This window comes from Aquarana catesbeiana, linkage group LG08 (assembly GCF_042186555.1).
Source record: "Aquarana catesbeiana isolate 2022-GZ linkage group LG08, ASM4218655v1, whole genome shotgun sequence".
Taxonomy (NCBI): Eukaryota; Metazoa; Chordata; class Amphibia; order Anura; family Ranidae; genus Aquarana; species Aquarana catesbeiana.
In genome coordinates, this window is record NC_133331.1 from 29400108 (window position 1) to 29672387 (window position 272280).

General features: G+C 43.8%; 1 protein-coding gene across 1 annotated transcript; it reads right to left on the bottom strand.

Annotated features, from left to right (window-relative positions):
• Positions 1–11561: 11561 nt before the first annotated feature.
• CPXM2 (carboxypeptidase X, M14 family member 2) lies at positions 11562–193401 on the bottom strand. Its single transcript, XM_073595649.1, has 15 exons — positions 192976–193401; positions 190593–190955; positions 145037–145135; positions 135961–136070; positions 128788–128927; positions 85638–85722; positions 76544–76694; positions 71688–71776; positions 69916–70039; positions 59846–60042; positions 55401–55580; positions 50369–50666; positions 39476–39615; positions 27213–27312; positions 11562–11877 (listed from the first exon to the last, which is right to left on the bottom strand). The coding sequence occupies exons 2-15, from the start codon at positions 190909–190911 to the stop codon at positions 11627–11629; spliced, it is 2283 nt and encodes a 760-aa protein (XP_073451750.1). The 5' UTR covers positions 190912–190955; positions 192976–193401; the 3' UTR covers positions 11562–11626.
• Positions 193402–272280: the final 78879 nt, after the last annotated feature.

Genomic DNA, 272280 nt, shown 5'->3' on the forward strand with positions numbered 1-272280 from the left:
GATCTGAGGGGTGGGACTCTGGGAGGGCAGGATCTGAGGGGCACGGCTCTGGGAGGGTGGGATCTGGGGGGTGGGACTCTGGGAGGGCGGTATCTGAGGGACAGGGCTCTGGGAGGGCAGGATCTGAGGGGTGGGACTCTGGGAGGGTGGGATCTGAGGGACAGGGCTCTGGGAGGGTGGGATCTGAGGGGTGGGACTCTGGGAGGGTGGGATCTGAGGGACAGGGCTCTGGGAGGGCAGGATCTTAGGGGTGGGACTCTGGGAGGGGGCGGGATCTGAGAGGCAGGGCTCTGGGAGGGCGGGATCTGAGGGGCAGGGCTTTGGGAGGGCGGGATCTGAGGGGTGGGACTCTGGGAGGGCAGGATCTGAGGGGCACGGCTCTGGGAGGGTGGAATCTGGGGGGGTGGGACTCTGGGAGAGCGGGATCTGAAGGGCAGGGCTCTGGGAGGGCGGGATCTGAGGGGTGGGACTCTGGGAGGGCGGGATCTGAGGGACAGGGCTCTGGGAGGACGGGAACTGAGGGGTGGGACTCTGGGAGGACGGGATCTGAGGGGCAGGGCTCTGAGAGGGCGGGATCTGAGGGGCAGGGCTCTGGGAGGGCGTGATCTGAGGGGTGGGACTCTGGGAGGGCGGGATCTGAGGGACAGGGCTCTGGGAGGGCAGGATCTTAGGGGTGGGACTCTGGGAGGGCGGGATCTGAGGGGGAGGGCGGGATCTGAGGGGTGGAACACTGGGAGGGTGGGATCTGAGGGGTGGGACTCTGGGAGGGTGGGATCTGAGAGGCAGGGCTCTGGGAGGGCGGGATCTGAGGGGCAGGACTTTGGGAGGGCGGGATCTGAGGGGCAGGGCTCTGGGAGGGCGTGATCTGACGGTGGAACTCTGGGAGGGCGGGATCTTAGGGACAGGGCTCAGGGAGGGTGGGATCTAAGGGAAGGGACTCTAGGAGGGCGGGATCTGAGGGACAGGGCTCTGGGAGGGCAGGATCTTAGGGGTGGGACTCTGGGAGGGCGGGATCTGAGAGGCAGGGCTCTGGGAGGCAGGGCTCTGGGAGGGCGGGATCTGAGGGGCAGGGCTTTGGGAGGGTGGGATCTGAGGGGTGGGACTCTGGGAGGGCAGGATCTGAGGGGCATGGCTCTGGGAGGGTGGAATCTGGGGGGGTGGGACTCTGGGAGAGCGGGATCTGAGGGGCAGGGCTCTGGGAGGGTGGGATCTGAGGGGTGGGACTCTGGGAGGGCGGGATCTGAGGGACAGAGCTCTGGGAGGGCGGGATCTGAGGGGTGGGACTCTGGGAGGGCAGGATCTGAGGGGTGGGACTCTGGGAGGGCGGGATCTGAGGGACAGAGCTCTGGGAGGGCGGGATCTGAGGGTGGGACTCTGGGAGGGCAGGATCTGAGGGGGAGGGCAGGATCTGAGGGGTGGGACTCTGGGAGGGTGGGATCTGAGGGGTGGGACTCTGGGAGGGCAGGATCTGAGGGGCACGGCTCTGGGAGGGTGGGATCTGGGGGGTGGGACTCAGGGAGGGCGGGATCTAAAGGGACAGGGCTCTGGGAGGGCAGGATCTGAGGGGTGGGACTCTGGGAGGGCGGGATCTGAGGGACAGGGCTCTGGGAGGGTGGGATCTGAGGGGTGGGACTCTGGGAGGGCGGGATCTGAGGGACAGGGCTCTGGGAGGGCAGGATCTTAGGGGTGGGACTCTGGGAGGGCGGGATCTGAGAGGCAGGGCTCTGGGAGGGCGGGATCTGAGGGGCAGGGCTTTGGGAGGGCGGGATCTGAGGGGTGGGACTCTGGGAGGGCAGGATCTGAGGGGCACGGCTCTGGGAGGGTGGAATCTGGGGGGGTGGGACTCTGGGAGAGCGGGATCTGAGGGGCAGGGTTCTGGGAGGGCGGGATCTGAGGGACAGAGCTCTGGGAGGGCAGGATCTGAGGGGTGGGACTCTGGGAGGGCGGGATCTGAGGGACATAGCTCTGGGAGGGCAGGATCTGAGGGGGAGGGTGGGATCTGAGGGGTGGGACTCTGGGAGGGCGGGATCTGAGGGACAGAGCTCTGGGGGGGCGGGATCTGAGGGGTGGGACTCTGGGAGGGCGGGATCTGAGGGACAGAGCTCTGGGAGGGCAGGATCTGAGGGGGAGGGTGGGATCTGAGGGGTGGGACTCTGGGAGGGCGGGATCTGAGGGACAGAGCTCTGGGAGGGCGGGATCTGAGGGGTGGGACTCTGGGAGGGCAGGATCTGAGGGGGAGGGTGGGATCTGAGGGGTGGGACTCTGGGAGGGTCTGATCTGAGGGGTGAAACTCTCCCTGGTCACACTGGTCTGTATATTTAATTGGGCGGGATTGACTTCTAATTGTGATCCATTCAATCCCGCCCAGCAGCAGCACAGCTAGCTATCAGAACAGGCTGTGTATGAAGGGGTTTCCTTTTGAATGATGCTGTTATCTGAGGAGGGACGTTTGGACTCTTCCTGTAGGTGTGACTGGGCGGGACTGAATGCTAATTAGGATGTATTCTATCCCACCTACCATCAGAGCTGTGAAGGAAGTTACATCATTTGCAGTCTGAAAGACTACAGAGGGGTGTGTTCTTGGCTAGAAATGGAACAGGAAAGTGCCTGTAAGGCCCTCAGTCTACATCCAGACAAAATAGAGTGTTACATGGTACAAAGCTTCAACTAAACCCAGAATATCAGAGGATCTGCAGACAACAGAGCAAAGTGGTACAGAGGTATGATCTATACTGGGAGTGATTATTCCATTCAGTTCTAGTGAAAAGAAAGTTGAGAGTTCAGACTATCAGACTATCCTTGCTTTATATTAAACCAACAGATGAGCACCTACAGTGCCTTGAAAAGACCCCTTGAAATTTTCCACATTTCGTCATGTTACAACCAAAAACGTAAATGCATTTTATTGGGATTTTTTTGTGATAGGCCAACACAAAGTGGCACATAATTGTGAAGTGGAAGGAAAATGATAAATGGTTTTCAAAATCTTTTACAAATAAATATATGAAAAGTATAGCGTTAATTTGCAATCAGCCACCTTTACTCAGATACCCCTAACTAAAATCTAGTGTAACCAATTGCCTTCAGAAGGCATTTAATTAGTAAATAGAGTCCACCTGTGTGTAATTTAATCTCAGTATAAATACAGCTGTTCTGTGAAGCCCTCAGAGGTTTGTTAGAGAACCTTAGTGAACAAACAGCATCATGAAGGCCAAAGAACACACCAGATGAGTCAGGGATAAAGTTGTGGAGAAGTTTAAAGCAGGGTTAGGTTATAAAAAAAATCCCAAGCTTTGAACATCTCACAGAGCTCTGTTCAATCCATCATCCGAAAATGGAAAGAGTATGGCACAACTGCAAACCTACCAAGACATGGCCGTCCACCTAAACTGACAGGCTGCAGAGATCCACAGCTCAGGTGGGAGAATCTGTCCACAGGACAACTATTAGTCGTGTTCTCCACCAATCTGGCCTTTATGGAAGAGCGGCAAGAAGAAAGCCATTGTTGAAAGAAATACATAAAAGGTCAGTTTGCAGTTTGCGAGAAGCCATGTGGGGGACACAGCAAATATGTGGAAGAAGGTGCTCTGGTCAGATGAGACCAAAATTGAACTTTTTGGCCTAAAAGCAAAACACTAGGGGTGTTATTTACTAAAGGCAAATCCACTTTGCACTACAAGTGCACTTGGAAGTGCAGTCGCTGTAGATCTGAAGGGAAGATCTGAAATGAGGGGAAGTTCTGCTGATTTTATCATCCAATCATGTACAAGCTAAAATGCTATTTTTTATTTTCCTTGCATGTCCCCCTCGGATCTACAGCGACTGCACTTCCAATTGCACTTGTAGTGCAAAGTGGATTTGCCTTTAGTAAATAACCCCCTATGTGTGGCGGAAAACTAACACTGCACATGACCCTGACCAGTCCATCCCCACTGTGAAACATGGTGGTGGCAGCATCATGTTGTGGGGATGCTTTTCTTCAGCAGGGAAAGGAAAGCTTGTCAGAGTTGATGGGAAGATGGATGGAGCCAAACACAGGGCAATCTTAGAAGAAAACCTGTTAGAGTCTGCAAAAGACTTGAGACTGGGGCGGAGGTTCACCTTACAGTAGGACAACGACCCTAAACATACAGCCAGAGCTACAATGGAATGGTTTAAATCAAAGCATATTCATGTGTTAGAATGGTCCAGTCACAGTCCAGACCTAGATCCAATTGAGATTCTGTGGCAAGACGTGAAAATTGCTATTCATGCTCTCCATCCAATCTGACAGAGCTTGGGATATTTTGCAAAGAAAAATGGGTAAAAAAGTCACTTTCTGGATGTGTAAAGCTGGTAAAGACATCCCCAAAAAGACTTGCAGCTGTAATTATTATTATGCAGGGTATATTTAGGGCCAACAGTATACGCAGTGCTTTACAATATAAAAGGGAGACAACACAGTTATAATACAATAAAATACAAGAGGATTAGGAGGGCCCTGCTCAGAAGAGCTTACAATCTAATAAGGTAAGGCAGGTGGTACAAAAGGTTGTAACTTCAGGGAATGAGCTGATGGAAGTAGTAAAATGAGGGGGAATGAGCTGGAGGCATGATAGGCTTCCCTGAAGAGATGAGTTTTTAAGGATCGCCTGAAGGTAGCAAGAGTAGGGGCTAGCCAGACAGGTTGAGGTAGCGAGTTCCAGAGGATGGGAGAGACTCTGGAGAAATCCTGGAGACGAGTCAAGGGAGCTTGAGAGTAGGAGGTCTTGGGAGGAGCGGAGAGGACGATTTGGGTGATATTTGGAGACAAGATTGGTGATGTAGCTCGGGGCAGAGTTGTGAATGGCTTTGTATGTTGAGGTTAGTATTTTGAATTTAATTCGCTGGACGATTGGGAGCCAGTGTAGGGATTGGAGGAGAGGGTTGGCGGATGCTGAACGGTGGGTAAGGTGGATAGGTCTGGCAGCAGCATTCATGATAGACTGAAGAGGGGAGGAGCCTATGGAGAGGCAGGCCAAGGAGAAGGGAGTTGCAATAGTCAAGGCGAGAGATAACAAAGGAGTGAATGAGGAGCTTGGTGGTTTTCTTTGTTAAAAAGGAGTGAATTTTAGAGATGTTACGGAGGTGAATTCTGCAAACTTTGGACAACGATTGGATTTGGGGCTGAAAAGACGCGTCAGAGTCTAGGATTACACCGAGTACCCTGGTGTGAGGGGAGGGACTGATAGTTGCATTGTTGATTTTGATGGAAAAGTCATGGGGGGGGGGGGGCGGCACGGGCGGGGAGGAATTTTACTAGCTTGAATTTAGAGAGATTTAGTTTAAGGAAGTTGTGCGACATCCATGCTGATATGTCAGTTAGTAAGTTAGTATTAACAGAGGAGACTGAAGGAGTGAGGTGAGAAGTAGACAGAGAGATTTGGGTGTCATCAGCATATAAGTGGTATTGGAAGCCGCGGGCGGTTATTTTATTTTTTATTTTTATTTATTTCAGGTACTTATATAGCGCCGTCAATTTACACTGCGTTTTACATATACATTGTACATTCACATCAGTCCCTGCCCTCATGGAGCTTGGAGCTTACAACCTAAGGTTATCAAGTAACCAAGGGAGGAGGTGTAGATAGAGAAAAGAAGGGGTCCAAGAACAGACCCTTGGGGGAAAAAGAGGCAATGGAGAGGAGGAGACAGAGTTGTAGGTAACACTGAACGAGCGCTGTGATAGGTAAGCAGAGAACCAGGATAGAGTAGAATCTTGGACCAAGGGAATGGAGTTTATTGAGAAGGAGCGGGTGGTCAACAGTATCAACAGTAATTGAAGCGAAAGGTGGTTCTACAAAGTATTGACTCGTGGTGGGGCTGAATACAAATGCCCGCCATACTTTTTTAGATATTTATTTGTAAAAAAAATTTGAAAACCATTTATCATTTTCCTTCCACTTCACAATTAAGTGCCACTTTGTGTTGGTCTATTTTCAAGGCACTGTACCCGTGATGGTTTATGAGCAATATTCTGTAGAAGGATACAGGTACCCCCACAGGTCTGGTCATATTGGTAATTTCTGTATAAAAAGAGACCAACCAAAGCCATAGAGTGTGAGTTCCTACTGGAGTATAGGAATGGATTAGTTCCACATCAGGGTAAGCCAGTGTCAGCACATCTGCTGAGAGTTATTCTACAGGAGGGGGAGTGCATTCCACATGAAATGCGAGCTGCTGCTGTCTACACACTTTTAAATCTACCAGCCAGAGGAGTCATTATCCTGCAACAGGGTCCATGGGATTCTCTGGTAAAATGTGTGCTGTGCGCACCGCAAAACTCTACAGGCCGAGTAGCCCCCCTTCCCTAAAAATGTGTCTTGCAGTCAGGATGGATGGAGTTTGTGGCCACAAATGCATGAGTATGATATGATAATCAGCAAGGTTCTGAAACTCGATTGTGATTGCACAAGCTTATTCCCCCCCACACACACAAAATACAGATATACTATCTGCTATATTTGCACATGTTACTTACACTGGGTATCTCACATCTTTCCCTTCTTTTCACTCAAGATGAACATTTTTTCAATGTATGGGTGCAGGGCCGTTTTTAAGGAAGGCCAAAAGGGGCAGCTGCCCAGGGCCCTGTCATTGTTGTGGGGCCCAAAACACTGCCTCATACTTGCCAACTATCCTGGTTTAAATTCCCTTGTCCCTTGAGGTTTTAGTCCCGTGCTGTGTCCCAATATCTCAGTGTGAAGTTCTGCTACTAATGCTGCCCAGCTCTGCCCTTTTGTTGTGTACAGATGACTCCAGAACTAGTATCCCCATTGAAATATTTTGCCTCTATTTTCTAAGGACAACCCAAAATTTGGGATTTTCTTTTACTTTCACTTTCATAATTGTAAACAGAACAAACAGAGAGGATGAGTCTCCCTTACGGGGGGGGGGCACAGACAGGAATAAAAACTGGCAGGTGTTCTAATCCCTCTCTGCTCTATTCAAAACTTTTAATTATACTTTAAGTTTTATATTTGTTAACCAAGTATACTCTACTAGTCTATTTGTAACATACATCCAATTCTAATGCCACACGGTCAGACATTGATCGGACATTCCGACAACAAAATCCTAGGATTTTTTCCTACGGATGTTGGCTCAAACTTGTCCTGCATACACACGGTCACGCAAAGTTGTCGGAAAATCCAATCGTTCTGAACGCGGTGACGTAAAACACGTACGTCGGGACTATAAATGGGGCAGTAGCCAATAGCTTTCATCTCTTTATTTATTCTGAGCATGCGTGGCACCTTGTGTGTCGGATTTGTGTACACACGATCGGAAATTCCGACAACGGATTTTGTTGTCGGAAAATTTTATAGCCTGCTCTCAAACTTTGTGTGTCTGAAAATCCGATGGAAAATGTGTGATGGAGCCCACACACGGTCGGAATTTCCGACAACAAGGTCCTATCACACATTTTCCGTCGGAAAATCCGACCGTGTGTACGGGGCATAAGATTCCTTCTGGTGTTGGGTCTCTTAAATGTCTATAAGTAGTTGAAGTGAAGAAGTGAACTGAAGAAGTGGCTTTGGTAGGGTATGAAACATCTTCAACATTACAGAGCAAGCTTACTTCAAATAACTACAACTAGATATTAGACCCACCAAGATATTAAATAGACTTGGATAAATGAGAACCTTCATAGACATACTGGTGCATCTAATGCATATCAGCCAAAATTAGTATGTGAACTTAAGAGTGTAAAAATTATTCTCTGCAGCTTTCAAGATGTATCTTAATTTACATGTAGAAAGATCATTTCTCAATCCAATCAATTACCATTAGTGTTCATACTTATGTGTATTGGACTCAAGCCCCTCCTATGCTGCATACCACCTGCCTCATGATTCTCATGACATGCCAACAGCAAAAGAGAGTGGATCGTTGTTCTCGGTGCTACTGAATTTTGCTATTGGTGACAGGAACTAATTGTGTTTTAATAATCTAGATCAAGGGTCTCCAAACTTTTCAACCAAAGGGCCAGTTTACTGTCCTTCAGACTTTTGGGGGGGCCGGATTGTGGCCAGTGATGGTAGACAATGTCCCAGGCCCAGCATCAGTGAGAATAAACATGACCTCAGCGTTGGTGGTCAGTAGGAGGAGGAGTAGTGCTGCACCATTGGTATCAGTGGAAAAAATAGTGCCCCATATGTCATTGGGAGGAATAGCGCCGGATATAGAGTAGCAAAGGGCCACAGTTTGGAGACTCCTGATCTAGATAGGTTTCATGCAATGGAACTCTAATGCCCCGTACACACGGTCGGATTTTCCGACGGAAAATGTGTGATAGGACCTTGTTGTCGGAAATTCCGACCATGTGTGGGCTCCATCACACATTTTCCATCGGATTTTCCGACACACAAAGTTTGAGAGCAGGCTATAAAATTTTCCGACAACAAAATCCGTTGTCGGAAATTCCGATCGTGTGTACACAAATCCGACGGACAAAGTGCCACGCATGCTCAGAATAAATAAAGAGATGAAAGCTATTGGCCACTGCCCCGTTTATAGTCCCGACGTACGTGTTTTACGTCACCACGTTCAGAACGATCGGATTTTCCGACAACTTTGTGTGACCGTAGGTATGCAAGACAAGTTTGAGCCAACATCTGTCGGAAAAAATCCTAAGATTTTGTTGTCGGAATGTCCGAACAAAGTCCGACCGTGTGTACATCCTATAAGGCTGGGTTCACACTATTGCCACATGCGGCTCACAGCCGGTAGTCCAGTGCGTCCCCGTTCACTGTTTCAGGTGCGATTTCAGTCCGAATTTTTGGCTGAATTCAGACCTGAAATGGACCAAAAGACGCACAGGACTCCTGTGCAAATTCGCTTCCCCCCACCGAGGGCAGAAATTAGCTTAGCAGGAGGGATTCCCCTGTCCCCTCCACACACCCTCCAAATCACATCAAATAGTGAGTGTGGTCATTCAAATTTCACAGTAGGAAGGTCTTAAAGGGGCACTAAATATCAGGATTGCATTATATACAAAGTGCAGAGCTGTCACTTGTAAACACAGAAACCAGACTTCTGTGTTTACAAGTGATTGTGGTGAGCAGGCACCAAAGGGTCTGAGCCAGAGGTGGTGGAACTGAGTTCCACCAAGTTTCCCCTGAAAAAAAAGCCCTGGTTATCTCTCAGCTGACCTAGAAAGTCCTGGAGATCCCACGATAAACTCAGTGACAAGTCAATGGCTAACCTTAGAGAGCTGTGGGATGAGGTGCTCAGACAGGATGACCAGCTTGAGAATAGGGATGAGCCGAACACCCCCCTGTTCGGTTCGCACCAGAACATGCGAACAGGAAAAAAGTTCGTTCGAACATGCGAACACCGTTAAAGTCTATGGGACACGAACATGAATAATCAAAAGTGCTAATTTTAAAGGCTTATATGCAAGTTATTGTCATAAAAAGTGTTTGGGGACCTGGGTCCTGCCCCAGGGGACATGGATCAATGCAAAAAAAAGTTTTAAAAACGGCCGTTTTTTCAGGAGCAGTGATTTTAATAATGCTTAAAGTCAAACAATAAAAGTGTAATATCCCTTTAAATTTCGTACCTGGGGGGTGTCTATAGTATGCCTGTAAAGGGGCGCATGTTTCCTGTGTTTAGAACAGTCTGACAGCAAAATGACATTTTGAAGGAAAAAACTCACTCCCGCTGTGTGACGGCGCTCCTCGTCTGACAGTTCTTAAATAACCGGGTGGGCGGGGCCACCCGGTGAACCCCGCCCCCCTCTGACGCACGGTGACTTGACGGGACTTCCCTGTGACGTCACGGGGAATGCCACAGGGAAGTCCCGTCAAGTCACCGTGTGTCAAAGGGGGGCGGGGTCACCGGGTGGCCCCGCCCCCCGTTATTTAAGAACTGTCAGACGAGGAGCGCCGTCACACAGCGGGAGCCTCCCTCCATGCCAGCATGGATTGCGGAGCGGCCCGGAGAAGAAAATGAAGAAGAACAGAAGAGAAGAAAAGAAGAAGAGAAGAGCGGGAGCCTCCCCCCTATGCCATGGGTGCGGAGCGGCCCGAGGAGAAGAAGATAGTTGAGGGCATGTGGCCTGGTACGGTTCAGGAGGGAGCCGCACTCTCGTCCCCCCCTCTTTTCCTGCAGCCTGCCAGGTTGCGTGCTCGGATAAGGGTCTGGTATGGATTTTTGGGGGGACCCCACGCCGTTTTTTTTTTTTTTTTTTGGCGCGGGGTTCCCCTTTGGGGAATTCCCATGCCGTTTTTATCAATGAACTTCTATGTGTATTGTCAGCAATGCAATAGCCGCGGGTAGTTTTAAATGAGTTTTTTCCTTCAAAATGTCATTTTGCTGTCAGACTGTTCTAAACACAGGAAACATGCGCCCCTTTACAGACACACTATAGACACCCCCCAGGTACGAAATTTAAAGGGATATTACACTTTTATTGATTGACTTTAAGCATTATTAAAATCACTGCTCCTGAAAAAACGGCCCTTTTTAAAACTTTTTTTTGCATTGATCCATGTCCCCTGGGGCAGGACCCAGGTCCCCAAACACTTTTTATGACAATAACTTGCATATTAGCCTTTAAAATTAGCACTTTTGATTTCTCCCATAGACTTTTAAAGGGTGTTCCGCGGCATTCGAATTTGCCGCGAACACCCCAAATTGTTCGCTGTTCGGTGAACTTGCGAACAGCCAATGTGCGAGTCGAACATGAGTTCGACTCGAACTCGAAGCTCATCCCTACTTGAGAATGATAAACATAACAACGGACCCAAACTCTTTTCATTAGTTTGGTAATGGCTGACCAACAGCAGAAGTTGTCTTCTGCACAAAACACCTCCAGATAAAACTTTCTCTTCATCCTAACACATTCAACCACATTTACCATATGCAGCTTATTTATTTCTAGGATAACCCAATTGACAACATTTATTCTGATACAGTGCAGAAGTAACCAGTTCAGCCTTTCACTATGAAAATGCTGTGTGGTCTCTACGGCAGCAGAAGAAGGATTAATGTCTAATGTGCCGTTTTATAGCATGAAAACAAAACAGATTAAATGTCATGTTAATGAAAGCTGCCAGAGGGCAGAAACAATTAAGATGAGACAGAAAAGAAAAAAAAAAAAAACAGTGCTAGTCCAGATCTCGTAATCTTGATCTTCTCCCTCTTGATTCAAATGCATGCTTAATTATCCTGTCTTCTATTTTTTTTCCTTCCGTTTTCATTGCTGTAAGTTGAGTTTTCATTTTCTTTTCATGCTTCATTTCAAACATACCTTTTAATTGGTGCTACTCGATTCAGCACGCTTTGCACTATCACTTATGGTAAAAGGCTTATTTTCAAAAGTTCTAAGTGCAGGCATAATATCTTCTCCATACTGAAAGTGAGAGTCTATGGCTAGCTTAAGATATGGTTCCTATCATATTATAGAGAAGGGTTTTTCATTGATATCGTTTGGTCGAAAGATCCATATTTGTAGGTTATAAGCCAGCGAAAGTCAAACGTTTATGCAAAGTTCACAGAAGCTCTACCTATGAACAAGTTGGTAGCAGGTCAGAACCCTCCACTTCCCGTGTTCCTTTCAACCACTGAGTTCAGGAAACTGTAGGTACGAGCTTGGTGTAGTCTAGACATGGCGTCCTGGTCTAAAACGAACCTTCCTACGCTGCAGGGACATGCTCACCGGCTGCTTCCCCATTCTTTCCATGATTTCCTTGATACGTGCTAGGTTTGACTTTGTCAGAACAAAGTCACAACGTGTGGCTCCCATCTCATATCCAACTGCACAATTCTTGGTTGATGGTGTGAAGCCTTCAGCTCGAGCGGTTACCGCATACTCTCCTGGATTCAGTAGTCTCCAGAAATCCCCATCACTCGCTAGGACCAAAAACAAGAAGCAAAAGATCAGCATTTAAAGTATTTAAATAACATTTTGGGATTTTATTTAAAAAAATGCTATTTGTAAATTTATGTGTGACTATTTACATGATAAAATATAAAGGTTTCCAAGATAAAGTGAGCATAGCCGTTGCCTATGTTAGGAAAAGCAGACCTCCTATGAAAGATGACTACACTCAATTACGTCACTGACAAATAAATATGATGGCTGTCCACATCTTATTTTTGGTAACTTGCTGCTATCACAGTGACAGTAGCCTATTTTCAGAATAATGGTTTGTAACTTTAAAAGATTTGTAACACCATTTAGCAAAATATGGGGGACACCACTAGTAGTCTTTTTCGAATCAGAGGTAGGGCAGGGGTTAGGATTATTTCCCCCTGGGGGCTCGTCCGGGATTAGACTTGCATTGTTCAAAAGGAAGGCACAATAAATATAATCACCCAACAGTAACACCTGCAGGAACAAGGCTTTTCAGGTTATGATTATTATTATACAGGATTTATATAGCGCCAACAGTTTGCGCAGCGCTTTACAATATAGTAGTTATTTCTCAGATGATATCATCCATTCGATGTATGCTGCGGCACCACCACGACACCACCATGGCAGGCAATACGTATTTGCCGAGCTTGGCTTTCAGCTTTAAAGAAAACAAAAAGCATCGACTGTCAGTAATAAAAATATAAAGAAGGAGAACAAAACTTTTCACCCAGACAGATCTGCCTCCAACAGTGAAAAGCTAGAGAGCAAGAACAAATGATTTTTCCTTCAAACCGGGCTGAGAAATAAACAAGAGATAGCTGAGCTACTTTTATTGAAAAAGAAAAAGCAGAAGAGAGCGTGGGAGGTTTAAACTAATCCTGGCTGCGGATGCACCCAGCATGTGGCGGCTGGAATTATTCCCAGTATTACTGTAAGTTTCTAATTACTGAACTGTTAATTACATGGGGAAATATATACTTAATCCTGCTCTCGCTAAAAGTCTGGTTGTTTTAGGATAAAAGAAAAGGAGGAGAAGATTAATGGGATATCGTTTTTTTTATTCTCTCACACTTGAGAAGATGTACAGCTAGTTAATGAAAACCACCGAAACGCGCCCACCCTGCGCTATTTTGCCAGGAGATTGCTGGAGCCATTTCTGAGCTGGGGAAATATAAGATATTTTCCAACCGAAAATATTTAAGCAATGTTGGTCCTTCAATTCAGAAAAGAAAGGGTCTTTTTTAAATTTTTCCTGCAGCTTCTATGTCAAAAAGGATCTGAACTTTTGTAAATAGGAAGCTGTGGAATGCGTGGAATGAGAAATAGTGTTTCTACTAATGATACTCATCTACGCTCCTTCTTCTGCTGATCCGGGAAGGTAAAAAAAAAGCTCCAAGATCCAGTCAGCTGCCATTTACCTGATGTATGTGTTTCTAATTTACCTACAGTATCTCACAAAAGTGAGTACACCCCTCACATTTTTGTAAATATTTTCTTCTTTTCATGTGACAACACTGAAGAAATGACACTTTGTTACAATGTAAAGTAGTGAGTGTACAGCTTGTATAACAGTGTACATTTGCTGTCTGCTCAAAATAACTCAACACACAGCCATTAATGTCTAAGCCGCTGGCAACAAAAGTGAGTACACCCCTAAGTGAAAATGTCCAAATTGGGCTCAAAGTGTCAATATTTTGTGTGGCCACCATTATTTTCCAGCACTGCCTTAACCCTCTTGGGCATGGAGTTCACCAGAGCTTCACAGGTTGCCACTGGAGTCCTCTTCCATTCCTCCACGAGGACATCACGGAGCTGGTGGATGTTAGAGACCTTGCGCTCCTCCACCTTCCGTTTGAGGATGCCCCACAGATGCTCAATAGGGTTTAGGTCTGGAGACATGCTTGGCCAGTCCATCACCTTTACCCTCAGCTTCTTTAGCAAAGCAGTGGTCTTCTTGGAGGTGTGTTTGGGGTCGTTATGTTGGAATACTGCCCTGCAGCCCAGTCTCCGAAGGGAGGGGATCATGCTCTGCTTCAGTATGTCACAGTACATGTTGGCATTCGTGGATCCCTCAATGAACTGTAGCTCCACAGTGTCGGCAGCACTCATGCAGTCCCAGACCATGACACTCCCACCACCATGCTTGACTGTAGACAAGACACACTTGTTTTTGTACTCCTCATCTGGTTGCCGCCACACACGCTTGACACCATCTGAACCAAATAAGTTTGGTCTCATCAAACTACAGGACATGGTTCCAGTAATCCATGTCCTTAATTTGCTTGTTTTCAGCAAACTGTTTGCAGACTTTCTTGTGCATTCATCTTTAGAAGAGGCTTCTTTCTGGGATGACAGCCATGCAGACCAATTTGATGCAGTGTGTGGCGTATGGTCTGAGCACTGACAGGCTGACCCCCGTCCCCACCCCTGCCAAACAGCACAGCCAAAGTACTGAAGAAAGCATGCAAATACCCATTGAGCACAAGCAGGGCCGCTGATAAGGCAGTACAACTGGTCCCATTGTACTGGGCCATGGCCCCATCAGCTAAACAGGCGAGCCCAGGCAGCTTTATTGTTCATTTCTGCCTAAATAAAGAAATAGATTTTACTAGACCACCCCCCTCCCCGCTCCTACTTGCTTACTAGAGTTTAAATTACATTTCCCTGGGCCCCATCAGGTCAACAGAGGGGCCCAGGAGGTGGGAACAGAAGAGGGACTCCTGGACGAATCGCCGTAGGTGTACATCGGCCGCATAAAGAGCAACGTGGCCGGCGGCTGTAATGTCCGCCGGCCACCGGTGATCACTCCACAGGGAGCGAGAATAGGGATCTGTCAATGTAAACAGACAGATCCTCGTTCTGTCGGGGAAGTAGAGAGAGATCTGCTGTTCCTAGTAATTAGGAACTAGGAACTCACTCCTCCTCCAGTCAGTCCCACCCCCCCACAGTTAGAAACATCTCCCAGGGAACACATTTAACCTCTTGATCTTCCCCTACTGTTAACCCCTTCCCTGCCAGTGACATTTATACAGTAATCAGTGGCTATTTTTAGCGCTGATCGCCGTATAATTGTCACCGGTCCCAAAAATGTGTCAGAAGTGTCCGATCTGTCTGCCGCAATGTCGCGGTCCCGCTAAAAATCGCAGATCACCGCCATTACTAGTAAAAAAAAAAAAAAAACGTTTAAAAATGCCATAAATCTATTCCCTATTTTGTAGACGCTGTAAGCTTATTGCGATTTTTTTTTTACCTATACATATTGGCCTAAACTGATGAAGAAATTTTTTCTTTTTTGGGGGGGATATTTATTATAGCAAAAAAATATTTTTTTTTTTCAAAATTGGTGCTATTTTTTTGTTTATAGCACAAAAAATAAAAACCACATAGGTGATCAAATATCACCAAAAGAAAGCTCTATTTGTGGGGAAAAAAGGACATCAATTTTGTTTGAGTACAGCGCCACACAACTGCGCAATTGTCAGTTAAAGCAACGCAGTGCCGTATCGCAAAAAAAATGGCCTTGTCATTAAGGGGGTAAATCCTTGCGGTCCTTATGTGGTTGAATGGTACTAAGGTAAAATATAGCCAGTCACCAGCCTGGGATTGGACAATGAAGCAAACATAGCACACTGATATGGTCAGACATGTGCTCTACCCTCTTGTGAGCATGTCCCATAATTTAGACTGACAACACTGTAAAAAGCCACAAAGCACTGATTGCCTGACACTGTTAACCCTTTTTCTCTGCCATGCAAAGTATAATGCCGCGTACACACGAGCGGACTTTACGGCAGACTTTGCCCGGCGGACGGGATTTCGTCAGACAATTCGATCGTGTGTGGGCTCCAGCGGACTTTGTTTTCTCAAAAGTTGGACGGACTTAGATTTGAAACATGTTTTAAATCAATCCGTCGAAATCGAGTCCGGTCGAAAAGTCCGCTCGTCTGTATGCTAGTCCTACGGACAAAAAGCCACGCTAGGGCAGCTATTGGCTACTGGCTATGAACTTCCTTATTTTAGTCCGGTCGTACGTCATCACGTACAAATTCGATGGACTTTGGTGGATTGTGTGTAGGCAAGTCCGTTCATTCGGAAAGTCCGTCGTAAAGTCCGTTGAAAAGTCCGTCGGGCAAAGTCTGCCATAAAGTCCGACCGTGTGTACGCGGCAATAGTATAACACCAGACAAACCTTTTTTTAATTGTTTTGGAGTGTTGAAGGGTAAGAACCTTGGACAGGTTTTTATTGTTATCTGTTTCCCAGTTGGGGCGATATTGGTCACTTTTGTCCTGGTGACCACTGTCACAAAGAGAAAAAATATGAGGAAAAACTTAAGGTTTTACAGTTGTCACCAAAACAGGAGTAGAGGGAAAAATCTTCCAGTGGGGACCCTGATTCCAATGACAACTGCCAGAGGTGAGATCCCCCAATGTTTTGGGGAGATTTCCACTTATATTCTGTTGTGTTTCTGAGGACAGGGAGTTCAAGGAAATCTCTCTTATGGGAAAACAACAGCAATAAAACCTTACAGGTCTTTTAGGCCTTCAAACTCTGTCCAAGATTTGTCAAAAAATGGCTAAAGTTAGGCTTTAGAGTTGAATTTAAAGTGGTTGTAAAGGCAGAAGGTTTTTGATCTTAATGCTTTCTATGCATTAAGATAAGAAAAAAACTTGTGTAGCAGCCTCCCTCAGTGTCTCTAATACTTACCTGAACCCCATCTCTATCCAGTCATGTGCACAAGTGCCTCGGCCATCCGGGACTCTCCCTACCAATTGGCTGAGACACAGCAGTGGTGCCATTGGCTCCCGCTGCTGTCAATCAAAGTCAGTCAGCCAATCATGAGAGAGAGGTAGTGGGGCCGAACCACGGCTCCATGTCTGAATGGAAACACAGAGCTGTGGCTCGTCTCAGGTGACCCCATAGCAAGCTGCTTCCTGTGGCGGCACTCAATGGGAGGGAGGGGCCAGGAGCGCTGAAGAGGGACCCAAGAAGAGGAGGATCCAGGCTGCTCTGTGAAAATCATTTCACAGAGCCAGGAAGTATAACATGTTTGTTATTTTTAAAGGAAAAAAAAAAAAAAAACCAAGACTTTAGTATCACTTTAAATATCACACGATGGGCTTTAAGCCTTCAAAAGGAGTTAAATGCAACTATTGGAACCCCATCTCCACCTGAGAAGTCTAAAGCTTGTTTCCCAAAGCACTTCAAAGCTCAACATCAAGATTCCTTCCCACTATATTCAGTGGTGTCTGTTCACACCTGAGTGTTGCAGCGTTTGAAGCCTAGTCTCGGAAGCTTTAAAGGAAAACAGTCTTCTTTGGGGCAGAGTCTTGGGATTCATCTCCTATAACGCCTGGGAAAATCCCTGAAAAGGTGAATTTTTTTGCACAATTTCTTGCCTCTCCTCCTAGTAACTAGCTTTCCGATGGCTAAAACAAAGACGCTCAAGCCTAAATATGCTTGAAAAAATGCATGTACAAGCGCATCAGAATCCCTAATAGCTCTCATGCTCAAGTGTTAATGGAGGTGTCTCTGGGAAGAGGTCCTCTCCATTTGCATTGATCTTTTCAGCAGAACCTGTAAAGACGGTAGAAGTGATGTCCTATGAGTGATAATGTTTGTAAGCCTGAAAGATATCCCGCTGCCACATAAAAAAGATGTTTTCATCTTCTACACTAAATAATAGTTCAGAATTCAATTAGTTGATATGTTTCATCACATTTTACCCACAACAATAATCTATAATATAAAGTATCTTTGATAGGTGGATGTTCTAACATTTTTTCTTGAAAGCCACAATGAAACATTACCTTCTGCATTCTCACCATCCCTACAATCATAATAGCATGAAAGTGTATCTACAGGCAAAATCTGAATTTTCACTGTCAATAGTAAATCATTCTATATAGACTCTCACATAATGATCAGTGCTCACTTCTCCATCCATCTCCAGTGCTGATCCAGCCAGCATGCCTCTTTCTGCATCAAGTTCTTTGGAGGTCTGACAAAGCTTCAAAAGTCTCATGCCGCATACACAAATGTTGGATGTGAGCTTGTTGGCGGAAAGTCCCACCGTGTGTACGCTCCATCAGACATTTGTTGTCGGACTTTCTGCCAACCAATGTTGGCTAGCAGGTTCTCAAATTTTCCGCCAACAAATGTTTGTTGTCGGACTTTCCGATCGTGTGTACACAAGTCCGTCGGACAAAAGTCCACGCATGCTCGGAATCAAGTACGAGCCGGAAGCGCTCGGTCTTGTAAAACTAGCATTCGTAATGGAGATACCACGTAAGTCTTGTACGTCACTACGTTCGTAATTGTTGGCCAACATTTGTGTGGCCGTGTGTATGCAAGACAAGTTGGAGCCAACAACCTTCGAACAAAAATCCACGGTTTTGTTGTCGGAAAGTCCGATCGTGTGTACGGGGCATTAAAGTAAACCTGTGTCCATACTATGCACAATAAAGTGAGGCCTGGAGTGAAAAAAAATAGCGGAGGGCGAGCATGACAAGGTGAACAGGGGAACAGGGTATGTAGGGATGAGAGGGCTTACCTGATTGGGGGGTAGCTTGATGGAGGGGAGGGGCTATGTCCTTTTAAGGAGAGGGGTTCCGTCCTGGTGTGCAGTGGATAGCGTGGTGCAGCTAACAACTCCCCACCCTCCCTGTTTTTTATGTCAGTTCTCACTGCAGGAGCTGTGGCTTCAGGATGTCGTGGCAGCTGGCGGATGTTGATCTTTGCTGGCGAATGAAAAAACCTTGGATAAGGAAGGGTTCAGGGCCCATCGGTGGCATAGGTCCCTCTAATGTATTCCAGTTAATGTTGGTTTAGCTGGAATAGGTTAATGGGTGCACTGCAGTTAGTGGGTTGTCTCTGAGCCAGTATATTGCGACTGGAGGCCTAGTATAGTAAAAGGTACGGCAGTGCATAATGAACATACGATATTTTGGGGTTCCTGCAAAGACCAACGCGATTAGTGACTGATGGGTTTTTTGTTTAACAAATGTTTTATTGTTTATGTTATGTTTTAATGTTTATGTTAATTTAAGTTTGTTTATAAACAAACTTTTATAATAAATGTTTTAATGTTTATGTTAATTTAAGTTTGTTTATAAACAAACTTTTATAATAAAAAGGCTGCTACGGCCAATTTTTTACTCTATTTATTGTGTGGTCTCCATTAATGGGGTTTAATGGTACAGGTTGGGATGGAGTATGGGGTTTAGTCTGGCGGTCATTGGCTAAGTATGCAATATCTGTTCTACACTGGTCGAGTATTTTAGCCTAAATAAGCAGTAAAAGCACTTTAAAACAATCCACAACCTTCATTCACCTCTGTAGCTATAGGTATTGTGAAAAAAATAATTTTCAAAGTTTACAACAGAGGCACTAAAAATGTTTCCCCTTACTTTCTACAGTACCTAAATCTTGGCAACCTGCCAGCCCTCTAATGGAAACAAACAGCAAATGTTTCTAACCTGTTAGGGCCAGTTCACACCAGAATGCAATGCTGGAAACCCGCGTTCTGTGCATGTTTCTCACACCACGTTTAAAGCGCACTGCACTTGTGATCTGTAGCAGGTGTCAGTGTTAACAACACCCCAAATGCAGGTCTCAAACACCGTGCATTTGCCTGCACCAGATTGCATGGTACTACTGAGATCAGGTTGCTGTGTATTTTATAAAGTATGCATCCGCTGCTTCTGGTGTAGTCTGGCGTGATTTCAGCCCATTCAAGTGAATCGGCTGAAATTGCACTGATCGACACGGATCGCACGTGAATGGTGGAATGGTGTGAATCGTCCCTTAAAAATGAACTGAGACCTGACTTTGGAGTCTTTATTGTGATCCTTAAACATGTTTGAGAATAAATTACTTTACAGCAAAAGCTGTCAGGTCAGTGATGGCTTGCTTTAAAGTTTAATGTCCATAGTCTAATCACAGAGGAACTTTAAAGTGAAGTTCCACCCACTTTTACAACTCTTCAGCATCCCTCACTAAACTGTGCACTGTAAACGAATTGGATATTTTTTTTTTTTTTTTTCAGCACCTACTGTATATCTGCTGTATTCATTTTTCACTTCCTCCTCCCTGGCCGTGGCCCATCGCATCATTTCCTGTTTGCAATGCCTTCTGGGAAGGGGCGGCAACTTCCTCTGACACTGCCGTTGCTATGGAAACCTGACCTGAAACCCTATTACACTGCTTGTGCTGCACTGAGCATGTGCGAGATCTGCAAGGATGAGATCCAGGAAGAAATACAGTCTGGCTTCAGATGCCCAGACTTAAGATGGCCGCAGCCTGCTGTAAGTTTATAAAATAACAAACTACTGCTATAAATAAATAAATAACAAAACAGACCTTAGTTTACAGACTAACTTTGCTAGAATACATTAAGCTTGTGTAATATAGGGGTATTTTTAATTAAAAAGTATAATTTCGGCCGGAACACCACTTTAAGGAACAGTGTTACACCTATATTGTTCAAAGGGGACCCCTCTGTATTATCTTAAGGGGCCCCGACCAAATAACGAAATTCCATCTTGTCCTGGAAATTTGCCTTTATGATCCCACATCTGTTACTACTTTCAGAAATTTTGGCCAAGTATCTGTCAGATGTTATGGCATCTAATCCAAAGATCTTTGTATACAATGTTCACTGTTCAGAATAGGGTCAGAAAAATAAAGATGGAGTTACTTCACAATGAGAAACCTGGAAAACACACAATGCTTGCAGTCTACAAGTGTTATTTCATGTGTCTTCTTTGATCCACTTTGTTTCTTAGTCATTTGACAAAACATTAGAGGCCCCTGTAGCCCTCACTCCCCACAAAGAGGATATTGGAGGTGCGCTCTAACAAGGTCTGTTTCTATTCACGCTGCAGAGAGTTCTGGGTAATAAAGGGCTTCAGGAGCAGATTACGGTACACACCTTTGGTTGTGCCAGAGGTGGGGTACAGACTAGGGGAGGATGGAAGCAGCTTTCCATCAGGCAAAGTCATTAGGGCAGGAGATATTTCCAGAGAATGTGTAACTCCACGTCCCCAGAGCTGGGAAGTTATAAGCTGTAAAAAATGCTTTCACATGCCAGCATAGTAATGAGAGTGTTTTATTTTGTGTATCCTAGCAAATATTAAGGGGTGTAGCTCCATGTATGGTGTGCACCATGGCAGCAAGAGGAATTTATAAAGGCCCCAACATTAACTAGTTTCTACGACTCTTTGCACATCAACCATTCAAAACAGCCCCACAGATTCCTCTTAAAGTAACCCTATCATACGATCAATGTGGGGGCTGCCATTGTTATCTGCTTCTGATAAGCTCCCTCACTATCATGCTCACCCTCTGGCTTCTATACTTTATTTAGAGCACTGAATTCAGAGACAGGCATGCAACTAGCACAGTGGCAGCTGGTGCTCAAAATTTTTTATTTTTTTTTGGGGGGGGGGGGGGGGGTGCAAAGAAACTGAAAAATACTAAAAAACCCCCCATCAATTGCAGCCTCACTGTGCCCATCAAATTCAGCCAATGTGCCTATCAAACGCAGCCACTCTGCCCATCATATGCAGCCACTTGTGCCCATCATATGCAGTCACGTGTGCTCATCATATGCAGCCACATGTGCTCATCATATGCAGCCACTTGTGCCCATCATATGCAGCCACTTGTGCCCATCATATGCAGCCACTTGTGCCCATCAAATGCAGCCATTGTGCCCATCAAACGCAGCCACTGTGCCCATCATATGCAGCCACTTGTGCCCATCATATGCAGCCACTTGTGCCCATCAAATGCAGCCATTGTGCCCATCAAACGCAGCCACTGTGCCCATCAAATGCAGCCACTTGTGCCCATCAAATGCAGCCATTGTGCCCATCATATGCAGCCATTGTGCCCATCAAACGCAGCCACTGTGCCCATCAAATGCAGAATGCAGCCACTTATGCCCATCATATGCAGCCACTGTGCCCATCAAACGCAGCCACTGTGCCCATCAAATGCATCCACTTGTGCCCATCAAATGCAGCCATTGTGCCCATCATATGCAGCCATTGTGCCCATCAAACGCAGCCACTGTGCCCATCAAATGCAGCCACTTGTGCCCATCATATGCAGCCACTTGTGCCTGTCAAATGCAGCCATTTGTGCTTGTCAAATGCATCTACTTATGCCCATCATATGCAGCCACTGTGCCCACCAAACCCCCGCACTCGCAGAACTCGCGGCTCTGGCAGGACCCCCAAACCCCCCGCGGCTCTGACAGACCCCCTGGCGCTTACTGCCAGGCAGCAGCTCCTCTCCAAGTACACCGGCGGCGACCTCCGCTCCAGCGTGTGTCTCCTCCACTCCTCTTCCTAAGTGCCAGGCATGCAATAGGGTGGCCTGGCGCTTTGGCCTAAAGGAAACAGGTGTGACGCCCTGCCTCCTGATTGGCGGGGAGGAAGGTTAGTGTGAAAATAGCAAAATTTAATTCGCTATCGTCACACAATTGGGTGGGATCAGGGCGCACTCTCTGTGCCCCAAGCCCACTCTATTTTGAAGCCTATTAGAGCCTCTGCCTCTAATCAGGTGCTTCAAAAAGTACCACCCCCTCCCGCCCCACCACAGGAATCCATGCATCCAGCGTCCTGAAAGGGGCTGGGCGCATGGATGGGGGGGCAGCGCCCCTGCGCCCACAATGCACAGGCTGCCACTGAAGCATTTTTAGAAAAACATCAGTATTGACAGTCTGTGTTTTTCTCTGCAGGGAGATATGAGACACATTATACTGAAAAGGAAGTATTAAAACTGCACTTTTGAAACCTTTCTTGACACAATCTGTTCTAAGACTATAAAAGTCACACGCAGACTATGAATACTGATTTATTGCCAAGTCTTGGAAATCATAAAAGATGAGAGTCTGTTTTGCTTAAAACAATTCAAGGTCCACATTCACCTTTCCTTCTTGTTCATGCCACTCCATTCAGCTGCAGCAGGGAAGAAAACTACCCAGTTCTTTAGAGTACAGGAAGCAATGTCCTCCCATGTGATAGCTCGCTAGTGTTTGGCAATTGGCTGCTAAGATCAGGGCCGGGGTGGGGGGGAGGGCGGCTGCCCTGGGCGCAATGGTTTACTGTAGAGCTACAAGGCTGAAAGGAGTAGTGACATTGCCATTGAGCTTAACAAGCAGTGCTGGGCGTATGGAGGGGGGGGGTGCAGTTTGGCATCTTTGCCCTGGGAGCTGGATGACCTTGTCCCAGTACTGGCTAAGATACCCACCTATCACACGTGGGCTGGGAAAGCATACTAAGTCCTAAGTAAGCGCAAAGTTAGGTTGCAGGTGTCCTCTGAATAGAGCATCAGAGGAGCAAAGGGAAAGTAAATGCTCTGCGTTGGTTGGGGAAGCATTACATTGAACCTGTTCCTGCAGGATGTGGAACCTTTGTTTAGTTGTTGGGAAGTTTTAAAAGGGAGCAGAAGGTTTTTTTACTTGAATGCATTCTCTGCATTAAGGTAAAAAAACCTTACATGGTTAGTTTCACCTACACCCTCCCCCCCCCCCCCCCTTTATACTGACCTGAGCTCAATACAGCACTGTGCCCAGGGCTGCTGATAAGGCAGTACAGCCTGCCCTACTGTACTGGGCCCAGGCCCCATCAGTTCAAAAGGGAGGCCCAGGCACCTCTTGAGCAAGAGGTCCAGCTGTATTGTCTTATTGCAGACACAAATCCTCTATTGGCTCCCCCTGCAGTGCTGCCCCCTTCTCCTTTTCTTTCCCCCTCTGGCTGCACTACAGGAGATTGGTTCTAGCACATGCGCCCCCTCCATCTGCTGTCTGGGCCCCCCTGTGTGCCTCTTTCCCCTGCAGCGCTGCCAGCTGCCCTCCTCTCATATCCTGGCATCTGCTGCAGGCACACAGGGGGATGTTTCAAGATTGAGAGTGGTGGAAGGGGCCGGTAAATATGTAATTTATTGGCCCCTTCCTTTCCTGAATGAACACAGTGAGCAACCGGTATTAATCACTCCTGTGTCCATTCATCACTGAAGCACAGTAAACTGTGTTTACTATGCTTCAGTTTGTGAATGAGCAGGAAACCTCAGAGCACATCCTATTTATTCATCTGTGCAGCTGTGACTACAGAGAAAAATACTGATAAATCTAGGACCTTTGGACGGGGAAGGGGACCCTGTTAGGTAGGCTGTATGGGGCCCCATGATTTTTAAAAGCAGCCCTGACTGTGCCCGACAGCAGCATTTCTCGGCTCTCTCCCTCCTCACTGGACTTGGAGGCAGCAGTGGGAGCCATTGGTTCCTGCTGCTGTCAATCATAGCCTATGAGGAGGGAGCGTGGGTGGGGTCGAGCCCAGCTTGGGATTAAGCCCGCATGAGTCCCCCATAGCAAGAGGCTTGCTATGGGGCACTCGTAAGGGAAGAAGAGCTAGCTGGCGGGGGACCCCAGAAGAATAGGATCAAGGCAGCTCTGTGCACAGAGCAGGTAAGTATAACATGTCTGTTATTTTAAAAAGAAAAAAAAGTGTTTTCTTTTACAATCACTTTAAAGTAAAATGTGTTAAAGAGAAGGTCACTGCAGATAATAATAATAGCAAGTCAATAGCATGGCCCTTGTGATATGACTTTTTTGGGACTCCGTCCACCTGACTTCCCATAAACACTACAGCTCATCCAAGTGACTCACAAGGGTTGATGCAATTCACTAGAACCTGATATTACCCAAGATGCAATGATCTCAGAGACTGCTAAACAAACATGGGTATTGGCTCACAAATGCTCCCACCTCAGTTTGCCCCGTCCAACGATAACACCAGAGACAGCGAAAGTCCGAAAGTTTAGCCAAAAAATCCGTAACATACTGCAGCAATAATAACAGTGCACTATGGTAACTTAAGCTAATAAGATACAATCATATACTACAAAACAGGAACCCCTGTATCTCAAAATCACTTACAAGGGGTTTTCTATTCTTTCTCTATGGCGGATTATATTACTATTTATGTGGAAGGAGAGTTCAGCGTATACATACTGTATTTACAGGGGTGAAAAACAATCGTTTTTGCATCCCAGCAACAAGGCAGGACATGGAGCCTGGTAATGGCCTATGGGTATGACAATGAAATTAATGAACATTTTACAAAGCTGCACGGTTTTTTAATGCCGCGTACACACGGTCGGACTTTTCGGCTACAAAAGTCAGACAGCCCGTCCGACAGACTTTCGACGGACTTGCGGCGGACTTGCGTCAGACTTTCTAACGAACGGACTTGCCTACATACGATCACACAAAAGCCCGACTGATTCGTACGTGATGATGTACACAGGACTAAAATAAGGAAGTTGATAGCCAGTAGCCAATAGCTGCCCTAGGGTTTTTGTCCGTCAGACTAGCATACAGACGAGCGGATTTCTGGGTCTAGGGGAGTTACGACGTAAAGATTTGAAACATGTTCCAAATCTAAAGTCCGTCAGATTTGTGGCTGGAAAAGTCAGTCGAAAGTCCGGGGAAGCCCACACACGATCGGATTGTCAGCCGGCTTTGGTCCGTCGGCGTCCGTCGGACTTTTGTAGACGAAAAGTCCGACCGTGTGTACGCGGCCTTATACTTACCGGGGCCCCTTGCTGCATATGTAGGCATTTTTTTTTTGTAATTCCTTTATTTTTCCAAAGAAAGTTACATTCAACAGCCAAAGTATGCAATAATAATCAATAACACAGTCAAATAGGACAGAAAGGGTCACATAATCAGAGTTATAGAATAACAAGCCCAGCACTGCACAGTATGGATGGTCATGAAAAACTATTACGGTTGTGAGGATAATGGTCAGTGCGTAAAACTGGGGAGCTCGACAAGCGACTATAGGGAAGACCCAAAACATAGATACATGAATGCAAAAAGAGTGTATTAAAATAAAATAAAGTAAAGTAACATAGATTAGAACTTTTTCAGCATAAAGGGAGATAGTGCATCCCTATGACCCACCTAGCTCAGAAATGGGACAATATAAAGAGCAAGATGTAGGCAAGGATATACACCAGGGGTCTCAAACTGGTGGCCCTCCAGCTGTTGCAAAACTACAAGTCCCATGAGGCATTGCAAGGATGACAGTTACAAGCATGACTCTCATAGGCAGAGGCATGATGAGACTTGTAGTTGCGCAACAGTTGGAGGGCCGCCAGTTTGAGACCCCTGATATACACCATATCTGAATAACATAGCCCATTACCAAGTCAGAGAGATGGAGACGGGAAAGCTGCCAGAGAGGGAAAGGGTTTGGGGATTAGGCATCACCAAAGCGTGAAAGAAACGAGATAAGGAGAGGAGAGAAAGGATAAATGCAGTGAGGGCCTCTTGTCCAGGCAGTGGGATTAAATCTAGGAGGTCAGTTCGACTGTGCCACCTCCCGAAGATATGGTTACAGTGTACACAAAATGGTTCCAAGGTCTCCAGGCCTCACAAAAGGTCTCCTGCTATTTATGCAAGGTAGCGGTGAGGTCCTCCATGTCTCTCAATTCGTTTACTTTAGAGAACCACAGAGATTTTGATGGGGGGCTGAACGATCTCCAACAGAGGGGGATGCATACCTTGGCCACATTAAGCAACTGGATTGTAAGGGAGGCCTTATATTTCTTGATCTGACTCTCTGAGAGATGGAGCAGACAAGCCGCAGGGTTTCCTTGCAGATCGACATTTGTCAGGTGTTTGACTGTGCAGATCACCTCACGCCAAAAGGGCTCAAGTTTAGAACAATTCCAGAAAATTGTCCAAAATATGCACCGCCAGCATACACTAGGAACCTGAGGGAGGAAACGGTGCAAAGTGGTAGGCACTCTGTACCATCTGGTCAAAATCTTGTAACAAGTCTCTTGAACCCTGGTAGCTATAGAGGACTTTTGGGCAAAATGAAGGATCTTCTTCTTCTGAGAGTCAGTGAACTTGGTGCCTAAGTCCGACTCCCATTTGGATAGGAAAAGTGGGACAAACCCCTCTGCGGGTCGAGTCAAAGATACTGTATGTAGGCTATTTTATGGCAAGGGTAGACCTAGCTTTTAAAGCAAACCTTTGTCTTGCAAATGCACAGCAAAGTGCTTTTAGTACAGGCTTCAGCTTCCAATCTGACCCTAGCCCGCAATTCCACCCAACACTGATCCATGCCATTTTTGGGAGGGTAGGGGCACATAGTCATGGCACATGACTATGTTTGTTATCCTATGCTTTTCTTAAAAAAATAATAAAAAATATAACTTTTCTGAACTTGCAGACATCTCTATCAAGCCCTATCTCACTCCATTCACATCTGAATAATCTGTGCTGGACAGAATACTAGTGCCACTGACCTGTACGTATGTCATGACTGATTCCTTCCACAGATATAACAGCATTTCCAATTCCTCGTCCATACATATCCTTCACAATGCCCTTAATCCCACGGTGAACCTGAAGAAACAAAGGGGAATAAACACAAGACCGACATCAATAATGATGACCTAATGAATTTTAATATTCAAAAATACAAAGAATGACAACCTTGTAAGAAACTATATTTATTGTACTTTCTATTTAGTTTCCAAGCCTTAAACTGCATAAATACTATTACTATGCACATATTGCTGTTCAAGGGTTCCTTTTCTGCTTATAAGCCTCAGTAAACTATAATATCTTTGTTTTTCCTCTAATATTGCACCAATATGTAAAAATATACTATGACCAATAGGGAAATATGTGCAGAGAAAGCTTTCCTGGTGATCACAAGACTGGCTGCAGTTATCTGTCACTCACTTGCCTGCTATGCCCTATAATGATATGATCTACAGATCCCATACGCTTTAGTCCTCACTGAGTCTATACCATCATTACTAGTGGCTGGACGGATGAGAAATGAACCCAGTGGATTCAAGTATCAATCAATTGAATGGACTCTGGTCTGATTAATAGCAAAGTAGTACTACCCTGTTTCCCCGAAAATAAGACCCAGCGTGATTGTCGGTGATGGCTGCAATATAAGCCCTACCCCCCAAATAAGCCCTAGTTAAAGTCCTTGTAGGTCTTATTTTCAGGGTAGGGCTTAATTGGGAGGGGTAGGGCTTATATTGCAGCCATCACCGACAATCACGCTAGGTCTTATTTTCGGGGAAACAGGGTAAAACCACACAGATTTGACTATACTAATAACTCTAATGCCGCGTACACACGAGCGGAATTTCCGACCGAAAAATCTTGGATGGTTTTTCTGACAGAATTCCGCTCAAGCTTGTCTTGCATACACATGGTCGCACAAAAGTTCTCGGAAATGCCGCCAGAAAAAGACTGATGAGAGCTTTTGGTTGGAAAATGCGACCGTGTGTATGCTCCATCGGTCTTTTGCTGGCGGAATTCCAGACAGCAAAAGGTTGAGAGCAGGTTCTCTATTTTTCGGTCGGGAAAAGTTCCTATCCAAAAATGCGTTCGTCTGGATGCAATTCGGACACGCAAAAAATCACGCAGGCAAAAGTTTTCTGAACTTTAGACCGTCAAGAATGCGGTGACGTACAACAGTACAACGAGCCAAGAAAATGAAGTTCAATGTTTCCGAGCATGCGTCGAATTGTTTCAGAGCATGCAAGATTTTTTGCGCGTCTGAGTTGCATACAGACAATCGCATTTTCGGATAGGTACTTTTCCCGACCGAAAAATAGAGAACCTGCTCCCAATCTTTTGCTGGCTGGAATTACGCCAGCAAAAGACCGATGGAGCATACACAGGGTCACATTTTCCGACAAAAAGCTCTCATCTGAGTTTTGCTGGCGGCTTTTCTGATTGTGTGTATGCGGCATAATAGTTATTAACTAATAAAAGTTTCATAGTGGGTAAGGTTGAATAAAGACACTAGTCCATCCAGTCCAACCTGTGTAATTGGTATATACAGTATCTCACAAAAGTGAGTACACCCCTCACATTTTTGTAAATATTTTATTATATCTTTTCATGTGACAACACTGAAGAAATGACACTTTGCTACAATGTAAAGTAGTGAGTGTACAGCTTGTATAACAGTGTAAATTTGCTGTCCCCTCAAAATAACCTCAACACACAGCCATTAATGTCTAAACCTCTGGCAACAAAAGTGAAAATGTGAAAATGTCCAAATTGGGCCCTCAATATTTTGTGTGGCCACCATTATTATTTTCCATCACTGCCTTAACCCTCTTGGGCATGGAGTTCACCAGAGCTTCACACGTTGCCACTGGAGTCCTCTTCCACTCCTCCATGACGACATCACAGAGCTGGTGGATGTTAGAGACCTTGCGCTCTTCCACCTTCCGTTTGAGGATGCCCCAAGTTGCTCAATAGGGTTTAGGTCTGGAGACATGCTTGGCCAGTCCATCACCTTTACCCTCAGATTCTTTAGCAAGGCAGTGGTCGTCCTGGAGGTGTGTCTGGGGTCGTTATCATGTTGGAATACTGCCTTGCGGCCCAGTCTCTGAAGGGAGGGGATCATGCTCTGCTTCAGTATGTCACAGTACATGTTGGCATTCATGGTTCCCTCAATGAACTGTAGCTCCCCAGTGTCGGCAGCACTCATGCAGCCCCAGACCATGACACTCCCACCACCATGCTTGACTGTAGGCAAGACACACTTGTCTTTGTACTCCTCATCTGGTTGCTGCCACACACACCTGACACCATCTGAACCAAATACGTTTATCTTGGTCTCATCAGACCACAGTACATGGTTCCAGTAATCCATGTCCTTAGTCTGCTTGTCTTCAGCAAACTGTTTGCGGGCTTTCTTGTGCATCATCTTTAGAAGAGGCTTCCTTCTGGGATGACAGCCATGCAGACCAATTTGATTCAGTGTGCGGTGTATGGTCTGAGCACTGACAGGCTGACCCCTTCAACCTCTGCAGCAATGCTGGCAGCACTCATACGTCTATTTCCCAAAGACAACCTCTGGATGTGACGCTGAGCATGTGTGGCACCGGAGGGGGGGAGGAGACAAATGAGCAGAAGTTTTGGGTGGAACTCCGCTTTAACTGCTTTCTAAAAATTGCACTCATTTTAAAGTGAGTAGAGTATGAAAAAAGCAGTATAGTCAGACTTGATCATTCTAATAATGGATTCTATAACTTTCACCTGCAATATACAGCCATATGCAGGTGTTTTAAAAGCTGTGTCTATTCAGCCAAAAGAGATTTGTGAGGTTTGGATTTAAGACTTGGCTCACAATTGGAGTTCCAATTCATAACAAAGGTGTTCAGTAAAGTTGAGGTTATGCTCTGTGCAGGTCACTTGAGTTCTGCCACATAAAACTAAACCAAACCATTTATTTATAGGCTTGTTTAATAGAAAATGACTTTTCCGAAATTTCTGCCTCAAAGTTGGAAGTGCACAGTTAAAAGTCTAAAAGTCTAAAATGTCTTTCTATGCTGTAGCATCATCAGTACTCTTCATTAGAAACATCTGAACTCTGAATAATTTAGAGGGTTAGACGCTTTTGGCCATAGAGTGTAGAATTAAAAATATACACATAAATAAGGTATTTTCCAAATATTTGTGAGATTCTTTTTTATTAGCAATAAACTGATCTTTTTTAAAAAGGATACTTTCAGATATAGTGCCTTGAAAAATTATTCATACCCCTTGAAATTTTCTAAATTTTGTCATGTTACAACCAAAAAACGTAAATGTGTTTTATTGGGTTTTTATGTGATAGACCAACACAAAGTAGAACATAATTGTGAAGTGAGAGGAAAAATCATAAATGGTTTTCAATTTTTTTTTACAAATAAATATCTGAAAAGTGTGGCGTGCATTTGTATTCAGCCCCCTTTATCAGATACCCCTAACTAAAATCTAGTGGAACCACTTGCCTTCAGAAGTCACCTAATTAGTACGTAGAGTCCACCTGTGTTAAATGTAATTTCAGTAAAAATACAGCTGTTCTGTAAAGCCCTCAGAGGTTTGTTAGAGAACCTTAGTGATCAAACAGCATCATGAAGGCCAAGGAACACACCAGATAGGTCAGGGATAAAGTTGTGAAGAAGTTTAAAGTAGGGTCAGGTTATAAAAAATATCCCAAGCTTTGAGCATCTCACGGAGCACTGTTCAATCCATCATCTGAAAATGGAAAGAGTACGGCACAACTGCAAACCTACCAAGACATGGCCGTCCACCTAAACTGACAGGCCGGGCAAGGAGAACATTCATCAGAGAAGCAGCCAAGAGGCTCATGGTAACTCTGGAGGAGCTGCAGAGATCCACAGCTCAGGTGGGAGAATCTGTCCACAGGACAACTATTAGTCGTGCACTCCACAAATCTGACCTTTATAGAAGAGCGGCAAGAAGAAAGCCATTGTTGAAAGAAACCCATAAGAAGTCCCGTTTGTAGTTTGCGAGAACTAATGTGGGTGACACAGCAAACATTTGGAAGAAGGTGCTCTGGTCAGATGAGACCAAAATTGAACTTTTTGGCCTAAAAGGAAAACGCTATGTGTGGGGGAAAACTAACACTGCACATCACCCTGAACACACCACCCCCACCGTGAAACATGGTGGTGGATGCTTTTCTTCAGCAAGGACAGGGAAGCTGGTCAGAGTTGATGGGAAGATGGATGGAGCCAAATACAAGGCAATCGTAGAAGAAAACCTGTTAGAGTCTGCAAACGACATGAGACTGGGGCAGAGGTTCACCTTCCAGCAGGATAACGATCCCCAATCATACAGCCAGAGCTACAATGGAATGGTTTAGATCAAAGTAAATTCATGTGTTAGAATGGCCCAGTCAAAGTCCAGACCTAAATCCGATTGAAAATCTGTGGCAAGACTTAAAAATTGCTGTTCACAGACCCTATCCATTCAATCTGACAGAGCTTGAGCTATTTTGCAAAGAAGAATGGGCAAAAATGTCCCTCTCTAGATGTGCAAAGCTGGTAGAGACATCCCCAAAAAGACTTGGAGCTGTAATTGCAGTGAAAGGAGGTTCTACAAAGTATTGACTCAGGGGGGCTGAATACAAATGTACCCCACACTTTTCACATATTTATTTGTAAAAAAATTTGCAAACCGTTTATCACTTTCCTTCCACTTCACAATTATGTGTCACTTTGTGTTGGTCTATCACATAAAATCCCAATAAAATACATTTACGTTTTTGGTTGTAACATGACAAAATGTGGAGAATTTCAAGGGGTACGAATACTTTTTCAAGGCACTGTACATATCTGCAAACGTTCGTAGTAACTCTTTTGCCTAAAATGAACTCCAGTGTTTTATATTCTTTACTCTTGGCTGTTCTAGGCTTTCTCTCTGCCGATTTTTGACACATTTCATCCAAGGTGAAAATAACACAGCAAAATCTATTTCACAGATAATTTCAGTACTTTATAAAGCCTTTCCCAATTTTAATTTGCCAAAAACATATGCCATTCTAAGCCAGCTGTAATCCATTTTTTCCAGTGGCAGGAAGCTAGAATAAGAATTCTCTGGTGGTTTGTGTAAGATTTCCCATTTTCTAATTTTTTTTAAACTCCATACTTGTTAGTTGCAGTATCTATTTATTATTTATTCATTTATCCTTTATCCCTTTTTCATTCCCCATCTACTCAAATACTTTCCATCTTCTAACTTATATAAGAAATATTTGGCAGCAATATTGGGTGAAAAACACTTAAGCCCAGGGGCGGACTGACAACTCACGGGGCCCCTGGGCAATAGGAGATTATGGGGCCCCCAGGCAATAGATTATGGGGCCACACAGTATACACACACACATACAGTATACACACACAGACACACAATATACACACACAGTATAAACACACACACACATACAGTATACACACACAGACACACAATATACACACACAGTATACACACACAGAATACACATACACACACTGAAAAGGTACTGGAGAGGCGGGGCAGCTATAATCTTGGGATTTTAAAAAAAAAAACAGATTTTTACATACTGTCCCTGGTTTTATTGAGGTTGGCAACCCTGATGGGGCCCCTTAGCTCCATGGGGACCTCGGGCAGTGCCCGAGTGCCCGAATGGTCAGTCCGCCCCTGCTTAAGCCCCATACACACGATCGGATTTTCCAACGGGAAATGTTGGATGTGAGCTTGTTGGCGGAAAGTCCAACCGTGTGTACGCTCCATCGGACAATTGTTGTTAAACTTTCCGCCAACAAATGTTGGCTAGCATGTTCTCAAATTTTCGGCCAACAAATGTGCCGCGTACTCAGTGATCACGCCCGCGGGTCCCGCAGACTCGATTTTCGCCGGTCTCCCGGAGATCGTGTCACAGAGAGGTAGAACGGAGAGATGCTTTTGTAAACAAAGCATTCTCCGTTCTGCCTAGTGACAGGACAGTGATCTACTGCTCTCTGTCATCGGGAGCAGCGATCACTGTCCTGTGTGTTCAAGCCCACCCCCCCACAGTTAGAATCACTCCCTAGGACACACTTAACCCCTTCACCGCCCCCTAGTGGTTAAGCCGTTCACTGTCAGTGTAATTTACACAGTAATCAATGCATTTTTATCGCACTGATCGCTGTATAAATGACAATGGTCCCAAAATAGTGTAAAACGTGTCCAATGTGTCCGTCATAATGTCGCAGTCATGATAAAAATCGCAGATCGCCGCCATTACTAATAAAAATAATAATAATAATAAAAATGCCAAACTATCCCCTATTTTGTAGACGCTATAAATTTTGTGCAAACCAATCAATATACGCTTATTGCGATTTTTTTTTACCCAAAATATGTAGAAGAATACATATCGGCCTAAACTGAGGGAAAAAAAAAATTTTTATATATTTTTGGGGGATATTTATTACAGCAAAAAGTAAAAAATATTGCTTTTTTTTCAAAATTGTTGCATTTTTTTGTTTATAGCGCAAAAAATAAAAATCGCAGAGATGATAAAATACCACCAAAAGAAAGCTCTATTTGTGGGAAAAAAAGGACGTCAATTTTGTTTGGGTACAACGTCGCACAACCGTACAACTGTAAGTTAATGCAAAGCAGTGCCAAATCGCTAAAAATGGCCTGGTCCTTCTGCAGCCAAATCCTCCGGGGCTGAAGTGGTTTACATTCGTGAAGCGACAAATTATGAAATCTGGAAATACAGCGCACAATTCTCTTCTTCTTTAATGGGATAATAATGAAGCTGCTTTGCTGGTGATACTGATGGAGTTATTGCAAACAAATTTTCAAAGGCTTTTTTTTTCTAGTGATATCAAAAATAATATTATTATGTTTTTTTCTTTTTTTATTTGGGCAAGTTACCACAACACCATTATCCTGTAGTTTATAAGATCAAAGATACAACTATGTTGGTGTCCCTTGTCAATTTTACATTGTATTTTTTTAAATGTAACTGCCTACTCCCAAACTGTCATTTGAAGTAAAACACATAGCCAAGTATTATTCTCCACAATTTTTTTATTGTGCATTAAAAAAAGAAAACAAATAAAATTAGACATGCTATCTGCCAATAGAACTTAACCAAAAAGTGCATTTTATGCATCCAAAAATATAGAAAATATACCAAATCAAATTATTATTCAACCAAAAAAATCATGTCAAAGCAATAACTCCAAGGCCAATAATAAATAACACATTATTTCCTCCGATTCCGCAACATGTCTGGTTGACGAACGGCCGTTCAGAAACGAACTGAAAAGCACGAAATGAAAAACGCGAAAAGAAAAGCGTGAATCAACACTCACCAAACTTCTACTAACACGAAATTAGCAGAAGGAGCTCAAAGGGTGGCGCTAAAGAGCTGAAAAACCACATAGTACATCACTGCGTTCGTTATTGTTGTCCAACATTTGTGTGACCGTGTGTATGCAAGACAAGTTGGAGCCAACGCCCTTCGGACAAAATTCCACGGTTTTGTTGTCGGAAAGTCCGATCATGTGTACAAGGCTTTCTCGTTAAATAGTAGGTTCAAAATCAGGGTAAGGATTTAGGCCGCAAGTAAAGGGAAAAGAAATAAACTAGAACTATGGCCAACACAAAAAAAAGATAAGGGTCCCAGAGCACCCCAGTCACACAGACCCCTCCTCCCACCACCACCACAGATAAAATCCCACAGTCGCCATCACTGAACTCCCAATTACACCAATTACTCACTCCCCTCTTCACATCACAGCCCTACCTTTTGGCTCCAGCAGCTCAACAGAGGATAGGAGGTGGAGGAAGTAAGGAGGAGGTAGACTTCTGTGTTCTCCTGGATGGTGGGGGTGGCCCTGCATGCCCCTTCCCTGGATCGGAGTGATACACTGCCATGGTGCAGGTAAGCTGACCATCATCACTATAGCAATGAATGATACGGTGTGTCCTGGTTCTAGAATGTAATTTGTTATGGAGCTAGCCAAGTCCTAGTCAACCCACCCACACAAGGGAAACTCATGACACTGATACAGGGCAAACTAGGTTTCATGCTTACGGCACCTGAGAGAACCTAAACAAAATCCTGGTTGCAAAATGTTAGGGTAAAGGTATATTTTTGGGGGTGCGTAACAATTACAGCACATAGACCCTTAGGGACTTATGTTATGTTTCCTTTTGGAACCAAAGTTTCTGTTGGTTCATTTATACAGTGTGTTTATCAAGTGATCCCGCTCTCTTCTCAGGCACAGTACCAGCTGAGCTCAAAAGTTTGCATACCCTGGCAGAAATTGTGAAATTTTGGCATTAATATTGAAAATATGACTGATCTTGCCAAAAAACTTGGATCCAAGTCTTTTATTTAAGGATAGTGATCACATAAAGCCATTTATTTTCACATATAGTTTTTTGGATGTTTTTTAAATCATAATGATAAACAGAAATCATCCAAATGGCCCTGAACAAAAGTTTACATACCCTGGAATGTTTGGCCTTGGTACAAACACAGAAGGTGACACACACAGGTTAAAATGGAAATTAAAGGTTCATTTCCCACATTTGTGGCTTTTTAAATCACAATTAGTGTCTGTGTATAAATAATCAATGAGTTTGTTAGCTCTCACATGGATGCCCTAAGCAGGATAGACACTGAGTCATGAGGAGGTAGAAAAGAACAGTCAAAAGACCTGTGTAACAAGTAATGGAAATTTATAAAGATGGAAAAGGATAAAAAAAGATACCCAAAGCCTTGAATATGCCAGTCAGTACTGTTTAATCCCTTATTAAGAAGTGGAAAATTTGGGGCTCTTTTGATACCAAGTCAAGGTCAGGTAGACCAAAAAAAAGATTGCAGCCACAACTAGCGAAAGAATTGCCCAGGCTACAAAGAAAAACCCACAGGTAACCGCAGGAGAAATACAGGCTGCTCTCCAAGAAGATGGTGTGGTTGTTTCCAACCACTTCAGCCCCGGACCATTTGGCTGGTCAAAGACCAGAGCACTTTTTGCAATTTGGCGATTCGGCACTGCGTCGCTTTAACTGACATTTGCACGGTTGTGCGACGTGGCTCCCAAACAAAACTGACATCCTTTTTTCCCACAAATAGAGCTTTCTTTTGGTGGTATTTGATCACCTCTGTGGTTTTTATTTTTTGCGCTATAAACAAAAAGATAGTGACAATTTCGAAAAAAACGCATTATTTTTTACTTTTTGCTATAATAAATATCCCCAAAAAATATATAAAAAAACATTTTTTTTCCTCAGTTTAGGCCGATACGTATTCTTCTACATATTTTTGGTAAAAAAAATCGCAATAAGCGTTTATTGATTGGTTTGCGCAAAAGTTATAGCGTCTACAAAATAGGGGATAGTTTTATGGCATTTTTATTAATATTTTTTTTTTTTACTAGTAATGGCGGCGATCAGCGATTTTTATCATGACTGCGGCATTATGACGGACACATCGGACAATTTTGACACATTTTTGGGACCATTCACATTTATACAGTGATCAGGGCGATTAAAAATGCATTGATTACTGTGTAAATGTGACTGGCAATGAAGGGGTTAACACTAGGTGGTGCTGTAGGGGTTAAGTGTGTCCTAGGGAGTGATTCTAACTGTGGGGGGAGGAGCTACGTGTGACACATCACTGATCACTGCTCCCGATTACAGGGATCTGTGATCAGTGACAGTGTCTCTAGGCAGAACGGGGAAATGCTTATTTACAATAGCATTTCCCTGTTCTTCCTCTCCGTGTCCGCGATACCCACGATCCTACTCACGGATGGCAAATTCAAATTCAAAGGGACGTTCAGGTACGCCCATTTGTGCAGCCGTGCCATTCTGTCGACGTATATGTATATGCGGCAGTCGGGAACCGGTTAAGGAGCACAATTCAACAATACTTGAACAAAAAAGAGCTGTATGGTTGAGCTGCCAGAAGGAAGCCTTTACTGCGCCAATGCCCCAAAAAAGCCCAATGAGGCATGTCTAGGTGGTGTTGGGCATATTGTAACCAGGCTTTTCTGTGGAACTTGTACAGTAAATGCTTCTTTCTGGCAACCTGACCATGCAGAACTTTTTTGTTCAAGTATCATCGTACTCCTTAAAAACAACCACACCACCTTTTTCCAGAGCAGCCTGTATTTCTCCTGAGGTTACCTGTGGGGTTTTTCTTTGTATCCCGAACAATTCCTGTGGCAGTTGTAGCTGAAATCTTTCTTAATCTACCTGATCTTGGCTTGGTATTAAGAGATCCCCAAATTTTCAACTTCCTAATAAATGATTGAACAGTACGGACTGGCATATTCAAGGCTTTGGATATCTTTTTATATCCTTTTCTATCGTTGTAAAGTTTAATTACCTTTTTACGCAGGTCTTTTGACTGTTCTTTTCTGCTCCCCATGACTTAGTATCTAGCCTGCTTAGTGCATCCATGTGAGAGCTAACAAGCTCATTGACTATTTATACACAGACAATAATTGCGACTTAAAAAGCTACAGATGTGGGAAATTAACCTTTAATATCCATTTTAACCTGTGTGTGCCACCTTCTGTGTCTGTACCGAAGCTAAACATTCCAGGGTATGTAAACTTTTCATCAGGGCCATTTGGGTGATTTCTGTTATCAATATGATTTTAAAAGGGGCCAAAAAACGATGTGATAATAAATGGCTTCAAGTGATCACTATCCTTGAATAAAAGACACTTTTTTGGTATGATCAGTCATATTTTCAATATAAATGCCAAAATTTCACAATTTCTGCCAGGGTATGCAAACTTTTGAGCACAACTGTATATACTGTTGCCACTAGTTGGTATCTTCAACCATAGGAAATCTGCATTATATGGTCCACAACAGACAGTATACCAATGGCTCACATTATATTTTTCAAAGAGTCCAAGGTGTGATTCATTTACCAATACCAGAAGCTGCCAAAATGTATTTACTGGTGCCCCCAGATGTCACTACATTTTCCATAGAAAAACGGATTGAGAAAGTAGAATGTACTTTCTCCAAAAATAGCAGACTCTGTGGGCACAACATGAGGCAGTACGTGTAAAGAAAATACAATCTTTATTACAATTATTGTTAAAACAACACCCATAATAAAATCATTTACACCCTTTACTCAGCAGGAGGTCAACAGGTACCCAATTACAGACATGGAGGCATTGATCCAATCATATAAGATGTATAGAAGTCCATCAATATAGAAGACAATATATGTAGATATCAAGAGTCAAGTCCATAACTCCTCCATTCATACGAGCGTGCATGGAGGAGTTATGGACTTGACTCTTGATATCTACATATATTGTCTTCTATATTGATGGATTTCTATATGTCTTATATGGCTGGAGTGTCCCCCAGATGCCTCCATGTCTGTAATTGGGTATCCGTTGACCTACTGTTAAGTAGAGGGTGTTGTAATTATTATGTGTGTTGTTTTAACAATTGTAATAAATATTGTATTTTTTTACACGTACTGCCACATGTTGTGCCCACAGAGTCCACTTTTTTTTGGAGAAAGTACAGCGGAACCTCAGATTGCAAGTAACATTGTTTATGAGCATTTCGCAATACGAGCTTTTTTTTGTTTTTAAAATCCTGACTCGCTTTGCGAGCGTTGTCTTGCAAGACGAGCAGGATCCAAGCCGCTGGGGTGTGCAGTACGGCATTTGGCCAGAGGTGCCGGGGCACCGGTGACGCTCGGAGACACTGAGAGATGCTCGGAGATGCTCGGAGACACTTGGAACACTCCATTGCAGAGCATCTCCGAGAGTTTCCGAGTGTCTCCCGCGCCCCCACACCTCTGGCCACATGCGGTACTACATAGACAAGCAGTGGCTGTGGAACGGATTATTTGAGTTTCCATTATTTCCTATGGGGGAACTCGCTTTGATATACGAGTGCTTTGGATTACAAGCATTCTTCTGGTACAAATTATGCTCGTAATCCAAGGTACCACTGTACATTCTACTTTCTCAATCCTTTTTTCTATTATTTGGACGTTGGCAAGGTGAGGGTCCTCCTTTCTTACTTGTTCCATACATTTACCAATACGAGAACATGGCATTAAGTTTTCACAGATATCAAAGGTTGGAGTTATACTGTGTATTTATTGACACCATATGCCAGCATTCTAGCTACACATTCCGTATATGAGGCACTAGATGCTGTGGTTATCACACTCTTCAGGAGGTTATATAGTTACCTGCTCCATGAAGACAATCAGAGATTCTCTGTTATTTTCCCACTGTTCAGCCAATTCACTCTCATGTGGGTACTTGTCACAGTCCAGATATATGGAAATCTCAAAGCAGTTGGTGTGGAGGTAGCTGAAGTCATTGATACCTGAAGGCAGCAATAAAAAACATGCATAAAATACAATATATATTGTTATGGAAATTTGTAAGTTCTGTATATAATTGTATTCTATTTTGTATGTATTGCACACTGCCCTCACTGTGCACACGGCACTAATAATGTTTTCAGTACATGTTTACATTCTTTTGAGTCCTGATTAGAATTAGCCTGCCTATGTAACGCCCCTTGTTACCATAAACGTACAATTGTAATATTAATGTGATACCTAAGTAATCATGTGCATAAAAACCTTCAATTGCGTCATAATAAAGCAGAACAGTTATTTGGAAAGATGCTGAGCGTATCTTTTGTGTCTGTTCCCTACTGCAGTAGTTATTATTAATTTGGAAACACTAATCAATATGAGGATAGGAGTTGCCTATCATCAATTTAACCGATATTAATACAATTCATTCAAAAAATTAAAAAAAATGATTATTTGAAAGCATGGCGAGCTTTGCCTTAGGAGGGGATTCCAGGTGACCCTGAGTATCAGAAACGAGGAGCTTGAGACGATCCGGGAATTTCTGATAATCATCCGGCTGAGGTAAGCCTTTTGCTTACATTTGAGTTATCAGACTTCCTTGATCGGTAAGGCATTTTCGGGACAAAGGGTACCTATTTTACTCCCCTTAATCGAACTGTATTGATTGGTGGTTATATGTTATGTTGTCCCTGTCTATTGTCCATCGGAGTGCTATAGATAAGAAAGGGAAGAATAGTGCTGTTCACAGGTATATGTAGTAAATCTGCTAGATAAAGTAGTTTAGAGGCAAGAGAGTATAGGCACATGTAGAGAAGACTGGCCAGTCATTATGGGCATTGAATTAAGTAAGGGAATGAAGGGTAAGAGACCCTCAAAAATGCTCAGCACAAGAGGAGCGCTATATATGAACCAAAGGTGCGGTTCCGCCTATACTGAGCCCCTAGATTAATGGTTAGAGTGGACAGGGATCCACAATGGGTTATTGGGTTACCAAGGTCCACAGGGACTAAGAATCATGCAGAGTAAACAGCTAGAGAAACAGCTATCTATGTGAGCAGGATGGATCAAGGGTGACATTAACACTAGACAGAAAGGGACCTTTTCATGTTAAGTTGTGGGATGAATTTGGGGTCCGGCACTACAACTATTAGAATCAGAAACAGAGAAATGAGAGGTAAAACAGAATACTTTATATGTTGTCAGAGAGGGAAGATGGGATGAGCACTCTGGCTGCCCATCTGATCATAGAAGCTAGATATAAAAGATATCTGAACAAAATAAGGAATGCAGAATTTAGGCAGGAAAATATTAAAGAGTTAAAAGAAAGTGAGAGAGATATTGGTGTGTGTGCGAATGCTGGGACCCCCTCCTTTGCGCTCTCCTGAAAGAAATGTGGCTGGGATGAGAGGTCAGTGATAAGCTGGAAAGACACCATTGCCAATTTCTGTTTTTTTAGACAAAACATTTATAACAAAATGTGCCGGGTTAACGAATCTAATGGTAAACAATGTGATCACAATTATTTTGAATCTGTTTTCCAAACATGGTAAAATGAAGGTTACATTTAACCGTGTATTACACAAATTGAATATCCTTTGATAGTGGATTTAAAAAGGGAAATTAAGTAAAATTAAGTAATAATGAGTATTCATTTCTAATATGAGTTTAACAATTTTATTAATAATATAGATATATTGAAACTGGTTTAGACAACCTTTGGTTGGAAATGAAATCCAGGTTATTGGGGAAATTTGTAAAAATGGGATTAGTTTAGATTAAGATAACAATTTTGTAATTTTACATTTATACAATAAGCCCTTATTGAGAGAAAAAAAGGTTAAGATGAGGTTGTTATTTGGAATAAAGCTGCCATAATATTTAACAAAGCCAAGATGGATGGAATACATAAGAAGTTCTTCTACAAAAATGAAATGTTAAGGTTGTTATTAATAACTTGATGTGCGGTCCATGATGTAAGAGTAATATTAAATAAAATTTAAATATAACAGACCCATCACATCAAGTCCACACACCCTGTTAGGATAGATGCCACCTGCAGCCAGTTGTTTTATAGTTTTTGATGCTTTCTGGTCCATCATACAGATTCTTGGTCCTTTTGTTTTTGTTTATTTTTGAAATCCAAAGCAGAATGTGTGGATTTGTGAAATGTGATTTGTGAAATGATGTGCCCCTTTTCCTTGTAAGTACAGTGGTATAAGCAAAAGAATATTTTGGATTTATGGACATCTCTGCATGACCGCAGGGGATTGTTATCATTTGTTATAATATTGGCAGGAAAAAGTTGTCTTTTGAAACATGAAACTGGAGTTCTTACACAAATAGCATGATAGAAAACAAGCCATTGTAATATATTTATGGAAGCTGGACCCAGTAATGAAGGGTTCACCCCGATATATCAGAGCTGTAGCTTTTATGCAAAGGTGCTATTAGACAAAGTTAGATATTGTTTTTGTCAAACATTTAATTTTTAATGGTCCGACATTCTGCGCAGCAAATATACAGCTAACTAAATGTTTGTCTAATGAAAGGTTTAAAATATGAGTTTGTTTATGTACAAATCTAACAATGAAAAACGCGTACATTTATTCAAAAGAAAGGAAAAGACACATGTGTTAAATTGATGGTGTAGGAATCAGTTGCTGTGAGCCCAGTGCAGGACACACTCCCTGAAGACCCAGATATTACATTTTTTGTAGATTTAAGTGTGCAGTTTATCACCCAGAAGGATACTCTGTATTCAAAGTCATTGGATCATTTTTCCCCAGCTCAAGAAGCAGAGCTCCATGTTTTAGCAAAGCCTGTGAGATACAAAAAGAGTGTATATTTATATAGATAGTCGAGATATAGAGAGCTTTTTGTTCCATTTGAAGGGCCAGAAGTTTGTTTTTACTTCGGCAGGTAAACCAACCAAGCATGCCAAGTTAATTTGATTGGCTATTTTCAGCCTTCCAGGTTCTTGCTGAGGTAGCCATATTAACTTTCACACATGGAAGCAGACCAAGTGACTAAGGATGCTGCATTTACAGCCCCAGACACTTGATGGGTCTGTGCAACTCACAGATTCCACCCTAGTTCTGGCCCAGTATAGCTGGGATTAATAATTCAACTTTAAGGACCCCAGAACGAGAAGAACAAGTGGTCCACAGGGGGCAACTTCTTATGAAATAGGACTTTGGAAAAGGTGATCATTTATGTCTGCCAGCCACTCTTTTCCCTCCAGCTTGACACATGTCATCAGTCACAAGCAGTTATGGCTGCCTTAGTAAATGAGCGTGGGATAGAGCCAGGGTTCTCCACAGTTGTTTTTATAACATACCACTTCTTGTTTTACCTGTTACCAAAGATGTTACCAAAAGCTGAACATCCCTTCCAGAGATCACAAAAAAGATATATCCAGATGCCCAAGTTAGGATCTTACAAGTATGCATTTTGTCTGTATGGACATGTTTTTTGGATGTCCAGTGGAAAATGCTACTGCAAAGGCCACAGTAAAAAGTGTTATCAGAAGTAGTTTGTAAGTACAGAGTGCCAGAAAGTACAGAGAGTAACAGGGGAAATCATTTTTATAGGGGAGTCCTTACTAGAAGTTTTGAGGTTTTATTTTTACACCCCTTACTGTCTACAATGTAGCAGAAAAAGTAGAGTAAGAAACTAGAAAACTTTTGCCTGAATGTTTTCTTATATTTTATGAAGCCCCTAAGGGGGATGTTGGACTCTCTCCCTATGGGATTTGGTTTGGGAGTGTGTTACTCACTTGCTTATATTTTGTCTCAGCAGCTGAAGTCCTCCATTCGGATCTCACGGAGAATGCTGATGATCTTTTAAAGTTTTTTGACAAACTCATTTATGTATTTTCTCCCCAATTCCAGATCCTAAAAGTTTGGAAGGATCTAAAACTAAAGCCAGGTGACTTGTGGATTGTTAAGAGACATTTATATATATATAAGGAAATGTTTGGAGACTCAATATAGCATCTATTTCATGTACAGTTTTTGCAAAACTTGAAGGAAAAGTCACCTGGATCCACACCAGACACTGCAAAAATGTCTAAATTAAAGAAATCTCTGTGTTTGATTTGTTTCCCTCTTGTGATCACAGTCTAGGGGACTTTTTGATTAAATTACTTTAATTGTAAGGGATATATATATTTGAAAAGTAGTTTAGCCATGTTGAAGTCATATTTTGTCTTTTGTACGTCTTCCATTTTATGTAGAATTGTTTGTGTTCACATATGCTGATAAGTCAGCATGCTCACAATTCAGCTAGAAGGCCATTCTGGTCACAGGAGTGTACAGCCAGTACTCTGTAAATATGTCTTATCAATCATTTGTTTTTCACTCTATTGAAAAGCCAGTGGCGTGCAAAACACACCTCAAAAACTTCCACCCGGTGCCAAAAAAAAGTGCCCACACATAGAGAGTGAAACACAAAAACGTGCAATGGGTGTACAGAGTCCTCCACTAGGGAAGGACCTTACCCTGATCCCCCGGGGCGTTAGGCTCCAGACAGGGACTGAGGTACTCAGACAAAGGGTCCATCTGGCCGAAACCTGGTGGACCCCCACAACTGGAAGGTCTGCCGAAGCAGACCGACCCAAGTACAGTGGGGCTCCCCCGAAGGGAGACCCCTCAAAGGAGAGGGCGAACCAAGCCAAAAGGCCTATGTCCACCCCCTCCCAAGACTTTCAAAGTAGGCCCGAGGACCCACACCCTACTCGCCACACAGTGACAAAACGTGTATACAAAGACAACCAAAAAAAGACAAAAAAGTGACAAACAGGGGTAAAAGAAAGAGTGGGGAAGATAGTGAGATGGGAGAGTGAAAGTGGCCATTGTGCTAAACAATGGCCGGCCCTCCAGCCAGGCATAAAAATTTCCCCTGGTCCTGGACAAAAGGCCCGGCCCAAGAGGCAGGTGCGAAAAACGTGTGTTGTGGTGAAGTGACCATGGTGCCATAAAATCAAGTGCTTACTCATTTGTTTTTCACAATGAAAAGTCATTTTGTAATGAAAAAGTTGCTCAGCTATTATTTTCTCCACAATGGAGTTTTAGCCTCTTTGGCCAGGACTATCTCCACCTAAGCGTGTGGAGGTTCCAGGCTAAAGGTGATAGCAGGTATGGTTAGTGATCAAAATATTGATCAAAAGAGGGGAGACTGTTATGGAAATTTGTAAGTTCTGTATATAATTGTATTCTATTTTGTATGTATTGCACACTGCCCTCACTATGCACACAGCACTAATAATGTTTTCATTACATGTTTACATTCTTTTGAGTCCTGATTAGAATTAGCCTGCCTATGTAACGCCCCTTGTTACCATAAACGTACAATTGTAATATTAATGTGATACCTACGTAATCATGTGCATAAAAACCTTCAATTGCGTCATAATAAAGCAGAACAGTTATTTGGAAAGATGCTGAGCGTATCTTTTGTGTCTGTTCCCTACTGCAGTAGTTATTATTAATTTGGAACCACTAATCAATATGAGGATAGGAGTTGCCTATCATCAATTTAACCGATATTAATACAATTCATTCAAAAAATTAAAAAAAATGATTATTTGAAAACCAGGAGAACAAAATTTCACAATACTACGCCTTATCCTCCTTGAAGAAAGGCAAGGAAATAAAGAGGAAAAAAAAAAAAAGGAAAGGAAAAAACAGGGGGAAAAACAATAAACCGCATAGAGTTTGAAAGAAAAAAAAATCTACTTTTCAATCATCAATTTCATTAATTTAATACACAGCATACAACTCCTTATCCATGATGTCACCCTAGCCTGGTTCCTGTCATTTGGGTTCTCTTCTCCCCAAGGGCTGTCAGAGACTTGGATGTGTCAGGTCTACCTTGGATTCCTGGGATTGGAATTTGTTCTTTTTTGGAAGGGTGAATATGTAGTTATTTTTTCCCCCCTGTATTTCTCTTTCCCTGTATTTTTTTTTTCTTCTCTTTATCCTTGTCTTTCTTCAAGCAGGATAGGGCATAGCATTGTACAATCTTGTTTTCAAATAATGCTTGTTTTTTCTTTTGTGAATGAATTGTATTAACATGTGTTAAGATTGTGTTTTTTTTTTTTATATTTCATTTTATTATGTATTTTTGGTATTATCCGGTGTCAACTGGCCCTGAGGAAGTGGGGAACACAGCGAAACGCTTTGACCTACATATATCGATCTGTTCTCATATACTTTACACAACTTTGTATAATGTATTGAGCCTTGCACAACATACATTTTTAACTACATATTGTGTTGGATTTATATTTAAAATTGTTGTAAAAAAACGAAATGAACTTTTAACTGTGTGATTTACCATTTTGAGGCACAAATTAAAGTCCCACTATTACATGGTTTTTTTTTTTTTTTTATATTACATTTATTTAAAGTCTACTCAAAACAAATATTACTTTTATAGACAGACACTGGTAAATATCATCCAATGACTTATAGGGACTATATAGGACCTATTTTTACAGACCCATTTCCTGATTGGCCAAAAAGAGAAGCAATCCTATTGGCCTAGGAAGAGGGAGGAGAGGCACAGTCTATTTGCCTTTAGCAAAATCAACCCCTTAGACTCACTAATCAGCACTCAGTAACAGACCTGGTATGACATGCCCACTCCCCTTTTTTATGAAAGAACATACAATCAAGGGTGTGGCCGTTACTCAGCACTGCCAGCATAGAGCACTGCAATGTGAGTGCAGGAAGCAGCATTTTAGTGGTATTTTAATTAGTTTTAAAGCACAAATCAGTCTCAAATCATAACATGAGCACCAAGAGGTAAAAAGGTGTGATATTTCTATTGGGATTTAAGAAATCGCAGGTGGGGGGGTTACAAATAAACACAAACAATGTCAAATCCTTTACTAAATGAAGGACAGGCCGATTATTCTAGATATATACTTTTTATTCTGCTGTTAACGTGCTTGGGAAATCTTTCTCTTCTCCAACACACATCTATGGACTATGTACAGCAAAGAGACTCTAGTAAGTAATGCAGAGGACATATAATTAAACCCAGTTGGATTGTTAGTATGTTTATTGTGTCTTTGTTGATTTTTCACGCAGCTGTTTTTAATAACCGCCATTTAATGTACCATTAAATGTAAATAGGATGGTTATAGACTGAAGTTTCCATTGAGTCTGTTATTTGCTTGGATTCGAGAACGAAGCAAATTTATGCTGGCTCAACAGGTGGCCCCATAAAATACAAGGATCCTTTGTCTTATTAGATTTTTCTTGTTTGTTGAGCATTGTAGTGTGTGGAATGAATTAACTGTGTACATTGTTATCCACATGACCACCCATTGCTGGAGGAGCCCTCGGGAAGGCCGGTAACAGTATGAAGAATAATGCATTGAGTAAATACCAGTGTTTCTTATTAAGGCAAATTTGGGGCTCATTCACACCCATACACGCGTTATTGTGCAACTAAAGTGCGCTAGCTGTGATGCGTTGTGAATGCGCTGTAAAGGAAATTTGTACGTTCTGTATATAATTGTATTCTATTTTGTATGTATTGCACACTGCCCTCACTGTACACACGGCATTAATAATGTTTTAATTACATGTTTGCATTCCTTCGAGTCCTGATTAGAATTAGCCTGCCTATGTTACGCCCCTTGTTACCATAAACATACAATTGTAATATTAATGTGATAGCTACGTAATCATGTGTATGAAAACTTCAATTGCATCATAATAAAGGAGAACAGTTATTTGGAAAGATGCTGAGCGTATCTTTTGTGTCTGTTCCCTACTGCAGTAGTTATTATTAATTTGGAACCACTAATCAGTATGAGGATAGGAGTTGCCTATCTATAAAATGTCCAGGTCAGCACGTTGACATGCATTGTGAAGCATTGATAAAATGCATTGCAGAGTTTGATTTTATTCTTTCTTCTCCAACTGCCTGTAATTCCTATGTGCTGCAGTGCATTGTTATGCTCTACAGCAACATTATGCACTGCACAAAAATACAATATTTCCAACAATTATCAATGCATACCAACACAGCAGGATGCCATATAGTTAAAGCGGTACTAAACCGTTGGCTTTTTTTTTTTCTTTTAAACTGCAAGGCAATGTTATAATGTGTAATGTTATAATGTGCTAGTATGCTTTGCATACTAGCACATTATGTGAAACTTAGAAAATGAGAGAAGCTGCACTAAATAGTCCCAAATATTACTATTTAGCGCAACTTCTCTCATTTCCTATCTATTATTGTGTGTATCTCACTTCAAGCTGCTGCTTTGTTTACATTATTCATTTATACTGGTACACTAGCGTGGTTTCTTGTCTAACATTATGTGAAACTTACCTGAAGGCGCTTCCATCTTCACCTTGTCTTCCTTCCGGGGCCGCGGACTCTGGGGGTGCCGGAGCCCTGATGATGTCACTCCCGTGCATGTGCGTTTACGGCACAGGACTCTGAAGAAATGGCACGGATATGCTGTTGCTTCAGAGTGCACGTGACGGTGACATCATCAGCTGCATTTAAAGTAAATATCTCCTAAACGGTGCATGTTTAGGAGATATTTTCAGTACCTGAATGGGAAATCCCTCAAAGTGGGATTCCCCATGTAATTATACTATATTATCCCCCTTTTTTGATACCATGATATAAATAAAGAACTATCAAGTTTTAATAAAATCATTGTCACTTGATTTGAACACCTACTTTGCTGCTAAAAAACCCTTTGAGAGATTTCCCATTCAATTAAACGAACCGGGGTGCGCAGCTTCAACTCACATACATGTGTTATCTATTCTATATTTTCAGTACCTTACCCATAGGTAAACCTTAATCTATGCTTACCTATGGGTAAAAATCATGCATGGAAGTTTACTTCCACTTTAAAACCGGGTTGCACATGGGCCAAATGTCAGGAGACATCGGCCGGCTCAAAAAAAAAACTGGCCGACATTCAGCCTGTGTCTATGCCACCCTGTCCAACAGAAGCCGGCTTATGCTGCACTATCCCCTCAAGCCAACAAGTCAGCCCATAGACTTCTATGCAGAGTGCTAAGGATCATGGAAGTTAGAGTTCAAGACGGCAGCCAAAAAATGGAGCTTATGGACCCTTGGCACTGTAATTCCCAAGAGACACACCGGGGCAAGGAGGAGAAGTGGAGCTGCACTTTAGGTGACCTTGCTACTCTTTATGCTGATCTGGATGCCGATTGTGTTATTACCATTGTTAATCCATTTTTAAACTTACTTCTTTACCAACTATATCAGGTTCAATGCCTGTTTACTTTGATGTAGTATTTTGTGAGCTATTGCATACTTTGTACACTCAAACCTAATGTATCGGAAGGGGTTGAAGTTGTTAAAGAAGACAAGGTATAGAACAGAGGACACATCCTAACCAGCAGCTCCTATGAGGGTAGCTCTATAAATAAAATAAAGGTCTCATTTTATTGTATAGTCAGCTTGATGGGCAGAGGGGAAGAGAAATTGCAATTGTCAGCTTATGCTCTTTTATTTATTTCATACTTCGAATGGTAAATTATGTACCATAATGGCAAGTTATAACCTGATCTAACAAATAGGAGGTAATTTTCCTGTTTTTTTTTTTACACAAAATTGACAAAAAGAGCTCCAGGCGGTTGTCTTATCATTTAAGCGGTCGTCTTACCATTTGATTATTTATTGTAGAGTATAGCAGGGCCATGAAATGTGTATAAAAGATAGTCAATGCTTTTCAGAGGCCGACAGTCCCCCATCATCATGACTATTATACATCACTACCTAAAATTTATATATCAATAGAAAACATTGACCCAATGGGTTGTCAACCCCAAAACACATTGGATATCCTTTATGCACCTTTTCGACCCCTGAGACAACTGTTCGGTGCTTTTTTCGTCAATTATGTGTGGAGTTCTCAATTTAGGAGGCCTTGGGAGGGCCCCTGGCATCTTGCTAGAACATCCAAGCTTTTGTCATGAAGCCCAACCAACATCTTCTATTTTGATGTATTAAAGATCCAAGTCCAGCACCTCATCTCAACTTTTTGAGGTATTTTCCTGGTTTTTGTCAGCCTGAAAGTAAGACTTGTGCAGTTTTTACAGTTTAAAAGTCCATTCCATTACCCAATTCAGGTTTGATACAGCTAAACCAAAAAACCTTCTGTTCCTGAAATGATGACACCATCCTGGACTTTTTGGACCCAAATTATATTTTCACTGAATGATGAGAACATATTTGTGAGTGCTGCATTTAAAGGAGTTGTAAAGGCAGAAGGTTTTTTTTATCTTAATGCATTCTATGCATTAAGATAAAAAACCTTCTGTGCGTAGCAGCCCCCCCAGCACCCCCCAATGACCTATCTGAGCCCCATCTCTCTCCAGCGATGTCCATGATCCCCTCAGCCATCCAGTACACTCCTCCTGATTGGCTGAGACAGAGCAGCGGCGCTATTGGCTCCTTAGCCAGCCAATCAGGGGAGAGAGGGGCAGGGCCAGGTTGGGGCTCCATGTCTGAATGGATACACGGAGCTCTGACTTGGCTTGGGTGACCCCTGTAGCAAGTTGCTGCCTGAGGGGCACTTAAAGGAGGGAGGGACTCGGAACAGCAGAAGGGACCCAAGAAGAGGAGGATCCCGGCTGCTATATGCAAAACCAACTGCACAGAGGAGGTAAGTATAAGAAGTTTGTTGTTTAAAAAAAAAACAAGCCTTTACAATCACTTTAATGAATTTAATAGAGAAAGTGCACTTACTGCCAGCCACTGTGTGCCATGAAGCCCCATTTACAGTGCCCTCCTCTTTGTTAAAGTCTTCAGCGTGGCAGGGCCTTCGGCTGGAGTCAGTCATGTGCCGATGGGTGGAGGAGTACGAATAGGCTAGCCATCGGAACACATGATCATCTGGTGTTCCTGTATATTCCTGGGTCTTCCATGGTGAACGCACCATGTCAAAGGGATATGACACCACCAGCTCCCCACCTTGCAGGTTTCCTCCCAGTACAAAAGGGATCTTTTCCATCCATGTGATGAGAGCACGGGTCTCTATTGCCACCTACAGGTACAAAAGCAATGAGCTACTGTAGTTGTGAAAAACAAAGTGGCTTAATCAATACAAATGTACAAAAGAAAATTTTGAAATCAAAGAGCTAGGGAACATTAGCTACTATCTGGGAATCCAAATAGAGAGAGGAGAAGATGAAACAATTCCATATGCAAAGGAAGTGAAAACTCCTATGGAACCAGGCTATCTAAAGAGCAATGAAGCAGAAAACGTGCTACCCAACAATGACATGTATCGCAGAGCAATCGGTAAGCTGCTATATGTTGCCACTGTGACAAGACCTAGGCAGAAAAGTCTCAGCTCCCTGTCAGCTTGACTGGAATGCAAAAAAAAGAGTGATGCAGTACCTCAAAGCAACCATTCAGATGAAGTTACGGTTACCAGCAACATCCAATCCAAAACTGGTCGGGTATGTGGATACTGATTGGGCCGGGGACTGCACAGACTGCAAACCCATAAGTTGGTCTAGTAGAAAGCAAGCAACTGTCGCTCTATCTTCAACTGAAGATGAGTACATTGCAGCAGCACACGCATGTCATATGGGATACACATGTCAAAACCAATTCCCATTTTTGAAGACAACCAGGGATGTATAAAGCTTACGCAATCAGAAAGGGTCAATCCTAAGACCAAACACATTGATGTCAAGTATCACCAACTGAGGGACAATCAAGACCAAGGTGTTATTGACATTCAATATTGCCCATTAGAGAAGATGACTGCTGATGCACTCACCAAGCCTTTATTGAAGGAACATTATAATTATATCCAGAAGAAGCTGAATATAATTTGACAAAGCACATGCTGTTGAGAAGGGGTGTGGGAGGAACAACAACATGTAATGTAAAGTTGCTTATAAACTGACTATATATATAGATATGCATTATACCTATCTATGCCAGCAGGTGGTGCTGTAGTATTATAGTGTATAGTTCATGTATTCTATGATATGAGAGGAAGTACCCTCTGTAACTAAGTGTGCACTCGTTAGTGTTCCCTTCCTGTCTGTCTCCATGATGATAAAAGGCATGTAATGTGTTTCTCCATGAAAGTAAAGCTAATTGCTGAAACAACAAGCTTCCAGCTCATAATTATTCAGTAACCTGCTAATAGATAGGAAGTGAGAGAAAACTTCTCCAAAGTGAGGAAAATCTCCTCATAGACAGTTGCTAATGGAACAAATGTCCCTCTTGCAAGATCCCCCTCTATTCCTAATCTAATACTCAAAATGTTGGCTTTTCCCTCACTTTTAGCCTCAGTGAAAATGGCAACCAAGACAAATAGAAAAGGTGAATCTCCCAAACTGGGAAACCGACAGCATTAAAAACAGAGGTTCTATTCCTTCACTAGTTATGGCTTAGGAGGCAATGACTGCACCATTTTGAAGCAACATTTTTCTGCTTTTTAAAGACCCAAAAGATGTATTTCTTTCATAAAAAGATTAACAAAAGACAGAATAGACATAAACATACCAATTTAACCAGCAGACCACAACCACCACAAGATGCACAAGATGAAAAGCTTTTGTTCATAACTTTTTGTTAGTAAATTATCCTAGATGTTTGAAGCTTAAGAAAAAAGCTTCACTGCCTTAATTACCATGCAAGCTATATAAAGTTTCATTACTGAGATAAACTAAAATAGATCAACAATCTGGCAGAGACTTCATCCCACGTTGAAGCACTTAAAAAAGAAAAATAATTATACTGAGAAAAAGTCAAGTTTATTAAACAAGAATAAGTAGTTATGTGTGGAAATGCTGTATACCAATAACAAGCACATTTCTTGTTCTTGTTTGGCACAATGGTGGGCAATATGTGAGGCATAAGTGGCCTCATTCCACTTCACGATGCAGTACTTGAATGCCTACCAGTACTAATCCCTAGACTCTCACAGTTCTGGCTGTTCCTGTATTGTTTCCTCCGTGTCCATGGTAGCAGGACGTAGCTGAGTGCCAGAAAAGGAGGTGAAAAACCTGTTTCATGCTCATACCAGACATGGGGGGGGGCTGGCAGAGAAAGGATTCTCACTGTGCCTAATGGCAAGAACAGCTCTAGTTAACGGTAGCTCCTGACACTTTCAATGTCCACACATTGTATTGTTTTAGACTTTTGATGGAATCAGTATGCTAAATAAGAATGTGTTTGTATAACAGTTGGTTGGGATTCCTGAAGAGTGCCTAAACTAATAATGTAGTAATTAGACATCAGCACTATATAGAACCATTTGGAGTTTACCTAGTACATGCTTAGGAAACACAAAAGGACCACAGAGAGAAAATAAAACAGGTACAATAAAGTCACAGACCAACATAGGTACAGGAAAAGAGTCACAGAACCGAGAGGTACAAGAGAAGAGTCAGAGAACCACAGAGGCAACAATCATGAGTCACACAACTACAGAGGTACAGGAGGATGGTCACACAACTACAGAGGTAAAGAAGAATAATCACAGAACCACAGAGGTACAAGAGAGGTGTCACACAATCACAGAGGTACAAGAGAAGAGTCACTCAACCACAGAGGTACAAGAGAAGAGTCACACAACCACAGAGGTACAAGAGAAGAGTCACACAACCACAGAGGTAATAAAGAAGAGTCACACAAACACAGAGGTATAGAAGAATAATCACAGAACCACAGAGATACAAGAGATGAGTCACACAACCACAGAGGTACAAGAGAAGAGTCACACAACCACAGAGGTAATAAAGAAGAGTCACACAAACACAGAGGTAATAGAGAAGAGTCACACAAGCCCAGAGGTACTAGAAAAAAAGCAGTAATAGAGAAGAGTCATACAACCACAGAGGTACAAGAGAGGTGTCACACAACCACAAAGGTACAAGAGAAGAGTCACTCAACCACAGAGGCACAAGAGAAGAGTCACATAACCACAGAGATACAAGTGAAAAGCTGCACAACCACAGAGGTACTGTACAAAAGGAGAGTCACACAACCACAGAGGTAATAGAGAAGAGTCACACAACCACAGAGGTAATAGAGAAGAGTCACACAACTACAGAGGTAATAGAGAAGAGTCACACAACCACAGAGGTACTAGAAAAAAAATTACAAAACCAGAGAGGTACAAGAAAAGAGTCACACAACCACAGAGGTAATAGAGAAGAGTCACACAACCACAGAGGTTCAAGAGAAAAATGACACATCTACACAAATACAAGAGAAGATTCACACAACCACGGAGCTAACAATGAAGAGCCACACAACCACAGGGGTACAAGAGAAAAGTCACACATCCACAGAGGTACAAGAAAAGAGTCACACAACCACAGAGGTAATAGAGAAGAGTCACATAACCACAGCGGTAATAGAGAATAGTCGTACAACCCCAGAGGTACTAGAAAAAAAGCAGTAATAGAGAAGAGTCATACAACCACAGAGGTACAAGAGAGGTGTCACACAACCACAAAGGTACAAGAGAAGAGTCACTCAACCACAGAGGCACAAGAGAAGAGTCACATAACCACAGAGATACAAGTGAAAAGCTGCACAACCACAGAGGTACTGTACAAAAGGAGAGTCACACAAGCACAGAGGTAATAGAGAAGAGTCACACAACCACAGAGGTAATAGAGAAGAGTCACACAACTGCAGAGGTAATAGAGAAGAGTCACACAACCACAGAGGTACTAGAAAAAAAATTACAAAACCAGAGAGGTACAAGAAAAGAGTCACACAACCACAGAGGTAATAGAGAAGAGTCACACAACCACAGAGGTTCAAGAGAAAAATGACACATCTACACAAATGCAAGAGAAGATTCACACAACCACGGAGCTAACAATGAAGAGCCACACAACCACAGGGGTACAAGAGAAAAGTCACACATCCACAGAGGTACAAGAAAAGAGTCACACAACCACAGAGGTAATAGAGAAGAGTCACATAACCACAGCGGTAATAGAGAAGAGTCATACAACCCCAGAGGTACAAGAGAAGAGTCACATAACCAGAGTGATACAAGTGAAGAGCCGCAAAAAATGAAGAGGTACAGTACAAAAGAAGAGTCACGCAACCACAGAGGTAATAGAGAAGAGTCACATAACCACAGCGGTAATAGAGAAGTTATACAACCACAGTAGTACAAGAGAAGAGTCACATAACCACAGGGGTACAAGAGAAGAGTCACATAACCAAAGGGGTACAAGAGAAAAGTCACACATGCGCAGAGTAATCAGAGAAATGTCACACAAACATGCAAGTAAAAAAAGAAGAGTCAGGGAACCACAAAAGGTACAAAAGAAGAGAGTCATAGCACCAAAAAAGTACAACAGAGGAGTCACAACCATAAACCAACAGAAACACACAGATACAAAGGAAAAGTCAGAGAACTAAAGAGCCCCAATGGAAGAATCCAATAGCTACAATGAAATTGTCAATGAGCTACAGAGGTACAAAAGAAAAGTCACAGAGCCATGGAGGTACATGAGAAGTGCTGCAGAACTACAGATACACAATGAAAGAGTGGCAGAACCATATAGGTACAATGGAAAAGCCACTGAACCATAGATATACATAGGAAGAGTCACAGAACCATAGAGATACAATATAAGAGTCACAGAACCATAGATGTACAATGGAAGAGTCATATAACTATAGAAAAAAAATAGAAGTGTCACAGAGGTCACTCAGTTCGACCACTAATGCAGTCCTTTGAAGTTTTTTTTCCAATAAGCCCACTTAAGTTTATTTCCAATCTCACCGTGGCATTCTGGTACTGATACCAGTCAGGGATTGGAATGTGATTATTAGGGACCCTGCGAAGATTCCTGGGGCGGTCCTCTGACTCCCACAACAACGTGTTCAAGTCTGGAAAATTGTTGTTTATGTCAATCCCATCGGACGTCCAGCGGCCCAGTGACCATCCACCTAATTCTGAGCCCTGTAAACATTGCAAACAATACATTGAAACATCATTCTTTTCTGATCTAATACGAATAAAACAGAAATGTAACTCTTAGGCCAGTTGCACATGGGTGTAATAATTTACTGATGTTTACTCAGGACATTGTTGACAGGAAGTAAAAAAAAAAACTGTGTAAAGACCTGAGTATAGGCGAGTAAAGGTGTGTAAGTGTATAGACAAGTAAAATTCTTCTTCATTGCCAGTGTTATTATTATTATTATTATACAGTATTTATATAGCGCCAACAGTTTACGTAGCGCTTTACAACTTGAGGGTAGACAGTACAAATACAATACAATTTGATACAGTAGGAATCAGAGGGCCCTGCTCCTTAGAGCTTACAATCTAAGAGGGAAGGTCAAGAGATACAAGAGGTAATAACTGTGGGTGATGTGCTGATTGAGAAGATAAATGTACAGTTGTTAGGCGGGGGCCAGATAGGCTTCTCTGAAGAGATGAGTTTTCAGGGATCGTCTGAAAGTGGATAAAGAGAAAATCGGACGGATTGGGGTAGAGCATTACAGAGGATGGGGGAGGCTCTGGAGAAGTCCTGGAGGCGAGCATGGGATGAGGTGACAAGGGAGTTTGAGAGCAGGAGGTCTTGGGAGGAGCGAAGAGAACGATTAGGTTGGTATTTTGTGACTAGGTTAGAGATGTAGCTGGGGGCCAGGTTGTGGATGGCTTTGTAAGTTATAGTTAGTATCTTGAATTTAATTCGGTGACTGAGTGGCAGCCAATGGAGGGATTGGCAGAGGGGTGTAGCAGACGCTGAGCGGTTTGTGTGGTGGATGAGCCTGGCCGCAGCGTTCATGATGGACTGAAGTGGGGATAGCCTATTTAGAGGTAAACCAATGAGGAGGGAGTTGCAGTAGTCAAGGCGGGAGATGACCAGGGAGTGGATTAGAAGCTTTGTGGTGTCATTGGTTAGGAAGGGGCGTATCTTGGAGATGTTGCGAAGACAGAGGCGGCAAGCTTTGGATAGCGATAGAATGTGGGGTCGAAAGGTTAGTTCAGAGTCCAGGATTACACCTAGGACCTTGTTGTAATTTACTAATTTATACTCACGTAAACATATAGACAAGTAAACACACGTATACGAGTAAATTACTGCACTCAAATGTAAAATATTCTATTTTTGTTTTACTTCTCTGTACTCAATGCTGTATTACAGATCTTTACTCAGCTGTGTGCATGGTTCCATAGACAACAATGCATTTCATTTCAAATAAGTAAAAAATGCAGCATTTTTTACTCCCATGTGCAAGAGGCCTTATACTACTGGGCTTCATCCACTACACCTTTTGTGTACCACCCAGAGTAAAGACATGTATCATGCATCCGGCTCTGTGGAAAGTACTAATGTAATGGCACTCCATTATCAACAATTAATCCAAATATTCAATAACTGCTTGCAGTGGCGGCTGGTGCTCAATTTTTTGAGGGGAGGCAAACAAACCTGGCCCCCTCATTCCCCCCACCCACCCCCTGTCACTCGATCAATCGCCCACTTGCCCGTCCGCCAAGCCGACCACCAGCCCCGCACTTACCCCATCCAGGTCGCGGCTTCCCCCCTGCATCTCCTCCTGAGTCCCGGCAGTTGCTTCTCCTCCCGGCCAATCGTGTCTTAGGACTCCTGGCCAATCAGGTCTCGGGTTTCAGGACCCACTTCCTGATTGGCTGGGAGGAGAAGCGGGAAGACATTAGCGAATATTATAAAAGGCTGATGTCACACAAGTGGGTGGGCTCGGGGTGCAGTGCTCTACGCCCCGAGCCCGCCCTTTTTTAAGCCAATTAGAGCCTCAGGCTCTAATCATGTGCTTAAAAAAAACAACCCCATTGAATTTCATGCGTTCGGTGCCCTGCATGCTGCCACTGACTGCTTGTGACAAGTGCATATGTAACTAATGACATAGGGTACAGTTGTGCTTATGGGTTTACATACCCTGGCAGAATTTATTCAGAGAATATGAATGATAACACAAAAACTTTTCTTTCACTCATGGTTAGTGTTTAGCTGAAGCCATTTATTACCAATCAACTGTGTTTACTCTTTTTAAATCATAATGAAAACAGAAACTACCCAAATGACCCTGATCAAAAGTTTACAAACCCTGGTGATTTTGGCATTATAACATGCACACAACGGGGTTTGAATGGCTATTAGAGGTAACCATCCTCACCTGTGATCTGTTTGCTTGTAATCAGTGTGTGTGTGTATAAAAGGTCAATGAGTTTCTGGACTCCTGACAGACCCTTGTATCTTTCATCCAGTGCTGCACTAACGTTTCTGGATTCTGAGTCATGGGGAAAGCAAAAGAATTGTCAAAGGGTCTGTGGGAAAATGTAGTTGAACTTTATAAAACAGGAAAGGGATATAAAAAGATATCCAAGGAATTGAGAATACCAATCAGCAGTGTTCCAACTTTATCAAGAAGTGGAAAATGAGGGGTTCTGTTGAAACCAAACCACGGTCAGGTAGACCAACTAAAATTTCAGCCACAACTGCCAGGTAAGTTGTTCAGGTAAGTTGTTCAGAATGCAAAGAAAAATCCACAAATAACTTCAGGTGAAATACAGGACACTCTGAAAACATGTGGTGTGGCTGTTTCAAGATGCAAAATAAGGAGGCAATTGAAGAAAGATGGGCTGCATGGTCGAGTCCCCAGAAGAAAGCCATTACTATGCAAATGCCACAAAGTATCCTGCTTACAATGCGCCAAACCGCACAGAGACAAGCCTCAAATCTTCTGGTACAAAGTCATTTGGAGTGATGAGACCAAAATTGAGCTTTTTGGCCACAACCATAAACACTTCATTTGGAGAGGAGTCAACAAGGCCTATGATGAAAGGTACACCATTCCTACTGTGAAACATGGAGGTGGATCGCTGATGTTTTGGGGATGTGTGAGCTACAAAAGGCACAGGAAATTTGGTCAAAATTGATGGCAAGATGAATGCAGTATGTTATCAAATAATACTGGAGGAAAATTTGCATTCATCAGCCAGGAAGCTGCACATGGGACGTACTTGGACATTCCAACATGACAATGATCCAAAACACAAGGCCAAGTCCACCTGTCATTGGCTACAGCAGAATAAAGTGAAGGTTCTGGAGTGGCCACCTCAGTCTCCTGACCTCAATATCATTGAGCCACTCTGGGGAGATCTCAAATGTGCAGTTCATGCAAGACAGATCAAGAATTTCTAGGAACTGGAGGCTTTTTGCCAAGAAGAATGGGCAGCTTTACCATCTGAGAAGATAAAGAGCCTCATCCACAAATACCACAAAAGACTTCAAGTTAAAGGGGGAAATACACAGTATTAAGAACTGAGGTATGTAAACTTTTGATCAGGGTCATTTGGATAGTTTCTGTTTTCATTATGATTTAAAAATAATAAACTCAGTTCATTGATAATAAATGGCTTCAGCCAAACACTAACCATGAGTGAAAGAAAAGTTTTTGTGTTATTCATATTCTCTGAAAAATGGCCAAGAAATCATAAACTCTGCCGGGGTATGTAAACTTATTAGCACAACTGTATACAATGATAGTGTTTTCATCATTTGGAGATTCCTGCATGTTCTATATTGGATACATTGACCTTCAGTTTTCCATTCAAATCTATTTAAAGATCCTTATAAAAATGCAACATATCTAAACATGTCAATGCATGTCATCACAATGTAGGTTAATGTATGTGCTGGGATGCAAACGAAAAAAATACAGACATGACAAACAGACAAATAATTGTCTTAAGGGTCACAATAATTTTCCAGAAGATGGGAAAAAGTCGGAGTATAAATCCATTTTACTTAGCAGCCCACTGAGAACAGTCATCTGTGCATATATTTGATTATATTTTTTAAAAAAAACAATTTCAGTATGGTGATTCACTCACTATGGGTGCTTCATGATGATTTGGAGAGAGCGGAATATATGATTTCCTTATTACACACCAAAATCTGGCTCTGTATAGTCAACTGAACACATGCTGACTGTCATAATTACAGCATCATTTTTTGCTTACTAATATTCTGCAAAAAAGTTGTTTTTGATAATCCAAACCATTATTGCATAAAGAAAAGGTTTATGCTAATTAAAACACCATATTTCTGCTTTTATTTTCTTTAGAGATTAACACATTGTACAAAATATTTTCTCCAATGTGTACCATAAACATATGGATCTAATAAATATAGCACATGTCATGATGGACCTGTCTGACATGAATTTGCTCACCAATTCTGCAGCCTTCTCATATCCATCAGGGTTGACAGATGGGAGGAAATGGAGGCGGGTGTTTTGGATGAGCCGTAAAATGCGTTTATTGCCTGCCTTGTACTCCTGACAGAGGAACTGCATCAACAAAAGTAGGAGTTCCCTTCCTAAGGCTTCATTTCCATGGGCTCCCGCCATGTAGCGAAACTCTGGCTCCCCTGCATAAATGGAAAGAAGACCACCAGAAAAGGGTAGAATTATAAACAATCCTATGTCATAGGAATTGTCGGCCTATAGCATCACTGTCAGCAACCCTGATAAAAAAGAAAGCTGCTGAGATAAGATTTATTAGTAACATAGTGCGTCTGTTAAGCGAACTGCATTGAAAGAGAAGAACAGTAAAGCACAACAATTATGCAACATATGAATGAAGAGGAGCCTGCATATGTGGTGAGCATTTTATATACTGTATACTATATATACAATAGATAGATATATATATATATATATATATATATATATATATATATATATATATATATATATAGACACACACAGTGGGGAAAATAATTATTTGATCCCCTGCAGATTTTGTAAGTTTGCTCACTTACAAAGAAATTAAGGGTCTACCATTTTTATCATAGATGTATTTTAAATTATAGAGACAGAATATCAACCAAAAATCCAGAAAAAACACGATACCAATGTTATAAATTGAGTTGCAGTTCAGTGAGTAAAATAATATTTGATCCCCAAGCAAAACGTGACTTCTTACTTGGTGGAGAAACTCTTGTTGGTAATCACAGAGGTAAGACGTTTCTGTTGGTGACCAGGTTTGCACACATCTCAGAAGGGATTTTGTCCACTCTTCTTTACAGATCTTCTCTAAATCCTTAAAGCGGGGTTCCACCCAAATTTTGAACAATATCTGTATGTATTCTCTTCCTTGCCTAGATGCTGACATGCCGTTTAAAAAAATTTAAATCGCCTTAATTACCTTTTATTTTTCTATTCTTCTTTGCACTTCCTGGTTCTCCTCCCGTGGGAGTAGGCGTGTTTCTAGCCTCTCCCAGACTCCTGGGAGCTAGTCTCAGGCTTCCCAGGATGCCACTGAGCATGTGCGGGAACGAGCGGTGAATGCTGGGAGCACAGCATTCACCACATCCAGGAAATAAATGCTTGTGGGCTTCAAATGCCCACAATGAAGATGGAAACCGCCTGCAGTGAATAATATAAGTTATTCTTTCCGACGAAATCTGACACAGGCGGACATATTACACACAATATGTGAGTATGTAATGCTGAGAAGAAAAGTTTGTGAATGAACTCAAAAAAAAAAAAAAACGATAGATAGGTGGACCCCCCGCTTTAAGGTTTCTTGGCTGTTGCTTGGCAACTCAAAGTTTTTAGTGCCCTCAATACATTTTCTATAGGATTAAGGTCTGGAGACTGGCTAAGCCACTCCATGACCTTAATGTGCTTCTTCTTGAGGCACTCTTTTGTTGCCTTGGTGGTATGTTTTGGGTCATTGTCATGCTGGAAGACCCATCCATGACCCATCTTCAGTGTTCTGGCTGAGGGAAGAAGGTTCACATCCGTTATTTTAAAATACATGGCCCCCGTCCATTGGCCCCTCAATGCAGCAAAGTCGGTCTGTATCTTTAGCAGACAAACAGCCTCAAATCATAATGTTTCCACCTCTGTGCTTGACTGTAGGGATGGTGTTCTTAGGGTCATAGTCAGCATTTTTCTTCCTTCAAACACGACGAGTAAAGCTCAATTTTGGTCTCATCTGACAGAAAAGATACACTCCGCATCTTTCCAAATAACTGTTCCCTACTGCAGTAGTTATTATCAATTTGTAACCACTAATCAATATGAGAATAGGAGTTATCTATCTATAAATTTTCATGTCACATCTGACCACAGCACTTCCTCCCAATCCTTCTCTGAATCATTTAGATGTTCATTGGCAAACTTCAGACAGGCCTGTACATGTGCCTTCTTGAGAAGGGGGCCTGACAGGCGCTGCAGAATTTCAATCCATGGTGGCGTATTGTGTTACCAATGGTTTGTTTGGTGGTCCCAACTGCCTTGAGATCATTCACAAGCTCCTCCTGTGTAGTTCTTGGCTGATCCCTCACTTTTCTCATGATCATTCTTACCCCATGAGGCGAAAATCCTGCATGGAGCTCCAGACTGAGGGCAAATGATGGTTGTTTTGTATTTCTTCCATTTGCGAATAATCGCTCCAACAGTTGTCTCCTTCTTACCAAGCTTCTTGTTGATGGTCTTGTAGCCCATTCCAGCCTTGTGCAGGTCTACAAGCTTGTCCCTGACTTCCTTTGACAGCCCTTTGGTCTTGCCCATGATCGGGAGGTTTTAATGGAAGAAAGAGATTATTTTCCCCACTATATATATATATATATATATATATATATATATATATATACGCAGACATAAGATTTTTAAAACATGAAAAATAGATTCATAAAAATGCATTTTAAATGGACAAGAGTTGAAAACATTTTTTGGGACCCTGATGGAGAGATCTCTGTTCCCAAGTTCCCAGTTCTGCCTACCTGGCCTATACATTACAACAAGGCTCTGATCTCTATGATGGATTTTTCAATAACTTTACATCAGTGAGACTATATTATGAGGACAGTGATTTATTTTACTGCAACAAAAGGCAAAACTCTGCTAAGCAGGTAGAGGTTGGATCTCCATTGGGAAAAAACATTGCCAATGCCTTTATAATCAATCTCACCAGCACCCATACCGGGTAAATAAACCCCTTAAATGGCAGGTGCCACTTTAGTGCAGGCTGATGTAGAGGCCTCATTAAAAATATGTTAAAGTTATGCTAAAGTCACATCTAAATCATTCATGCAATACAGCAACATATTTTACAATGGATTTTTTTTAGGATTTAAATCCCATAAAATTATGCACACATGAGTTTGAGTTTATGTAATTTCTTTAAATTAAATCCTTCAAAACTAACTTTAATCAACATTGGTGCTTCAAATTATTCACTGTGATGGTGGTATAGAAGTAAAGAAAATTAACAGTAATTATGGTAAAGGTAACCACTAAGGTATGGTAAATCACTAAGAGCTGTTTGAACACGTAGCAGCCTACTGGACATATTTGGAAAATCTGTCAATGTCCAGGTTAATATTACAATGAAATACTAATTTTAATGCAGAAGTGGACATTTTTAAGAATTATCTGCTGTGGGTAACACTAACCAAGGTAAAATCTGCCAGCTATAGATATATATATATATAAAATGTACAACGTATGATATAGAGTAATACAGGCAGCATTACTTTAAAGAAGGGGGTTCCTATATTGTTGCAACCTATTCTACAACTCTATCCTCTTAATCTACGTATGACAGGTTCACGTAAGGTAGAACTATAGGCAAAACGTTTTATTTTTATTTTGGATACAGCTAGTAGGGGTTTTTACCCCTATCAGATTTGGGTTTTTTTGTTTTTTGCCATCTGTATCCCATTGTGGACATTTTGTTCCACTTACTGTCCTATAGCCAAACAGGAAATAAAAGGAAATCCCTGCAAATTAAGGAAATTCCCTGGGGGACCTGCAGGTCACCAGAACTAGTGTCCACATTATGATTTCCCCTCTATTATTTTTCTGGGGACAACCCAAATTTTGGTATTTTCTTTTACTTTCACTTTCAATGATAATGAAGGTCCCTTGACCCGCCCTGCCCTAAGGAAAGGGAGCCTTGACTGCTGGATTCTTGGCAACCAAGCGGGGTGTCAACCTAATCAGGGAGTCAGAGTGGCTCCATTGGGATTGGCTACAATGGCATGAGGTGACTGGGTGCAGCCGGAACTCTAGAAAAGGCTACACAGAGGCACGTCCCAGGACTTTCGAGAAAAATTGAGGTCACAAGAGTTGACCACCCACCTGCCCGTTGTGTTTTCGTCACAGCTTCCTTGGTGGTTTTACCTTGCCAACAATTGGTATTACTTTATGGGCTATGCTCTCAAGTTAATTACAGGGTCTTGATGGTGATGGTGTTGATGGTGGAGACAGGCTTCTTAGACTATACAATTTGGTTATAGATGTTCACGGTGTAACCGTGACTGGAATGGTATTTGTATTTTGAAGGTTGTTATACTAAGATGTTCAATAAAGCTGTGGCCTTGCTCTACTTCCAACTTAAAGTGGCTTATGTGTCTTTTTTTTGGGGGGGGGGGGGGGGGGGGGCAAGGGTTTTGTTGTGGTTTAAATAAGTGGGGGGTAAGACAAGACTGAGCTTCTCAGCAGTCATGGAAAACAGAACAAATAGAAAGGGTGAATCTCCAAATGGAGACACAGACAGCAATAACAACTGTCAATCCTTCATCCTATCCAAAACTAGTTCTGCCTTATGTATTTTAGGTGTCTCTGTAGTTAAAAACAAAACCTAAAATAAAGCTGCCCTTCTCCCACTGCCTGAGCCACTAATCTTTACTGCACTGAAAATAAATTCTTAGCTGAAGAATTTCCATACACTGACACTTCTGGCAGTGTCAGCTTCATGGTTCTCCCGCTGTGCTCAGTGGTGCGATCCACTGGCCTTTGTATCCTATAGTGATATAGCAGTAGGAACCTTGGCAGAGAAGCAAAATGATACCCCAGCTCCACTGCCAATATGATGATCTATGAACTGTGGACCGGTGCTCTAGCCAGGATGTTCAGGCCCCAAAATGCAGTACTTGAATCAGATAAGGGCTGGTGACTCAGATGCTCTTGAATAAAAGTCCTTTATTTGGTTACATGGGTACACGGGTACAGGCTTTCTGGCGCGTTTCGACTAAAAAGCCTTCATCAAAGCTTTGATGAAGGCTTCTTAGCCGAAACACGCCAGCGTAGCCTGTACCCATGTAACCAAATAAAAAACTTTTATTCAAGAGCATCCGAGTCGCCAGCCCTTTTCTGATTTAGGAACCTTGGCACATGGACTAAGACCAGGAATTGACACTCCTACATGTTTCGGTTTCTTAAGACTTTTCATTTCTCTTCAGTACAGTAGAGATCGGTGGGAGTGGGACATTAGGATGGGCCAGCTTTATTTTAGATTTTGTTTTTAACTACAGAGTCGCTTTAGGTATGTATCTGATATACACCATAGAAGTATTTATAGAGTATCTTCACTCAGAATTTACAGTATATTATAGGATTTAAAAAAGTTGCTTTTGTGACCCATTGGAAAGATACTACATCAAAATGACTAGTTCTCTCTAACTGCCATGGCCATTACAAGGCCACATGTCACCTCACTCACCCCTAATATACAGTATCCTGCATAATAAGCAACAGACAAAAACTCTTCTGTGAGAATGTCACACCTTTGAGAAGGAACATAAATCTACGTTATCTCTTTTGGGTGAAGTTGGCCTTTATGTTTTCAGGGATCTTTATGACACTGGACAGATCAAAAGATGACTTGAAAAAGCCTACAAGATGTCACATAAGCGGAAAGGAAAAGTTCAGCTGTTGACTGTTTGGGGAGTTGCTTCCAATTCTATGTTTACCAGTGCTGGTGGCATCCTATTGTTTGTTATTGAAATTATGCCCACTTTTCCCTCCTGCTATATTTTAGAAATGGGGTCCATTAAAATTTAGAGTAATGGTCTTTGCTCTATGACCTGGAACACACTGGTACACATAGTTGCAAATAAAGGGTCCGTCCCATACAAATTAGCACATTCAAAAAGTATCCACATGGTCTAAGTTCTAACCATTCAGCATTTGATTAGTTATTTTGATCAATACATGAAAACAGTACTAAACCCAAAAGCAAACATTTATTATATTGCAAATAATCAATCCTTAGATGTGATGGCTTCATTCTTTTCTTTGTTAGGCTTTCTTTATTTTAATTTCATCTGGTGATCTAGCCAGTAAATCTGTAATTTTTCAAAAGAACAAGCTCTCCTGCAAATGTATTGGTTTACTGGCATGAGACAAACCATTTAACACTCACCTCAGATAGCAAGCAATTGTGATGCAAGTTTGAAAGTGACTCTCTAAGCTCATGCTAGACTTGCCAGACTTCACAAGTTTGTTGCACAATTGCAGCAAGTCCACATTCCATGACTCCAAATCAACTTTCTTTGCAAAACATTCTGCAAGTCTGCTGCAAGTTCTGGTTCAGTTATGTTGTGCAATAGTCATCCCACCACAGGGGGTCACTGTGGCGGAATGGTCATGCTGAAGACTTGCCGAGCTCTTGCTGTAGACTCCCCATTGCAACTTTGCTCATGCTAGAGACTTGCCACACAAATTTGCTAAAAAATGGAAAACTATCAACTAGAACTTGTGCTTCAAGTGCTCTGCAAGTGTACAACTTGCCAGTGAAAATGTACAGCAAGTTAATAGACTTTCAATTAGTTATCCTTGCTATCTGGGATAGGGGTGCTTACAATGGTCAGCTTTTATTTATTAATGTTAAACCTTTATCATAGAAGGGATAATACTGTTTGTTGTAATAGATTAGATGGAGCTTGACTTCAATTTGTTAATGTATGTAAATCAGCTAGTATATTTAACACCCCTGTCTCTGCAGACTGACAATGCTGCTGTCTGCTGTGCCCCCTGTGATCATTCATCCAGAGTGGGGACACTCTAATACAGGAGGGGGGTTACTGGCCAGATCACCAGGTGAAAACAGAGAGGGATAAAGTCTAGAAAAAGAAAATGAATGCAGCCATCACATCAAATCGCTGCTAAGCGGCAATATATTACATTTTTGGTTTTGAGTTTAATATCACTTTAATGCTTCCATCCTTTTTCCTCAGAATGCTTTTAGAATGTCAGATTCTATTACACAGACATGAGTTTGCACACAAGGGCAGCAAAGTAAAGAGACAGTGACAGCATAGACAATGGACATGAAATCACAGACAGAGAAAGGGCTGGCAACTCCTTCTAAAGACATTATTCAGCAGAGTCCCGGTTAAGGCGTGTGTCAACGGGCTTTGAGGTTGTGTTGATGGCATTACTTTGACATCAGTTTAACCGCTTACCGACCAGCCGCCGTCATTATACCGCGGCAGGTCGGCACAATCACGCGAACCGTCGTAGCTATATGTTGGCTCTCAGGATTGGGACAGCAAGCTCGCGCACGCGCCCGCTGCACTGCAGGGGTTCCGATGCTCGTGGCCGATGGTCGCGATGACCGCCGGCCACGAGCGTTCGCGGGCACGAGAGGCAGAACAGGGACGTGTTCTGTTATGTGAGGAGTGACAGATCGTGTGTTCCTAATAGCAAGGAACCACGATTTGTCATTTCCTCTAGGTCAGTCCCCTCCCCCTACAGTTAGAAACACAGAGAGGGGATATTTATTATAGCAAGAAGTACAAAATATTGTTTTTTTCCAAATTGTCGCTCTTTTTTTGTTTATAGCGCAAAAAATAAAAAACGCAGAGGCGATCAAATACCACCAAAAGAAAACCTCTATTTGTGGGAAAAAAAAGGACGTCAATTTTGTTTGGGTACAGCATCACATGACCACGCAATTGTCAGTTAAAGCGACGAGGTGCCAAATCTCAAAAAATGGCCCGGACATTCAGCAGCCAAATCTCCTGGGGCTGAAGTGGTTACGATGCTTCTGAGGTCATTCCGAATTCACTGACAGGTACATTTCACCTCTTCCTCATTACCTGCATTTGATCTACTTTTAGCAAGTTTTGCATACCCATGGACTCAAATGCAAAACCCAGTTGAGGCAACCAAAAGCCAGTCAACACAACTCCTTATGGCATTTCAAACATAACCTTGTTTGCCAGGATGTATCCCAATGTAGCCTTCTTAAAAGGCAGTTAGCCTTAGTAACCAATTTGTCACAAACTATGAGATTGGAATAGTCAATTTTTTCCATCCTTTAGATTTAAGTTCTACTGTAAAATGGGAGCTGTACTGGTAGAGCTTCAACTAATCCAACTCCTTCAAGTAATCATCCATTGGGTGTTTTTACATCTCTCGAAGACTCCAATAATAACACTTCCAATAGTAGTTTATGTGACTTAAAGATTTAAAGCGGAAGTAAACCCATTGATTTAATAGTTTAAAAAAGTTACGTGCTGGGAAAACTGTCAAACCATCCAATAGCTGGTGTCATAACTGGTCACATGTGCAGCATCATGGCAGTTGAAGACCAAACAGAGGCCAAGATGGCAGCTTCCTTGGCTGAAAACGCTAGGAGGGTTTACTTCCACTTTAACCACTTGCCGACCGCCCGCCACCGTTCGACGGCTGCAGTTTGGCTTCCCTGTGCAAATTGCCGTAGCTGTACGGCAGCTGCTTTAAGGGGTATAGGGGCACGCATGTGGGCGCCCGCCGCGTCACTTAGGAGCCCATGTGCATTTCCGGCAGCACTAGGGGACCCGTGATCGCTCCTGACAGAGCCAGAATGGGGATCTGTGTGTGTAAACCCACAAATCAGGATAGTAGAGACAGATCGTGAGTTCCTAGTCATTAGAAACAGCCATCGATCTCCTCCCCCAATCAGTCTAATTGCCCCGGTCAGGAAGGGTACAAATTCTTCCGGGGCTGAAGTGGTTAAACAGGACTCTATAGGATCTGAGTTCCTTAATAATTTTTTTTTTCAATATTATGGCAACTCCATTGGGCAGCATGACACCACATGATTTGTCTCTATAATTACTGCAACCATTGGGACAAATTAGTGATGGTGAGGGTATCCCAACAATGAAGTTCCCCAAATATACAGTCATATGCCCTGTACACATGATCGGATATTCCGACAACAAAATCCATGGATTTTTTCCGACGGATGTTGGCTCAAACTTGTCTTACATACACACGGTCACACAAATCTTGACGGAAATTCCAAACGTCAAGAACGCGGTGACGTACAACACGTACGACGAGCCGACAAAAAGGAAGTTCAATAGCCAGTGCGGCTCTTCTGCTTGATTCTAAGCATGCGTGGAACTTTGTGCGTGGAATTGTGTACACATGATCGGAATTTACGACAACGAATTTTGTTGTCGGAAAATTTGAGATCCAGATCTCAAATTTTGTGTGACGGAAATTCCGATGGAAAATGACCGATGGAGCCTACACACGGTCGGAATTCCTGACAACAAGCTCCAATCGAACATTTTCTGTCGGAAAATCCGACTGTGTGTACGGGGCATTATGCCACGTACACACGAACGGATTTTCCGACGGGAAATGTTGGATGTGAGCTTGTTGGCAGTAAGTCCGACCGTGTGTAGGCTCCATCGGACAATTGTTGTCGGACTTTCCGCCAACAAATGTGTGTTGTTGGACTTTCCGATCGTGTGTACACAAGTCCGTTGGACAAAAGTCCAAAGTACAAACACGCATGCTCGGAATCAAGGACGAGCCGGAAGCGCTCGGTCTCGTAAAACTAGCGTTCATAATGGAGATATCACATGACTATTAAACTTCCTTTTTATCGGCTTGCCATACGTCTTGTACGTCACTACGTTCGTAATTATTGGCCAACATTTGTGTGACCGTGTGTATGCAAGACAAGTTGGAGCCAACACCCTTTGAACAAAATTCCACGGTTTTGTTGTCGGAAAGTTCGATCGTGTGTGTGCAGCATAAGTAGCCAATATATGATTCGGCTTGCCATTAATGCATTTTGGCCTTTAACATGTAAGAACAAAGTGAATGAGGATAACGCAAGTTAAAGCTTAAAAAATAAAGATTTCTTAAATTAGGTTAAATGCCAGGAACATATGCTTTTTATCAAAAAAAAAAAAGTAAATTATGTGTATTTGTTGCTAAGCTTTAACTTCCTGTAGGTAAACATTCATGTAGCTCTGGTGTCGTTGAGTTCACAAAGCATAAATAGATGTTGTATATAAATGTGCATAGCGGAAATAATCTTTCCTGGTCTAAAGTATCATCTCTGGTGGCCTCCCAGTGCTTGACATAGCCTTGGTGCCAGCCTTAGCTTGGTGGAATGACAACACAGAACCAGCCAATCCAATGCACAGGAATAAGGGAAGATGTAGAAGAGACAGGCGGGAAGTCGCAGGACATACATAGAGTGTGTTTATTCTCCTAACCGACTTCGTGCTCCCCGGGGTTGTCAGACATCTCCATGGCATAAAGCTTGAGGCCCTCATGACTACGTCCAATATTATAGACACGGGTAATGTTAGGACACATTTCATTCACCACCTTCATCAGCTGAAAGAAAACCAGGTGGAAGTTATTGTTTGATTAGAAAAGTAAAAGTGTAAAAAAACATCAGGAAGAAACGTCTGAAAAAGATATGTAAGGACCGGGCCTTGGAACCATCTCTGTTATAAAGGTGGAGAATTCAATCGTTTTCAGATCAATGGCTGTGGCTTTCTAAATTGGGTATTGTTCTCTGCTCTGATGTCATAGGGACAGGTACAAACAAGTGGTAACCACCCCAACCTATGACTGGCCTTTGCGGTAAGGTGCACATGAAGAGCAATACAAATCCCAAACATACTAAATATTTCCCAGCACTCTTACCAGCCAGCCTGCAAAACGACCAAATTGATCCTGTCTAAAAGTGTGCAGTAAAAACAGAGGTTTTGTTTGCAAATATATGCGTAAGCCGCAGTGCCAATGCAAAGGGATCTCTGTATATACTGCAGTCCTAAATGTAACTTTCCAGAGCCTCCATAGTAGGAGCACATATTGTCAAAAGTATTGGGACGCCTGCCTTTAGACGCACATGAACTTTAATGGCATTCCAGGCTTAGTCCATAGGGTTCAGTATTGAGTTAGCCCACCCTTTGCAACTATACCAGGTTCAACTCTTCTGGGAAGGCCGTCCACAAGGTTTAGGAGCATGTCTATGGGAATGTTTGACCATTCTTCCAGAAGAGCATTTGTGAGGTCAGGCACTGGATGAGAAGACCTGTCTCGCAGTCTTCCAAAGGTGTTCTATCGGGTTAAGGTCAGGACTTTGTGCAGGCCAGCCAAGTTCCTGCACCCCATATTCGCTCATATATGTCTTTATGGCCCTTGCTTTGTGCACTGGTGCGCAGTCATGTTGGAACAGGAAGGGACCATCCCCAAACTGTTCCCACAAAGTTGGGAGCATGAAATTGTCTAAAAAGTCTTGTTTTGCGGATGCCTTAAAAGTTCCCTTCACTGGAACTAAGGGGCCAAGCTCAACCCTTAAAAAGCAACCCCACATCATAATCCCCCCTCCACCAAATGATTTGGACCAGTGCACAAAGGTCCATAAAGACATGGATGAGCGAGTTTGGGGTGGAGGAACTTGACTGGCCTGCACAGTCCTGATCAGTCCTGACCTCAACCCGATCGAACACCTTTGGGATGCATTAGAGTGGAGACTGCAAGCCAGTCCTTCTCTTCAACATCAGCGCCTGACCTCACAAATGTGCTTCTAGAAGAATGGTCAAACATTCCCATAGACACACTGCTAAATCTTGTGGACAGCCTTCCCAGAAAAGTTGAAGCATTATAGCTTCAAAGGGTGAGCCAACACAATATTGAACCCTACGGAATAAGACTGGGATGCCATTAAAGTTCATGTGTGTGTAAAGGCAGGTGTCCCAATACTTTTGACAATATAGGGTATAAGAATGGATAGATTAAGGGCAGGTATGCCTGGAAGGAGCCTACTCCTCCTTAAAGGCACAGGGACGCACGTGACGCCCAGCAAAAGCACAATGGCAGTGAAGGAATCCAGTATGTCCCTGCACCCAATTCAACCAACTGTACAAAAAAGTGGCAACCGCCCCAACCTATAACTGGCCTTTGCAGTAAGGTACACAGGCTGGCTGGTTAGTGTGCTGGGAAATCTTTTTGTTTGTCTGTCATAGGGACATACCTGTCTCATTTCCTTATAGTTGTGATGTCGAAAGTCCAGATTGTCTGATGTTGTCAGCTCATTTCGTCTATAATAATAATTATTGGGATCTAGGTATAGAAAAAAATAATTATGTTAAAAGTTAATGCATTTGAACTACTATAGTAGTTCCCAGTTTCACTTAACTGTTTGCATTTCTCCTTTCTTAGGATTCATATACACTTGGCTGTGATGTACCACGTCCATGGGAAATTGCAAAACACAGTAAAATTGCGTTGCGATTTTGACATGGTTTTGCAGCGTTTTGCAGTTTCCCGCGGCCAGTAGTCAAAATGTTTCTATCCTGAGTGTGATTCTTACATGTTCAGAAGAGGGAGGTTGAAGCTCCACTAATTGCAGCAGCTCCTAAACTCTGGTAAAAGCCTATGGGGGTTATTTACAAAAGGCAAATCCACTTTGCACTGCAAGTGCACTTGAAAGTGCAGTCTCTCTAAATCTAAGGGGTAGATCTGAAATGAGGGGAAGCTCTGTTGATTTTATTATCCAATCATATGCAAGCTAAAATGCTGTTTTTTTATTTTCCTTGCATGTCCCCCTCGGATCTACAGCTACTTTACTTCCAAGTGCATTTGTAGTCTAAAGTGGATTTGCCTTTAATAAATAACCCCCAGAGACTTTTATGAAGTTGAGTTTAGGAGCTTTGACAAAAACGCCAAAAGCTCATACAGTGCCTTGAAAAAGTATTCATACCACTACCACTGTATTTTATTGGTATTTTATGTGATAGACCAACACAAAGTGGCTCATAATTGTGAAGTGGAAGGAAATGATAAATGGTTTTCAACATTTTTTACAAATAAATATGTGAAAAGTGTGGAGTACATTTGTATTCAGCCCCCCTGAGTCCATACTTTGTAGAACCTCCTTTCACTGCAATTACAGCTGCAATTCTTTTTGGGGATGTCTCTAAAAGCTTTGCACATCTACAGAGGGACATTTTTGCCGATTCTTCTTTTCAAAATAGCCCAAGCTCTGTCAGATTGGATGGAGAGCGTCTGTGAACAGCAATTTTCAAGTCTTGCCACAGATTCTCAATTGGATTTAGGTCTGGACTTTAACAGGGCCATTCTAACACATGAATATGCTTTGATCTAAACTATTCCATTGTAGCTCTGGCTGTATGTTTAGGGTCGTTGTCCTGCTGGAAGGTGAACCTCCGCCCCAGTCTCAACTCTTTTGCAGACTCTAACAGGTTTTCTTCTAAGATTGCCCTGTATTTGGCTCCATCCATCTTCCCAACAACTCTGACCAGCTTCCCTGTCCCTGCTGAAGAAAAGCATCTCCACAACATGATGCTGCCACCACCATTTTTCACGGTGGGGGTGGTGTGTTCAGGGTGATGTGCAGTGTTAGTTTTCCCCCAACACAGCATTTTGATTTTAAGCCAAAAAGTTCAATTTTGGTCTGACCAGAGCACCTTTTTCCACATGTTTGCTGTGGACCCCAAATGGCTTTCCAAAAACTGAAACAGGAGTTCTTATGGCTTTCTTTCAACAATGGCTTTCTTCTTGCCACTCTTCCATAAAGGCCAGATTTGCGAAGAGCACAACTAATAGTTGTCCTGTGGACAGATTCTCCCACCTGAGCTGTAGATCTTTGCAGATCCTCTAGAGTTACCATGGGCCTCTTGGCTGCTTCTCTGATGAATGCTCTCCTTGCCCGGCCTGTCAGTTTAGGTGGACGGACATGTCTTGGTAGGTTTGCAGTTGTGCCATACTCTTTCCCTTTTTGGATAATGGATTGAACAGAGCTCCGTGAGATGTTCAAAGCTTGGTATAATTTATTTATAACCTAACCCTGCTTTAAACTTCTCCACGACTTTATACCTGACCTGTCTGGTGTGTTCCTTGGCTTTCATGATGTTGTTTGTTCACTAAGGTACTCTAACAAACCTCTGAGGGCTTAACAGAACATCTGTATTTATAGTGAGATTAAATTACACACAAGTGGACTCTATTTACTATTTAGGTGACGTCTGAAGGCATTTGGTTCCACTAGATTTTAGGGGTATCAGAGTAAAGGGGGCTGAATACAAATGCACGCCACACTTTTCATATATTTATTTGTAAAAAATTTGAAAAACATTTCAAGGGGTATGGATACTCTTTCAAGGCACTGTATATAATACAAGAAAAACAATATGGAAGACCAAGCATTCAATAACGTGAACAGTAAAAATAAATAAATAAGACGAACACTGTAATAATAGCGCTACATTTGCTCACTACAAATACATGATGGTTTCCCTTATACTCTACTGTAGAGTGAATACTGATATTATTGTAGATGAAAGGAATAAGATCCAACAGAGCAGACATGTGAGCCTCAAAGAGACCCAAGGCCTGAAGACAGCAGGATAACTCATTAGTATTGCATTAGTATCACAGAGGGTCACTCTTTCTCTACTGCAAAAATACTGAATTAGCTTAATATGGTATGGTTAGATGGTATGAGAATTGTAAAATATTAATATTGACCTTCAGCAATTTACTAAACAAATCCAAAAACATGCTTACTAGTGGGGCAGTCTGTTTGCCCTTGCAAGCTCACAGCATACCAGTAAATAGTATAAAAAAGACTAAAATACTGTAAAAAAAAAGGGGGGGGGGGCATCACCTTATTGTAATTAAAGCAGTATTAAGCTCAACACCAAACATTTATTATATTGCAACTTACCAATTTTTAGATGTGATGACTGCATTTGTTTTTATTTTTAGGCTTTCATTCCCTTATTTTTATCTGGTAATCTGGATAGCAGGGGCGGCCCGTCCGTTAAGGAGCAGGCGGGTCACAGTGAGGCTGCATTTGATGGGACACAGTGACTGCATTTGATGGGACACAGTGAGGCTGCATTTGATGGGGCACAGTGACTGCATTTGATGGGACACAGTGAGGCTGCATTTGATGGGGCACAGTGGCTGCATATGATGGGGCACAGTGACTGTGTCAGAAAATTTGTCAAAAGTGATTCATGCTGATAGATGAATGAAGCAGCAGACAGAAATGATACTCTATGTTCTTATTTGAGAAAAGTACACAGTAGGAGGAGGGGGAATCCCATACATGACGTCATCCCGTGGCCATCTCTGCACTAAGCCATTTGCCAGTGATTGTTACAAACAAGCGATACATGGCTAGCACTGCCCACAGTGCTTCAGTTGTAAGTGCAATACTTTATATTTTACATTACATAAGAGTTTTAAATGGAGAACACTAGGGTTTGAGTGCTCTTTTCGTCCCTACATGCATATTGGCTATATCTGAGACCCTTTGCCAGTAGGTCACACCATGTAGTTTTCCCTCTAAGGGAATGGAGATAGTTCACCAGAGCTTCACAGGTTGCCACTGGAGTCCTCTTCCACTCCTCCATGACAACATCACGGAACTGGTGGATGTTAGAGACCTTGTGCTCTTCCACCTTTTGTTTGAGGATGCCCCACAGATGCTCAATAGGGTTTAGGTCTGAAGACATGCTTGGCCAGTCCATCACCCTTACCCTCAGATTCTTTAGCAGGGCAGTGGTCGCCTTGGAGGTGTGTTTGGGGTCGTTATCATGTTGGGATTATAACCCTGTGGCCCAGTCTCTGAAGGGAGCGGATCGTGCTCTGCTTCAGTATGTCACAGTACATGTTGACATTCATGGTTCCCTCAATGAACTGTAGCTCCACACTCATGCAGCCCCAGACATGACACTTCCACCACCATGCTTGACTGTAGGCAAGACACATTTGTCTTTGTACTCCTCACCTGGTTGCTGCCACACACGCTTGACACCATCTGAACCAAATAAGTTTATCTTGGTCTCATCAGACCACAGGACATGGTTCCAGTAATCCATGTCCTTAGTCTGCTTGTCTTCAGCAAACTGTTTACAGGCTTTCTTGTGCATCATCTTTAGAAGAGGCTTCCTTCTGGGAGGACAGCCATGCAGAACAAACTGATGCAGTGTGCGGGGTAAGGTCTGAGCACTGACAGGCTGACCCCCCACCCTTTCAACCTCTGCAGCAATGCTGGCAGCACTCATACGTCTATTTCCCAAAGACAACCTCTGGATATGATGCTGAGCATGTGCACTCAACTTCTTTGGTTGACCATGGCGAGGCCTGTTCTGAGTGGAACCTGTCCTGTTAAATCGCTGTATGGTCAGGCCACCGTGCTGCAGCTCAGTTTCAGGGTCTTGGCAATCTTCTTATAGTCTAGGCCATCTTTATGTAGAGCAGCAATTCTTTTTTTCAGATCCTCAGAGAGTTCTTTGCCATGAGGTGCCATGTTGAACTTCCAGTGACCAGTATGAGAGAGTAAGAGCGATAACACCAAATTTTACACACCTGCTCCCCATTCACACCTGAGAGCTTGTAACACTAACGAGTCACATGAAACCGAGGAGGGAAAATGGCTAATTGGGCCCAATTTGGACATTTTCACTTAGGGGTGTACTCACTTTTGTTGCCAGCAGTTTAGACATTAATGGCTGTGTGTTGAGTTATTTTGAGGAGACAGCAAATTTACACTGTTATACAAGCTGTACACTCACTACTTTACATTGTAGCAAAGTGTCATTTCTTCAGTGTTTTCACATGAAAAGATAGAATAAAATATTTACAAAAATGTGAGGGGTGTACTTACTTTTGTGAGATACTGTATATGACATTGCACATTGTTTCTACATCTGAGGTTGCTGATTGATAGAGATCTAGTGCAAATGTATTATTTGCGCTACACTAATTTGGGTACAAGTACACAGTATAGAAGAATATGCTTTGTTCATATTTCATGACAACGACTTTAATTCAACCAACTTGTTATGATCTACTAACCTGGCAGAGGACATCCGAGTATTTCAACCCTCATACATATGCTCCCATCTTCGTACCAAGAGCGGGGGTTAATCCGAATATAACGGCCAACCAAGGGTTCTAGGAATTCATTCAGGACTGGAATCTCCTTCTCACTGTTGCCAGGAAATAGCTGTAAAAATGAGTACTCTGCTAAGATACAGAAAGCCAAATGTACACTGACATGCCGGAGATAATGGTTCCTTTATCCAAGGAACTAATTCATTCAGACAGTAAAAATCCTTTACAATAAGTAACCCCTAGTGATTAATCAGAAATCACCTGTGAAAGGACAGGTATAGTGAAAAAGCCTGTATTCATTTAACTGTGTATTGATTAAAATGTGTTTAAACCCAAGACCAAGAAAGTAATATATTGTGGCTTTCAAGTCCTTGGACTGCTGCTTTTTTTTTTTTTTTTTTTTTAGGCTTTTTTTTTTTTCTCCACAATTTTTTTTTTAACTGTCATTGCAACTGCTCAAACACCCCATGGTAGTGTTATATTTTGTTCCAACCACTGTCATTAACACCAGAGACACCGTTTGCATTCCTTCAACAAAAACTGGGACAAGGTTGTGAAAGTGACAGCAATTTAGCTAGGTATAACATAGTCGAAAAATGGAGCTTTGGACGCACCCTATATTACCAAAAGTATTGGGACGCCTGCCTTTACACGCACGTGAACGTTAATGGCATCCCAGTCTTAGTCCGTAGGGTTCAATATTGAGTTGGCCCACCCTTTGCAGCTATAACAGCTTCAACTCTTCTAGGAAGGCCATCCACAAGGTTTAGGAGGGTGTCTATGGGAATGTTTGACCATTCTTCCAGAAGCAAATTTGTGAGGTCAGGCACTGATGTTGGAGGGGAAGGCCTGGTTCGCAGTCTCCGCTCTAATTTATCCCAAAGGTGTTCTATCAGGTTGAGGTCAGGTCTCTGTGCAGGCCAGTCAAGTTCCTCCACCCGAAACTCGCTCAGTCATGTCATTATGGACCTTGCTTTGTGCAATGATACAAATAATTTGGTGGAGGGGGATTATGGTGGTGGGGGGTGTTTTTCAGGGGTTTGGGCTTGGCCCCTTAGTTCCAGTGAAGGGAACTCTTAAAGAGGAACTGCAGTCTGCTCACATAATTTGTAATAAAAACATCTTTGCCATTCTGAAGCTTCCCTCCAACCACTTTGCATATTATTTTATATATACTGTGAATTTGTACTTGCCATATATGCTGCAGAAATCTCCCTCCCCCACTGAGTCTGGCTGCAGCCATTTTAACTGTGGGCAGCTGAAGCTGCTGCCTGTTCACTTCCTGGATTTACACAGATACACAGAGGCACACATCAGCTCTGCAGCTCTGATTGGCCCTCTTATGACTCACCCCCCCTCCCTGCCTGGCAAACTCTCATGAGAGTGAGAGATAGAGAGCTGTGTGTGATGTCATAAGTCTAGGCTAATGACCAGACAAGAAAAAGGAAGTGGGCTGTATAAGGGATTTACTGGCAGAAAAAAAAATGTTTTACTATTCTATTTTAAATGATTTTTATTAGATTTTGACAGAAAAACAAATTATAAGAACAAGCTTCCGATGCATGTCACATCTTACAGCAAAATAAAAGGAGAAGTACATATCATAGCTACAGTGATATGTTTTGCATTGTAACAACTTATACACTAGAGTTACATCATCAACTAGCTGTGAACTGAAGTATCTAATATCAGGTCCTACAGGATCCGTGTTATTGCGGCCATCATGGGTGGGCCTTGGGTAACTATCCCATTCCACCACCAGCACCCCTTCATGGGAGCACACTGTGCTGGAGAGCGGAATGGGTTCCATTTAATAATAACCTGCGGACCAAGAGAGACATTAGCGAAGTAGAAAAAATAAATGAAAAATTTGGCACCTTGACCAAATGATCTTGGTGGCAAAAACAGTTTGCTAAACGGGTAATATTTCAAGCTTAAAATAACATAACAATCCCTGTGGCACAGCCGCTGTTTAGGGATGATGCATAAAGATGCTATTATTCATATGTAAACCTCAGGGACAAACTACTAAGTAAAACTTTCTACTACAGTTCACTCCAGTGTGTACCCACTGCGGGAGTGAGTTCTATTCATGCCTGCCAAGTATGGGAAGTCAGGGAGAGAGAAATAAGAAAAAAGAAAAAAAAAAAAAAAGAAGGGGTTGGGGAAGGAGAGAAGAGGGAGAAGTAAGAAGGAGAGAGGTGAAGTGCAGATAAGAGAAGAGTTTAGCTGTCTGCTCGGTGCCCCCACTTCTATTAAGGGTCTATTTCTAATAATTTGGATGTTCCCTTATTCCTATGTATTTGGACCATGGATCCCAAATCTTCTCAAACTTTGCTGAGGTGTCTAGTAACGAGCTTACTAATTTCTCCTGAGCCATCATCCATGACACTTTCCGTTTAGCTGCTATGAGAGAGACTGAGGGCTTCTTCCAAGCTTTAGCAAGGGTAATTTTGGCTCCCAGGAGAACGAAAAATACTAATTTCTGTGATGATTTTGAGATCCCTGGAATGGGATGGTTGAGAAGAGCTGTTAGAGGAGACTTGGGAATGGTCTTACCTGTTAATTTGGATATGGCGTAAAATATTTTTTGCCAGAATGTCCTGATTTTAGGGCATTCCCACCATATATGTATCATGGAACCTTTCATGTGACATCCGCGAAAGCAGAGAGGGGAGACCGCGGGATGCATCATAGCAAGCCGGGAGGGGGTCAAGTACCATCTAGTGATTACCTTAAGGCTAGCTTCAATCAGGGATATGTTATAAATGCCTTTGAATGATCGGAAGAAGGCCGTGTGCCAGTGATCTAGATCCCATGTGTCCTGTAAATCCCTCTCCCATGCCAACATGAACGTTGCTTTCTTATCTGTAGCAGCAAGCGAAGAGTAGATTAAGGATATTCCCCTCCTCTGCTCCAGGAGTCCCCCCACACCATTTTTCGTATGGGGTGAACTGCGGTGGTTCGGGTTTCTCAACCCAGATTGATTGGAGAAAGTGTGAAATTTGATAAAACCTGAACCTCTCCGAATTGGGGAGACTCAGATGTTTGACGCAGTGGTTGAGGGAAAACGGCCCCGCTGCGGTAAAATAGTTCCCGATCCGGTACATGCCCCTATCCAGCCACCACTGAAAGGCTTTTATGTCCATACCCGGGGGAAACGCGGGGTTACGGAAAATGTGCGATAGAGGTTTGCTGTGCGATACCAAGGAAGGGTTCTTTCTGAGAGTGTCCCATATCGTCAGAGATTGTGATAAGGCGGGAGACATGACCGGGGGCCTAACTTTTGGTGGGCACCAGAGGAGGAAGTCAATTGTAAATGTTGGTACTGCCTGTCTTTCCATTTCTACCCAATCAGGTCTGGCTGTTTTGGCATAAACTGTTGATATCTGTGCTAGTCTAGCCGCCTGGTAGTACCAAAAAAGATTTGGAAGTCCCAGTCCTCCCTTTTTTCTTGGGCCGAATAGGGTGTTTCTCGGGAGTCTATGTCCCTTCGATCCCCAAATGAATTTTACTACCTTGTTTTGGAATGCTGAGAGGTGATCCTTCCATATAGCGATCGGGAGCGCTCTGAAAATATATAGGAGACGCGGTAGCAGAGTCATTTTTACAGAGTTTATTTTACCGAGCCAGGAAATGTGGTGTGGGGACCAGTGTTTGAGATCGGATTCTAATTTTTTGTAAATGGGGGGGTAATTTGCTTGGTATAGCTGTTCAAATTTGGGGGTAAGATTGATTCCAAGGTATCGAATGCTGGATTCGCTCCAAGAAAAGCGGAACGCCTCCTGCAACCGAGACACCAAATCTGACGGGAGGGACACATTAAGTGCCTGAGACTTGGAGTAGTTAACACATAATCCCGAGATCTGTGCAAAGTCTTCTAGGAGCTTGCATAGCACTGGGAGGGAGGTTACTGGTGACGTTATGTAAAGAATGAGGTCGTCAGCAAATAGCCCGCATTTATGTGTTTTTGGCCCACAGTGCACCCCCGCTATGTCTGGATTAGTGCGTATAGCAATTGCCAATGATTCAATCGCTATCGCAAAAATCAGTGGCGAGAGCGGGCACCCTTGGCGGGTCCCTCTAGCTATTTTAATAGGATCAGAGAGTTGTCCTTGTAGTTTGATTCTAGCTTCCGGGCTCGAGTATAGGGAGTGTAGTAACCCTGTGAACCGCGGGCCAAAACCCCATTGTTGTATGATTGAGAATAGGTACGACCAGGACACAGAGTCGAACGCTTTTTGTAGATCTAGAGATAGCAACATTCCCTTTTGTGCCCCACTACCATCCCAGCCCGATTGCAGGAGGGAGACTACATCCACCGTTCTTCTGATTTGGTCAGGACTTTGCCTTCCCGGGATAAACCCCACTTGGTCTCTATGGATATAGGATCCGATAAAGGAGGCCAAACGGTCTGCCATAATTTTAGTCATAATTTTTAGATCGTTATTGATCAGGGATATGGGTCTATAGTTGGATACTTCACCCTGGTCTTTGTCTAGTTTCGGTATTACGGTTATGAAAGCAGCGTTCCTAAATGTTTTACTATTCAAAGTTAAAACAACAACAAGGGCAGAAGATTTAATAGATGGAAAGTTGAAAAAATGACTGAAGTTCCAGTTTAAGGCGTCAGCATACCAAGACATTTTGGACAATTTTATGCTCCCAACCTTGTGGGGACATTTTGGGGATGGCCCCTTCCTGTTCCAACATGACTACATACCAGTGCACAAAGCAAGGTCCATAAAGACATGGATGAGTGAGTTTGGGGTGGAGGAACTTGACTAGCCTGACCTCAACCCGACAGAACATCTTTAGGATGAATTAGAGTGGAGACTACGAGCCAGGCCTTCTCGTCTACATCAGCGCCTGACCTCACAAATGCACTTCTGAAAGAATGGTCAAACATTCCCATAGACACACTCTTAAACCTTGTGGACAGCCTTCCCAGAAGAGTTGAAGCTGTTATAGCTGCAAAGGGTGGGCCAACTCAATATTGAACCCTACGGACTAAGACTGGGAGGCCATTAAAGTTCATGTGCGTGTAAAGGCAGGCGTCCCAATACTTTTGGTAATATAGTGTATATGGTACAACCAAGGAACTCAGACATAGTTAATTTGAGCTTTCCACTTATGCCCACAATTCTCTAATGGTTAAAACTGATGTTTAGTAACATCTTATGTTGGAATACAGTACCAAACACATTAGGTATGTGTGAAGGTGTGTATCCCAAATCTTGCAGGCTACTGCTTCTTGTAAAACTCCTCCTTTCAGTGCCAACTTCATAGCAGTCAGATATTGTCCTTGGTGGCCACTGTCTTCTGGTGATGTATGAGTTAACAGTGTGAAGAGTTCCCGTCCCCTTCTGCCCTCTCTGCCATTAAAAGACCTCATATTACTATTCTCCCACAATGCAATGCTCTCTGTGGACCGTGGAGATCCTGTCATTCATCCGCTCTTTCTCCATTCAGAATGAGGTGCATTGTGGGAGAATAGTAGTACGAATTGTAAAAGGTAAAAAAGAATAAAGAAGATTGAAATAAAATGATATTGCCAACAGGAACCAGAGATCTTTTTATATCAGTGAAAGAAAACCCACAATTGGTTGCAAATCATTTTTTTTTTTTGCTTTCCTAATGCATCGCAACCATTTCCTTACGGGAAACTTTTCATAAGAAATAAGTGGAGGCTGCCCTTTTGAAAATGCAATATGCCTGGCTGTTTCATTGCTTTGTGACCTTAGGTTGTCAACACAGTATGCTTTTAAAGCTTTGACTTTCTCGAAATCCTGATCTTGCTTCCAAAATCCTGGTCTTGTTCCAAGACAACAGTGGCGGCTGGTGGATTTTTCTTTGGGGGGGCGTCAAAAAAACAACCCCCTCCCCTGGCGGCGTGGCACAGCACCCCACCCCCCCCATCAACCCCCCACCCCCACACACACACACGCAGGGAGTCCAGCCTGGCACTTACCTGCTTGTGTGGCGGGCAGGGGCATTGCTAGGTCTACAAAAGATCTGGGGCTAGAGCCCATAGCAGCGTAGTAAAGAAAGTCATACGCTTAGGCAGGCATACACATGTATATACAGTAATATACGTCTGTGTGTATATATCCCCAGAGAGTCTCCCACTTACATCAGGGTCCCCAGAGAGAGCCCCCTTACATCAGGGTCCCCAGAGAGCCTCCTCCTTACATCAGAGTCCCCAGAGAGCCTCCCCCTTGCATCAGGGTCCCCAGAGAGCCCCCCCCCACTTACATCAGGGTTCCCAGAGAGCCTCCCTTACATTAGGGGCCCCAGAGAGCCTCCCCCTTAAAATCAGGGACCCCAGAGAGGCTCCCCCTTGCATCAGGGTCCCCAGAGAGCCCCCCACTTACATAAGGGTCCCCAGAGAGCCTCCCCTCCCCTTGGCGACCCCTGCAGAGACTCGGGGCTATGAGCCCCAGATTCGGGGCTATGGCCTCAAAAGCCAACCCCTAGCGACGCCACTGGCGGGGCTCTGGTGTTACATAGTAGGTGAGGTTGAAAAAAGACACAAGTCCATCAAGTCCAACCTATGTGTGGGATTATATGTGTGTCCTCTCCTGGAGTGCGGGCCGCTCCTCCAACTTCCTCCACCACGTGTCTTCCGCCAAAGCGCTAGGCATCCAATAGGATCGCCTGACACTTTGGCAAATCAGGAAACAGGTCTCACAGACCTGCCTCCTGATTGGCGGGGAGGAACTTTAGTGTGATCATAGCAAAAATTCATTTGCTATGGTCACACAACTGGGTGGGCTTGGAGCGCAATGTTCTGCGCTCCGAGCTCACCCTTTTTTGAAGCCTATTAGAGCCTCTGGCTCTAATCGGGTGCTTAAAAAAACACCTCGCCGCATTGGAATCCATAGTCTGGCGCCACTGATATGTAGATTAAGGGGACAGGTGCATGGGTAGGGGAGGCAGCGCCTATGCGCCCTCTGACGGGCCGCCACTGCAAGACAATGACTGCATTGCACCAAAGGGTCAAGAAAATGCCAGGCAGTTAGCATTTTTATAAGGAGGTCAGCAATGGTAGTCCAAATATTTGTCTCATGACAGATTTACTTATAGGATAGGATACCCACAATTCAAATGCCTTGTAGCAATTAAGCACCTGAACCATATTTGTAGAGTAATTACTACAAGCAGACAGTGTCCCTTCATCTCAGCTCACTGCCATGCGGAATATGAATTTCATATGTGCTGCATTTCAGTGACTGACCTGGCAGCCTTGTCTCTTCCTATCTGTAAATCCTTCAGGATAGGGATTCTGTGCACTTAACCGCTTGCTAGTAAAACCACAGATTCATAAACTGGAGTTTTATGGAAAGAGTCTTCCTTCCAGAAGAATCCTGGCAGCAGAATGCGGTTCTGGGGTCTCTCTCAAGATTCCACTGAGAGCTTATGATTAAGTAACATTAACCACTTGCACAGGGAATACCGGAGAATAATATGAGCAAAAGCTGATTATTAAAAACGTGCAGCCAACTTCCATTGAAAAAAACTCAAATTGTAATAAAAAGGGGACTGCTAGCAATTTGCAAACTGCCGCTATGCAGGTTAGTGGTGCGTGGTAGTACTAAGACCCACTAATTGCCACTATTTTGGTAATTAAAGCTTAAAATCCAACTCCAGGCAATTATTTTAACCACCTCAGTACCGGGCACTTACACCCCTTTCCTGCCCAAGCCAATTTTCAGCTTTCAGCGCTGTCGCTGTTTAAATGACAATTGCGCGGTCATGCTACACTGTACCCAAACAGAATTTTTTATCATTTTGTTCCCACAAATAGAGCTTTCATTTGGTGGTATTTGATCACCACTGGGGTTTTTATTTTTTGCTAAACAAATAAAAAAAAGACCTAAAATTCTGAAAAAAAGGTTTTCCTTTTGTTTCTGTTTTAAAATTTTGTAAATAAGTAAGTTTTCTCCTTCCCTGATGGGCACTGATAAGGCAGCACTGACCGGCACCAATGAGGTGGCACTGACGGGTACTGAGGATGGGCACTGGTAGGTGGCACTGATGGGTGGCACTGATATGCAGCACTGATGGGCATTGATAGGCGGCACTGATGGGCACTCATGGGTGGCACTGGTGGGCACTGATAGGCGACACTGATGGGCACTGAAAGGCTGCACTGATGGGTACTTATGGGTGGCACTGATAGGCTGCACTGATAGGCAGCACTGCTGGGCACTGATGGGCACTGATATGGCATTGATAGGCATCACTGATGGCACTGGCAGGCATTGGGGATGGTCACTGATTGGCATTTCCCTGGTGGTCTAGGGTGGCATACCTGGTGGTCCAGTGTGGTGGCAATCCCTGGTGGTCCTGGCGGCATCCTGGTGGTCCTGGGTGGGCATCCGAGGGGGGCTGCACTGATAAACAATCAGCACAGACCCCCCCCCCTGTCAGGAGAGCAGCCGATAGGCTCTCCTCTACTCGTGTCAGACGTTCCTATTTTTGGATTTTCTAATTTACGAATTTTGGAATTTACGAATTTACGAATTGCGATCATAACATGACCCGAAAAAAAACAAAATAAAAAAAAGGAAACGAAAACAAATTAATTTTCAGTGCACATGTCTAGTGGGCAGAAGGGGCAGCTGCCCTGGATGCAGTGGTTAAAGGGGAAGGCGCACCCTCTCAGAGCTATTGCTGTCACACCATGCTTCAACATGCCCAACCTTCACCCCATCCACTCACAGCTGACAAGAATAACACGCTGTGTATGTGCAACTTCCTTCTAGCTGCTAGAAAGCAAGCGAGTGGCCTTGTATGTCTAGTGCACACTCTATGCCAACAATGGGCAGCCAGAGGAAGGGGGCAGATGATGAGCACAGGGCAGTACATCCATTCTCTGTCATGCATTAGCAGAATCCTTGACCTGGGTGCTCGTCAAACCTGTCCTATATTTCCTATTAGAACGTGGAAGGTTTTGGAATAATAAGATTGAGAAACACTGCATTATTAAATAAAGAACCAAATACACTGCAACGTACAGCTATAGATAGACATATAAATGTAACTGCCTTACCACATCTCCAGTTCCGTTCCTTGCTACCACCCAGCTGTGGCTGTCATTGCTGATCATCACTCTAAAAGAGGTCACCCAGTCACTCCTATGAAGAAAATAAATTTAGTAAATTCTAATATCTAACTTGCCAGTCTGCATTAACCACAGGTGTCTTCACAAAACTGCTGTAATACCCTCAGCTATATTCTCAGATGATGCTGACAAAACCTGGAGCACAAATGGAGCTGCCTCCCATAGCCACCGAACAGGTCGCATCTTTTGTTTAGAATCAGAATAATTACAATGGGCTTGACCCTTTTTTAGTCAAATCATTAGTAAGACCTCATCTGGAATACGCAGTTCAGTTTTAGGCACCAGTTCTCAAAAAGGATATCGGGGAACTGGAGAAAGTGAAGAGAAGGGCAACCAAACTGATAAGAGGCATGGAGGAGCTCAGCTATGAGGAAAGATTAGAGGAATTGAATTTATTCCCTCTTGAGTACAGGAGATTAAGGGGGGATATGATCACCATGTATAAATACACAAGGGGTCCATATAGTGAACTTGAGTTATTGTTGAGTTATTCACTTTAGGGTCAACACAGAGGACAAGGGGGCACTCTTTATGTCTAAAGGAAAAGAGATTTCATCTCCAAATACGGAAAGGTTTCTTCACAGTAAGAGCTGTGAAAATGTGGAAAAGACTCCCTCCGGAGGTGGTTCTGGCTAGCTCAGTAGATTGCTTTAAGAAAGGCCTAGATTCTTTCCAAAATGTATATAATATAACTGGGTACTGACATTTATAGGTAAAGTTGATCCAGGGAAAATCCGATTTTCTCTCCGGGGATCAGGAAGGAATTTTTTCCCCTGCTGTAGCAAATTGGATCCTGCTTTTCTGGGGGGTTTTTCGCCTTCCTCTGGATCAACAGTGGGTATAGGATTGGGTATAAGGCATTGTATGATATTTTTTATTTTATTTATTTAATTATTTATTTATTTTTTATGGTTGAACTAGCTGGACTTGTGTTTTTTTTCAACCTGACTAACTATGTAACTATGTAGTCCAGTTTTCATAAAATCAGACAATAAGCAGTTTCTGTACAAACCTATTTGGTATACACTTAAAATAAATTTTGTGACTGCCATGGGTAAGAGCTCCACTTTTGTTGCTGTAAACCTTCCCAATTTGGCTGATTTATAAAATATAGAGAAAAGCAAACTCACATTCTGTGTTTTATAGGATACAAAGGATCTATTAGTTTCAAGGCACTGAAATTAAACTTTGGGAATTAGACACAATCTACCCTTGCAGTGCCCTTAGATGGTTGTCCAAGGGGCCTCAATTAATAATTTCCCCTTATCTCTTGTTCTGGGCAAAATTCAAAAATGTCAATTTCTTTTTTGGTGACAATAGTAAAAACAGAGGGATGAATCTCCCCTGCAGAGACAGAAATACAATCTTGACAGAGGGTCCAAATCTTCCCCACTTAGGTTATGTTCACACTGTTCCGACACAGAAGTTGCACGACTTCTGATCCGACTTTGCCCTGCGACTTCATGTCTGAGTTCCATGTGATTTCAATGAAAGGAATCCGTCGTTGAGTCTGGTATACATCTTGAGGGGGGAACCCCATGCCAAAAAAACGAGAGTCACGAGGGGGCAGGGTCTCCATGTGGCATCCCCTGGGTGGCCACGCCCCATGGCTACATAAGAAATGGCAGACACTGGACCTGACATAACAGTCGGAGCCAGCATTGGAGGAAGACTGGGTCGCGGAGGAAGAAGTCATCGGCGGAGGCAGAAGAACGGGGAGAAGAAGCGGAGGGAGAAGAACCGGGAGAAGAAGCGGAGGGAGATAAACTGGGAGAAGAAGCGGAGTGTGAAGAACCAGAAGAAGAAGCAGAGGGAGAAGAAACGGTGGAAGAAGACATGGAGCTACAATGGGGGGACAGTCTTTATTTTTAATAAAGGACTTTTCCAAAATTTTTTTTTGTAACACTACACTTTTTCGGTGAATGGGTAGGTGTACAATGTACCCCATACTCATTTACATGGGGTGGCGGGATCTGGGGGCCTCCTTGTTAAAGGGGGCTTCCAGATTTCGATAAGCCCCCTACCCACAAGATCTCCACAACCACAGCCCAGGGTTGTCAGTAAGAGGCCCTTGTCCCCATCAACATGGGGACAAGGTGCTCTGGGGTGGGGGGGCCCCAAAGCACCACCCCCCCTATGTTGAGGGCATGTGGCCTGGTATGGTCCAGGAAGAGGGGTCGCTCGCACGTCCCCCCCCCTTTTCTGACATGCTGGGCTGCATGCTCGGATAAGGGTCTGGTATGGATTTTGGGGGGGCCCTATGTCGGATCCGTTAAGATGGTGATCCCGACTTCAATTCGAATCAATGGACTGAAATTGTGCCCCAAGTCGGACCAAAGTAGTGCAGGAAGCATTTTCAAAGTAAGACCGACACAAGTCGGACCAGTTAAGACGACTCTCATGGGGAACTATTGGTTTTGACATGTCATGCGACACTTGTGCTCTGGAAGTCGGAGCGCATGTTGGATCAGTGTGAACCGGTCCTTAGTCCGAAATGAAAAAAAGTTTTTTGCCTAGATTCACTTTAAAGGCAACCTGTTACATTAAATTCATGGAAGTTGCCATAGATAACCTTGCCATCTGAAAATGCCCTTGCTTGGTTCTAACGTATTTTGGTTATATCTGTGAAGGTTCTCATTTATCCAGGTCAGGTCCAGGTACACCTTGTATTAGTCACCTTTAGCTGGACTTAGCTGGTTCTGTAATACTGGAGATGTTTCAACACTCATCTAAGTAACTTCCTCAGCTCTAAAAAAGTGTCTGTGGGGTGGTAAAGCGTGGTGCGGCCACAGTAATCACTTTGAGTCCAGTTGCAGAAACAAAACTGTATTGAAGTTAAAGTTCAGTAAATTACAACTAACCCAGTGGGTTATCCTCCCTTTTCACACTGTTCCCCGACCTCTGGCCTCATTTTACGCAAGTTTCCCCTACATTAACCACCAGTGATAGAGGCTCCCCATACATTGGCCACCAGTGAAATAATGCCCGCTGCAACGACCACCAGTGAAATAAGACCCCCTTACATTGGCCACAAATGAAAGAAGACCTGCCCTTTACACTGGCCACCACTGAAAGAAGACCCACTTCACAAAGGCCACCTGTGAAAGAAAGCTTCCACTACATTGTTTACAAGTGAAAGAAGGCCCTATTTACATTGGCCACCAGTGAAAGAAGTCCCCTTACAATGGCCACCAGTGGGAGGAGCCCCCCCCCCCCCTCCTCTTACATTGGCCAACAGTGAAAGAATGCCCTTCTTAAAATGGCCAGCAGTGGGAGGAGGGCCCCACATACATTGGTGGTCAGAAGAAGTTGTCTCCAATTACACTGGGGGTCAGTTGGAAAAATGCTCCCAAATTGCTGGTCAGTGGAAATAATGTCCCTCATTACAGATAGCTAAAAAGAACATTGGTGTCAGTAGTGACTTATCTTAGAGGGCAGAGGTTCCACTGGTCCCACGTTGCTGGCTTTGCTGAGTGACACCAACCCTGGAACTACAGTATGCAGGCACCATAAGGTGGGAGATTAATCTGTCACTACTCAAAGAACCCCTGGAAACCTCTGAAGTAACCCTAGGGTTTCACAGAACCCTAGTGGAGAAAGGCTGTCTTATATCATACTAGAAATCGGTCTTCTATATGCAAATATATGGAAGCCATGCACTATTATCAAGGTGCTTCTGTAAGTAGGTCACACCATAATTCATGCAGGTATTAACCTATAAAGAGATTGGATGGTAATAATGAGGTACTTCACTGAGAGATGCCGCATAAGGCTAGAATGTCTAACACTTGGGCACTTTACGTCCTCCTCCTCGTTCTAGGCAGACCACAACAGCCACTAGTTCAGCTCTGATTCCAGGAAGCCAACCAACTGTGTGTGTGTGTTTTCTCATTTGTGTGTCACATCTCTAGTCTGTTGTAGAGAAACAGCTGGTGCCTTGTAAATAGAACAAGTGAGAGAGACAGATACCTCCTCCGCGACACCTGCTCTCGCCCATGTGCCTATCTCACCACGCACTGGCACAGAGCTGCTGAGGGAAACGTTGAAATCGATAGGAACAGGGCTCCAGCGTGATAGGGGTTAAGGTCAGAACAGTCATTAGAATCCTTTTGGACTATAGGGATTTACTTCATTGCGGAGTAAATGAATAGATATTTGTGCAGCATCGCTATTCTCATTAAGGAACAGTCTTCAGAGGATGCCTTGTTAGTGAGAAGCAAATAGAAGGAATCTAAGATTACAGAAATGTGTACTGTGGATCTACTCAGGAACCAGGCAGCATCATTTTCATTTAAAGGAAACCTGTACTAAGAGCAATGCAGAGGTTACCAGTGCCAGTTACCAGGCCATTTTCAGTTTTATTTAAAATGGTAAACTGGAAAGAGTGTGCAATTCAGGAAAGCCAGAATAAAGGCAGCGCTCCTAATCTGCAAACTTGTTTTCTGAGAAAGTGCTGAAGCCACTAGATCAGCATAATAGCCAAGGAATTTGTATAATCAGAAAGAATTCAACAACAGTAGCCTCTATACTTTCTCAATGTTTCCTTTAAATGGGAATTCTACCTTATTACATCGTATTTTAAGTGGTTTAAGTGCAGCTGCTGTCATACTGTAATTTAAGATCTTATTTGATCTTGATATCCACAGCCTCAGGCTCCAACCCATCCTATCTCACCTGAGCTTTTCAATCCCAACTGAAAACAATTCTAAAGGGCCGTACACACGGTCGGACTTTTTGACAACTGACATGCAAATTAGCTGTTTTGGAGCAACATCCGACCGTGTGTACGCTCCATCAGACCAACTTTTTCAGTTTCCATCGGACTTTTGTTGGCTGTGCGAATGGACAAACTTCCCGGCAACAAAAGTCCGATGGAGCAAAGTCCGATCGTGTGTACACAAAGCCATCGGACTTTTGTACAAACTACAGTACGCAGCCGCGAGAATGTTTCCAGCGCGATCGGATTGCGCTGGTTCTCGGCGGCAGGGTACTGTACATCTCGCGCTAGCTGCAATAGGAAAAACACATTTTCCTACTGCGGCGGGCGCGAGAGGGAATTCCCCTCTGGAGAATACCAAGCCCTTCGGTCTGGCATGGATTTTAAGGGGAACCCCCTACGCCGAAAAAACGGCATGGGGGTCCCCCCAAAATCCATACCAGACCCTTATCCGAGCATGCAGCCTGGCCGGTCAGGAAAGGGGGTGGGGACGAGCGAGCGCCCTCGTGCCCTAAACATGGGGGTGGGTGCTTTGGGGGGGGCGGTGCCCTGCAGGCCCCCCACCCCAAAGCACCTTGTCCCCATGTTGATGAGGACAAGGGCCTCTTCCCAACAATAAAAGTGGCGAGATTGACACAATATCAGACAACAATACAGAAGTTGACCAAAGGGTGGTGGTAAAGAGCTGAAAAAACACGTGATATGGTGAAAGTTGACTGAAAAAGTCCTATCGTCTGTATGCAAGACAAACTTTTGGGCAACGACCTTTGTACAAAAATTCAAGGGAAAGTTTGTACAAAGTCCTATCGTGTGTATGGGGCTTTAGAGCTAAAAAGGTTGCTTCTTGGTTTATTGTAGGCCTATGAGGGATTACAGACCCAGTGCCAGGACATGGTTCAACACCAAAGGCAAGAAGGCCATAGGTCGCCAGCAACAGGTTGCAGGCACTGCCTATTTTGTTTCCACTTCTTTCTAAAGTGCCCAGGGCAGCCACCTCTTCTGCCTGACAATGAAAGTAAAAAAAAACAAAAAATTCTGTAGAGTACACATAGGGGGTTTCAACTTTCTTCAGTCTCATGGAAACCCCATTAATTATTCGCAAGGACACCACAGAGATATTAATTTCACATATAAATTTCACGTTTATTTAAAAGTTTTTCACCTGCGCGGGTTGGTGGTATTTATCATTTATATTATATCCTGGTTATCTCTTGCTTCAACTATTGCATCTCCCTCCTCATTGACCTACCTTTACGTAGACTATTCTCCCTTCAGTCCATCATGAATGCTGCTGCCAGACCCACCCACCTTACCAACCATTTGACGTCAGCTACCCCTCTTTGCCAATCTCTCCATTGGCTTCCCCTCACCCAACAAATAAACTGTTCAACTGTTCTCTCTGCTCCTCCCAAGTCCTCTTTATCTGTAGCTCCCATGTCACCTCCTCCCATGCTCGTCACCAGGAATTCTCCAGAGCCTCTCCCTTCCTGTGGAACTCCTTAACCCAATCTGTCCATCTCCCACTCTATCCACCTACAGGCAATCTCTGCAAACCCATCTCTTCAGGCATATCCTGCCTAGAACTAATAAACAGTACTTTTACCTGCTCAATCCAGTCACCCCCCCCCCCCCCCCCCACACACACACACAGTTATTACCTTTTGTATCACTTGTCCCTTCCTTTTGGATTGTAAGCTCTAACAAGCTGGACCCTCTGATTTCTCTTGCATTGAATTGTATTGTAACTATGCTGTCTCCCTTCATTTCGTAAAGTGCTTTGCAACCTATTGGCGCTATATAAATCCTGTATAATATTATTAACCACCTCCCGCCCCCCATATAGTAAAATGAGGGGTGGCTGTCTTGTTCTGGGACAACGTCATATGACCTCTTCCCACTTTTGCCGCGCAGTGTCCCTGAGAAAGCACATCCCCAATCTCGGTAAAGAGCCGATGACGAGGCTCGTTACCCATGTGATCAGCTGTGTCCAATCACATGTAAACAAGGAAATGCCGGTTATTGGCTTTCCTCACACTTACAGCGCATGAGGAGAGGAGAGCCTCAGCGGCATTTCCTCACAGGGGAGACCTGCACAGATAATCAGGGCACTGATCATCAGTCCAGCCCCAAAAGTGCCCAGCAGTGATGCAAGTCAGTGCCCAGCAGTAATGCCAATCAGTGCCCATTAGTGATGCCAATCAGTACCCATCAGTGATGTCAATCAGTGCCCATCAGTGATGCTAGTCAGTGCTGCCTTTCAGTACCCATCAGTGCCTGCTCATCAGTGCTGCCTATCAGTGCTCATCAGTGCCACCTGTCGGTGCCCATCAATGCCACCGTTTAGTGCCCATCTGTGCCACCAATCTGTGCCACCAATCTGTGCTCATCAGTACTGCATATCAGGAAGCTCTTTAAGCGAAACATGTAGAGTAAGAAGTGGTTGCATATAATACCTGAATGATATGCTTTGTTTGAACCTTTCATGGTCATTTTCTGTTTGTCAATAAAATTTATCTTTTTACATTTCAAAATAATTTTTGCATACTTCTTTGGTACCTTAAAAGTCCCACCCTTCTTTTTGATTGATTCTGTTACAATACAATGAAATACAAGAGGATTAAGAGGGCCCTGCTCAGAAGAGCTTACAATCTAATAGGGTGGCGCAGGTGGTACAAAAGGTTGTAACTGTGGGGAATGAGTTGATGCAAGTGGTAGGAGATTAGTTGGAGACATTTTCCAAGGGATGTGGTACCGACCAATGATCTCTCATTACCCCCCCAAAAAAATACTGCATATCAGTGCCCAGCAGTGCTACCTATCAGTGCCCATCAGTGCCACCTATCAGTGCCCATCAATGTCACCCATCAGTGCCCATCATTACTGCCTATCAGTGCTCATCAGTACTGCATATTAGTGCTGCCTATCAGTGCTGCATATTAGTGCCTCCTAATTAGTGCCACCTGATCAGTGCCGTCTTATCAGTGCAGCTTCATCAGCGCACATCGGTGAAGGAGAAAAATTACTTAATTTTCTGATAGAAACTAAGAAAAAAAAATGTTTTTCAAATTTTTCCGTATGTTTTTTTTTTTAGCAAAGAAATAAAAGACCAGGTGGTGATTAAATGCCACCAAAAGAAAGCTCTGTCTCAAAATAATGATAAAAATGTAATTTGGGTACAGCGTTGCATGACGGCGCAATTGTCATTCAAAATGCGACAGCGCTGAAAATTGACCCGGGCAGGGGGGGGGGGGGGGGGGGTCAAAGTGCCCGGTATTGAAGTTGTGATTAATTAGTAAGTAGGCCATCTGGTTACCATTTTCTCAGACACACAGCAGTATTGTGCCGTCATAGTGAGGGATATTTTCATCGCGGCTACAAAAATTCTAAAACCATCGGGGGGTCACAAAACAGCATTCTGGGGGGTATTTAAGCAGGAGCTTGTGACTTTTGGTCTTGAGTGGGGTTTAGAAATGGTGTCGAAGGGAAAACTGCATCTAATCCTCAGCGACTAAATCCAAGCTACTCGCTGTGAGTTAAATCCACGGAGAAGCAGAAAAAGTGTGATAAAGCACAGGGCTGTGAAAGGAATGACAAGGCGTGAAGCTGCAGGGAGGAGACAAGATCAGGCAGCAGATGTATTTTGTTCCTAATAATAAGGGTATGCTAATCTCTGCTCCTTTCTTCCCTTCATGTATGTAATGAGCAGCACACAGAAAAAAGGCAAATAAAGAAAAATATGACATTTAGAGCTGGATATAAAGAGAAGACAAACACAAAGGACTTATTCAATTCAGAAAGAAATAATGCTGTACAAAGACTAAACTCTGGCCACAAAAACTTTGATTGAAATGTGTTACTTAATAGTCACAACAAATATAAATCTACTTTGTGAACACCAAATGCCTTTGCAAATCCAATTATTACCTTGTAAAAGTGGTGACATCACCACTGTTCTGTATATAGCCTGTGTAGGAATCAGAGATGTGGGAGGGATCCAGAAGACCCCACCCACTACAGGCTGCTTGCAGCAAACTACAGGAGGGGGCGGATACAAGACCAGTCTCTCTACACAAGGAGAGAGAGCAGCACTAACTGGTCTTTATTACAGGAAGCTGCTGTGCAGAAGCAAAGATTCACACTGGATTACTGCACAGACCTGGAAAATATACACAATGAACCAGTGGTGGCCGCTCATGCAGGGACGCAGGGGCACCGCCCACCTAATCAATGCGTCCGGCCCCTAATCTACATGCAGGGTGCCAGATGCATGGATTCCAATGGGTTTTTTTTTTTGGAAGCACATGATTGGAGCCGGAGGCTCTAATTGGCTTAAAAAAGGGCGGGCTTGGGGCGCAGGGCACTGCGCCCCACACCCACCCAGTTGTGTGACATTACCAAATTATTATTCACTATTGTCTTCCTGTTTCTCCACCCGGCCAATCAGAAAGCGGTCCTGAGACCCGATTAGCCGGGAGTCCTAAGACCCGATTGGTGAGTCCTAACTCCTAATTGGCCGGGAGGAGAAGGAACTGCCAGGACTCGGGAGAAGACGGCGGAGGTGGGGGAGAAGCAGAAGACGCCATCTGGATAGGGTAAGTGCGGGGCTGGCTGGGGGGCCTGGCGGGTGATAGGCAAGCGATCGAGCAGCGGGGGGAAGCAGCGATCGATCGAGCAAGCACCGAGGGGGGGGGGTTTATGTGGTTGGTTGGTTGGCTGGCTGGCTGCGGGGGGTGGCTGTCTGGCTGGGCCTCAAGAAAATTGAGCATCAGCCGCCACTGCAATGCACACCAAGATTCAGTTAAGAATGCACACACCTCTTGTATTTTGGAAATATTTAATTATCCTGGACTTCAACTTTAAGAGTAAACAATCAGATTTCAAGTTTCTCGAAAGACATATGAGGGATGAATTCTGATTGGTTGTCAATAGGGTGCCATGGCCTAGTCAGATGAGATAGTGGTGACTGGCAGTTACTGCTCCCTGCTCAGAGACATGGATCCATGCCTTCCTCTAGTAAAAGCACCTCCCTCACTACAGTAAAACACATGTTAGGCATGTTTTTAGAACTGATCACTGTAATAATGTCACTGGTCCCCGAAAAAGTGTCAGTTAGTCTCCACTGTGGTAATAAAATACCATAAATACTGTAGTTATCGGTGTATAACAAGCACAGGCATATAACACGCACCCCAATTTTAGGAGTGAAGTTTAAGGAAAAAAACATTTTAAATAAAGAACTTTGAAGCAGAATTAGGGTCAGTGACCATCAATGCACCCTGCTCAGTGCCCATCTGCAGCCTCGCCTTTCCCATCGTCGCAGCCTCGTAAGTGTTGGATTATCCCTGCTGTCTCTGAGGGAAGAGGAGGAGCGAGCACCGCTGAATTGCACAGATACGCAATCTCCTGTGTACCCGGCGCTCCATCACTCACAGCCACGCCCCCTGGCCCTGCTCATATGATAGACAGAACAGTGGCCCCATGCGGGGGCCAGGAGGCGTGGCTGTGAGTGACGGAGCGCCGGGTACACAGGAGATCGCGGCTCTGTGTAATTCAGCGGCGCTCCCTCCTCTTCCCTCAGAGACATCAGGGATCGGCGTATAACACGCACCCACGATTTTCCCCTGATTTTAAGGGGGAAAAAAGTGCGTGTTATACGCCGATAAATACGATACGTCCCATAATTTGTAGACGCTGTAACTTTTGTACAAACCAATCAATATACGCAGTGCCGTATCACAAAAAATGGTCTGGTCAGGAAGGGGGTAAATCTTCCGGAGGTCAAGTGGTTAAAGTGATTATAAAGGCAGAAGGTTTTTTTTTATCTTAAAGTGGAGTTCCACCCACTTTTACAACTCTTCAGCATCCCTCACTAAACTGTGCACTGTAAACGAATTGGATATTTTTAAATTTTTTTTCTCAGCACCTACTGTATATCTGCTGTATTCATTTTTCACTTCCTCCTTCCTGGCCGCGGCCCATCGCATCATTTCCTGTTTGCAATGCCTTCTGGGAAGGGGCAGCAACTTCCTCTGACACTGCCGTTGCTGTGGAAACCTGACCTGAAACCTATTACACTGCTTGTGCTGCACTGAGCATGTGCGAGATCTGCAAGGATGAGATCCAGGAAGAAATACAGTCTGGCTTCAGATGCCCAGACTTAAGATGGCCACGGCCTGCTGTAAGTTTATATAATAACAAACTACTGCTATAAGCTAACAAAACAGACCTTAGTTTACAGACTAACTTTACTAGAATACATTAAGCTTGTGTATTATAGGGGTATTTTTATTTAAAAAGTATCATTTCAGCCGGAACACCACTTTAAAGCGGAGTTCCACCCAAAAGTAAAACTTTCACTCATTTGCCTGCTCCTCCCCCTCCAGTGCCACATTTGGCACCTTTCGAGGGGGAGCAGATACCTGTCTTTCACAGGTATCCCGATACCACTTCCAGGAGCCCGGGCCTCGGCCTTTGACGTCATCGCTGGGGCTCCTTCCTCCTCCCCCTGCCGCCGGGCCAGTAGGAATGAGGAGCGGAGCCTCGTGCATGCGCAGTAGGGGTCCTGGCGTGAAGCTGTAAGGCTACACTGCTGGGTTCCCTTACCCGCAATGACGGCGGGAGCACCCGACAGCTGATGGAAACGTCAGCCAACATCGCTGGACTCCAGGACAGGTAAGTGTCCGATTATTAAAAGCCAGCAGCTGCAGTATTTGTAGTTGCTGGCTTTTAATTTTTGTAGTGGAGGGTGGACCTCCGCTTTAATGCATTCTATGCATTGATATAAAAAGCTTTCTGTGTGCAGCAGCCCCCCCAATACTTACCTGAACCCCCTCTAGATCCAGCAATGTTGTTGGATTGTCTCGGCTGCCCAGGACTCCCCTTCCTCAATGGCTGAGACAGCAGTGTGGTGCCATTGGCTCCCACTGCTGTCAATCAAAGTCAGTCAGCCAATGAGAAGAGAAAGGGGACAGGCCGGGTCATGGCTCTGAATGGACACAGGGAGCTGTGACTTGTCTTAGGTGCCCCCATAGCAAGCTGCTTGCTGTGGGGGGCACTTAACAGGAGGGAGGGACCCGAGAAGAGGAGGATCGGGGCCACTCTGTGCAAAACCAACTGCACAGAGGAGGTGCATATAACATGTTTGTTATTTTTACCTAAATAAAACAAAAAACAAAACAAGACTTTATAATCACTTTAACCGCTTCAGCCCCGGATGATTTTACCCCCTTCCTGACCAGAGCACTTTTTACGATTTGGCACTGCGTCACTTTAACTGACAATTGAGAGGTTGTGCGACACTATTTTGGGACCATTGTCATTTATACAGCGATCAGTGCTATAAAAATGCACTGATTACTGGGTAAATGACACTGGCAGGGAAGGGGTTAACACTAGGGGGCGATCAAGGGGTTAAGTGTGTCCTAGGGAGTGATTCTAACTGTGGGGGGGATGGGCTACCACTGACATGACAGCGATCACTGGTCCCGATGACAGGGAGCAGTAGATCTCTGCCATGTCACTAGGCAGTACGGGGAAATGCCTTGTTTACATAGGCATCTCCCCGTTCTGCGGCTCCGTGACACGATTGCCGGGACACTGGCGGACATCGAGTCCGCGGGTCCCCCGGGCATGGTTACTCTATACGCAGCGGGCGCGCGCCCTCTAGCCCCGCCAATGCAAGAGGACGTACGGATATGCCCATTTGCCCACCGCTGCCATTGTGCTGACGTATATCGGTGTGCGGCGGTCGGCAAGTGGTTAAAAGGCAAATAGACTGTGCAGCTGCTCCAGAGCTTAGTAAATAAGGTGAAGCTTCACTTTACAAAGAATGCCCAATCACATGCAAGGAAAATAGGAATAACAAACATCTGATGAGGTTCTAACCCTCCCACTCAATCCAAAAAAAAAAAAAAAAAGGAATTCTGATTGGATACTATGTGCAACAGATCCAGTTATCTGGCCTGACGTGTTCTTGTTCCCTGGCAGGAATCCAGTGCTCACATGGGGAGAGGAAGCTTCATGTAGATAGTGTTCCTTTTGGAATATGTGCCTGATTAGCACCGTGTACCTGTCAGCCTGACCCCTACTGACTGTGATAATGTGCAATGATTGCCCCATGATAGGCACATTCATATCTAAATTCAACAGATAATGCAGTCAGCTATGGCAAGCAAACCTCAGCAAGGATAGGCATAATACAGATCAATCATTAATAGAATGCAGCTGCATTTATGAATTCTACTCCCTCAATTCACGTTGAAATCACGTATAAATGTACAAAAAATACATGAATCTTCAAAAGGCAAAGTCTAACCTCAAGACGCCTGTAAAGACAGGACAACCGGGGGGCCAGAGGTCCAACCCAGACCTCTCCTGTCTGGACTGATGTGTGATTAGGGCAGATCCAAGGCCCCTTCATGCCATCCCCCTGATTGTGTACTTTATTTGCAGTACACGAGAATCATAGTGAAGAAAACAAAAATGAACAGATGGTGCATCAAACTTTTAAAGGGATGGTAAAAAATGGCGACCCTAGGGGGGGGGGGCAGAGGGGGCCCTGACCCCCCCAACATTATGCTGTGCCCCACCATTTTTTACAAAAAATCAATGTCTAAGAGGGAGGGAGTCCCCAGTCAGCTCCTGCGGGTGATTCCTCCCCCCTCTCCTGCTCGCTGACACTGCATAATGCGAGCGTTCACACAACCACGGCCGCCTGATCTGCTCCTTCACCCGCATCCTCATTGGCAGGGAGAAGAGCGAGTTGCAGGAAGGACTCCACCAGGACTTTCAGTTACTGAAAAAACAGACTGATTTCTCCCGTCCTTAGGACAGGAGGACCAGCCTGTAAATTCCAAGAGATGCCAGACCAGTGCTGTCAATAGCAGGGGCAGAACAGCAAGAGGAGGCTGGGGAACCCCACAGTGGCAGAACACCAGGGCCCGGAGGCAAGACAACCTTTGCAACCCTGATAGTTCTCCCACTGCTTTGGATCCTTATATTTTCTTGATATGCTGGTGACATATATCTCTTGTTTTCTGCCACCCTGGGGGGGCCCCAATACAGTAGGAAGGGAGCTCACTGCAGAACATGTGAAAGGGCCCGTTGTGGGGTCATAGTAAAGGGCCCCAGTATATATATATATATATATATATATATATATATGCATTTTATAGTTGCCCCCCTACTTTTGTCCCTGTCCCCCCATGTGCCCCCCCTAAATTTGAAAGCTGGAGACGCCACTGATGGTAAAGCCTCACTTTTAAAAAAAAAACAAAACTTACCTGCTCTGTGCAGTTGTATTGTACAGAGCAGCCCCGATCCATCTCTTCTAGGGTCCCCTCCCCCTTGCCGAGTGTCCTGATAGCTAGTTGCTTGCTATGGGGGCACCCACGTGTGCTCGCTCCCAAGTCGCCCCTGTGTGTCCAAAAGACTTGGCCCGCCCCCTGCTCTCCTGTGGTCTCTCCATCCAATGGGGATGGAAAGACCCAGGAGAGCCGCTGCTCTTGTGCACATTGCTGGATCGAGATGGGCTCGGGTAAGTATTGGGAGGGGGCTGGGAGGGGGGGAGGATGCTGCACACAAACACAAACCTTCAGCCTTTAAAACCACTTTAATGTATGACAGCAATCAGGAAAAAAGAGCACACTATTGTGTCAATTTGGGAAGGAGGTAGGTGGGCAGGTATTGTACGTTGCTGCAAGTCATTAGTGCTAAAATCAAAGGAAGAAGGACCCGCTGCTCCAGGTGTATATGATAACTCAATTGGGATCTAATAAGGAGTGCCAGCCCCGGCCTGCCTCTGTGGGATACTTGAAAAAAAAAAAAAAAAGAACGGCTGCACATCCACAGGTTCCAAATGCCTTTATTGAAATCACTGTGATGACACCAGAGACACCAGAAGACAGTCATGTAGACGCGTTTCACGCATACATCATGTGCTTAATCATTACTCGTTGTTTTTCTCCTCTCAGGTACTTGTTGGCAGGGGTACAGTAGTACCTACTCCACCCAGCAGGTGCTGTCTTGCCACCTTGTGGATAAAATGCAGTCTTATGCCCCGTACACACGATCGGAAATTCCACCAGCAAAACTCTGATGAGAGCTTTTTGTCGGAAAATGCGACCGTGTGTACGCTCCATTGGTCTTTTGCTGGCGGAATTCCAGCCAGCAAAAGATTGATAGCATGTTCTCTATTCGGTCGGGAAAAGTTCCTATCCGAAAATGCGATCGTCTGTACAAATTCCGACGCGCAAAATTCCTACGCATGCTCGGAAACAATTCGATGCATGCACGGAAGCACTGAACTTCATTTTCTCGGCTCGTCGTAGTGTTGTACGTCACCGCGTTCTTGACAGTCGAAAGTTCAGAGAACTTTTGTGCGACCGTGTGTATGCAAGGCAAGCTTGAGCGGAATTCCGTCAGAAAAAACAACCAGGATGGAAAATCCGCTCGTGTGTACGCAGCATATCACTCATATAAGTAGCGATAATACAAGCATATGAACGCCAAAAAGTTGTTCAGCCAGGAAGCAAGATGGCCAACCGTCAAATGTCTTGCAACAATATATTTACTTTATCTCCCTCATACATAGCTGGTGGGCTTGTTCCTGTGTGCTCAGTGTGCTGGTATACTAATACTCAAGTTACAACCAGGTGTGGAGCAGTTGTGGCAGAACAGAGAACCCAAGCAGCTCCTGCAGGGGTGAGTGCTACACTTCACTTATGTGACTAAAGTTAAAAGATATGTAAAGGTTTGTTTTAAAAACACAAAAAAAAAAAACCCAAACATATCATACTTACCTCCTCTGTGCAGTTGGTTTTGCACAGAGTGGCCCCGATCCTCCTCTTCTGGGGTCCCTCAGCGGCGCTCCTGGCTCCTCCTCTACTCGAGTCCCCCGTTGGAGAGACGATCTCCCTGGGGGCACTCGTGCAGGCGCTCTCCCGTGTCCTGCTGCTGTGTCCACTGAAACAGACAGCAGGACTTGGCCCCGGCTCCCGTGTCATTACATTTGATTGACAGCAGCGGGAGCCAATGGCTATCAATCTATCCAAGCAGGACCCGAGACACCGTCTGGAGCTGGTGTGCTTGCCCCCGTTGCCGGCTTCAGGTTAGTAAAAGGGGGGCTCTGGGGGGCTGCTGCATCACAGGAGGTTTTTCACTCTAATACACAGAATGCATTAAAGGGGTTGTAAACCTTCCTAAAACACCCTGTCAGTGACTGGCCTCCCCACTTTACTTACCTGAACCCTCGAACTTGACCCACGGGGACATGCTGTCTCTCTGCCCGGGGTTCTCAGCTCTCGATTGGGTAGATTGATAGCAGGGCAGCCATTGGCTCCCGCTGCTGTCAATCAACTCCAATGACGCGAGCGCCGGGGGGGGCGGGGCAGAGTCCTGCATTCGCCCCCTCTATGGACGCCAAATGCTGGACTCGAGAGCGCGCTCGCTAGGTAACCCCCTCGGGGAAGCGCTTCTCCAAGGGGGGTATCAGATGTGGGGAGGAGCCGCGAGAGCCGCCGGGGGACCCCGGAAGAGCAGGTTCGGGGCCACTCTGTGCAAAACGAGCTGCACAGTGGAGGTAAGTATGATATGTTTGTTATTTTTTTTTTTTATGTTACCTTTACAATCACTTTAAGGTGAAAAACCTCGAAGGTTTACAACCCCTTTAAAGGAAATCTATGATCACAGCATACTATCCTGCAATCCTTCTGGTTTTTAATATTTAATATCATGTATATAAATGTTTTGCTCTGATTTTTTTCATGCATTCTTGCTTTATCATTGCTGCAGAAACTGATTTGATGTAATGCTCAGGGGCGGACTGACCATCGGGCAGTTCGGACGCTGACCGAGGGCCCGTGGCCAGTAGGGGGCCCCATGGCAGCTTTCACTTCGGGGCCCGACCTACCCGTCAGCTAGCTGTGATTGACGGGCAGATCGGGTCCCTGCTCACTGCTAAGAGACTGTAGTGTATACAGACCTCTCGTGATGCGCTCCTCCTCCCCCCCGCCGGCCCCTCCTTCCCTCCCGTCCATCCCAGGTGCTTGTATCTGTCATCACCTCGGACGGACAGAAAAGAGGAGGGGCCGGCGAGGAGGAGGACCGCATCAGGAGAGGTCTGTATACAGCCGCTTCCCGCGCTACTCTGCATCTAGGAAGGAAAGTGCAGCAGCTTGTACCACATGCTGCTATTAAAAAGTTGCTGCACAGCTTCCCACCCACAGTGTCCCCCTGTGCCCCCCACCTCCCCACAATGTCCCCCTGTGCCCCACAGTTTCCCCCTGAGCCCTCCACCTCCCCACAGTGTCTCCCTGTGCCCCCCACCTCCCCACAGTGTCCCCCTGAGCCCTCCACCTCCCCACAGTGTCCCCCTGTGCCCTCCACCTCCCCACAGTGTCTCCCTGTGCCCCCCACCTCCCCACAGTGTCCCCCTGAGCCCTCCACCTCCCCACAGTGTCCCCCTGAGCCCCCCACCTCCCCACAGTGTCTCCCTGTGCCCCCCACCTCCCCACAGTGTCTCCCTGTGCCCCCCACCTCCCCACAGTGTCCCCCTGAGCCCCCCACCTCCCCACAGTGTCCCCCTGTGCCCCCCACCTCCCCACAGTGTCCCCCTGAGCCCCCCACCTCCCCACAGTGTCCCCCTGTGCCCCCCACCTCCCCACAGTGTCCCCCTGTGCCCCACAGTTTCCCCCTGAGCCCTCCACCTCCCCACAGTGTCTCCCTGTGCCCCCCACCTCCCCACAGTGTCCCCCTGAGCCCTCCACCTCCCCACAGTGTCCCCCTGTGCCCTCCACCTCCCCACAGTGTCTCCCTGTGCCCCCCACCTCCCCACAGTGTCCCTCTGAGCCCTCCACCTCCCCACAGTGTCCCCCTGAGCCCCCCACCTCCCCACAGTGTCTCCCTGTGCCCCCTACCTCCCCACAGTGTCCCCCTGAGCCCTCCACCTCCCCACAGTGTCCCCCTGAGCCCTCCACCTCCCCACAGTGTCCCCCTGAGCCCCCCACCTCCCCACAGTGTCCCCCTGTGCCCCCCACCTCCCCACAGTGTCCCCCTGTGCCCCACAGTTTCCCCCTGAGCCCTCCACCTCCCCACAGTGTCTCCCTGTGCCCCCCACCTCCCCACAGTGTCCCCCTGAGCCCTCCACCCCCCACAGTGTCCCCCTGAGCCCTCCATCCCCCCACAGTGTCCCCCTGTGCCCCCCACCTCCCCACAGTGTCCCCCTGAGCCCTCCACCTCCCCACAGTGTCTCCCTGTGCCCCCCACCTCCCCACAGTGTCCCCCTGAGCCCTCCATCCCCCCACAGTGTCCCCCTGAGCCCTCCACCCCCCCACAGTGTCCCCCTGTGCCCCCCACCTCCCCACAGTGCCCCCCTGAGCCCTCCACCTCCCCACAGTGTCCCCCTGTGCCCTCCACCTCCCCACAGTGTCCCCCTGTGCCCTTCACCCACCCCCCACAGTGACCCCCTGTGCCCTTCACCCCCCACAGTGTCCCCCTGTGTCTTCTATCCCCCCCATGGTGTCCCCCTGTGCCCTCAACCCACCTACAGTGTCCCCCTGTGCCACCCACCCATCTACAGTGTCCCCCTGTGCCACCCACCCCCCCACGGTGTCTTCCTGTGTCCTCCACCCCCACTGTGTCGCCTTCGCCCCTGATGGCTACCCTGAGAGACACTGTGTTAAGTCTGGAGGATCCCAGTGCTCTACTGTGTGCCCTGTGTTTTGGTTTGTGCCCTGCTATTTGCCCTACTGCGTGCCCCATGGCCTGTGATGTGCCCTGCTGTGTACCCCCTTATGTGCCCTACTCTGTGCCCCTTACCCTGTGATGTGCCTTGTGATGTGCCCTGCTGTGTACAGCCTGTTGTGCTCTACTGTGTGCCCTGTAATGTGCTCTACTGTGTGCCCCATGCCCTGGGATGTGTGCCCTGATGTGTACCGCCTGTGTTCTGTTCCCAAGGATGTGCCCTACTGTGTGCCCTGCTGTGTGCCCTACTATTTGCCACATGCCCTGTGATGTGCGGCCCGCTCCCTGCTGTGTATCTCCTGATGTGCTCTGTGATGTTCCCCGCTGTGTACCCACTGATGTGCCCTGTACCCCCTGTGATGCACCATGCTGTGCTCAATAATGTGCCCTGATGTGTACAGCATAATAAACCCTGCTGGGTGCCCCATTATGTGTCCTGTGATGTGCCCTACTGTGTGCCCCATGCTCTGTGCCCCATGATGTGCCCCGTGCTCTGCTGTGTGCCATGTGATGTGCCTTACTGTGTGCGCCATGATTTATGTAAGTGGGGCTTTGTGTAGGTGTGGCTTGCATGTGGGCGGAGACACAGGGGGCCCCATGACCTTCTACTGCCCGGGGGCCCCATGAGTTGTCAGTCCGCCCCTGGTAATGCTTTAATCATGTTTCAACATGGTCACTGTTGACAGACATTTCAATAAAGATTGTCTTTGTTCATGAGTCAATGTATACATACTTAGGTCATGTGCACTGCATCGATCTTTTGGCACACACCTCATCTAAATTCCCAACCTCTTTTTCCTTATTGCAATTTAACAGGGATGGAGGCACAATGTCTATGTGGACCTCATTCAAAGTCCCAAACTTTTTCTATATTATTGAAAAATGTCCGTTCATGTAAGTGCTGCCTGTCTACTGGCCATCTCTTTCATCAACTTCCTTGGTTCCCTCCATGCTTTGCAACATCTCCTTAATTTCTAAGGACTACATATCCCATGGTACCTTGCTGCCTACATGCAGTGATTCCTGTACTGACTCCGCCTTCTGAAATTCCTCTGCAGTTCAGAAGGCAGGCTCTATGAAATGTGTGACACAGCAGTGCCCTCCCACAAGGTATAGTGACTACGTGTCACAGAATTCCAGGTAAATATGTGAGGATCTTTACTAAGTAAGTCTACAAACTTCTAGATTGTTCAGAGTAACAGGAGTAGGCTAGAAATAATTGAAATACAATGTGGAAGTGACTACATGATTTTTCATTCTGACCGCAGATACACTTTAACCACATGCCGACCAGTGCACGACGATGTATGTCGGCACAATGGCACGGCTGGGCAAATGGGCATACAGGTACGTCCCCTTTAAATCGCAGCATTGTGGGTTCCATGACCGTGGGTCCTGTGGACTCGATGTCCGCCAGGGGGGGTGGCGCTCATGTCACGGAGCGGCAGAACGGGGAGATGCCTATGTAAACAAGGCATTTCCCTGCTCTGGCTAGTGACATGGCAGAGATCTACTGCTCCCTGTCATCGGAATCAGTGATCGCTGTCATGTCAGTGGTAGCCCATCCCCCCCACAGTTAGAATCACTCCCTAGGACACACTTAACCCCTTGATCGCCCCCTAGTGTTTAACTCCTTCCCTGCCAGTGTAATTTACACAGTAATTATTGCATTTTTATAGCACTGATCGCTGTATAAATGACAATGGTCCCAAAATAGTGTCAAAAGTGTCCGATGTGTCCGCCATAATGTTGCATTTGCGATAAAAATCGCAGATTGCCGCCATTAGTAATAAAAAAAATTAATAATAAAAATGCCATAAAACTATCCCCTATTTTGTAGACGCTCTAACTTTTGCGCAAACCAATCAATATACACTTATTGCGATTTATTTACCAAAACTATGTAGAAGAATACATATCGGCCTAAACTGAGAAAGAAATTTTTTTTTATATATTTTTGGGGGATATTTATTATAGAAAAAAAAAGTAAAAAATATTGCTTTTTTTTTCAAAATTGGCGCTTTTTTTGTTTATAGCGCAAAAAATAAAAACCGCAGAGGCGATCAAATACCACCAAAAGAAAGCTCTATTTGTGGGTGAAAAAAAAGGACATCGATTTTGTTTGGGTGTAACGTCGCACGACCGCGCAATTGTCAGTTAAAGCGACGCAGTGCCGAATCGCAAAAAGTGCTCTGGTCAGGAAGGGGGGTAAATCCTTCCGGGGCTGAAGTGGTTAAATGAAAGCCTGATTACTGCACTTTGCACATACGCAGCTCTCCGCAATGCTGTACTGAATGATCCCAGTGGATTCCTGTAGGAGAGGAAAACTTTACTGTAACCAAAACATCAGCTCGACTGTAAATCATGACAGGACACATTTCACAAGAAAGCTATAAAACCCTGGGCTATAAAATTCACACTGCAAATGGAAAAAAAGACATCAGGGCATTAACAATCGGTGTACGTTCGGAAAGTTTGTAGGACTACTACTGGAATCCTATTTCACAATCGTTTTCTGAAGAGCAGTAAAGACAAAATTCCACTTCTAGAAGTCAATCATATTCCTTTCCCAACAAAATGGAATTTACTAGAAAGTATGTAGGTCTGATATTGAAAAGTGGAGGAAAAAAATGGCTCTAGTGGTGCTTCCAGCAAACAACACCTTATATGAAAGAGAGGATTTAGTCACTAGAGGCAAAAGTTTCAATTTAGCTGGAGCCAGGGGCGTTGCTAGGGGGGGGGCTATTGGGGCTATAGCCCCGAATCTGGGGCCCATAGCCCCGAGTCTCTTTCTGCAGGGTCCCTGCCTAACCAGCGGGTTGCGGCTGCTGTGGCAGGCGGGCTGGCTGCATGAGAGAGGCGGAGGAGAGGAAAGAAGCGAGCTCTTCACAGCCGGGCCTCTTCAATTTGGGAGCGAGGTGTGGCGAGCAGCAGATAGATGACATCATCTCTCACTGTCCGCCACAAATCGGCGCTCTTCCGCCCTCACAGCACGGTCTTTGTTGAGCTCCACTTTGCAGCCAGACCCCCTTGCTTCAATGTCGGAGGTGCAGCGGGGAGCAGCGAGATGACATCATCTCTCACTGCCAACCCCGCATCACCGCTCTCCTGCTCTCACTAAAGTGACAATCTGCAAATGGAGGCAGGAGACGTGGCAAGTGACAATCCACCTCTGGTGGCAGGTGACAGTGGCAAGTAAGACGCTGCATCTGGTGGCAGGAGATGTGGCAAGTGACACGCCCAGGGCTCCCACTGATTCTGCAGTATGGTGAGTTGAACCACTTCATTATATATTCGAATGTAACAATAGAAATAATGCACTTCAATCACCCTGACACCATATCAACCATTATGCCATGATGATTGAAGCGCCAACACCAGCCATCGCCTGTGAAAAATTGCTTACCACTGGTCCCCCCCCGCGGGCATGCAAAAAGGTTGGTGACTGCTGCTATGGGCTCTAGCACAAGATCTTTTGCAGACCTAGCAACTCCCCTGGCTGGAGCTTCAGTAAACCAAAGCCATTGTTATTAACCACTTCAGCCCCAGAAGGATTTGCCCCCTTCCTGACCAGGGCACTTTTTGCGATTCTGCACTGCGTCGCTTTAACTGACAATTGCGCGGTCGTGCGACGCTGTACCCAAACAAAATTGACGTCCATTTTTCCCCACAAATAGAGCTTTCTTTTTGGTGGTATTTGATCACCTCTGCGGTTTTTATTTTTTGCGTCTACAAAATAGGGGACAGTTTTATGGCATTTTAATTTTTTTTTTTTTTTTTTTATTAGTAATGGCGGCAATCCGCGACTGCGACATTATGGCGGACACATCGGACACTTTTGACACTATTCTTGGACCATTGTCATTCATACAGCGATCAGTGCTATAAAAATGCATTGATTACTGTGTAAATGACACTGGCAGGGAAGGGGTTAAGCACTAGGGGGAGATAAGGGGTTAAGTGTGTCCTAGGGAGTGATTCTAACTGTGGAGGGGATGGGCTTCAAGTCACATGACAGCGATCACTGCTCTCAATGACAGAGAGCAGTCATCTCTGCCATGACACTAGGCAGAATGGGGAAAGGCCTTGTTTACATAGGCATCTCCCCGTTCTACCTCTCCGTGACAGGATCGCGGTCACCCGGTGGACATCGAGTTCACGGGACCCGCGGTCATGGAGAACATGGCAGGCGCGCAGTGCCGCTTCCTAAAGGGGATGTACCTCTACGCCCTTTTGACCACCAGTGCCATTCTGCAGACGTAAATCGGCGTGCGCTGGTCGGCAAGTGATTAAAGTTGTTTTCAATCCCCCCCCCCCCATTTTTTTCTAACTTACCTGTAGTGCTGTAGTTTAAAATTATACCAAATATTACCAAACTATTTGGACGCCTGCCTTTACACACACATGAACTTTAATGGCACCCCATTAACTCTTAGTCCGTAGGGTTCAATATTGAGTTGGTACGCCCTTTGCAGCTTTAACAGCTTCAAGTCTTCTGGGAAGGCCGTCCACAAGATTTAGAAGTGTGTCTATGGGAATGTTTGACCATTCTTCCAGAAGCGCATTTGTGAGGCCAGGCACTGATGTTGGATGAGAAGGCCTGGCTCACAGTCTCCGCTCTAATTCATCCCAAAGGTGTTCTATCAGGTTGAGGTCAGGACTCAGCCTGATAACTTTTGATACATTCTCCAAGACGGGAGCCTGAAGTGTGTGTCAGGGGAGGTTGCTATAAATAGATTAGCAGACTGCTAAACTATTTACAGGCATGGTCTGCATGTGTGGGGAGGGGGGGTGCTTTTCCTCCAATCAGCTGTCTCACAGTCTCTCACAGTGCATAGCAAGTATCCACACCAACAGGGGAACCAGAAAGAGAAAATTCTAACAGGATGTGCACTTTCCAAACAGTATATAAAGATGAAGACAGCAGATATACACCTGGCCAATCTCCAGACGACGTCCGATAGTGACGAAACTCATAGGGCGGAGCCTACGATAGTGACGTCATCACGTTTTTCTTCAGATTTTGATGGGCAAAAGGAATAGGAAGCGAACGGAAACCTGAGGAGACGCCGCGGACCTTGCTGATGAGACACATTGTTGTACTGCCTCTGATACGTCATATATCTTGTAAGTGCAACCCACTTATTACATTAAACTGCATTTTTAAATGTACTGCACTATGGAAGCACTTTCTTTTATATTTTCTGAGTGACATCGTCCTAGCTGTGGTTCCAGACATCTTTAATGGTCTTGGGGAGACCGATTTCCCTGTGCTGGGTGAGACTGCTCTTTAGCACGGATAGCTGGTAAGCAGGCTAATTACTCACTTGGGTGTGGAGTTGGATGCATTCTTTGGAAGATTCTTCACGATTTCTTACAATTTGTCACCAATATCTCACATGGATGGATGTTTGCTGTTTCTTTCTTTATTTATGGACTGATTTTTGCACTGGGATTCTGCCTTAGTTTTACCTTTTACATTTTTTTTCACTTTTGGAAATTTGGAAAATAATTTTTCTTTCTTTGTTTAGCGCTGCACTCACTTTTTATGCATATTTACTTGGAGTTCTTGTATTAGACTTTTTAGTGCTTGTCACATTCACTATATCTCATATATAGTTTACATTTTTGATTTTCTAGAGCAGCTTTAGCCCTCTTTGGGTTTCTTTTATTTAGATATACAAGTACAACTTAGGTAGGGAGATTTGTTTCATCTCGGTGTATCATCTGAGGCTGTTCACTTTACTGGGTATATGTGAGGTTTTACATCCACTTTAACCACTTCAGCCCCGGAAGGATTTACCCCCTTCCTGACCAGAGCACTTTTTACAATTCGGCACTGCGTCGCTTTAACTGCTAATTGCGCGGTCATGCAATGCTGTACCCAAACGAAATTTGCGTCCTTTTCTTCCCACAAATAGAGCTTTCTTTTGATGGTATTTGATCACCTCTGCCGTTTTTATTTTTTGCGCTATAAACGGAAAAAGACCGAAAATTTTGAAAAAAAATGATATTTTCTACTTTTTGTTATAAAAAAAATCCAATAAACTCAATTTTAGTCATACATTTAGGCCAAAATGTATTTGGCCACATGTCTTTGGTAAAAAAAATGTCAATAAGCATATATTTATTGGTTTGCGCAAAAGTTATAGCGTCTACAAACTAGGGTACATTTTCTGGAATTTGCACAGCTTTTAGTTTATGACTGCCTATGTCATTTCTTGAGGTGCTAAAATGGCAGGGCAGTACAAACCCCCCCCAAATGACCCCATTTTGGAAAGTAGACACCCCAAGGAAATTGCTGAGAGGCATGTTGAGCCCATTGAATATTTATTTTTTTTGTCCCAAGTGATTGAATAATAACAAAAAAAAAAAAAAATTTACAAAAAGTTGTCAATAAATGATATATTGCTCACACAGGCCATGGGCATATGTGGAATTGCACCCCAAAATACATTCAGCTGCTTCTCCTGAGTATGGGGATACCACATGTGTGGGACTTTTTGGGAGCCTAGCCGCGTACGGGGCCCCAAAAACCAAGCACCGCCTTCAGGATTTCTAAGGGCATAAATTTTTGATTTCACTCCTCGCTGCCTATCACAGTTTCGGAGGCCATGGAATGCCCAGATGGCACAAACCCCCCCCAAATGACCCCATTTTGGAAAGTAGACACCCCAAGCTATTTGCTGAGAGGCATGGTGAGTATTTTGCAGCTCTCATTTGTTTTTGAAAATGAAGAAAGACCAGAAAAATTTTTTTTTTTTTTCTTTTTTCAATTTTCAAAACTTTGTGACAAAAAGTGAGGTCTGCAAAATACTCACTATACCTCTCAGCAAATAGCTTGGGGTGTCTACTTTCCAAAATGGGGTCATTTGGGGGGGTTTTGTGCCACCTGGGCATTCCATGGCCTCCGAAACTGTGATAGGCAGTGAAGAGTGAATTCAAAAATTTACGCCCTTAGAAGGCCTGAAGGCGGTGCTTGGATTTCGGGGTCCCGTGCGCGGCTAGGCTCCCAAAAAGTCCCACACATGTGGTATCCCCATACTCAGGAGAAGCAGCTAAATGTATTTTGGGGTGCAATTCCACATATGCCCATGGCCTGTGTGAGCAATATATCATTTAGTGACAACTTTGTGCAAAAAAAAAAAAAAAAATTTGTCTCTTTCCTGCAACTTGTGTCACAATATAAAATATTCCATGGACTCGACATGCCTCTCAGCAAATAGCTTGGGGTGTCTACTTTCCAAAATGGGGTCATTTGGGGGGGTTTTGAACTGTCTTGGCATTTTATGCACAACATTTAGAAGCTTATGTCACACATCACCCACTCTTCTAACCACTTGAAGACAAAGCCCTTTCTGACACTTTTTGATTACATGAAAAAAATTTTTTTTTTTGCAAGAAAATTACTTTGAACCCCCAAACATTATATATTTTTTTAAAGCAAATGCCCTACAGATTAAAATGGTGGGTGTTTCATTTTTTTTTTCACACAGTATTTGCGCAGCGATTTTTTAAACGCATTTTTTGTGGAAAAAACACACTTTTTTAAATTTTAATGCACTAAAACACACTATATTGCCCAAATGTTTGATGAAATAAAAAAGATGATCTTAGGCCAAGTACATGGATACCAAATATGACATGCTTTAAAATTGCGCACAAACGTGCAGTGGCAACAAAATTAATACATTTTTAAAAGCCTTTAAAAGCCTTTACAGGTTACCACTTTAGATTTACAGAGGAGGTCTACTGCTAAAATTACTGCCCTCGATCTGACGTTCGCGGTGATACCTCACATGCATGGTGCAATTGCTGTTTACATTTGACGCCAGACCGACGCTTGCGTTCGCCTTAGCACGACAGCAGGGGGACAGGGGTGCTTTTTTTTTTCTTTATTATTTTTTTGCTTTTTTATCTTATTTTTAAACTGTTCCTTTCATTTTTTTTTTTTTAATCATTTTTATTGTTATCTCAGGGAATGTAAATATCCCCTATGATAGCAATAGGTAGTGACAGGTACTCTTTTTTGAAAAGATTGGGGTCTATTAGACCCTAGATCTCTCCTCTGCCCTCAAAGCATGTGACCACACCAAGATCGGTGTGAAAAAATGCTTCCCCAATTTCCCAATGGCGCTGTTTACATCCGGCGAAATCTAAGTCATAAAATGCTCGTAGCTTCCGGTTTCTTAGGCCATAGAGATGTTTGGAGCCACTCTGGTCTCTGATCAGCTCTATGGTCAGCTGGCTGAATCACCGGCTGCATTCTCAGGTTCCCTGTTGAGACAGGAGAGCCAGAGAAAAACATGGAAGACGGTGGGGGGGGGGGGGGCATTCCCTCCCACTGCTTGTAAAAGCAGTCTAGAGGCTAATTAGCCGCTAGGATTGCTTTTACATGAAAGCCGACCGCTGGCTGAAAAGAATGATACCAAGATGATACCTAAACCTGCAGGCATCATTCTGGTATAACCACTCAAAGTCGTGAATGGCGTACCTGAAGACAAAAAAATGGTTAACAATAAAGCACAGTGAACAGTAAAGTATAAAAAATTGCATACCTGAAAAGCAAACATGATAAAACATAATAACAATAAAACATTGCAGAATAGAATACAGTAAAAAAGAGCAGAACCATAGAGAGAGAGAATAGAGAGAGAGAGAACAATAAAACGACAACTATTTTTTTTTTTTTATTTTTGTTTGTGTTTTTTTTTTTTTTTTTTACACTTTTTTTGTAACTGTAACTTTTATAACTGTAACCGGTTCCAGGTTCGGGTCTCTCAAAATGCGATGGCATCTTGGGAGACCCTGTGAAAGTGTGCCTAGTCTGTGCAATGCTGTACCCTATACTCAACTAGTGAATGGTAGCGTTCAAAACATTCACCAATGCAAAGACCAGGATTGTCAGGACAGGAGGGACAATAATAGCAGGTGTCACGCCTATATCCGCGCTTGCTGCAGACACAACATCTTTTTTGGGGGGGTTCGCTGGGTAGGGGTACTCGGGAGGACATAAAGAAAATGCCTCTCATGCAGCCGACTGCATTTGGTTGGGGATGTGAATGGGGGAAGTACGGGCGCTGCAGAAGCGGTGGGTTCCCAATTAGGATTGGGGAATGCAGCAGGAAGGGCACGATGGGCACGACGGGCCTGTGTTCGTCTTCTTGGTGGCAGCGGGACACTACTTGTGCTTGCCACCTCACCAGCTTGAACTGCACTTATGGGACTCGCCACGTCACCAAGTGTTACTGCAGTGCTGGTTTGACTACGACCGGGGTGTACTAGGCCGCTGGCGCTTGCCAGTTCACCAAAACGCTACCGAAAAAACTGTTAACGATCGCAGGGATCAGGCCTGACTCTGCGAACGCTGCAGTTATGCGTTTAGTGTTTTGTAAGTGACAGTGATCGATCGATACTGCACTTGGGTGGGCTGGGCTGGGCCGGGCGGAGGGGCAAAACGCAGGTGCTAGCAGGTATCTGGGCTGATCCCGCTAACACTGCGTTTTTGGGAATCCTAAACTGCTGGGGACGCTAGTATAGATCTGATCGGATCAGATATTGATGCATTCAGATACTATACCACTAAGGGAGGTGTACGGTACATGCGTGGGTGTTAGTGCTACTGGCACTAACCTGACGCTGCCTGGGGCTGGTGCTTGCCATTTCACCAAAAAGCTACCAAAAAAACTGTTAGCGATCGCAGGGATCAGGCCTGACTCTGCGAACGCTGCAGTTATGCGTTTAGTGTTTTGTAAGTGACAGTGATCGATCGATACTGCACTTGGGTGGGCTGGGCCGAGCCGGGCGGAGGGGCAAAATGCAGGTGCTAGCAGGTATCTGGGCTGATCCCGCTAACACTGCGTTTTTGGGAACCCTAAACTGCTGGGGACGCTAGTATAGATCTGATCGGATCAGATATTGATCCGTTTAGATACTATACCACTAAGGGAGGCGTATGCTGCGTGCGTGGGTGTTAGCGGTACTGGCGCTAATCTGACGCTGCCTGGGGCGACGCATATCACCGCCGGGCAATCGGGGGGCTAAACCTTTATTCGGTAATAAACGGCGGGTGCCCTGACACTATAAAAAATAAACAAACTAACCAGCGTCACCCGTAACAGTTATACGGTGATGAGTAGTGAAAGGGTTAACTAGGGGGCAATCAAGGGGTTAAAACATTTATTCGGTAGTATATGGGGGTCCCTGTCGCTATAAAACGCTGACGGCGAACCTAAATATTTACCTCACTAACTAGCGTCACCAGCGACACTAATACAGCGATCAGAAAAATGATCGCTTAGCGACACTGGTGACAGGGGGTGATCAAGGGGTTAAAACTTTATTAGGGGGGGTTAGGGGGGTACCCTAGACCTACAGGGGGCTAATACTCACTGCCCTACCACTTCTAACTGTCACAAACTGACACCAATCAGTAATCAGGAAAAAAAAAAAAAAAAAAAACAGCTTGGTGTCAGTTTGTGACAGGGGGTGGGGTGATTGGGGGGGATCGGGGGGCGATCGGGGGGGGGGGATCGGGGGTGTTTAGTGTGCCTGGCATGTTCTACTGTGTTGTGTAGTGTTTTACACTTACTCGGATGTCTTCTCTCCTCGGCGTCGGAACGGAAACTGCCAAGCCGAGGAGAGATGACATCACATCCTCTGCCTGTGTGTACTATACACAGGCAGGGGATGTTTCTCATTGGCTGGGAGCGATCGCGAGGGGGGCCACGATCGGATGGCCTCCCCCTCATCTCTGATCGCTCCTAGACAAACACCGACCGCCGCTGGCACCGGGGGGGGTCCGATCGGACCCCCCGCCCGCGGGAAGGCATCACGTATCAGGTACGTGATTTTGCCTGCCCGTGCCGCTCTGTTGACGTATATAGACGTGAGGCGGTCGGCAAGTGGTTAAGAGTTCCCTTCTTTGGAACTAAGGGGCCAAACCCAATCCCTGAAAAACAACCCCACACCATAACCCCCCCCCCCCCCTCCACCAAATGATTTGGACCAGTGCACAAAGCAAGGTCTATAAAGACATGGATGAGCGAGTTAGGGGAGGAGGAACTTGACTGGCCTGCATAGAGAAAGAGTATCACCGCTCCAGGTGGGTCAGATCAAGGTAAAAGGCATCTCCTTCAGTCTAGAAGTCCAAGTGCTGGCAATGCTATGGCAGTTAGACATCAAAGAAATTCTGGACAGCCGCACTCCAAAAATATTTGCCTTTATTCAATAAGGTGTCATCCAAAATACAGGTCACATCAAAATGGAACAAAACTTACGCGTTTCGCACTACAAGAAGTGCTTAGTCAAAGCTGTGGCCTACACAGAGTCCTGACCTCAACCTGATAAAACACCTTTGGGATGAATTAGAGCGGAGACTGAGAGCCAGGCCTTCTCATTCACATCAGTGCCTGACCTCGGTCAAAGTTCTCATAGACAGAATAAGGAAAGAAATTGGTTGCATACCGATGTTCTTGAAGTCCATTTATTGAAAGTTCCATACAAACAATGACACACACTACGGTTGTAGTAGCTGGTAATCATTGTGGCTGGAGTTTCTCACCTGGAGCGGCGATTTTCCTTTGCTTTCTATTCCCATAGACACATTTCTAAACCTTGTGGACAGCCATCCCAGAAGAGTTGAAGCTGTTATAGTTGCAAAGGGCGGGCCAACTCAATACTGAACCCTACGGACTTATGCCCCGTACACACGATCAGACATTGATCGGACATTCCGACAAAAAAATCCATGGATTTTTCAGACGGATGTTGGCTCAAACTTGTCCTGCATACACACGGCCAAACAAATCTTGTCGGAAATTCAAGAACGCGGTGACGTACAACACGTACGACCAGCCGAGAAAAATGAATTTCAACAGCCAGTGCTGCTCTTCTGGTTGATTCTGAGCATGCGTGGAATTTTGTGTGTCGGAATTGTGTACACACGATCAGAATTTACATGAACAGATTTTGTTGTTGGAAAATTTGAGAACCAGATCTCAAATTTTGTGCGACGGAAATTGCGATGGAAACTGTCCGATGGAGCCTACACACGGTTGGAATTTCCGACAACAAGCTCCGATCGCACATTTTATGTTGGAAAGTCCGACCGCGTGTATGGGGCATAAGACTGGGATGCCATTAAAGTTCATGTGCGTGTAAAGCCAGGCGTACCAATACTTTTGACAAAATAGTGGAAATAATGGGGTATTTTCCTGACATTCACTGGCACTAATGAAGTGAATTGAAGAAGCTACAAAACAAGTGAATTTAAATGTGACTGACTACTGCTAGCTCTACCATGACCTGGAGAAATGAGAACTTTCACTACAGGCTCCAATTTGTGATTCTATTTAGGTTACATAAGAAATAGTGGGGTTGATTTACCAAAACTGGAGAGTGCAAAATCTGGTGGAGCTGTGCATGGTAGCCAATCAGCTTCTAACGTCAGCTTGTTCAATTAAGCTTTGACAATAAAACCTGAAAGCTGATTGGTTTGTATACAGAGGCACACCAGATTTTGCACTCGTCAGTTTTAGTAAATCAACCCCAGTGTATGTTATCACCAAGTCGTTAGTTCAGATCAGCAACTTTCAGACATCAAGCAACACCTCACTACCAACTTCCAGGATCTAGAGTTATCCTAAAGCCTTGTACACACGGTACGATTGTTGGCAGGGGATTGTCTGTTGACAGACTGTTGTCCTAAAATATTACTGTTAGTACGCTCCTTTTGCCAATTGTTGTCCAACTTTCGGCCAACGAATCTTGGATGACAGGCTAGTAAATTTTCGGCGGACAACGGTTTGACGTCAAATTTTCATATAGTGTAAAACCCGTCCCCCCAGACACCAGCTGGGTATTATTAGCTGTATATGATGACTGTCAAAGTTTACCTTCCCACACACTCTAAAGCCTCGTACACATGGTACGATTGTTGGCCAACCGAGCGTCTAATTTTTGTCAAAAGGGCGTGTGCCAGGATCTTGTCTTGCATACTAACGTTACACAATTGTCGTGCAACAAACACGAATGTAGTGACGTTCTACAAGGAATTTCAGCTCATGAGCGCCACCCTTTGGGCCCGTTCTGCTAATTTCATGTTTGGTGAGCATTGATTCCGAGCGTGCGTGTTTGTACTTTCGACTTTTGTGTGACGGATTTGTGTACAGACTATACGAAAATCAGACAACAGACAGTTGTCCGCCGAACATTTACTAGCCTGCCATCCAAGATTTGTTGGCCGAAAGTTGGGCAACAATTGTCAAAAGAAGCATACTAACGGTCAGATTTTAGGAAAACAGTCTGTCAACAGACAAACCCCTGCCAACAATCGTACCGTGTGTACGAGGCTTAAAAGGTTGGATATGACCAGTATTGCTTCTCAGGGAAAAAACTTACAGACCTCACCAGGCAGTCAGACTAGTTCTCTGGATCAAATTATAAATAATCGCTAGCAGAAATCACCACCAGATGTAAAGACATTGGCAATGATTGGTTGTAGACTATAAAACTATCATTGTGAAATTTCCATTTCAGAAGAAGGCAGTTCAGTGCAAAGTATAGAGCCAAACATCATGTTTACAGTGCCTAATAGTTTTTTGAAATTATTGATGCTCCTGTCTGAAACCACAGTAAACGTTTATGGGGAACTGGATCGAATGCCTTTGCATAATCCAGATACACCACATCTACAGGCCTTCCTTCATCTAGATGGCAACTCACCTCCTCATAGAAGGTTAATAGGTTGGTTTGGCAAGAACGATTCTTCATGAATCCATGGTGATTAATGCTAATAATACAGTTTTTATTACTAAAATCTTGTTTATAGTCCCTTATCATCCCCTCCAAGAGCTTACATACTATTGATGTTAGGCTAACTGGTCTATAGTTCCCAGGGATATATCTTGGCCCTTTTTTAAATATGCTTTTCCCCAATCAGCTGGTACCATTCCAGTCAATAGATTGTTCATAAAAATTAGGAACAATGGTCTGGCAATCAGTTCCTTAAGGACCCTCGGGTGTAAGCCATCTGGTCCCGGTGACTTATTAATGTTAAGTTTGTTAAGTAATGTTAAGTTTCACAAGTCTATTTCCAATTCTATTGTCTGTTAACCATGAGGGTGCTTCATGTGTTGTGTCATTAAGGATAAACATTGCAGTCTTGGGTACTGAATCCCCGCGTTTCCCTCGTGAAGACTGAGGAGAAGAATAAATTCAAAACCTTCGCCATCTCTCCATTTTTTGTAACCAGATTGCCTTCATCATTCTTTATGGAGCCAATATGTTCTGACTGTTTCTTACTATTTATTTATTTACTTAGAGAATTTCTTGTTTTTTTGTTTTTTTTTTTACTCTCCTCCGCTATGTGCCTTTCATGTTCCATCTTACCTGCCCTGATTATACCCGTACATTTCTGATTACATTCTTTGTTGGGATGCTGATGATGACCCCTTAGCCTTGTATTGTTTAGGCCTTCTCTTTTGCTTTTATATGTATTTTTACGTTGAAGTTAAGCCACCCAGGACTTTTACTAGCGCTTTTAAATTTTTTTTCCTATTGAGATGCACTGGCCAATACTTCTATTCAATATGCTCTTAAAGCACTCCCATTTTTCCTCCGTGTTCTTTGTTCTTAGGATTTTATCCCATTTAATATCTTCTAGCAAGGCGCATAGTTTAGGGAAGCTGGCTCTTTTGAAATTCAGTGTCTTTGTATTACCCTTGTGTTTCCTATTTGTGTGATTTATGCTGAAACTAATTGACCTGTGATCACTGTTTCCTAAATTGCCCCCTATTTCCACATCCGGAATCAGGTCAGTATTGTTAGTAATCAGTAGGTCTAGTAACGCATTGTTTCTTGTTGGTGCATTTACCATCTGACCCATAAAATTGTCCTGCAAAACATTTAGGAAATGGCAAGCCTTAAACGAATGTGCGGTTCCTTCCACCTAGTCTATGTCTGGATAATTAAAATCCCCCATTATAATGACACTTCCCATCCTTGCTGCCATTCCAAACTGTGATAGGCAGTCCGCCTCCCTCTCCTCCCTCTGGTTAGGGGGCCTATAGCATACTCCCAGTAATATTTTCCCCTTGGTTTCATCCCTTTGAAGCTCTACCCATAAGGATTCCACCCCCTCCCTAGCTCCCTTAGTGATGTCATCTCTCACATTCACTTGTACATCATTCTTGAAATACAGGCATACCCCTCCCCCTTTTTTACCCTCCCTATCTCTGCGAAATAGGGAATACCCTTGAAGGGTTGCCAGTCAATCATAGGAGCTGTTAAACCAAGTCTCTGAAATTCCCACAAAATCTAAATCCTCCTTATACAACAGCAGCTCTAGTTCTCTCATGTTGTCAGCCGGACTCCTGGCATTAGTGAACAAGCCTCATAGTTTTGTCCGGTAGCGTACTATCTCCTTGTTGGTTGTTCTGAGGCTCCAATTAGGACTTGTTAATTTGCTTACCTCGGGTTTAGGTTCTTTAGTCAACCTACTATTAATGCCCCCAGTACTACCCTCTGAAATTTGTTCCATGCTGGCTATCTCTATGTCTGGACCCTCCCCCTCGTTGCAAAGTTTTAAAAGCCCCTCTAACTTTTCGGCCATCTTCTCTCCCAGCCGAGCTGACCCCCCCCCCATTTAATTGCACTCCATCCCTGCTATAGAGCCGGTAACCGACTGAGAAGTCGGCCCAGTTCTCCAGGAACCTGAACCCCTCCTTTCTACACCAGCTCTTCAGTCACTTGTTTACTTCGCTAATCTCCCGCAATGTACAGCACAATGTATATAGCTGATCAGTGTGAAGTGTATAATGTACAGCACAATGTACAGTGATACCCCGGTTCATGAACAGAAAAATTTGCGCTTCAGTTCACGAACATGAGCCACGCCCATTTTCCCTGCTCTGACATTATATTGAGAAGCTTTTTGGTGTGCTGTACATCCCTATGCACACTTACTGTAAAGCTTTTTTGTGTGCTTTTATCACATACTGTACTGTACTGTACCAGACATCCAGTATAGCTCCAAAGAGAATTCAGAGCAAGCATGGTGGTAAGAGGAAAGTGCGAAGCAGTAAGGCGACAAAACTGTTCAGAGCAAGCATGTTGTTGAAAAGAAAGTGCAGAGTGGTAATGAGCAGTAAAAGTTGTCTAAAGCGAGGTTAGTGTTCTCTCTCTTCATACTGTACTGTACTTTGTTTCATATTTTTGTGGTTTAACCCTTTCATGACTAAGCCTATTTTTGACTTTTGGTGTTTACAAGTTAAAATCCGTATTTTTTATTAGAAAATTACTTAGAACCCCCAAACATTATATATATATTTTTAGCAGAGAATCTAGAGAATAAAATGGCGATAGTTGTAATATTTTATGTCACATGGTATTTGGGCAGCGGTATTTTAAACGCAACTTTTTGGGAAAAGGGACACTTTCATAAATTAAAAAAAAACAAAACAGTAAAGTTAGCCCAATTTTTTTGTATAATGTGAAAGATGATGTTACGCCAAGTAAATAGATACCAAACATGTCATGCTTTATAATTGCACGCACTCGTGGAATGGCGACAAACTACGGTACCTAAAAATCTCCATAGGCGACGCTTCAAATTTTTTTTACGGTTACCAGGTTAGAGTTACAGAGGAGGTCTAGTGCTAGAATTATTGCTCTCGCTCTAACGATCGCGGCGATACCTCACATGTGTGATTTGAACACCGTTTACATATGCGGGCGCGACTTCCGTATGCGTTTTATTTGCTGCGCGAGCTCGCAGCGACGGGGGTGCTTTAACATTTTTTTTCTTATTTATTTTAATATGAATAAATTGTTTTTTTTTTTTTAAAAATTGATCACTTTTATTGCTGTCACAAGGAATGTAAACATCCCTTGTGACAGTAATAGGTGGTGACAGGTACTCTTTATGGAGGGATCGGGGGTCTAAAAGACCCTAAATCCCTCCTTTGCACTTCAAAGTATTCAGATCACTGTTTTCGGCGATTCTTAATACTGTATATATTTTTAAAACCGGCGCCATTGGCAACCGAGTAAACGGGAAGTGACGTCATGACGTCGCTTCCATGTTTACAATTAGGAGGCTGGAACGAAGCCACTTACTATCACTAGCCGCTGGAGGCGGCGGATTGTTGATCGGGCCCCCCGGTGGATCGGAAGGCCTGGTAAGAGTGGCGGGAGGAGGCGGGAGGGGGGGGCCCTCCCGCCTCCTCCACAGCTAAGTGGCTTTTAGCCGCACCGGTTGTTATCGCTGGAAAGCCGATCACTGGCTCTAAAAAACAGTACCGGGATGATGCCTGCAGCTGCGGCCATCATCCCGGTATGACCCCCGAAAGCCGAATACGCACATCTGCGTAGCTCAGCGGCAAGAGGTTAAAAACAAAAAAAAAGTTCAGAACGGATTAACCTGATTTACATTGAACCCTATGGGAAAATTTGCCTCGGTTCGCGACCAATTCGGTTCGCGACCCCAGTCATTTCACGAATTAAGTTCGTAAACCGAGTTATAACTGTATACAGTTGAACAATATATAATTTATAGTGAATTTATATAAAGCAGTGTTGCGTTGCATAGGTCTGCGTAGCCTATTGAGTTGGGGTGTGCAACCCAAAGATCAAACACACATGCATGTATGTATGCGTGTATATATGACACACACTATTATAAATAAATGTAAACAAACATTTAAAAATGTATTAAAACATGGATGGTGTCTTGGTGTCAATAGGGCAGTGGACGGTGTCAGTAAAGCAGTGGACGGTGTCAGTAGAGCAGTGGATGGTGTCAGTAGAGCAGTGGACGGTGTCAGTAGAGCAGTGGATGGTGTCAGTAGAGCAGTGGACGGTGTCAGTAGGGGAGTGGATGGTGTCAGTAGGGCAGTGGATGGTGTCAGTAGAGCAGTGGATGGTGTCAGTAGGGCAGTGGATGGTGTCAGTAGAGCAGTGGACGGTGTCAGTAGGGCAGTGGATGTTGTCAGTAGGGCAGTGGATGGTGTCAGTAGAGCAGTGGATGGTGTCAGTAGAGCAGAGGACGGTGTCAGTAGAGCAGTGGATGGTGTCAGTAGAGCAGAGGACGGTGTCAGTAGGGCAGTGGATGGTGTCAGTAGAGCAGTGGATGGTGTCAGTAGAGCAGTGGATGGTGTCAGTAGAGCAGAGGACGGTGTCAGTAGAGCAGTGGATGGTGTCAGTAGAGCAGAGGACGGTGTCAGTAGGGCAGTGGATGGTGTCAGTAGAGCAGTGGACGGTGTCAGTAGGGCAGTGGATGGTGTCAGTAGAGCAGTGGATGGTGTCAGTAGAGCAGTGGATGGTGTCAGTAGAGCAGTGGACGGTGTCAGTAGGGCAGTGGATGGTGTCAGTAGAGCAGTGGACGGTGTCAGTAGGGCAGTGGATGGTGTCAGTAGAGCAGTGGACGGTGTCAGTAGAGCAGTGGATGGTGTCAGTAGAGCAGTGGATGGTGTCAGTAGAGCAGTGGACGGTGTCAGTAGAGCAGTGGACGGTGTCAGTAGGGCAGTGGATGGTGTCAGTAGGGCAGTGGATGGTGTCAGTAGAGCGGTGGATGGTGTCAGTAGGGCAGATTGTGGTGTCAATAGTTTTTTTATTTTACATAATTTTTTACAATTTTATTTTTACAACATTTTTTATTATTTTTTTAGGAGCCCCATTAGGGGTTTTGGTGAGAAATCAGATGTCTCACTTTTGAGGCAGAGAAAGGAGACTGAGGACAGAGATTCCCCAGTCCTTTTCTCTGCAGCCCCATCTACACTTGGCAGTGAATAAATACGACGTTCTCTGTGCTGAGCCGCTTCCTGTTCATTCACAAACTGAAGCATAATAAACTGTGTTTACTATGCTTCTGTTATGAATGAACACAGGTGCAATCAGTACCGATCACGGACTGTGTTCATTCAGAAAAGGAAGAGGCCAGTGAATTACATATTTACTGGCCCCTTCCCCTAATTTCCATCTTGAAACGTCCCCCACAGCAGCTGGTGGGAGAGGCAAGGAAGGAAGCTGGCAGCACTGTGGTGAGGGGGAGGGGGCAGGGGCCTCTGGCAGCAAGGTGAATCTGTGCTGCGCACACCCGGCACACACAGTGCACACACCTATGGTTGAGTGTATATTGTATAGCACCAAGTATACAGCTGAGCAGTGTGGAATTTATAATGTACAGCACCATGTATACAACTGGGCAGTATAAATACATATATTGTAAAACAAAGTGTATAATTCCAATACATGTGGAGTAACAATGTGCAGCAGTGTGATGCATAATATATAGTGAATGTAAAGTGTGTGATTAATGTTCACTAAATGTGAACTGCAGAAGTGACTGGAAAAGTTTTATTACACTGAATGTGAAGTGGACAATAAATGGATAATGTACAATGCAAGAAAATGATGCCATAAAGAGTTGGCAACCAGTGACAGAGGTTGCATACTAGATAAAAAATATATATCAAATGGGAAGTGAAAAATAAATGTTTAATTAAAATGACTAGAAAGAGCACAGTAAGGAGGACTGTGCAGTGACTGCAGGTTGCACAGAAAAGTGGTAATGTACATTGAATGGAAGAGGCAAAGAAAAGGGTTGATGTACTTTGAGGATTACGCAGTAAATGTTGAAGCACAGTGGTTGGAAAGTGCTTAATAACTGGTTAATCTTTAGTGATAGGATGCAGAAAGCATTGTGTAATGTACAGTAATGGTACTGCGGGATCTGTTTGTATGGACACTCATGGGTAGGGATGCCATCTTTCCTTCAAGTCAAACCCGAACACTTTAACGGCACACAGAACTTTTTTTTTTTAATAAACTATACATATATTTTGCAATTAAATAACATTTCTAATCATATGAGTCCCCTTTTACATCAAAGTCCACAGAGTTCCCCTTTTACATCTGATCTCGCAGAGTTCCCTTACACTGTAAGGGGGGACTCTGCAGACTCTGATGTAAGGGAGAACTTGGGGGAACCCTGATTTAAGGGGGAGCACTGAGAACTCTGATTTACAGAGAGAACTCTGATGTAAGGGGGAACACTGTGGCCTCTGCTTTAAAGGGAAACTCTGATGTAAGGAGTGCTCTGAGAACCCTGATTTCCCCTAGTGTACTCAGAGGCAGGACAGAGAAGGTAGGGGAATTCAATCACAGACAGGGATGGTTGGTGAGCTCACTCACCCCTTGGCAGTCAGCACCTTTCATCCAGATATATCTGAGGCTGCTGGACTTCAAATTTCCAGCCCCCACTTTTTTCTGAGGAGAGTGGGCAGACACAGAGGGGTAGGGGCAGGAGGAAAAGGAGCAGATTGAGCCCTCTCTCCTGTCTGTTTGTGTGTGTGTGTGTGTGGGGGGGGGGGAATTGTTAGTGCTAGCTTTGGACAGCGTGAAAGAGAGTGTAATTCTTGGTTCAGACACCTGCAACCAGTAACCCTTCTGGGAAGCCATAGTCTGGTGTGAATAATGTGTCCGGGTTTCAGGCAATTTGAAACCTGGACGCATGATCCCAAACCCAAACTGTCCGGGTGGATCCCGGACAAGTGGCAACCCTAATCCTGGGTCTCTTGGACTGTTGCTGACTACTTCCTCTACAGAGTGCCTCTCAGTGATATATAAGGAACAGAGTTGTAGTGTTTGTAACATAATGGCCCTATTTCTTAAAACTTTTGGTCTAACTATTGGATGTCTGATCGCCATACTGATCAAAGGCCTAATGCTGTGTACACACGAGCGGACTTTCGACAGACTGAACTCCAAAGGACTTTTCGACGGACTTTCGACGGAGTTCCAACTAAACGGACTTGCCTACACACGATCACACCAAAGTCCGACGGATTCAAACGTGATGACGTACGACCGGACTAGAATAAGGAAATTCATAGCCAGTAGCCAATAGCTGCCCTAGCGTCCCTTTTTGTCTGTCAGACTAGCATACAGACGAGCGGATTTTTCGACCGGTCTCGAGTCCGTCGGAAAGATTTGAAACATGTTCTATTTCTAAAGTCCGTCTGATTTTTCGACAGCAAAGGTCCGATGAAGCCCACACACAATTGAATTGTCCGGCGGATTCGTTCCGTCGGACCTTTGCTGACGAAAAGTCCGGTCATGTGTACGCGGCATTACAATCTCTTATTACAAAAGTGCTGTTGTGACTAATGCAGCAACATCTTTGCCCCATGGATAATAATGTCATCTCTTACCTCTGGCTATTCCTCAGTTTTTTTTTTTGTTCTTGCTATGGACCATGGGCAGCACGGTGGCTTAGTGGTTAGTACTTCTGCCTTGTGTCCCTAGGGTCCTTGGTTTGAATCCCAATGAGGATATTACTTGTATGTAATTTGTATGTTCTCCCTCCCCTTGTGTGGGTTTCCTTCCACATTCCAGTGCTATGCTTGTAGGTTAATTGGATTCTTCCTATATTAGTCTTCACATGTATGTGACATAGAGACTTTAGATTTTATGTGAATGTATGAGGTCTGTACCAAAAGTGGTCAGAACTTTTTTTATTAACTTACACGGGTCATTTAAATTTTACATGCTGGTAGAGTAACTCCTCCTCTATAGTAACTCTTCTTTTTCATTGCAGGTAAATAATGAATTCCAAGCAGAAACAACGTGCTGTCATTGAGTTCCACCCGCTGACGATTCGTGTCACTGGCTACGGTGATAGGACTCCCATCTGCGTGGTCTGCCTTTAATGACGATTTTCCCTTCTTTACACTTCTTCATCCATCTGTGCACATTGTTCTTGCCAATGGTGTCATCTCCATAAACACTCTGTAGCCTTTTGTGGATGTTGGACAGCCTGCACCCCTCCTCTGTTAATAACTCAATGATGGCATATTGCTTCTGCTTGGAATCCATTATTTATTTCTAATGAAAAAGAAGAAGAGGAGTTACTATAGACGAAGAGTTACTCTACCAGATATGAAAACTCTACCGGGATATTCAAATCTGCAAAGGCAAAGGCTGCATTGCTGGGCACTAGTGAGGCTGCATTTGCTGGGCAATGCATATATATATATATATATATATATATATATATATATATATATACACACACACACACACACACAGTATCTCACAAAAGTGAGTACACCCCTCACATTTTTGTAAATATTTTATTATATCTTTTCATATGACTGAAGAAATGACACTTTGCTACAATGTAAAGTAGTGAGTGAACAGCTTGTATAACAGTGTAAATTTGCTGTCCCCTCAAAATAACTCAACACACAGTCATTAATGTCTAAACCGCTGGCAACAAAAGTGAGTACACCCCTAAGTGAAAATGTCCAAACTGGGCCCAAAGTGTCAATATTTTGTGTGGCCACCATTATTTTTCAGCACTGCCTTAACCCTCTTGGGCATGGAGTTCACCAAAGCTTCACAGGTTGCCACAGGAGTCCTCTTCCACTCCTCCATGACGACATCACAGAGCTGGTGGATGTTAGAGACCTTGTGCTCCTCCACCTTCCATTTGAGGATGCCCCAGAGATGCTCAATAGGGTTTAGGTCTGGAGACATGATTGGCCAGTCCATCACCTTTACCCTCAGCTTCTTCAGCAAGGCAGTGATTGTCCTGGAGGTGTGTTTGGGTTTGTTATCATGTTGAAATACTGCCCTGCGGCCCAGTCTCTGAAGGGAGGGGATTCATGTTTCCCTCAATGAACTGTAGCTCCCCAGTGCCACCAGCACTCATGCAGTCCCAGAAAATGACACTCCCACCACCATGCTTGACTGTAGGCAAGACGCACTTGTCTTTGTACTCCTCAGCTGGTTGTCACCACACACACTTGACACCATCTGAACCAAATAAGTTTATCTTGGTCTCATCAGACCACAGGACATGGTTCCAGTATCCCATGCCCTTAGTCTGCCCTTAGTCTGCTTGTCTGCTTGTCTTCGGCAAACTGTTTGCGGGCTTTCTTGTGCATCATCTTTAGAAGAGGCTTCCTTCTAGGACAACAGTCATGCAGACCAATTCGATGCAGTGTGCGGGGTATGGTCTGAGCACTGACAGGCTGATCCCCCCCACCCCTTCAACCTCTGCAGCAATTCTGGAAGCACTCATACGTCTATTTCCCAAAGACAACCTCTGGATATGACGCTGAGCACGTGCACTCAACTTCTTTGGTGGAGCATGGTGAGGCCTGTTCTGAGTGGAACCTGTCCTGTTAAACCGCTGTATGGTCTTGGCCACCATACTGCAGCTCTGTTTCAGGTTCTTGGCAATCTTCTTATAGCCTTGGCCATCTTCATGTAGAGCAACCATTTTTTTTTCAGATCCTCAGAGAGTTCTTTGCCATGAGGTGCCATGTTGAACTTCTAGTGACCAGTATGAGAGAGTGAGAGCGATAACACCAAATTTAACACACCTGCTCTCCATGCACACCTGAGACCTTGTAACACTAACGAATCACATGACACCGGGGAGGGAAAATAACTAATTGGGCCCAATTTGGACATTTTTGCTTAGAGGTATACTCACTTTTATTGCCAGTGGTTTAGACATTAATGGCTGTGTGTTGAGTTATTTTGAGGGGACAGCAAATTTACACTGTTATACAAGCCGTACACTCACTACTTTACATTGTAGCAAAGTGTCATTTCTTCAGTGTTGTCACATGAAAAGATAGAATAAAATATTTACCAAAATGTGAGGGGTGTACTCACTTTTGTGAGATACTGTATATATATATATATATATATATATATATATATATATACATACACACACACACACGCACACACTTTTTTTAATTGTTGAGGTGGGGGGGGGGACTTGGCTGAGTTCCCACACTTTTTTTCACAGGACTTGACCCCTTGTCCAAACCCTACATCAGAATTGATGACGCCGAGGAACAGTCCACCCCCTGAGTGTGGCATCTGCCGAGGGAGTGGAGGATCAGGTAAGTAAATATGTTTCTCCTCTCCCCTAAACAAAAGGAGCTATTAACCCTTGTGGTGTGTTCACAAACCTACTGCAAGGAATAATTTTTTAGTTGCCCAGAGTTGGGCTTTATGCAATTGAAGTCTGTTCACTCACATGCAGGAAGGGGTTCAAAGTGGTATCGGATAAATTACAGTGTAGAAAATTCACGTTATGGCACTTGTAATTGGACTTTACATATTGTCGAGTCCCAGGCACAAGCATTATGTTTTTCCCTAAATAGGATAAAGATGACATAACAGTCTAATCCGTATGGTCCCACTGCAACAGTGGAGTTAATGGGGCCAGGAACACGATATTTCAGGAAGACAAGATGAGATGTGGGATAATGGTGCAGTCATTATCTTCAGACTCCAGCTGAAGCCAATGGATCTTGGCAGTGAGTCCCAGAAGTGGAACTATTCTGATCCGTGAATTGATTCACTACACCCTGCATGCCATAGAACAGCCTGAGGCAGGTCAGTAACAGGTAGCAAAGTGTATTTATAGAGGAATGTGAAGGGATAAAACCGGTTACTATTCCCTCCTGCAAACGGCATAATTAGAGAATAAATAATAATTAGCATTGTAGCCATAGAAACTGGTGTTTGATGTAGGAGAATTATCTAGTTTGATACATTCCGTGCACTTATAGATGAAAAGAATTCTATACTCACAACCACAGCGAGTTCCGGCCTTGAGTAACGACCCCTGTAAATTTGGTAAGTCTTCGAGCGTCTATTTCTAGCCATTGCTGCAGATCATTTCTCCCAGCACACCAAGCGCCATCATACAGATCGTTTTCATTTACCCCTGCCTGTGCAAAAGGAGCACATTTGGATTTAGTAGTGTTAAAACTTATTTTCACAGCAAATACTATACCGATGCCAAGGCCAACCTAAGATAAAAGTGCTCCCATACAATGAACTTATAGTTACATAGTAGGTGAGGTCGAAAAAAGACACAAGTCCATCAAGCCCAACCTATGTGTGTGATTATATGTCAGTATTACGATGTATATCCCTGTATGTTGTGGTCGCTCAGCTGCTTATCTAATAGTTTCTTGAAACTATCGATGCTCCCCGCTGAAACCACTGCCTGTGGAAGGGAATCCTTGCCTCTCTTACAGTAAAGAACCCTCTACAAAGTTTAAGGTTAAACCTCTTTTCTTCTAATTTTAATGAGTGGCCACGTGTCTTGTTAAACTCCCTTCTGCGAAAAAGTTTTATCCCTATTGTGGGGTCACCAGTACGGTATCTATAAATTGAAATCATATCCCCTCTCAAGCGTCTCTTCTCCAGAGAGAAAATGTTCAGTGCTCACAACCTTTCCTTATAACTAAGATCCTCCAGACCCTTAACTTCATTTAACTTATCCCATATCTTATTCACTAAGACAAATTTCCAACTGAAAAAAATGCTTGTGCATAATCTGACTACTAGCTTTATCAGTAATTATTAGCGATCAACATTTAGATATATTGTAGTTGCTTTGAACGTGACAACAATAATAGTGGTGGCACAGTGGTGTAGTGGGTAGCACTTTCACCTAGCAGTAGGAAGGGTTGCTGGTTCAAATCCCAACCACGGCACTACCTGCCTGGAGTTTGCATGTTCTCCCTGTGCCTGCGTGGGTTTCCTCTGGTTTCCTCCCACACTCCAAAGACATGCTGGTAGGTTAATTGGATCCTGTCTAAATTGTCCCTAGTATGTATGAATGTGAGTTAGGGACCTTAGATTATAAGCTCCTTGAGGGTAGGGACTGATGTGAATGTACAATGTATATGTAAAGCGCTGCATAAATTGACGGCGCTATATAAGTACCTGAAATAAATAAATAAAAATCATGCATAATCAGATTTCTGGGGCAAAAATGGCCATTTTCGGTCTATGAATGTATGTTCTCAATTATCACGAGTCTTAAATATTTTTCAGAGAAAGTGGAACATCTGATCTGCTAATGCAATAAAGGCATCGGCACTTTCTTTTGTTCTTCAAACAACCCTGAGAGTTAGCAGGGACAGCAAACAATTACAATGAGCAGATGTGGCCACACACAAGATAGGAGCAATCAAGATCAAGCCTCTCCAGGCAGGTAGTGATCGCAGATGGGAAGCTGTGACTTGTATTTTTATAATGCAAGGCACCTCCTTCCCCCCTTTTTTTTTTTCAGAAAATGTAATGGAATGTCACAAAGTGATATATCATTAATTTCTATGTACAGAAGCTCAGCTGTCGTACATAGAAATACATGGACACACAAATAGTTGTTGAGCAATGCAGAAAAATGCAACATGTCTGCCTTTTTCTTGCACCGCTATGCCCCGCAGTGTGGAAGTGCAAACGGGGCGCATAGAAAACCATTGTTTTGTGTGTGATATTGCAGAGAGCTGTGTTTTTCTTTGCATGGGCGCCGCCTCCCCTTTCCATGCATCCGGCCCCCTGATCTACATATCATGGATCATGGATTCCAATGCGGCAGGGTGGTTTTTTTTTGAAGCACCTGATTTTAAAACCAGAGGCTCTAATAGGCTTCAAAAAAGGGTGGCCTCGGAGCGCAGAACATTTCACTCCGAGACCACCCAGTGTGTGCCCATAGCGAATGAATTTTCACTATTTTCACACTAATGTTCCTCCCCGCCAATCAGGAGGCAGGTCTGTGAGACCTGTTTCCTGATTGGCCAAAGCGTTAGGCGATCCTATTGGATGCCTAGCGCTTTGGCAGAAGAGGAGACACATGGTGGAGGAAGCTTGAGGAGCAGACACCGAAGCCTGCACTCCAGGAAAGGAGGGGAGGACACCAAAGCCCCGTGGGTAAGTGCCGGACCACCTGGGGGGTGGCTGTTCCAATGCCGTGCCACGCACAGAAGAACCCACCAGCCACCACTGGGCATGAGGGCCAGATGCAGTCCTTTGCCTGCCTTTATCCATCCCTTGGGGCACTAACCAACAATAGGGCATACTTTTTTGTCGCTGACACCAACAATGGGATACTATTCTGCCCACTGACACTAAAGATATTGAACAAATGCTCACAATGACACCAATGATGAGGCACAATGACTTAATTTGTCACCCATGAAGGGGCGCTGTTCCTCCCAATGACACCAAAGATGGGCCGTTGCTTAGTCCCACTGATGCCAGGACATTTTCTACTCCTTCAAGTTACAATATGGTCCTCCTACAATTTGAAAGACAGTACACTGGCCCTTTGTTTAGAAAGTCTGGAGACCCCCTGCTCTAAGGTTTGGGACAGTTTCCAGCTTTATTAGCAATTACTAAGCTGACAGTATTAAGAAATAATTACTTTGCAGCCGAGCTGTGTATTAGAGCTTCTTGGAAGACGGCAAATCACTATATATTAAACAAAGACATGTTTATTTTATTGGAAAGTGAAAAATTATTTGTGCTTTTTCATGCTGCTCTTATTAGGAATTAAAGGAAGAAGCCAAGAAAAAATGATGATGAGAATTCAACATAACAAGCACAATAGATTCATTTTATGGTAGAGCTGGTCAAGAAATAAAATTAGGTTTATTCTCAGGGACAGAACTTTCCAGGGACAAATCTTCAAATCCTCAGACAGTCTATGGTAACCAGGGACAGCTGAGAAACAATTGCTGATCTTTTTTTTTTTTCACAATAGCCTAGGTCAGCCTTTCTCAACCTTTTTACCCCAGAAGAACCCTTAAAATAATTTTCAGGTCTCGGGGAACCCCTGATAAAGCCATTCATTGGGGGGTCAGTGGGAACAATGCCCCTTACTTTGGTGTTCAGTGAGAAGAATGCCCTTTTTTACAGTGGTGGTAAGAATGGCCTCCTTTCAGAGAGCTATAAAGATCACTGGTGTCATACCACTGGCTCCTCCAAATGGCATTGACTCAGATCTATGTAGGCATCGTCAAACAGGAGGTAAATCAACCACAGCTCAAGGAACCCCTAGCCACCTTTGAAGGAACCCTAGGATTCCACAGAACCCTGGTTGAGAATTAGGTTCACACTGACTGCAGGAATGAAATCGTGACATGTAAAATTGCATGTCAAATTGCATGCCAAATCGCATCAATGTGAAGCAGGGCTTAAACAAAGAAATTGTTCCGTGTGCTGGAAACATTCTTGTAGTCAATACTGTCACTTCACAGGCACTCATGTAACAAAACAAGGGCAGTTGTCACAGCAGGTACAGTAAGGGAAAAAAGTATTTGATCCCCTGCTGATTTTGTACGTTTGCCCACTGACAAAGAATTTATCAGTGTATAATTTTAATGGTAGGCTTATTTTAAAAGTGAGAGACAGAATAACAACAAAAATATTCAGAAAAATTAATTAAAAAAAAGTCATAAATTGATTTTCATTTTAATGAGTGAAATAAGAATTTGATCCCCTATCAATCAGCAAGATTTCTGGCTCCCAGGTGTCTTCTATACAGGTAACAAGCTGAGATTAGGAGCACTCTAATAAAGGGAGTGCTCCTAATCTCAGCTGGTTACCTGTATAAAAGACACCTGTCCACAGAAGCAATCAATCAGATTCCAATCTCTCCACCATGGCCAAGACCAAAGAGCTGTTCAAGGATGTCAGGGACAAGATTGTAGACCTACACATGACTGAAATGAGCTATAACACCATCACCAAGCAGCTTGGTTTGAGGGTGACAACAGTTGGTGCAATTATCTTGTTAAGGATCTCAAGGCAGCTGGGACCATAGCCACCAAGAAAAGAATTAACACACTACGCCATGAAGGATTGAAGTCCCGCAGCACCTGCTCAAGAAAGCACATGTACAGGCCCGTCTCAAGTTTGCTAATGAACATCTGAATGATTCAGAGGAGAACTGGGTGAAAGTGTTGTGGTCAGATGAGACCAAAATCGAGCTCCTTGGCATCAATTCAGCTTGCCATATTTGGAGGAGGAGGAATGCTGCCTATGACCCCAAGAACACCATCCCCACCATCAAACATGGAGGTGGAAACATTATGCTTTGGGGGAGTTTTTCTGTTAAGGGGACAGGACAACTTCACTGCATGTACCGTCAAATCTTGAGTGAGAAGCTCCATCCCTCAGCCAGGGCATTGAAAATGGGTTGTGGATGGGTATTCCAGCACGACAATGACCCAAAACACATGACCAAGGCAACAAAGGAGTGGCTCACATTAAGGTTCTAGAGTCCCAAGACCTCAATCCCATAGAATATATGTGGAGGGAGCTGAAGGTTCGAGTTACCAAATGTCAGCCTCGAAAACCTTAATGACTTGGAGAGGATCTGCAAAGAGGAGTGAGACAAAATCCCTCCTGACATGTGTGCAAACACGGTGGCCAACTATAAGAAACATCTGACTTATGTGATTGCAATTTGCCAACAAGGGTTTTGCCACCAAGTACTAAGTCGTGTTTTGCGAAGGGGTCAAATACTTATTTAATTCAGGAAAATGCAAATCAATTTATAACTTTTTTTAAATGCGTTTTTCTGCTTTTTTGGTTGTTGTTCTGTCTCTCACCGTTAAAATAAACCTACCGTTAAACTTATAGACTGATCATTTCTTTGTCAGTGGACAAAAGTACAAAATCAGCAGGGGATCAAATACTTTTTTTTACTCACTGTACATGGAAAACAGCTTGGAAAAGAATGGGTCTTGACTGTCTATGTCTGGTCTAAGGCAGGCCCAAAATAGTTCTGTCCCACCCCCAATTCAACAGCCCAATGAGATGCATGGCTGAACATTGTTCAATACACCCCAAGGGGCCAATAATTACCATTGCATCAACCAGGTACAAAGCGATTCTCCATTTTTTTTGTAAAGAACAAATCTATATAATGGACTGGATGGATTTATTCATCATGTAAATCGTCACGGTGAACTAAAGCCGGCCCCAGCATAAGTGAGAACAGTCAGATATCTCATGATTCTTAGACATCTCTGGCCACTTTTAGGTTGGCCATACATAGTGCAAGTTTCAGTTAATTTCAACCACTTTTGATCCACCAGTTATCACAAATTTGATGGCAATCACCAGAAACAAAACATTCTGCCACACATGAGTTAGATTGAGCACCAAAATTTAGTTGATTATGATGTCAAAACTGAGGGAAAAAAAAACTGGCAGCTTGAAATGGGAAAAAAACGTCAATTTCTTGAAAAATGATTGAATTTTTCAGCCATGTACGTTTGGAGCAATTTTGATCCCTGCAATCGGTCAACAACCACCATTTAATGTCTTCAACTGATTTGCAATTTCAACAAAAAATGGCAAAGAAGGTTTGCTTTATCAAATTTCCAAATGTATGGTCAGCTTTAATATGTCTATAAAGCACAGCAGAGATCCTTTTTTTTTCAATACTGAAGCAACTGTGCATCTATCACACATTTATCAGAAACAAATCAATGTTTTGAGAGCTGTACTGTGTTTATCCAGTTCAAATTTCCTATTACTTTGATAGACATGAGGATTTCTTCATACGGTTATATCAAATGGAGCATCACTGGCATCCCTTGAGATATACACTTCCATATGGGCAAAAGAGGCAGCTGTCCCGAGCCCACAAGTCCAGGTGTCCCACCTGACTCAAGGCCGATTCTACCCCTTTGCAAGCTTCCATTAACCCCAAGGGATCCATGTTCAGGAGGTTGAGAAAAGCATGTTTTATAAGATTGGGAAGGAACGTGCTTTATTCGTTTTTTTTTGCCCTCTGGATCAACTGTGGGTATAGGATTGTGCATATGGAGGTTATACTTATGAAGTGTTTATGGAGGTTCTAGTTATTTATTTTATTAGTTGAATTAGATGAACTTGTGTCTTTTTTCAACTGGACTAAACATGTAACTAAATAGTGGTCCAGAAATTGGAAGAGTCAGCCAAGGATAGGTGGAGCAAGGCTCCACATCCCAAATATTTGAAAAAACTTGGAAAATGAAAAAGGGGACTTTAAAGATGCCTAAAGAAATAAACAACTATTTCATATATAAAAAAATATATATATTTGACGGCCTGGAGGCCCTGGTGTGTACACATAGTAACCTGAAATCAATTTCGGGGTAAGAGCAGTTCCAGTTGAAACAATTTTTGTTCTTGTTTTAGGGTGATTGAACTGGGACTCTTTTGTCCTTATTTTCTATTATTGTATTTTGTCTTATGTATTTCTTTATGTATTGAAGTGAAAACACTGTATACAGACGATTCCGGATCTCCTGAAGAAGCTATTTATCATAGTGAAACATGTCGAGAAATACGTTTTTGTACAGTAGATATATTAATATTTTGGATCATCATTACATATTCTTTTTTATCTAGAAGATTGTTATTTCTTTTTTAACATATTTATTTAATAAATAAATTATTATTTTATATATATATATATATATATATATATATATATATATATATATATATATATATATATATATATATATATATATATATATATAATAGTTGTTTATTTCTTTAGGCACCTTTAAAGTCCCCTTTTCTTTTTCCAAGTTTTTTTAAATAGTGGTCCAGTTTTTTCTAAATGTCTGTAAGCCCCCTCCCCAGTTACCAGCAGGTTTCAGTGATCTGGCCACATACTGTACATGTAAGCGTTCCAGGACTTCCTATAAGAGTGAGGAGTGCCATTTCCTCAATTTGAAATGAGCTACACAATTTCTTTAATTGTGATACAAGGTCTCCTAAAGTGGAGACAGTCACAAGGACATCACCACTGTGTTAAATCATACTTTTCCCAACCGCATCATGGCACTACAGAGAGAGGGATAAACCTATGTGAGACTACATATCCCACTATGCATTCCACCCCATTAAAGAAAATATTTGCATTATCCCAAAAATTTAACATCAATAAAAATAGAAATATACCTGAATATTGAGACGTCCCCTATGAGCTCCAAGACCATAACGTTTCACCGTAGAAGCATGTAGTTGAAAGTCTGTTACCTTTAGGGTTTCCAACCCCAGAGGAGGACAACCTGTTGGAAGACCAAGAGATAGAACCCAGTTACTACACATAAGCAGCCATTTACATATTGATTGTGTAGGCTAATATGGTAGTACTGCAGTTATATTCAAGTTATTAAAAGGGCTTTAAGGTTTTAGATGACCAAGTAACCTTCCAGGTCTAAATGTTCTCCTTTTTTTTAAGTAAAGTTACCTATACCCATATGGATCTTTACCAAAGGAAGTATATCAAAAAGCTTCATTAGCATCCCTTTATAGGTATATGCTCCCTTGCCTAGTTCATATTTGGATTCCGAAAGCGAGTACTTTCATCAGACTATTCACCAGAAAATATTTCAGCCTCTTCCTTCTATTTCTTAACATACCCACTGCAGTATCTAATAAAACACCAGGGCTTTTTTTTCAGCGGGAACGTGGGGGGCCCAGTTTCAGTACCTCCAGAACGGAATGTATGGAATGGCTGGGGTGTGCTGGAGGGTCTGTTGATGCTGGCTGCTAGGGAATCTATTGTTTCTGGAGGGGATCTATTTTTGTGGCGTAAGGGGGTCTATTGTTGCTGGGGAGTTCTTCTGTTGCCCGTGGCGGATTTATTGTTGCTGGGATGGGTCTTATGTTGCTGGGGGGGTCAGTCATTGCTGGGAGGAATGTATTGTTGAGGGAGGGGTCTTTGTTAATGGCTGCTGGAGGGTCTGTTGATGTGAATACTATATATACCAAAGTATATATACACTCGCGCCAAACTAGGATAATTAAAATTTTTAACAAATATATATATATATGGTGCAGCTGCTGTTGCAAACAATTGAGTTGATAAAGTGTTAAGTGATCCACTGGAGTGACTCAATGTGAAGAAAACAGTGCTAAGCTAATCAAAACTATCCTGAATAAAATGATCAGATGATGAGCAAGTGCATATAAGTGAAATACAATACGGAATAAATGTGAAAAATGAATTAGTCTGGGATTGAATGCATTTCATATAACTAACAAGCAAATGCAAAAAGTCCAAGTAATAAATCAAACCTCTGTGGACAAACAATTGTGACATCCCATGTTAAAAAGTTCTTTCAGTTGTATAGGGCCGGACGTTGTTGACCCTATTTGCCATATGGCAAGAGGAGTCAAATCAGGCTTGGTGGTCTCCGTGACCGGAAAAAAGGGGGAGAAAACAGCCGGTCCTCACGTTCCCTCTTCACAATGCATTATACAGAGTGGTTATGAGATCTCAGTGTCGTAACCACGCATCATCGTGAGGAGAGGACGTGAGGGCCGGCCATTTTCTCCCCCTTTTTTCCGGTCAAGGAGACCACTAAGCCTGATTTGACTCCTCTTGCCATATGGCAAATAGGTTCAACAACGTCCGGTGAGTAGGAATTTATACCATATCCTGCACTGATGTTGAATTGGAAATCTTTTCGTTTATTCTGTCTATGACATACATCAACCACTACGGTTCATTAATACTAGGATGATCCTATACACCTGAAAGAACTTTTTCACATGGGATGTCACAATTGTTTGTCCACGGAGGATTGATTTATTACTTGGACTTTTTGCATTTGCTTGTTAGTTATATGAAGTGCACTCAATCCCAGGTTAATATTTTTTTACATTTATTCCCTATTCTATTTCACATATATACACTTGTTCATCATCTGATTATTTTATTTTGATAGTTTTGATTAGCTTAGCGCTGTTTTCTTCACACAGAGTCACTCCAGTGGATCACTTAACACAGGGTCTATTGATGCTGGCTACTGGGGAATCTGTTGTTGTTGGAGGGGGGATCTATTTTTGCATGGGGGTGTATTGTTGCTAGGGAGGTCTATTGCTGCTGGTGGGGGATCTATTTTTTCTGGGGCTGGGTCTTATGTTGCAGGGGGTTAATCGTTGCTGGTAGGGATCTACTGTTAACGGAGGGTTCTAATGTTGCTGGCTACTGGAGGATCTATTGATGCTGGCTGTTGGGAGTCCAGCGTTGCTAGGTTGAATCTATTGTCATGGGGTGTCCATTGTCGCTAGATCTATTTTACTGCCTTTCATGTTATCATTAACAAATTCCATACAAAATACTTAGCACCACAACATGATACTTGGTTCTGTATTCTCTAAAAGGGGTGGTAATGGGAGGTAGGTAAGGGGTGGGGACAAGGAATGGTGCTCGGAGGTGGGTATGGGGCAGAGTCATGGGGTAGTTTGGAAGGGAGGAGTTCCTGCACCTATTCTCTGAGAAAAAAAGCCCTATCAAACACCCACAATGCACCTAGCACATAGAGGCCATGTGATCCTTGCCTAGCTAGTAGTAAGTGATATGATGGGGCTTAAAGCAGGACATTTCATTCACAGTCGAAAAGGGGTACCTTTTTAAGATAAAAATATGTTCTTCAGCGTTGTTGCCATGTGCATTAGTATGGCATCAAGTCACCCAATTATGAAAGCAACATTGCTGTTAATTTTTATTTTTTAAAACAAATGTGTACTCATTATTTTTAATGCAAAGGAAAAACTAGCCTGTAAATTAAATTGCTTAACGTTATATAGGATATAATAATTGGGTATAATGATTTAAAATTTAGAGATATTTCCCTTAAGCATTGCCATTTAAGAAAAATTCTCTATAGGAACCCCCAAATTACAGCAGATGCTTGATGTACCGGTAGACTTCCTACAGTGGCGGGTGTAAAATATGGCATTAATATATATTTTTCCATAGCAGGTATGAAAGATTCATTGTCCTCCTGCAGCATTCTGGCTTATTATAAAGCCACATATAATGAACGGAAAGCCGCGATTTTAATAGGAAAAGCCCCTGGCAGTGCTGGAAAGCCCTAGCACAGAAATCAGCCGTCAGGCTCATTCATGTTGTATAAGGCAGCCGACGTCTCTTAAGAAAGGGTAACATTTTCCATTTGCACATGAGCTGATCTCAGCTTCAACCTAACGTAAACTTGGAGTCCACTCGGCAGCCAGAAACAGAATAAGTATTTATAAAGGTGTCAGGATTTGATAAGCAAAGAGAGATCTCATGGGAGATTAATGAACAGGTCCATTAGCTGTCCATTCTGCCAAGGAATCATATACCCAGCTAGAGCATGAAAGGGAATACCAACTTTGAAGTATCTCATAGTTTCGAAGCGTTTATATTCTCATTTGCTTTCCAGCATTTTAGATACCTGCAGTATTAGTACTGTATGGAGAACCATATAGAAAAACTTATTTTCTATCATATTACTGAAACTGCACATCTTTTTTATGCAGCAAGCCAGTCAAAGTCCATTAAACAGTGGCTTAGTGCAGGGGTCTCCAAACTTTCTAAACAAAGGGCCAGTTTATTGTCCTTCAGACTTTAGGGGGGGCCAGACTGTGCCCATTGGAAGTAGAAAATCAGAGGAAGTAAACTAAGTCCCATCTTTGGTGTCAGTGAGAGGAATTGTGCCCCATCTTTGGTGTCATTGGGTGGGAACTGTGCCCCATTTTTGGTGTCATTAGGAGGAACTATGCCCCTTTCTTGGTGAAGAGGTCAGAGGATGAAATATTTCCCCAAGGGCAAACAAGCAAAGGTCTGTATCCAGTCCCCAAGCCACAGTTTAGAGACCACTGGCTTAGTGGTTTGCACTTCTGCCTGGCAACACTAGGGTCATTGCTTTAAATCCCAACAATGAGCATACCTACATGGCGTTTGCATGTTCTCCTTGTGAGGATCTCCTCCCACGCTCCAAAGACATGCTTGCAGGTTAGTGGTCTCCTGTCTAAATTGGCCCTATATGTGTATGAATGTGAGTTACCATAGATTGTAAACTCTTTTAGGGCAGGGGCTGGTGCAAATGTACAATATATATGTAAAGTGCTGCATGAATTGTTGGTGCTCAATAAATAAATCTTGAAGGGTTTGTGTATTTTTCCCCAGACCTGTGCAATAATTTAGCCTGCAACAACTCCTGCCCTTTGCCTCTGTGCAGGAGTTTCCTGTAATACAGACCAGCCATTGTTCTTTGCCCTTTCTGGGCAAACGATGGGTTCCCCCCCTGTTTTCTGCCAAACACAATTTCGGAAGCAATAGTTCCTGCAGTCAAAGACAGAATATGTTTTTTTCAAGCAAATTACTTCAGGAGGCTATGCAGAAGGCTCAAGAGCACTCTAAGAGGCACTATGACAAGAAAAGGAGGGAAAATTCTGTCTTTAAGGTTGGAGACAAGGCATGGCTCTCTTCAGTAAATCTCAAGCTTTCTTGTCCTTCACAGAAGTTAAGGCCAAAATTTATTGGACCTTTTGAAATTAGGAGGGAAGTTATTCCGGTGGCATTTGAACTTGCACTACCGAATTCCTATAAGAATTATCAGGTGTTCCAAGTTTCTCTGCTCAAGCCGGCTGTACCTAGTCCATTTTCCGGGAGAGAAGAGTCGCCTCCACCTCCAGTCTCGGTGGGAGGTGAAACAGAATTTTGAGTGGACGATATTCTGGATTGCCGAAAAAGAGGTAGGTAAATTCAATACCTCATCAAGTGGAAGGGGTTCACTCTTCAGAAGAAAATTCCTAGGAACCTGCAAGCAATGTACATGCTCCTTCGGTCATGGCCAAAAATATTGACACCCCTACATTTCTGTTAGATAATGCACCATTTTGCCCAGAAAGTTGTTGCAATTACAAAAGTTTAGGCATTCTCATTTTTATTTATTTTGTCTGTATTGGTATGCCATAAAAAGTAGAGAAACAAATATCCAAATCTGACACATTCCATGCAAAACTCCAAAAATGGACTGGACAAAATTATTGGCACCCTCAATTTAATATTTGGTAGCACACCTCTTGGGAAAAAATAACTGAAATCAATGGCTTCCTGTAACCATCAATGAGTTTCTTACACCTCTCTACTGGAATTTTGGACCACTGTTCTTTCACCAACTGCTCCAGGTCTCTCAGATTGGAAGGGTTCCTTTTACCAACTGCTGTTCTAAGATCTCTTCACAGGTGCTCTATGGGATTTAGATCTGAACTCATTGTTGGCCAGTTCAGTATTCTCCAGTGCTTTGTCTTAAACCATTTCTGGGTGCTTTTTGACGTGTGCTTTGGGTCATTGTCCTGCTATAAGACCCACGACCTCTGACGGATACCCAACTTTCTGACACTGGGCCCTACATTGCACCCCAGAATTCTTTGGTAGTCTTCAGATTTCATAATGCCATGTACACGGTCAAGACATACAGGGCCTAAAGCAGCAAAGCAACCCCAAAACAGTCGAACCTCCACCATGTGACCATGGGGGCTTTATTCTTTTCTTTAAAGACCTAATTTCTTTTTCTGAAAACAGTAGAATGATGGGCTTTACCAAAAAGCTGTAATTTTGTTTTGTCTGTCCACAGCACATTCTCCCAAAAGTATTTTTAAGGCAAACCCCAATCTGGCATTTTTATGTTTCTGTCTCAGAAGAGGGGTCCTCCTGGGTCTCCTACCATAGCGTTCCTTTTCATTCAGATGGTGACGTATAGTGCGAGCTGACACAGCTGTACCATGTACCTGAAGGTCAGCTTGTTTTTGTCTGGAAGTTGATTAAGGTTCTTTATCCGTCATTCAAGTAATCTTTTGTTGAAATCTTTGATGAATTTTTCTCTTTCGTGCACGTCAAGGGAGAATAGCTACAGTGCCATGGGCTGTAAACAAAGTTGCGCACAATGAACACAAGAACATTATAATCTCTGGAGATGGACTTGTAACCTTAAGATTGTCCATGCTTTTCCACAATTTTTGTTCTCAAATCCTCAGTCAATTCTTTGCTGCTCTTTCTCCTTTCCATGCTCCGTGTGGCACACAGAGACACACAACAGAAAAGTTGAGTCAAGTTTTCACTATTTTTACTGGTTGCCGGTGTTATTTATATATTGTCAGCACCTGTGAATTGATACAGGTGAGTTTAATTACAAATTACAGGAGCATTCAAAACTTGGAATGCAATTATTTCTTACAATTTTGAGTTTTGTGTGGAATGTGACATATTTGGCTTTTTTTTTTCTCCACTTTTTTGTGTCATACCAATACAAACAAAAAAAAATAAACATGAGAATGCCTAAACATTTGTAATTGCAACAATTTTCTGGGCTAAGTGGTGCATTATCTGACAAAAATGAAGGGGTGCCAATAAAGATTATTGGCTTGTACTGCTGACGCCGCTGCTGCTTGATCACCTGTGTATGACCCCAGTGTGCATTATGGACTCTACTACTATCTGCTTACCTGTGTATGACCCCGGCTTATTCCTGTTTATGCTACCTGCCTCTGCTGCTGACTAATCCACCATACATGACCCCTGGCCTGGCTTCTGGTACTGTTTCCTGTACTCCCTGCTGCCAAGTATGCCTGGAACTCCTGAGGGACCATGCCCGACAGAGCATCCTGCTTGTTCCAGCTATCATCTGGTGATCAGATTCCCAGCTCTTCAGAACACTATTGGCAACCCGTGTTTCATTTGGGCACTGCACATCCTGTACCACCTCCAGGGGTGCTTTGCTAGTTTACTAACTTAAGGGGAGCCCTCGCAGCACTTCGGCCTCCGACCAGGAACGTGACAGCTATGTACAGCACAGTGATGATGCCACCACTGATTTTACAAGATAATATCTGAATGCCCAAAGGCATTTGGTGTACTCAGAATGGATTTATATTTTGTGTGGCCACTGAAGAATATATTTAAATGAAAGTCTTTCATGTTTGGATTTTAGCTTTTAACTACCTCCCACCGGCCACTGCACATAAACGGCTGGGCGGTCCTTTCCTCGTTCTGAGTGGGCGTTCAGGAACCTCCCTCAGAACGAGTGCTCGCAGCACGGCCACGAGGCGCACTGCGGCTTGATCCCGTGATCATTATGATCACAGGATCCAGCTGAGCAGAGATGGGGATATGGGCGCTGTGATTGGCCCTCCCGATCACCTGACGGCTGTGTCCAATCACAGCCGTCACAATGTAAACAGAGACGCGCGTCTCTGTGACAGTTCTTCCCGATCACCCCACAAAGTACACCAAGCACCACTGATACCCCTGTCCCTATACACATTTCAGTGTCCCCATAAAAAATCTGTCTGTCCCCCATCACTCCCAACACTAAATAAAATTTGGGTTATTTTTACCAAAGAAATGTAGCAGCATAATTTTTGGTCAAAATTTATCAAGATTAAATTAATTAAATTAAATTACTTATTTGCAAAATTTTATAACAGAAAATTTTGCGTCTTTTTTTATTTGTAGCGTAAAAAATAAAAACCCGAGCGGTGAATAAATACCACCAAAAAAAAGCTCTATTTGTGTGTAAAAAATGATAAAAATTTAATTTGGGTACAGTGTTACATGACCATGCAATTCTCATTCAAAGTGCGACAGCGCTAAAAGCTGGAAATTGGTCTGGAAAGGAGAGGGGTGAAAGTGCCCGGTATTGAAGTGGTTAAGGACATCAGCACTGTAGTGACAATACAAACAAAAGTAATTTTTTACTTTTAATGTATAAGAACTATATATCCCATGGTACCTTGCTACCTGTAAGCAGTGATTCCTGTACTGACTCCGCCTTCCAAGACTCCTCCTCAGAGCACCTCTGTAGTTGAGAATGCAGGCTCTGTGAGATGTATGACACAACAGTGCCTACCGACAGGGCATAGTGAATATGTCAGAGAATTCCAGAAACTAAATGTGTGGGGATCTGCACAAAGCAAACTTCTCGCCTGGCCTATAGCAGAATGACAGACGGGAAGTGGTTCAGTTATCCTGACTAGGCATCATATGACGTCCAGCAGGATAAGCCACGATCGCGCGCCCGTGGTGATCGGTGGTGTGGTGTGTCAGTCTGGCACACCACATCTCCAATCTAGGTAAAGAGCCTCTGACGGTGGCTCTTTACCGCGTCATTGGCTGTGTCCAATCACAGCTGATCACAGTGTAAACAGGAAAAGCCGTGTATCAGCTTTTCCTCTACTCGCGCTGACAGACACGAGTAGAGTAGAGCCAATCGGCTGCTCTCCTGACTGGGGGGGGGTCTGCATTGATTGATTATCAGTACAGCCCCCCCAAGGACGCCCACCCAGGACCACCAGGGATGCCCTCCCATGGCCACCAGGGATGCCCACCCTTGACCACCAGGTAAGCCCACTAGAGCCCACCAGGGATGGCAATCATTGCCCATTAGGGATGGCACTCTGTGCCCATCAGTAATGCCTGCCAGCGCCTCTGACCAGTGCTGCCTATCAGTGCCATCTATCAGTGGCGCCTATCAGTGCCCACCAGTGCCCATCAGTGCTGCCTATAGTTCCCTCCAGTGCCACCTATCATTGCCACCTTTGAGTGCCCATCAGTGCCACCTATGAGTGCCCATCAGTGCAACCTATCAGTGCTGCCTATGAGTACCCATCAGAGCCGCCTATGAGTGCCCATCAGTGCCACCTATCAGTGCCTATCAGTGCCATGCCATCAATGCCCATCATTGCTGCTTATCAGTGCCGCCTACCAGTGCTGCATATAAGTTCCACCTCATTGGTACCGCCTCATCAGTGCCAATCAAATATGATCAAATAAAACCTCCATTTGTGGGAAAAAATGATAAAAATTTTGTATGCGTACAGCATCGCAAGACCGTGCAATTGTTATTCAAAATGTGAGAGCGCTGAAAGCTGAAAATTGGCCTGGGCAGAAGGGGGAAAACTGCTCTGTATTGAAGTGGTTAAAAACTTGGGTAGAAATAATTGAAATGCAATGTAGAAATTAATATATGAATTTGGAGTTTGACCATAGATAGACTTTAATAGTACCCCGGAGGCAAGGTTTGCTATACAAAATACCCCAAAATCTTCAAATTGGCAGAATTAATCCCAAAGGCAGAACATTTGGAGGATGGCAACGTCTGCGAGATATTTCCCTTCTCTGCACCTCTAAACAGCTACATAGATAACACATTACACACACGGTGGAGTTAGGAAACAAAAAAACATTCTCACGCACTTTCTCTGACATCTTGCACTGTCTTCTCCTCATTCAGTCCATAAACAAACTTCTCCGGGACCTTCTTGTTTTTCTCTGTCTTCTTGCTACTGTTTTTGGCTGAAGGGAAGAACAAAGAGACAGTTTTATTATTCCATCGTCAATTTGATCATATTTTATTAAAAAAGGCTGGGAGAGGTCACAAACAGGGCGCATCTACAGAGTAGGATCAAATCTGTGTATTGCAGTCCACGTCATTACATAAATATATGTACTATAGTCATCTGGAGCAGCCTTTCTCTACCAGGGGGGACCAGGCACCCTGGGTTGGCCTTGAGGTTTATTCAGGGGTGCCTTGGCAAAATGCCTAAAAATTGCCCAAAAATTGTATACAAGCCGGCGTGTGGATGAAGCCTGACTTTTAGTTACACAAAACCAGAGATTTTTAATTGTGCCTCATTACAACCTTCTAGCTGCCGGCATCCTAACGACCAGTGGCATCATTAGTTGATAAGGAGGATGTCAGTCGCCTGCACATCATCCTTGTTTGACCCTCCCCTGCCTCTCCCCATCAGCGTTGGGGTCGCATTAACTGAGTGATGGAGAAAAATGGAGGGAGAAGAGAAACATTGGAATACTAGTCAGTACCAGTGTGCAAAACTGTATTTGCTTTGGAAGAATAAACCACCTCTAACATTGGGTGTCCTACTACCTGTACCTATGTAAAGCCATTATAATAGTTTCTACATTTTAGATTGGGGTGCCTCAAAACTGTCTGTAATTTTTAAAGAGTGCCTTGACTGTAAAAAGGTTGAGAAACACTGATCTGGAGTACATTTTCTCAAAATATGTCATATCTTTGTATTTTTACATGAAGTGCATTGGTGTATAAAGTTCTCATGCTTAGCCTTGGAATCACTTCACAGCTCATGTTTCACCTGCATTTGTATTCATGAATTTTTATGAAACTACTATTACAAATGCTTTTCTGCACACAAGAGTATATTCTGTACTCGAAGTGCAGTGGTCAGAAGTATGAAAATGTACAACACGGTGTCTATCTTGTAGGGTTCAGGAGAGCATTAGGTATGTGCAATTCGTTTCGTTCCGAATTCGTTTTTTAACAAATTTCGACAAATTCGTTAATTCGGGAATATCCGAATTAACGAAAACCCGTTTAACAAATTTTTTCCGAATATTCGTAAATTCGATAAAATTGGACAATCGTAAATTCGGGCATTCGTACATTCATACATTCGTAAATTAGTGAATTCATAAATTTGTGAATTCAAAAATTCGGAAATCTGAAATAATAGTTAACTAATAATAACTTAACTATTAGCAATTACTAGTAACTTTTAAATTATAGGTATTGTCATTTCCTTTCAAATTTGGCTGTTAGTGAACGTAACACATACAAATTTATCCGAAGTTATGAATGATCCGAAAAAACGGAATGGAACGTAATGAATTGATAATAATAAATAACAATAATAATAATAACAACGTATTATTATTATTATTTATTATTAATTTGTTCTGTTTCATTTGTTTAGATGCAGCATTCGTTTTGGATAATTCGTAACTTCGGATAAATTCGTATTTGTTACGTTCACTGACAGTCAAATTTGAAAGAAAATTACAATACCTATAATTTAATAGTTAGTTACAGTTTCAGATTTGTGAATTTTCGGGTTTTTGGATTTTCAAACTTCGAATTTACAAATTTCCGAATTTTCTAATTTACAAATGTACGATTTTACAAATTTATGTCAGGCATGCATAATGCACATAGTGCAGGGCTCAGGAGTGTGCAATACAGAGTGTAGGGATCAAGAGTGCATGACACACAGAGTGCAGGGATCAGGAGCGTGTGATGCACAGAGTGCAGAGGTCATCAATGCCATGCACACAGAGCAGGGATTAAGAGTGTGCATTACAGAGTGTAGGGGTCAGGAGTGCATGACACACAGAGTGCAGGGATCAGGAGTGTGTGATGCACAGAGTGCCGAGATCAGGAATGCGTAATGAGTGTAGGGATCAGGAGTGGTTATTGCATAATGTGCAGGGTTCAGGAGTGCATAACACACAGACTGTAGGGTTCATGATTACATATCACACAGAGTGCAGTGGTCTGGAGTGCATAACGCACAGAGTGCAGTTATTGGGAGTGTGTAACGCTGAGTGCAGGGGTCAGGAGCGTGTAACACACAGAGTGCAGGGATTAGGAGTGTGCAATACAGAGTGTAGGGATCAAGAGTGCATGACACACAGAGTGCAGAGATCAGGAGTGTGTGATGCACAGAGTGCAGAGGTCATCAATGCAATGCACACAGAGCAGGGATCAAGAGTGTGCATTACAGAGTGTAGGGGTCAGGAGTGCATGACACACAGTGTGCAGGGATCAGGAGTGTGTGATGCACAGAGTGCCGAGATCAGGAATGCGTAATGAGTGTAGGGATCAGGAGTGGTTATTTCATAATGTGCAGGGTTCAGGAGTGCATAACACACAGACTGTAGGGTTCATGAATACATATCACACAGAGTGCAGTGGTCTGGAGTGCATAACGCACAGAGTGCAGTTATTGGGAGTGTGTAACGCTGAGTGCAGGGGTCAGGAGCGTGTAACACACAGAGTGCAGGGATTAGGAGTGTGCAATACAGAGTGTAGAGATCAAGAGTGCATGACACACAGAGTGCAGAGATCAGGAGTGTGTGATGCACAGAGTGCAGAGGTCATCAATGCATTGCACACAGAGCAGGGATCAAGAGTGTGCATTACAGAGTGTAGGGGTCAGGAGTGCATGACACACAGTGTGCAGGGATCAGGAGTGTGTGATACACAGAGTGCCGAGATCAGGAATGCGTAATGAGTGTAGGGATCAGGAGTGGTTATTGCATAATGTGCAGGGTTCAGGAGTGCATAACACACAGACTGTAGGGCTCATGAATACATATCACAGAGAGTGCAGTGCTCTGGAGTGCATAACGCACAGAGTGCAGTTATTAGGAGTGTGTAACACAGAGTGCAGGGGTCAGGAGCGTGTAACACACAGAGTGCAGGGATTAGGAGTATGTGATGCACAGAGTGCAGAGGTCAGGAATGCGTAATGCACAAAGTGTAGGGATCAGGCGTGGTTATTACATAATATGCAGGGTTCAGGAGTGCATAACTCACAGGCTGCATGGCTCATTAATGCATATTACACAGAGTGCAGTGGTCTGGAGCGCATAACATACAGAGTGAAGTTATTAGGAGTGCCTAATACAGAGTGCAGGTGATACAGAGAGTACAGGGGCCAAAAAAATGTAAAGCAGAAAATGCAGGGGTCAGATGTACATAACACACAGGCTGATATACAGAGTACAAACAAAAATTGTCTTCTTTTTCCAGTACAAAGTACCCCCACAGTACAGATCTCCCCCAACAGCCCCATATCCACTCCAAGTAAAGATCCCCCCCTCCCCCCCAAAGCCCTAAACCCCACTCAGGACAGACCCCCCTCATAGCCCCTTCTTAATACAGACCCCCAGTACAGACCCCCTCAGTACAGGCCTCAGTCCACCCTACTGTACAGTAGAGTTGCACGATTCTGGCCAAAATGAGAATCACGATTTTTTTGCTTAGAATAAAAAGATCTCGATTCTCGCGACGTAAAATCTTTCACATTATACAAAAAAAAATGGGCTAACCTTAATGGTTAGATTTTTTTTTTTTAATTCATTAAAGTAATTTTTCCCAAAAAATTGCATTTGAAAGACCGCTGCGCAAATACAGTGTGACATAAAATATTGCAACAACCACCATTTTATTCTCTAGGGTGTCTACTAAAAAATATATATATGTTTGGGGGTTCTAAGTAATTTTCTAGCAAAAAAAAATGATTTTAACTTGAAACCATCAAATGTCAGAAAAAGGTTTAGTGTTTAAGTGGTAAACTTTTTTCACTTACACAGGAAGTCTATTCCATTGACAAACTGTTACAATGTTTATACTTAAGTTCAACTGATAAAGAATGTTTTCTTTCTTGGCAGACTGCCCGTTTTTTCTCTTCCTTTCTTTTGAGGGCTGTGGCTTCAGAAGAGCAGAGAAAATTCTTTGCATAGAAAGAATTGTGAAACACTTTAGTCAAGATCGCGATAACGATTCTTGACGATTAATCACGATAACGATTCTTGACGATTAATTGTGCAGCTCTACTGTACAGCCCTCCTCTTGTCCAGTACAGACCCTCTTCCCCCCCACCAGTAGTGACCCCTTCCCCTTAAACTCACCAGATGCTGGAGACCTGACATACAATGGCAGAGCAAAGTCTTCCCCTCAGCTATGGGTGTGACTGTGGCCAAGAAGTAGCCTTCCTCCACATTGTATATGACTGAGCCAAAGGTTGGACTGACTCATTCGTATGCAAATCAGTCCATCAAACTATTTATATGCAAATAATATGACAATCTTATTCAAATGCATTCCTGGTTAGCTTACAACGCTTTTAAATGTTCTTGTGTAAATGTAACTCTAAGGACATTTACAAGCTACAGTAATTGAGTGTTCTCCAAGACTGAGCAGCCCATGTTAGTTCATAGCAGCTCATAGTTTTTCAATGACACGCCAGCCCTTTTTGGCAAATGCCAGAATCGCCAGCCCAGACCTGTACACCTGTGTACAACTTCACAGAAATCACATATCATACATTTGTTGCTCCACGTGCCTCTTTTATGTCTGTTTATCTTCTAGCTGTATAATAGCGCCCTTACCCGAGTCAGTGTACATTACATTACATGCAGGGCACCTGCTCAGTAGCACAGTGCGTCCGGAAAACTTATTGAAATTTTGGCAGTCGCCATAGAGCTGTCATTATTCTGGGAAAAGCTTTATTACCGAATTCCTTGTAGATATAATTTTACATTTTCTATCACGCTGGGCTGACACATTGGTACCAGCTTTGTCAGTCACACTCCTGCTTTGTGTGTTAAATATTATACACGCCTGGAGACCTCCATTTTTCTCCGTCACATGCTTTGTCACCAATAATTACTTCTTTATGAGACACACATAGCTTCGAGCTGTATGGAATTGTGAAGTTACTGTCTTCTCTGCTGCGTATAGCTGAATAGCAGAGACTTCTCAAGTGTGACATCAAAGGATGGTGGCATGGATGAATTGATGAATGGATGGATGGTTGGATAGTCGAATAGGAAACTAACATTAACATGTCAGGACAAAAATATTGGATAAAATAACTCAATGTGAAATAGATTCAACTCAATGTCAAAGCAATTTATGATGGAATGTATAACTATCAAAGAAACACATTTAGATATTGGAACTACTTCATTTCAGACACTTTGTTTTAAATAAAAACATGGACAGCACCAGAATAACATATACTTCAAGATAAATTAGGAGCCATAAGTTAGTAAGGTTTATAAAAAAGGATGGATGATAGATAGATAGATAGATAGATAGATAGATAGATAGATAGATAGATAGATAGATAGATAGATAGATAGATAGATAGATAGATAGATAGAAGAATACACTATATTGCCAAAAGTATTGGGACACCCCTCCAAATCCTTGGATTCCGGTGTTCCAATCACCTCCATGGCCACAGGTGTATAAAATGAAGCACCTAGTCATGCAGATGGCTTCTACAAACTTTTGTGAAAGATTGGGTCGCTCTCAGGAGCTCAGTCAATACAACCATGGTACCGTGATAGGTTGCCACCTGTGCAATAAGTTCATTCGTGAAATTTCTTTGCTACTAAATAGTCAACTGTTGTGGTATTATAACAAAGTGGAAGAAACTGGGAACAGCAACTCAGCCACGAAGTGGATGCTACGTAAAATGACAGAGCGGGTTCAGCGCATGCTGAAACTCATAGTGCGCAGAAGTCGCCCAGCTGTCTGCAGAGTCAATAGCTAAAGACCTCCAAACTTTGTTTGGCCTTCAGATGGTGTGGGGTTGTTTTTCAGGGGTCGGGTTTGGCCCCTTAGTGTCAGTGAAGGAAACACTTAAGGCGTCAGCGTACCATGACATTTTGGGCAATTTCATGATCCCAACTTGGTGGGAACAGTTCGGGGATGGCCCATTCCTTTTTCAACTTGACTGTGCACCAGTGCACAAAGTAAGGTCCATAAAGACATGGATGAGGGCGTTTGGGGTGGAGGAACTTGACAGGCCTGCACAGAGTCCCAACCTCAACCGATAGAACACTTTTGGGATGAATTAGAGCAGAGACTGAGATCCAGGCCTTCTCATCTAACATCGGTGCCTGACCTCACAAATGTGCTTCTGGAAGAATGGTCAAACATTCCCAAAGATACACTCCTAAACCTTGTGGACATCCTTCTCAGAAGAGTTGAGGCTGTTCTAGCTGCAAATGGTGGGCCAACTCAATATTGAACTCTACGGACTGGAATGCCAATAAAGTTCATGTGCATGTAAAGGTAGGCATCCCAATACTTTTGGCAATATAGTGTATATATTTCTGTTTAATTAAATTAGTCAAACTCAATAAAAGTATTAAAATAAGCTTAACATTTACTGTATATAAACCCTATCAATGACCATCTCTTATTTGCCTTCTTTTGATATGTTACAGCTGAACTCCGGGACAAGCAAATATTGTCTTATTGTCTTAGCACATGAGGCATGTGTATTCTTAGTTGAATCTTGGTGTGCTTTGTATATTTCTTCCAGATCTGTGCAGTAATGCAGTGTGTACCTCAGCCTGTCCCCTGACGACGTCATCTGTGACGAAATGCGTAGGGAGTGCCTACAGAGGTGACTTCATTAAGTACGCTAGCCGACAGCCATGGAGACCAAACTGTTTGCCCGTGGAATGTGTATTACAGCGATGCATGTTCAAATGATTTTATCTATGTAAGTGTGCACTTTGCAATTTTTAAATAAAGCAGTTTATACAAGATTAAGCTATAGGGCTGTCCTGTGTCTCCTTTCTCTATTTTTAATAAAAATAAGAAGCAGACCGAGCAGGCCAGTGGGGTGAAGCTTGAGGAGTATCTGTGAGTGCCAAGCCAGGGACCCAGCAGGGACGCGGGGGTGACGCTTGAGGAAGATACTCAGTGAGAAGATTGGAAGAGCTCAGGAGATCCAGTGGCAGTGGATCAGCGGGTCTAGTGATAGACTGGGAGCTCAGTTGAGTAAAGATCTAAAAGGGAGATTGTGGAAGAAGTGAAAGCGTTCATTGCAACTTTTTGCTAGAAACTGGTCAAGATTATTGCCATAGGAGACAACGCGTCTACATATGCAGATGTGGTGTCCGGCTGGTTGCCTTTCCCTGCATGGCTGTCTACCTATAGAAGTCTCGGAGTCTGCTAATTAACATTTCAACTACTAAAGGGTGTTCTGGCCCTAACCCTCTTTCCCACAGTTCTGTTTAAGAGAAAATAAATCTCTTTGCATTCAAGAAGTGTCTGGCACCCATTAATCTACCTTACATTGCACCCACCATGCCTCGTAACTCACTCTACACAGAAGGATGTCAGCTTTCCCTAACTCTGGAGGTCACTTTTAGGCCTGGAGAGGCCTGGGACTTGGCTGCACAATGGGAGAAAGACACCTTAGTAAATAGATTATAGCAGAAGACCCCAACATCAGGTTGTTTTGAGCTGATTGTATTAACATCTGCTCTGAGTCTCACAGTCTAAAGCAGTCATTGCTGGTTTTGGGCACAAAGGACCCAAATCTGTATCCAGGTCCTAGCTTCCCAGAGTCTGTGTATTTCAAGGAGACATGGACCCGAATCCAAAGTAAGACCACTCCAAGGGTCCCCCAGGCACACACCTCCCAAGAATAGCCCCCTCAAAAGCCAGGGCCCATAGTAAGTAGGCAAGAGCCTACCCTGCAGTCCCCTCCAAATGCCCCTGTCCTGGTTGGGTCTGTCACACACCCATTTTGCCAACCAAGAACAGGAAGGAGAGACAATCGTGTGACCAGTGTGATTGGCTGTCTCAGTGGTCACATGATCGGGAGGCAGTCCCTCCAGCTGCTGATTGTTAGCGGGGACTGAGAACTGTCTTTGACAGCTCGGTCTCTGTGTTGGGATCATGCAGTGAGCGTGCTCTTAGCACAGAATCATCGGCCGCCTGGTGATGCATATGTGTGGAGCATGGAGTTAAAGCCCACCCTTCTACTGCTGTACATATGTGTTATGCGGGCGGTAAAAGGTTAACGTTCCCAGAACAAAATACTTTGCTTGCATGCCGTTGATAACCTACATTGCAGTCCATATGCAAGAAAGGTTCAACAGTGTCACCACGACTCGGTATTAAAAGAGAGAAAAGTGATTTATAGTTTCTCAGTGAAAATGCTGATAATGTAGATGGAGTTATATAAGCATTATTATTCTTGCTCATCTGTGTTCTATTATATGAAGGTCAGGTGGTTTCTCCAAAAGCGGATTATATTGGCTGGTTAGGCTGAAGCTCAGTAGTTTTTGGCTGGGATTGTAGACTGGGAATGGATGGAGTATTAACTGTCCAGAATGTTAAACTTCAATGACAGAAGCTGTCAGCTTAGTACAGCCTTTTCATCTGTCCTTTTCGGGCTGCATTTGTGATAATAGTGCTGCCTCTCTATGGATGCCTTAATTAGAAATGGCAGCAAACATAGCCCACACTGTGCTGGTGAGTGCAGTGGGTTCACACTGTGCTGGCAGGTAAGGTTGGCCTGCACTGTGTTGTTGGGTGTGGAGGGACCCACGTGAGTTGGTAGGTGAGTCATATATAAGCGGTTCTGATGGGTGAGGGGAGCCCCCTTTTGCTGGTGAGTGAGGGGGACCTTTTTGAGCTGGTGAGTGAGGGGGACCTGTGTTGTGCTGGTCTGTGAGGTTGGCACACACTGTGCTGGTGAGGTAGGTCCGCACAGTGGTGGTGGCCAAGGTGGGCCCACACTATGCTGGTGGGTGAGGGGGATTTGCAAAGAACTGGTGGGTTAGTTGAGCCTGCAATATGCTGTTGAGTTAGGTGGGGTGGGTTTGCACTGTGCTGGTTTGTAGAATGGGCTTGTACTGTGCTGGTGCCTGGGATGGAGCTGCACTGTGCTGGGGAGTGAGATGGGCTTGCAATGTGCTGGTGAGTGAGATGGGCTTGCAATGTGCTGGGGAGTGAGATGGACTTGCACTGTGTGCAGGAGTGAGATGGGCTTGCACTGTGCTGGGGAGTGAGATAAGCTTGCACTGTGCTGGAGAGTGAGGTGGGCTTGCACTTTTCTGGTGATTGGGATAGAGCTGCATGGTGCTGGGGAGTGAGATGGGCTTTCACTGTGCGGAGGAGTGAGATGGGCTTGCTCTGTGCTGGGGAGTGAGATGGGCTTGCACTGTGCTGGGGAGTGAGATGAGCTTGCACTGTGCTGGGGAGTGAGATGGGCTTGCGCTGTGCTGAGGAGTGAGATGGGCTTGCACTGTGCTGGTGAGTGAGATGGGCTTGCACTGTGCTGGGGAGTGAGATGGGCTTGCACTGTGCTGGTGAGTGAGATGGGCTTGCGCTGTGCTGAGGAGTGAGATGGGCTTGCACTGTGCTGGTGAGTGAGATGGGCTTGCACTGTGCGGAGGAGTGAGATGGGCTTGCACTGTGCTGGTGAGTGAGATGGGCTTGCACTGTGCTGAGGAGTGAGATGGGCTTGCACTGTGCTGGTGAGTGAGATGGGCTTGCACTGTGCGGAGGAGTGAGATGGGCTTACACTGTGCTGGGGAGTGAGATGGGCTTGCACTGTGCTGGGGAGTGAGATGGGCTTGCACTGTGCTGGCGAGTGAGATGGGCTTGCACTGTGCTGGGGAGTGAGATGGGCTTGCAGTGTGCTGGTGAGTGAGATGGGCTTGCACTGTGCTGGTGAGTAAGATGGGCTTGCACTGTGCTGGGGGGTGAGATGGGCTTGCACTGTGCTGGTGAGTGAGATGGGCTTGCGCTGTGCTGAGGAGTGAGATGGGCTTGCACTGTGCTGGGGAGTAAGATGGGCTTGCACTGTGCTGAGGAGTGAGATGGGCTTGCACTGTGCGGAGGAGTGAGATGGGCTTGCACTGTGCTGGTGAGTGAGATGGGCTTGCAGTGTGCTGGTGAGTGAGATGGGCTTGCACTGTGCTGGTGAGTGAGATGGGCTTGCACTGTGCTGGTGAGTAAGATGGGCTTGCACTGTGCTGGGGAGTGAGATGGGCTTGCAGTGTGCTGGTGAGTGAGATGGGCTTGCGCTGTGCTGAGGAGTGAGATGGGCTTGCACTGTGCTGGGGAGTGAGATGGGCTTGCACTGTGCTGGTGAGTGAGATGGGCTTGCGCTGTGCTGAGTGAGATGGGCTTGCACTGTGCTGGGGAGTGAGATGGGCTTGCACTGTGCTGGGGAGTGAGATGGGCTTGCACTGTGCTGGTGAGTGAGATGGGCTTGCACTGTGCGGAGGAGTGAGATGGGCTTACACTGTGCTGGGGAGTGAGATGGGCTTGCACTGTGCTGAGGAGTGAGATGGGCTTGCACTGTGCTGGGGAGTGAGATGGGCTTGCACTGTGCTGGTGAGTGAGATGGGCTTGCGCTGTGCTGAGTGAGATGGGCTTGCACTGTGCTGGGGAGTGAGATGGGCTTGCACTGTGCTGGGGAGTGAGATGGGCTTGCGCTGTGCTGGTGAGTGAGATGGGCTTGCACTGTGCGGAGGAGTGAGATGGGCTTGCACTGTGCTGGTGAGTGAGATGGGCTTGCGCTGTGCTGAGTGAGATGGGCTTGCGCTGTGCTGAGGAGTGAGATGGGCTTGCGCTGTGCTGAGGAGTGAGATGGGCTTGCACTGTGCTGGTGAGTGAGATGGGCTTGCACTGTGCGGAGGAGTGAGATGGGCTTACACTGTGCTGGGGAGTGAGATGGGCTTGCACTGTGCTGAGGAGTGAGATGGGCTTGCACTGTGCTGGTGAGTGAGATGGGCTTGCACTGTGCTGGGGAGTGAGATGGGCTTGCACTGTGCTGGGGAGTGAGATGGGCTTGCACTGTGCTGGTGAGTGAGATGGGCTTGCGCTGTGCTGAGGAGTGAGATGGGCTTGCACTGTGCTGGGGAGTGAGATGGGCTTGCACTGTGCGGAGGAGTGAGATGGGCTTGCACTGTGCGGAGGAGTGAGATGGGCTTGCGCTGTGCTGAGGAGTGAGATGGGCTTGCACTGTGCTGGGGAGTGAGATGGGCTTGCACTGTGTGGAGGAGTGAGATGGGCTTGCACTGTGCTGGGGAGTGAGATGGGCTTGCACTGTGCGGAGGAGTGAGATGGGCTTGCAGTGTGCTGGTGAGTGAGATGGGCTTCCACTGTGCTGGGGGGTGAGATGGGCTTGCACTGTGCTGGTGAGTGAGATGGGCTTGCGCTGTGCTGGTGAGTGAGATGGGCTTGCGCTGTGCTGAGGAGTGAGATGGGCTTGCACTGTGCTGGGGAGTGAGATGGGCTTGCACTGTGCGGAGGAGTGAGATGGGCTTGCAGTGTGCTGGTGAGTGAGATGGGCTTGCACTGTGCTGGTGAGTGAGATGGGCTTGCGCTGTGCTGAGGAGTGAGATGGGCTTGCACTGTGCTGGGGAGTGAGATGGGCTTGCGCTGTGCTGAGGAGTGAGATGGGCTTGCACTGTGCTGGTGAGTGAGATGGGCTTGCACTGTGCTGGGGAGTGAGATGGGCTTGCACTGTGCTGGTGAGTGAGATGGGCTTGCACTGTGCTGGGGGGTGAGATGGGCTTGCACTGTGCTGGTGAATGAGATGGGCTTGCGCTGTGCTGAGGAGTGAGATGGGCTTGCACTGTGCTGAGGAGTGAGATGGGCTTGCACTGTGCTGGGGAGTGAGATGGGCTTGCGCTGTGCTGAGGAGTGAGATGGGCTTGCACTGTGCTGGTGAGTGAGATGGGCTTGCACTGTGCTGGGGAGTGAGATGGGCTTGCACTGTGCTGGTGAGTGAGATGGGCTTGCACTGTGCTGGGGGGTGAGATGGGCTTGCACTGTGCTGGTGAATGAGATGGGCTTGCGCTGTGCTGAGGAGTGAGATGGGCTTGCGCTGTGCTGAGGAGTGAGATGGGCTTGCACTGTGCTGGTGAGTGAGATGGGCTTGCACTGTGCTGGGGGGTGAGATGGGCTTGCACTGTGCTGGTGAATGAGATGGGCTTGCGCTGTGCTGAGGAGTGAGATGGGCTTGCACTGTGCTGGGGAGTGAGATGGGCTTGCACTGTGTGGAGGAGTGAGATGGGCTTGCACTGTGCGGAGGAGTGAGATGGGCTTGCACTGTGCTGGTGAGTGAGATGGGCTTGCAGTGTGCTGGTGAGTGAGATGGGCTTGCACTGTGCTGGTGAGTGAGATGGGCTTGCGCTGTGCTGGTGAGTGAGATGGGCTTGCACTGTGCTGGTGAGTAAGATGGGCTTGCACTGTGCTGGGGGGTGAGATGGGCTTGCACTGTGCTGGTGAGTGAGATGGGCTTGCACTGTGCTGGGGAGTGAGATGGGCTTGCGCTGTGCTGAGTGAGATGGGCTTGCACTGTGCTGGGGAGTGAGATGGGCTTGCACTGTGCTGGGGAGTGAGATGGGCTTGCACTGTGCTGGGGAGTGAGATGGGCTTGCACTGTGCTGGTGAGTGAGATGGGCTTGCACTGTGCTGGGGAGTGAGATGGGCTTGCGCTGTGCTGAGGAGTGAGATGGGCTTGCACTGTGCTGGGGAGTGAGATGGGCTTGCACTGTGCGGAGGAGTGAGATGGGCTTGCACTGTGCTGGTGAGTGAGATGGGCTTGCGCTGTGCTGAGTGAGATGGGCTTGCACTGTGCTGGGGAGTGAGATGGGCTTGCACTGTGCTGGGGAGTGAGATGGGCTTGCACTGTGCTGGGGAGTGAGATGGGCTTGCACTGTGCTGGGGAGTGAGATGGGCTTGCACTGTGCTGGTGAGTGAGATGGGCTTGCACTGTGCTGATGAGTGAGATGGGCTTGCGCTGTGCTGATGAGTGAGATGGGCTTGCGCTGTGCTGAGGAGTGAGGTGGGCTTGCACTGTGCTGGGGAGTGAGATGGGCTTGCACTGTGCGGAGGAGTGAGATGGGCTTGCACTGTGCTGGGGAGTGAGATGGGCTTGCACTGTGCGGAGGAGTGAGATGGGCTTGCACTGTGCGGAGGAGTGAGATGGGCTTGCACTGTGCGGAGGAGTGAGATGGGCTTGCACTGTGCTGGGGAATGAGATGAAGCCTGCAAAGTGTTGGTGAGTGAGGAGTGAGATGGGTGTGCAACGTGTTGGTGAGTGATTTGGACACTGTGCTGGATTCACCGTTACGTAAAAAAACAATAATTTAAGATGTCCTAAATGCTCAATTTTCTACAGCTGTTATCAGGACCAATATAAATGGTGAGGTTGAATTTTGAAAAAAAAAAACCCTAGCAAATAAAATTTGTACAACTGAAGGGAAACTATTATGGACTAGTGATCATTTTTTGTATATCATTTTAGCTTTTACATGTATGTTTTATGGCTATTTTTGCTATTTAGATTGAATCTGTTTTTACAGTGAAACATTTGCTATGACACAGAATCCACAAAGCGCAATGGAGGTTATTTACGAAAGGCAAATCCACTTTGCACTTTCAGTGCACTTGAAAGTGCACTGAAAGTGCACTTTCAAGTGCAGTCGCTCTAAAACTAAGGGGAAGATATGAAATGAGGGGAAGCTCTGCTGATTTTATCATCCAATCATGTGCAAGCTTAAATGCTGTTTTTTATTTTCCTTGCATGTCCCCCTCGGATCTACAGCGACTTTACTTCCAAGTGCACTTTTAGTAAATAACCCCCAATGGGTCTTCTAGAGGGATCACAATGCAGCAGAGATTTCTTTTCAGGCACAATTGTCTTTCATTAAAATCTTGGATGCAGCCAAATGCAGGGAGGAGAAAGACTTGGAGGAGTCTCTACTCTGCCTTATTTACTTTTGTGTGTAAACACCAAGCTTTTTTTTTCCAACGAATAGTAAAATAAAAAACTAGAAAACGTCAAAAGAAGCCTAAAGCTCCACCTACTGGCTAAAAATGAAAATATATACAAAGCTATATTACATCCCCTTGTCTCACTACTCATCTTCCACCTTATCTTCCTCCTCTTCAGCATTCTTCTGCGAGCCCAAGGAGGCCTGATGACACCCAAGGGTGACTCCTTCATGCCCAGGACTTACAGGAAGCTAGCTGACTGACCCTGGGTCTCATTCATTCAGGCTGAACAGCACTATCTAGTGGTGAAGATTACTAGCTGCAGGATGGCAGGGCTAGACATATTGAGGTTGATTTACTAAAGGCAAACAGACTGTGCACTTTGCAATGTGCAGTTGCACTCTGCATGAGCAGATGCTCCAGAGCTTAGTGAATGAGGAACAGCTCTGCTGACTTCCATCGGCCAATCATGTGCAAGGAAAAATGCTGTTTTTTTTATTTTCCTTGCATGTGATTGGGCTAGCCTTTGCACAGTGAAGCTTTACCTAATTTTCTAAGCTCTGGAGCAACTGCCCTTGCAGAGGGAAACTACACTTTACAAAGTGCACAGTCTAATTGCCTTCAGTAAATCAACCCCATTGTGAGCATTGCATTAGCAACAGAGGCTTTTTATGTATTTATTTATTTATTTTTGCTGCTGGGGATTTTTTTTAGTTGAGAGTTGGAGTTGAGCTTTACTTACTTTAGTTACAGTGCCTTCACCCACCTAAATCTACAGAGCATATTTTTTTATTATTATTATTATTTCAGATGCGTCAGTTCTGCAAGTTATGAGTTTTACTTTTTGAAGTCCATTCATCCCTAGCATATTATGCATCTTTTTTTTTTTTTTTTGTCGGGGCAGATAAGAGTTTAATTATTGGAAAAAAATGCATCCTATAATTTTCTCAAGTTCTATGAGATTCATTCTGCCTCAGATATTAACCATGACACATACTGTAAATCGACAAAGTCCTCTAACTGAAAGGCTTTTATATTAGTGCAATTTTTTGTGTAAATGAAGGAAATTTGCATGACACTGCCCTTTTCATGGGTTTATGATTGCAAATGTTCTGAACCACGTTGCACCCATTCGAAGGATTTTCTAAAACTCACAAAATGCGCAGAATTCCAAACATGTGAGTTATTGGGCTGGAAAATTAAAAGAGAGTGGGTTATATTTTTTTATTGAATAATTGACTGAAACAATACTTTTTACACGCTCAAATACTTTTTTTCTTCTAAACAACTTAAGGACCGGAAGGATTTACCCCCTTCCTGATCAGGTGATTTTTTTGCGATACGGCACTGCGTCGCTTTAGCTGACAATTGCGCGGTCGTGCGACGATGTACCCAAACAAAAATTGACGTCCTTTTTTCCACACAAATAGAGATTTCTTTTGGTGATATTTGATCACCTCTGCGGTTTTGATTTTTTGCGCTATAAACAAAAAAAGAGCGATGGTTTTGAAAAAAAAACAAATATTTTTTTAAATTTTTGCTATAATAAATATCCCAAAATAAAAAATTTTTAAAAACGAATTTCTTCATCAGTTTAGGCCAATATGTATGTATTCTACATATTTTTGTTAAAAAAAATCGCAATAAGCGTATATTAATTGGTTTGCACTAGAGATGTGAAGGCCCGGAAAAAAAACGGAAAAAATTGGAAAAAAAAACGTTTTTTTTCCATTTTTTTTCCTGAAGGCTTTTTTGTTTTTTTCCAAAAAATTGGAAGAATTGAAAAAAGAAAAAAAAATTGTGGAATATTTTATTTTAACATGATGAATAAAATATTTTAAGACAGGGTGTTCAAATATTTTCCAAATGATTTCTAAAAAAAAATGTATGATATCAGATTATTCTAATTTCTGTGCACTGAGTGAGGACAAGCAAGTCCTAGGTAACAAACTGAACCCTCCAATGCAAGAACAGTATGCATTTCTTCCTTTAGGAGGTGATGTGCTGTTATTGTAACAAGAACCGGTTCGGTCAAGCCTTACGTTTTTAGAAGTTCCTAATTGTCATGACAGACAAAAAAGAGTAGTTGCAGAAGCAGAGAGACGGATACTGACCATTTCAGTTTAGAAAATGATTCTGATTAAATGTCCATTGAAACTTAGTCCCACTCTCTTCTTAACACTTCCCCCATCTTCAATTCTTTTTATGAGAATGGGGGTTTTATTATTATTTAATACTGTGGAGAGGAAATATAAAAAATTGTTACTTTTGGTTTTGAAAATTGTTTTGTGGAGGCTTTTTGGCTGTTCCACATAAACTAGTAAGTAGTTCAGGAGATTGTTGCTCCCTTTGTTACAAATAAATATTATAAAAAAGTAAATTCTGTTTGTGATTGTTTGGCTACACTATATTTTTAATATGCTAGTTGTGATAATTTTATGCCAAGTCAAATTGTCCATAGTCATATTTTATGTTCCTAAAGTAACAGAATGACTTTCGATCTTAAAAAGACAAAAAAGTGCTAATGTAGCATTTTTTAAAATTTTTTCAAAAATTTCATTTTTTTCCCCTCAAAAAAAAACGGAAAAAAACGGGTTTTTTTCCAAGCTTCAAAATTTCCGGAAATTTTACATCTCTAGTTTGCACAAAAGTTATCGTGTCTATAAAATAGGGAGTAGATTATGGCATTTTTATTTTTTTTTTACTAGTAATGGCGGCGATTAGTGATTTTTAGCGAGACTGTGAAATTGTGGCGGACAGATCGGACACCTAACTGACATTTTTTATGTTTTTTTGGGGAACCAGTAACATTATTACAGTAATCAGTGCTAAAAATATGCACTGTTATTGTACTAATGACACTGGCAGGGAAGGGGTTAACATTAGGGATGAGCTTTATGTTTGGGTCGAACATGAGTTCAACTCGAACATTGGGTGTTCGCCCGTTCGTCGAAGAACGAACATTATGGGGCGTTCGCGCCAAATTCGAGCGCCATGTAACGTCCTATAATGCACTGCGGGAGCGCAGTGCATTGCTGTATGATGATTGGCCAAAGCATGCACCATGACCCACATGCTTTGGCCAATCCCAGCACTCTCAGCTAAGAGAGCCATAATTGGCCAAAGGCAGGGTGCCTTTGACCAATCATGGCTCAGGGGGACTAAGTCCACGCCCCACACTATATAAGGCTGCCTCCACATCGGCCCTGTGTATTGTGTTGTTGGCGTGGACGGAGAGAGAGTGTCATTTAGATTGAGCAGGCAGGCAGGTTATTCAGTTAGCTGCAGTGTATTTAATATATATGTATATATATGTAGCCAAGCGTATAACTGACTGCAGGCCATTCCTGGTGTACTTTTTCTAATATACTTCTGTTGGTGTACACAGTACCGTGCACCCATCGTGCAGTTGATACTACTTTTCTGGTGGTGTACACAGTATACAATACATACGGTGCACCCATAGTTGCTATTAGACTTCTGTTGGTGTACACTAGGGTTGAGCCCGATGTTCAAGTTGAACGTAAGTTCGACTCGAACATCGGGTGTTCGCCTGTTCGCCAAATAGCGAACAATTTGGGGTGTTCGCGGCAAATTCGAAAGCCGCGGAACATCCTTTAAAAGTCTATGGGAGAAATCAAAAGTGCTAATTTTAAAGGCTTATATGCATGGTAGTGTCATAAAAAGTGTTTGGGGATCCGGGTCCTGCCCCAGGGGACATGGATCAATGCAAAAAGAAGTTTTAAAAACGGCCGTTTTTTCGGGAGCAGTGATTTTAATAATGCTTAAAGTTAAACAATAAAAGTGAAATATTCCTTTAAATTTCATACCTGGGGGGTGTCTATAGTATGCCTGTAAAGTGGCGCATGTTTCCCGTGTTTAGAACAATCCCTGCACAAAATGACTTTTCTAAAGGAAAAAAAGTCATTTATTTTCAATAGTTTTTTATTGAATTTTTCAACTTAAACATAGATAAAGTTAGAAAATGCATTACAAATGTTTCTCATTCATCAGGTTACATATTGTGTCGTCATCAAGAGTCATGCAAGCCCCGAATTATGGGCCCTTACCCTGTATTCCACCCCATGTGATCTCTCTCATTGGTCGCGGTGGATGCTCTCTGGTAGTGAGAAATCCTCTCCTTGTGTGGTGCAGTAAACCATATTTTATGTTTTTAATGGTATTGTACCTTTGTAAGCATTAACAACATAAACATTAAACCGTATAAAGTATCTCATTAGTCAGAATATGATTGTGAAGTTGACCAGTTACTGATTGAAGTAATGTTATTCCCAGAAATCCCAGTGATGGTTTATTTAGTTTGTTTTGCAATATTGCTCCCTTAAGGTACCAGTCCATCCATAGACTCCATACTTATGAGGTTATGTCATATTTCCCCAGCGCTGAGGAATATAATATCTTGTATGTGCCATGTGTATGTACTGTGTGTATGATCTCCGTGATTTTGGGCGTTGATGATCTCCAGTGTCTTAGTATGATAAGACGTGTAGCTAAGACAATGTGTGATGTTACGGTTCTGTAGGGCAATGGTATATTGTGCAGTTCCAGTGATAGTAATGCCATACCCGGCGTAAGCTCTTTTTGGGTGCCTATGATAATTAATAATAAACATTCAATTTGGGGCCATAATAGGTGGAGGTGGGGGCACGACCACAAAACATGGTACAATGTGCCCACACCACCGCATAATCTCCAGCAATGCGGAGAGGCCTCTGGAGTGTTATTTTTTGTTGCATTTCCCATAAATTTGTGCATTTAGTGGAGGACTAAATAAGGCAAAATGTTTTTTTCCCAGTGTTGGGTCGTGTACTCTACTCCTATGTCCTGTTCCCACGCTTTAATAGATTGGGTTCTCTCACAAGTGTTTTTGTCTTGTAAACTTGTGTATATGATAGATATACCTTTGGCTGAGGTTGAGGTGTTTTGTAAATAGCGTGATACTGTCTCTGGAAGAAATAAATGTGAGTAATTGTGGATTCTTTTTTAGTAGATGATGTATATGTGTATATTGCGTATTAAGAGGTAGTTGGTGTTCAAGTTGTAGATTTTTAAATGGTTTAATTTGTCTTCCTTCTAGTATATCCACTAGATCAGTGGTTCTCAACCTCTCTAGTGCCGTGACCCTTTGATAACATTTCCCAAGTTGTGGGGACCCCTAACAGTAAAATTTTCCTAGCGTGGATTGTCAGCACCTAAGGCAAGACAAGTAATTTGCGCCCCTAACCCACTGACATTTAGCGCTCCCTGAGTCCCTTCCACTCGTACAGTATTAAAACCCCTTATGGTACATTTTAGGGTGTACCACTCCTTCTCTTTGTTCTCCTTTTTTTTCGCTTTTATCTCTCTCTATCCTAATTTCTTGGGGTTTTTTTTCCCCATCCCTCTCTCTAGCCGTCTTTCTTGTTCTTTCTCTTATTCTTTCTCTCCCTTTTTCTTTGTTCCTCCCCCTCTTTTCCTCTCCCTTCCATGTATTCGCTATTTTTATTCCTTCTCTTACTCCTTGGTGGGGAGTTGGGATGAGTGGCAATGCTGGGGGGAGTTCTGATCAGCCAACTTAGGTGCTCTGTCTTGATCAAGGTCATCTGCTGATCTAAACTGTAATGGCAACTCTAATCATAGGTAGTGTTACTCCGGCTTCACTGTGTCTCCAGCTTTGTGGTGTCTCGCAGCAGTGACACCTATGCCGAAATCAGGAGATAGGGTCTCCTCCAGCCCCTCCCACTTCACATTCCTCACCAGTCAGCTGACCTCTAGCCTCTGCCCCCCAGCCATTCCAGTGAACTGAATGGGTGGCTGCGAAGAGGCTGAGTGGGCGGCCGCGGGCTCCAGGAACAGCCCAGCTGGGCGGCCACAAGCTCCAGGGACAACCCTGCTGGGAGAGCCGTGCGGGCTTCAGGAACAGCCCAGGATTTGGTGACCCCTGGCAAATCGTCATTCGACCCCCAGGTTGAGAACCACTGCTCTAGGTAGTTAATTCCCTTTCCTATCCAAGTATTGATGTTGATATCTGGTATCAGGAGACTTAACGCCGTTTCATGGGCGTTATGTTACTAACCCCTTTTTGATTCTTCCTGAGGTGTGTCCATGCTCCTACCGATCCTAAAATAGGGGGTGCTAGTTTGGTGTTTAATGACATGATGGAGGGAGCTGTCATTAGGAAGTCTTGTAGATTACCGTGTGGGATTTGGGCTAGTTTTAGTTCTTTCCACAAATAATTATTATTTTGATGGATTATATTCTGTTGATTTTTAACTTTTATAAAATAAAATTATTTTTGATATATCTTTTTGTGTGTCTTCCACCTTAAAAGTACCATTGCCTCTATTTATATTATTACCAAATTAAAGGGATGTGGTGCAAATAACTTTTAGATGACAAGCAATGAAAATGTTTCTCCTTTGGAAGTACAATAATATGATTTCTGTAGTGACGGGGTTATAAATTAAATTTCTTTCTCTCTCTAGGTGTAAGTGGGACGACGTCGATTCACTCCACAGAATGTACAGAACATGGAGCTGGCTTCCCTGGGTCCAGAGGACTTCATCTTCCATAAGAAAATTGGACAGGGAGGCTTTGGCAAGGTAAGTGACCAAAGATAATTATAAGGCCCCATGCACACTGGACGTTAACATAACGTTACAAAAAAAAACCCCAGTAGCTTTTCAGTGAGTCTTTCAAAGTTTTTTTTAACGTTTTTGCAGTGGCTTTTATTAGCTTTTTTTAGCATTTGAAAGAAAAAAAAAAAATATTTCCAATAGATCGAAAACATTAAAAAACGCTGGCGAGCCACGTTTTTGAGCGTTTATCCATGTTTATCAGCGTTTATAAGTGTTTGGGGGGTTTTGTGGTCAGAAAAACGACTCCTGAGCGCGATTTTAGGGCGTTCAGAAAACAGCCCATAAACTCCACTGCTGATAAACGTCCATGTGTGCCTGGACACATAGGATAATATAGAGGGGAGTTTATGGGCTGTTTTAAAAAAAAACAGTCAAACGCCAAAAAACGGCCATTGATGAGCTTCAGTGTGCACGGAGCCTTAAGCTTCATGCACACTGGACGTTAAAATAACATTATGAAAACGCCAGTAGCTCTGCAGTGAGTTTTTTAATGTTTTTCAACGTTTTTGCAATAGCGTTTATTAGCTTTTTTTTAGCCTTTTTCCATGTTAGCGTTTTTTATCGTTTTTTTTTATTTGAATTTTTTTGAATTTTTTTTCTTTCCAATGGATCAAAAAACGTCAAAATGCTGGTTAGTGGCGTTTTTAGCGTTTATCAGCGTTTTTTGAAGCTAGAGCGTTTTTACAGCTGAAAAACTTCTCTCAGAACCCACTAGTTTTGGGGGTTTTTTAAACCAAAAAAACGCCCCAGACAAAAACTGCTGATAACAGTCTATGGGTGCATGGACACATAGGCCTTATGCACACTGGACGTTAAAATAACGTTAAAAAACGGCAGTAGCTTTGCAGTGAGTTTTTCAACGTTTTTGCAATAGTTTTTAGTGTTTGGTTTTTAGAGGTTATTACGTTTTTTCTTAGCTTTTTTCTGCGTTAGCGGTTTTTAGTGTTTTTTTATTTTTTTTCAATGGATTAAAATTGTCCAAAAACGCTGGTGAGCCGGGTTTTTGAGCGTTTAGCAACGTTTTTTTAGCGTTAGAGCGTTTTTACAGCTGAAATACGTCTTTCAGAACCCACAAGTTTTGTTTTTTTTTTTTTTACTGCTCAAAAATGCCACTGCCCAAAATTGCTGATAACAGCCTATGTGTGCATGGACACATACAGTAGTATAACATGATGGAGAGTTTAATGACTGTTGAATAAAACGTCTACAGCCAAAATTAGCTGCTGTAAAAACGACAAAAAACGTCCAGTGTGCATGAGGCCATAGAATAACATGAAATCAATGGGGCAGCGCGGCCGTTTTACCGCCGGCGCCCGCACCGCCCCAGTGTGAAAGGGGCCTAATGGCCCGTACACACAATGCGAATATCGTACGAAAAAGGTCATCCGAGGAAGGATCATAGGATTTTCGGATCGTGTGTACACTACTTTCGACAGCCGATCAAAACCGTTCATCTGATGTTATTCGATCGGGCATGCACGAAAATTTTCCTCGTACGATTCCAGATGGTACGATTTTCGGTTAGTCAGTATAGTTGTCATCCGAAAATTCAATACAAATATATTACAACACGTGACATCACTTCCGATTTTTTTTTCTGTCGTACGAGAATTTTCGTGACTTTATTTAGCTATTCAATTTCTACTTGCGACTATTAAGCGAAAACGGTCGTACGATTGGTTGCACGATATTCGGATCGTGTGTACGGGCCATAGGGGTGACATAATGGGGAAAATTTACTAAAACTGGAGCACTCAGAATCTGGTGCAGCTGTGCATGTTAGCCAATTAGCTTCTAACTTCAGCTTGTTCAATGAAGCTTTGACAATGAAACTTGGAAGCTGATTGGTTTCTATGCAGAAGTGCACCAGATTTTGCATGCTCCAGTTTTAGTAAATCTCCCCTAATATGACTATCCTTGTAAAAGACTGTATGACATGTCTACTATAAACATGTATACTCCGCTAAGTCTGCAAGGTAAAAATGGGAATGAAGTACTGATCAAGTGTGACTGTACACCGTTCAGTCTCCCCTCACTGCACCTCAATGCTCATTTTGCCTAAGGGGTGATCAATGAGGGGATATCCTTAAATGCATAGGAATGTTTTACTGCAGAGTGTCAAACTGTGCCTGCCAGTGCAGTAACCAGTCAGAATTACAAGTCTGACTTCTGCAAATTGAATTCTGATTGGTCGCTTTGGGCTTTGGCACCTAAGAATCAGCCTGCTGTAGTAAATAAGGCTAATGGAGGTGCTTAGTGTGTACAAGAAGTAGAAAAGTAGTAGTAGACAGTCCAAGGTATTTAGTAAGAGGCATGGCAAGTTTTTTTTTAGGTTAGAATTTATCACAATTGTTTGGAAAATTAAGAAATTAAATAAATTTTTTTTTTTTTTTTTTACAATTTTTTATTTTTTTACATATACTGTTACCAGTGCAGTACAGCCTCATTATATGACCGGTGTGGCAGTGATCAGGGATATTGACTGGGAAAAGTATGTTTAAAAAAAAATTTTATTAAATTTTTTTTTACATACTGTCATCAGAGTAGTTCAGTGTTTTCATAGTTACGCTGTACTAATCTGGGAGGGGGGGTGATTATGGATTTTTTTTTGTTGTTGTTGATAATCATTGTTATAAGCCAGTGATGACGAACCGTGGCACCCCAGATGTTTTGGAACTACATTTCCCATGATGCTCATGAACTTTTGCAGTGTAGTTGAGCATCATGGGAAATGTAGTTCCAAAACATCTGGGGTGCCGAGGTTCCCCACCACTGCTATAAGCAATAGTGTTAACTGTCATTAATGGCTTTCATTCACAGCTTGCTTACTATTGTGATGCTGTGGCTGGCTACAGCTAATCACATGGTGCAGTGTGCAGTGATTGGCCCAGGTATCTTGTAATTGCTGTGGGCCAATTACAACATGACAGTGGAAAGCAAGCGGTCATGAATGGCTTTTATTCATGACAGTTTTGCTTACATGTAATCATGTGATCGCTATGATTCGTCATACCGAGCATGTGATACCCAGGCCACTGTACCGAGCAGCACGATCCGCATGTGTCACATGATCGCAAATGAGTGCACCGTTGTGTGCCCCAGGAGGTGCACATGTCCTGAGCGATGTACCGGTACGTCACTCAACCTGCAGCTGCCGTCTGCTTGCAGTAAATATACTGTGGGAGGGTGGCAAGTGGTTAAATAGTTTATTTGGACCAAGCTGGTCCAAACAAGCTTTTTCTTCCCCATAGGTGTGCGCAGCCTATTGCATTAGGGTGTGCACCCCAAAGCCCAAACACAGAGTAATAGAGGCAGTAGCTAGGCAGCGGTGAGTGCAAAGCACATGTAAACGATTTTTTTTTTATTAATATTATTTTCTGAATTTTTTTTTTTTTTTTAGATTTGTATTTATTTATTTTTTACATTTTTTACCTGCCCTTTTGGGGGGCTTTGGTAAAATATCAGTTTCTAAACAGACCCCTGATGTCCTACATTTAAGACTGAAAAAGAGTCTGAGGACAGGATGGAGGCGCAGAGGCTAGAATCGATCCCCCTACAGTGCAGCCGGAGAGAGGGAGAGGAGGAGAAGCCGGAAGCGCTGCAATTGGAGGAACTAGAGGATCGATATCTGAAGTAAGGCAGTATAGCCGGACCTCCTGCTCGGCAGATGCCTGGACCCCCCTTTAGAACTAATGGGGCATGGGCCTGGTACAGGAGGGCAGGCTGTACTGCCTTATCATCTGCCCTGGCGCACAGGGTGATTAGGGTGTGCCCAGGCACACCCAGCGCACCCCCTGTGCACACCTATGTTCTTTAGACATGTGCACACTGAAATATTTTGTTTCGGAATTTTGTTTTCGTCCGAAAAATAAATGTATTTAGTTACTCCCGAAATTCGTTTTTATTTATTTTGTTTCGTTAAAAAAAATGCTTTCGTCCAAAAATCCGAAATAATTAAGGTCGAATCTGTCATTGAAGGCTTATGGTGTCTGTCGAATGTTCTAAGAAGATTCGACGGAGCAGCTAAACTGTACGACGCCGCAATCGTACATTTCCGGTCGAATGTTCCGCCTACAAGCTATAGTAGAATTCTAATGTTGTATGACACTAGTAATAATTATATTTGTTAATTATTATTACTAGTCAACCAACATTAGAAATCTTCTATAGCCTATGGGTGGAGCATTTGACCATAAATGTCCGCTCGCGGCGACTGCTTCGTCGAATCTTCATGGTCGAATCTTTTCTCTCTATGTCGAATAATCTTGGACTAATAGAGCTAAGGTTAGGCACATTCGACCACAAATTCGATGGACACAGATCGCTATTGTCAGCGTCATGTCGAATCTCCTATCTATAAAGAACTGTTGTCGCAACGAAAACGAAAATAAAGCATTTGTTTATGTCAGATCTTTCAGTTTTTGGATTCTGCAGGTTCGTTATCGTTTGTTAAAACGATAACGAAAATACCCGATATTCGGACGAAAATGCATTTGGACGGTCTAATGTTCTTCACTAAGTCCTGCACTGGCTACAAGCCCAGTATGAACTATATGTAGCTTCAGCTACATACAGTGCACAGTGTGACCGGCCGTCTCACACCCGAAACAAAATAAGAAATCGGTCTGAGCTGTGCTTAGCCATTCATAGGCAGCTTTTATTCCATGAATGAATACAACACTTCCTATGATTGGCCAAGTCGGAGAGCATAAGGTCTTCAGCCCGCCTCTCTGCCTCAGCCAGTCTGAGGAAGCTGTGTACTGATTTACAGAATACAAATCTCCCTACAAATGGTTGAGCGCTGCTCAGACCAACTATTTTGTATTGATGGGCTCGGATGCGTTTCGATCGAACCCGCCGGAAAGCCAGCGCTGCACATTGCCAATCATAGGCAGCTGTGTATGTGCAACTACCGGTCAGGAATTGCCTCACTGCCTATGAATGGCGGTGTGCAGTGACAGCTTCCTGGCGGGTTTCGATCCGAACACGCCCGAGCCCATCACTACTATTTTGTTCCAGATGTGAGACGTAAAGTCAGTGCAGCATTTAGTGAAGTAAATCGTTTTGACAAGTTTGGTCCAAACTATTTCACAGGAAACCCGGAGATCAGCTTTAAGCATAGAATATGGGGAATGTCTAGTAATGATGTAACAGCTGGAGCTCATGGAAAATATTATGTATTAACTGTCTCTCTCCAACAGGTGGTGCTGGCGACACACTGTGACAGTGGCAGACTGGTGGCCGTGAAAAGGGTCAAGAAGAGGTTTGTAATTGACCCAGACACCGTGCTCAGCGAGTGCCACGTCCTAGAGTTGGCTGTGGGCAGTCCTTTTTGCACCCACGCCTATGGCACATTCCAAACAGAGGTAAGTCTATTTTTGGAAAAGTTGAAAAGTCAGATTTATCAAATTAATGACATATATACAATTTAATACACAAGAGCACAAACCTTGTTCAAAAATAATTGGATGAGATTATTCAGATGTAGTAGAAGACACCAGAAACATGCAATGGACACAGTTAGGCGTGCAATGGACACAGTGAGGCTCACCCTCGGCTTTTACTCGAGTCAATACGTTTTCCCAGTTTTTTGTGGTAAAAATAGGTGCCACGGCTTATATTCGGATCGACTTATACTTGAGTATATACGGATAGATAGACAGACAAAATAGATATAGACAGATGTCATGTAGTGTGTTTTGGTAGAGAATTATAACATGTCACCTTATTTGGACCTTCTAATTGAAATTCATTCACTGACCTGTCTATTATTTTCTCCAGAATTACTTATTCTATGTTATGGACTATGTGGAAGGAGGAGATCTGGGGGTTCTGCGAAGAACCGGGCGAAGATTGGACCTCCCCACCCTTAGACTCCTGGCAGTGGAGCTCCTGTGTGATCTGCAGCACCTGCATTCCAGAGGTATCATTCACAGGTAAGTACTTTTAATTCTTCAAGCATTTTACAATTTGCCTCTCCCCCTTCCTGCCTCAACAACTAAACTTATCAAACCTAATTCGTGAAAAGGACGATGGTAAGCGTACACTTACCCGCTCATCTTCCTACATTCAATGTCTGTGGCTCCTTCTGCTGGCCATTCACAGAAGGCTAAGTGGACAGTTGAACGCGGATTGAATTATTTTAAATATTTCACTTACACAATAAAGAAATGTGAAATGAATGAATTTTTTTTTCTTTTTTTTTTTTTTTTTTTTTTTTTGTTGTTCGGTCTTGTTTTTGTTTGTTTGTTTGTTTGGTCTTGTTTTCTTTGTTAATCGATAAGAAATAGGAAAAAAGAAACGAGCGTAGTTGGGTTTTTTTTTTTTTTTTTTTTACCTGAATCCCTTCTATATATGTCTCCCAGTAGACAACAAAGGGCGGGGCCGGTTGGGGACTGGCCCTAAAACAACTATACTGAACTGTATTGTAGACATAAACAGACGGGGTTATATTGCAGTTGTAATCCATATGTTATATTGTTTACTTTTTCTGTTGTACTGACCTGACTTTGCCCTTTATGGGTGTTAATAAAAGTTATATTTGAAAAAAAAAAATAAAGAAATGGGGTGATTTAGTCAGATTTGATTAATTTTTCCCACCAGGACTGATGAATCAATTCTGATGTAAATAATTATTTAAAGTGGAGTTCCACCCACTTTTACAACTCTTCAGCATCCCTCACCAAACTGTGCACTGTAAACGAATTGGATATTTTTAAATTTATTTTCTCAGCACTTACTGTATATCTGCTGTAATCATTTTTCACTTCCTCCTCCCTGGCCGTGGCCCATCGCATCATTTCCTGTTTGCAATGCCTTCTGGGAAGGGGCGGCAACTTCCTCTGAAACTGCCATTGCTATGGAAACCTGACCTGAAACCTATTACACTGCTTGTGCTGCACTGAGCATGTGCGAGATCTGCAAGGATGAGATCCAGGAAGAAATACAGTCTGGCTTCAGATGCCCACACTTAAGATGGCCACGGCCTGCTGTAAGTTTATAAAATAACAAACTACTGCTATAAACGAACAAAACAGACCTTAGTTTACAGACTAACTTTACTAGAATACATTAAGCTTGTGTATTATAGGGGTATTTTTATTTTAAACGTATCATTTCGGCCAGAATACCACTTTAACTACTTTAGTACCAGCCTGTATTGTCCCTTCATTACCTGGGCATTTTTCAGTGCCGTGATACTTTGATTGACAATTACTCGGTCAGGCAAAACTATACCCAAATGAAGTTTATATCCTTTTTTGAGACGGGTCGAGATTTCTTTTTGGTGGTTTTCAGTAACCACTGGATTTTAAAAAAAAACATTGAAAAACAAGCTTTCCCTTATCATCTGTTAAAGTCAAAATGCCAGGACAGTACAAAAACCCCCAAAATGTCCTCTTTTCGGAAAGTAGACTCCCAAAGCAATCTCATTTTATGCCACAATGTTTTGAAAATGATGAAAAGTGCTGACATTGAAGTGGTTAAAACAGAGCTTTGTGATGATGCACTAGATAAATGGACAGGTGATAGATAGATAGATAGATAGATAGATAGATAGATAGATAGATAGATAGATAGATAGATAGATAGATAGATAGAATTTTGCGATTCGGCACTGCGTTGCTTTAACTGACAATTGCGCGGTCGTGCGACGTGGCTCCCATACAAAATTGACGTCCTTTTTTTCCCACAAATAGAGCTTTCTTTTGGTGGTATTTGATCACCTCTGCGGTTTTAATTTTTTGTGCTATAAACAAAAAATAGCGTCAATTTTGAAAAAAAAACACAATATTTTTTACTTTTTGCTATAAGCCCTCATGCACACAGGCTGTTAAAAAAACGTTATGAAAACGCCAGTATCTTTGCAGTGATTTTTTTTAACTTTTTTCACCTTTTTTCAGCGTTTTTGCAATAGCGTTTTTTAGCGTTTTTGAGCGTTTTTCCGCGTTAGCGTTTTTGAGCGTTTTTTTTTTTGTTTTTTTTTTTTTTTTCAATGGATCAAAAACGCTAAAAAACGTTGGTGAATGACGTTTTTGAGCGTTTTTGAGCGTTTTTCAGCGTTAGAGCGTTTTTACAGCTGAAAAACGTCTCTCAGAACCCACTGGTCCTGGGTTTTTTTTACAGCTTAAAAACGCCTATGCCACTTGCAGCTCAAAAACGCCTAGGTGGGCATGAAGCCATAGACTAACATAGACAGGCCTTTTTAAGCTGCAAAAAAAGCTCAAAAAAGCAGCTGTAAAAACGTCCGTGTGCATGAGGACTAATAAATATCCCCAAAAAATCTATAAAAAACATTTTTTTCCTCAGTTTAGGCCAATATGTATTCTTCTACATATTTTTGGTAAAAAAAAATCGCAATAAGCATTTATTGATTGGTTTGCGCAAAAGTTATAGTGTCTACAAAATAGGGGATAGTTTTATGGCATTTTTATTCATAATTTTTTTTTTTACTAGTAATGGCAGCGATCAGCGATTTTTATCATGACTGTGACATTATGGCGGACAGACCGGACACTTTTGGCACGATTTTGGGACCATTCACATTTATACAGCGATCAGTGCAATTAAAAATGCATTGATTACTGTGTAAATGTGATTGCCAGTGAAGGGGTTAACCACTAGGTGGCGCTGTAGGGGTTAAGTGTGTCCTAGGGAGTGATTCTAACTGTGGGGGAAGGGGCTGTGTGTGACATGACACTGATCACCGCTCCCGATTACAGGGAGCGGTGATCAGTGACAGTGTCTTTAGGCAGAACAGGGAAATGCTTGTTTACAAGCATTTCCCCGTTCTTCCTTGGCGTGAGACGATCGTGGGTATCCCCGCGGACATCAAGTCCGCGGGACCCGCGATCGCGGTCACGGAGCTCCCGACGGGCGCGCTCTTAAAGGGCAACGTACAGGTACATTAATCTGCCTGTACGTGCCCTTCTGCCGCAGTATATCTGCATGAGGTGGTCGGGAAGCGGTTAATGTACACATGTGCAAGATAAAGGAGGTGAAAGGTTAATATATAGATCACAGATACATAAATTGGAGATCAGATGTACAGGAGAGGGAGGTGAAATGGTTTACAATAAAATAAATACATTTTCCACAGTCAGTGAAAATAAATGATTGGTTCAGCTGCCGCAGATCCATTCATTCCTCATTCAAGAATTACTGCAATTCCTCTCCTTCCTCTGTTGTAGGAAGAAGGGGGAGGGACAAGTTATGTCATCACTGTAATTGGTCATCATAGCAATCACAAGGTTCAGAGCCTCTCAGATCAGCTCTGCACACTGTGTGTTTATACTGAGCTTCCAAGGACAACTCAGTACACAGTGGTTAGAGGGCACAATAGCTGCCCAAAGGCTTTTTCTGCAACATTGTTTATAAATGGCCATATATACAGCTGTGGGCAAGTGGTTAATGACAGTACAGCTCATGTAATTCAATCGGTTCATGAAAGATACAGTTGTTTAATCAACTTTTTGAGATGGGAATGAGGGACACCTAATAGCAAAGGTATGTAGACATAGGCCACACCCCCTGCCACGCCCCTTTAAAAGTGAATTATACAAAAAAAATGATTAGTTAAACCCACGAGTGCTTTTTTTTTACCACTACTATTCCTTTATATTGGCTCTTAGAAATTATAAATGCAGCAATTTAGAAATAGGGTGAAAGGTTTAGCACTGGGAAACACTTTTTGAAAGATAAAAAGTGTGTTTTATATACAACTATATAGATCAGACCAAAATGAGGGACAAATGAGGAGGAATGAGGGACAGAGGGACATTGCTCCAAATCAGGGACAGTCCCTTTGAAATCAGGGACAGTTGGGAGCTATGGTTTAATGGATCATATTGGGCTGTGTATGGGCAATTCTAGAAAAGGGAGCTTTGTGATGGCTGATCCCTCTGTGGATCAGTAATACTTGGATACTGGGGTATTAGGGGGGATAATTGTATGAACTGCAGACTTAACTCTTTTTTTCTTTTTCTCCACAGGGACTTAAAGAGTGAAAACGTTCTTCTAGATCGCACCGGTCATGTGAAAATTACTGACTACGTCTTGTCAGTACCAAACGTGTTTGGATCCAACATGGTGACAGAAATACTTGCATATTCCATATTTGCACCCCCAGAGGTAAGTATAAGACCATTCATCTGCCCATGCACAGGGTAATTATCTATCAAGTTAGTCCTGAAGAAACCTGTATAAACATGGCAATAAAAGATCAGACTGAGCCTGTCCTTAATTAAAGAGAACCTGTAAACACAGAGATATTATAGACCAAATTATGATGGAATTACATTGAACCTGTGTAGAAAAAGCAGTTTATCAAGCAGATTAGGCCTGGATGATAGAGAAGCTGTATATACCTGACGATTATTGACCAGAGAGAACCTGTCACCTGTCTGGCAATAATAAACAGAAAAGGAGCGCACTCACATCGCCACATCCGTAAATTGAGGGAATGAACAAGGAAAAAAGGTTTACTATAGCAGTAAACCTAGGTCGGACTTTAGAGGCATAGGAAACAACGAAGAAGTTTGAGAATAAACACTATTTATTGAAAAAATACACAACATGAATAGAACAATACAGAAAAATTAAAAATCATGTATACTGATACATAATGTGCAGTGAGCCCTTGCGTATCTACGCGTTTCACCATTAGGCTTCTTCAGGATACAGTCAAGGTTCTACAGATAGCAAATAAAGAGAACAGACCTCACTGTCCTGCAGAGAGATAAGTCTATTATAAGTATCCAGAAACTGGTTCAGAGGGTACCATCCCAGTAGAAACAGGTTCTACTACACCTCCGTCAGGATGAACACTGGTCGTATTTAGTCGACTAAATCTCCAGTACATTTTAGTCGACTAAAACTCATTTTAGTCGTCTAAAATCTAATAGGTGTAATTAAATTGTAATGCATTAGTTAACATTTCTCTACAATTTCCAAACTCATTTATATACTGCTGGAGTGAAAAATCTAATATGTTATTTATTATGGCATTGAGGTATGAACATGCACTACAGACCAGTGTTAATTTTAAAGTCGAATTTCAATTCAGTTTTAGTCTTATGTCGGAAATGCTGCCAGAAAAAGACTGATGAGAGCTTTTGGTTGGAAAATGCGACCGTGTGTATGCTCCATCGGTCTTTTGCTGGCGGAATTCCAGACAGCAAAAGGTTGAGAGCAGGTTCTCTATTTTTCGGTCGGGAAAAGTTCCTATCCAAAAATGCGATCGTCTGGATGCAATTCGGACACGCAAAAAATCACGCAGGCAAAAGTTTTCTGAACTTTCGACCGTCAAGAACGCGGTGACGTACAACACTACGATGAGCAGAGAAAATAAAGTTCAATGCTTCCGAGCATGCGTCGAATTGTTTCCGAGCATGCGTCTCATCGGAGTTTTGCTGGCGACATTTCCAATTGTAAGTACGGGGCATTAGGCCCCTTTCATATGTGCGGACCGTTCAGATCCGCCTGTCAGTTTTTTCAGGCGGATCTGAACGGTCGCTCCATACAGCTCTATGGAGCGTCGGATGTCAGCGGTGACATGTCCGTTGACATCCAATCCACCCCGATCTGATCCGCAAAATCCAGACGGATGGATGTCCTATTTTTCATGCGTCTGGCGGATCGCATCAGATGAAAACGGACAAGTGGTCCGTAATCATCCGATTCCCCCCATAGGGGAGAGCGGACTCTCCGGCAGGTCCGTCCCTGCACAGAGTGCAGAGACGGACTTGTCATCCGCCAGCTCAGCGGGGATCAACGGATCGATCCCCCCGCTGACCAAGCGGAGTAGCGAAAACTAACAGCTCCATGTGAAAGGGGCCTTAGCAATTTTGTGCCATAACTGTCAGAATTTTGTGCCATAACTGTCATCTTATATATTTCTGTTTTTCTCCAACAGCTCCTGTGCAAAGATCGGAAAATGCACAAAGCAATGGTTGCCAACATTCAAGAGGACCCATTTTTTAATGGCAAAAATTGGAAGAAAGTGAAAGCGGGGGAGGCTCAACCTCCATTTTCTGGATGTCGGAAGAGCATCGGAAACATGACAAGACAGACAGTAGTGCTGGAAAATCTCATATATCCCGTTAACAAACCTATTTCTGAACAAAAGCTGTTCAATGGCTTTTCCTTTGTCAGTGACGAATGGAGAGCCATGCAGAAGCTAAAAAGAAGCCAAAACACACCACCCTCTCTGGGGTAGATGGGGGTGGGGGGAGGTCAGTCTGGGGTAGATAGCAGTAAAGGGAAGGTCAGTCTGGGGTAGATAGGAGTAAAAGGAAGGTCAGTCTGGGGTAGATATGGGTAAGGGGTAGATCAGTCTGGTGTAGATAGGGGTGGGGGGTGTCAGTTTGGGGTAGATATGAGTGTCAGTAGTTAGAGGGGGCAGTTTGGAGTAGATGGGGGTGGGGGGAGGTCAGTCTGGGGTAGATAGGGGTAAGGGGTAGGTCAGTCTGGGGTAGATAGGGGTAAGTCAGTCTGGGGTAGATCAGGGTAAGGTGTAGGTCAGTCTGGGGTAGATAGGGGTAAGGGGAAGGTCCACCTGGGGTAGATAGGGGTAAGGGAAAGGTCAGTCTGGGGTAGATAGAGGTAAGGGCAAGTTCAGTCTGGGGTAGATTGGGGTAAGGGGTAGGTCAGTCTGGGGTAGATAGGGGTAAGTCAGTCTGGGGTAGATCAGGGTAAGGTGTAGGTCAGTCTGGGGTAGATAGGGGTAAGGGGAAGGTCCATCTGGGGTAGATAGGGGTAAGGGAAAGGTCAGTCTGGGGTAGATAGAGGTAAGGGCAAGTTCAGTCTGGGGTAGATTGGGGTAAGGGGTAGGTCAGTCTGGGGTAGCCAGGGGGTGTGTTGCAGTCAGGAAGTGACATTGACAGGAAATAAAGGGAGGAAGGAATGGAGATCAGACATCTACATTTTGGGAAGTACACAGAGAGCTGCAAGACTTGAAGGAAGGGAACAACCATTATTGTGCTTTTTGACCAACCAAGGACGTTGTGACCAGAAGTCCCCCCAGAAATCCATACCCTTAAAGGGGGGGGGGGAGCGAGCGCCCCCCCTCCTAAACCATACCAGACCACATGTCCTCAACACGGGGTGCTTAGGGGCTGGGGGGGCTACCCCAAAGCACCTCCCATGTAGAGGACATGTGGGCTGGTATGGTTCAGGAGGGGGGGCACACCTTCTCCTCCTCCTCCCCTCTCCTTCTTGGCCTGCCGGGATGCATGCTCAGAAAAGGGTCTGGCATGGATTTCGGGGGGGTGACCCCACGCCATTTTAAAACATTTTTTGTGGGGGCGTGACCCCCACACTGTTTTTTTTTTTTTTGCATTCTTCATTGCCGGCATTCTTTTGTTTACATTTCAGCTGCCAATGGGGAAGCCCAATGACAGCTGATGAGTCATCGGATGTTTACCCGGCCCAGCGCCCTAACCACCAGAGCAGTATCAGATGTATTCTCCCCTGGATCGTCGGCCCCTAGAAGGAAGGGGTTTTTCTGGCAATTCCCCGAGGGGACCAGTCGGTTTGGGAGCTCGTGCCGCTTCAGACACGAATGTTCCAGGTGCGGCGGTACCCATCCCCTCATTCGCTGTTTTAAGCAAGGAAAGGGTCGCTCCAGTTTAGGGAGGATTTCCTCATCCCGAGTGCTGTGCAGGAGGTTCCTCCCGCTTCCAAGAATTTAAGCTTGGCACTTCTTCATCAGGACGTAGTGTCAGCCTAACTGTTTAAAGAAGTGGCTCTGGGTCGCATGTGTGGCCCATTTCCTGTTCCGCCTTTGCCTGGGCTGGTAGTTTCTCAATTGGGTGTAGTTCCGAAGAAAGAGCCGGGGCAGTTTATTATTATTATTATTATTATTCAGGATTTATATAGCGCCAACAGTTTACGCAGCGCTTTACGCAGTTTATGATGAGTCACCATCTCTCGTATCCCAAGGGTGGCTCCGTGAATGATAGTATCGAACCCGCAAGCCTGTATGGTTACCTATACATCGTTCAATGCCGCAGTCTCTGAGGTTAGGAAATATGGTGGGGACTCGCCTCATGGCGAAATCCAATGTTGAATCAGCATTACGCCTGTTGCCGGTCCATCCTCAGAGTTTTTATTTGTTAGGTTGTTGTTGGCACGGTTCTTATTTTATAGCTCGTTGCCTACCGATGGGTTGTTCCATCTCGTGTGCCCTGTTTGAAACCTTCAGTTCATTCCTTGAATGGGTGGTTAGGGAGGTAGCTGAGGTGAATTCCGTCATCCATTATTTGGATGATTTCCTGTGCATTGGGCTGCTGGAGTCCAGGTGTTTTGGGTTCTTGCTGGGGACATTGCAACATTTGGCTGATTGCTTTGGCATTCTGTTGGCCTCCGACAAGAGGGAGGGCCCAGCCACGGAAAGTTTTTTCTTGGAATCACTATTGATTCCATGGCAATAGAATGTAGATTGCCGACCGATAAATTAGTGGCTCTGAGAGAAGAAGTGGGTCAAACAAGTGGTCGGCAGAAAATTCGATTGCAGGAGTTACAATCCTTGTTAGGCAAGCTGAATTTTGCTTGTAGGATCATCCCCATGAGCAGAATCTTCTGTAGGCGTTTGTCGGTTGCTATGTCCGGGGTCAAAGCCCCAAGCCACTATGTTTGGCTGTCCAAGGAGCTCCAAACGGACCTTTGTATTTGGGACATGTTTCTTAAATCCCTTAATGGCCATTCCTTGTGGCAGTAAGGACTGGTCAGCAATGCGGATTTGATCATTTTCATTGACGCGGTGGTTATAGCGCTTATTTTCAGGGACGATGGAGTGCGGAACCATGGCCTGCTGCATGGAGCGAGGCTGGGTTTGTGAAGAACTTGGTGCTGCTTGAACTTTTTCCCATTGTTCTGTTGGTGGAGCTTTGGGGGGAGGCTTTTAGGAACAAGAAAGTCTGTTTTAATTGTGATAATATGGGGGTGGTGTTGGCAATTAACAACATATCAGCGTCTTCTCCTCCGGTGGTTCGGTTATTGCGTTATTTGGTTTTGAGTTGTTTGAGGATGAATACTTTTATTTATGCTGTACATATCCCTGGTACTACCAAAAAAGTAGTGGATGCTTTAGCTAGTTTCCAGTGGGACGAATTCCATGCTTTGGCGCCGGAGGCAGAGTAGTTTAGGGTGCCTTTTTTATGTGGACAATTATTACACGAGCGTGACACTTTTTTAGTCACTTGTTTGATCATCAGATTGGTGCATGTGGCACCGTGCGACCTAATCGCCAGGGCTTACCCCAGAGGCTTTTAGATTCCCGTCTTAGGCTGGGGGAGAGAGCCTGCTTCAAGTGTAATAATTTGCTCACTGTGAAGTTGAGGAATAATAGGAATGTTTTCATTCTGTCCTCCCTTCACGCAGACACGACGGTCCAAATTCCTACGGCGACTGGTGTGGAGAAACCCCTCTGTGTCCACGAATATAACCTTAATATGGGAGGGGTGGACCTCAACGACCAGTTGTTGGCGCCGTACCTAATTGCCCGTAAGGCCAGACGCTGGTACAAAAAAGTGTCTGTATACTTATTTCAATTGGCTTTGCTGAACGCTCACGTGCTATACAGAGCTTCAGGAGAGACTGGATCCTTCCTTAAATTCCAGGAAGAGATCGTCAGAGCCCTTCTGTTTCCAGACAGTGCTCCACCTCACCTTCCCCAACCAAATGCAGTAAGCCGGCTGCATGAGAGGCATTTTCCATATGTCCTCCCTAGCACCCCTACCCAAGGAGCCCCCCAAAGAAAATGTTGGGTCTGTAGTAAGAGCGGATATAGGCGTGACACCCGCTATTTTTGTCCCTCCTGTCCTGACAATCATGGCCTTTGCATTGGTGAATGTTTTGAACACTACCATACACTAGTGGAGTATTAGCGTAGGGTACAGCATTGCACAGACTAGACACACTTTCACAGGGTTTCCCAAGATGCCATCGCATTTTGAGAGACCCAAACCTGGAACCGAACCGTTACAGTTACAGTTAGCCCCGGTTCACACAGGGGTGGCACGACTTGCAGGTCGCCTCACCGAGGCGACCTGCACACGAATTCCACAGCAACTTGCAAAACGACTTCTGTATAGAAGTCTATGCAAGACGCCTTAAGTCGCCCCAGAAATGCTACAGGAACCTTTTTCTAAGTCGGAGCGACTTGCGTCGCTCCTATTAGAACGGTTCCGTAGTACAGAACGGGAGGCGACTTGTCAGGCGGCTAGGTCGCCTGACAAGTCGCCCCTGTGTGAACCGGCACTTACAAATAAAAGTGTAAAAAAAAAAAGTAAAAAATAAAAAAAACACAAAAAAAAATAAAAATAAAAAAAAACAAAAATAGTTGTCATTTTATTGTTCTCTCTCTATTCTCCTCTATTGTTCTGCTCTTTTTTACTGTATTCTATTCTGCAATGTTTTATTGTGTTTTATTGTTAACCATTTTTTTGTTTTCAGGTACGCCATTCAGCTGCCACGCGGATTTATTTATCTTGACAGCAACAGCGTTTGCTCCCACGATACATAAAGCCGTGACTCCAGCGCTGTCGGAGGTGATTTCACCACCACAGTTAAAAAAAAGAGCATATATGCCGAAGCATGGGTGCAGCAGGAGTGGAGGAGCGCTTTGCTCCTAACTTTTGGGGGCGGATGCCCCCATGCTTCGGCATATATATATTTTAGACACAGGCTGCGTTAAAAAATGTTGCTTCTCCATTGAAGTATATTGAACCAAAAAAGCACCGTTTTGCGTTTAAAAAAAGTCCCTGACCCTTTCCAAATACGCAGCGGCTGAAAAAAGCATAGATGTGAATGTGTCCCATAGGAAACCATGTAAATGAACTGTAGTGCATTTCTGCAAAAAGCACCAAAAAACACAGATGTGAACCAGGTCTAAGACGTTTAGTAACAAAATGGGGTTAAACTAAAATTAGCCCTTTTATAGTACAAAAAAAGCAGATAATCACTACTGTAAGGGGTTGATTTTTTTACTGTAGAACTGTGAAAGCAATATTTAGAGTAGTGATTATTTGCTCTTTTTGTACTATAAATGGCTCATTTTAGGTTTTTTTACCCCATTATGTTACTGGCTGATTAATCAATTATTAAAATAGTAATCGATTAATTTCATAATCGATTAAATTGATTAATCGATTAGTTGTTTCAGCCCTACATTTTATCACACCAATCTTGGTGTGGTCAGATGCTTTGAGAGCAGGGGAGAGATCTAGGGTCCCAATTTTTTCAAAAAAGAGTACCTGTCACTACCTATTGCTATCATAGGGGATATTTACATTCCCTGAGATAACAATAAAAATGATTCTTAAAAAAATGAAAGGAACAGTTTAAAAATTAAATAAAAAAGCAAAATAAAAAAAAATAAAAAAACACCCCTGTCCCCCCCCCCCTGCTCTCGTGCAAAGGCGAACTCAAGCGTCGGTCTGGCGTCATATGTAAACAGCAATTGCACCATGCGTGTGAGGTATCACCGCGAAGGTCAGATCGAGGGCAGTAATTTTAGCAGTAGTACATTTTTAGAAAATGTATGTAGTTTGTCACCGCTGCAGGTTTGTGCGCAATTTTAAAGCATGTCGTGTTTGGTATCCATGTGCTCGGCCTAAGATCATCTATTTTATTTCATCAAACATTTTGGCAATATAGTGTGTTTTAGTGCATTTTTTTTACAAAAAAAAAAATGTGTTTGAAAAATCGCTGCGCAAATACTGTGTAAAGAAAAAAAAAATGAAACGCCCACCATTTTAATCTGTAGGGCCTTTGCTTTAAAAAATATATAATGTTTGGGGTTCAAAGTAATTTTCTTGCAAAAAAAAAAATTTTTTTTCATGTAAACAAAAAGCGTCAGAAAGGGCTTTGTCTTCAAGTGGGTTGAAGAGTTGGTGATGTGTGACATAAGCTTCTAAATGTTGTGCATAAAATGCCAGGACAGTTCAAAACGCCCCTAAATGACCCCATTTTGGAAAGTAGACACCCCAAGCTATTTCCTGAGAGGCATGTCCAGTCCATGGAATATTTTATATTTTGACACAAGTTGCGGGAAAAAGACACATTTTTTAAAATTTTTTGCACAAAGTTGTCACTAAATGTTATATTGCTTAAACATGCCATGGGAATATGTGAAATTACACCCCAAAATACATTCTGTTGCTTCTCCTGAGTACGGGGATACCACATGTGTGAGACTTTTTGGGAGCCTAGCCGCGTACGGGACCCCGAAAACCAAGCACCGCCTTCGGGCTTTCTAAAGGTGTAAATTTTTTATTTCACTCCTTACTGCCTATCACAGTTTTGGAGGCCATGGAATGCCCAGATGGCACAAAACCCCCCCAAATGACCCCATTTTGGAAAGTAGACACCCCAAGCTATTTGCTACGAGGAATGGTGAGTATTTTGCAGCTCTCATTTGTTTTTGAAAATGAAGAAAGAAAAGAAAAATGTATTTTATTTTGCAGACCTCGCTTTTTGTCACAAAGTTTTGAAAACTGAAAAAATAAAATACATTTTTTGTACAGTATTTTTCACTGTTTACTGTATTACTGTCACTAGAGACATCAAATAGCATCAGGGTCAGTTAGCGATCCTCCCAGCCAGAGTCAACTAGCCTTAGATTACCTGCACACTGCCACACTAACTCTATAGGTTGCTGATCAATGCCACTGCTAGTATAGTGTCTGTACAGATCAATATATCCATGACGAACAGAACTAAACTAGTGTCCACTTTAGTATAGTGTGGGACCCACTAATCATGGGGTACTTTGTCGCAGTAAGTGGACTTAGCACCATATAGCAATATGGTGTGACCAAATCCCTATATTTTTGATAATTTTTTTTGAAAATGTTTAGGTGTTTTAAATAAGCCTTGCAGGAGGTGAATGTTTCTTTTGCATGTGTGCGCTGTAATATTTTGTTCTGTTGTATGGTCTTATGGCTGCACCAACTTTACTGCATCTTTTAGGGTGTGCCCCCCCCAAATATCTTGTTTGTCTGTTGTATGGATTCTGACTAAATCCTTTTGGGCGAGGAGCACCCCACTCCCTCATCAGTGCCTCTCATTAGTGTCCACCTGTGTCATGGGTGGAGACCTCAAGTTCTCCCATATAGAAGAGTGTATTGCTCCCATGGTTGAGAGAAGCAGGATCTCTCAGTCTATGGATAGCGTAGGACCCACTAATCATGAGGTATTTTGTCGCAGTAAGTGGGCTTAAGCACCATATAGCAATATGGTGTGACCAAATCCCCATATTTTTTATAAGGTTTTTTGAAAATTTCTAGGTGTTGTAAATAAGCCTTGCAGGAGGTAAATGTCTTTTTTGCATGTGTGCGCTGTAATATTTTGCTCTGCTGTATGGTCCTATGGCTGCACCAACTTTAATGCATCTTTTAAGGTGTGCCCCCCAAATATCTTGTTTGTCACTTTAGTATAGCATCCCCCAAAACACAGTGTTAGCAGGATCAGCCCCATGCCCCAGCCAGGAGCTCTTTTTTCCCGTGAGTCGTAATAGGTACCTGTAAATTTAGTGCCCAAATAGTCCAAAGAAAAGTACCCTAGTGAAGAGGCCTACAGGATTCGGAGCATGATAGATGAGAGCGAAGGGGAGTCCTCTCTGTCAGAATCAAGCTCCGAATATGAACCTGCTCAAAGCAATGTCTCCCCGACAGGGAGCTCAGGTGATGGAAAAGAGGTCCCTGATAAGGTCAGGCGTACCCGACCCCTGGTAGCTGAAGTTCCAGCAACGTATTACTTGTCTCATATGCAGCAGGGTCCAAGTACTAGTAGCGGCCATCCAGGATTTCTTTCTACCTCACTACTAGTAGCTTATGACGTGACAAATCCCAGAAGTGCAGTCCAAGCTGGTGAGGTGCCTAGCACTCATAGCGTTGCGCAGCCACCAAGAAATTGCGCAAAGGCCTGTAGAGCCCATAATGTCCTTCCAGAGGTGCTGGTTGACAGCCCCCAGGCCACTCGTATATAGAGCTGAAAGTGGGGTTCCACCCAAAAAAACAAAAATACCTGAAAAATTCTAAAAAAAAAAACCAAAAAAAATTTGGATATTTTTTTTTTTTTACTTACCTCTAAATGCCTGTTGCTAGTGGGTCCCTCGTAGTCTGCCTCTTCCTTTGCCTGGGCTGGTGACATCACTTCCCCCTCGGCACAGGAAGGGCTCGGCTCTGCTCCCTCCCTCCTGTCAATCATCTGGAACCCATTACAGGTCCCAGGTGACTGAGTGGCCAATCACGGCGCACAGCGCCGCTCGCGCATGCGCAGTGGGTGCCAGGCTGTGAAGCCACAGCCCGGCGCCCACAGTTGAAATGCCGGCGCCGACGAGCGGAGGGGGGGGATGAGCGGGGCTTCGATCCCCCGCATCGCTGGACCCGGGGACAGGTAAGTGTCCAATTAAAAGTCAGCAGCTGCAGTATTTGAAGCTGCTGACTTTTAATTTTTTTTTTTTTTTAATGGACCCCCTGGGTGGAACTCCTCTTGAAGTCCTGCCGGAACCACAGGAACTCACATACATTTTACAGGACTTCAGCTCTATATCCGAGTGGCCTGTCTTGGAAATTTTGTGTCCCTGGTTGTTTCGCATTTCTGCAAATCATATTTTTTGGTCCTTAAATGTCTCCTATGGTCACCTGCAGTCCTTGGCTTGTTGTGGCATCTGTAGAATCCCTGAATCTCCATTGATTGCAGTTCATATATTTGTCCTAGATCCTGGGAAGGTTTGTGCTGTAGGTGGACAGCATCCCCTGAGGAAGCCCAGATTGAGGGCGAAACATGTGGGGAACTACATCAACTTGCTGTATCCATAAAGGTTGTAGTTTATGTACTCGCTGTGATATTGTTTTTAGATATTTTTTATCCAATGTTAAAATAAAATGTTTTTCTTTTAATATATTTTTGGGATCTATTTCCTAGTATACGTACCTCAAAAATCTCACACGTACTCCAATATCAAAAAAAAAAAAATTCACTTACCAAAGACAAATAGAGGGAGGTTTACTTAAACTGGAACACTCAGAATCTGGTGCAGCTGTGCATAGTAGCCAATCAGCTTCAAATTCAGGCTTGTTCAATTAAGCTTTGATAATAAATCCTGGAAGCTGATTGGTTTCTATGCAGAGCTGCACCAGATTTTGCACACTCCAGTTTTTTAGTAAATCTTGCCCAAAGCATTCACTTTTGCAAGGGACTTTTCCCCATAGGTAATGAATGAGATGAAACACTGCTGACCTTCAACATCCAATCACGTGCAAGCAAAAATGCTGTTTTTTTTTTTTTCTCTGCACGTAGTTGTGAATTCTTTGCAAAGCAAAGTTTCATCTCATTTACTAAGCTCTGGTTAAAATTCCCTTGCAAAGTGAACAGCCTGTTTTGCCTTTAGTAAATCAACCTCAATATTAACATATTAATCCTTTATGTCCAGGTGTACATTTAAAACTGCTGGTTTATAGCGCAGACTCAGGCTATACAGTGCTATTTATCCACCGTGCATACAACTGTTTTTGACTTGCTTTAGTGAACTGCTTTTCTCTTACATACACTGTTTTCCCGAAAATAAGACCTAGCGTGATTGTCGGTGATGGCTGCAATATAAGCCCTACCCCTCAAATGAGCCCTACCCTGTTTCCCCGAAAATAAGCCCTACCCTGAAAATAAGACCTACAAGGACTTTAACTAGGGCTTATTTGGGGGGTAGGGCTTATTTGGGGGGTAGGGCTTATATTGCAGCCATCACTGACAATCACACTCGGTCTTATTTTCGAGGAAACAGGGTATGTGTTTTTTTAACATTGGACAGAGTGAGAAAGGGTTAGAATCTCTGATTATTTAATCCTGTCGTCTTTCTTTCCCAGTGACAACCGCTCTCGCTATTTCTTGTCCTGTTGTCACATTGACAGGAAGTTAAATGAAACCTCCCCAGCGTTGTCACGGACAACCTTATTGAATTATTTACTATTTCCATCCCTATACGAAATTAAAATAAAAGGCTTTGGCTGGAACTAGAGCAGGGATCCTCAAACTACGGCCCTCCAGCTGTTGCGCCATAGTTTGAAGACCCTTGAACTAGAGTTTACTATAGAAAGACACATTTAGCTTTAAGCAAACAGCCCTGTAAAATCAATTATTGTATGGCGGTCACAGGCATGACACAAGACCTGCAGTGGTCCCCACTCAAAGATTATGTTTCCACGAAACACATCGAGTAGAGAGCAGCCAGAGCCAAGCCTCATAAATAGATGTGTGCTTACCATCTGGCTCCCGGGCCCCACTTGGCAAACCATTAAGACAGTTTCTCTTAAGTGCGCTCCAGATGCCTCTTTGGCATAAACTTGACAGCTTTAATACATCACAGATTTCAGCGAAGGCTACATATTGCTAAAATTTGTCGAATTGATATTTTAAAGCACATAGCATTGGAGATGAAAGAGGTGAGAAATAAGTTTTATTTGCCCAGGATTTTTTTTTTTCCTTTCCTCCAAGTGGTGCTCTGACTGCAGCTCTGCCTGTACTATTTGGGGTCCATGTCAAAAGAAAGCATCACAAATAAATCAAACGACCAAAGAACAAATCAATACCACCGAAATGCAGACACGGGGCCACCAATGTAAGACACTAAACAAGCAAAAGTGGGAACCCACGCCAAAAAGAATTGTCTGCAACACAGACAATTTATTATAAACAGCAAACATATGCATGGCATCCCTCAAATAAAACCCACAATGTAAAAAAATTTGAAAAAAAGTCAGAATCTCATTGGTTCTCAATGGCAAGCGCCCTAACTTTTCTTTATTTTTCTACAACATGCCACAGCAACGGTCTATGCACCTAGGCCAGGTGTGTCAAACAAAATTTCAGTGTGGGCGGCATAAGCAGTATGGTTGCCCTCAAAAGGCTGGTTGTGTGCTAGGAGTGCGCTATGTAGAGAGTGCAGGGTTTAGGGGTGAACTACGTACAGAGTGCAGGGTTCAGGAGTGTGTTATGTATAGAGTGCAGAGTTCAGGATTACACTACGTACTGAGTTTAGGAGTGCACTACGTACAGAGTGCAGAGTTCAGGGGTGCTCTGTATACAGAATTCACGGGTGCTCTGTATACAGAGTACAGAGTTCAGGGGTGCGCTGGATACAGAGTGCAGAGTTCAGGGGTGCTCTGTATACAGAATTCACGGGTGCTCTGTATACAGAGTACAGAGTTCAGGGGTGCGCTGGATACAGAGTGCAGAGTTCAGGGGTGCTCTGTATACAGGGTGCAGAGTTCAGGGGTGCTCTAAATACAGAGTGCAGAGTTCAGGGGTGCTCTGTATACAGAGTACAGAGTTCAGGGGTGCGCTATATACACACAGGCTTCTGTGTTTACAGTGACAGCGAGAGGGGAAAGCAAGGGAGCAGAGTTCAGGGGTGCTCTGTATACTATACAGAGTACAGTGTTCAGGGGTGCGCTATGTACAGAGTGCAGAAATCAGTATAGAGATTGAAGAGTTCAGGGGTGCTCTGTATACAGAGTGCAGAGCTCACGGGTGCTCTGAATACAGAGTGCAGAGCTGAGGGGTGCTCTGTATACAGAGTGCAGAGTTCAGGGGTGCGCTACGTATAGAGTGCAGAGTTCAGGGGTGCTCTATATACAGAGTACAGAGTTCAGGGGTGTGCTGTATACACACAGGCTTCTGTGTTTACAGTGACAGCGAGAGGGGGAAGCAGGGGGGGGCAGAGTTCAGGGGTGTTCTGTATACACACAGGCTTCTGTGTTTACAGTGACAGCAAGAGGGGAAAGCAGGAGGTAAGAGCCGGAGCTGGCACCGACTGAAAAACTGCCAGGGTGCCATGACATGGCATGGCCGGCCAGATTCGGCCTTGTGTATACCATATGTGACCTAGGCTATGTTCATAGAAGATGCAAAAGTTCAAACAGTGTCAATGCCTCCTCGTCACCATATGGCCCACATTGACAGTTTCCTTTGAACAGTGGTTACTGGTTCAGTGCAGCGCAAAACAATGCCCGATAAATTATACAGGTGTGTACTAAGGTGGAGGTACTTGGCAGGTATTGAAAAATCTTGCCAAACCCCCCTTTCCAAATCCACGTGGATGAGCCTTTAGGCTTGGTTCACACTTGTGCAGCTCAGGAACACTAGCAGCAGACATGCGGGGGTGACATTAGTTCTTAATGGCGTCCTCAAGCATCAGCAAATGTGGCACGTTTTTGAGAGCACTGAATAGCGTGGTGTTGTGAGACCATGCAACTTGATGCAGCATGATTTAAAAAAAATAAGACTCAGGGACTTTTTTCCCTATGTTTCTGCTGGTAGGGTAGTGAAACAAATGAAACAGTGAAACAAATGGGCTTCCTATATCCAGGATGCAGATGTGTAAACCTAGCCTGAGGCACACTATCCTGCATGTAAAAACTGCACCTAAAGACTTTGATTTACTAAAAGCAGAAAGGCTTTTCACTTTGCCAGGGCATGTTCCCTTAGCTTAGTGAATGGGGTGAAGCTCTGTTGACTTCAATCATCAAATCATGTGCAAGCAAACATACAGTTCCTCGCATGTGATTGGGTATTCTTTGCCAAGTGAATTTTCCTCACATTCACTATGATAAGGGAAAGTTCCCCTGAAAAATGAATGGCCTATTTGCCTTTAGAAAACCAACCCCAAGGTGTGCAAGAAGACTTGTACTACAGCTGTACATTTTGTTGCAGGGCATTTTTCAGAAACTGTCCAGAAACTGGAAGAAAGAAAAGTATTATTGATTGTACCAACCTATTGGGATCCAGTCCACCTATCATTTCAACACCAGGTATGGAAAACAAAATCATCTTATCGGCTACTAAAAGTAAATAATGTAAAGTAATGTAAATTTTCCTTCATCTATACCAATAAAATTATTTGAAAAAAAATGTAAATTTTCATTCTTCCCACCAGTTTTTTTTTTCCTTTAAATAAATCTGTCAAACTTTTCTAATTAAGTTTGTCTCCTATCTTATTATAGAACCTTGTAAAGAAACTTGCCTGGTTTCTGTAAATGGGATTTTTCTACCTTCTTGGTAATCTTTTTAGGTTTGCTGATCTCTTTCTTGGGCAGTTGGTAGTTCTCCTCCCTGGTGTCTTGGCTCTGATGTATCACCTCCACTATGGGCTCTGGGGCCACCTCCTCCTCTCCTTCTGGCTCCAGGGGTGTCTGTATCTCCAGAGGGTCCGGGTAAGAGTAGTAATGGTCCCTGGTTACAATTTCCTGGTGAAAGTAGTCATTTTCATCTGGGGGTCTTGCAAGGGACCCGTGGACAAGCAGAAACCCCAAAATCCACAGGAAGGCATGTGTGTGTGCCATCGCTGGTTGTCTGGGAGTGTCTTCTGCCAGAAATATAGCTGCAGCTGTATAGAAGGAGGAAAAGGGTAAATGTCGTGTCAAGTTCAGAAAATAAATGAAGGAAAAGATATTGCATAACACATTACAGCCTCGAGCAAACAAAGTTTCCAAGGACTACAGATGAGCTCCTCCAGTAATCGCCCAGGTACCTCTGATGATATTATTTCTGCAGCTTTGCCCAGTATTTCTTGTAGAAAAAGTTAATCCAGTACAATTTAATGAGTTTACCCCTGCAAAACTGAAATATGTTGCAAAATTTCCACTTTGGGTTGACAGCAATGGGCTGAATGATATCTTCACCCCTTGCAGCTCCCTGATAGAGTTTCTAACCCCACTCCTGATGCAGTCCCCCCACCACCACCATAAATTGTCACTACTACTGCTGCATTTTCAATATAAATAATTTTTAAAAATCCAATAAAAAGAGTGTGGCCCCCCCAGGTAGCAGGTAGGCCAACGCAAGAATGCAAGGGCAGTATTCTTTCACCGTGGTACCTAAAGAATACCATCACCTACCCAAAATATAAAATATTAAGGATTAGACCTTGGTCCAGTATATATTTTAGTTATATTACAATATAAAGGGACCATTTGCAATAAGTTATCATGAGGTATGGACAAGAAACAGAATTAAAATACACAATTGAAGAGTTGAGAAACAATGGACCATGCTTGGTAATACTATCGAAAATATTATTTAGGGGCACTTTGCTGATGAACGAAGTAGCAAATCTTGTCACACTCTATACCAACCTTCGCAAACTTTTTACCCCAGAGGAACCCTTATTCTGCGTACACACGAGCGGACTTTATGGCAGACTTTGCCCGGCGGACTTTTCGACGGACTTTACGACGGACTTTCTGAATGAACGGACTTGCCTACACACAATCCACCAAAGTCCGTCGAATTCGTACGTGATGACGTACGACCGGACTAAAATAAGGAAGTTCATAGCCAGTAGCCAATAGCTGCCCTAGCGTGGCTTTTTGTCCGTCGAACTAGCGTACAGACGGGCAGACTTTTCGACCAGACTCAAGTCCGTCGGATAGATTTGAAACATGTTTCAAATCTACGTCCGTCCAACTTTTAAGAAAACAAAGTCCGCTGGAGCCCACACACGATCGAATTGTCCGACGAAATCCCGTCTGCTGGGCAAAGTCTGCCGTAAAGTCCGCTCGTGTGTACGCGGCATTAAAATAACTTTCAGGTCTCAAGGAACCCCTGCTAAAACCAATTCATTAATCATCAGTGGGAAAAATGCCCCTTATAGCATTGGCCAGTGGGAAGAATGCCCTCCTCATAGTGGTGGTCAGAATGCCACCCTTACAGACAACTATGGTCTCTGGTGTCAGTAAGGTTTCTCTGCCAGCTGGAAGGAATGCAGACACCATTAAGTGGAAGGTAAGGCTGGCCATACATTATATAATTTTCCTTTAGATTTACCAAAACCATATAATATGAGGTCAAACCTAAACACTTTCAATTTGTATGCAAACAGGCAGGCCCTACATAGTTGAGGGTAAATCTAAAAGAAATTGAATAAGAAAGTTGTATAATGTATAGCCAGCCTAAATCAGCTACAGCTCAGGGATCTCCTAATAACCTCTGGAGGAACCTTAGGGTTCCACAGAACCCCAGTTGAGGATAGCTGCTCTATACTATATTGCTACAGATCAGATTATGCGCTATTTTTTAAGCAGGTATGTATTTTTTTCATATTTTAATGTGCTCCAAAAATAAGAAAGCACAAAGAATCAAATGGCAAAGACTAATTCTAGCATTTATAAAATATGTTATTGCCAATTTGGTTAGTTTTGAAACCTAAGGACGTAAATTTCCATGGATCAATTTCAAGATTCAAGGACAGCTGGAATCTACACTTTCCTTTAAACCCTATGTTTAAAGTTCAAGATGTTACATGTTTGAACCTTCTTAGGAAAGTGAGTGACAGGTATGTTTAAGGCTCAACTCAAAAAAAAAAAAAAATTTACCGGTAGCAAAGAATTTGAGAATCTGTGTCTTACCTGTAGAGACTACAGTAACTTCACAACTGGACGTGACTTAGACAGCACACGACCCAGGTGGGTTCCTCTCCAGAAGACTGAAATCTTGGTGAAAAAAAAGGTTTGCCCCCTCTTTCTAAGATCTGCATCTTCCAGAGGACTCTCCAGTTTAATGTTCTCCCTCTCTCCCGTTAGTTTAGCCCAAAACTTAGAACTTAGAAGCCTGGTTTTCACCTAGAAGGATCAGAAAAATATCTCCAGGGAGTACGTTTGTGAAGCGTACAGAGAAAAGTTCTCTGCTGTTTGCACTGGGCTGTCCAGATCCTGAATACAGCTCAGTAGACAGCTGTATGGAGGTAGGACAGCCAGGGTGAGACTGAGGGGAAGGAGGCAGCTCCTCCTGTGTCACAGGCTGGGAGAGGCTCAGATGATTGACTGCATTCTGCAATCACTGATAAGGAAATGAGAAAAAAAGTTCACAGAATGAGCACAACTTATATCAATGTGTGTGGAAGAGAGGGGGGGGGGTCTATGAATGGAATGCCGCTCACATCAATAAAACCCAACAGATTGGTGACATCAAAATGAATGAATATTTGGAAGGGAAAATATGCATGATACACGGAGTTGTTTAACTCCTTTATGGCAGAGGGTAAAACAATCAGTTGAACACAGTTTTGCAACTTTGACATGCATTAGTAAAACTGTACATATCATAACAACTAGCGTATTTAGGTGAAGTATACCTTGTTTTTTCAGGACCAATTGGGCTTTTATTTGGCGGTAAATGGTAATGGATATCTCCTGATTTTTGTATTATTATCAAAAGAAAACTGGCACGAAATAAAAAAAAAAGTAAAAAAAAAAGTAAAAATTAAATTGAGTTGTATATTTCTTGCTAATATCATAACCTACCACCAAAGAACAACTTAACCAATTCAGCCCCGGAAGAATTTACCCCCTTCCTGACCAGAGCACTTTTCGCGATTCGGCACTGCGTCGCTTTAACTGACAATTGCGCAGTCGTGCGACGTGGCCCCCAAACAAAATTGACGTCCTTTTTTTCCCACAAATAGAGCTTTCTTTTGGTGGTATTTGATCACCTCTGCGGTTTTTATTTTTTGCGCTATAAACAATAAAATAGCGACAATTTTGAAAAAAAACAAATTTTTTTTTTTACTTTTTGCTATAATAAATATCCCCAAAAAATATTTAAAAAAACATTTTTTTTTCCTCAGTTTAGGCCGATACGTATTCTTCTACATATTTTTGGTAAAAAATAAATTGCAATAAGCGTTTATTGATTGGTTTGCGCAAAAGTTATAGCGTTTGCAAAATAGGGGATAGTTTTATGGCATTTTTATTCATAATTTTTTTTTTTTTTTACTAGTAATGGCAGCGATCATCGATATTTATCCTGACTGCGACATTATGGCGGACACATCGGACATTTTTGACACATTTTTGGGACCGTTGTCATTTATACAGCAATCAGTGCTATACAAATGCACTGATTCCTGTGTAAATGACACTGGCAGTGAAGGGGTTAACCACTAGGGGGCAGTGTAGGGGTTTAGTGTGTCCTGGGGAGTGTTTCTAACTGTGGGGGGGGCATGGATACGTGTGACACTTCACTGATTTCTGCTCCCGATCACAGGGAGCAGAGATCAGTGACACAGTCACTAGGCAGAACAGGGAGATGCTTGTCTACATTAGCATCTCCCCGTTCTTCCTCTCCGTTAGGCGATCACGGGTATCCCCGCAGACATCGAGTCCACGGGACCCGCGACCCGACTCACGGAGCTCCCGACTGTCCCGTGCCCGCGCCACCGGCGGCGCGCACGCAATGGCGCGGCGGCAAAGGGACATACGGGAAAGCCAGTTTGCCCAGCCGTGCCATTCTTCTGACGTACATCGGCGTGCACCGGTCGGGAACCAGTTAAAGTGGCAGTAAGCTTACTTTTGAACTTATACCTACAGGTAAGACTATAATAAGGCTTACCTGTATGTAGCCAGGTGTCGCCTAAATTGCCATCGGGGGTGTTATCGGGGGGGGACATTTTACAACATTAGAGAGACTTCAGTCCACCTGAAACCCGGACACAATATTCAGACAGGAATGTAGCTCAGAACAGTGCCTGATAGGAGGGTGAGGGGGTACTATGCACGCCACATTAATATTCTCTTTGGAGTGCCCAAAGGTGTCCCAGGTCTTTTACAATCCAATAGAGTATGCTAAAAAAAATTTTTTTTTTTTTTTTGCTGTCCGCTGCTAAAGTGTTCAGGTTTGGCTTGAAGAAAAAGTGGCAACCTCAGTAGGCACCCTAATAGAGGAATACCCCGTACACACGATCGGAAATGCCACCAGCAAAAGACCGATGTGAGCTTTTGGTCGGAAAATGCGACCGTGTGTACGCTCCATCGGACTGTGGCTGGCGGAATTCCAGCCAGCAAAAGATTGAGAGCATGTTCTCTATTTTTCTGTCGTAAAAAGTTCCTATCCGAAAAAGCGATCGTCTGTATGCAATTCGGACGCACAAAAAAATCACACATGCTCGCAAGCATTGAACTTAATTTTCTCGGCTCGTCGTAGTGTTGTACGTCACCGCGTTCTTGATGGTCGAAAGTTCAGAGAACTTTCGTGTGACCGCGTGTATGCAAGGCAAACTTGAGCGGAATCCCGTCGGAAAAGCCATTATATCTTTTTCCGACCAAAATCCCGATCGTCTGTATGCGGCATAAGCGTGTTACTGGCCCAGATCAGCAGGTGAAAATAAAAGGAAAAAAAGCTTAAAAAAAGAAAACAAATGCAGCCACCACATCTAATGATTGGTAAGCTGCAATATATATTACATTTTCGGTTTTAATACCGCTTTAATGATAGCTCAATTTTTTCATGGTGGTATGTGTATTGCTACACCGCTAATTCTGGAGGCAAGCGGGATCCAAAATACACAGACATCTGCGACCACGTGGAGAAAAAACGGCAGCAAGTACACAGCTGCCAGGAGACGGTTTCCAGCTGCTGTACATCAGCAGAGCGCTTTGCTCCGAGCCCCCAGAACCCGTCGGCAGCCAAAAGAAACGTTTAACGGCCTACAGAATCCGGCTCCGATAAGCCAGCTGCTCCAAAAGTCATTAAATATACAATCACAACAAAATTCCCCAGATTCTCAGAAATAAAACAATAACTTCTCCAACCCGGCTTCCTGCTGCGAAGCAATAATATAAATATCACTGCGAGGAAACCGTCTGGCTGGTGGCACCAGGTCAGTCTCTGAATACTGAACACATAGGATACACATGTGTGCTATACTGTGAAGAATTCAAACTAAGCGCTCATTAGGGTTGACGCCTTTTCTTCAAGTCAAACCCGAACACTTTAGCGGCGCATGGCAATTTTTTTTTTTTTTATACGTACTGTATATTTTGCAATTACATAACATTTCTAATTATATGAAGTAAATCACAAGAGTCCCCTTTTACGTCTGAACCCGCAGAGCTCCCCTTTTATATCTGAACCCGCAGAGTTCCCCTTTTACATCTGAACCCGCAGAGTTCCCCTTTTACGTCTGAACCCGCAGAGCTCCCCTTTTACATCTGAACCCGCAGAGTTCCCTTTTTACATCTGAACCCGCAGAGTTCCCCTTTTACATCTGAACCCGCAGAGTTCCCCTTTTACATCTGAACCCGCAGGGTTCCCCTTTTACATCTGAACCCGCAGGGTTCCCCTTTTTTTTTTTTTTCCAAAAAAGATTTTATTAAAAGAAAAATAGTACAATATGACAGTATCACATTTTCATCATACAGTTGTACAAAAGATGGGGAATATACATAGATTCTTGCGAATGGGACAAAAGTAACCGTGAATTGACTAGTAACAGAGATTCTCTTGTTGATGGTTTACGATATACTATGTCTGCGCGGGAGGGGTTTTATATTAAATCTGGTAGCATATTGAAATGACTATCGAGAGGTTGAAGTTTAATATTGTGGCATAAGATGTTTCTTCTTCCTTTTCTCCTCTCCCTCTCTCTCCCCCTTCCTTCAAGTCGCTGTCATGTTTCTCAGAGGAGGATTCCCAATCATTGGGTGATGGCATAGGGAATTGTATGACAATTCAATCCACGTCTAAGGTAGAGGTGTTGGTTGGGAGCTCTGATAGGAGATCCAAACCGTGTAAGGGGCCAAAAGGGGTTGTAGGTGGACTATGATAAATATTTAAAAGAAGAAAAGAAAAGGGAGGAAAGGAAGAAAAAATAAAAAGAAGATGGGGGGGTGGGAGTAAAAGAGGTGAGAAGGGGGGGGAGGGAGGGGTGACTAAGAAACTTGAGGGGGGGGAAGGGAACAAAAAGGGGGGGGGGAAGGGGGAGGAGGGGGGGGTAAGGGGGTTAGAGGAGTGCCTGTCTCCCCGGTCTCCGCCACTTGTGGTATAGGTTCGGTTTGGTGTTGTTTTAAGGTGGAGCAGGTCAGGCTTGTTCGATCTCCACTCTTGGAAAGTGAAATTGGGCTAATTTTGACGTGTGGCCCCCCATGCTCGTCCCTTGTTTAGGGGTGGGGGGTCCATGTCAGCCGGGGGAGAAGAATAAGTATAGGAGTGGTGAGGTTAAGAGGGCTGTGCAATACATGTTGAAGGTGGTGGGTGGTGAGTTTGAATGGGTGGGTCCAGGTCAACAATTATGTCATCAGTGTTAGGTATCTGTCGGTTGACCGAAAGTGGGTCCAGCATGCCCACGTCTTAGAGAATCTATCTGGGGAGTCTCGTGAGATGGAAATAAGTTCTTCCATTTCTGCTATTTTATCAACTTGTGTGAGCCATTCTTGGATGGTCGGAGAATGAGGTGTACCCCAATGTCTAGGTATACACATTTTCGCTGCATTTAGAAGGGGTAAGATCAATGTTTTACGGTAGTACGACGTGGATAAATCTGAGTGATGAAACAGGCATTGTGTTGGCGTGTGGTCTAAGTTATAGGTTGAAATTGATTCCGTGAGTTCTCGGACTTGCGTCCAGAATGATTGAATAGCTGGGCATGACCACAGGATGTGTAACAGTGTGCCTGGTTCATCCCCACATCTCCAGCATTTGTTGGGGAATGAGGGGTTAATTTTATTCAAGATAGCTGGGGTTCGGTACCATCGTGTCAGGGTCTTATAGTTATTTTCCTGAATGGATACGTTCAGGGAGCCTTTATGGGCAATCGTGAATATGTGTTCCCATTGGTCTTCTTCTAGTTCTGTTTGTAATTCTCTTTCCCAGGATTTGCAGGCTTTCCCTTCTTTGGAGGAGGTTTCAGTAAATAGTATAGCGTATATACTGGAGATTAAATGTTGTTGGGGATTGGATTGAGAGCATAAGTGCTCAAAAGGAGTAAGTGTTCTGGATATAGAAGAGTCGCGGTTGGCTCCTTTTAAAAAATGTCGAATTTGAAAGTAAGTCCAGAGCGGTAGAGGGTCCCTGGTGGTGGCGGGTGTCAGTGTGAGGCGATCTAGAAAAGATCCGTCTCGGAAGAATTGGTGTGCCAGCATGTCGGGGGATTGCCATTGATTCGCTAGGAATTGGATGGACATGCCCGGAGGAAAGGCAGGGTTCTGTCTTATAGGAGTCAAAGGGCCCGGGGAGGATGAAATGTGTAGTTTACGGCATGTTTCCCTGAAACAATCTAGGGTCGGTCCAATGAGAGGGTGTTCTTTGAGAATGGAGGGGATATGTGTCGATGCCAGCCAGGGTGCGGATTTTAGTGGAAAGGGAGACAGTGATCCCTCCAGTCTGACCCAGTCTTTGAGTTGGGTGTGTAATGACCAGTCCACAATACGGGTAAGGTGGCAAGCCCAGTAATATTTTTTCAGATCTGGAAGCCCAATGCCCCCCTTTGTCTTGGGTTTTGTCAGAAGATCATGTGCGATTCTCGGAGATTTTTGTTTCCATAGAAATTCAGTACAAAGCCTTCTATAGGCTAAGAAAAATGACGGGGGGAGTTTGATGGGGATAGCTTGTAGGATATATAGAATGCGGGGGAGAATATTCATTTTAATAATCGCTGCCCGCCCGAACCAGGAAAATTGGGGTTTGTTCCAATTTTTGAGATCAGCAGAGATCGTTCTGAGGATGGGAAGATAGTTTTGTGCAAAAAGGTCTGATAGGTTCGTTGTGAGGTAAATGCCAAGGTATTTAATTGCGTTTTGTTGCCATTGGAAAGGGAAGTTGGATTCACATTGCGCAACTGTTTCTTTTGGGATAGTGACATTTAGGGCGTGTGATTTGGTGAAGTTTATTTTAAAATTAGAGATGCGTTGGAAGAGGTGGAAATCTTTTAATAAGTTTGGAATAGAAATGTGGGGCTCGCTAAGGGAAAGGAGGATATCGTCGGCAAAGGCTGCTAACTTGTAAGTGCGGCCTGCTATGGGTATGCCTTTAATATCCTCATTTCTCCTGAGGCAGTTCAGGAAAGGTTCAAGGGTCAACACAAAGAGGATAGGGGAAAGTGGGCATCCTTGCCTCGTTCCGTTGGTTATGGAGAAGGCGCTTGACAGATGTCCGTTAATCCTAACTCTGGCCGTGGGTGTCGTGTATAGCGACATGATTGAGTTAAACATGCGATTATGGAGGCCTAAGTGTCGTAGCACTGCCCCCATGTAGTCCCATGCCAGTCTGTCAAACGCCTTCTCCGCATCCAATGATAGAAAGAAACCTTTATGTTTATTAGTTGTCATCCAGTGATGGAGATTTATGGCTTTAATGGTGTTATCCCTTGCCTCTCGACCCGGAATAAAACCGACTTGGTCTCCATCTATCAGTGATGGTAACAGGGGAAGCAGGCGGTTGGCTAGGATTTTTGCATACAATTTTATGTCGACATTTAGTAGGGAGATCGGCCTATAATTACTTACTAGGGTCGTGTCTTTTCCTTCCTTTGGTATAACTGTAATGTGGGCTTCAAGGAGTCTATGGAAGGGGAGCGTGGAGGAGGACAGGGAGTTGAAGGCTTTGAGAAAGGGGCCTGTGAGTGTCTCTATGAAGGTCTTAAAGTATACGGCTGTGAAGCCGTCTGGGCCCGGACTCTTTCCGGCTTTTAGCTGTTTGATTGCATTTTTGAGTTCAGCTTCTGAAATGGGGAGTTCTAATTGGTGAGCATCTTCTCTGTCAATCGGTTTAGGGCAATGTTCCTTTAGAAAGCTTTTAATGAGGGATCGTCTATCTTTGTTATTGGATGCACCGTCGGTAGTTGTGCTGAGATTGTACAGTGTGGAGTAGTACGCTTCGAATTGGGAGGCTATGTCTGGGGCTGTGACTTTCGCTCTACCTTGGGCGTCGTTGATCGTGTGGATATTGGAACGAGCTTTGTTTTTTTGAATGGCTCGGGCCAGATACTTTCCGCTTTTATTTCCAAATTCATAAAACAATTTCTGTTGTAGGATGAATTTACGTTTTGTTTTTTGTGACAGTTCTGTGAGTAGAAGTTCTCTCGTTTGTGTAAGTTCTCGATAAGTTTGTTGGGCCTGAGTCTGTTTGTGAGCTAGTTCTAGGGTTTTAATCTTCTGGATCAGGTTTAGGATACTGGCTTGGTGGGCTTTTTTCCGCGACGTTTTGAGGGCAATAAGCTTGCCCCTTAAGACGCATTTATGGGCCTCCCACTGTGTTAGTGGAGATGTGTCTTCGTTGTCATTTTCGATAAAGAAGTTGTGTATGGTTTGTCTAATGTCTGTGATATCTCCTTCTGAGGTCAAAAGTGTAGAGTCTAAGCGCCAGATTTTTGAAACATTCTGATGTTCAGGGAAGGTCAGTGTCATCGTGATGGGGTGGTGATCAGATAGGACCATTGGTTCAATTGTCGCCTGGGAAAGGAATGGAAGGTCTGGTTGGGAGAGGAAAAGATAGTCAATTCTGGAATATCTGTCGTGAGGGGCGGAGAAGAATGTATAGTCCTTGACATTGGGGTGGAGAGTGCGCCAGGTGTCATGTAAGAGCAGGTCGTTCAGTTGCAGTTTGATTTGGCGCAGAGTTCGGTATGGCAGTGATGTGGATCCCGAAGAGGTATCTAGAATTGGGTATAGGGCTACATTAAAGTCTCCTCCGAGTATTGTTAGACCGGCAGAGAAGCCTGATAAAAGTTGGGAGATCTGTCTAAAGAAGCTGGATTGTGCAGAGTTGGGGCTGTAAATATTAGCTAGAGTTACAGGACGGCCCTGTATCTTGCCTTTTAAAACGATATATCTGCCTTCCTTGTCAATAAGTGAGTCATTGAGTTCCCATGTTAAGTTTTTGGAGATCAGGATTGAAACTCCCTTAGTCTTTGCTTGTGGGTTGGTAGAATGGTAGGAGTGAGGGAACCAGTGGTTTGTAAGCTTAGGAACCTTGTCTGCACGAAAATGGGTTTCCTGGAGGAAAACTATGTCGGATTTTAGTTTGTGCATCATAGACAGAACTTGGCTGCGTTTTTCTGGAATGTTGAGCCCTTTTACATTTAGGGATGTCACTTTTAGTGTGTCGTGTTTGGTGGTAGGTGGTGTGTGCGACATGCTTTAAAAGGATGTGCTCTAATGTCGGTTTAGTCAGTCTACCTCTTCGGGTATGTTAGGGGTGGATCGTGGGAGTATAGATGGATCAGGAGGAGTTGCGGAGGCGAAGTGGAGGAGACGGAGACCGGGGAGGCAGTCAAGGGGTGTGCGGGAAATGAAAATGGACTTAGAAAGTTTGAGGGGGAAAGGGGGCTGTAAGGGTAGAGGAAGGGGAGGGGAGAGGGGGAACGGGAGAAGAAGGGAAGAGATGGGGTAGAGAGAAGAAAAAAAAAAAAAAAAAAGGGGGGGGGGGAGGGAGAGGAAGGAGAAAGGTTAGAAAAAGATCAAGAAGGATATGTGGGATCTGGGTGTACCGGAGGTAAAGAGGGGTTCAGAGACCCTTCTTATGGGATAATGTGTTATCCGGTGTAAGTCAACGGGAAAGATAGGTTCCCGTTGTGTGGGGAGGTGGAGGGAGCCGGTGGTGACGGGTTAAAGATAGAGTGTAGTCCTCTGGTCCTCAGAGGGGTGTGGGAGGTTAAGATAGAGGAGTGAGCCTGTAGTTACAGTATTAGTCTTGGGGATTATAGATCAAATGAGATGGGGGGGGGTCATAGATTTAAATTATCGTCATTGCCTAAGATAAAGTATCGTGTGAGGTCTTTTAGGGCAGGTAAGTGAGACCGCCTGAGTAGGGGAAGTCGGCCCTAGCTATTGCGGGGAAGTTGGAGCGGACGTCTAGTTATGAGTCGTTTAGATAATTCGAGAGACAAGTAAGGGGTCATCTGTACCATCAATCTTATAACATTAACCAGACTGTATATTTAGTAAACAATTCTAGCGTTGTTTATGCTTGCCTTATTCTCCGGGTAGGCCTCCAGCCTGTGCGATCGAGTCCCACACTGTATGAGAACAGATAGTCTGAGATTTCACCATAAAGGTGGTCTGGCCCGATTTACTCATGTGTCTATACATCAGGATGCGGAAGTATCGAGACCCATGACCAGGCGGAGTGTGGGGTCTTTCACACATGCCGGAGGTCCCCCTCGGGTTCTTTTGCTTGGTTGCCAAGAGACAAACATGTCATGTTGCGTTGAACTCTTAATAACGAAACGAGAGTATTAAAACAGGTAAAAAAGTAGAATGAGAAATCATAACAAGTTACGTGCCCTGGTCTTAGGCTTGCCCTATGCTGGATCAGCCATACATTTGGTGAGGTGTCTGTCAAGATTCACCATAAACCTTAGGACATTGTGTTACGAACATTCAGATAAAGACAATAACAGTATTGAAACTAGTATCTCCTAGCTGGAACATTAGCTTCCTATGGGTTTCAACTTAGCTGTAGATAACTTAATAACTCTTTCCGGCCATATATCAACCGGATGAGCGGTTCCACACAGAGTAGTGTTGTTATTATGGGCATTGGGGAATGCCGGTTATATCTTAATCATCATCTTAGGGGATGCCTAGGTTTAGATACCCGTTAATCATTTGGGTGATCTCTTGGTTAGGTGGGGGGGGGGTACCCGAGCATATGAGAGTCAGCTCTTAATGTTGGGGGTATAAGAGTAAGGGTAGGGTATGTGGAGCTTGGGCGGAATTAATGGTGTTGATGAGGTTCTGTGTGGAACCGCCCCTCTAGGGAGGAATCAACATTACTGACAGACAACATCAACATCAAGCAAGTGTCAGCCTCGGTTCATTTTTCAGCAAGGGTGTCATTTACGATAGGGGGGGGGGGGGGGGTTCTAGCCTGGGAATGTGACATATGTCTGTCACCTTAGGGAATGGTACTCGCCTGGGGAGGTTCAAAGCGACCCATTTGGGGGATGGGTTATGGGGGTGACATATTGGCGAGGTGAAGATAGAATAAGGAAAGGAGCTATTGTAATTTGGGGGGTTATATAACTGTCACAAACAAAAGTTAACTTCGTGCAGGTTCCTGTTATACTTGCGTGTCCAATGTTCCATTGCTTGAAGACTGTGTTAAATTAGCTAGGTGAGGATACTGGTACTAAGGAGGGGGGTGGAGGGGTGGGGGATGTTTTCGCAGGTAGGGCCAGTCTGTGGGGCTGAACAAAAAGCGTCCATTTTGGGCTAGATGTGGGGGAGGTGAGGGATTGTGGTGGTTCTTTGAGTCTAGTCTTCTTGCTTCTGGGTTGTAGGGGGATCAATTGTGGGAAATCGGATGGTTATACTGTGGAGTGACGTCTGTCTTGCGCAGGCCTTCATAGTGTAGGGGGTAAAATGAGTTCAGGCGATCAATCGAAGATAGGGGTGGGTCAACCCATTAGTCGGCACCGTCGTGGCGAGGTCTTCTGTGGGCAGGAGAAGCTGTGGGGCTGTTGTCTGTTGGGTTCCTGGGTCCTGTGGAAGTGTTGGTCCTGGGAGAGTTGGCTCTGCGTCTTCTTATGTGGAACTCGTCACGAACAGGGATGGCATCCATGGAGCTGGACCTTCTGAGTTGTGGAGGTCTGAGAGAGCGGTACCAGTCGGGCAGTTCAATGCAAGGTATGTTCAGAGTCTCACAGAATGAAGTGAGATCTTCAGGCACTCTCAGGTTAGCCGTTCTCCCTTGTGTTGACGCTGAAAGGCAGAAAGGGAACTTCCAGCGGTATTGAATTCCGTTCGTGCGAAGTATATCAAGGAGAGGGCGTAAGTCTCTTCTATTTTGTAGGGTGATAGGTGATAAATCTTGAAAGATTTTTATTTCTGAGCCTTGGCATGAAAGATTGCGGCGGTCTCTGGCCCTACGAAGGATTTCTTCTTTCAGCTTAAAGTTAACTAGGCAGCATACCACATCTCTGGGAGGGTCAGTGTCTCTACCCCGTGGCCTGAGAGCCCTGTGTAAGCGTTCACAATCAATAGGGGTCTCGGGGGGTCTGCCTAGGAGATCGTTGAAGATAGCTACGGTTGCCTGGGTAAGTTGTGTGTGATCGATCGATTCTGGCATGCCTCTTACCCGTAAGTTGTGTCGTCTGCCGCGATTGTCCAGGTCTTCCATGTATCTGTGCAGGTCTCTGAGCTGGACGGAATGTGCCTGGGATGAAGCCTGGAGCCTGTGGATTGAGTTCTCGTTTTGAGCTGTTGCTTCTTCCACGGTGTCCATGCGGACCGTCATGGAGTGGATGTCTCTCCTCAGGTCTGAGATGACCGATGCGAAGGTGGCTTTGATGTCCTCTGCCACTATTCTCAGGTCCCCCATGTTCAGGGGGTGTGTTGTGTCCCCATGCCGAGCGGGCGATTGAGTCCTGTGCCTGCCAGAGGGGCTGAGGCTGGAGGAGCGCGCTATGGCCGAGTAGGCCTGAGATGAAGCCGGGGCCTCGCGTGTCTGCGTCCGGAAGATCTCCGGAATGCTGCGGCCTGCCTGTGAGTCGGGTCTCCGCGGGGATCGGGAACGGGACGGGGACGGGTTCCCCTTAGATTTCCCCATGTTTTGGCTAACGGATGGCTCTTTGAGGCTGCTGTGAAACCCCCTGAGGACCGGAGCTCAGGGATTAGGCGTCCATTAAAGTCCGGCGCCAAGCCACGCCCCCCAGGGTTCCCCTTTTACATCTGAACCCGCAGAGTTCCCTTTTTACATCTGAACCCACAAAGTCCCCCTTTTACATCTGAACCCATAGAGTTCCCCTTTTACGTTTGAACCTGCAGAGTTCCCCTTTTACGTCTGAACCCGCAAAGTTCCCCTTTTACATTCGAACCCGCAGAGTTCCCCTTTTACATCTGAACCAGCAGAGTTCCCCTTTTACATCTGAACCTGCAGAGTTCCCCTTTTACATCTGAACCCACAAAGTCCCCCTTTTACATCTGAACCCATAGAGTTCCCCTTTTACGTTTGAACCTGCAGAGTTAAAAAGTCCATCGGAAGTCCATCAAAAGTCAGTCGAAAGTCCGTCAGACCAGTCTATAAGTTTACACCGCTGTCAGATTCAGCACTATTTGTTCTTGTGACAAGTGGCGGCTGGTGCTCAATATTTTGCCCCCCCTCGGGGGTGATGGATAAACAGAAGGCAGCAATCACCCCCCCCCCCCCCCCACGGAAGACGGACGAATGGAAAGTCAGTGATCAGAGACCTCCTTACCTTAGGAGGCAAGTGACGAGTCCCGGCCGGGATGACATTTTGATCTCCCCTTCTCCCTCCATTATCCGAGCCGGGGGAGTGCTGGATGTGGCTTCAGGTGAACCGTCCCTGCTGCACACATTCTTCCTATTATGGCTTTTCCCTCGCTCCGGGGCCTTCTCCTCCCGGCCCGAACAGGAATGCATGGTCTTTATTCACATGCCCCACTGCCCGATCTGAGGCAAGCCACAGCAGTTCACTATTCAGCTGGCTCTACGACTCACTTGGGTAGTTCAGAGGCTGCAACAAGTGGATTTCTCCTAATTAAAAGCCTTTTCCCAACAGCTGCCTGTCACACCAAGCACTAAGGTGCAAAAGTGTGTGTAAGGGGACACTGATGGAAGGTGACACTCTGGGGGCTCTGCCATAGGGTGGCACACTGGGGGGGCTCTGCCATAAGGTGGCACTCTGCTGACTGTGATTTATAGGGAGAATGTTGGGACTCTGATGTAAGGGAGGACTCTGATGTGAGCGTGGCGCTCATCCTGACTGCTGTGCTCGATATGTTGTTTTGTTTGTTACTTACTCCTGGTGTGACGGCCATCTGTAAGCCCAGGGGCCCCATAATCTTCTATTGCCAGGGGCCCCATGAGTTGTCAGTGCGGCCCTGGTGGAGATATCGGGGTGACGGGTGCAGCTGCAGGCATCATCCACATACTGTATCTTTGCCGATGATTTCCTGAAATGTAAAAGCCGCCATAGCGACAGTTTAGCAGTACGATTGCTTTACCAGGCAGTGAGAGGGGGTGGGGTCCTCAAGGTGTTTGGGGTGAGGGGAACGGAGGGGTGAGGGGGATGGGCCCTCAAGGTTCTCAGGTTGAGGAGGATGGGCCCTCAAGATGTTCGGGGTGAGGGGGATGGGCCCTCAAGGTGTTCATGGTGAGGGGGGTGGGCCCTCAAGGTGTTTGGGGTGAGGGGGACAGAGTGAGGGGGATGGGCTCTCAGGGTGAGGGGGATGGGCCCTCAAGGTGTTCGGGGTGAGGGGGATAGGCCCTCGGGGTGTTTGGGGTGAGGGGGATGGGCCCTCGGGGTGTTTGGGGTGAGGGGGATGGGCCCTTGGGGTGTACGGCGTGAGGGGGATGGGCCCTTGGGGTGTTTGGGGTGAGTGGGGTGGGCCCTTGGGGTGTTCAGGATGAGGTGGATAGGCCCTTAGGGTGCTGTGGATTGGGACAGTGGGCACCATGTTTAGCTGGAATAAGGGTGGAGCGCGGTTTGCTGAGTTGAAAGGTGTCATGTTCTCCTCTCACATGTTGCCCCGTCACCCCATCGATAGGAGAAGAAGGCCAGACTTGTTCCTGTCTGGGGGTCATATCTATAATGTCACACTATGGCACTATGGGGGCAGGGGGCTCTCTATTATACCCGCCCCTATACTGACAATCCCTGTGCAGCACACCTGGCCTCTGGCCCCTCGGGGGGGGGGGGTATCTCCAGTGTTGGTTCCTCTGCTCTTCTCACTGCTGGGAAACAGCTCATCTCTGGTATCCTATTAGGACAGAGCTGATTGGCCCAATGCTGTCACCTGACCAGGTCACACACTCCTCCGTCCCTTGAATGAGAAGGTATTTCCTTCAGCTGCATACTGGAGGGGGTGAGGAAGGAGGGGTGAGTGAAGGAAAGGGGAGTGTACATTGGGGTGTAGGGAGGTAAAGGTGAACTCCACTGTTGAAGTGAAGAATGTCTTTGTAGAGTAATGTAACATTTTCCTTCCATTCTGTTGCAGGTTCCATTATGCCTATGAAGTTCACAGTCCCTCTGGCCTTCAGAGACCTCCTGAAGAGTGGTGGTGTGGGGCAGTATGTGGTCCAGGAGGTCCAGCCTGCGCAGCAGCTGCCGTCCCAGCTTAGTGGTGAGACCTTCTATGATCCCGTGTCCTTCTTCTATGGTCCGTGCCATTCTCCTTTGATCCGTGCCTCTTCTTCTCTGGTCCCTGCCCTTCTTCTCTGGTCCTTGCCCTTCTTCTCTGGTCCCTGCCCATCTTCTCTGGTCCTTGACCTTCTCTGGTCCCTGCCCTTCTTCTCTGGTCCTCGCCCTTCTTCTCTGGTCCCTGCCCTTCTTCTCTGGACCCTGCCCTTCTTCTCTGGACCTTGCCCTTCTTCTCTGGTTCCTGCCCTCTTCTCTGATCCTCGCCCTTCTTCTCTGTTCCCTGTCCTTCTCTGTTCCTCACCTTTTTCTGGTTCTCATCCTTCTTCTCTGGTCCTCACCCTTCTTCTGGTGTTATCGGTGTCACTGGTAAACACTGAATAGGTATAGTGAATGGCATGACACCACACACCCCCTCAACTGTCTAGATTTACATTAAAGTTTCAAATACAAAAATCCTTCATTGCTGCAGACTTCAGCACACGCCAATATATACAGTATCTCACAAAAGTGAGTACACCCCTCACATTTTTGTAAATATTTTATTCTATCTTTTCATGTGACAAAACTGAAGAAATTACACTTTACTACAATATAATGTAGTGAGTGTACAGCTTGTATAACAGTGTAAATTTGCTGCCCCCTCAAAATAACCCAACACACAGCCATTAATGTCTAAACCGCTGGCAACAAAAGTGAGTACACCCCTAAGTGAAAATGTCCAAATTGGGGCCAAAGTGTCAATATTTTGTGTGGCCACCATTATTTCCCAGCACTGCCTTAACCCTCTTGGCCAATGTGTTCACCAGAGCTTCACAGGTTACCACTGGAGTCCTCTTTCACTCCTCCATGAGGACATCACGGAGCTGGTGGATTTTAGAGACCTTGCACTCCTCCACCTTCCATTTGAAGATGCCCCACAGATGCTTAATAGGGTTTAGGTCTGGAGACATGCTTGACCAGTCCATCACCTTTACCCTCAGCTTCTTTAGCAAGGCAGTGGTCTTCTTGGAGGTGTGTTTGGGGTCGTTATGTTGGAAAACTGCCCTGCAGCCCAGTGAAGGGGGAGAATCATGCTCGGCTTCAGTATGTCACAGTACATGTTGGCATTCATGGTTCCCTCAATGATTTGTAGCTCCCCAGCACTCATGCAGCTCCAGACCATGACACTCCCACCACCATGCTTGACTGTAGACAAGACACACTTGTCTTTGTACTCCTCACCTGGCTGCCGCCACACATGCTTGACACCATCTGAACTAAATAAGTTTATCTTGGTCTCATCAGACCACAGGACATGGTTCCAGTAATCCATGTCCTTAGTCTGCTTGTCTTCAGCAAACTGTTTGCAGGCTTTCTTGTGCATCATTTTTAGAAGAGGCTTCCTTCTGGAACGACAGCCATGCAGACCAATTTGATGCAGTGTGCGGCGTATGGTCTGAGCACTGACAGGCTGACCCTGCCTGCCCCACCCCTTCAACCTCTGCAGCAATGCTGGCATCAATCATACGTCTATTTCCCAAAGACAACCTCTAGATATGAATATGAGCACGTGTACTCAACTTCTTTGGTCGACCATGGTGAGGCCTGTTCTGAGTGGAACCTGTCCTGTTAAACCGCTGTATGGTCTTGGCCACCATGCTGCAGCTCAGTTTCAGGGTCTTGGCAATCTTCTTATAGCCTAGGCCATCTTTATGTAGACTAACATTTCTTTTTTTAGATCCTCAGAGAGTTATTTTCCATGTAGTGGGGTCCCCCAGGGTTCTGTGCTGTTTAATTTGTTCATAAACGACCTTCAAGCTCCAAAACGCTGAGGTGTGAATGCAGCCTTAGGGTGTTTGTGATAAGCCAACGTATATTTCTAGCCATAGTCTTGGGTTATATTTACCATTTTAAAATGCTCTGTCATTAAAAACTATAGAATAGGTCCCCTTTTTGTTTACTATAAGATATAGAAATCTTATAGAAGGAATTTTTAGGTGCTACAACATATATTTAATAAAGCCATACATTTTATTTATAAAAAGCATTTAATAGGTCAACCAATCATGACCAATTATTATCATCTTTTTTAGATTAGGCTAGAGTTCTTCTTTAATAAAGTTCATGGAATGCAAAACTGAGATTCATAACGGAAATATTGGAACCCACATATATGGGCTTTATACAGTTGTGCTCATAAGTTTACATACCCTGGAAGAATTTATGATTTCATGGCCAATTTTCAGGGAATATGAATGATAACACAAAAACATTTCTTTCACTCATGGTTAGTGTTTGGCTGATGCCATTTATTATCAATGAACTGTGTTTACTCTTTTTAAATCATAATGACAACAGAAACTACCCAAATGACCCTGATCAAAAGTTTACATACCCTGGTGATTTTGGCCTGATAACACGCACACAAGTTGACAGAAAGGGTTTTTAATGGCTATTAAAGGTAACTATCCTCACCTGTGATCTGTTTGCTTGTAATTAGTGTGTGTGTATAAAAGGTCAATGAGTTTCTGGACTCCTGACAGATCCTTGTATCTTTCATCCAGTGCTGCACTGACATTTTTGGATTCCGAGTCATGGAGAAAGCAAAAGAATTGTCAAAGGATCCTGCGGGAAAAGGTAGTTGAACTGTATAAAAGAGGAAAGAGATATAAAAAGATATCCAAGGAATTGAGAATGCCAATCAGCAGTGTTCAAACTCTAATCAAGAAGTGGAAAATGAGAGGTTCTGTTGAAACCAAACCACGGTCAGGTAGATCAACTAAAATTTAAGCCAGAACTGGAAGGAGGCACTTGAAGAAAGATGGGCTGCATGGTCAAGTCACCAGAAGAAAGCCATTACTACGCAAATGCCACAAAGTATCCCGCTTACAATACGCCAAACAGCACAGAGACAAGCCTCAAACCTTATGGCACAAAGTCATTTGGAGTGATGAGACCAAAATTTAGCTTTTTGGCCACAACCATAAACACTTCATTTGGAGAGGAGTCAACAAGGCCTATGATGAAAGGTACACCATTTCTACTGTGAAACACAGAGGTGGATCGCTGATGTTTTGGGGATGTGTGAGCTACAAAGGCACAGGAAATTTGGTCAAAATTGATGGCAAGATGAATGCAGTATGTTATCAAATAATACTGGAGGAACATTTGCATTCATCCGCCAGGAAGCTGCACATGGGACGTACTTGGACATTCCAACATGACAATGATCCAAAACACAAGGCCAAGTTGACCTGTCATTGGCTACAGCAGAATAAAGTGAAGGTTCTGGAGTGGCCACCTCAGTCTCCTGACCTCAATATCATTGAGCCACTCTGGGGAGATCTCAAATGTGCAGTTCATACAAGACAGCCCAAGAATTTACAGGAACTGGAGGCTTTTTGCCAAGAGGAATGGGCAGCTTTACCATCTGAGAAGATAAAGAGCCTCATCCACAAATACTACAAAAGACTTTAAGCTGTCATTGATGTTAAAGGGGGAAATACACGGTATTAAGAACGGGGGGTATGTAAACTTTTAATCAGGGTAATTTGGATAATTTCTCTCATTTTTGTCATTATGAGTTTAAAAGAGTAAACATAGTTAATTGATAACAAATGGCTAGTTTTATGGCTAACAAATACTAACCGTGAGTGAAAGGAAATCGTAAATTCTGCCAGGGTATGTAAACTTATGAGCACAACTGTATATTATATATATATATATATAACACACACACACACACACACACACACACACACACACACACACACACACACACACACACACACTATATTGTCAAAAGTATTGGGACTTGGGACACCTGCCTTTACACGCACATGAACTTTAATGGCACCCCAGTCTTAGTCCGTAGGGTTCAATATTGAGTTGGCCCACCATTTGCAGCTATAACAGCTTCAACTCTTCTGGGAAGGCCGTCCACAAGGTTTAGGAGTGTGTCTATGGGAATTTTTGACCATTCTTTCAGAAGTGCATTTGTGAGGTCAGCCACTGATGTGGATAAGAAAGCCTGGCTCACAGTCTCCGCTCTAATTCATCCCAAAGGTGTTTTATCGGGTTGAGGTCAGGACTGTGCAGGCCAGTCCAGTTCCTCCACCCCAAACTCTCTCATCTATGCCTTTATAGGCCTTGCTTTGTGTATTGGTCCAAATCATTTGGAGGAGGGGGGTTTATGGGGTGGGGTTGTTTTTCAGGGGTTGGGCTTGGCCCCTTAGTACCAGTGAAGGGAACTCTTAAGGCGTCAGCATACCAAGACATTTTGGACAGCTTCATGCTCCCAACTTTGTGGGAACAGTTTGGGGATGGCCCCTGCGCATCCGTGCCACAAAGCAAGATCCATAAAGACATGGATGAGCGAGTTTGGGGTGGAGGAACTTGACTGGCCTGCACAGAGTCCTGACCTTAACCTGATAGAACACCTTTGGGATGAATTAGAGCTTTCTCGTCCAACATCAGTGCCTGACCTCACAAATGTGCTTCTGGAAGAATGATCAAACATTCCCATAGATACACTCCTAAATCTTGTGTACAGCCTTCCCAGAAGAGTTGAAGCTGTTATAGCTGCAAAGGGTGGGCCAACTCAATATTGAACCCTACGGACTAAGACTGGGATGCCATGAAAGTTCATGTGCGTGTAAAGGCAGGCGTCAATAGTTTTGACACTATAGTATATATATATATATATATATATATATATATATATATATATATATATACTGTATTTTATGGGTGATTGGGAACAAATTCCTTCCTTTACATTTCTAGCTGTGACTTTGCTATAAAGAGTTCCGACTGGCACATTGCTGGTTATGCTGCACATATTTTTCCATCGGTAGCTCAGCCCACCAGGATTATCCCGTAAAGCCAGGTTTAGTGCTGGTTCAGCAATGAATGGTGATCATTAAGAAGCACAGGCAGTAGCAGTACATGGTGCTTACCTGCCCTCTCCACCTTCCTCTCCAGTTATTAAACTTGACATGATAACATGTTGTTTGAGACTGATAATCCTTATGGTTTTAAGGTCTATTGAGTTAATCTCAAAATCCATAACCCCTAGAAAAATCCTTTGAACAAGTTCCAGAGCCTGAATAAAGGAAGAAAAATAACATGAGATGCCAAAAAACAGCTCTGAATCCTTCCCTGATTGGGTGCCATTCATAGCTGAGCAGTCACATATGTAGTACACATGTAGCATAGAAGTCAGGCACATGATAATGGTTCACAGTTATCTGAAAACGTCACAGAAGTGAAACAACCCGGCTATGGGGCAGCAGATCGGCACTGAGCTCCTTATCTGCTCCTCTCTTTGGCATTAGAGGTTGTGCATGGAGGCATGCAGTATAATAATAGGTGTAATGGAAGATGTGTTTAATCTCTATGTATCACCTGAGGCCAGTCACTTCTCTGGGTACACGGAAATTTTTACAACCACTTTAACTTTTAATTCTGCCTCCTACCTTTTATTGTATGCTGAAAGAATAGGAGTGTTCTTACTGCTCTTAGCATACACTCATTACACCTATTATTATACTGCATGCCTCCATGCAGAATGGCAAGAAGAAAGACATTGTTGAAAGAAAGCCATAAGAAGTCATGTTTGCAGTTTGTGAGAAGCCATGTGGGGGACACAGCAAACATGTGGAAGAAGGTGCTCTGGTCAGATGAGACTAAAATTGAACTTTTTGGCCTAAAAGCAAAACGCTATGTGTGGCGGAAAATTAACACTGCACATCACCCTGTGCACACCATCCCCACCGTGAAACATGGTGGTGGCAGCACCATGGTGGGGAATGATGCTTTTCTTCAGCAGAGACAGGGAAGTTGGTCAGAGTTGATGGGAAGATGGATGGAGCCAAATACAGGGCAATCTTAGAAGAAAACCTGTTATGCCCCGTACACACGGTCGGACTTTGTTCGGACATTCCGACAACAAAATCCTAGGATTTTTTCCGACGGATGTTGGCTCAAACTTGTCTTGCATACACACGGCCACACAAAGTTGTCAGAAAATCCGATCATTCTGAACGCGGTGACGTAAAACACGTACGTCGGGACTATAAACGGAGCAGTGGCCAATAGCTTTAATTTCTTTATTTATTCTGAGCACGCGTGGCACTTTGTCCGTCGGATTTGTGTACACACGATCGGAATTTCCGACAACGGATTTTGTTGTCGGAAAATTTTATATCCTGCTCTCAAACTTTGTGTGTCGGAAAATCCGATGGAAAATGTGTGATGGAGCCTACACACGGTCGGAATTTCCGACAACAAGGTCCTATCACACATTTTCCGTCGGAAAATCCGACCGTGTGTACAGGGCATTAAAGTCTGCAAAAGACTTAAGACTAGGGCGGAGGTTCACCTTCCAGCAGGACAATGACTCTAAATATACAGCCAGAGCTACAATGCAGTAGAATGGTTTAGATCAAAGCATATTCATGTGTTAGAATGGCTCAGTCAAAGTCCAGACCTAAATCCAATTGAGAATCTGTGGCAAGACTTGAAAAATGCTGTTTACAGACGTTCTTCATCCAATCTGACAGAGCTTGAGCTATTTTGCAAAGAAGAATGGGCAGAAAATTCACTCTCTAGATGTGCAAAGCTGGTAGAGACATCCCCAAAAAGACTTGCAGCTGTAATTGCAACGAAAGGTGGTTCTACAAATTATTGACTCAGGGGGGCTGAATACAAATGCACACCACACTTTTCACATATACCATATATACTCGAGTATAGGCCGACCCGAATATAAGCTGAGGCACCTAATTTTACCATTAAAAACTGGGAAAACGTATTGACTCGAGTATAAGCCTAGGGTGGGAAAATGCAGCAGCTACTGGGTAAACAATGCCCATCTGCAGCCTCACTGTGCCCATCTGCAGCCTCGCTGTTTCATTGTGCCCATCTGCAGCCATACCTTTGATTACTAAAACAGCGGGTGTCTCCCACTGTGTTATGCAGTATGTTCGGAGGCCGTCCATTGTAACAAAGCCCCGCCTCCTCCTCGTCCGTGATAGACGGAACACTGATACACTTTCCCAGCATTGTATCAGTGTTCCTCTATCACGGACGAGGAGGAGGCGGGGCTTTGTAACAATGGACGGCCGCCGAACAGATTGCATAACATAGCGGGAGACACCCGCTGTTTTAGTAATCGAAGGTACGGCTGCTGTACGGCTCACTCGAGTATAAGCCGGGGGGGTTTCAACCTAAAAAAATGGTCTGAAAAACTTGGCTTACACTCGAGTATATACGGTATATTTGTAAAAAAATTTTGAAAACCATTTATCATTTACCTTCTACTTCACAATTATGTGCCACTTTGTGTTGGTCTATCACTTAAAAACTCAATAAAATACATTTACATTTTTGGTTGTAACATGACATAAAATGTGGAAAAAATTCTACAAACAATACAAACAATACCCCATAATAACAACGTGAAAGAAGTTTGCTTGAAATCTTTGCAAATGTAAAAAATGTAGCACCCTGTAGTTTAGGCAGGGAGCTCCTCACAAATTTACTTGCCAAGAGTAGTTATCCTTCTTGATTGATAGAGATCTATTGATTTCTCCCTAAGTTTGGCCTTGTACTTGGTGGTACTAGATCAGAGAAGAGCAACCCAAGGTCAGGTTATGGGTATATGGGGTATCTCAGCCAATGAGCAGGGGTTTTCTTGGATCCCTTGGCCTGCTGGGAGAACCTATATATTTGGGTGGAGTCAGGTGATCTATGTTCTGTGCCACCTGGACGGCTGTCTGGGTGGACATGTGTTGTATTGCCCGGGCTGCTAGGCCGGAGGTGGGGCCTATCCCAGGCACATCTGGCTGCTAGGCTGTCTAAGGGCCTATCCAGAAGCAAGAGAGCAGTGCAGTGTTGGGATTGCAGCTTGCAGTCCAACCAAAAGTGACGGTTCGGTTGGCCGGAGAACCTGTCGTGGTCAGAGGTAGAGGGGAAGCTGTCGCCTGTAAGGGACTATCTGCCTTATTACTGGAGACCACAGTGAGTAACTCAAGCAAGTACTGGAGCAGCATTCTCACCAGACAGGGACGGTGAAGAATCGGGAAACTTCAGTGGGAATCAAGTGTGTCAAGTTAGGGACCGAGCAGACCAGCGTGGGTGAAGCTTGAGAGGTATCTAGAGTGCCAAGCTAGGGACCCAGCAGAGAAGTGGGGGTGGCGCTTGAGGAAGATACCACCGTGAGGATTGGAGGAGCTCAAGGGATTCAGTGGCAGTTAATCAGAGGGTCTAGTGAGAGGCCGGGAGCTCAGCGTATTGAAGAACTACAAGGAGAAGTTGTAGTGAATCTGAAAGAACTGTTACGCTTTGTGTTAGGAACTGTTAAAGGGGAAACCATTACTGTCCAAGGAATTGTCTGTCGACCTCCGAGACAGGATTGTATCAAGGCACAGATCTAGGGAAGGGTACAGAAAATGTCTGCAGCATTAAAGGTCCCAATGAGCACAGTGGCCTCTATCATCCATAAATGGAAGAAGTTTGGAACCACCAGGACTCTTCCTAGAGCCAAACTGAGCGATCGGGGGGGGGTCCTTAGTCAGGGAGGTGACCAAGAAACAGATGGTCAAACTGATAGATCTCCATCGTTTCTCTGTGGAGAGAGGAGAACCTTCCAGAAGAACAACCATCTCTGCAGCCAAAAGGCACCTGAAAGACTCTCAGACCATGAGAAACAATTTTCTCTGGTCTGATGAAACAAAGATTGAACTCTTTGGCCTGAATGGCAAACATCATGTCTGGAGGAAACCAGGCACTGATCATCACCTGGCCAATACCATCCCTACAGTGAAGCATGGTGGTGGCATCATCATGCTATGGGGATGTTTTTCAGTGGCAGGGACTGGGAGACTAGTCGAGGGAAAGATGAATGCAGCAATGAGACATCCTTGATGAAAACATGCTCCAGAGCGCTCTGGACCTCAAGCTGCGGCAACAAGACAGCAACCCTAAGCACACAGCCAAGATAACAAAGGAGTGGCTATGGGACAACTCTGTGAATGTCCTTGATTGGCCCAGCCAGAGCCCAGACTTGAACCCGATTAAACATCTCTGGAGAGATCTGAAAATTGCTGTTCACTGACGCTCCCCAACCTGATGGAGCTTGAGAGGTCCTACAAAGAAGAATGGGAGAAACTGTTCAAAAATAGGTGTACCAACTTGTGGCATCATACTCAAAAAGACTTAAGGCTGTAATTGGTGCCAAAGGTGCTTCAACAAAGTATTGAGCAAACTCTGTGAGTACTTACTGTATGTACATGGGATTTTTTTCCTTTTTTATTTTTAATAAATTTGCAAAGATTTCAAACAAACTTCTTTCACGTTGTCATTAGGGGGTATTGTTTGTAGAATTTTGAAGAAAATAATGAATTTAATCTATTTTGGAATAAGGCTGTAACATAACAAAATGTGGAAAAAGTGAAGCACTGTGAACACTTTCTGGATTCACTCTATATATATATTTTTTTTTCACCGTTGGTGAGATTTGACCTCAATTCCTCTCAGGACAGGAAGTTGTGAAAAATATCTGCATTGGTGGACACATAAAAAAAATACATATTTAGCAGAGAAGGGAAGGGCAATGATGTTTTTGATGCTGTCTGCACCTTCCTGTCTCTGTGATACCCTCACCCCACAGGCATTACAGGCCTTATGCCGCGTACACATGAGCGGACTGTCCGTCAGAAAAAGTCATACAGAAGCTTTTCATCGTATATACCGATCATGTGTAGGCCTCATCAGACTTTTTTTTTTTTTTTTCGAAAAATCTGATGGACCTAGAAATGGAACATGTTCTAAATCTTTCCTACGGACCCGATTCCTATCAGGAAAACCGATTGTATGCTGTTCCGACGGACCAAAAAAGACGCATGCTCTGAAGCAAGTACGAGACGGAAGCTATTGGCTACTGGCTATTGAACTTCCATATTCTAGTCCCGTCATACGGGTTGTACGTCACCGCGTTCTGGATGGTCGGACTTTGGTCGGACTTTGGGTTGACCGTGTGTAGGCAAGACCGTTTGAATGGAATTCCGTCGGAGAAACCGTCGGTGTTTATTGCGACGGCTAAACCGGTCATGTGTACGCGGCATTGCAGAAACAGGAAATGAAGTAAAATCTCCCCAGTGGAATTAAAGACAGGAATACATTTAAAAAATGTTCTCCACTATATCCAAAACTAAAAAAACACATTCTGTGTACAGAACACCTCCAGGTAGCCATATTGCATTTTCAGAAAATTACAGAGCTGCAGATTGAAAAGGAAAGGTAGTTTTTAATAACATTGAATTACAATATGACTTGTGTCGCAATTGTATATGCTGTATTATCTTTTTTTATTTGCAATCTTTTTCTCATGAAAGTGGAGTTACCCTTTAACTTTAGTGTTAGGGATCAACATTTCCTAATGTATAGATATATAGCTAAAAAAACACACACACAATAATAACCCAGTGCTTAGTGTACAAATATTAAAGTGCCCAGTGCAAAACAAAACAGGAATAGCCCATATCTAGTATAAAGTATGTATAAAGACAGTCCAAATACAACAGTAGAGAACAAAAAACATAAATACACCCAAGTATCAGAAATTCTGCCAAGTAAGTTTCAATTAAAAAAAGGTCAGTCTAAAATCTTACAAGGAACAGACCCGTACACACTGTTTGCTTAGGCAGCTTCAGTTCCCATGTGAGGCTGTTCAAATCCAAATGACATTTGCAGCTTGCATAGAGTTATATTTACCATGATGACCCTCCTGGGCCAGTGCCTATGGAAGCAGGGCTAGAGAGGACAAAACCAGGCCTTAGCATTTACAAGTCTTTGTCATTTTCTCTGCATCTTATTTTTCTTTTCTGTTTACTTCTAGACATTTGTGGGTTAGCAAGAGAACTGTAGAGAGAATGGGTTGCAGGGAATTGTGAGAGGGGTCAGAAGACTTGCTATAGTTCAGAAAACATTAAAGCCCAACTCCATGTTTCATTTAAAGTGGTTCTTCATGTTGGAAGGACAATAGCATGTAATGTAAAGTACTGTGAACTATATACTCTATGCATTATACTTATCTATGCAGCAGGTGACGCTGTAGTATTATAGTGTTATAGTATGTATTCTATGATATAAAAGGATGTACCATCTAGTTCAGTGCACTTGTTTTAGTTTAGTTCCATGTTTCTCATCTTGTAAGACATGCATTGCAATCCTCCATAAAAGTAAAGTATTCCCTGCATCCAAGAAGCTTCCAACACATTATATCAATACTCTACACAACAGGTTATGGGCCCAGCGCACCCAGCAGGCACCCAGGCATCCAGGCACTGGAAAGAATTCTACAGAGTCAGTAAGTACTGTATACAAGCTGTTGGTGGCGGTGGATGCAAGTTTATCTCACTAGACAGTTTACCCCCCTTTTTTGCACGTTTTTTTTGGACATCTAATATCACGTTTTTTGGAAATTTATTATCACTAATTATGTAATCATGTTATTTGGACTGTTTTTTCACGTGTTTTTTTTTATTGTGCCTTATTAATGATTTTTCATTAAAGGTTTAGTATTTATTGTTAGCATTTATCACCATACACTGCTACATTCATCATTACCCCGTTCTTTTATGCAATTGTTGAATTTATCATTTAGAATAAGTGCACTATTATACACTTTTATATTATATCAATAGTCTGCACAACAGGTTATGGGCCCAGCGTACCCAGCAGGCACCCAGGCATCCAGGCACAGGTATGTGGACTCCATTACAAAAACTGCAGGAGCATTCAAGCCTCAACAGTAAGCTGTTTCTAGTAAGAAAGTTGTATAAGATGAGAGTAGAAGAAGGCCAGCAAATGTGTAACCACCTGATAGCTATGCTAGAGATTAGGGATGAGCTTCGAGTTTGAGTCGAACTCATGTTCAACTCGAACATCGGCTGTTCGCCAGTTCGCCGAACAGCGAACAATTTGGGGTGTTCGCGGCAAATTCGAAAGCTGCGGAACACCCTTTAAAAGTCTAAGGGAGAAATCAAAAGTGCTAATTTGAAAGGCTTATATGCATGGTATTGTCATAAAAAGTGTTTAGGGACCTGGGTCCTGCCCCAGGGGATATGGATCAGTGCAAAAAAAAGTTTTGAAAACGGCTGTTTTTTCGGGAGCAGTGATTTTAATAATGCTTAAAGTGAAACAATATAAGTGTAATATTCCTTTAAATTTCGTACCTGGGGGGTGTCTATAGTATGCCTGTAAAGGGGCGCATGTTTCCCGTGTTTAGAACAGTCTGACAGCAAAATGACATTTCAAAGGAAAAAAAGTCATTTAAAACTACTCGCGGCTATTAATGAATTGCCGGTCCAACAATACACATAAAAGTTCATCGATAAAAACGGCATGGGAATTTCCCACAGGGGAAACCCGAAACAAAATTATAAAAAAAAAATGACGTGGGGGGGTCTACCTAAATTCCATACCAGGCCCTTCAGGTCTGGTATGGATATTAAGGGGAACCCCGGCCAAAATTTTTTTTAAAAAATGGCGTGGGGTCCCCCCAAAAATCCATACCAGACCCTTATCCGAGCACGCAACCTGGCAGGCCGCAGGAAAAGAGGGGGGGACAAGAGAGCGCCCCCCCTCCTGAAACGTACCAGGCCACATGCCCTCAACATTGGGAGGGTGCTTTGGGGTAGCCCCCCAAAACACCTTGTCCCCATGTTGATGCCCGGTGGTTGTGGGGGTCTGCGGGCGGGGGGCTTATCGGAATCTGGAAGCCCCCTTTAACAAGGGGACCCCCAGATCCTGGCCCTCCCTCCCTGTGTGAAATAGTAAGGGGGTACAAAAGTACCCCTACCATTTCACAAAAAACTGTCAAAAATGTTAAAAATGACAAGAGACAGTTTTTGACAATTCCTTTATTTAAATGCTTCTTCTTTCTTCTATCTTCTATCTTTTTTCTTCTAACTTCTATCTTCTATCTTTCTTTGATTTCTTCCTCCATCTTCTTCTTCTACTGGTTCTTCTGGTTCTTCCTCTGGTGTTCTTGTCCAGCATCTTCCTCTGCGGCGTCTTCTTCCCTTCTTCTCCTCGGGCTGCTCCGCATCCATGATGGCCCCGCCACTGGGTGGCCACTGGGTGGCCCCGCCCCCGTTATTTAAGAACCCTCAGAAGAGGAGAAGCGTCACACAGCGGGAGCCTCCCTCCATGCCATCATGAATGCGGAGCAGCCCGAGGACTTGAGGGGACTTCCCTGTGGCATTCCCCATGACGTCAGAAGGGGGCGGGGTTATGTACCGGGTGATCCTGCCCCCCTCTGACATCACAGGAAATGCCACAGGGAAGTCCCCGTGCGTCAGTGCATCAGAAGATAGAAGAAAGAAGAAGCATTTAAATAAAGTAATTGCCAAAAACTGTCTCTTGTCATTTTTAACATTTTTGACAGTTTTTTTGTGAAATGGTAGGGGTACTTTTGTACCCTCTTACCATTTCACACAGGAGGGAGGGCCGGGATCTGGGGGTCCCCTTGTTAAAGGCGGCTTCCAGATTCCGATAAGCCCCCCGCCCGCAGACCCCCACAACCACCGGGCAAGGGTTGTGGGGATGAGGCCCTTGTCCCCATCAACATGGGGACAAGGTGTTTTTGGGGGGCTACCCCAAAGCACCCTCCCAATGTTGAGGGCATGTGGCCTGGTATGGTTCAGCAGGTGGGGGCGCTCTCTCGTCCCCCCCTCCTTTCCTGTGGCCTGCCAGGTTGTGTGCTCGGATAAGGGTCTGGTATGGATTTTTGGGGGGACCCCACGCCATTTTTTTTATTTTGGCGCGGGGTTCCCCTTAAAATCCATACCAGACCTAAAGGGTCTGGCATAGATTTTGAGGGGGACCCAACAACATTTTTTTTTTTTCAATTTTGGCCCACGGTTTCCCTTAATAACCATACCAGACCTGAAGGGCCTGGTATGCAATTTAGGGGGACCCCCCCCACGTCATTTTTTTTGTTTAAATTTTGGTTCGGGGTTCCCCTGTGGGGAATTCCCATGCCGTTTTTATCAATGAACTTTTATGTGTATTGTCGGACCGGCAATTCATTAATAGCCGTGAGTAGTTTTAAATGACTTTTTTTCCTTTAAAATTAAAACTAATTTTTTGCCTGTTCGCAAGTTCTGGTGCGAACCTAACAGGGGGGTGTTCGGCTCATCCCTACTAGAGATCATAGAGCAGCTACGCGTCATTGGAGAGGACATCAAAGATAACCATATTGTTGCCCTGCCTCCTCTGCAGTCTTCCAGAGATATATACTGCTCTTATTAATGCTTTAGAAACCATACCCGAGCAGAAGCTGACAATAGAATATGTCAAAGGCAAATTAATTAAAATAATATGACAGAAGGAAAGAAAATTGATGAATATGACAGAAGGAAAGCTCTTAAGATGTACAAAGGCACAAGCACAACAAAGAAAGCAGAACCTGTTTTTGCTGTAAAAGGACCAGTCACATAAAAAAGGACTGTTCTATCTGGAAAGCCGAACAGCGAAGGCTAGAGTTATCCACAAAAGAAAGACTCAGAGCAGCCACAAAGGAAACTACAGACACATCATGGAGTGGTGCTTTAAAGTGACACAGAGCGGCAAGCCACGCGGCTGGTGCGTAGACACAGTCAGGAGCGACAAGCCATGACTAGCGATGAGACTTTCTTCACAAAAATTGATTACAGTGGAAAAGATAAAGTTTTCCTAGCAAACGGGAAAAGCATCACTGCAGAAGGTAAAGGCCAGGGCTTCCTGAACTGCATTACACCACAAGGCAAGCACAGTATCCTTGTAAAGAAAGTTCTGTATGTCCCAGAACTAGAAGGCAGCCTTCTATCAGTGAAAAGTCTTGCAAACAACAATCTCACAATTAAGTTCCAGGGTGTTGAATGAACAATTCACAATAATAAGCGATTCCTTGCAAAAGGAAAACTGGATGAACACCTATACAGGCTCATCACCACATACCAGCAAGCCAATATAGTCTCTAATTACCTACACAACAAATGTATTCACTTATGGCCAGAGGCGGACTGACCATTCGGGCACTCGGGCCACTGCCCGAGGGCCCCATGCCACTAAGGGGCCCCATCAGGGTGTCCAGCCTCAATAAAACCAGGGACAGTATGTAAAAATATGTGTTTTTTTTAAAAATCCCAAGATTATAACTGCCCCGCCTCTCCAGTGCCTTTTCAGTGTGTGTGTATGTGTATTCTGTGTGTGTATATTGGGTGTCTGTGTGTGTATACTGTATGTGTGTGTATACTGTGTGGCCCCATAATCTATTGCCTGGGGGCCCCATAATCTCCTATTGCCTGGAGGCCCCATAATCTTCTCCTATTGCCCAGGGGCCCCATAATCTCCTATTGCCCGGGGGCCCAATGAGTTGTCAGTTCGCCCCTGCTTATGGCACAGGCGGCTGGGGCACAGAAGTCCAGAAGCTATACAGGACATTATAAAGAGGATTATCAGAAGATTTGATAATAATGCCTTGCAAAGTGCTCATGAAATGCAAGTGCTGTATAGAAGCAAAAGCCACACATGCTCCCCATCCACAGGCGTCTCAAAGAAAAACCACCCACCCCCTGCAGCTCATATACAGTCGGGTATGCGGTCCATACTCTCATGTCAGGCGGGAACAGATATCTACTAACTTTCATTGATGATTATTCCAGGTACACAACTACTTATCTGATGAAACACAAGAATGAAACATCAGAGAAACTTCAAGAGTTCATGGCCATGTCTAGCAACAAATTTCAACGGAAACCAGGAATAATACGCATCGACAATGGGGGAGAATACATTGTCATACACTCCTGAACAAAACGGTGTAGCAGAAAGGAAAAATCGCTCTCTTATAGAAATGCCCAGATGCATGTTGTTGGATGCCAACCTACCTCACAAGTACTGGGGAGAAGCAGTCATGACTGCAACCTACCTACAGAGCAGACTACCCTCAAGAGCCATTAAAAGTACTCCATTCGAAATGTGGCATGGTTCAAAACCTAGCATAGGGCACATCAGAGTGCTTGGATGTAAAGCATATGCCTATATTCCAAGTGAGAAACAATCCAAGCTGGAGAACAGAGCCATAGAAGGCATTCTAGTAGGCTACAGTGAGCAAACTAAGGGTTACAGGATCCTACACCCAAAGACTGACAAAGTGACAATAAGCCAAAGTGTTTATTTTGATGAGAGCCCATCATCAGAATTACCAATCCCTGAAAGCTGTGAAGTAATTATATCCAACAAACCAGATCAAAGCAAACCTGTGCAGGAGTCAGAACAAGAGGTGGAACTCACAATGCCTAAACCAAGCTCCCCGCCAGATCCTGCTGAACTGCCTAAAGTCAGAAGATCCACTCGGACTACAAAGGGGATACCACCCCGCAAGATGTCATACACTGTCAAAACACACAGCATACTTGAACCACTATAGAAGTTCTGCCAATTGCACAGGAAGATTTCGCCTGTAGTCTCCAGATATTTTCAGGAGCGTTCCTCTTATGGCAAACTAAGAGATGCTTCCAAACAAAGTGCAGCAAAAGTTGTCCACACGTGCCCAAGAAGGAAAAAAAGGACTCCAATAGTGTAGAACAATCTTGCTGCTTTATTTAAAATGTATGCACACAGATAAATCTAAAAAACGAAGCTTCTGACAGGGAGAAGTAAAAACAAACTCCACCGCCGTTTAAAATACAATCGCGGTGGGCAACAGCTGCGGTGGAACACTGAACCAGAATTTATGTTCAAATTTCACTACGCTTTGGGACTTTTTTTGGGACTGTTTTAATCCATTTATTTCATTTTTTTTCTTCATTATTGTTAAGATTAATATGTTTAAGAATCAATCAACGGCACATTGATTGACATAGTTCCTTACCACATGTTGATGAAAATTATCACTTTATTGACCTTTTATTTTTATGTTGATATATTGGTTCATCTAAGTCATATATTTTTATATCACTCATTGTTTTCAAACAAATACAGGTTCACCAGATTACTCTTTAGTGTCAAAGATTCATATACATGTGCACTTGATTATTTTAGATTAGTGTCACACGGTTTTTCTTTCTTTTATATTACCCACCTACCCATAATTTCATGGGTCCTGGCACACTCGCATATACCAACATATGCGTTTTCTTTATTAGTCCAGCGCTACACTGTTTTTTATATTGCCAAGTGTTACTCCCAGAAATTCGGTGAAGATTACGATGAAACATTTGATCCCTTTGTAATACACTCCACCATTAGAGCGCTACTTAGCGTTGCAGCCGGGATGGGCATGCAAGTCAAACCCCTACACGTTAAAACTGCCTTCCTATATAGAGACATGGCAGATCGCTACATGGAGCAACCACCAGGTTTTGATCAGGGAGACAACCTTGTGAGTAACCTTCAGAAGAGCATCTAGGGCAGTGATGGCGAACCTTGGCACCCCAGATGTTTTGGAACTACATTTCCCATGATGCTCCTCTACACTGAAGAGTGCATGAGCTTCATGGGAAATCTAGTTCCAAAACACCTGGGGTGCCAAGGTTCACCATCACTGATCTAGGGTCTCAAGCAATCTGCAAGGATGTGGAATAAGAAAGTGAACAAAGTAATTACTTCTTGAGAACCTCTCTCTGGTAAAGCAGGACCTTGTCTCTACTCCAAGAATCAAGAAGACAGATGGATATACATCCTTATCTATGTTGATGATGACATCATAACCTGTTTTGAACAAGAAGGGGATTACAAGCAGAAAGAAAATTTTGAAATCAAAGAACTGGGGAACATTAGCTACTATCTGGGAATCCAAATAGAGAGAGAAGAAGATGGAAGGTATTTTCTCAACCTCAGAAAATCTCCGAAATCTTGGAACAATTCCATATGCAGGATGCAAAGGAAGTGAAAACTCCTATAGAACCAGGCTATCAAAAGAGCAATGAAGCAGACAAACTTGCTACTCAACAATGACATGTATCGCAGAGCAATCGGTAAGCTGCTATATGTTGCCACTGTGACAAGACCAGACATAGCCGCAGCAATGGGCATACTATGCAGGAAAGTCTCAGCTCCCTGTCAGCATAACTGGAACACAGTAAAAAGAGTGATGCAATACCTCAAAGGAACCATTCAGATGAAGTTACGGTTACCAGCAACATCCGGTCCAAAACTGGTCGGATATGTGGATGCTGATTGGGCCGGGGACTGCACAGACCTCTCTATCTTCAACTGAAGCAGAATACATTGCAACAGCACACACGTCAGGAAGCGACATGGATTTGACATTGGGATAGACATGTCAAAACCAATTCCCATTTTTTATGTCAACCAGGGATGTATAAAGCTTACACAATCAGAAAGGGTCAATTCTAGGCCCAAACACATCGACATCAAGTATCACCTACTGAGGGACAATCAAGAGCAAGGTGTTATTGACATTCAATATTGCCCGTCAGAGGAAATGACTGCCAATGCACTCACCAAGCCTTTGTTGAAGGAACATCAAAGTTATTTCCAGAAGAAGCTGAATATAATTTGACAAAGCACGTGCTGTTGAGAAGGGGTGTTGGAGGGACAACAGCATGTAATGTAAAGTACTGTGAACTATATACTGTATGCATTATACTTATTTATGCAAGATGTGGCGCTGTAGTATTATAGTGTTATAGTACTGTATGTATTCTATGATATAACAGGATGTACCGTCTATCTAAGTTCAGTGCACTTGTTTATGTTTAGTTCCTGCTTCATGTTTCATCCAAGAAGCTTCCAGTGCATTATATCAATACTCTGCACAACACTTCACCTTAGAAATAAAAAATTAAAAGTCAGCTGTAGCTACTGACTTTAAATAATAGGACACTTACCTGTCCAGGGATCATCACCTGAGCTCGCTCTTCAGCCGTTGTCGGGTCTCGGCACTGTCATGTTTACTTTGGGAAGCCGGCTGTGACTGCTTGTGGCTTCACAGCCAGGTCAATGAGCTACGCTTTGTGAATGGTCCCACAACTTTCTGGGATCTGTGACATGTCCAAGAAGGCTGCATGGGAAGGAGGGAGAAGCCTGGTACCTACTCCCTCCATAAAAAAACAAAATGGCAAAATTTAAAGAGGGGGGAGGAGGCAGACATGTAGAACCTCCCCTTTTGGGTTAGGTTCTGCTTTAACTTTAAATATTTCTATATCCAAATGAACTATTTCCTCCACTAATACATGAGCGCAGTATACAGCGCTGTGTTCTGGCAGCAGATTAACCCTTGCAGTGCGAGCGTTGCTCAGTCATTTATATGTGACATCAATCAGCACCCTCTCCACCTCAGCTAATCATAGGAAGCTTTGTATTCATTCAAAGAATACAAAGCTCCCTGTGTATGGCTGACCAGCACTTAGTCCAACTCAATTTTGTTCCAGAAACAGGACAGGAAGTCCTGGTACCGCTGCCAGAACACAGTGCTGTATACTATATGTGGCTGATGCTACATACAGTTTTTACGGCTCTCACAGCTGGTGCATGTATTAGTGAAAGAAACAGCTCATTTGGATCAGTTTGGTCCTAACAAACTAAAGTTAAATTAAACATGGAGTTAGGCTCTTCTTTGTGTTGTCTAATGCCGCGTACACACGGCCGGACTTTCCGGCAGAAAAGGTCAGACGGAATTATTCCGTCACCCATTCCGATCGCGTGTGGGCTTCATTGGACTTTTTCTTTCTAAAATTCTGACGGACCTAGAAATAGAACATATTTCAAATCTTTCCGACTGACTCAATTCCTATCCGGAAAACCGTTTGTCTGTATGATAGTCTGACGGACCAAAAACGACGCAAGGGCAGCTATTGGCTACTGGCTATTGAGCTTCCTTTTTCTAGTCCCGTTGTACGTCATTGCGTTCAAAACGAACAGACTTTGGTGTGATCGTGTGTAGGCAAGTCCGTTTCAGTGGAACTCTGTCAGAACTCCGTCGGAAAGACCGTCAGAGTCTACTCTGATGGAAAGTCCGGTCGTGTGTACGCGGCATTATGCTCTGTAAACATGTGCACTGCCGAAAAATGTGTTCATTTTCCTTTCATTCTTTTTTTAGTTTTTCAGGTCATTCGTTATGATCGCAATTCATAAAATTCAAAATTTTTTAATTTTGTAAATTTGATCATTCTTAAATTCGAAAATCCGAAAATAAGAAAGAAAACCCAAAATTACAAATAACGAAAATTCTAAAGAATAACTAACGAACTAACTAATAATAACTAACTATTAAATTATAGGTATTGGAATTTCCTTTCAAATTTGGCTGTTAGTAAACGTAACAAAAACAAATTTATCAGAAGTTACGAATTATCCGAAATAACGAATGCTGCATCTAAACAAATGGAACAGAACAAATAAATAATAAATAATAATAATAAAAAGATGTTATTATTATTGTTATTAATTATTATTAATTCAGCACGTTCCATTCGTTTAGATATTTGTTATTTTGGATAATTCGTAACTTTGAATAAATGCGTATTCGTTATGTTCACTAACAGCCAAATTTTAAAGGAAATTCAAATACCTATAATTTAATAGTTAGGTATTATTTCAGATTTTCGAATTTTCGGGTTTTCAGAATTTCGAATTTATGAATTTTCGAATTTACGAATATTGAGAAAAATTTGTTAAACGGGTTTCCGAATCAACAAATTTGTCAAAATTTGTTAAAGAAACTAATTCAGAACAAAACTAATTGCACATGTCTAATGCCCTATACTGTCACAAAAAAAGGTCTGTATATAAATGAGATTCCATGCTGCTTGCTATAGCACTACTAGGATTATTTGATTTGATTTATTTATTTATTAAATAAGCACAATACAAGGGGCAAAACTTGTATGGTAGGTGAGAAGGGAGGGGGAAGGAGGGGGGTGGGACTTTGAATGAGGAAGTGACTGGTTAGAGTCATATGCCTCCTTCCCTGGTACAAATAAAAGAAAAGGGAAATTTGGAACTTTGAATGAAGCACATGGCTAAAAGGCAATGAAAAAAAAAAAATCGATATTTAATGATATGTTTATTGGTACATATACACATGTTGAGTCATAACAAAATACAGTGAATAAATAGTATTGCTTATTATAACACATGGTACCTGTATATACATACATATCGCCACACCACCGTGGTGTGGGTGTTGTTGGTTAGTGACCTAGACCTCTCTAAGTAATATAAGAAAATACATCATGGGTGTGCAAGCAAGTGATTGATCAGTTGGTAGTAATAGCGTAACATCTTAAAGGGGCTCTACGCATTTCGTGGGTTCTTTCCACTCATCAGGAGCTGATGCAGGGTACATATATTTGTATCTGCAATAAAGTGAATATACAGTTAGGTCCATATATATTTGGACACAGGCATAATTTTCATACTTTTGGCTCTATATGCCACCAGAATAAAATAAAAACAAAACAATCCAAATGAATTTGAAGTGCAGACTTTCAGCTTTAATTCAAGGGGATGAACATAAATATCAAGTACAAAGTTTAGGAACTGCAACCATTTTTATACACAGTACCCCCATTTTCAGGGGCACAAATGTAATTGGACAAATGAGTATAATCATAAATAAAATGTTAATTTTTATTATTTTGTTGAGAATCCTTTACTGACAATGACTGCCTGAAGTCTGCAACCCATGGACATTACCAAAGACTAGGTTTCCTCCTTCCTGATGCTTTGCCAGGCTCTAACTGCAGCTGTCTCCAGTTGTTCTTTGTGGGTCTTAGTATTGCCTTCAGCAAGTGAAATGCATGCTCAATTGGGTTGAGATCAGGTGATTGACTTTGCCATTGCAGAATATTCCACTTCTTTTCCTTCAAAAGCTCCTGGGTTGCTTTTGCAGTGTATTTTGGATCATTGTCCATTGGTACTGTGAAGTGCCATCCAAACAACTTTGCTGCAATTGGCTGAATCTGGGCTGACAGTATATCTCTAAACAATGCAGAATTCATCCGGCTGCTTCTGTCACATCGTCAATAAACACCAATGACCCAGTGCCACTGGAAGCCATGCATGCCCATGCCATCGCACTGCAAGCTCTACCATATTTTAAAGATGACGTTGTGTGCTTTGGATCATGAGCTGTTCCAAGCCCTCTCCACACTTTTTCTTCCCGTCATTCTGGTACAGGTTAATCTTGGTTTCATCTGTCCAAAGAATGTTTTTTCCAGAACCGATCTGGCTTTTTTTAGATGTTTTTTCACAAAATGTAATCAGGCTTTCTTCAGGCTTATAAATAGTTTGCACCTTGTGGTGAACCCTCTGTATTTGCTCTCGTGAAGTCTTCTCTTGATTGTAAATAGGGTTGCACCAATACCGATACTAGTATCGGTGCCGATACTGAGCATTTGCGTGAGTACTTGTACTCGTGCAAATGCTTGATGCTTGGCCCGATACTTGGAAAGTCAGGGACTATCAGTGCGGCGGTAGAGGGGAGTTACAAACACTGATATACCTGCATGGCTTTCAATAAAGCATCTCACAGCCGCTTTCCTCCTCTCCCTCACACAGCTTTCAGTTGCTTTATTGAAAGCCACACAGGGGGATCAGTGATCGTAACTCCCTCACCGCCGCATCGATCGTTCCTGACTGTCCCACTCTCCCACTCTAGTCATCCTTTGTCCTCCTCTGTGTGATCCTCCGGCTCCCCCCCATTCCCTCCTCCGGTCCTCCTCCATGTGCTCCTCCCTGTGCTCCTCTGTGTGCTCCTCCAGCTCCCCCCCGTGTTCTCCTCCAGTCTCCTTTGTGATTTACCAGCTCCTTCCTTTTCTCAATGGACAGAGTCAGTGACTTTGTCCATTCATAACTGAGCATCGTAAACTGTCCTCAGTCCCTTTCCCTGTCTCAAAGGGGTGATGTCAGCGGTCTGTTTAGATCCCTGACATCTCACCAAAGCCCCTTCCCCCAACAGGGTTGATAAAAAAAAAGAAAAAAAAAAAGGAAACATTGTAATAATTAAATACCGTATTTATCGGCGTATAACACGCACTTTTTTCCCCTTAAAATCAGGGGAAAGTCGCAGGTGCGTGTTATACGCCGATACCATGCGATCCAGAGCTGTCAAAACTTAAAAATCGCCGACCGCGATTTGAAAATGGCGCCGCCGGCGCCGAAATACACAGAGCCGGTCCTCGGCTCTTTCCAGCGGCTCTCGTTCACTTTCGGCTCCACTCGTAGTCCCGAGCGGAGCTATCCAAACCTACTAGGTTCGGATAGCTCCGCTCGGGACTACGAGTGGAGCCGAAAGTGAACGAGAGCCGCCGGAAAGAGCCGAGGACCGGCTCTGTGTATTTCGGCGCCGGCGGCGCCATTTTCAAATCGCGGTCGGCGATTTTGAAGACAGGGGATCGAAGGCTGCACTGGGGAAGGCTGCACTGGGCAAGGCTGCACTGGGCAAGGCTGCACTGGGGAAGGCTGCACTGGGGAAGGCTGCACTGACAAGGCTGCACTGACAAGGCTGCACTGACATGGCTGCACTGACAAGGCTGCACTGACAAGGCTGCACTGGGGAAGGCTGCACTGACAAGGCTGCACTGACAAGGCTGCACTGGGGCAAGGCTGCACTGAGAAGGCTGCAATGATGGGCATTTAAATGTAAGTTTTTTTCGCTTCAACTTCCCTCCTAAAAGTTTTTTTTCCTTAAAATTCCCTCCTAAATTGGGGTGCGTGTTATACGCCGGTGCGTGTTATACGCCGATAAATACGGTATTTAAAAGTAAAAACTTGTATGGTAGGGAATCGTTATTCGTGCGTATCTTTAGCAGCATAATATATAACTAAGGCCCTGAACATGTGGAAATATGGCTAGGGAATTTATGAGGATAGTGATAATGATATATACCGTACAATGGTAAAGGAACTGTTAAGAAAATGGGACAGTGAAGTCCTCCGGGGTACAATTTTCACACAAGGACTAATTCAAATATTCATGGCCAGATCTGAGAGATAGGACCTCAGAATTTGTCAGAAAAAAGCAGGCTTTGTCATTTCAAACACCAAAATCATCATATGTGTTAGGAAAGAAAAGAGAGAACGAAGATAATCATCTATTTATCCAGACCTCTATATATATGACCTACTGTAGTATATGTTGATTCATCATCATCCAGACCTCCATATATGACCTAATAAATGTGTTGATTCCTCTACATCCAGATCACTATACTGTATATGCATAGCTCCCAACTGTCCCTGATTTCGAGGGACTGTTCGTCATTTGTAACAAAGTCCCTCTATCCCTCTTTCCTCCTCATTTGTCCTTCATTTTGGTCTGATCTAAATAGTTGTATACAAAGTGCACTACTTATCTATCAAAAAGTGTTTTCCAGTGCTAATCCTTTCATCCAATTGCTGCATTTGTAAATTCCAAAAGCCAATATAAAGGCACAATAGTGGTGAAAAAAAAAGCACTTGTGCGATTAACCAATCATTTTTTTTGTAGAATTCTCCTTTAAGGGGGCGTGGCAGGGTGTGTGTCCTATGCCTACATACTTTTACTAAGAGGTGTGCCTCATTCCAATCTCAGAAAGGTGGGAGGTATGTATATGACCAGGTTGCAGCCAGGGGCAGATCCAGAGTCTTGTCTCAGGAGTGGCACTGCCAGAAAATACGTTTTTTTTGCAGGCAATTTATCGGGGAAATGGCTGTTGTTGGTGCTTTAATCATCCCGACACCATGGTTGTTATGGTGTCAGGATGATTGAAGCGTATTATTTCTATTAATACATTGTAATATAAAATGAAATCATTCAACTCACCATAATGCAGAATCAGTGGGAACCCCGAGCGTGTCACTTGCCACTATCGCCTGCCACATGTTGTGGATTGTCACTTGCCTGCCACCAGATGCAGATTGTCACCTGCCACATGTTGCGGATTGTCACTTGCCACGTAACCTGCCACTAGATGCGGATTGTCACTTGCCATGTCATCTGCCACACATTGTGGATTGTCACTTGCCACGTCACCTGCCACTAGATGCGGATTGTCACTTGCCACGTCATCTGCCACACATTGTGGATTGTCACTTGCCACGTCACCTGCTACCAGATGCGGGTTGTCATGTGCCAGGTAAGGTGGTGTTTTGCTTGTCTCTTGCTTCTTTGTCCCAGAGTCAGGCAGCAGAGAGATAATGTAATCTCCCTGTAGTTACTGCAGAGATGCGGAGGCAGTGAGAGATGATGTCATCTCTCTGCTCCCCTGCCCGTCGGCTTGCTGATTGGTCAGCCACCCACACACACACACACCTAGCCTGCTCAGTCTCACCCGCCCATCCACACATGGAGCCACCCGGCAACCTGGCCAACCCGCTCTCTCACCCGCCTGCTCGGCCTCAAACGGAGCCACCCAGCCCTCCCGCGGAGCCGCCCGCTCTCTTATCCACCCGCTCTTGGAGCCGCCCATTGAGCTCACCCGCCTGGCCCGCAACAGATTTCTCGGGGGTGGCAATTGTCCCATTGCCCCCCCCTGAATCCGCCCCTTGTTGCAGCACAATTATTTGCTGTCTGGGGGGGGGGTGTCACAATGGAGGAAGATAGCCTCAGGACAAGAGTGGATTTTTTTGTTTTTAACGTAACCGGCAGGACGGAAGAAAACAGCGGCGGCGCGGGAGAAGACAGCTCCGGCAGAAGACGGTGGCGGGAGAAACTGTGGCGGGAGAAGACGGTTCTGAGCTATTGTTTTTAATAAAGGACTTGTCAAAAACTGGCTCTTGTTTTTTTTTACATTTCACTGCTTTTTTGGTGAATTGGTAAGGGGTATGATGTACCCGATACCCATTCACATAAGGGGGCGGGATCTAGGGGTCCCCTTGTTAAAGGGGGCTTCCAGATTCCGATAAGCCTCCCACCCACAGACCCTGACAACCACCGGCCAGGGTTGTCAGGAAGAGGCCCTTGTCCCCATCAACATGGGGGCAAGGTGCTTTGGGGTGGGGGGGCGCAAAGCCCCCCCTGCTCCAAAGTACCCAACCACGCCATGTTGAGGGCATGCAGCCTGGTATGGTTCAGGAGGGGGGCTCGCTTGTCCCCTCTCTTTCCTGACCTACCAGGTTGCATGCTAAGATAAGGGCTTGGTATTGATTTTGGGGGGGACCCCACGCCATTTTTTTTTTTTAATTTTGGCGTGGGGTGTCCCCTCCCAATTCATACCCAACCAAAGGGTCTGGTATGGTCTTGAGGGGAGAACCCCACATGTTTTTTTTCGTGAATTTTTTTAGCCAGCAATTTCTTTTTTTAACATTCAGCTGTCAGTGGGGAAGCCCGCTGACAGATGATGACTCATCGGTTGTTAAGGATGCGGCGGCCAGCTTCCCAGCCTACTCCTTAGCAACCAGCTATATACAGTGAATGTTAAAAAAAACTCAAATCGCAAAACGCAATTTGCGGCAAAATCGATGTAAAATTGCGGTAAAACTGCAGTACTTGCGTTTTGCATTTGGGTCCATTGAAGTCTAATACATGCAAAAAGCTGCATTTTGCAGGAAAAAAGTCCCTGACCCTTTCAAAAAAGGCAGAGGCACAAAAATGGATTGATGTGAACGTGTTCCATAGGAACCCATGTTAAAAAAACTCCCTGCATTTCTGCAAGATGCAAAAAGCATCAAAAAAATGCATTAGTGTGAATGGAGCCTAATTCCTAAATCAAGCTCAAAGACTGTTCCTTGCTGTCTGGATGAAAGTGGAAAAATGCTTGCTGTCTGGCTGTGCAGGAGTGGGGAAACCAGTCATCTGCAGGGATAGTCCTAAAGATGCATGTATGGCCACCATAACACTGCAGTGCTTATATCCCTTCTTTATTGCTGAGTTGTTTGCATTTTTTTTATTTTATATCACTGACCCAGCATTTGTAGGAAACCTGCTTAATCCAAATTTTATTTTAAAAAGTTAAAAAGTTGGAGTGAGCAAAGAGCAGCAGGCCTTCACATGTGTGACCCCTATGACCCCAGGTTCACACCTATGCGGCTGCACTTGATGCGTTTTTAGGCACATTTTGCAGTGCGTTTTGTAACCCTCGATTTGTATGCATTTTTGCATGCAGTTTTCATCAGTTTAGCGTTTTACGTTTTTTTTTTCTTTAAACACAATGCAAAGGAAGGGGCCTGGGAAGCCGGCCATCGCGTCCTTAACAACCGATGAGTCATCAGCTGTCAGCGGGGTTTCCCACTGGATGGAATGTAAAATAAATGCCGGTAAAAAAGCGGCGTGGGGTCCCCCCCAAAATTCATACTAGACCCTTACCCGAGCATGCAGCCCGACAGGTCAGGAAAGGGAGGGGACGAGCAAGAGCCCCTCCCCCCTCCTGAACCATACCAGGCCGTATGCCCTCAAAATGGGGGGGTGCTTTGGGACCCCAAAGCACCTTGTCCCCATGTTGATGGGGACAAGGGCCTCTTCCCGACAACCCTGGCCAGTGGTTGTCAGGGTCTGAGGGGGGGCTTATCGGAATATGGAATTCCCCTTTAACAAGGGGCCCCCAGATCACCCCCATGTGAATGGGTATCAGGTACATCGTACCCCTACCCATTCACCCCAAAAAGCAGTGAAATGTTAAAAGAAACACAAGAGCCAGTTTTTGACAAGTCCTTTATTAAAAAAGAAGCCCCAAGCTGTCTGTCTTGTGCTGTCTTTTCCCTGCCGCTGGTTACCCGCTAAAAATAAAAAAAGGCTGTCTTCTTCCGTTGTGTTGTCGCCTGCTGTCTGGCACCTCTTATATAGCCATGGGAGGTAGCGATGCTGCTTCAAGCATGTTGGTGTCTCTAATAACCGCCCTCCCCACTCAAAACTTCAGGTGCAGGCTCTGAAATGGTGTAGAAAATTGAAGAAAACAGCTGAATAGCCGCACTACGAATAACACCTTTTATTCGTTGCGAAACAGTGTAGAAGATCCAAAATTTCTTACATCATGGTGATGAAAGGTACAGACAGGTTAACGCATTTCACATCAATATAGATGCTTAATCAAAGCTATGATTAAGCATCTATATTGATGTGAAATGCATTAGCCTGGCTGTACCTTTAATCACCATGATGTAAGAGATGGATCTTCTACACTGTTTTGCCACAAATAAAAGGTGTTATTCGGAATGCGGCCGTTCAGCTGTTTTCTTCAATTTTCTATCTAGCCATGGGGGCATGGCCATCCGATGACGTCACCCGGAGAGCCCGCCCCTTGTGACGACACGTTTCTGGTGCGATAACATTGAAGTCTATTACACGCAAAAACGGTCCTCAAACGCACCAGCCGCAATACGCATAGATGTGAACGTGTACCATAGGAAACCATGTTAAATGGACTGTAGTGCATTTCTGCAAACTGCAAAACGCAATAAAAAAACACATTGGTGTGAACCTAGGGTGACACAACGTTGGCTTATCAGATAAGATAATCGTGGCAATTACTCAGAGAACGATTGCAGCGAAGGATTCTGAGCAATGTAAGGGAAGCGCCATCAGCTGTGTCTTATTAAACAACCCCGTCTCCTAGCTTGTGTGCAAATATTTAACGAGAGGATTCTGCTACCCACTCTGCCAGAGACTGTGTATAAATATTGTGTAAGGGGGATGTATGTTCTATCTCACAGTCATGAATGAGCTCAGCAATGCGTCTACTGTACGGGGAAAATACTTCATCCAAGAACAGCAGAGACTCTACCAGATTGTTGTACAGATCAGGAGAACCAGATTACTATATTGTAGAACGTCAGATACATCTACGTGATCTCTACAAAAATAATTGGGGATGGGGTGGGGTTGCCAATTGCAAACATCAAGTGATCTCAATTTCTGAGAAAAGGTTAAGCCTGCTGTGATCAGACCAAGCGTTACCCACCCAAATACTGGTAATCTTGACGTTGTGCCAGCCATGACGCCACACCATGCTGTTTATCAGCTGGGAACTCTGACTCCGGAAATGTAGACTGAACGTGGAGCCAGAAGGAACACAGATCAGGAGGTTGTACAAATCAACCTGGCTCTAGTTTAAACTTTTTTTTTTTTTTTTAATTTCAGGCTTTAACCACTTCGGCTCCGGAAGGTTTTACCAACTTCCTAACCAGGCCATTTTTTGCAAAATAAAATTGATATTCTTTTTTTCCCCACAAATAGAGCTTTCTTTTGGTGGTATTTGATCGCCTCTGCGCTTTTTCGTTTTTGCGCTATAAACAAAAAAAGTCCGACAATTTTGCAAAAAAACAATATTTTTTACTTTCTGGGAAAAAAAAGTAAAAAAACACATTTCTTTATCAATTTGGGCCAATATATATTCTACATATTTTTGGTTAAAAAAAAATCCCAATAAGTGTATATTGATTGTTTTGTGCAAAAGTTATAGCGTCTACACCAGGGATCTCCAAACTACGGCCCTCCAGCTGTTCTGGAACTACACGTCCCATAATGCATTGTAAAACTCTGACATTCACAGACATGACTAGGCATGATGGGAATTGTAGTTCCTGAACAACTGGAGGGCCGTAGATTGGAGACCCCTGATCTTCTCTATGGGATAGATTTAGGGACTTTTTTTTTTTTTTTTTTACTGGTAATGGCAGCAATCTGCGATTTTATGTAGGACTGCCACAAAACTGACACCGAGTGACACTTTTTGGGGACCAGTGACACCAACACAGTGATCAGTGCTATAAAAATGCACTCACTGTATAAAATGACACTGGCAGGGAAGGGGTTAACACCAGGCGCGATCAAAGGGTTAAATGTTCCCTAGGGAGGTGCTTACTAACTGTGTGGGGCAGTGTCACATTGAAGGAAAAGAGAGATCCATGATTCAGCTTAGCTGAATCACAAGATCTCTCTTTCCCTTCCTGACAGACCTGCCGTTCGCCTTGTTTACACAGGCAGACAACTGATCCGTCTCTCCTGTGAATGATCGGTGGGTCACATCGGCCATCGCGGCCTCCGGACCCGCTGATTGGCTGCCGCTGGATCCAATCACAGGGGGAGCGGCACACGCCCCCCCTAAACCTCGTGCACGGAATCACGGACAGGTGCGTGATTTTGCACAGCTGGGCCGCCCTGCCGCAGTAAATGTACGTGGGGCGGTCTGGAAGCGGTAAAAGTACAACCAAAGGCAAAACTTTTTTTTTAGTTTTGGATAGAGTGGAGAGGATTAGACCGCCTATCAGTTTTTATCGCTGTCTATGCCCTCATTAGGGAGATTCATCCTCTCTATTTGTCCTGTTTATCATTATCATTGAAAGTGAAGGTAAAAGAAAACCCGAACTTTGGGTTGTCCCCAGAAAAGTAATAGAGGGGAATTCTTCCAATGGGGACACTAGTTCTGGTGAGCTGGGGGTCCCCAAGGGATTCCCTTAATTTGCAGGGATTTCCCCTCACTTCCTGTTTTGGCTATGGGACAGGAAGTGAAGAGAAATCTCTCCAATGGGATACACATGGCAAAAAATAATCTGGCAGGGGTTATGACCTATTCCTACTCTATCCAGAAAAAAAAATGTGCCTATAGTTCTACTTTAAGTCCAACTGCAATGGAATAATACCATCATTGTGACCTCAGTCCTACATCATCTCATCACATCAATTTTGGGTGATGCTGGCCTTTAACCACACACTTTTACCCCCTTTCTGCCCAGGCCAATTGTCAGCTTTCAGCGCTGTCTCCCTTTGAATGACAATTGTGCGGTCATACAACACTGTACCCACATGACATTATTATTTTTTTCACACAAATACAGTACAAAAATTTTGTTTGCTTATAGCAGTGCATTACATTGCTATAAGCAAGCATTTTACTAAATGAAACCGATTCAGTCTGTTTTGTTTTGATCAGCTGTGATTGGCCAGAGCTAATCACATAGATGGGCTGTGATTGGCCCTGGTTCTACCATGTACCATGTGTGTACCAATCACAGATAGCAACACAATTGCATGAAAGGAAGCCATCCATTGTATACTGTACATTGTAAACTGTCATGTGACCTGCCCTGATTGGCCACGGTGGTCACATGGTACCGGCAGAAAACCGATCAGAGTATCCTGACAATCAGCGCATCCTGACAGGACGTCATCTGATGTCCAGTCTGGATAACAAAACCACCGCCCCGGCTGTCAATCTGCTATTGGCCGGACAGGAACTGGTTAATAAATTTTAACCACTTTAAGACCGAGCCTATTTTTCAGACTTGTTGTTTACAAATTAAAATCAGGTTTTTTTGCTAGAAAATTACTTAGAACACCCAAACATTATATATTTTGTTTTCTAACACCCTAGAGAATAAAATAGCGGTCATTGCAATACTTTCTGTCACACCGTATTTGCGCAGCGGTCTTACAAGCACACTTTGTTTGGAAAAAATACACTTTTTTGAATTAAAAAAATAAGACAACAGTAAAGTTAGCCCAATTTTTTTTTATATTGTGAAATATAATGTTATGCCGAGTAAATTGATACCCAACATGTCACGCTTCAAAATTGCGCCTGCTCGTGGAATGGCGATAAACTTTTATCCTTAAAAATCTGCATATGCAACATTTAAAAAATTCTACAGGTTGCATGTTTTGAGTTACAGAGGAGGTCTCGGGCTAGAATTATTGCTCTTGCTCTACCAATCGCGGCGATGCTTCACATGTGTGGTTTGAACACCGTTTTCATATGCGGGCGCTACTCAGGTATGAGTTCGCTTCTGCATGCGAGCTCGGCGGGACAGGACGCGTTAAAATTATTTATTTATTTTTCTTATTTATTTTACTTTTTATTTTTTATTTTTACACTGTTGTGACACTTTTATTTTAAAGCGGGGTTCCACCCAAATTTTGAACAATATCTGTATGTATTCTCTTCCTTGCCTAGATGCTGACATGCCGTTTAAAAAAATTTAAGTCGCCGTAATTACCTTTTATTTTTCTATTCTTCTTTGCACTTCCTGGTTCTCCTCCCGTGGGAGTAGGCGTGTTTCTAGCCTCTCCCAGACTCCTGGGAGCTAGTCTCAGGCTTCCCAGGATGCCACTGAGCATGTGCGGGAACAAGTGGTGAATGCTGGGAGCACAGCATTCACCACATCCAGGAAATAAATGCTTGTGGGCTTCAAATGTCCACAATGAAGATGGAAACCGCCTGCAGTGAATAATATAAGTTATTCTTTCCGACGAAATCTGACACAGGCGGACATATTACACACAATATGTGAGTATGTAATGCTGAGAAGAAAAGTTTGTGAATGAACTCCAAAAAAAAAAAAAACGATAGATAGGTGGACCCCCGCTTTAATTACAAGAAATGTAAACATCCCTTGTAATAGAAAAAAAGCATGACAGGACCTCTTATATATGAGATCAAAAAGACTTCAGATCTCTTATTTACACCGAAATGCAAAAAAAAAAAAAAAATTCCCTTTAAGAGCTATGAGCGGAAGTGACATTTTGACGTCGCTTCCGCCCTGCAATTGTATGGAGCCGAGCAGGGGCCATTTTCCCCTCACTCAGCTCCATGCCAAGCAGGGGAGAGGACGCGATCACCTCCAGCGCTGCCGGCGGCTCCGGTAAGCAGTGAAGGGCACCGGAGAACAAAATATTACAGCGCACACATGCAAAAAAGACATTTACCTCCTGCAAGGCTATTTAAAACACCTAGACATTTTCAAAAAACATTTAAAAAAATATGGGGATTTGGTCACACCATATTGCTATATGTTGCTTAAGCCCACTTACTGCGACAAAGTACCCCATGATTAGTGGGTCCTACACTATCCATAGACTGAGAGATCCTGCTTCTCTGAACCATAGGAGCAATACACTCCTCTATATGGGAGAACTAAAGGTCTCTACCTTTGACACAGGTGGACGCTAATGAGAGGCACCGGAGAGCGGTGGAAGGGGGGCCTTTCTCCCACCACCAATAAAAGTGATCTTGCTGCGAATCTACCACTAAGACCACTTTTATCTGAAAGCGGACAGCCCGCTGAAGAAGTGGATACCGGGGTTATGGCAGCTATTACGGGCGGTCCGTAAGTGGTTAATAACTTAAAGGATTGGTCCCTGAGGAAGTCACATGACCAGTGGTGCAACGCGTCGGGTGGAGCCTTGTGACGTAATTTCCGGCGGCGTTTTACAGAAGTGCGGTGAGGAAGCAAGTGTGTCACTACTCCCATTGTTTCTTACTGTGATTTTTATTCTTACTTGATATAAGCAACTTCTTTTACTTAATAAATTCCCTTTGAGCGCCATTTATACAAGAAGTGCCATTCCTTGGAGCGAGCTGTTTCCTCTACATATGGAGTTTCCCAAGATGTGTTGATTCTAAGATCTGGACGTAGTTCTTCGTCTTCGCTTGGGACCTGGATGTCTTTACAGATCCATCTGCAGGATTTCTTATCTGATTATCTTGATTAAAAGAGAAGGGGATTTGTAGGGACTTCCAGGAAGCCTAAACCTGGTAAGGTTATGTATATCCATCCCTATGGGACTTTAAATGAAACTGTGGCCCGGTAGGGTCACAAATTTCCATCCCTATTGAGTCAAGCGAAGAGGGGACAAGGAAGGTGGGACTTTAATTGAAGCACGTGAAAGCGAAAGAATAGTAATTCAGTGGAACAAAGGAATTTTATTAATATTACAATATAAATGTACATAGAATGTTGATACATGGTAACAGCACTAATAAGATGGTAACAAAAATGTCTTGAATCATAACCACTAATGTCAAAGGTAAAAGAGGGGTAAGCATGATAGTAAACAATAGACAATAAAATGGTAACAGAATCTCAATTAAGAGCATGGTGATTCCCAGAAAAATTCCAAAGTTCCACAGAAACATGATTGAATAAAATTATAATATATAAGATAAAACCTACAGGACCTATGGCCTCACTGAACCTGTAAAGGTGATAATTGTATAGAAACTTGAACCAGGTGTGAAATAAATGGAAACACGGCATCATGTAGCTCTACACGTTTCGTGGCTGATACACCACTCGTCAGGAGCATGCGCATGGTAGTTATTTGAGGTCCGCAAGACAATGGTGTGGCGTGGAGCGCCAAGGCATCCGGAAAAACCTCCAAACGGGAGCCGCAGTGGACGGCCCAACAGCAAGCTACCCACATAGGCTGTCAATAGGGCGGGCGTGGAACCACGAGGATTCACTATGTAGACAGGAAACCCGTTACAGAGAGGAAGATTGGGTGTGAGGCAGAGTATCCATGAAGAGGAGGTAAGTATAACATGTTTGTTATTTAAAAAGAAAAAAAACTAACCTTGTTAATTATTGTAATCACTTTAATATTCTGGCCAATAAAATGAATAAACACCCAAGCGCTTGATGTGTCGCAGCCTAAACATGTTTGCAAAATTGCGGCTTGGGAGCGATTTTGAAGCTGCTTTTCTCCTGTTGGGGGAAATGTTTACAAGAGCCCCAGTGTGCATGAGGCCTTATAATGCATAAATAATTAACATAAAATAAAAGTATAATTGTTACATAAGTATGCTGGATAAGAAAATGACTGCATTCGAAAAATGCTACTTTTGCACATACTTGCTTACTGGGCACCTAAACCCCCCTCCTGCCCAGACCAATTTTCAGCTTTTAGCGCTGTTACTCTTTGAACGACAATTGCGCGGTAATACAACACTGTACCCAAATTAAATTTGTATTATTTTTTTCCCACAAATAGAGCTTTCTTTTGGTGGTATTTGATCACCTCTAGGTTTTTTATTTTTTGTTAAAAAAATGTAAAAAGACCGAAATAAAAAAAAAATACAAAACCGTTTTATATTTTGTAAAATAAATTTTTCAAACAAGTTATTTTTCTCCTTCATAGATGTACGCTGATGAGGCTGCACTGATGGGCACTGATAGGCTGTATTGATGGGCACCGATAGGCTGCATTGATGGGCACTAATAAGCGAGCCTTGATGGGCAGTAATAGGCGGCACTGGTGGGCACTGAGAGGTGACACTGATGGGTGGCACTGATGGGTGGCACCAAAGGGCATTGATAGCTGGCACTGATGGGCACTGATAGGTGGCACTGATGGGCACTGATGGGTGGCAGTGATGGGCACTGATCGGCACTGGTAGGTGACACTGATAGGCAGCACTGCTAGGTGGCACTGATGAGGCACTGATTGGCACCATTAGTGGGCATTGATAGGTGGCACTTGTGGGCACTGATAGGTGGCACTGATGGCTGGCACTTATGCACTGATTCCTGGCACTGTGTGGGTACTGGCAGGTGGCACTGGAAGGCAGTATTGGTGGGCACATATGAGGCGGCTTCGCCTCTTCCTCTTCGGGACCGATGTCCCTTGCACTGAAGCCGGTGATTGGCTTTTTTTTCTCCTCATGCTGTTAGCGTGAGGAGAAAAAAAAACGATCACCAATCTTCTGTTTACATCACGTGATCAGCTGTCATTGGCTGACAGCTGATCACATGGTAAGGGGCCGGATCTGTGATCACCCGAGTCTTATTGACTCGGTGAGCACAGCGTGCGCTGCGCGCACCCAGCAGGGGGTGCGCGGGGAGCGTGCAAAGGGGAGGCCGTCTATTGACGGCCTCCCGGCAAAGTAGATCTGCGCTGTAGTCATCATTCAGCAATAGCGCGGATCTGAAGGAGTTAAGGTTCACTTGTTTAACTCATTGAAAGTAAGCAGTGAGTTCATCTTGGTTACAGCTGGGCCATGTCTGTTGATTGCGCAGTGGGAAAGACAGCAATGTGGCGTCTTTTTCTGTTTTGTAAGAAAAAAAGAAAAAAAATATATAGTATTTAGACAGAGCCACTAACATTGTTCAAAAAAAAAGTATCATTCTTATTCAATAAGACAGAGAGCCATGAACAAAATTGAACACTTATTACAAACAGTCAGAACTCCTCTTCCAATGATCAGACTCGGGTGAATTGAACTCCAATTGATCATTATAGGTTTCTGCATTTTGCAGTGGTCTTGCTGTGCTTATACTGATTTACCAAATAAGCCCGGACAGATAGTATTACATTTCTCTGCCTCTTGTATAATATGAAATTGCATCAGATTTTAGGCATGCCTGATATTTCATAGTCACAGGGAAATACAAAGCAAATGGTCTGACCTCTCTGCATTCTGAAATCTCACATAACAGAGCCAGTAAAACATATATATCAATGGAGCTATTTCCAAGGAGATAACAGAAATTAAATACTACTCCACACAAAAGAATAAGATAAGAAAAGCTTTCATAAGCCTTGCAAATGCAATAAAGAGTCAAGGTGACATTTATCTGAGTAACTGAAAAACTGTGAAAATAAAAATCGTCAAAACGCGTGATTGGAAACGGTTGACACAATGAGGTTTTATCGCCTCCTGGTGGCTGACCATCTTGCAGCACGATAAAATACTGTACTACACTAGTGATGTGTATGTTGGATATGGAACAAGTTTCACAAAATTTGTATATTTGTGTACAAAATACAGTTTACATCATCTACAAAAAAAAAAAAGGCGTTTAATACATTATTAAAGTTGTCGCCTTTTTTAGAGAAAAAGAATGGCCTCAATCAACATACATAAGATTACAGCATTTTTAATTCTCAAGGAAAAAATATGTGGCCAATACCTATGCAGGAAATGTCTGCTATGGGAATGGGCCTACTGTGCCTAATAGCAGCATGGTGCTGTTGGTCTGTGAACTTACCTACAGGTGGGAAGGGCATAGGGATGGCCTAATGTGCTGCTGTTCCTTCATTGCCCAATTAGTGGTAGGAATAGGCAGCTCATCCATTAAGCCAGGGCCAGCCCTACCATGGGTCCCAGTGGGTCCATTGGACCCAGGCAGCACTTTAAGAGGGGCACCTTCTCTTATATTTATCCAGCAAATTGACGGCCGAGATTTTTTTCCCCGCAGTTTTGTGCATCATGATGACAACTGCCTCCCGTGCCGCTCCTCCTGTCCTTATACTACCCTAGCCTGCCTCTATACTGCCCTAGCCTGTCTATATACTACCCTAGCCTGTCCATAAACTACCCTAGCCTGTCCATATACTACCCTAGCCTGTCTATATACTACTCTAGCCTGCCCTTATACTACCCTAGCCTGTCTATATACTGCCCTAGCCTCTCTATATACTACCCTAGCCTGCCCTATACTACTCTAGCCTGTCCATATACTACCCTAGCCTGTCCATATACTACACTAGCCTGTCTATATACTACCTAGCCTGTCCATATACTACACTAGACTGTCTATATACTACCCTAGCCTGTCCATATACTACTCTAGCCTGTCTTTATACTACCCTAGCCTGCCCCTATACTACCCTAGCCTGTCTATATACTACCCTAGCTTGCCTATATACTACCCTAGCCTGTCCATATACTAACCTAGCCTGTCTATATACTACCCTAGCCTGCCCCTATACTACTCTAGCCTCTCTATATACTGCTCTAGCCTCCCTATATACTACCTTAGCCTGCCCCTATATTGCCCTAGCCTGCCCCTTGGAATTGAATATAATGGTATGTCATATAATTTTGAATATAGCCAAGGTACTGTTGCATGTAAATCTGACTTCCTGATGAATTCTATTTTAGTTTTAATTATCATGTTATAAAATAATGTATGTGGGGGCTTATGGTGGGCGTGATATTTTTGGGGTAAGGGAGCAGCATTTAATTCTCGGACCCAGGCCGCACAATGTCTTGGGCCAGCCCTGCACTAAGCTATACTGATTAAAGCCCAACTCAAATTTTTAACAGAAAAAATAGAGGCCCAGTATCTATTTTAAAAAGCAGCTCAATGTTCACCTCCACTCTGGCGCTGTTTCCTAAATGTCACGTTTACTCTTAACGCAGGTGGTCAGACACTGCTTCTGTGTTCTTCACCTATAGCAGCCCTCTTTCCCATAAGGCAAGCAGGCCTACCGGTATTCAGTTGCCCCAGGACTTATACACAATGCTGTAGTGCGTGGACACCACGCTGGGGCAAGCGCAAACTGAGCAAAGCAAATGAGTACTTGCGATTGGCAGACAGGCAAGGTTCAGAACAGTCAGGGTCAATGTCCGAAGTCAAAAGGCAGGCAGAGTTAAGAGAATAGTCGATATCTGATTTGAGGCTGTCAACGAGGGAATTGAATCTAGCAGAGCAGGGCAGACAAACAGGGAACTTGATCAGGTATTACACACGCTATCACAAGCATGAGACTTTTGAAGAAAGTTTCCATACAGGGCTCAAGGCTGTGAGACAGCGGGTAAGTTTGGCCTCTAGGAGGAAAAGATTTAGATTGTGGCAATTGGCTGGAGAGGTGGCCTGGAGAGGATTAAATAAACTTGTCAGTGTCTTCTGTTACAACAGAGTCATATAAAGGCAAATGGTTATGCAAACTAGAGTCACACTTGGAAAGTTGTCATGATCAAGATCCGAATAGGACTGTAATAAAGGCACATGACTGGTACTGGCCACAAATATGTTACAAACAGGCAACTGGTCAGCAGTTTTAATGCAGTTCTGGAGGCAGGTCTGGGACCAGGACCTAATCTCCCCTGTAGCCCAATCTATGTGCGGGTTATGAAGTTTAGGATAACCTAAGATAAGGGGATAGCCTGGAGATGTTATCAAGTAGAAGCTGATTGTCTCCCTATGAAATTCCCCAATGGTCAGCGCAATAGGTACAGTGCACAAGGTGACCAGGCCCATGGACAAGAGAGATTTATCAACAGCTACGACTGAAAAGGGTTTGTGCACATTAGTTAAAGTGGTTGGATACACTTTTTTTATATTTTTACCTACATATTAGGGCTTACCTGTAGGTAAAATGAATATCTCCTAAACCTCTATGGTTTAGGAGATATTCGCTTTGCATGCAGACGCTGACGTCAGTGGCGCATGTGCTGTGAAGGTCTGGCAGACGCTGCCGGACCTTGCCGGAAATAAGTCCCCTGTGCGCATGCATGGGAGTGACGACATTGCAGCTCTGGCCACTCACAGCGCTGGAGCCGCGAACCCGGAAGACACGCCGAGGAGAAATGCCAGCTCCCTCGATGACCGGGATCAGCTGCCGATGCCTCATTCCAAGGTAAGTTTTTCTTAAGGAGCTAGTATGCGGTGCATACTAGCTCATTATGCCTTTTGCCTTACAGGTTGTTTTTTTTTGTGCAGATATACAACCGCTTTAAGGAAATCTGTAGACAGTGTGCTAGGTCCCTATCAATTAAATTGCTAGCGGCACCAGAATCAATGAAAGCTGAGAGGTGATGAGAAAACGTGGCAGAACTAAGTTGTGCAGGAACAAATAATTTGTCTTGGGGGAACCTGACACAGTATAGTTTAAAGAAGCAGACCCCACACTGCACTAGACTCTTGGCGTTTCCCGGCTTATTGGGGCAGCTGGTGACAAAGTAGCCGTGGTTGCTACAGTATAAGCAGAGTCCCTGAGATCTTCTAGCCTTTTCCTCAGAGGATAAATGAATAGTGCCAATTTGCATGGGCTCCTCCTGGGGAGGTTGAGAGGGCTCAGGAAAGTTTGATGGAGAAGAAGATGGCAGCTTACTAGGGGGCAAAGAAACAAACCTCTTAGTACGCCTTTCCCGTAAATGCCTGTCTATAGGGATGGCTATTTGCATGCCTTTATTTAACTACTATGGTTCAGGGTAGAGTACTAAGGAGTCTTTCAAGAAGTCTGATTAGCCTAACCTGAACTGGCTTCTTAGAGCTGGGACATTCCACCCTAAATCAGTTGCCCAGATGAGGAAATCAGAACAATATTGTTCAGCGGTGGGTGTACCCTGACATAGTGACCTAAGATTAGTTTCTAGTGGGCACAGTCAGGATCATCATAGAATAAACCCAGGACCTTAAAAAATGCTTCAACTGACCCTCAGACTGGGTCATTAGCGGGAAAGCACTAAAAGCCCAAGAGTGAGGGTCCCCCTGCAACCACATAATAATCAGGTTAATCCACTGTGTTAATCAGAACCAGATGAGCATGGCCTAAGCTCAAAGTATAGCATACAACTATTTTTAAAGTTGGAAAACATATGGGGGTCACCAGGGCAATGGTCAGGTGGGTTAACCTTGGGCTCTGGCTCATGCGTTACTGCTGGAGGTGCGTTCACAGGCAAAGACAGTTCCTGGGCTTGGGGTGTCAGTTTGCAAAGCTCCTCAGCAAATAACTGAGCCTGTGTCGCTCTTCACAAAATAACTTTCTTGTTTAAGGCTTGTGATAATGTCATGCTTACCCCTAATGCAGGTGGTCAGACACTATTGCTAGCTTCTGTGCTCTTCACCTTTAGCAGCCCCCTTTTCCATAAGGCAAACAGGCCTACTGGTATTCGGTTGCCCCAGGACATTGCACAATGCTATAGTGCCTATAGCAAGTGCAAACTGAGCAATGCAAACAGATACTTGCGGGGGGGCAGACAGGCAGGGCTCAGAATAGTCAGGGTCAAAAAGCAGGCAGATTACAGAGAATAGTCGATGTCCGAGGTTGTCAATGAGGGAATCCAATCTACCAGAGCAGGGCAGACAGATAGGGAGCTTCATCAGGTACTACACATGCTATGACAAGTAAGAGACTGCAGGCTTGGCTAGCTTAAATCAGGTTTGGTCTCCACCCAGAGACTGGCCACATTAATCATCTTGCAGATGGACAGACAAGAAGAATTGCACAGCCAAAACCAGGATGCTGGAATGAGGAGCAGGATCGCTAGACACTATTGGGACATGTGGCTGCACGGACAGAGCCGCTGCGTCCCAATGTGACATCTATGCGGGTGAAGCGAACGACCCTGAATGCACCCAGGGTGAGTTTAGGGACAAGAGCCCACACTGATGTAACACTGGGACACAGCAGCTGCGTCTGTACAGCCGTTTGTCCCAATAGACATCTATGGGACTGCCAGTATGGGGATGCGCACAACACCTGTGCATCCACGTTCCGGCAAAACACAGCCCTAATACTTATGTATTAGTTATTGCAACTTTTAACTATGCTACAGTATATCTAGTGTTCTTTTAATGCTTTGAATAATGGCAAAAGTGAGTACACCCCTCACATAATTTTTGTAAATATTTTATTACTGTATATCTTATAGCTCTGGTGAACTCCATGCCCAAGAGGGTTAAGGCAGTGCTGGAAAATAATGGTGGCCACACAAAATATTGACACTTTGGGCCCAATTTGGACATTTTCACTTAGGGGTGTATTCACTTTTGTTGCCAGGCGTTTAGACATTATTGGCTGTTTGTTGAGTTATTTTGAGGGGACAGCAAATTTACACTGTTATACAAGCTGTACACTCACTATTAGAAGAGAGCTGTGGAAGGGGCCAAGCAGACCGCATCCACTACAGGCTGTCTGCAGAAAACTACAGGAGGGGGGCGGAGACAAGACCAGTCATCCCACACAAGGAGAGAGAGCAGCAGTGATCGGTCTTGATGCACAAATGGAAAGTTTCACACTGAATTACTGTGCAGATCTGCAGAAATACACAAAGCACACTGTTGTAGCTGGATTTTGCAAAGGCATTTGACACAGTTCCCCATAAACGTTTACTGTACAAAATAAGGTCCGTTGGCATGGACCATAGGGTGAGTACCGGTACATGGATTAAAAACTGGCTATTCTTGCAAGAAGTATTCTTGCAAGAATACTTCTGAAACTGTGTACATACATGTAAAAATGTTTGTTATGCATTCTGTATAATATTTGTTATATTACTACTGTTTTTAATGTTGAAATTTAATAAATTACATTGGTATTAATATTTTGTAATATTTTCTCCAAGTGCCTTAAAAGTCCACCATTAGGGGGTCTATTGTTTTATTGTTTAGCTTATCACTGGATGTGGCACAAAAATATACAGTAAGCTGCCGTTCTACAACAGAATCCTTAGTTATGAGGAAAGGTTGCGAGCACTGAACTTATTCTCTCTGGAGAAGAGACGCTTGAGAGGGGATATGATTTCAGTATACAAATACCGGACTGGTGACCCCACAATAGGGATAAAACTTTTTCATGGAAGGTAGTTTAACAAAACACGTGGCCACTCATTAAAATTAGAAGAAAAGAGGTTTAACCTTAAACTACGTAGAGCATTGGTTCTCAACTCCTGTCCTCGGGACCCCCTAACATGCCAGGTTTGCAGGATAACTGAAATACATGACAGGTGATATCATTTGCTGCTCAGTTATTGCAGTATTCTAGTCTGCATCTCCCCCAAGGTACTACTTAAATTCTGGCCTGTTAGTGAGTCCTGAGGACCGGAATTGAGAACCACTGACGTAGAGGGTTCTTTACTGTAAGAGCGGCAAGGATGTGGAATTCCCTTCCACAGGCGGTGGTCTCAGCGGGGGGCATCGATAGTTTCAAAAAACTATTAGATAAGCACCTGAACAACCACAACATACAGGGATATACAATATAATACTGACATATAATCACACACATAGGTTGGACTTGATGGACTTGTGTCTTTTTTCAACCTCACCTACTATGTAACTCTAATGCCCCGTACACATGGTTGGACTTTGTTCGGACATTCCGACAACAAAATCCTAGGATTTTTTCCGACGGATGTTGGCTCAAGCTTGTCTTGCATACACACGGTCACACAAAGTTGTCGGAAAATCCGATCATTCTGAACGCGGTGACGTAAAACACGTACGTCGGGACTATAAACGGGGCAGTGGCCAATAGCTTTCATCTCTTTATTTATTCTGAGCATGCGTGGCACTTTGTCCGTCGGATTTGTGTACACACGATCGGAATTTCCGACAACGGATTTTGTTGTCGGAAAATTTTATATTATAAAATGTGTGATGGAGCCTACACACGGTCGGAATTTCCGACAACAAGGTCCTATCACACATTTTCCGTCGGAAAATCCGACCGTGTGTACGGGGCATTAAATTTAAGTAAGAATACACATGACTTTTGTATTTAGACAATGTTGGTTTATCATGTGAAGCACCTGTCACAGTACTTTTGGAAGGAACACCGTAGAAGCAAGTGTGGCCCCCCCCCCCCCCCCCCATGAGAAGCCAGTGAGGTAACTCTGCTTCTTAAAAAAGATTTTCAACGTGCAGAGAAAAGCTTCCTCCTCCCCCCGGTCAGGAGTCTACGAAGCTTGAACGGTTCTCTGGCACATTCTTTGGAAGGAGAAGGAAGATGAAAGCTCAGAAAAGAGCCAGGGGGGACATCCTTTCTCTATGAAACACAGATGGAAATCAGAGAAAAAAATCCCTTTAAACTGAAGCCAGATCCTGATAATCAACAAATGCAATAAGTGTAAGAAGAGGACAGGGGTCACCGGCTGCCTGACAATCCCCCCCATAGAATACGGCTGACACGCAGATAATGACAGCCTACAAGCGCGCATTGCTCACATGAAAGCTATTCCTGCTGGGAGAAGAAACACTTTATCCAAAGACGGGTGAAGTTTGCGATGGCTCACACATCGTCCGCAGGAAAAACTCTGCTTTCTAAATTTGTAATCATCACATTACTGCCCGCTGAGTCTTGACGCTTTTAATTGGAACCTACAAACTTTTTATTTTATATATATATATATATATATATATATACTGTATATATACACTCAATATTGTACAGAAAAAAGAAACAATAGCAGCGCTAAGATTGATAAGAATATGAATAAAAATAATATTAATAATAATAGGTGAGCACCAATGTTAAACGTTAATAAATGATTCACTCAGTTAATAATTAACATTATCTATACCATGAAAAACCTTACCCCTAGGGGTATAGATTAATTGAAAAATCAAAAAATGAATTATTAGATAAAATATTAAATAAAGAATAATCAAGGAGATAATCAAAAATGTGCAAGAGTATAAAGTTCAAATATGATGGAAATAATTCCGCGACAAATCCACCACCGCATCCAAGAAGTGACCACCATGAGAAATGAAGGCTTACCAAACAGCAAGCAAAGGAAGCTTGTGACCATAAACCCGGTCAGGGCCTTTATCCCAAGGCAGGCAGGTAACTCTGAGTGCCAAGCTGGTCTTAGGGACAGAGCGGATGTCTCAGGGAAATTCAGCGTTCATCAGATGATATGAATGGTCAGCTAACTCTCTCGGGCCGGAGACCCCCCGACATACCGTCACATAAAACCCAAAAAGGAAAGGCTCGCCATAGCATTCTACTATCAGGAAATTTGTTAAGGGTAAAAATAAATATTGCACTTACAGAAGCTTAAAAACAATCAGCAAGGAAAGCCGGCCGGCTAAACAGAAAAACACCCGTCCAATAGAGACCCTGGTACGCGGTGACGTCAGCACGTCAACTCCTCCCGACGTACGTTTCGTCAACAAATGACATAGTCTGGGGAACGATATACTCACCGGCCAGTCTATTAGGTACACCTGTTCGATTGCTTGATAACACAAACCAGACAATCACATGGCAGCAAACTCAATGCATTTAGGCATCTAGACGTGGTGAAGACGACTTGCTGAAGTTCAAACTGAGCATCAGAATGGGAAAGAAAGGGGGATATAAGTGACTTTAAATGTGGCATGGTTGGTGGTGCCAGGCGGGCTGGTCTGATTATTTCAAAAACTGCTGATCTACTGGGATTTTCATACACAACCATCTCTCGGGTTTACAGAGAATGGTCCGAAAAAGAGAACATATCCAGTGAGTGGAAGTTGTGTGGAGGAAAATGCCTCGTTGATGTCAGAGATCAGAGATAAATGGGCAGACTGGTTTGAGGTGATAGGAAGGCAACAATAACTCAGATAACCACTCGTTACACCCAAGGTATGCAGAATACCATCTCTGAACGCATAACACAGCGAACCTTGAAGCAGACCACACCGGGTGCCACTCCTGTCAGCTAAGAACAGGAACCAATTTGCACAGGATCACCGAAATTGGACAATAGAAGAGTGGAAAAAGTTTTCAGGTCTGATGAGTCTCAATTTTAGCTGCGACATTCACATGGTGGGGTCAGAATTTGGCATAAACAACATGAAAGCATGGATCCATCCTGCCTTGTATCAACAGATCAGATTGGTGGTGTAATGATGTGGGGGATATTTTCTTGGCACACTTTGGGCCCCTTAGTACAAATTAAGCATAGTTTAAACACCACGGCCCACCTGAGTATTGTTGATGACCATGTCCATCCCTTTATGACTAGTGTCCCCATCTTCTGATGGCTCCTTCCAGCAGGATAATGCACCATGTCACAAAGCTCCAATCATCTCACCACTGGACAATGAGGTCCCTGTACTCCAATGTTCTCCACAGTCACCAGATCTCAATCCAATAGAGCACCTTTGGGATGTGGTGGAACAGGAGATTCACATCATGGATGTGCAGCCGACAAAGCTGCAGCAACCTCATGATGCTATCATGTTACCATGGACCAAAATCTCTGAGGAATGTTTCCAAAACCTTGTTGAATCTATGCCATGAAGAATGAAGGCAGTTCTGAAGGCAAAACGGGGTCCAACCCGGTACTCGCAAGGTGTACCTAATAAAGTGGCCGGTGAGTGTATGTATATATATATATATAATATATATATATATATATATATATATATATATATATATATATATATATATATATATATATACAGTATTTCACAAAGATGAGTACACCCCTTACATTTTTGTAAATATTTTATTCATGCTCTGCTTCAGTATGTCACAGTACATGTTGACATTCATGGTTCCCTCAATGAACTGTAGCTCCCCAGTGCCGGCAGCACTCATGCAGCCCCAGACCATGACACTCCCACCACCATGCTTGACTGTAGACAAGACACACTTGTCTTTGTACTCCTCACCTGGTTGCCGCCACACACGCTTGACACCATCTGAACCAAATAATTTATCTTGGTCTCATCAGACCACAGGACATGGTTCCAGTAATCCATGTCCTTAGTCTGCTTGTCTTCAGCAAACTGTTTGTGGTCTTTCTTGTGCATCATCTTTAGAAGAGGCTTCCTTCTGGGACGACAGCCATGCAGATCAATTTGATGCAGTGTGCGGCGTATGGTCTGAGCACTGACAGGCTGACCCCCACCCCTTCAACCTCTGCAGCAATGCTGGCAGCACTCATACGTCTATTTCCCAAAGACAACCTCTGGATATGACGCTGAGCACGTGTACTCAACTTCTTTGGTCAACCATGGTGAGGCCTGTTCTGAGTGGAACCTGTCCTGTTACACCACTGTATGGTCTTGGCCACCGTTCTGCAGCTCAGTTTCAGGGTCTTGGCAATCTTCTTATAGCCTAGGCCATCTTTATGTAGAGCAACAATTCTTTTTTTCAGATCCTCCAAGAGTTCTTTGCCATGAGGTGCCATGTTGAACTTCCAGTGACCAGTATTTATTTATTATTTATTTATTTCAGGTACTTATATAGCGCCGTCAATTTACGCAGCGCTTTACATATACATTGTACATTCACATCAGTCCCTACCCTCAAGGAGCTTACAATCTAAGGTCCCTAACTCACATTTATACATACTAGGGACAATTTATGAGAGAGTGAGAGCGATAACACCAAATTTAACACATCTGCTCCCCATTCACACCTGGGACCTTGTAACACTAACGGGTCACATGACACCGGGGGAGGGAAAATGGCTAATTGGGCCCAATTTGGACATTTTCACTTAGGGGTGTACTCACTTTTGTTTAATTTCTTCAGTGTTGTCACATGAAAAGATATAATAAAATAGTTACAAAAATGTGAGGGGTGTACTCACTCTTGTGATATATATATAGATATACATACAGGTGTGTGTGACCACATGGACATAAATCTTTTTAAAATAACCATTTACACTGCTGCGTTCTAATGTATGCATTGCAATGCACAAAAATACACATACAATACAAAAGGGACAGGAGGGCCCGGCTCATAGAGCTTACATTTTAAAGGGAGGGGGTGGTGGCACAAAAGGTAATAGATGCGGGGAATGATTTCATGGGGTTGTTAGGTGGGTGTGGGATAGGCTTCCCTGAATAAGTAAGTTTTAGGGATCTTCTAAAGGTGGACAGGTTAGGAGCTGATCGGATATACGGGGGCAGGGAATTCCAGAGGATGGGAGAGGCTCTGGAGAAGTCCTGAAGACGAACATGAGAGGAGGTAACAAGGGATAACAAGGGAACCAATACTTAGTATTTGCAATATAGGTATCAATTATTGATATTGAAATGGTATAGATATACCCTATTTAGGTAGGTTTGTAGAGAGACATAGGCCTCATAGTTACATTTAGATTAAAAGTAAACATTTTTGATATTAGATTTTTCTGAAGCTTGTGCACTACTTCAAAACCAAACTTAGAGAAATTGATCCACCGTAAGGTTTTAATATGGTATTGTAAAATGAAGAATGGAAAGGAATATTTTCCAATATAATATGATTGTTGTACAGAATATCCATTTTTTTTTTTTTGTCAAATTTCCTTTGTGTATGTTGTTCAATATGAAAAAAATCTAAAAAAAAAATCATTAAAATCTAAATAAAAATCAGTTTTATTGTGGCCCTTTTTTATGCATGTCATAAATGTGGGGAACAAATCGTTTATTAGGTCACGCATCGACCCCATTACAAAGGATCGAAACATTTTACGTCTGATCTCTTCCTATTTTAAATTGATTGAATCATGCCAATTAGTCTTTACAGACTGAAATGTATTTGGATTGTTTATTCATATACAGTTTATCAAAAATACTATTTTGACTATATATATATATTGTGTACAGTCCTTTTGGGGGAACAAAAAAAAGAGCTGATGGTTTAGGAGATGGGAGGAATGGGAGATGATGATGGATGGGTGGGAACCAATAGTGGTGGGGAATGCAAGCTGAAAGAGAGGCAGATCATGGAAGCCTGATGGTTTGTTGGTGGGGACAGATAATGTATCTATATCTTGGTTGGATGGATACAGTATTAGTTCATCAGTGCTGGATCAGGGTTGCCATCATTCCTGTAATTAGTGTATAAGATCAAAGCATCTCTTCAAATGGGACTTTTAAGAGGCAACCAAAGATAACAAAAATATATTTATAAAAGTTGATTTTTATCAATATCACTTTAAAAACTCTTCACATGAGGTACGTACCCTGTTTCCCCTAAAATAAGACCTAGCGTGATTGTCGGTGATGGCTGCAATATAAGCCCTACCCCCCCAAATAAGCCCTAGTTAAAGTCCTTGTAGGGCTTATTTTCGGGGAAACAGGGTAGGGCTTATTTGGGGGGTAGGGCTTATATTGCAGCCATCACCGACAATCACGCTAGGCCTTATTTTCGGGGAAACAGGGTACTTAAAAAGCAAACATCATATCAAAAATGTTCAAGATAAAGCACAAAACATAGAAGGAGTGGTAATACCCAAAACCATGAATAGCTGTATGATCAGAGGTTCAAGAACAGCAGTACATGGAATGGGCTATCTTGGTAGATGGAGGATATCAGGGAGATGTGGGAAGAAGGTGGTTGGGGAAGTTAATATAAGGTGAACACAGTGGGAATTGTATTGGAGAATTGAAGATAAAGGAGTTGGGAGATGGGCAGGACAGGGACCCAAGGATTATAGGAGAGCGAGCTTTGTATATAATATGGAGAACAGATGAGAGACAGAGATTAGAGGAGGAGGTTGGGACATATGAGATGAAGAAGGAATGGACAAGGTATGACAGAGTGTGATCTGGTCCAGATTATGGTTGAGCAACAAGAAGGACAGGGACAATGACTGCATATGATTGCATTGTACACAGGAGAAAAGCAAATGTGCCAATTACAGAATGAAAGGGGGAGAAAGGAAGATTGTAGCTGAGAAGGCAGAGAAAGAGGAAGCAGCAGGGCCAGATCATGGTTCTCCTAGAATCGTGTAAGGCAGAGGGAGATTAGGGAAGTAAACAAGTGGCTGAAGAGCTGGTGTAGTAAGGAGGGGTTTGGGTTCCTGGAGGACTGGGCCGACTTCTCAGTCGGTAACCGGTACTATAGAAGGGACGGACTGCACCTAAATGAGGAGGGTGCAGATCTGCTGGGAATGAAGATGGCCAAAAAGTTAGAGGGGTTTTTAAATTAGGCGATGGGGGGGAGGGTCCAGAGACAGTGATAGCCAGCGCGGAAGATATTCCAGAGGGTAGTATTGGGGGCATTAGTGGTAGGTTAACCAAAGCACAAAAACACAAGGTGAGTATAGTAGCAAGTCCTAGTTGCAGTCTTGAAACACCCAATACGAGGACAATATGCGACCAGTCTAAACTATGTGGCATGTTCACCAATGCCAGGAGCATGGCGGACAAGATGGGTGAACTAGAGATACTGTTGTCCAAGGAGGATTTGGATTTTGTGGGAATTTCAGAGACCTGGTTCAACAGCTCTCATGATTGGCTGGAAAACATTCAAGGGTATACCCTATACCGCAAGGATAGAGAAGGTAAAAAAGGGGGAGGGGTATGCCTATATATCAAGAATAATGTACAAGTGAGTGTGAGAGATGACATCACTGAGGGGGCTAGGGAGGAGGTGGAATCTTTATGGGTAGAGCTCCAAAGGGATGAAGCTAAGGGGAAAATAATACTGGGAGTATGCTATAGGCCCCCAAACCTGAGGGAGGAAGTGGAGACGGATCTCCTATCACAAATTGGATTAGCAGCAAGGATGGAAAGTGTTATCATAATGGGGGATTTTAATTATCCAGACATAGACTTGGCGGAGGGAACCGCGCATTAATTTAAGGCTCGCCAGTTCCTTAGTGTCTTGCAGGACAATTTTATGGGTCAGATGGTAGACGCACCAACTAGAAATAAAACATTACTAGATCTACTGATTACCAACAATACAGACCTGATAACAGATGTGGTAATACGGGGCAATTTAGGTAACAGCGATCACAGGTCAATTAGTTTCAGTATAAATCACACAAATAGGAAACATGAAGGGAACACAAAGACACTGAATTTCAAAAGAGCCAACTTCCCTAAACTACAAACCTTGCTAAAAGGCATAAATTGGGATAAAATATTAGGAACAAAGAATACGGAGGAGAGATGGGTTTGCTTTAAGAGCATATTAAATAAGGGCATTAGCCAATGTATCCCATTGGGTAATAAATTTAAAAGAGCGAACAAACATCCTGGATGGCTTAACTCCAATGTAAAAATGCATATAAAAGCAAAGGAGAAGGCCTTCAAAAAATACAAGGTTGAGGGATCATCCTCAGCATTCAGAATTTATAAAGAATGCAATAAGAAATGTAAGGGTGCAATTAGGATGGCTAAGATAGAACATGAAAGACACATAGCAGAGGAGAGCAAAAGAAATCCCAAGAAATTCTTTAAGTATGTAAACAGTAAAAAAGGGAGGACAGACCATATTGGCCCCATAAAGAATGAGGAAGGACATCTGGTTACAAAGGATGGGGAGATGGCAAAGGTATTGAATTTATTCTTCTCCTCAGTCTTCACAAGTGAATCGGGGGGCTTCAGTAACCAAAACTGCAGTGTTTATCCTCATGACACAACACAGGAAGCACTTCCATGGTTAACAGAGGACGGAATTAAAATTAGACTTGAGAAACTTAACATTAATAAATCACCGGGACCAGATGGCTTGCATCCGAGGGTACTTAGGGAACTCAGTCAGGTGATTGCCAGACCGTTGTTCCTAATATTTACAGACAGTCTATTGACTGGAATGGTACCAGCTGATTGGAGAAAAGCCAATGTAGCACTAATATTTAAAAAGGGCCCAAAGGGGGGGGCGTGGCTTGGCGCATGGAGCTGTAGGACGCACATCGCGGCAGCTCCCGGTCCTGACGATCTCCACGGGGCCCTATCTCCTCTACCATCACCCATCCAGCTACCAAGACTGCCCAGATGGGTAAAGGAAAGCCCAGGGATCACTCGAAGCCCGCCGGTGACCGAACACAGAGCGATTTGGGGAACTTTGTGACCCGTTCCTCCGCGGCCTACCAGAACCAGAGAGCCTCCAAGATGGCGGCGACGCCTCCGTCTCCGGCCCGCTCCTCACATACAGACGCCGAACAGGTACGATCTAGAGGCCGCTCAGCCTCCCTCACAGACATGGAGCCCCCACTATACCACCCACACAGCCCCCAAAGCCTCTCACAGGCCTCCCTGTGCTCCGGGGACGGGTGGGACATGGAGTCGCAGATGCGATCCATGCATGCCTACCTCCGCTCTTTACCCACTAAAACTGACTTTGAACATTATGTCTCCCGCATGGAGAAGTCATACAGGAAAGAGATTGCTGAGCTTAAGAGGGATCTAGGGACTAGAATGGAAGATGTAGAAAATACCACTGACGGCATGTGCAACACTTTACAGTCCCATGAAGAGATCCTTAATACCCACACTAACATACTACAACAACTCATGTACCACCAGGATGACATCGAAAACCGTAGCAGACGGAACAATATTAGAATCCGTGGCATACCAGAAGCTATAGATCACAACGATTTACATGGAGCAGTCACTGCCATATTTAACCAAATCCTACAGCAACCCAAAGATACCCCTATTGAGCTGGACAGAGTTCATAGAACCTCAGGCCCGCGTAATACTGATTCCTCTTTTGTTCGGGACACACTATGCAGGGTGCACTTTTATAAAGTTAAAGAGGAGATCATGAAAGCAGCCAGCACACAGGACTCCATTCGGCTGAATGACACCCCAGTAATGCTGCTGCCTGACCTATCACGCCAAACTCTGGCCATGCGACGTGCACTTAAACCGATTACATCTGTCCTCCAGGAAAGAAAAATCAAATATCAATGGCGGTTCCCTTTCCAATTACGGGTTCATCATGAAGGCAAAACGGCCCTTTTCCGCACATTAGGAGATCTACCAAGGTTCCTGAGCACCCTGGAGCTACCCCAGATCTCCCTGCCAGACTGGCCCCTTCCCTCTGCTACTCTGGGACTTCCATTCCACACACAATGGCAGAAGACGAACAAGAACAAGCGACCAAGAAGCTCTCCTCAGAAGTCTCCAGACGGCTGACCGGTCTCTAGATCCTACAGACACCACATCTTTACCTTACCACCGTGACTATTATATTGTTCTTTTTGATCTCTTCTCCCTTTTTTCCCTTTTTTTTTCCTTCCCCTCAAAGAAGGAAAGAAGAGGAAAGCGGTGCAGGCCGCATACCCTTGAACCACTTTTAAGTGGCAAAAAACTCCCTGGACTACCTACCTGTCTACTACATTAGTAGTGCTACAGATCCAACACCCCCCCTCCCCCCCCCCCTCCTTCTTTTTTTTTTTTTTTGTTCCTTTTTTTTGCATCAACATTTTTGCAGATGCCTATCTGTCCCCCCACATTATCCTAATTGGATGTCCTTTTCAGGATGATCCCTTCACCATTTTTTCTCTATTATTATCTACTGTTTATTTTATTTTTAATATATATTTTTTCTCTTTTGTGGGGACAAGGCTGGGGTGGATGGGTCCTTTAATTATGACTTATCCCCCCCACCCATATAGGAACTCGCTCCTAACTATGACTTAATATGTGAAAGTCTAATAGCAGCGCTTACATGGTTTTTTTTTTTTTTTTTTTTTTTTTTTTTGTTAGGGAGGATGTGGGGGCACACCCGTTATATGTGACAGGTTGTTATTTATATGTTTTTACCATGTTACCTTATGACAACAAATTGATGGTTATATAATGTTTTCACCAGCTTCTACTCCCCCCGTGGACCCCGGGACCGGGAGGCGCTCTAGGTGCTCACCACATTCCCCCCCTTAGGACTTGTAGTGCCTGTTTGCGCACTTTATTGATGCTAGTTTATAAGCACTTTACAGAAATATTTCTACATTTAAAAGATTACCTAATGCTACCACCCAGTGGCTTACCTTTTTACCTATTTTTCTTTCTCACTTTATCCCTCTCTTTACCCCTTTCCTTTTCCACTTCTTCTTCTTTCCCTACCTACCCACTTACTTCACTCCTCTATCCTTGGGCTGGATGGACCTCGGCGCGGCTGCTATTAACATATGCTGTTACCTCTCCTCATTCCCACTATGTCGTCACTTGAGCATCTAACTCTATCGTCCTATAATTGTAGAGGCTTCAATACCCCCGAAAAAAGAAGCCAGGTGTTATACCACTTTCATAAGACTAAAACTAAAATCCTTCTCCTACAAGAAACACATTTCCGGGGTTCAGAGATTCCATCCCTCAAAAACCCTCACTTCCCCCAATGGTTCCACAGTACGAACCCCCATACAAAATCCAAAGGGGTGTCTATAGCTTTTCATAAATCATTCCACCCAGAAGTCTTAGACTCCCTGATAGACCCGCAAGGGCGTTATTTATTCCTCAAACTTAAGTTTAATTCTTCTATCTTTACAGTGGCTAATGTCTATGGACCAAACCAGGAGCAGGGGAACTTTCTATCCAAGGTTCTAAACAAATTGCTATCATTCGGGGGTCCTTGTGTCATCCTAGGTGGTGACCTCAACACAACTCTTTCTCCAGCCGTGGACACTTCTTCGGGTAAGTCAGCCATGTCCCACACGACCCTTACACACATCAAATCCCTTCTACACTCGGCACAGCTCGTAGACATATGGAGGATACAACATCCCCTAGAGAGAGACTACAGTTGTTACTCAGTAGCCCATAAATCCTATAGCCGTATCGATTACTTTTTAATCTCCCAATCCTTACTAGACATACCACTCAAGGCCTCCATAGGAAATATCCTTTGGTCGGACCACGCTCCCATACACCTCAACCTAGCACATCCACCAAAATCCCGCACTAGGTCCTCATGGCGACTTAATGACAATTTATTGACTGACTCGGTATGTGTTGCAGCAGTTAAAAAAACGATTAGTGACTTCATTACAGATCACCGCCAAGATGATACTAATCCCCTCACCAAATGGGAAGCTCTGAAATGTGTAATCAGAGGAACACTAATCCAGCATGGCTCTCGGCTAAAAAAAGCCAGAATGGCCGATATCTCACGTCTCTTATCTCTGATTAAAACGCTTGAAGTTACACATAAGCGAGACTTAGACCCTGCAACATATACTGACCTATCTAATGCACGCAGAGACCTGCTCCGTTTACTCGATGCTAATTCCCTTATAGCCAGAGACCAAGGACGCAACCGACATTACACGCTAGCCAACAAATGTGGACAACACCTTGCGAGAGTTCTCCATCCTCGCCCCCCACGCCGACCTATTCCACAAATCTGTACATCTGACCAACGAAAAATTAATAATCCCAGTGGCATCTCTGACGCATTTAAACAATACTACTCAAACTTATACAATCTCCACACTCCAAACGGGACGACCCCTACTAACGACACACACCTATCCTCCATGCAAGACTACATCTCTGACACAGCTCTACCACATCTAAACCCTGAACAGACAGCTACCATGGACGACCCCCTTACAACAGAGGAATTCACTGCCGCTATTAAAAACCTGAAAAATGGTAAATGCCCTGGCCCCGATGGGTTCTCCCCGAGATTCTACAAATACTTTGCTCAACATCTGACCCCGTTACTAACTAGCGCGTTTAACTCTATAGACGATAACCATCTTCCCTCTAGAGACCTCCTAGCAGCTAATATTTCAGTAATACCCAAACCTGGTAAAGACCCCGCTCAATGCAGCAGTTATCGCCCCATTTCACTCCTTAACCTGGATATTAAACTTTATGCCAAGGTCCTGGCTAACCGCCTATCCCCTATTCTACCATCACTAATACATAGAGACCAGGTGGGATTTGTCCCTGGCCGAGAAGCCAGGGACAATACCACAAAAACTATTCACCTCATTTCCTATATCCGAAAACACAACTTAAAAGCTTGCCTGCTCTCGTTTGATGCCGAGAAGGCCTTTGACCGGGTCAATTGGGACTTTTTACGCCTCTCTTTGCAACAGATTGGACTTGGCTCCACTTTTGTCTCTAGGGTCATGGCCCTATACTCACGTCCCTCAGCGTCAGTTCTGGTCAATGGTTCCTCCTCCGCTTCATTCCAGATTTCAAATGGCACACGACAGGGCTGCCCCCTGTCTCCCCTCCTTTTTGTTTTAGTGATCGAACACCTAGCCCAAGCCATTAGACAAAATACATCTATAGTAGGAATTCAGACACCCTCATCTCAACACAAACTCTCGCTCTACGCAGATGATTTATTAGTCTACATACAACACCCTCACACTACTCTGCCCTCCTTGATGTACGAATTTCGTAGATTTGGACAGTTTAGCAACTTCAAACTGAACATGTCTAAGACTGAGGCCTTAAACATATCATTACCCAGTACCACCCTCACCCAACTACAGACTAATTTTCCCTTCCAATGGGGTTCCAGAGGCATCTCCTACCTAGGGATCACGATTACTACCAATCTCTCTGATCTCTATACTTTAAATTATATACCCCTTCTAACCAGGATTAGAAAGGAATTAGACTCATGGAACCCCTCCACATTACCTTGGTTTGGGCGCATTAATACATTGAAAATGGACACCCTACCAAAATTGCTATATTTATTTCAAACCGTTCCTATTCTGGTCCCTAAACAATTTTTCACGTCTCTCCGCTCTATGTCCATAAGATTCATATGGCAAAATGGCATGTCCCGCATTCGCCACAACTTACTCACATATCCCAAAATACAAGGCGGAGTAGGCCTACCTGACTATGAGCAGTACCATAGAGCTGCACTGTTATCCCGGGTCTTAGAATGGTTTCCCCGCCCTTTCCCCAAAGCATCCACCATGGTGGAACAGGATCTAACCACTTTGGATCTCAGGGCCTTGCTTTGGGGATACGGACGACATTTACATTTACTCTCCTCTACTTCCCCACTGACGATTGCAGCTTTACACTATTGGTATAAGAAAGGCATACAGACCCTCCTGTCCTCAGACCCTTCTCCACTCACTTCCCTATTTGACCACCCCGCACTCCCTCAGGATGAAGGCTCTACCACAATTGGCCCATATTTACGCTCTATATGGCCTGTAGCGAGATCATTTGTAAACCCTACCTCTGGGGCACCCATCCTCCCAAATACACAAGGTAATTGGCTCACAGCCCTCCGTATATCTTCCTATTGCTCTGACCTGTTCTCCACATCCAAAATCCACAGACCCTTAACGGAATTTGAACAACTGTGTTCCCTAGCGGAAACCCCCAGACATTTACTTTCCACCCTATACACGATACAAATTACACTACTCCATAACCGACCCCCCTCATACACCAAGAAGTGGGCCACGGAACTGGGAAGAGAACTTCATTCAGAGGATTGGCAAAAATCATATTACTTTACACATAAATCCTCAATTTCCTGTTATACACAGGAAAAAAATTTTAAGATTCTTTCCCGATGGTACAAGGACCCCCAATCCCTCAACAAAATTTTCCCCTCGGTCCCATCCTCCTGTTGGAGATGTGGCTCAGAAGATGGAAGTTACCTACATATATGGTGGAACTGCTCATCTATTCAACCACTTTGGTCCCAGATTTTCTCCATTTATAGTAGTCTCTATGATCAACCCCTGCCACCCTCCCCAGAAATAGCATTACTGTCCATGCTCCCTGGTTCCATCACTTCACAGAAACGTTCCCTTTTACGCTTTTTTTTATCGGCTGCCAGGCAAATCATACCCTTATTTTGGAAAACCCCCACTAGACCCCCACTTACTTTGTGGGTGACGACAATGAATGACATTATGCGCATGGAGGAAAGGTTGGCCTTAGATAACGATACTTTTGATAAATTCAAAACTTTATGGCTTATCTGGATTGAATACTCAACATCAGACGCCTTGAAAACTTTATTGACTACCGGAGATTAGACACATTTGTTCATCTTTAATACTTTTTGCATGTACTGCCGTGCCGAGGTCTGCTCCACGCCCCTCCCCTTCCCCCATATCCTATCCCTCTTTTTCCTTTTCCTTTCGTTTCTCTTTTCCCTCTCCTTGCTTTTCTGAACTCTGATATGACCTTATAGTCAGTGATTACAGTCTCTCCTAGACTAATTTATAAGTCTTTATAGACAGTCTATTACTATATTGTATTACCGGTTGATGATAGTCCCCTTCCACGCAAGATTTAACCAAGCACTGTATGCTGGACTAAGAAATATTCAATGATGTCTTTGTCATCAATAACTGACTACCAATGTTTGTGTATAAATATTCTTTGATATTGTTAATAATAAAAATATATTTGACACTAAAAAGGGCCCAAAAAACATCCCTGGGAATTACAGACCAGTTAGCCTAACATCAATAGTATGTAAACTCTTGGAGGGGATGATAAGGGACTATATACAAGATTTTAGTAATAAGAATGATTTCATTAGCAGTAATCAGCATGGATTCATGAAGAATCGTTCTTGCCAAACCAATCTATTAACCTTCTATGAGGAGGTGAGTTGCCATCTAGATAAAGGAAGGCCCGTAGACGTGGTGTATCTGGATTTTGCAAAAGCATTTGACACAGTTCCCCATAAACATTTACTGTACAAAATAAGGTGCGTTGGCATGGACCATAGGGTGAGTACATGGATTGAAAACTGGCTACAAGGGCGTGTTCAGAGGGTGGTGATAAATGGGGAGTACTCAGAATGGTCAGGGGTGGGTAGTGGGGTTCCCCAGGGTTCTGTGCTGGGACCAATCCTATTTAATTTGTTCATAAACGACCTGGAGGATGAGATAAACAGTTCAATTTCTGTATTTGCAGACGATACTAAGCTAAGCAGGGCAATAACTTCTCTGCAGGATGTGGAAATCTTGCAAAAAGACCTGAACAAATTAATGGGGTGGGCGACTACATGGCAAATGAAGTTCAATGTAGAAAAATGTAAAATAATGCATTTGGGTGGCAAAAATATGAATGCAATCTATACACTGGGGGGAGAACCTCTGGGGGAATCTAGGATGGAAAAGGACCTGGGGGTCCTAGTAGATGATAGGCTCAGCAATGGCATGCAATGCCAAGCTGCTGCTAATAAAGCAAACAGAATATTGGCATGCATTAAAAGGGGGATCAACTGCAGAGATATAACGATAATTCTCCCGCTCTACAAGACTCTGGTCCGGCCGCACCTGGAGTATGCTGTCCAGTTCTGGGCACCAGTTCTCAGGAGGGACGTACTGGAAATGGAGCGAGTACAAAGAAGGGCAACAAAGCTAATAAAGGGTCTGGAGGATCTTAGTTATGAGGAAAGGTTGCAAGCACTGAACTTATTCTCTCTGGAGAAGAGACGCTTGAGAGGGGATATGATTTCAATTTACAAATACTGTACTGGTGACCCCACAATAGGGATAAAACTTTTTCGCAGAAGAGAGTTTAATAAGACTCGTGGCCACTCATTACAATTAGAAGAAAAGAGGTTTAACCTTAAACTACGTAGAGGGTTCTTTACTGTAAGAGCGGTAAGGATGTGGAATTCCCTTCCACAGGCGGTGGTCTCAGCGGGGAGCATTGATAGCTTCAAGAAACTATTAGATAATCACCTGAATGACCGCAATATACAGGGATATGTAATGTAATACTGACACATAATCACACACATAGGTTGGACTTGATGGACTTGTGTCTTTTTTCAACCTCACCTACTATGTAACTATGTAACTATGTGCTACTACTCCAAAATAGCCCTTAATATTAAACAGGATGAGATGGAGACCCAGTACTCACGCAAACGTCCAATGTTAAAGAAATAAATCCTGCACCATGATGTCTCAACAATAAAACATATACGGTTTTATTGGATCCATCCATTAAAAGGAATCAATATTACCACATGACTCAGACAACGAGGCTTCCCCGACTGGTCCATAGAAAGCAGCAGGAAAATTGCAGATAAAAAAAGATAGGAGGACTCTCATGAATTGTATGAGAAATTCTTCCAGTAGAATGAAGAGATCACAAAAAGTTTCAATGCATGACAGTACAGTCACTTTTGTCACTGGCTTCTCTTCTGAATATAATAGAATAGTTGAAATTGTTAAGAGGAACCTACCTATCCTATAATCATATACAGTATCTCACAAAAGTGAGTACACCCCTCACATTTTTGTAAATATTCTATCTTTTCGTGTGACAACACTGAAGAAATGACACTTTGCTACAATGTAAAGTAGTGAGTGTACAGCTTGTATAACAGTGTAAATTTTCTGTCCCCTCAAAAAAACTCAACACACAGCCATTAATGTCTAAACTGCTGGAAACAAAAGTGAGTACACCCCTAAGTTAAAATGTCCAAATTGGGCCCAATTAGAATTTTCTGACACAGCTGAACAGCAGTCTCCTGTTTCCTCAAGAGGTTCAGTCAGCTCGTTTTTTTTCCAGAGAGGAGCCATTACAGCAACCTGCAACAAATCCTCAAACATCATCACAGCCACCAGATCAAAGAGGAAAAAGAGGACGAGGCGGGGTTCATCATACAAACAACACAGGCTACAGAAGATATCCAGGGAAAGTCAAGAAGACACAGAACTAGGTACAGACTTTTCTAACAATGTATTGAACTTGTCAGGCATTGAATTAACCCAGCATGAACTTTCTGTTTTGTCTAAAGGCTTGTCTTTTGTCCCTAGTACACATTTTTGTCTTTTTTCCACCATACTGGATATCAATCGTTTTGTAAGAAATCTAATGCTTAGGAAACATTTCATAGATATACCTTCTGATAGCGAATCCACAGTGTGTCACAATGTTCAAACGAGAGCACCTCCTTCAGATTTGATTATTTAGTAGCAAGGTCTGCATTGGAGAGTCTGCAAGCAGAATCAGAGGGGGGATCTTTTGGTATAAAGGAATCAAACATCATCATGGGGATAAATATTTTTACCCTGTTCAAAACAGGAATGACATTGTGGATTCGTTTCAGAATATTGTGGAATCAGAATTGGTTAAATTGCAGGAATTGTGTCAACAAGACAATAATAGAAATAAAATTAATTTGACCAAGCAAGAAACCGCAGCCTTAAATGCCTTGAAAATGAGATCTGACATAGTGATTCGCCAGGCAGATAAGGGGGGTACTGTAGTGATCCTAGCTACTGCTAGTTACAAACAGGAAGCACTCAGGCAGCTGGAAGATCACATCACATATCGCCCCCTCAGTTCTGATCCCACAGCAACTATACAACAAAAATTGTTACACTTATGGGATGAAGGCAAGGAGATGGGTGTTTTAGATCAAAAAACTGTAGATTATCTCATGGTCACACATCCCATTACTCTGGTTTTTCACCATCTCCCCAAAGTGCACAAACAAGATAATCCAGTGAAAGGTCGCCCCATAGTTGCCGGCATAGGATCACTATTGGAGAGATGAGGAGAATGGGTTGATCAATTTCTTCAACCGCTTGTTGTCCGTCTACCTGGGTTCATAAAGGACACTGGACATTTGTTAGCCCACATGCAGGACATTTTTTGGTCCACAGAATGCATTTGGATCACCATAGATTTTAGATCTCTGTATTCCTGCAGTTCTCACTATCTAGCACTGTTAGCCATCAAACATCATCTTTCATGCTACAGTGGTTACAGTCATAATGTACGTGAGTTTATTTGTAGAGCAGTAGAGTTCCTCCTGACACACAATTTCTTCATGTTTGATGAACGATACTACATTCAGAGTCAAGGTGTGTCCATGGGGGCTAAATTTTCCCCCTCTTGGGTGAATCTTTACATGGGCTGGTGGGCAGAATCCACTTTATTTGCCCATGGTAACCCATTCAAAACCAACATCGCCTGGTATGGTCGTTTCATTGATGATCTGATTGTGGTATGGCATGGATCGAGTGGTGACATAGGTGACTTTATGAAATATATTAATACCAACTCCCTAAACCTGGAGTTCACCTGTGTGCACCACCCGACCCAAATAGACTATTTGGATTTGACCTTGATGGGGCATCCAGATAGCAACACAGTGACTTCCAGAACTTTTAGAAAGCCCTGTGCAGGAAATTCCCTTTTATTGGCCAATAGCTGTCACCCCAGTCACACCATCAAGTCTTTGCCTACTGGTGAATTCATCAGTGTCAGGAGAAACTGCTCTAGAGAGAAGGATTTCTTGCAAGAATGCACAGCGATTCAAAAGCGACTCAAAGAAAGGGGCTATAGTACACGATCAATAGCTAGAAGTCAAAATATAGCATTTCATGGAGATGATTCAGAATAGTGGCACAAATAAACACGAACAGTGTAGGGATTACAATAGAAATAAAGTTAATTTTGTCACTACTTTTTCTTTAGAATACAACAAAAATGTTGCGATTCTTAAAGCGCATCTCCCCATTTTGTATGCTGACAAGGATCTGTACTCTGTTATCCAGGGTGGTTGTCAATTTTCCAGTAGAAGGGCCCCCCAGTCTGGGAAGTATGTTGTCACCCAGCTTGTTTTTCTCCCAGGAGTCAACCAAATCGCAGACCTGGCTTTCCACTGTAGGTTCATACATGTGTGGCCACAACACCTGTAGGCAGTGTCATAGACATAAAAAAAAGCACCTCAGTTTTTTCTTTTTCTACCAAGAAAACACATACCATCAAACAGTATATAAACTGCAACTCTAAATGGGTGGTCTATGTTATTCAGTGTAGTGCCTGCAGTCTACAATACGTTGGGTGCACTATACGCCCGTTGAGAGTTAGAATCTCGGAACATGTGAATGACACTACAAATATTAATGCTAAAAATATCTCAAATGTGTCAAAACATTTCCGGGAATTCCATCATGGTAATCTTGACACTTTTTCCTTTTTTGGTGCTGAACAGGTTAAAAACCCCCAAAGAGGAGGTGACACTCATCATATTTTGCTCAAGCGTGAAGTATGGTGGATGCATACCCTCAATACTAGAAAACCATATGGTTTGAACGATAGGATGGATTTAAATCTTTTTTTAACATAGTCGCATTTTTCAACATAGTCGCTTTGTTTGATACATTTATCGCACCATTTTGAATATGCTTTATTTGTTCATGATATGTCTCTCATATGCCTGCTGTGCTTCTCTCTTTCTTTTCTCCATGTGTTTTTAATTGTTTTGATTGCTCTGATTAGGATGCACCCGCCCTATTTGGAGTGCTTACTCTGTTATAAATACCAGTTTTTAAATCAAACATGTATGCTTTGATGAAGGCTTCTTAGCCGAAACGCGTCAGCGTAGCCTGTACCCGTGTACCCATGTAACCCAATAAAGGACTTTTATTCAAGAGCATCCGAGTCGCCAGCCCTTTTCTAATTCATGAAAAAGTAAAAAAAAATTGCGTTTTTTTCAAACTTGTCACTCTTCTTTTGTTTATAACGCAAAAAGTAAAAACCGCAGAGGTGATCAAATACCACCAATAGAAAGCTCTATTTGTGGGAGAAAAAAAGATAAAAATTTAATTTGGGTACACTGTTGCATGACCACGCAATTGTCATTCAAAATGCAACAGCGCTGAAAATTGGCCTGGGCAGGAAGGGGGTGTAAATGCCGGTATTGAAGTGGTTAATAACCATACTTAATGCATGTTGTTTGTACGCTTCTGGATTTTTGCTTATTTGTATGCCGCTCCTTGCAAGTCTAATTTGTATCGGACCATCTTTATTCCTTGAATGTTGAGCTATCTTGTTCCGTTGCAACTTAACTCTGTAAAAACCTGCTAATAAAAATACATTTTGAACAAAAATAAATATGTTGTGGGAAAACAAAATGACATAACCGTAGGCTCCAGGAGATCAGTACATACCAAACTGATACAACACTTTTCTTTTGAATCACCCTGTGAGCCCCTGAAACGGACATGAAAAGACTAATATGCCACCAGTGAAGGACAGGTATTACCCAACCACCCTCAAATGATGCTGCCACGTGTTTCGCCCCTCCCACTGGGCGTCATCGTCCGTTCTGATGATGCCCAGTGGGAGGGGCGAAACGCATCAAGCTGAGGAGACCTGGTGACCATTGTTTGCACGCCAAGGCGGCTTTTCTCTGCACGTTTTAAAGTTTTTTGTAATATTTTTGGATTTTATGAATAAACCTCGCAGTATTACACTATATGCACTCTTTTTCCTTCATTGCCATACATCCTTATGGGTGCCTGATCACTGAGTAAGATGGGAAGGATCCAGGATGTCCATATGTTTTAATCATACCGGTGGAAGATAGGAGTTATCCCTATGTAGTGTCCATACAATCCAGTTACCATTGACGGGAGATGCTGATCTGGAGATACTAACAGGCTTATTTACTGCCTTTTTCTGGTGAGTGCGGACCCAGGAGGGGAGTATGAATAGTCACCTGAGAACCATCACCACAACTGTTTACAAGTTCAGCACACCGTATCGGATGGACTTTATATGATTGCACTTTATATATATTTTTTGCACTTTATATTTGCACTGAGCACTTTATATCATGTCGTTAAGCTATATCATGATATTGTATATGTTGATATAGGTTTGCTTAATACTATATTGGTTTGAGTTAACCCCTTCCCGACCGGCGCACGCCGATGTACGTCGGCAGAACGGCATGGCTGGGCAAATGGACGTACAGGTACGTCCATTTGAATTCCCCGCCGTGCCATTGCGTGCGCGCCGCCGGGAGCTCTGTGAGTCGGGTCGCGGGTCCCACGGACTCGATCGCCGCACGGAGAGGACGAACGGGGAGATGCTGATGTAAACAGCATCTCCCCATTCTGCCTAGTGACAAGTTTCATCGGGAGCAGTGATCAGAGTAATGACACTGCTAGTCCATCCCCGTACAGTTAGTAATCACTCCCCTAGGACATACCTAACCCCTCCCCGCCCCCTAGTGGTTAACCCCTTCACTGCCAGTGTCATTTACACAGTAATCAGTGCATTTTTAATCGCACTGATCGCTGTATAAATGACAATGGTCCCAAAAAAGTGTCAAAAGTGGCCGATCTGTCCGCCATAACGTCGCAGTCACAATAAAAATCGCTGATCGCCGCCATTACTAGTAAAAAAAAAAATTGTTAATAAAAATGCCATAAAACTATCCCCTATTTTGTAAACGCTATAACTTTTGGGCAAACCAATCAATAAACGCTTATTGCGATTTTTTTTTTTTTTTTTACCAAAAATATGTAGAAGAATACGATCGTATTAAAACTGAGGAAAAAAAAATGTTTTTTTTATATATTTTGGGGGGATATTATAGCAAAACGTAAAAAATAATGCGTTTTTTTCAAAACTGTCGCTCCTATTTTGTTTATAGCGCAAAAAATAAAAATCGCAGAGGCGATCAAATACCACCAAAAGAAAGCTCTATTTGTGGGGAAAAAAGGACGTCAATTTTGTTTGGGAGACATCTCGCACGACCGCGCAATTGTCAGTTAAAGCGACGCAGTGCCGAATCGCAAAAAAACGCTCTGTTCAGGAAGGGGGTAAAATCTTCCGGGGCTGAAGCGGTTAAAGGAGCAGTGCTGAGTTTAATTTTTTATCTTTTGCACTCTCCTCGCCTGTCTGTCCACCTGCAGGCTGATTAATATGATCAGTCTCTGAGTGGAAACCAAGCCTGTTATAAGCCAGCTCCAACCTCATTTGGGTGCTTGGGATAGACAGTGATATGTGTGATGTTCCTGATCAAGCTCCCTGTCTGTCTGCCCTGCTTTGCTAGTTTGGATTTCCCTGTGTATGACTTTGGACCAGGTTATTGGACTATTCCTCGAACTCAGCCTGCCTTTTACCTGGACTGTCATAGAACCAGGTCATCTGTCTGCTAACCGCAAGTATCTATTTGCTTTTCTCAGTTCGCATCTGACCTGGTGTGGTAGTCAGGCACTATAGCATTGTGTATAAGTCCTGGGGGCAACCA

Coding starts and splice junctions, on each gene's coding strand:
- CPXM2 (XM_073595649.1), bottom strand. CDS start 190,911: ATGGCACACACACATGCCTTCCTGTGGATTTTGGGGTTTCTGCTTGTC. Junction 128,928..135,960: donor GGGGACGTCTCAATATTCAG/GTATATTTCTAT, acceptor CCTTTTGCACAG/GCAGGGGTAAATGAAAACGA. Junction 71,777..76,543: donor ACTCGGATGTCCTCTGCCAG/GTTAGTAGATCA, acceptor TTCTATACCTAG/ATCCCAATAATTATTATTAT.